General features: G+C 43.7%; 4 protein-coding genes across 11 annotated transcripts; 3 read left to right on the top strand and 1 right to left on the bottom strand.

Annotated features, from left to right (window-relative positions):
- The first annotated feature begins 88083 nt into the window (after window positions 1–88083).
- Window positions 88084–183898, top strand: dab1a (DAB adaptor protein 1a). Of its 6 annotated transcripts, XM_085773408.1 has the most exons (17): window positions 88084–88283; window positions 124526–124810; window positions 144805–144944; window positions 147800–147898; window positions 155986–156117; window positions 159977–160096; window positions 160546–160584; window positions 161094–161156; window positions 163528–163581; window positions 168594–168746; window positions 170393–170455; window positions 170601–170697; window positions 173553–173959; window positions 174404–174599; window positions 175594–175742; window positions 177096–177192; window positions 181656–181693. In XM_085773408.1, the coding sequence occupies exons 2-16, from the start codon at window positions 124741–124743 to the stop codon at window positions 177174–177176; spliced, it is 1863 nt and encodes a 620-aa protein (XP_085629534.1). In that variant the 5' UTR covers window positions 88084–88283; window positions 124526–124740; the 3' UTR covers window positions 177177–177192; window positions 181656–181693. The 6 variants fall into 6 exon arrangements, with proteins under 6 accessions (XP_085629534.1, XP_085629535.1, XP_085629537.1 ...); XM_085773409.1 differs by lacking the exon at window positions 177096–177192 and having other exon boundaries at window positions 181656–183898; XM_085773411.1 differs by lacking the exon at window positions 168594–168746.
- Window positions 183899–185765: 1867 nt separating this feature from the next.
- On the top strand, window positions 185766–196927 carry LOC146988256 (uncharacterized). The gene is made up of 20 exons (XM_085775312.1): window positions 185766–186043; window positions 186496–187622; window positions 187719–187864; window positions 188753–188905; window positions 189004–189286; window positions 189372–189499; window positions 190666–190694; window positions 190801–190835; window positions 191011–191179; window positions 192390–192549; window positions 193144–193267; window positions 193361–193392; window positions 193483–193567; window positions 193669–193703; window positions 194217–194286; window positions 194398–194469; window positions 194608–194627; window positions 194747–194780; window positions 195112–195223; window positions 196035–196927. Exons 1-19 carry the CDS (start codon window positions 186035–186037, stop codon window positions 195206–195208), a joined length of 2808 nt encoding a protein of 935 aa, XP_085631438.1. The 5' UTR covers window positions 185766–186034; the 3' UTR covers window positions 195209–195223; window positions 196035–196927.
- Window positions 196928–197752: 825 nt separating this feature from the next.
- Window positions 197753–214031, bottom strand: prkaa2 (protein kinase, AMP-activated, alpha 2 catalytic subunit). 2 transcript variants are annotated; one of them, XM_085773414.1, is made up of 10 exons: window positions 213713–214031; window positions 212213–212354; window positions 210514–210607; window positions 208762–208906; window positions 207079–207166; window positions 206104–206328; window positions 205149–205311; window positions 203920–204258; window positions 203709–203835; window positions 197753–203007 (listed from the first exon to the last, which is right to left on the bottom strand). In XM_085773414.1, exons 1-10 carry the CDS (start codon window positions 213810–213812, stop codon window positions 202757–202759), a joined length of 1674 nt encoding a protein of 557 aa, XP_085629540.1. In that variant the 5' UTR covers window positions 213813–214031; the 3' UTR covers window positions 197753–202756. The 2 variants fall into 2 exon arrangements, with proteins under 2 accessions (XP_085629540.1, XP_085629541.1); XM_085773415.1 differs by lacking the exon at window positions 213713–214031 and adding an exon at window positions 213268–213619.
- A 2016-nt stretch (window positions 214032–216047) lies between these two features.
- On the top strand, window positions 216048–245921 carry plpp3 (phospholipid phosphatase 3). Of its 2 annotated transcripts, none has more exons than XM_085773416.1 (7): window positions 216048–216516; window positions 230929–231086; window positions 233802–233894; window positions 234633–234820; window positions 235118–235175; window positions 239488–239664; window positions 244746–245921. In XM_085773416.1, exons 1-7 carry the CDS (start codon window positions 216378–216380, stop codon window positions 244872–244874), a joined length of 942 nt encoding a protein of 313 aa, XP_085629542.1. In that variant the 5' UTR covers window positions 216048–216377; the 3' UTR covers window positions 244875–245921. The 2 variants fall into 2 exon arrangements, with proteins under 2 accessions (XP_085629542.1, XP_085629543.1); XM_085773417.1 differs by lacking the exon at window positions 230929–231086 and adding an exon at window positions 230363–230517.
- The last annotated feature ends 15812 nt before the right edge of the window (window positions 245922–261733 follow it).

The raw sequence follows: 261733 nt of genomic DNA, 5'->3' as shown, positions 1-261733 counted from the left end.
GGCACATGATGGAATAGAAACCAAATGGCTGGGCTATATGGAACTGCTTTGTATGTGTGTGTGTGAGGCAAAGAGACACACAATCATATTCTTGTGTGAATCCATGTTGTTTTCCATACGATGTAAGTGTGTTTTGATCTGCCCCTGTTTTCCCTCCACAGACGAGCGTCTCGTCCTCTGTGTTGTCTCCCACATGGGCTAATGATCGCTAATGTGTTAGCTGTGTCGGCGCTGTTTTCACACAAAGTGCCAGACTTTCAGAGGAAAAGTAGCGCCACCTCAATTTGCACCTTGTCTTTAGAAACGCGTGAACAACATCCAGAGAGCGCTCCTGTGTGTGCTGGCTGTGTGTGTGTGTGTGTGTGAGAGAGTGTTAACCAAACCCTGAGGGGACGGTCTTTGGAAAATGACTTGGATAATGCTGTTGTTTAAAAAAAAAACAAAAAAACACAGCGTGAGAGAAGCAAAGGACGAGTGCGTCATTAAGCGATGATATGGTGGATTCTTCGAGGAGCAGATACAGAACGTGTTGGTGTTGAAATTCAGCTCCAACGGTATTTTCACCCCGAAGATGCAGCGCAGATTAAAAATGACAGTGATTCATGTAAGGTTGAGCTGCACGGATGGATGTGTGAAACGAATCGCCGAGACAATTTGGTTCCTAATGTGGGGGATTGGGCCTTTGTGACAGTCTCTATAAAGAGACTTAACGTCCCCCTCGGTGACTCCCCTGTCCCACAGCCTCACTGCCACCTCTTCATACATATACATGGCTGCTAAAGAGGCGCTTCATGAATATCGTGGAGCCAGTCCCTGATAGTTTCGTCTGTGCTTGTACGTGAGTGTGTTAGAGAATATGAGGTGAGTCTTTTTTTCATTTTTTTATCCTCAGGCCGTCTCATCATAAACCCTATAATAGCCTGTGTGTTACTGTTTTCCATGATCATCTCGGCTCCTTGTCATCGGCGCAGCAATGGAGGTAAACACCGAGGCTTTGTGTTCATCGGCCTCAGCACCTCAGCGCAGTTTTCTAACCGCCGCTGGTTGTACAGGTGTCTAACATCTCACCGAGCTTTACCCATCCCTCCCTGGTGGGGATGTGTGCTTAGAAAGGGGCTTTACAGGGTTAACCTGTATTGTCTGAGTGTGTGTGTGCATACGTGTCTGCGGGGTTTTTTTTAATCTTTGCGTGTCCACGTGGGTGAAATCTTTTAATGCAACTATTTATCAGAGGAAAAGCCTGAGGGCAAAACTCTGTTTTCACTGCCTCTCTCTTTGTCATGAACACACACTCTCGCACACTGTAATGAGCTGTTGTGGAGTTTCGCAGTAGGTTTGTGTGTCACAGTTGTGAGTCTTTACTGGTAGTGACTTGGTGCTGTGTACGTTCAGGAGGAACTGCAGCTGCAGCCTCCTCTTTATTACCCTGTGTAACTGAGCTGGAGCTGGAGTCCCAGGCCTTCTCTCTCTCTCCCTCCGTCTCCCTGTCCCTCCATATGTGTGTGTGCCTGTGCGTACCTGTGGCAGCTGTCATGAGCATGCTGTCTAATCATCTCATGTGTCACTCTTCACAGTGGAACAGATTCCATACCCTGGTCACTGTCACTCTAGCAGGGAGCTGTCGCACCTCTCTGTTTAGTCAATCAACATTTTTAATTGCGCTCCAGTGGGAGTGTGCATGTATTTGTGGGGGAGCTCTCTACACACAGCTGTCTGTAACGTGTACACTTTAAAGTGGATACGAAGCATTCAATCAAGTTAACATGATTTACTGAAGGGATTTCCACTGTGATCAACAAGTATATAACAAATATGAGTTCATTAATGAAAAGAGAGGCTGTGTTATATCTGTAGTGATGATCATGTTACTGTCCTGCAGCACTATGTCTCATGGTTGGTTGGCGAAAGACTAAATCCTTAAAGGGATAGTTCACCATTTTGGCAAATTGGCCCATTGCCATAATCCCTATAGTTTTAGGAGTGGGTTCGTTACCTTTAATTGTCAGTGCAAGCTATTTTTAGAACGGTGGAGCAGAGCCGTGAGCTGCTCAGAGCTACGCTACGGAGGCTCATGGTACTTCTTGGTTTCCCTCATCAAACTCATCAAATACACAATCCAACAACTCCAAAACGCTCTGGTGGACAAGTTGTGACCTGCACATTCACCACGCTATGAGATAATTACAAAATGCTACGAGACAGAGTTGTTTTCAAGGCAAATGCAGAGACTGCTTGCCGAAAAACTGTTCCCGACGGGAACGCGCATCAGCAGTTTAGCATGAATTTACCTAGAAAACAACTCTGTCTCATAACGTTCTGTTATTATCTCATAGCGTGGTGAATGTGCAGGTCACAACTTGTCCACCAGAGTGTTTTGGAGTTGTTGGATTGTGTATTTGATGAGTTTGATGAGGGAAACCAAGAAATCCCATGAGCCTCCGTAGCGTAGCTCTGAGCAGCTTGCGGCTCTGCTCTGCTGTTCTAAAAATAGCTTGCACTGACAATTAAAGGTAACGAACCTACTCCTAAAACTAAAGGGATTATGGCAATGGGCCAATTTGCTAAAATGTTGAACCATCCTTTTAAGTTGCTCCATTTGCTCTCAGTTTCACTGCCTATAACATGACGTCCCAACACACTGGGACAGCAGCGGTACAGAGGCATCAGTTCACTGCTGGGAAAGCTGCTTGAATGCTCCAGCCAGGCAGAATTTAACAACACACAAAAATCAGCAGACACTAAGACATCAGCTGTGCCCAACTCCCCAAATCTGTATTCAGACCTGTCAGGACATCACCACTGACTGCAGCTGCTCAGGTGTCTCTCTGAGAGTCTTCCTCATTGAACCCAGCAGCACTAATGAACACCTGTTGGCCTGCTCTGCTCCAGCCCACAGGGAGCAGTTATCTGGTGGCAGATCAGCTGTATAATGTAGCAGTCAAAATGACTAAAGGCTCAGAGCCTCCTCTCCTCTGATTGGCTCATTGACCTCCTGAGCTCCAGATGGAAAACTACACTGAGATGGTTTCTGGTGCTTAAATGGGAACTTTGCGAGTCTGGTCACTTTTTTTTTCTCTACAGAGCTCCCCCTACAGTTTACAGTAGTGCATATTTTCTGTTTTCAACGAAGGTGGTGAGAAGGCAATCCGTGATATCTTCCGACGTGGGTAACGTCAACAAAAGACTAGAGATTACGGGGCGTGTTTGTGTCATGGTGCCGTAAAGCAGTTGGGACACTGGGTCGGAGGCGCTGATCCTGTATGGTTTTCAGCCAAGAGACTCTAGGTGGAAAACAAAGAGCCTCCATTCTCTCTGCAACAAGTCATTTAACTTTAAATTACATACATAACCTACAAAAATACACACAGACATACTGTATATTGACAAGACAGAAGGGACTTAAAGGGATAGTTCACCCAAAATTCAAATTGCACTCATTATCTACTCACCCTCATGTCGTCTAAGGGCTGGGAGAAGTTTCAGAGGTTATCCGTGGCTTCTCTGAGTTACAGGGGGTCTCGGCGTAGCAGTGCATGTCAATATAACGGTTGCAAATGGATACCACTTTTCTTTGTAACAAAAAGACACACCAAAAAACATCCAAATACCTCCATGCTGCTCGTATGTAATGTCCGTCTTGTATTGAAGCCCCGAAATGCGAAATTGTTCCAAAAAAAATTAAATAAGTCTATATTTCAAGCTTGTTTGTAGCGGAAGCTCCTCTTCCTGGTTCGTCCAATTTGGATGGACCATGGTCTTCCCGGTCTGTCCAGCATGGAGGTATTTGGATGTTTTTTGGTGTGTCTTTTTGTTACGAAGAAAAGTGGTATCCATTTTTCAACCGTTATATGAACATGCACTGCTACGCCGAGACCCCCTGTAACTCAGAGAAGCCACGGAGGACTTCTCCCAGTCCTTAGTCGACATGAGGGTGAGTAGATAATGAGTGCAATTTGAATTTTGGGTGAACTATCCCTTTAACATAGAGGCACTAAGGTGAGAGAGTCAGTGGCAAAATCAACACACAGCATGTTTTTCAAAGAGTCAGCAGTGCTATGCCAGGTGTTAAGGGTGCTTTCATTAGCACCATTAATCCAAGGCTGTTGAAAGCTCCATGTATATGATGTCCAAAAGGGAGAGAATCCAAGATTGGATAGTTAAAGAATGAGGTGCAATCATTTTCTTGGCTGCTGTCAGTCCAGCAAAGATGACTCGCTTTTTGAGTTTAGAAATATTGAGGATTGACAGATCATTTAGAATCAACACACATGTAGTTACAGGTAGTTATTCATGTATCAAATCAGATAGTTTGGATGCAACATTGCCCCAGAATTGCCCGACAGGAGGACAGTCCCAGAACATGTGAGTAAATGTGCCCTGAGCTTTCAATGAGCACAGATTACAACACAGCTCATTAATAATTTTCATGTGATGGAGTGTTACTACGAAACTATAATTTCCATAACAACAATTAGACATTGTACGTACTGTATACTGTATATAGTTCATACTCCTGCCTCTTCTCTGTTGTGGCTCTACTGCTGCTGATAGTGAATGTATGTGCTGCCATCCAGCAGGAGATGCAACTCGAGGACTTTACTGAAACATGTAACATTAAACAGTAGCTTGATGTGCAACTGTCCAGATGATTTTTTTTTTCATGACAGGACTCACCTGATACAATTTTGATTAATTGGACGTTTGCCGCAGATAATGACAGTGACTGGATTCCCAGTGAAGCACCGCTCTGTCTGGAGCCAAGAGGAGGTTGGCAGCGTGTGACGAAAGAGGCTGTGCTCTCTGACAGACCTTTCTCAAATGCTGTCTGAAATATATGACTCCAGGTGATACACAGTGCTAATTAAAATTGATTACAGAGCCCTGCTGCTTTTGTGCCCTTCAGTGGTGGCTCTCCTCTCTTGGTGCCATCATTCAGTCTTTTCATTTATAACGGCTTCCCCTGTATTCTCGGCCCCGCTCTTCTCCCTCTGTGACAGGCCAGTTGTCAATGCATCTGATAATGATAGCAAAGACTATTGACACTTATTGCCGTGTGATACAGCCCACATGCACATCCACGCGCAATCGCGGACACACACAGAGGCAGGAGGATTTCTCAGCATGGCTTTAATAAAAGAAGTCATCATCATTGGAGGGAAAAGCTAAGTCCTTGTGGAGAAAATGACACCAGTGCTAATGAGGACATTGCAATGACTTTCCTCAATGAGCATTAGAGACCGAGGCAGAGGAGATGAGAGAGAGAGAGAGAGAGAGACTATCAGGAGAAAAAGAAAAAGGGAGAACACGTTGAATTGATTCGGTGGCATGGTGAGACGAGGAGAGATGGCTGAGGCTGCAGAGCCACTAGATGACCTGCTGTGATCAGTGGGCTGCAAAAACCCAACACACACGTCTATACATCACTTCCTCGTTCCCCCATGACCACCTGTATCTCTGAGCCCATCTCTTAAGATTCTTGTCGTCCTTCTGGGTGAAATTGACCCAATCTGTTCCCTTCCTCCATCCATCCTTCCTTCTTTCCTTCCCTTCTCCCTTCCTTCTTTCCACAATCCTCTTCCCCTTCCTTCTTTCTGTCCTTCCTTCCCTTCATCCTTACTTCTTCCTTCCTCTTTTAATCCTGATCTGTTCCTTCCCACCATCTATCTTTCCTTCCCTTTTCCCTTCCTTCTTTTCTCCCTTCTTTCCCTTCTTCCTTCCTTGAACAATTACTGTATGTTCCCTCCCTCCATCTTTCTTTCCTTCCCTTTTCCCTTCCTTCTTTCCACATTCCTTTCCCCCCTTCCTTTTTCCCTTCCTTCCTTGAACAAATCTGTTCCTCCCTCCATCTTTCTTTCCTTCCTTTTCCCTTCCTTCCTTCCTTCCTTCCTTCCTTCCTTCCTTCCTTCCTTCCTTCCTTCCTTCCTTCCTTCCTTCCTTCCTTCCTTCCTTCCTTCCTTCCTTCCTCCCTCCCTTCCTTTTCCTTTCATCCTTACTTCTTCCTTCCTTTTTGACCGACTTGACCTCTCATTCTATCTTTCCTTCCTTTTTCCCTTCCTTCTTTCCTCCCATATTTCCCTTTGTCCTTTCTTCCTTCCTTCTTTCCCTTCATCCTTCATGCCTTCCTTCCTTCCTTCCTTGCATCTTTCCCTTCCTTCTTTCCTTCCTTCCTTCCTTCCTTCCTTCCTCCCTCCCTTCCTTTTCCTTTCATCCTTACTTTTTCCTTCCTTTTTGACCGACTTGACCTCTCATTCTATCTTTCCTTCCTTTTTCCCTTCCTTCTTTCCTCCCATATTTCCCTTTGTCCTTCCTTCCTTCCTTCTTTCCCTTCATCCTTCATGCCTTCCTTCCTTCCTTCCTTCCTTCCTTGCTTCTTTCCCTTCGTCCTTCCTTCCTGTCTTCCTTCCTTGACCCAGGAGGACAACAGGAGGGTTAACACCCCAACCAACAGATTGACGTGGGATACATTTTCCCTCCAAGCTGTTCCCTCTGTATTTTTTCATAGCTTTATTTTTCTCCTCCTTGTTTTCTGGTAGTTCACTTCACATCCTCTCTACCTTTGCTGGATCTGCGGCGAGTCCACAGGTTTGTGCTCGGATTTTGATTTGTTTTTCTGTATGTGTACGCCAGTAGCTGATAGTGTGTGTGTTTCATGTTTTTGTGTGTACTATGTGCATATATGTGTGTTCCTCTACCTGCCCAGGCTTGGGATTAAATGTCAGAGTCTCGTAGATTGATGTTCCCTCTGATGGAAGGCCACAGCAGGAATGAATCCGCCGCACCTTACAGATGGGAATAGAAGGACAACACTTAAAAAGAAACATATCGAATCTTCAGGATGCATGGGAGTCCACGCCCCACACAGGCGCAGGCACGTTGCCATATTTCCTCAGCATTTTCCTCCCAAGCAAAGCGGTGTGTTGAGTGTTGATGGCCCATATTCAACTTAGGATGAGAAGGCTCCAGCAGAAAAGGCCAGGAGGTTAAATGCTTCCTTTTTCAGCACATCCAGGGGTCACACACTGGTAATGTGCTGTGAGTGGCTGGCTCCGAGCCATGAGGAAAGGGCAACACTTCTACTGTTACAGCTAAGTAGAGAAGCGGGGGACGACTTGTGGGTGTGGGTGTCTTTAAGTATATGAACGTATGATTAGGTGTATGTGTGTGAAGGAGTGTGATAAAGAGTGAGTGACTTCATGGTGGAGGCTGGGGGATGATGTACCTCTGCTGCAGTTCTTTTGGCATGCAGCCATTTTTTGAGGACATTTCTGTGAGAGTCTCCTCTGGGGACGACCTCACTCAGGTGTGTATGAGCTTTTTGTGTGTCGCTTAAACGCACAGTGTGTAACTCCTGCCTCAAGGGGTCTCTCAGTCAAAGCAATAATGAAAAGGCAGCATTGGATAACGTTGTGAAATAGCGTGGGATCATGGGAGTTCAGCGCCATGGCCGCCAGCTTGTCCTGGTTTGGATTTCCTCAGTGTCAGAGGTTCAGGAGGTTTTTACCTGAGCTGAATGATCCACTGAGGTCTCCTTCTGTCCACAACAAACAGCTCATTACAATCGGTGAATAAAGCAGTTTCACATTTAAAAGAGGAATTTCTGTTTTTTACAATCTGGACCTTATTTCTAGCATAAAATACGATCTTTTACTCACCCAGATAACTTTGGTGGGATTATGTCCTTCTGACGAAATTAGCTCCAGCCGAGAGCCACGTATATCCATACAACGCGAGTCTACAGGTCAGCCGGCTGCAGTCTCTAAAGAACACATCATCCACCGCGAAACTCGTTCATTTCACCAATATTTAGTTATGATACGCTAGTGCTATTCCCCTCTGAGTCCGGGGTTAGCTGTTATCAACATCAGGGGTCTGTAGGTTGACCTACTGACCTCTGTCCTGGATGATGTCATCTCTGAGTGCTGCATGGCTCATTCTGATAATAATCATTCCGCTTCAGCATTCGGCTCCATTTTTAGTGCAACTAGCCGGAGCTTTAGTGAGTCCAGGCTGCTGAGAGGAAGCCTGTGGAAGTTGAACTTCATCCAGCTGTTAATTTTGTTCTGACAAGTCGGAAACGAACGAAACGAACTGTAGCATTAGCGGTAGCAACTTTCAGGTAAACAAGCTGCACCGCGCGGCGCTCAGAGATGACATGTCTTTTGGACATGAGACATCAATGAAGGCCTGGGACCTGAGATCACCGTTTACCTTTGTTTGGTTGTTTCTCTGCTAACGTTCTGGAAGATTTATTATAATCCAAATGATCATGGTGTCGTACCCTCCATAAGAAAACCAACCAGTTGATGAATGAAGCTTTTTTTTTTTTTAGAGCTTCAGTCTCCACGTCTCCCGCAGCCGGGAGCTGGGCTGTCCACATTTCCTCAGCTTCTGTCTCTGATAACTCCAGATCCAGGCGTCTGATGACTGAAGTCAATCTTGAGCTTTTGTCAGACAAACAGCACTGACACATGATCATAGAGGATGTGATGTCACCTGCAGTGGCATGTCGAAAAACAACCCAAAATACATTTGGGTATTTTCATGGATTTCAATGTGGAAACATTACAGCTTATAACCAACCACTGTATATGCTGATATGTGAGTGTGTGTGGTATACAGTGCAGTAGTAGGTTGTCAAAGCCTTCTGGATTTGCTGCTTTTCTCCAGATGATTTCACTGTTAACTGAATAATTAGGTTCCAATAGGAGCAGGGTGAAGGAAGGTATCACTTCGCTCCTTTTACATGAATGCCCTAAATGTAGTAACAACAGCTACAAATACACAAGTTGAATGTTTTGTCTCACTGAATATGTTTTCCTCCTCCCTTCACTCCCTGAGTAGAGGTTACTACCTCGTTGTCACTTTCTATCACCACTGTCACTCTTATGAGCTGTGACTGATACCACACAAGCTCTGTTTATGTGCTAGAGGAGAGCCCGGAGAACTATTATACTGCCTCTGCTGACTCTTTTTTTCCATAAATTCTCCTTAAATTCCAGAATGGCTCTCAATCCTTCTTGTGGGATTTTATGGTAGCAGACAATGGTAACAGTGTGTGTTCAGTGCACCCACAAGAGTTCCACAGTAATACAAGATTTCTCATTTCTGGGCTGAAAAAGACCTGCATGCTGCATTTACAGGCAGTAATCAGAGCTAGTCACGCTGGAAAGTGTAATTCATTTCACAAAGTCGCATATTGTCCAGACACTCAAGTTTAGACGTGAGCCTCTCTGGCCTCTGCAAATCCTCAGGAAGTGGGAAACGCTCTTAGTGAGCAGCAGCAGAGGAGCTGTCCTTGGTGCTGAAGTCACAGGAGATTTGAGAGAAGGAATTTACTGCAACTGCTCAAGTTCTCTGCACAGTTTCTGGCTGGACCGCAAGAGCTGGGCCATCCTTATGGATGCAAATGCCCCTGGCTGAATGACTTATGCCGGGGTCAGACCACACAAATTCAGGATGATTTTACACGATTTTGTCGTGGTCAACAAATTTCCAGTATCTGACATCTTCTACGACATGAACCTTGACGTTGACCAATAGGATGACAGAACACTCTGACGCATTGTTTACACATAGTGATGATAGGTTAGCTCACTTCATTTACACAATATAAGTTAAAGAGGAACTATGGAAGTCCGGTCGCTTTTCCGCTGTTTTGCTAACCGTCCTCCCGGCCATGTGCATTTGTTTTCAACAAGGCCGGTGAGAAAGCAATCCATGGAGTGCTGGATAACGTTATTTATCATTATCATTTATTGTTATGATGTGTATATTCATGTAGTCTTATCTGTCATGAACAAGACATTATGGGTTATGGGGCGCGTTTGTATCGTGGTTCCACCGAGACGAGAGCTGGGACACCAGGTCAGCGGCAGCTAAGAGAGTCTAGGAGGAAGGCAGAGAGCCTCTATTCTCCACGTAACAAGTTACAAGTCATTTATTTAACCATCACAATTGCTCCGAAGCTGTTTAATTAAGGTAAAGATGTAGCATAGCTAAAAATCCTGTATAGTTCCTCTTTAATGGTTTTGAGGTACACACATTCGTTAAGGTACCTCATGCTGTCTCTGAAGGACTGACACTCCACACTGTCCTCTTCACCAGACCCAGGAACAGGTCAACCATAGCTAGTTTTTCTTCCTTTTCTTTTTTGTGTCTGAGGAAAAGACCGCTAGCATCTCACACAGCGCTACAGTAGCCATGACTGACAGTTTCCCCTCCCCGATGGCGTAGGAACTCACATAGGCATGTGGCCAATGATTGGTCGAGGTCATACTTAAAGTGTTACCAGTCTCCGGACCAAGACACAGCAAGAATTGATGCCACTGTGATTGTTTAATCTGACATGGTGACCATTATGAAAGACAAAGATATTGTGTAGTCTGATCCTGGTGTTAGTGATGGAGCTGCAGGATCATGTGACACCGTTAGTTACTCAGTTGGTTTGCTAGCTTGAGTGTTTCCTCATTTGTCATTGCTGTATTGAAATTATTGGTTTCTGTTAGGTCGTGTTTACTGGAGTTAGAGGCATCCCTGAAAAGCACCCTGATTTTGTCAATTGATGTTGTGGCTTTAAATCAGGAAATTAGCAGCAGCTTGGAAATCACAAGTTACCATGTTGTCTGAATGGGCCTCGCTTCAGTCTCTATTTCATACTTGTTCTGTTTATGGTGAATTCAGCTTCACTTAATGAATATATATGAGTATAGAGAGGAAAGAGGAGGTGATGTTGCTCCACAGCAGTTTTCAACTATGTCCTTAATTACACTACCATACACAGTGCAGCCATGTACTAGGGTTTGACCTTGTCTCTCACAGCCTGTGTGTGTTTCTTTCTCCTGCACTGTTTCTGATGTCACTGTGAATTTTTTTGCCATTTTTTTGGAAATACAGTAATGGCTGAACATGATTTCAGTGTTTGATTGCCCCTGAGCTTCCACTTGAGAAACGTCTATCAAACACAGAGGCAGTATGAGTTAAACATTAGGTGTTTTTAGGTTTCCTGCCTCTATGATTGGATTCAGATCTACAGATCCAAGCTGGTGTGTATGTAAGGAATTACATAGTTGATCTATATTGAAATATGCAGGTCTGATAAATGTGGCTCAGTCTACAGGACAACAGTGAATGCAGCAGCATTGTATCATGGCACTGCTGTCAGATGAAAACTCATACCCCCAGAGCTGCAGTTTCATTGCTTCTGAGTTGGATTGAATTGCGCTTTTCTGAGTTGCAGTTGTTGTTGTTTTTCTGACCGAATGGCCCACAGGGACCCATTACAGTCCCACTGTGAAGTTTCAAAATGCCCAGGCATCAGTTGGGATATCTGACTGGATGTTACTCGGTTCCTCAAGAAGAAAAAAAAAAAAAAAAAAAAGATACATCTGGACAGAACAAGTGTCTGACAGCAGCAGCAGGTGTGAGAGCTGAGTATGTGTAAACAGATGGTGGAGAGCAGAGATGGCAGAAGGATCATGACTGTCTTCACTTCCAACTCGTCTCCCTCCATGTACGGCAACGTTAGCTCACATCACACAGAGAGGCCTCCAGCTACATCATTACACACACACACACACACACACACACACACACACACACACACACACACACACACACACACACACTGTTCCTCTGTAGTGCTTTCCTCTAGCTTCCTCTGTAAGTGAAGATGTGTACTGTATCTGTATGACTGTTTATTTGTATGTGTGTAGGACACAAATCATCATCATTAGATGTACATTGTAAGTCACATTAATTAACAGCCTTGTTAAGACTCAAGCAGCCTCCTGCTAAGGAACGGGCAGTCTAATACACACACACACACACACACACACACACACACACACACACACACACACACACACACACACACACACACACACAGGCTCATCAGAATGTGCATATACATGAGGAAATGTATCTGAATGTGCAAACACAAGGAAAACAACATGCGTGTGTGCTGTACACATAGTGGAGCTACTGACATTAATGCAGACAACCTAGTACAAACAACCTACCGTCCTAATACACACTTGCAAACAGCCTTTTTTTTTAATCAAGACACCATCATCCATTATGAGAAATGTGCATGTGTTGCTGTTCCACTGGGGCATTAATAAAGGCCAGGCTGCATGTGCTGAGAGGTCAGAGTCTGATTTCCTACAAAACATTCACATGGGAAACGCAGCAGCCTCTGCACCCCATGACTTCCACACCCCCCTTTGTCACAGCTTATGTCTACCCCCCCCCCCCCCCCTCACCCCCCCCCCTGTATACACAGTGTATACCTCAGTGATATGCATATGCAAATGAGCTGCAACATTCTTAATTATCGTTTATCGCAATAACAGCAGAGCAATTAGGAAATGCAGTGGTCATGCAGAGGAGACGCCAAGGTCAACAGACCCTGGCTGAAGCAGGAAGCTCCTCTCATTTAAATTGTATTGTGGAGAAATAATTTGCTTTCAACCCACCACTTAAGTTCTTATCCATAGTGACTACACCCACGCTGCCATTACTCCGGGTTTGTTCCCAAATCTTCACTTCACAGGAGCAAGCTCAAAGTTCAACAAAGTTCAACTCAATGTCTCGTAGATTTCTTTGAAGTCTGTTAAATGTTCTTTTTGTAGAGGCGCCCAGTACCAGTCGTTTGGCTGCATTGCAGATGCTGTATGTTATCAGTATCACACATTCTGTAAATGTTCCACACTGCCAGCATCTTGTCTTGGAGGCCTTTACTGCATTGAATAAATTGGGATTACACTACACTTGGGGTGGGTATCATTCAGATGTATCAACTACTACATATTCAATCTAATACTTAAACAGTAGTCTAATCAGTACTTTTTGTATTAAGAGAAAATAAAAACCCACCTAAGAGAATTAACATTACTACATTTGACATCATGTAATGTTTCATTTGTAATTTGTCAAAGTGCCAAACACTGTCTTTAGAAAAAAGGTTTAAAAGGTGCTTTACAAAGAATTTATTAGTATTACAGCTTTTCCACTTGATGATCATGACTCAGTACTTCTATGGTCAGTACTGAAGCGATTTTTCAAAACTCTTCGTACAGTCCAGTCCACATTACCAACATGCAGCGTGGCCAGACAGTTCATCTGACATCTGAAAATGTGTGAACTTTGAGGTTGTGATAACAAACATGAAATCTATTTCAATATATCCAGTACAGTGATCAGGATCATAATGTCAGAGTTTACAGATACTCAGGTCTTGAAAAGTAGTCCATTTAGATTAGTGGATTTCAGTATTCACCCTGCACTACACAGTACTAAACCAGTGTTAACCACAGGTGATGGGTCTTGAGGTAACTGAAAACACATTGTTTTAATGAAAATCAGCTGATCGGAGTATCCCTAGTCCATATGATCTGGCTTCAGCAGCACCAGAATTGCCAGCACTCGACACCAGACACACGCCAGGTGCCATTAAACACAGTTCTTCTTCAGGTGTTTTTTGGAGGTAGATATACAGATTTTTGGAGCCTCAGTGTCACCTCCTTGTGCATGAGCTCCATAAATTAATAATAATAATAATATTTTTTTTTTATCTATATAGCACTTATCGAGCAAACTCACAAAGTGCTTTACAGATAAAACATTACAAAAAAAAAATCTGCCCAGAGTTAACAACACTCACGTTAAGATTCATTCAGTTCACTGTTCACCAAGAAATGAGTGTGTCCAATTAATGCTGCATTCATGCTGAACTGCTGTACTCTGCATGCTTCCAGGATGTGTTGATGTGTTTGCAATGCTAATTTGAATGACTTGTAGTGGGAAATATATGTGAATACATAACGACAGTGAAGGAGAATATAATGTCTCCTGTAATGTGCGGCTGTATCTTCCTCTGTTTATGTGATAGTATTGAGTATGACAGAACAATACATGTGAAATGCCTGAGAGGGGGGTAAAACTATAGCTTTGTATTCTGCACCTGCAGTTACATACAAACCACCACTTACACACTATTTGTGTGTGCTGCCGCCGTGTGTCTGTGTGTTTAAAGGCCATTTGCTACTCGCTGCATTCTGTCTTCATGACGCCGCTCTCACCAGGCGTCTCACACATCCCATGATTTAGCCCTTTTTCTGCTGGCAGAGGTTGTTTGTAGGAGAATGTGTGGATGCTTTCAAGCAGCCATTTATTGTTCCTGTGGACCGCTGTATTTACCAGCACCTTGATTTCTCCTATTGTTTGAGTCTTATAGAACATTTGGCATTTGCAATCACTCTGCTACTTTGGCTAATTACTGCATTTCACCGAGTAGGTGGTGCACTGAAAAGGGAAATTGCAGGCAGCTTATTATAAAATGTAGGATGCTTAGTCAATCATCCAAGTTACTCACAGTTGAGATGTGAGAGTTTAACTTCAGTAATTATTGATGCAGAAAGCTGTGTGCCGGTGGAGGTGGGGGTTTAGAGGAGGCGGGCTGGCTGGCCTTGAGCAAGCCCGCATATACAGAAGCCAGGAGCTGAGAACTGAGGAGGGATCAATGCTGCAGGTCTTATTTAGATTCCAATTACAGCCATTTCTGATCAATTGGCTCCTCTCCTCACCGACAAACCGGGGCTCTGCCTTTGATCAATGGCCACACACACAGATGGGCTCACACACTCGGAACACACAGCCGTAAATACACTTTCACTCTTTCACTCAGCCTGCTTTTTGCCTTCACACAAACACACACACAAACACACACCGATGCAAAACCATCCAAATGTGTTTGATCAATGCTCAGTTGGCCTGAGAGCAGGATCTGCATTATTTCATGCTCTGTAGTTTTAAATTGATCGCAGGATAAAATGATTAGTGAAGGAATCTTTCATGTCGTCGTTATTTTCCTTTTCCCGCTCAGCCAGCCTCCTGGAATTCATTTGCACAGGGCAGCGTTCGTCCTTGGATGTGTCTCTGTGTTCTTGAGTTTGATCTTGAAACGCGAAGCAGACACATGTTGAAGGAGCTGCAGGTTCTCGCCGCGTACCAGGATCTTGTTGTGCTTTGTACCTCCGATTGTTTTTCACAACGGGGTGTTGTCTTTGAAAAGTCAAGATTTCAACCAGTTGATACATGTTGGTATTCTCCTGGAGTTAGCAGATTGAAACACATCTTAGTATAGTATAATATTAGGGAGGTGTCTTTAAAGGGATACTTCACCCAAAATCGATACCTCACCAATTTTCTACTCAACGTCATGCCAAGGAAAGATTTGGAGACCCAAGTGTCCTGAAGCTGTGACATGAAAAAGTTGTTTGGAAAAAATGTATTTGATCTCTGTTTTTATCCTTGTTGTAGCAGTAGCTCCCAGTGGCTCTGTTGATGTTTGTGCACATGCATGAGATTTGCTGCGAGATGTTCGTTCATTGTTGTTTTATTTGTTTTATTTGTTAGGATCCCCATTAGCTGCACTCTAGAACGCCGCTAGTCTTCCTGGGGTCATTGTTGTAAACCATTGGATGTATGATGTAAACACGGAAGAACATCTCGCAGCAAATCTCACTCATCTCGCCCGGCCACTGGGGGCTACAACTACAACAAGGCTAAAAACAGAGATCACATTAATTTTTTCCAAACAACTTTTTCATGTCACAGCCTCAGGACACTTGGGTCAGTATAGATGAGCAGTATCCAGGTATCTGGATGTTTCATAGTGTGTGTTTTGGACGATTCAAAAGTGAACTCTATCCGCCGCCATTATATGAAAATCCGTTGCCAGCCGGACCCCCCCTGGAACTCCAAAAGCGTTTTGATGACTCTGAAAGTTCTCCAAACCCTTCATTGGCATGACGGTGAGTAGAAAATGGGTGAATTATCGATTTTTGGTGAAGTATCCCTTTAAGGAAGGTGATAATATAGTTGCTGCAGTGGAGACTGTGGACAGCAATACACAACTCAACTGTGAGCTGTGTGTGTGTGTAGGGTTAGGCTACTGTTCAGCATCAGAATTCCCCGAAAGGAAAATCTCAACCTGTAGATGACCTCTAATGACCACAGATGGCTTCACACACGTGTACACACAGATGCACCGCACACACACATGCTCACACACCCAGACTCCTCCTGTGCTCTCTTCTCATGTGCGCCTGTGTCAAACATTTGCTTTGTTTGGATGCGTCAGTTCATTTTATTGACTTATTTTCTGCATCAGAAACAATCACCGTGGAGATTGGGAGGGGGATTAATTTTATGCAAATGAATGCAAATAGCTGTGACACAGAACTCCATCCGCATCGGTTCTATGCAAATGATGTTTGCGAAACAGGCGTGTTGGAAGGGCCCGCGTTTCCCAACCTCCTCATTCCCCCCCCCCACATCCCTCAGCCCGTTCCCCAGTCCAACTGGCTCACCCTCCCCCGCCAGCGACGCCCCATGCTCCCCCCTTTTTTTTTATCATTTCCCCTTTTGCCCCCCCCCTCCAGTCTCCCCTAATCCCCTCTCCACTCTTTCTCTCACTTTGCCAGGCACTCTGGCTGGGCCACTCCGCCCGGTCTCACCCAATGGACACCATCCTCCTCCTCCTCCTCCTCCTCCTCCTCTTTTACTCCTCTCTCCCCCCTCCTCGGTAATCCTCCTCTTCATCCCTCCCCCCTCTCGTCCCTCTGTGTGCTGCATGGCTGTTAGTGGTGTGAGGAGGCACTAATGGGGCTTGAGGAAAACATTGTCATAGTGGATGGAAAGTGCAGAGCCGGGAGCCATGCAGGAGGCAGCCAGGAAAGCCTGACATTAGACTTGCTAATGGAAGGTTAACAGAACACAGAGAAGATGGGAGAAGGAAAACACAATGACGAGAAGAGATAAAGAGGATGATGAGACTCCAGCGACAGCATGAAGGGTGGGCACCGAGAAGGAGGAATACAGGGAGACAGTGTGACACAGAAAAAAAAGGGGTAGAGAGACAGATAGAGGAGCTTCCAGGGGAAATGGCAAACAGTTTCATCCTCTGTTGGCCCATCCTGCCAGCACTTGGGGGGGGGGGGGAGAAGGAGGAAGAGGACGGGTGGGGGCTAGGGTGTGTGTGTGTGTGTGTTTCTTTCCTCCCTCTGTGCTCCAATCCTCTTTTCTGGGTTCCCTTTTCAGGAGGAGATTGTGGCATCACGTGTGATGCTTCCCGTCAAAGACGAGGGAATGTGTGCATTTGTGTTTTTTTATTTATACACCCCCCCACCCCACCACTCCACTGCACCCCACCCCACCCCACCCTGTACCAGACACCCCAGACACCCAGCGCTGTCATCACAGCAGGAAGGAAATTCTTCTAACACTTGCCCATCCGTGGGTTTTTTGTTCTCTTTCTTAATGGCGCCAAGGAAAATACCATTGCTCACGGTGACCTTAGAGAATTTAACCTTTATAGAGTTTGTCTCACTGTGACTGAAGTGCCAAAACAACACAGTGGTGAGTTGTGTGACTGCCATGTGGTGCGCCCAAGCAGTCGGTCACAGTGCGACGGCTGAGAGAGAGAAGCTATTTCCACACAACTAGTGCGGAGCAGCCAGCCAGCCACAGTCTCCAACCTAAATGGCATTTGTGAGTAATATGCTTCTCTCTGCTGCAAGTGCAAGCAATGCAATACAGCTAAGTAATATCTCTCTGCAGAGCAATACTGGCTGTCAGCATTATATGGATGATTTGATGTCTGCGTGTATGTGTGTGTTTGTGTATGTGTGTGTGCGTGTGTGCTTGTCAGATCCATTTAGATTGCAGGTATAGCAGTTAGAATGAACTGTGAAGAGAACAAGGGAGACAGTCTTACGTTAGCCATGCGTCATTAACATTTGTGACCAGTCGCACGTTTGACTGTGTCTCAGCCATTAAGGAAGGAAGAGTGGAAAAAGAGGAAGAGAAAGTAAATGATACAACGAGTACATGGAATTTGTCTTATTCCAAGACATTTTATTAACCTCTTATGCAGTTTTGGACACTAATTCAACTGGTTATTGTGACATTGTCCTCCTCAAAGCGTCTCAAAACAGACTTATGTCTCATTTACTTTATTTGGAGTCTGTAAACTGTGAATATTTACAACCCACAGTTAAAGTGTTTTGCCAACCTTGGATTATCCTTCTGAAACATAATCATCCTCCCGCTGGTGTTTCTTGCTGTAACGCTGTAGTTATGTTCCATATAGTGGCTGGGAGAGCCCACACTTGAGGTTGGGGCAGGGGTTGGCAATCTTTAGCATTTAAAGGGACAGTTCAACATTTTGGCAAATTGGCCCATCGCCATAATCCCTATAGTTTTAGCAGTAGGTTTGTTACCTGTAATTGTCGGTGCAAGCTATTTTTAGAACGGTGGAGCAGAGCCGTGAGCTGCTCAGAGCTACGCTACAGAGGCTACTGGAATTTCTTGGTTTCCCTCATCAAACTCATCAAATTCACAATCCAACAAATCCAAAACGCTCTGGTGGACAAGTTGTGATCTGCACATTCACCACGCTACGAGATAATAATGGAACGTTACAAGACAGAGTTGTTTTCAAGGCAAATTCAGAGACTGCTTGCTACAAAACTGCCTCCGACGGGAACTCGCATCAGCGGTTTTGCATAAATTTACCTCGAAAACAACTCCGTATCGTAACGTTCCGTTATTATCTAATAGCGTGGTGAACGTGCAGGTCACAACTTGTCCTTTGGAGTCGTCCCCCAGACGGCCACCCTTGCCTCAGATAGGCAGAGAAAACCCTGCATTGTAAAATCAGCTGCAGTACAGTATATTCTCTTTCATTCATAAGGGCAACCCAAAAAAATGCCAGGTCATATGTTATTTTGATTAATGTCTATTTTAGTATTCCTTCATTCCTTAATTTCCTCACAATTTCCTGCCGTACAGCAGCCAACCGTTAACCTGAATATGAAACACAAATACATCAGTTCAGTGTCCGATATAGAAATATATATTTTCAAAATAATAGTTCATTAAATCATTTCACCTGTTTAATGTAATTTCTGCCCCTGAACTTCAATCAACAGCGTATCCATATCAGGGTTGTAAGAAGTCACTTTGATTTGCACGCAGGATGCAAGCTCTCATCTGTGAGGCATGAGCGATGTTTAGGCTACTTTTGATGTAGTTCATGGTGGAATAAACCTGATGTGATGCATATTTTGATTAACAAAATATTAAAGCAGAAGTAAGCGGAATATTTGTGTTAATATAAGTCTTAAATAGTTACATCTTCCGACAGCAATCACTTATATAGAGTGTTTGATCCGAAACACGGGTCTGTCAGTCACTCTGCTCTGCTGTAACCCGAGGAGAAAACTTTCCTTGTATCCTACAACCTTTATCCAATGAGGAGAGAGAACGGCATAAAGGGGCGGTCCTCTGCAGCCAAGGGATGCGCGTGAATGTGGTGACGTAGGGACGAGGGCGGGGACTGCTAACTCCATCGGCTGACAGGAAGTTAGCCAAAACGACCGGATCGCTTACTTCTGCTTTAAAATGAGTTTTATTTTAATGTCACAAGAGCACCTCAATCTCCAAAGAAATGGCTATTACAATGAGAAAAAACCCAAAATAAATAAAATGAAGTCACTTTAAATTAAATGTACGTTATTTATTCACATGATTTTTTTCCAAAATGAGCTTGCCTCTCTAAACCACGGCAGCCACAGCAGAGGGATGAAAGAGCCACATGCGGCTCTGCCAACCTCTATGTTAGGGAAACACACTTCAGAAAACATCTTCATCAGTCTGTGGACAGTGACAAGTGATGAGCCTGATGGGGACACACAAATCTTTTAAGAATTATCCATGGACACCTTGGTGATGATTTATTCCTGACATTGTGTTTGTGTTTCATGTGTTTGCAGGTGTTTTCAGAAGCTGCAGAGCGCTGAGCTCTGAGGGCCTCCGTGTTCTCTGAGATCCCCACATTCACCTTGGTGAGTACCGGGTTATCTTTCAGCCACCGCTACCAAAACAACCGCAGCGCTGTAATAAACTAGAATTATCCTTTAACTCTCAGTGACAAAGATGGCAGAGGAGAGGGACAGAGACGAGCTTGTTAAACAGACACATCAAAGGAGGGAGACTGACAGAGAGGGACACACACACACGCACATACACACACAGGGGGACTCAGACAATACAGATTTATGTGGCAATACAATGGCATGGCAGTTGGTGACAGCCATTGCGGTGACATCAAAACTCAGCAGGCCTCCGGCTCTGTTGTTTGCGTCAGTACGTGCACACTCCAGTGTCTCCAGCAGCCCCTCGTCTGTCATGGCTCCTGCGCCGCCACGAGACGCCGCTCTTTGGTTTTGACAAACATTCTGGTCTGTGTGTGCGTTCGTACGTTGCTGTTTATGTGGCTGATGTGTCAGGCCAGCCAAACAAGGGAACAACACGCCTGCAGCTAACAGCCTAAACCAATATGTGTTTACTTCCAACACGCTGCGTCGTGACATACAAGCGCTCGTATCCATTTCAGCTGTTTAGATGTGTTCTGATCCCATGAGGCCCAGTGTGTTGTTCCGTCGCTCCTGATGCCCCACGGCCAAGTTGCGTGAGATCCGGCGGCGGCTCTGCTGCCCCTGTTGCCTAGTCTCTAATCAACGCTCCGTCTCAGTGCCGCGGCCGAGGAGAGGGCAACGAAGTGAGCGGAGATGGATGGCGTGATGGAGAGCGAGAGATGGCGACGTGGGGAGAGAGGGAAGGGATGATGGAGTGAGACGGTGCAGGGAGTTTGATTCCTCCGGTTGTCAGAGGCGCTGCATTATTGATGTGCCGAGGATCCCACATTGTCGCTGAGATTCTCCGTCTGTCACGTCACGTCCTGTGCGGGTGTGTGTGCAGCACGGCGCCGCCCGTTTGTTTGTGGTTGCACCGGTCCCGCAGGAGTGCCACCTGTCACCACCTCCATATCACAGGGAGCTCTGTCAGTGACAATGCTGCCTCTGTGGCACTGACCACAAGGGAAGGGCGGATTCACACACGCACACACACACACACACACACACACACACACACCTTTCCTTACCAGTTTGTGGGAGGAGGTGATTGTGTGTGTGACGGGCTGTGTGTTATAGTGAGTCTCCTCCCAGGTCTCTGATGCTGTGTCTCTACTCACTGCATGACGGTGATTTGCCGTTGTCAGTCTGCATTATGATGTTAGAAATAAGCTGGAATAGCTCACTTGTGTGTGTGTGTGTACTTGTACAGCTATACATGTGAGGACCAGTTTGAGTTTTAAACCATCAGAGTGAGGACCTTTTGGGAACGTGAGGACATTTTGGCCGGTCCTCACTTTCTCAGACCCCTGTTTGAGGTTTAAGACTTATATAATAACAAGGTTATTATAATTAGGTTCAAGTTAGGTTAAAGGTACATTGTGTAGGAATTCCTCCCATCTAGCGTTGCGGTTGTATATCGCAAGCAACTCAATCATATTTTTCATGCTGCATTCACGTGAAATTGGCACGACAGCCGCTGCATGTAACGGCATAAACAAGCCTCTATGTAAACAAGTGGTCGTCAGCACGAGGCAAAACAATACACATGACTACTATATGTTGTCATGGCGATGTCGTATTGTTTACCTGACCCACGTTTTACCGGCTTTCTCTCAACTTCTATCTGGTTTGTTACTGACGGCTGTCTGCCCGACTGCAGGTGAATGCAGCATCAGTGTAACGCTCCATTCCTCCTCACTGCGTTACCGTGGTGACTTTTCACAGACGCCACCTCGACCTGAGCCGACAGCTCCGGTGTCTCCGCTGAGTTTCTTTGGTTTCCTACCGTCACGCTGCCACTGAACGTAAAAACATGGCGACACCACATGGCAGCCAGCACCGAGCTTACCCGCTCCATGTAGATATGAATGATATGAACGGCTAATTCAGAGCTGAAAGAAACACTTCAGTTTGTTGATGGGGGGGATTACTGATTAATGAAAAACATACTTTTGAACCAAATAATCGATTTTCATGAATAGATAACAGGAGAAGTTACCTTTAAGAGTAATGGTTAAGGTTAAGCATTTGTTTTGGAAGGTTATGGTTAGGGTAAGGGGCTAGGGAAAACATTATATCAATGAGCGTCCTCACAAAGATATCCATACAAACGTGTGTGTGTGTGTGTGTGTGTGTGTGTGTGTGTGTGTGTGTGTTAGGATAATGAATCTCTGACATTGAGGGATGGCCCTTCTGCTCTGAGCTGTGTCTCATGAATTCTTCAGACAGTCTCCTCAGCAGACAGAAGACCTCACCATTAGATACAAACACTGCAGCACATGATCAATGGATTCATTCACACTGTACAACCACCGCTGCATTCACATGGCTGCAGCTACCTGCTACTTCTTTCAGCTAATTGGTGAACGGTTTACTCTATAACATGTCTCAATAAAACAAATGTCCAACAACTCAAAGTGACATCTTCAAAGTGTGAGTGACAGTCCAGAGATATCCAGTTAGAAATCATATAAAAGACAGAGGCAGCAAACTGAGACGACGTACTAACAAATGTTTCCTTTTTTTTGTTTGATGGATGTCTTCAGTGATTATCTGACGATCCAAATTATTAGTATTCATCTTCTTTCTTTCGGATGGTTAATTAATTGGTTCTTTTAAATCTCTCCCTGATAACTGTCGGATTGTATGAGGAACTATTTTCAACAAAGACAAACAGCTCAATCTCAATGTCATCTAATCCACACGACCTGCTGCACATGGAGATGGTGAAATCAGTTTTCCGTCTTTGCAGCTCAGCTCTCCTTTGTGCTTTTCTTTTGACACCTATCACCAAAGCTTTATCATGCATTTGATTTCCACAGATGCTAAATCTCCCTTTTTATGAGCAGACTGGAAAATGCAGAGCAAGTATCAGCGCTGCAGATATCACTTAAACAGTGTTGTTTATCACTTACAAGACTGTTTTAATGAACAAAACCCTTTCCTGTGCTGTTAAATAATGAACCTGTTTACTCTATAAAATACTCTAATCAGGATTCAGGATGAAGAGACAAAACTACCTTCATTTTTCTCTCACTCCTCAAATGACAGTTTAATTTCTCATCGATGGTCCAGCAGTGCAACATGTTGGTTTATTGGTAAAGACTGATGGTGTGATTCCAGTCGGCTATATTCTGACACTGCAGCACATTAAACACAGAGAGATACTATGTAGCTGTTGCTCCACATGCTTCGCAATTTCAATTAAACGCCAGTGATTCTTGTAAGTTAGAGCAAGTCGAGTAATAAATGTGTTTGACTGGAATCATATTTCATCAGTGCTTCTCTGCCTTTTATTGCCGTGACCTTAAAGTGTGTAAAATCAGTTGCTGCTTTTGGGATCTGGGCGAGCAACCGCCATCAAGATGACACACGCTCTCACCCTTCAACTCGCAAAAGTCCCTCTCGTATTTCGCTTTTATCACACGCCATGAACTGAGCTCTGGATTCCATTTCGCAGCGGCTGTATCGCAGAAACTTATAACTTTTTTTATGACAATTTGTTCATTGGCGAAGGACTTCGCTTCAAGAATTATCTGCAGTGGAAAGCAATTATGTGCGAAAACATAATAGAAATCAAATGACAGATGAACAGATAAAAAAAAAGAGTTGGAGAAAATAGAGAGAAAGGAATAGATAGATGGAGAGATAGAGAGCGTATTGTGCTGGCCATCATCCCAGAGCGGAGGGATCGATCAGCAAAACGAGGGCGCCTAACTATTTCCTCTGTCGGTAGAACGAGCCAGGCTAATAATGGAAAGCAGTCATCATCTCCCCTTGCTCTCTCTCTTCCTTTACCTTCCCTTCATTTTTTTTTTTTTTTTTTGTTGCAGAAAACAATCATGGTCTTGTCAGACGGCCACCCTCCCTCCACCACCATCTGACATTTGAAAAGAAAACACGTTTAGCCAGAGAAGTGGGCATCGAACTGCTTTCAGACGTCAGCACTACATGAGGTTCTCCAAATCCCTCAGTGTGTCCCAGGCCCAGCTAAGAAACAATACACAAATCAACAAGGCTCCGCGCTCTAATCATGGCTGCCACCTCCCACCTGCTGCTACCTGCTGCTCTCAACCAGCTAAATAGTGTTTTCCACCTTTCTCATTGCTGCCACTCAAACACAGTCAGTCAGTCAGTCAGCTCCAAAACACAATTACTCCCATTCAGAGTGTCGAGAGGCCAAATGTCTACTACTGGGCGTTTATTCTGGCATTTTCTTTTGTGTGTGTGTGTGTGAGAGAGAGAGAGAGCAGTTAGAAAAAATTGTAAAATTGAAAAGAATTTCTCTTTTCTTTTGTTCATATACAGTTCCTTATTTTTAATAGTTCTCTTGTGTTATATCATCACATCAGACTCATGACTGTTGTAAAAACCTTGATACAGCAGAACCACAGATATTTTCTTTTTAATTCACCTCAGTCTTCATCTTTGTCAAAATGTCCAAACTGAGTGCCTGCATTACCCATCGTTCATAGTCCCACAGTTTTTTTTGTTTTTTTTTCCACATTTGCAGTTACTGCTGCTGCTGTCAGATTGATGATGTTGATGCAGAAAGTCAAAAAGTGAAATGACAGTTCAGAGCCACTGTGTGTGGACTAACTCTGGGACCACATCCTTTAGAGGAGGTGAAGGCTCAACCAGAATGAGATGGTCTGACCCGCTGGGGATTCAGCTTTCAGTCACCAGCTGAGCCGCCCTCACTGTTGTATTAAAGCCCAGGAACCTTGAGAACGTGTAGCCTTTTTTTTTTTTTTTTTTTTTTACAACAGTTTTAAGTTTGAAGCCCTCTGGTTTGAAGAGCTGTGCTGCTGCTGAAATGAGCTGAAACCCAATACTTTGATTGAATATCGTAACCTTTGATTCACTGTGTTTTGTTTCCTGCCACATTATTTTCATCAATGGTGCACATTGCACTGTGAATCTTGGCATCGGTTGGACCATGAGGAATCCACCCATTCATTTTTTACTTTCCTGGGAAAAGACTAGGGGTGTAACGGTTCACCAAACCCACAATTCAGTTGTTCGCTTCAAACCTCGGTTTTTTAAAAACATACTGAAAAACCTTTTGGAAAACTTCCAGAAAAAATGTATGGATTTTATTAAAGGATTGTTGCATTGCAATATCAAGAACATGAACATGACTTTAGTTATATTAACTTAACCAAGTATAACACTTCTCTTTAGACCAGTCCACAAAATAAATAAATAAATAAATAAAAAACACTTGTATTAATCTCTTAACTATATAGGGATACAAAAAATAAACATTTGTCTCAAGACCAGTCTACATTGTCAAATAAATAAAATAAAAACTTCATCAGTCCGAGATATAACAAAAATAAATACGTAAATAATAATTTCAAAAGAGTAATACATTTGCATGACAAAACTGACCTCATAATCACTATTTTCTCCCCGTATCGCTGCGCGCTGCAGCGTGTCGACAGCTGTGCACATTTCACCTGTTTCACGCTGTTCAGTGCTCAGATAGTTAACGTAAAAATGTCTGACTACAGATGCCGAACTTATTAAGATGGAGTTAGAACGGTCACACTGTCTCTCACAGCTGTGGGTCCAACTTCAGCGTGTCACTTGTCTGTCCCTCCTCTCCCTCTCTGCCCTAACTAAGTTCGGCATCTGTAGGCTATGTGTGCAGGAGGGGCGGGATGGGGATGAACCGATGGGTTCGGGAAGATAGAATGAGTTTCTGAACCGAAGCCCTTTGAACCGAGGTTTTCGGTTTCGGTTCAGAACCGTTACACCCCTAGAAAAGACCAATTTCTTTAACCCATTCACCATCTAGTCACCATGTCTGTTTGTTAAAATCAAAATCTTGAGAAGTACATGCTTTAGCAAACACTGAAGTTCAGCATCAAACAGCTGTCTCCAGAGGGGAAAAAACAACACCAATGCAAAGCCATGTCTTTTCTTCTACAGACATTAGCATGCTAACCAGCTAGCCCCAGCCTTCCTCTTTGTAGCCTGTGATGTGTGATCCTGTCTTGTAAAGGCAGTGACGACTGAAGCTCTTGTCAGGCGACAATCAGCTCCACCTACTCTGGTTTGGTGCAGAGGAAACTTAGAAACAGGCCCTTTAAACAACACATTTGAACAAATAAATGATCCTGTTGTTGCTGTTGTTGTGACACTGGTAGTCAGCACAGCTTGCCTTGATGGAGCAGTAACCTTGGGGCCCTTGATGTGGAAATCAAAGCACTGGGTCGGGAGTGGGGGGCTCAGAATGAAGAAGGTCCATGTCGCCATTGCTGTGAGCTGTGTTTGCTCAAGGCTGCACAGTACACAACCTCAGGGTAAAATGTGTGTGTGTGTGTGTGTGTGTGTGTGTGTGTGTGTGTGTGTGTGTGTGTGTGTGTGTGTGTGGTGTGTGTGTGTGTGTGTGTGTGTGTGTGTGTGTGTGTGTGTGTGTGTGTGTGTGTGTGTGTGTGTGTGTGTGTGTGTGTGTGTGTGTGTGTGCGTGTGTGTGTGCATCCCGCTGATGTCAGAGAGAACAAGCTGTCATTCAGACAATAAGATCACAACGGGGATGTGGCATCAGAATGTGACACATGTCAGCATGACGGCTTACAGTAGCTGCAGACTGAGTGTCTGCTGTCTGACTGTCTGACTCAGTGGAGGGCACAGACACACCAGCACAGACAAAATGTAGCCGGATACATTGCCAACCCCCCCGCTTTCCATCTTAGCTCTCCTCATCCTGCTCACTCATCGTCTGCAGGTCTTTACAGCGATGTCATCACTCCTCTTTTTATCTCATCATCCCACCACTAAAACACTAATTTGGGTCACGCCCTCTCCAATTCTTTCTTCCTCATCTTCTCTTCTTGTCATTTAATTTTTTTTCTTTCCTTTGCTTCTCTTTCCTCCTGCATTTATCTCCCTCCTCATCTCTCTTTCTTCTTCTCTTTCTATTCACATCTCCCTTCTTCTCTCCTCCTGTATCTGAGTTCACCAGCAGATTGCTATCTGGAGCACAGCGAGGAGTCATTAAAATTCAACAACCTTGCACAATAACTTAAAAGGCTGCTTTTTAATAAACCACTAATGAGGAGTATTTCCTATCTTCTGTTCAATAATCTTTCTGTTTCTTCTTCACTTGTTTCACTGGTATATCTCGGTCGCTCAGAGCACAGGATTTTGTACATGGGGGGGAAAAAAAGTATCTCTGTGGTGGGAAGAGTCCTGCCTTTCTCTCCTCTGGCCTCCTGGTCTGGTCTAGCTGTTATGTTTCAGGGTTCCCACTCGTTCTGGAAAATCTGGAAAATGGTTGACCAGTTCTCCAGTCATGGAAAACACATGGAAAATGGGGGAAAAAAGTCAAATGTCCCGGAAAAGCTTGAGTTGTCCCAGAGCTCTATTTGACTTTTTCAGACCCCACTAAAGATTTGTTTTCCAAAAAAGTGCCTATAGTGAGAAAACTAGAGACTTTGGCTACATTTACACCGAAATGATCTGAACAGAAAACGCAAAGTGGCGTTGCGTTCTCACTTTTTTATTTCATGTTTAGACGAGCGTTTTTGGGGTGGAAATCTGCGTGCATGCAGCGACGCAAACGTCTGTGGAATCCAATGTTGTATGCACGCCAGGCGCCTAGGTGGCAGTGTGCCACACAACACCACCAAGTCTGCACGCTTGTGTACAACCCGGATTTTTTTTTTCTTCTTGTTTTCTGGCAGGCTGTACGCCAGCCATCATAATGCTGCCCTCCGTGCCCTCCTCAGGTCATAACAATCGGAGCAGACTTTTGTGTTTTCACCCTTTACATGGGGACGCAATGGCAGAGCGTTTTTAACATTTCTACTCTGGAGGGTGGTTTCACTTTTTGGCATTTTCAAGCCCCCAAAACACCGTCGCCGTCTAAATGAAAGGCACATCCGATGAATTATTTTGCTGTTTTCATCCGCGAGCTTTGTCATGTAAACAGGGCCTTTGAGTTGTTTCCAGTATTGGGCCGCATGTTTGTGTTGTTCTATGATAAATTTGTCAGAATTTCTAAGCATGTAAGAGATTATTTCATAGACGTTAGAGCCATGCACATCTTTAAGTCAGATTTCTGGGGGTGGGAGAGGAATAAACACAGAAACAAACTGGTTTAATGAACAAAATAAGGTACAACTGTCAAAAAGATTTCTCCAAAGCATGAATGGGATGGGGGATTAGTGTAATAACACGTCTGTCAGACTGTAGCCGCTGAGTCCTGGAAAAATGATTTCAAGAAAAGAACCCTGATGTTTGTCTTTAGATTTGGAGTGCCTTGAGTGTCTTTCCCCGCTCTGCTTGACAAAGCCTGACTTTGTGGCCACTTATTGTCTGAGCGCTGTTAGCGGAGGATCAGGAGGGTCAGTGGTTTCACTGAGGAGCGGCGCACTGACCTCAGATCACTGACTAATTCACTACACACTCTTTATCTATTAGGCAAATAACCTTTTTAATGCTTGAACTGGCCTCATAAAGCCCGATTAATGGTTCCAAATGCTCCTGCTTGTGTATTAATTAGCGCCGGGAAAGTAAAGTGCAGTAACTGCTTATGCACAGAGCTCATACTCTGCTTTGAATCTTTTCACTATTTGCTCACACAGCACACGTGTGTTGCTGCAGCTTCTCCTTTGATGTAAAGAACATGTGAATGTGTCTTCTTTGTCCTTCTCCCAACTGCGTTTTAATTCCCTTGACCACCTTCTCCCGTCTGTGATGAGCACACGGTTCTTCCTCTTCTTCTTCTTCTTCAGCTAGTTGTTCACACAGCTTTGATCACGGAGGCAGAGCTGCTCAGTCAACACAAAATATTATGTTAAAGGATGACATGTACTGCTGACAACGTGGTTTCAGCTTGTGTTGATATGGACTCTTGCTGGCTAGTCTAGACGTCGACTCCTACACCTCACTCCTGGGTGGAGAAAAGAGACTTTGATGTTGATATCTACATTAAAATGGACAAGAAGAAAGCGGGGAGCAAGAGGGAGAAATAAAGCAAGAGTAGCAGAAAGAGTCGACACAGTCAGCACGGGATGGAATCAAAGGATAGATGTCGCCAGGAGCAATGGCGTATGAGAGGGCATGGATGGGCAAACAATAAAATTGCAACTATGTATACATGCAGAGCAAGTCTCTGTGTGTGTGTGTGTGAGTATCCATGTGCATGACAGTGTGTTGCTGCCAGGTTTTTTTGTGTGCAAATAGCAGGTTTGGGAATCACTTAACTTCTGTCACTAGCTGTTATGTCTCTCCCAGCTGGAGGGACAGAGGAGGAGACAGAGAGCGACAGAGTGGGAGACTTGAGACAGAAGGAGAGATGCAGCCGGGGAGCTGAACTGAGAGGAAAGCCTCTTTAAAAAAAAAAAAAAATCTTTTTCATCTTTTTTTCTCTCAGTGCTTGTAATTTTCTCTCTAATTTCCTACTTTTTACACACGGAGACACGCTGTAGTTGTGCTCATCTGTTTCAGCACTTTCTGTTTCCGAGAGCTGAGGGGAGGAGGGGGGGGGGGGGGCAGGTCTGGCATTCTGAGCCCAACACAGGAGCCTGATCTGGGTTAAAGGTATAATATGTAGGAATCTAGTGGTGCGGTTGCATATCTGAACGTATTCTTGATGTTGCATTCACGTGAAATCGGCAGACGTCAGACAGACAACAGACGCTGCATGTAACAGGATAAACAAGCGTCTATGTAAACAAGTGGTCCGCCAGCACGAGGCAAAACAATACAGGCGTGACAATATGTTGTCATGGTGATGTCGTATTGTTTACCTGACACACATTTTACCGTCAAGTAAAATGACATCCGGTTGGTTTGCCGACGGCCGTCTGCCTGACTGCACCTGAATGCAACATCAGTGCCTCCGTCCTTCCTCACACTACACAGTGGTGACAGTTTTAACAGGCGCTACCTGGAAAACTTTCTCCCCGAGCCAACAGCTCCAGTGAGTTTCCGTGGTTACCTACGGTCACGCTGCCACTCAACGTAAAAAATGGCGATGCAACATGGCAGCCTCGGTTCGGTGCGTCGCCCACTTATGTATTTGTAACAACTTGTAACAACTCATTCTAAGGTACGAGAAAGCTTTCATTTGTATGCTGGTGTGATTCGACTTCAGTGAAATATGTATTTATGAAAGACATATTTGATTTTTGCTAATAAAAAGCCAAATAAGTTACATACTGGGGCTTTAAATACTCGTCTCTGCTCCTTCCCCTGCGCTGACGCACCAGATCTGTGTCACATTCTGAAGGAACTGAGGCTTCTTGGCTCACAAACATGGATACAGTGAACCTCGGTACAAAGGGTATGTGTGAGATGTCCGTACAAACACACAAACACATGAACAGACACGGTCCACCCCTCCGTCTTTCTCCTGCATCTGTGTCACCCAGCCGCCCCCCCTACAGCAGTGTGAGTCCCGTCTCTACATCCTCCTCCTCTCATGCTGAAAGGTCAGGGCTCATCACCATGTCAGATGGAGTTTATTCATCCCTGCTCTCCCACCAACGTCATTCTCACCAAGTTGCCCGTCAGAGCGGGTGAATGTCGTGCACTTGTCAAAAAATCCCATCTCCAGGATTTCTTCGCCTCTCCTCCTCCTCCCCTCTGAATGCGAAGATGCGGAGATTCCCTCCCCTCCTGCGTTTCCCTCTGGATGTGTTCTCTCTTTTCATGTTTTCATTCTCTTTAATATTATGCAGAAATGTACGCACGCACGCACGCACGCTGACATGGATTTCTACATTGTTCATCTGCCGGTTTGTGTTTGTGATTCGCTCGCAGGTGAGAAGAAGAAAGCATGTGATGAGATTTTCCATGAATCCAGCCATTATCTTGACTCAGAGCTCAGCCTTTCTGGCTCCTCTGCTGCAGATTATCTGATTGCACACAGAAAAAAATTCCTTGATGCTGCCTGTGCAAATTGGTTTGCCAGGCGCCGTACACATAAAGCAGGAACAGAGAGGGAGAGGAATCGGTGGCAATTAACATCACCTCTTTACACAGACTACTTAAAATCCTTTCACTCTCAGCATAAAAAACACACTCTCCTGTCTCTATCTCCCTCTCCTATGGGCTCCCTCCCCCCCACACTCCTTTTTATATCCTCACCAAAATATGAGGCTTTGAACTCCCCTGTTGGAGCAGAGAAGCGCGGACGAATCAAACAGCCCGTGTCACACACTCCGGCGCTTGTTAGATTGCTGGTGTCAAGATGCATTAAACAGGTCAGATTTCGAGCAGCGTGATGTAGGCTAATTTAAGGCATTCAAGAAAATGAACATAAATGTTTTTGCCAAATAGCCCAAAGCTATTCTCAAGACAGATTAGAGGTGGGGGCTGAGATCTAAAATTGAAACTCACTGTCAGATGTGTTACACTAAAAGCGGAAATGTTGTACGCCAGAAGATGCAGCCTGGCGTACTTGGCCTTTAATTACCCGTCTTGTAAAAAACCTGGTTTGAAATTAACGGTTTGTGGTCGCTGGCAGCCATAATGGCTATCATTAATTTCTGTCTGCTTTGCTGTTGTTGGTCCTTCCTGCTATTGTCCTTAAAGCTGAGGCTGATATGAGAGCAGCGGCGTCGGGGCTTTTCATTCCTGCTCCGCAGCCAATTAGAGCGACAGCAGCTCGTCTGTTTGGTCCAGTGGAGCGTGTCTCCGGTTCTGTCCAAACCTGACCCCGCTGCTGTTCCCTCGCCTCCCCACCAATACAACACGCAGGGGAGGCCACACACGTGAGTTACAGTGTGGAGTGTGAGGAGTCCTCAGGGCCTCGCTGACCTACCATGCAGAAGATTTGTTCCAAGCTTTCCAAGTGATTTGCTTGAAATCGGTGTGTGTGTGTCTGTGTGTGTGTGTGTGTGTGTGTGTGTGTGTGTGTGTGTGTGTGTGTGTGTGTGTGTGTGTTTAGGCTACAAGTTAGGGGACAGCCAAGCCTCAACACAGCTCTTCCATCAGTCAGACAAAGTGTGTGTATCACCCAAAGTCACTAAATCCCCCTCTCCTTTAGACGGGGCGCAGAGTGGGGGAGAATGAAAGCTGGAGAACGGCGGGTTCCTAAAATGCTACAAGCACCATCATCATCCCCGTCAGCAGAGAGAACATGGCAGCAGGAAGGAGAGAAACAGACGGCCGTAAAGGAGTTCTGAAATGCCACCGCGAAGTGAGCAAATGGTAAACTGAAATACATTTAAGTCTGGTTTATTGATGCGGTGGATTTGAGGCGCTGGCAGATGTGAGTTCCCTTTCAACCTGCAGCACCGCCAGATCACAAGCCCAGACTCCCCAGGGAGCTTCACTTTACCAAACACACCACTCAGCTGTGGATCGAAATAGAAAATGAAGGATTTTTTTTTTTATAAATCTCGTAACAAAACAGCTTTTTATAATAAATGTCTCTATCTGTTTCTTGTGCGAGCGGTGGAGGTCAGCCACTTCAGAGACAGTAGTCCATGTCACACACGCTGCCAGATTCACCTCAGATCAAACACCCAGTCGTTACCTATGCATGGAATCCTGAATTATACATTATAGCTTTGTACTAAATGTACATGAGTCTGAGTACTCAATTGCAGGTTTATTTAAAGGACAATTCCGGGCAAATTCAATCGGGGCTGTATTTTCCTAACATTTTAGGTCTAAAAGACGGAATCTGAAGATATTCAGTTTAATTGCTCCTGTTTTGCGGTAGTTGTGTCTGTCCCCGCATCGTCACGGCAGCGATGAATGGAGCGGATTGAAGTTCCGCTGCTTAGGCTGTTTACATCCCTCAGAACCGCAATTTTTTTTCCACAGACAGCGTCAGGTGGCTACTCAAACATGCACCCAGAAGTTTATTTACTTCAAGCAAGTCAAGAGTTGATATAGTCTAGATGGAAACAGGGGTCTACGAGCACGTCTTGATTTTTTTTCCCCACCTGTTTTTTATTAATCTTTAAAGTGTCTATTTTAAGATTCTGACAGGTACCAGGATGAAAAAATGTCCCATGGTGTTTATTTTTAACCCTTTACTGCCCCTATCCCAAATTCGAGGCTGAAAAAACTGAAAATTAAATTGGCATAGCTCTTTAAGTAAACAACTCACAGGGACAAATTAACACATTTTTCTACACAATTTGGGGCCAAGGAATTCAATAGAATAGTTATTTTTAAGTTTTGAACACATCCTGACTTGATTTTGGGGCAAAAATATCAAAAATTAGCTGAAAATTCTAAAATCGTATGTATATTTTCCCCTATACCAAAATCCTTTGCACTGAATGAAAACATTTAGAGATTTTTCTTAATCTTTAAAGTGTCTACTTTAAGACTCTGACAGGTACCAGGGTGAAAAAATGCCCCATGGTGTTTATTTTTAACCCTTTACTACACCTATCCCAAATTCGAGGCTGAAAAAACTGAAAATGAAATTGGCATAGCTCTTTCAGTAAACAACTCACAGGGACAAATTAACACGTTTTTCTACACAATTTGGGGCCAAGGAATTCAATAGAATAGTTATTTTTAAGTTTTTAACACATCCTGACTTGATTTTGGGACAAAAATATCAAAAATTAGCTGAAAATTCTAAAATCGTATGTATATTTTCCCCTATACCAAAATCCTGTGCACTGAATGAAAACATTTTGAGATCTTTCTTAATCTTTAAAGTGTCTTCTTTAAGACTGACAGGTACCAGGATGAAAAGATGTCCCATGGTGTTTATTTTTAACACTTTACTGCCCCTATCCCAAATCAAAACTGAAAACACTGAAAAAGAAATCAGCATATCTCTTGAAGTAAACAACAGAGAGAGACAAATTAACACATTTTTTTTACACAATTTTGAAACTGGGAATTCAACAAATTAGTTATTTTTAAGTTTTTAAACACATCTTGACTTGATTTTGGGACAAAAAGTAGCTGAAAATTCTAAAATCGTATGTATATTTTCCCCTATACCAAAATCCTGTGCACTGAATGAAAACATTTTGAGATTTTTCTTAATCTTTTAAGTGTCTACTTTAAGACTCTGACAGGTACCAGGATGAAGAAATGTCCCATGGGGTTTATTTTTAACACTTTACTGCACCTATCCCAAATCAAACCTGAAAACACTGAAAAAGAAATTACGGTAGCAAAGCTCTTGAGGTTAACCAGGGTTGCCATAGGTTAGCTCCCAATAGTGGGAGGGACCTGGCACTGCTCGTGTACAGGTCCCGCCCACCCCTGGCTACGAAGAATTCAAGGAAGAAAACACCCCCAGAGTAGAGAATGGGAGACCTGATATACAACTATGGTGCTGACCGCTTCGGAACTACAGACAAGAAGAAGAAAACATCAACCACCCTGATGAAGTCCAGGAGACAGGAGGAGATTGAACGGCTTATCAAGGAGAGGAGGCAGCTGAAAAAACAATGAAGGGTCCAGAGGAGGAGAAGGAGGGAATTAACCTGCTACAAGCAGAAATCAATAACCGACTGTCATCGTTGAGGAGAGCTGAGAACTTGAGAAGGAGGTGTAAAACGAAGGAGCAGGGAAGATCAAACTTCTTCAAGGACCCCTTCAAGTTTGAGTCTTTTCACAAAGAACAAAAGTGGCAAACTCAAAACAGCGATGGAAGATCTCGAAGCTTACCTAAATACCACACGGACAGCCAGCGGTCTAGTAAGACAACTCTTCCACTCGATATGCCACCAATACATCCCCCTGAACATCAGCTGGACATCAGCCCTCCCAAGTGGAAGTGGAGAGGATTGTACATTGGGCAAGAGCTGCATCCTCTCCTGGGCCCAATGGAGTCCCGTACCGGCTTTATAAGAACGCACCAGAGGTACTACACTTTCTCTGGAGGTTGATGACGGTGGTTTGGGAGAAACAAGCTATCACAACTGCGTGGTGGAGGGCAGGAGGCATCCTAATCCCCAAGGAAAAGGACTCTTCTGCTGGGCACGGAAGCATTTCACACCAGTTTCATCTTGCGAGGACCGTATGATGTCCTTCCTTCCCCCTCTAACCTAAACCAGTGGTACAGAGAAGACCCCACCTGCCCCCTCTGTCCATCCCCTGCAAACCTTAAGCATATTTTGGTTGGCTGCAAAAAAAGGTGAACGAGACTGGAAGTTGGTCGCAGATCTAAATCAAAGGTTCTGCTTCCCATCTGAGATTGTCACAACAAACCACAGACTAGATCTCGTCCTCTGGTCTTCCTAAGTACACAGAACTGGTAGCCGATGTGGAACGGCTCAGCTGCCCCGTGGAAGTCGGCTGCAGAGGCTTCGTGGGCAAGTCAACCATCAGGCTACTTAAGGACCTTGGGATTCGAGGCCAAGCCCAATGCCAGACCATCAAAGCCCTCTCAGGAGCAGCAGAGCATGGAAGCCGATGGCTGTGGGCAAAGAGGCATGACACCTCCTGGACTCATAAGTAACACCAGTGGCCTAGAAGCGTTGAAAGCAGAGGGGGCCACACCTGGGACATCGTCACCACTCAAACCTCAGGATGACAAGCTTAATCTAGGGATAGTTTCATCTAGTCCTAAAACAGAACTCATCTGTGTGGGTTGTTAACTTCAAGATGTTACCGTGATTTCTTTTTCAGTTTTTTCAGGTTTGATTTGGGATAGGTGTAGTAATGGGTTAAAAATAAACCCCACAGGACGTTTTTTCATCCTTGTACCAAAATCTTAAAGTAGACACTTTAAAGATTGAGAAAAATCTCAATGTTTTCATCCAGTGTAAAGGATTTTGGTATTGTGGAAAATATACATGCGATTTTAGAATTTTCAGCTAATTATTCATTTTTTTTGTCCCAAAATCAAATCAAGATGTGTTTAAAAACTTAAAAATAACTATTTAGTTGAATTCTCTGTTTCAAAATTGTGTAGAAAAATGTGTTAATTTGTCTCTCTCTGTTGTTTACTTCAAGAGATATGCTGATTTCTTTTTCAGTGTTTTCAGGTTTGATTTGAAATAGGTGCAGTAAAGTGTTAAAAATAAACACCATGAGACATATTTTCATCCTGGTACCTGTCAGAGTCTTAAAGTAGACACTTTAAAGATTATGAAAGATCTCAAAATGTTTTCATTCAGTGCACAGGATTTTGGTATAGGGGAAAATATACATACGATTTTAGAATTTTCAGCTAATTTTTGATATTTTTGTCCCAAAATCAAGTCAGGATGTGTTAAAAACGTAAAAATAACGATTCTATTGAATTCCTTGCCCACAAATTGTGTAGAAAATTTGTTAATTTGTCCCTGTGAGTTGTTTACTGAAAGAGCTATGCCAATTTCATTTTCAGTTTTTTCAGCCTCGAATTTGGGATAGGTGTAGTAAAGGGTTAAAAATAAACACCATGGGGCATTTTTTCACCCTGGTACCTGTCAGAGTCTTAAAGTAGACACTTTAAAGATTAAGAAAAATCTCTAAATGTTTTCATTCAGTGCAAAGGATTTTGGTATAGGGGAAAATATACATACGATTTTAGAATTTTCAGCAAATTTTTGATATTTTTGCCCCAAAATCAAGTCAGGATGTGTTCAAAACTTAAAAATAACTATTCTATTGAATTCCTTGGCCCCAAATTGTGTAGAAAAACGTGTTAATTTGTCCCTGTGAGTTGTTTACTGAAAGAGCTATGCCAATTTAATTTTCAGTTTTTTCAGCATCGAATTTGGGATGGGGCAGTAAAGGGTTAAAAATAAACACCATGGGACATTTTTTCATCCTGGTACCTGTCAGAATCTTAAAATAGACACTTTAAAGATTAATAAAAAACAGGTGGGGAAAAAAAATCAAGACGTGCTCATAGACCCCTGTTTCCATCTAGACTAATATTCCTGTGTTTATGACACAAACAGGAGCTTCCTACTGCACGTAAACACACCGAGCGCGTCAACTTGGGTCTCGTGCGAGACTCCACGAGTCAATGGCAAGTTGCTCACTTCTGGTCCCAGCCCCCAGTGGCCGCCGGAGAACTGCAGTTTTTTGAACGCGGAAGTGGTATTCACTTGTAGAATCCACAATCCCCCAAATACAGCCCCGAGTTGAATTTGCCTGGAATTGTCCTTTAAACTGGTACCTGTGCGTGCACGGTATCCTGCGTGTGTGGAGCTAATAGAGAGACACAGGAGTCCAGCCTGCAGCAGCCGATGAGGGTTACGACCATGTGAACGGGCGGCACCGTGCTGCCGCTGTCAGAGAGTATAGGGAATCCATGGGGGCAGCTTACACCCACCCTCAATTACAGGCTGGCACTGACAGCTCAGCCTCTCTGCTCATCAGCCGGCTCCCACTCCCACTCCCACTCCTACTCCCACTCCCACTCCCCACCTCCAGCTCTGAGCTTCCAGTGGCCCCTCCACCCAGTTCCCAGCTAACCTTTGCAAACGGTGTATGTGTGGGTCATCGGCCCCGACTCTGCAGCCATAACTGCTTTAGTTTCATCCCTCTGTTTCTGTGACAGAGAATGACATTTATGAGGTAGAAATATCTTTTTCAGACTTTTTTCATTTTGTGTTATATTGATTCAATCTTCTCCGCTGATGAAAACTTGAGTTGACTCCTGTATGTATTAATGTAGTGAAATATGCACATTTACATGGATTCTTTAGCATTGTGAAACAAGGGAAAAGATGACAATATTTGTTCTATGAAACAAGACCGAATAGCATGTTGCACACCATGAATCTGTAGGAGACTGCTGTCTGGGCTCCCCAGGTCGGCCTGTGGCCCTTCGCTGCATGTCATCCTCTCTCACACACACACCCTGTGAATAGAATTTGCTACTAAAAAGCAAAAAAAGCCGGGATGCCGTGTGGTGGAGTGGGTTGAGCAGGTGCCCCATATGCAGAGGCTATAGCCCCAGTTCGAATCCCGCATCGGGCTGCCCTTTGCTGCATGTCATTTCCCTTCTCTGCCTCCCCATTTCCTGTCTCTCTCAACTATGCTATCAAATAAAGGTAAAAAAAAAAATGTCCAAAAAGTAAAAAAGCCCTACAATTAAATAAAAGTCCAACCAACCACAGAGCAGACAATCTGCTTCCTGTTTACAGCAGCACATGTGCATTCACAGTGCTCATGTGATTTGTATTTCACATATGCAGCGTGTATCAGTGTGGACGTAGCCTCAGGCTCTCTAGAACAACCTACCAGTTTCCAAATCACCCCAACCAACCCAGACTTCCTGACCCCTCAGCTCCTCCAGGATGCATAGATTATCTGCAGTGTGCTGAGCCTGGGGGGGTGTACCAGTAGGCTATAACACAGAGGGGGGGTGGATTGGTATAAAGCATCAATAACACCCAGGTTAATTCACCACGTGCCTCTCATGTTCACCCCCACCTCCAACTCACATTCTGCCACATTTCCGTAGCTCTTCCCCCGGCCCTCTGTCTTACAATCTAATACTTCCCTGCTGCTCCTGTTGCTCTGATCAGAACCATAAAGAGAAGCTATAGATATATGGAGCTCACCCATGCCCATTTCTATGTATATGCTATTTGAAATATCATGACCCCCCCCCCCCTCTGATACTGCCTCTCATTCTCTTTCTTCTCTGTTCCCTCTTTGTCTTTTCATTTTTCTCCCTCTCTGTCACCATGCTCTCTGTCTTCTGGTTCCCTCAAGTCCTAATCAAGGCTCTCAGACGAGGCACACACACACGCACACACACACACACACACACACACATACACACCAATAGGGGGAACAGGGGACCTGTCGGGCCAAGCTGCCAAGAGGGGTCTTATGTTTACACTTATTTTGAAAAAACAAACATGGAATATAAAATTGACTTTTAAGGTGTTTTACCATAATATTACTGAAAATGTGACTTTTAATTATTTTTAGAGAAATTGCCAAGAGGGGACTTGGATCTCTGAGCGACATTTACCTATCAAAGAGTGGACCTCCACATACTGCAGTGGAGCTGTCTGTACCCATTCATTCACCTAACGACCCATTCACCTAATGAGTCTTTGTTTACAACAATGACTTTCTCAGTTTCTTTCAAAAATGGATAATATAACTTTAGAGTTATCATTACTTATTTTAAAGTCTCTGTAGTACAAATTGTATATAAATATATAATCATGGCCACATTTGAGAGTGAATATTTTTTATTGAATTGCATGCAGTTCAGAAGTAACATGACTGCATGCACTAATATCAAGTTCTGCAGTATAAGCAACAACATTTACTTTAAACCGGCTTTAATATAGATTAATTCTTTTTTCTTAACAAAGATAATTTGCTCGTCCGTCTTTACTCATCCATAAATGCGTTGCCTCTGTCATTCTTAGCAGTCCAAGAGGGGATCTACTATCATCTCAATTTAAATAGTCAAAATGCTCTAGACATTTGGTTTCAACCAATTAATAGGAAATAGGAATGCATTTTATTTATTGTTTTGCATTGCAGAAAAAAGGTCCACACTTGGTTCATATGGAATGACAGGGGTCCACTGTTGGCTGGTGCATAATGACACAGGTTCCCACTTAGTTAGCATGGAGTGACATACACACTCCATCATGTATGAATATGAAAGAAATAAGCAAAAGTGATCATTCTTAAGATATTTTTTTTTCATCAAAACTTAACACAAACATTTCTAATAAAGTAGCACCAATAATGTTTTCATTATTTTTAAATGTAGGTTGTACTACTGCAACACACATATCTACAGTCTATTAATTTTTCCCCTACAAGAGTTTTATACTCCTTGACTGCATTTTTGTTATAGGAAAAAAATATTTGATTTTACATACATTTTAATGTACTTGCATCATGAATCTGTATTTATGAGGATGTATTTTATTTACTGTTTTACATTACAGAAAAAGGTCCACACTTGGTTTATATGGAATGACAGAGGTCCACTGTTGGTTGGTACGGAGTGACACACACACTCCAACATGGGTGGATAAGCAGAAATGAGATAAATTGCTAAGTTTTAAGACACATTTTTAATCTAAATTTAATACAAACATTTGTAACTATTAATACACACAACACACACACACAAACACATGCAAACACACATATTTAAACTAAAGTAGCACTGGTGAAGTTGTCATTGTAGTTTTTTTAAAACATGGAATGTACTGTGAAAACTCAATGGCAACCTATCAAGATACTTAAGGGAATATTTCAGTTATTGACATTTATGGCTCAACAATAAAACATGTATGGGAAAATAAAGGAGGCGCTGGGGGGTCATCAGTTTGTCTGAGATACAAGGGATAATTCTTCTAGAGGATGGATTAACCTCACTAAGTAATATGATATACCACTGCAACACACCTTTCTACAGTCTGTCAAGTTTTTGACTTACTGAAGTTTCATACTCCTTGACTGCATTGTTGTCATGGGAAAACTACTTTAAATAACTAAACTCAGGATTCAACATGGTCTGATGGCCCAGAGCCACAAAGTGTTATTCTGTAGTCACCTAATGTCCCATATAGATGAAGCTCTGTGGTGGCCACCTATTGTCACTCTTCTACTTTTTAACAGCACATGGTTTCAATCAATTTTAATGTACTTGCATTCTAAATATATATTAATAGGGATGCATTTTACTTATTGTTTTGCATTGCAGAAAAAAAAGGTCCACACTTGGTTTATATGGAATGACAGGGGTCCACTGTTGGTTGGTGCATAATGACACAGGTTCCCACTTAGTTAGCATGGAGTGACATACACACTCCATCATGTATGAATATGAAAGAAATAAGCAAAAGTGATCATTCTTAAGATATTTTTTTTTTCATCAAAACTTAACACAAACATTTCTAATAAAGTAGCACCAATAATGTTTTCATTATTTTTAAATGTAGGTTGTACTACTGCAACACACATATCTACAGTCTATAAATTTTTCCCCTACAAGAGTTTTATACTCCTTGACTGCATTTTTGTTATAGGAAAAAATATTTGAATTAAAACTAAGGGTTTTAGGTCACATTTAATGTACTTGCATCATGAATCTGTATTTATGAGGATGTATTTTATTTACTGTTTTACATTACAGAAAAAGGTCCACACTTGGTTTATATGGAATGACAGAGGTCCACTGTTGGTTGGTGCGGAGTGACATATACACTCCAGCATGGGTGGATAAGCAGAAATGAGATAAATTGCTAAGTTTTAAGATACATTTTTAATCTAAATTTAATACAAACATTTGTAACTATTAATACACACAACACACACACACAAACACATGCAAACACACATATTTAAACTAAAGTAGCACTGGTGAAGTTGTCATTGTAGTTTTTTTAAAACATGGAATGTACTGTGAAAACTCAATGGCAACCTATCAAGATACTTAAGGGAATATTTCAGTTATTGACATTTATGGCTCAACAATAAAACATGTATGGGAAAATAAAGGAGGCGCTGGGGGTCATCAGTTTGTCTGAGATACAAGGGATAATTCTTCTAGAGGATGGATTAACCTCACTAAGTAATATGATATACCACTGCAACACACCTTTCTACAGTCTGTCAAGTTTTTGACTTACTGAAGTTTCATACTCCTTGACTGCATTGTTGTATGGGAAAACTACTTTAAATAACTAAACTCAGGATTCAACATGGTCTGATGGCCCAGAGCCACAAAGTGTTATTCTGTAGTCACCTAATGTCCCATATAGATGAAGCTCTGTGGTGGCCACCTATTGTCACTCTTCTACTTTTTAACAGCACATGGTTTCAATCAATTTTAATGTACTTGCATTCTAAATATATATTAATAGGGATGCATTTTACTTATTGTTTTGCATTGCAGAAAAAAAAGGTCCACACTTGGTTTATATGGAATGACAGGGGTCCACTGTTGGTTGGTGCATAATGATACAAGTGCCCACTTAGTTAGCATGGAGTGAAATACACACTCCATCATGTATGAATAAGAAAGAAATAAGCAAAAGTGATCATCCGTAAGAGAACTCTTTCATGACAGCTCCACGTTACACTTGTTCCAGGCTCTGCCCGTCGTTTTTCTCTAGAAATAGAAACTTTTTCCAACTTTTTTATCTCCGTAGCGATCGCACTCGTCCTCTCCTTCTTCTTCACTTCTTGCTCTGATCTACAGTCTCATTCGTTCTACACATCCCAGAAGCCCCAAAATTACTCACAGTGTGGGCGACAGCGTCCCCATTTACCAGCCGCAGAAAACTGCGTTTGACATATGTCAATGGCACTCAATGAGTTAAGTGGGAGGTACACAATAAATCTAATTCTAATCAAATTTATTTTGAAAACAAATAGTAGACTGGCAATCTGATTCAGTGATTAATTTGTTACACATTTGGGTTGCTTCCTAATGATTTTTTGATGTTTTAGTACCCAGCCTAACACAAGTGTGTATATTCCTTACTATCTACAGTATGTATGTGCCTTGTAGGCACTTTACTTGCAAGTGTGTGTATGCAGTGTTTTATAAATCTGAATATTTTTTGTCACATCACATCTACCCCGACACTTTAGAGCGCTTCTGTCTCGACGCCGTGTTTGCCTTCGTTCTGACCTGAACACAGCATGTGTTGTTTGGGTTAGAAACATGCACATTTGCAAAGGAAAAAAAGCTAAATCGATTAGCGGAATCATTAAAGCAGAAGTAAGTGGTCCGGTCGTTTTCGCTAATGCTGCGTTCCAGGCAGGCTTTTGAAATCGTAAATTACAGCTTCAAGTCACAACTTACGACTTTGTAATGTTCCAGGCAACCCACTCGTGTTTTTCCGACCTGTTTTACCGGTGAAAGTCACTATAACGGCCACTCGTAACTTCTGACCCGTGAACTCGTACCAGATCGAACTGGTACAACTTCACGGTCGGAAAAATACAAGTTTCCTTGAACGCACCATAACAGTCATCGTCCCTACGTCACCACATTCAGGCACATCCCTTGGCTGCACACACAGCCCTGCATGCCGTTCTCTCTCCTCATTGGATAAAAACTGTAGTATACGATAAATGTTTTCTCCTCGGCTCAGAGCAGAGCAGAGTGACTGACAGACCCGTGTTTCAGACCAAACACTCTATATAAGTGATTGCTGTCGGAAGATATAACTATTTAAGACTTATATTAACACAAATATATCACTTACTTCTGCTTTAAGCATGCACACACACAATCCCAAGGAAATGATCACGTGGGAACCAGTTCTGAAGAGGAACCGGTTCTCAGTTCCCACCCATAGACTTCAGTCTATGATGTGGACACAAAAGCATTCCTCTACATTGAAGTAGTGAAGTCATCAACACTCATGTATTTCACAGATCCTAAATCCTGGTACACACATAGAGATTCTCTAAATTTCAACCAATTTTTTTTATCTGTGAAAGACCCCACACATGAAGATAAAAAATCTGTGATTGAACAGTTTTGATCGTATTGTGTGTGGTGTGCTGTGATATTCCAAACACAGCTCACCACACACATTAAGATTTTTCAGAATCTTGACCCTCCGGTCAGAAAACTCAGAAAGAGATCCGTATTGTTGTAGCTACTCTTTCGGTCTATTTCCGGAATGGACAATGAGAGTGATGTCATTTTTTTTTAATGAAAGCGGGACACTTCAGCCTTTACAACGATACCGTCTGTGTGTGTCTGTGTGTCTGTGGCTTCGGACGCCGAGCAGTCAAGCGGCTGTGAGCGGCGGTCACATGATCGCTTAAACATGGCTGCTCTATTGCCGGCTGTTGCCGGCTATGATCGCTACCGTCTTTGCTATCGGCTATCAGGAAATCTCCCGTGTATGCGTGAATGTCTGTGTGACCCTCATGTAATGCCAGGGCTGCACCGTGGCTCTCTGTGGGATTGCCGGTGTTGTGTCGAGAAGTGGCTTGCCGCGAGCAGCATGCAGAGCTTGGCAAGCAGGCACTTCTCAGCACAACACCAGCTTTCCACACACAAGATGACTTTTGATTTGTAAATATTGAACATGTTTAATATTTACGATTATCGGCGTCAAACGTTTTCCGAGGCGATTGTTGTGAGAATTTTGACTCTTAACACACCACACACTACAAGAGAATCTCATAAAATAATCTTAAGACCTTAGGATAATCGGCCGATTTTTGTCTTTGGTCGGAAGGGGGAAAATCGGGGCAAAATCAGCCCGATTATCTTTATGTGTGTGGTAGGCTTAACTCTACCTCCACTCTCCACTCTAAATGTGGAACTGGCTTCTGAGAAGTGAGTGAAGTGAGTGAGGGCTTTAAATCTGTGCCAGACGACTTGTGTCAGTCCTTGACTGTCGGCAGTGTGGGGGATGGTTTCTTGTAGCTGACGATGGTCGTTAGCAACTCTGAAGGGCAACCTGGAAAAGACTAACATCCTTCAGCCAAGATCTTATATCCAAATCAGACTAGCAGACAATGGAATTCCCCAGTCCTAGGTTGGCCATGTGCTACACACCTATGGACTTCTGTGACAACTGTAAAGAGTGGGTGTCCCAGCAATAATCCACCCTGTCAAGTCTTTGATGAGTTTTGTAAAGGTGTGTGATGCCTTGTGATCAGTATAATATTTTGTCAGCCTTTATATGATCTACCATTGTGTGCCAGTAGAAATGTTGTCTGAAATTAGGATTAATCAGATTTCCAGAGATACAGGGGATAGATCAGCTATAGTGGATGGAATAACTCCAAAATACCCACTGTTGAACTACTGCAACACACATTTTTACTTACCAAACTATTAGCTCTACTGGAGTTCATGTATACCTGTCTGAATATTTTTGGTCCACAACAAAAATGAAAACTAAAGCTAAATTTGTGTTTTTTTCTGTATATTACACACTGTATCACATCGTCATACACATCTATAGATGAAATTGGTGTATAAATTGAAACCTAATTTAAAGTTGTCAAAAGGTACAGGATTGGCACAGGATCAGAGAGTTTACATTAAGTGGGAAGTACACAATAAAAGCTGTATTCAGTTCACACTGGTGCTCAGCAGAAATGGGTCTGGTTGCTTTCAGGATGTGTGGATTGTACATTCAACAATCCCATATTACCTTATTCATAGCATCTGAAGTGGATTATAAACAAATTCAATTAATTGTGTTCAGAAGATGGTAAAACGTTATCTAATTAATGTATATTTTTAAGTAATTCATTTCTTATCTATTTTGGTTGTTTATAATGATTTTCTTTCGTTTCAGTACCCAGCTAAACACAAGTGTGTATATTCCTTATTATCTAGGTATAACCTTGTGCATGTTGTAGTAAGCAATGTGACTTCATTACATTTACACACAGTTTTCTAAGTAGAGTTGAACATTTTTAATGGGGTTTCAGTCTATGATGTGGGCACAAAACATTCCTCTACATTGAAGTAGTTAAGTCGCCAGCACTCATGTATTTCACAGATCCTATCTTTAAGGTAGAGTTGTTGAACTGGGATCTGAGAAGTGAGTGAATGGAGTGAGAGCGGAGTGAGTGCCAGATGACCTGTGTCAGTCCTTGAGTGTGGGCAGTGTGGGGGATGGTTTGTCGTAGCTGACGATGGTCGTTAGGTATTTTCAGGTTGGGCTTCAGAGTTTCTACCTTCTTTCAGCCAATATCTTTATCCAAATCAGACCGACTGAGACACAGGTATTCCCAGGTCTTAGGTTGGCCATGTGCTACCTACGCACCTATGGCCTTTGGTGACTCAACTTCTGTGGCAACTGTAAAGAGTGGGTGTACCAGCAATATTCCATTTTGTCTAAAGAATTGTCAGTTCTTTAATGAGTTTTGTGAAGGTGTGTTATAATATTCTGTGACAGGGCCTTTATATGAGCCACCATTGTCTGCTAGTAGTAATGCTGTCTGAGAACAATTAACATGGAATAAGAAATTAGGATTCATCAGATTGTCATGGATACAGGGAATATGTCAGTGTGTGGACGGAATAACCCCCTAAAACCCCCCTGTTAAACTACTCATTAAAAGGTATTTAGAAAATCAAGGGAAACAAAGGAACGCATAAATATAAAAACACATGCAAAGCCTTACAAAGCCTTGTAAAGGACAATTAGGACACAGCAAGAACTATATTCCTCAGACACGGTCCACACCACTGTCAACTTTTTTTATTTGTGTTGCAGCAGTTCAACATTGAGCTATTTGGGGTTATTCCATCCACACAATGCCTTATCCCTTGTATCTCTGACAATCTGATGAATCCTAATTTCTTGTGCCATGTTAAGTAAGATGTTGTTCCCAGACAACATTTCTGGCAGAGAATGGTAGCTCATAAAAATGCTCTGTGACTCTATATTGCATTTACCCATGTCTCAGTCAGTCTGATTTGAATGTAAGTAAGTGGAGTGAAATGCACACTCCATCATGTATGAATAAGAAAGAAATAAGCAAAAGTGATCATCCTTAAGAGAAATTTTTCATCAAAACTTAACACAAACATTTCTAATAAAGTAGCTCAGATAAATACAGTGGGGCCAGGCCGTTAAGTGCTTTAAAAAGTTATATGTTAAGAACAGGAGTAATGTGCTCACGTCTATTAGTGTTAGTTAAAAGACGGGCAGCAGTGTTTGGGACAAGTTGGAGGCGACTGAGTGAAGACTGGGAGACGCCAACATAAAGTGCATTGCAATAGTCCAATCTAGAACTGATTACTGCAACGCATGGATGGCTTTCTCGAGGTCGTGACAGTTTAAAAACATTTTGACTGTGTGAATGTGTGTGGCAATAGTTTAACATAGGGATCCTCTCAATTAATTATCCCTTGTATCTCTGACAAACTGATGATCCCCCATTCCTTCTGTATTTTCCCATATCAAATTGTCGTATATCAGTAGGCTACCTCTTTGATGGTTTACTTGTACATAATATCATCGTAGGTTGCCATTGAGTTTTCACAGTACCCCCCACATAAAAAAACACAACATTACCGTTGCTACTTCATTATAAATGTTTGTATTAAGTTTTGATGAAAGTTTTGAGCTTTTGAGGTTAATCCATCCTCTAGAAGAATTATCCCTTGTATCTCAGACAAACTGATGACCCTCCAGCTCCTCTTTTATTTTCCCATACATGTTTTATTGTTGATCCATAAATGTCAATAACTGAAATATTCCCTTAAGTATCATGATAGGTTGCCATTGAGTTTTCACAGTAACTAACCCTAAGTAACTAAATATGTGTGTTTGCATGTGTTTGTGTGTGTGTGTGTTATGTGTATTGATAGTTACAAATGTTTGTATTAAATTTAGATTTAAAATGTATCTTAAAACTTAGCAATTTATCTCATTTCTGCTTATCCACCCATGCTGGAGTGTATATGTCACTCCGCACCAACCAACAGTGGACCCATGTCATTCCATAAACCAAGTGTGGACCTTTTTCTGTAATGTAAAACAGTAAATAAAATACATCCTTATAAATACAGATTCATGATGCAAGTACATTAAAATGACTTAAAACCCTGAGTTTTAATTCAAATATTTTTCCTATAACAAAAATGCAGTCAAGGAGTATAAAACTCGTGTAGGGGAAAAATTAATAGACTGTAGATATGTGTGTTGCAGTAGTACAACCTACATTTAAAAATAATGAAAACATTATTGGTGCTACTTTATTAGAAATGTTTGTGTTAAGTTTTGATGAAAAATTTCTCTTACGGATGATCACTTTTGCTTATTTCTTTCTTATTAATACATGATGGAGTGTGTATTTCACTCCATGCTAACTAAGTGGGAACTTGTATCATTATGCACCAACCAACAGTGGACCCCTGTCATTCCATATAAACCAAGTGTGGACCTTTTTCTACAACGTAAATCAACGAATAATTCCTATACAGATTTATGACGTAAATACATTAAAATTAATTGAAATCACATGCATTTAAAAAGTAAAAGTCTGACCATAGGTGGCCCTAACAGGGCTTCATCTATATGAGATGTACGTGGCCAAAAAGTAACTTTTTGTGGCTCTGAGCCATCAGGCCATGTCAAACTGTGAGTAGTTTAAAGGGACAATATGTGACATTTACCCCCATCTAGCGGTGCGGTTGCATGTCGGCACGTATTCTTGCTGTTGCGTTTACGTAAACTCGGGCAGAAGTCAGAAAAACAACACACGCTGCATGTATCAGGATAAACAAGCCTCTATGTAAACAAACGGTCCGCCAGCACGAGGCAAAACAATACAGGCGTGACAATATGTTGTCATGGCGATGTCGTATTGTTTACCTGACCCACGTTTTACCGGCTTTCTCTCGTCGAGTAAAATAACATCCAGTCGGTTTGCCGACGGCGTCACTCACGGCGTCATTCAGGTGTCTGACTGCACCTGAAGGCAACACCAGTGCCTCCGTCCTTCCTCACACTAGCTACACGGTGGTGACAGTTTTAACAGGCGCTGTCTGGAAAACTTTCTCCCCGAGCCGAAGCTCCGGCGGCCCGAGTTTGAGGTTACTGACGGCCACGGTGACACTGAACGTAAAACATGGCGATTCAACATGGCAGAGAAGGTTCGGTGAACCCCCCCCTGTATGCTTGTAACGACTTGTAACATCTCATTCTAAGGTACGAGAAAGCGCTCGTTTGTATGCGGGCGCGATTCCACTTCAGTGAAATACGTATTTATGAAAGCGATATTTGATTTTTGTCAATAAAAAGCCAATAAAGTCCCATACTGTCCCTTTAAGTATTTTCCCGTGACAACAATGCAGTTAAGTAGTATAAAACACCAGTACAGTGAAAAATTAATATACTGTAGAAATGTGTCTGGCAATAGTTTAACATAGGGACTTTGTGAGATTAATCCTCTCAATGAATTATCCCTTGTATCTCTGACAAACTGATGATCTCCCAAACCCTCTGTATTTTCCCCAAAGATAACAAATTGCCATGCCAATACTTTAATATCAGTTACTCTTTAATGGTTTATTTCTACATAATATATCATCATAGGTTGCCATTGAGTTTTCTGTAATATAAAACAGTAAATAAAATACATCCTTATGAATACAGATTTATGATGCAAGTACATTAAGATTACCCTAAATCCTAAAACCCTCTATTAAAAAATGAATAGACTGTAGAAATGTGTGTTGCAGTAGTACACCCTACATTTAAAAAATAATTACAACATTATTGGTGCTACTTTATTAGAAATGTTTGTTTTAAGTTTTGATGAAAGTTTTCTCTTAAAAACTATCACTTTTGCTTATTTCTTTCTTATTCATACATGATGGAGTGTGTATGTCACTCCATGCTAACTAAGTGGGATCGTGTGTCATTATGCACCAACCAACAGTGGACCCCTGTCATTCCATATAAACCAAGTGTGGACCTTTTTCTGCAATGTAAGTCAACTAATAATTCCTATACAGATTGAGAACACATGTATATTGTAAAATTGAAACCCTGTGCTTAAAAAAACTGGACAAGCAACAATAGCAAGGTCAATTATTTTTAATGTTTAATCAGAATTCAACAGAAATTATCTAAATGACCATTTTATCTCAAATTTTGTCATGGGTGATCAATTTTTTCAATATTTTAAAATTTCTATTATACCTAATACAGTGTTGAGTTTAAACTTAAGACATCCATGAAACTGGGACCTTCATATTTTGTTACGAAGAATAACAAATTATGTTTCAAGGCACTGGTTTGTTCACTAAGGAGCCTGTTTGATAGCCTCTCTACAGTCTGAAAGGCTGCCGGGGCTGCAAGTCGTTCACACTATGGAGGAGTGTAAGAAACGACGTGTGTGAATGAGTCGTTAAAACCCCTGCTCCAGCCTGCCGGGGCACTGCTGAATATGGTATTTTACACACACACACACTCAGGTCCCCTCTTGGCTAAAGTTGAAAAAATTAACCAGAAGGTTTTTCACATGATTTTAAGTTGATTTAAAGCATGTCCAACAGGGGACCTAAAAAAAGTCCCCTGTTGGCTGCTTGGTCCCCTGTTGGTGAATGTGTAACGACGCCGATGTCCCCTCTTAGATAGGAACAACAGTGCACACACACACACACACACACACACACACACACACACACACACACACACACACACACAGACCGACAGAAGAGAGTGCAGAGGCTCCCAGTGTGTTCACTAATAGGCCAGAGGTTGGACTCTGTCAGTCGTGGCCGTAAAGACTGTGGTGCTGCTGCTCTGACAACCCCTGGCTTCTTCTCAGTAACCAGGAGACCCCAAGCGCTAATGCAGACGGCGCTGCGCGGTCACAGGCTAACTGCTAGCCGCAACGCTGCTTGGACACGTCGAGGGCCCCAAGATGGAGCCAAGGCTCCGGAACTGAATTATTATTTTTCTAGGAATCACATAAACAGAGAGCCACTCTTGTTTTTTTCTTCCTGTGTCTGCTTTTCCATCCCTCTCTTTCTAGTTTCATCCATCTGTTTCTGTGACAGAGAATGACATTTATGAGGTAGAAATATCTTTTTCTGACTTTTTTTCATTTTGTGTTATATTGATTCAATCTTCTCTGCTGCTGATAAACTTGATTTGACTCCTAATGTAGTGTAATATGCACATTTACATGGATTCTTTAGCATCGTGAAACAAGGGAAAAGATACAGTTGAAGACATTTAAACATTTGCACTCCGTGAATCTGTAGGAGACTGCTGAGTTGTCTCCGCAAGTCATCCCCCCTCTCTCTGCCTCCTCATTTCCTGTCTCTCTCAACTATGTTAACAAATAAAGGCAAAACAAAGTTAAAAGGCCCTAAAATTAAATAAAAGTCTAACCAACCACAGAGCAGACATCAGTAGGTGTGCTTTTCCATCCGTCTCTTTTCCCGCAACTCATCCTTCTATCTATCACTTCGTCCATCTCCTCCCCCACTTACTGAAGCTTAGCTCAGGTAATTTGAATATGTAGATGTGAAGTATGAATGATTAATTAGGGTAATGCAGAGGGATTCAGAGAGCTATACCTCATCCATGCGGACAACGTGACTCTGGCTAATTAGCATAGATCTTAACCTCATCCTGCTACTGTAAACTAAACTAACCCACTCTGAAGGAATGCTCCTGCCTGCTACAGTAGCTGTCCCAAAAAAAGAGTGAAGCAATGAGACAAATCCATCAATAACTTGCTGATTGCTAATATGCTGCTATGTGTTACAGTGACAGCTTTGTCATTGGCGGGCTGCTAAACTGTCCACATCCCAAATGTTTCGAGTCACCGCGGGATTGTCGGGGATTGTTGAGGTCAACAATTGTGTTATCTGATGTATTAGCCCCGGCTTATAGGGCTGACATGTTACATATATGTTACACACATGGGGTCAGGGTGATCGATCATTTTCCAAGCCCTGACCGATTTGATTTTCTCTCCTCTCTAATAGGGCACAGGGGACCCAGTGGTGGGGAGGTGGGGAGGGGGCCTGACATATGATCACACTGCCCTTCTGCCGCAGCAGCAAAACATTCAGCACATTCCTGTAATAAGCAATTAAAAAACATCTACGAGTGCTCACATGTGGCGATGAGTGTTTTCCTGCAGAGGAAGTCGACGTCTGCGATGGTAACAACTGTTATTAAAAGATAATCTTCATCTCAGCTATCGTTCTCCCATCAGCTCTTTCGTCAAACGTCATGAGCAGTCGGAGCGTTTTAATCACAATTAATAATGTTTATGTGTAATTGCATCTTGGTGCTGCTGGACCTTGTGTTAGATGTCTAATTTAAGACCACTGGATGAAACCCACCCCCTCCCTCTTTTCCATCCCTCCTTCTGTTTCAGTGGAGCTGGGGAAAAATGCGCAGGGAGGCTGTAATTGAAATGTAGTCGGAAAAGATTTTTTTTTTTCAGTTAAGTTGAATTTGATAGCCTCCAAACTGTGAGCACATTTGCATATTTTTAATTAAATGTCTGAGCTTTTTTTTTTTTTTGGAGGATCATATAAGCCAACTTGTCACTTCCTATATTGTGGCATTAACTAATGAATGTTTGGCCTGATGTGTCAGTACGTGTTTGTCCGTTTACTCATCATTTAAGGGAAATACATTTTCATCACGTCTTTTTCCGTCTCATGAGAAAACTCCGAGCCGCGCTGCTCGTACGTGTGCGTGTGTGTGTGTTACATGACGCATGTGAATGTGTTCTGCATGTTCCTTTCGTGTGTTGTGAATTTACATACCTCCTCTCAGCAAAACGTCTTTCCCTTGACCAGTCACACCTTGGCAGACTGGTTGCCATGACAGCCTTATAGCCTGTGTGTGTGTGTGTTTGTGTGTGCGCGTGTGCATTTTGAGTTTCTTCCATTAACACTTTGCCAGAAACAGGAAGTAAGCGGTGATAAGAGTTCAGTGCTGCTGCTCTCCTGTGAGTAACACGGCCGAGCTGTAAAGGAAACATTCCTCTGGTGACTGGTGGAGAAGCAGCAAAACCAGCCAGTTAACATCAGTCACAACCGATATCTCCTCAATCAGCTCTAATCAATACAAAGCTTTGTAGAGGACGTATTGCTGAATTAACTTTGTCTGTGTGTGTGTGTTTTTTTTGTTGTTGTTCCTGTGTTTATTTTTGTGCACGTGTCTGGCTTGAGTTTACATGTTTATCCATGTGTGCGTCTGAATAATGTGTAGCTGCAGAGCGCCAGAGGCTCAGGATGTGGTGCGGGAGGGGGAGACGTTTTTTTCATTTAATTCTTTACCAGGCCTCATAAATGTCAAACATAGGGTGAGGAAATGATGCTTGTTTAGATTATTTAGATTCTTCCCACATTCATTCCCAAAGATCTGCGGTTTTCCCTGCTCCAATTTGCTTCACAAATGGACATCCTGGTACAACACACACACACACACACACACACACACACACACACACACACACACACACACACACACACACACAAAGTCGGACACATAATGGATGTCAAAAAGAATTGTTTGGTTTTCTCCCGAAGGCTGGGGGGCAAGGCGGCTGAGAAACGAATACTTAATCACATGGATACAAGCGGTAGAAAACACACCAACATGATGTACCGTACCACTACACACACACACACACACACACACACACATACACACAGACAGACATACACAGTGAGAGAGAAGATTAAGGGTATGAGAAGAATGTACAATGACTTGCAGGTCCAGTGAATGTTGCAGAGGAAAGAAAGAGCAGTGAAGTACGGGGGAGGTGTGGGCGCGGGGGCAGTCTGGGGTCAATTAGTATTCATAAAAGACAAATGAATCCATAGCTGCGGCCTAATACCAATTACTTTTGATCACCTAATCAATTAGAGTTGGTTAGGGTTACTGTAGCTAAATAGAAAATTAACTGCGACATTCACCATTGCCGTTGAGATGACTTTTCATCAGCCACCACATCGGACATGTTAATTTCCTCATCAAGGTGGAGAATGGAAGGATATTCTCCCGCCTGGGCGGAAATGCACACCGCTGCACACACACATGGAACCACACACAGTTATTACAGGCCCTTTATTAAATATTCCTGTGCCCCCTTAATAGACAAATAACATCTGATTCTATCAAGCCGAGTATAGAGGAAGAGAGAGCGAGGGAGGGGAGAAAATGAACAGAGTCCTCGGCGGCAGAGAGAGAATATGCAGCACCGAGAGACAGAGTAAATGAGTAATTCAGAGCTGATTGATTGGACAAGAGAGAGTGAGAAATGGAGAATGAGTGAGAGAGAGTGCAAAAGAGGGAGAGATATAAAGAGGGAAAGACAGATAAAAAGAAGCATAGATTGCAGAAGAGGGGATGGGATTGGAAGTGAGGGGAAGAAAATGGAAGGGAGAGATGTGATAGATGGACAGAGAGAGGAGAGGCTTCAGACCAGAGAGATGGAGCGGTAGCCGCTCCCCAAACCTTTGCTGGATGGTTATGAGGCAAACACTTCTCCATGTGCTGTACGTGTCATGTTAATGCACCTTTTTGCATTCCCGCCTCTAACCTAGTTTTTTAAGTTCAGCCGTCGCCTCGGGCCTGTGGAAGAGGAGGGGGCGTCGATATCAGGTCAAGCCCAGTTAGGGGAAAAGCCCAGTGCTTAGTATTCCCCGAGTGTGGGAAGCAGAGAGGTGGAGGGGAGGGGGGGGGGGGGGGGGGGGTCTGGTGGGGGGCAGGGTGCACATGTCTGCAGGATGAGACATGGAATTATGTAAAGCCAGCGCTGGCCTCCCCCAGGTTGAGCTGTGTGTGCCTTTTAACATCACAGCAACCATTTGTCTACAAAATGTCTTTATGTACTATAACTACAGTATTATACCGCTACTAGCCTGCCTTGTTAAATGGCAACATGACAAATGTAGAACAAGATCTTTTGTCACAGATATTGTGAGGACCAACTCAGGGGTTCATGCTCTGCATCCAGGTGAAGCTGGATGAAGACTTTTATAACTCATAGATGAATGTAAGCTCTGTAATGTCATCCATAGGTTTCTGAGGGGTTTTAAAGCTCAGGGCGAGCTGCTCTACTGTCTTAAGCTGAACAATTACAATGTTCAGCTCTACAGCCGAACAGTTTGTTTGTGACTATACACTCACTTGCTTGTCCCTCAAAGAAGCAATGGATTTAATTATAAGCCTAATAATGTGAATAGGTGAGTTATATGAAATATATAAAAGTCAACAAGGTGGCATGAAGAAGGAAATTAACTATATCAACAAAAACTGGTTTTCTACCAGCTTCTTAACATGTTAGTTTTTGCTGTAAAGTGGGGCATTTTAAAGAGGAACTATGCAGGATTTTTAGCTTAACTGTATGCTACATTTCTTACCTTAATTAAACAGCTTTGTGATTGTTTATTTAATAAATGACATGTTACTTTTAACGTGGGATAATGGAAGCTACCTGCCTTCCATGTAGCGTCTCTTGGCTGAAAAACAACTCTGCAATATCAGAGCCGCCGCCCTGGTGTCCCAGCTCTCGTCTCTGTGCACCGCGTCACAAACCAGACCGTAAGCCGCAATCTCTTGTTTATGACAGATAAGACTACACAAATATACACATTGTAACATTGTTTATGATAACATGATTTCTCGCCGGTGTTGTAAACAAATGCACATGGCTGGGACGAGGGTTACCAAAACAGCCTACTAACCCTAACCCTTTTTTAATAATAGTTAATAGTTCCAGTTTTAACACTAGTGGAGCCAGACTCTAGTGGTGATTAGAGGAACTGCAGCATCTGTCACATCAGTGCATAGGCTTCAATTTTCAGCCTAAGAGGTTGCTGCTGAGGTGGACTCCCTGTTGGGAACAATAGGATATTTCCTATATTTTTAACTTGACCTGCAATATATAATGTAGTAATTGTCCACATGCTTGGCAATAGACCCATTTCAGCTCTGCGGAACACATGGGGGAGGGATCTGAACCTGACATTTAGTGATGAGGGTTGGGATAGAATTTGTAAAAATGTTGAAGTAGTATCCAGCCTCATTCAACGTACATATTAAAAGCTATGTCCAAACCAGTATTATGATTGGTAGACAGATACTTACAGTATCAGGGGTTGGAAGGTGTAAGGGATGCCCTTTCTGCAAGAATGGGCTTCAGAGGTGGCACAAGTTATATGAACAACCGGGTGGACTGGATCTATATGAAGGAAAGTGGGGTAAATACTTAGATTGATTAAATATTAAATACTTAAAGGGACAACGAGGAGTTTTGGAAAAGCGAAGCGTTTTCACACTACATTTATGAGCCTCCGCGCGCACCGTAGAATTCTTCGACCAACGCAAGACGGACTCATGTTTTCATTCATCAAGAATTAAAGTCAGAGGTTTAAAGAGGTTCAGTTACCGTCGTAGTCCCAACCATAAACGGCAATACGGCGGCGTTATTCTCAGGAGCGTCCGCGAAACTGAAAGTAAGGAAACGCTGGTCGGCTCGCCCAGCATTTCCACCATTAATTAAAATAACAAAATAACGATAGAGACAAAACAATATATTTATCGAAAATGGAGCCATTAACAAGTGTGGGTAGCGTAGATTCATCCACATTAACGTGAGACTTTTTTATAACCAAATAGAAACTCCTTGTTGTCCCTTTAAACTACAAAATTCCAGTCTGATCATTTATGTGCAGATGGCCTGGGATGGAGTCGAATTTGCGACCTGAATCATGGCTTCATCCTTCCCTGTAGGGAAATGCAGTGGTTTTGGATAAATAGTGTTTACCTTCCAGCCGTGGAAGCAGGTGTAGGGATTTGATGGAGCATTAAACAACACAGATGCTTCTCTTTTTGCTCCTGAGACAGTTTAAACATCATCCACCTGTAGGAATTTGTGAAGTTCAGATGATATGATTTATGAAAAATGACTGTATAAAAGTCACATATTCCTATACACAAATGATTTACATTTATAATAGCAGTGAGATCAGTATTCTTGCTGGCCAGTGAGGAGAGGTGAGCTGGAATTATGATATTAAATGATATGTTATTTATAAGTGATTAAATTGATCAATTCAATACTTATAATAACTGTAATTGTTGTTTGCGGGGAACAGATGTTCTCAGGTTAAGATGGAGAATTGATCAGTTAGTTAACAATGAGAAACTCTAAACTCTTCAACATAAAAGCAGAGGCACAAAAGGAGAAGGGTGGAATGCATTTTCTGCTGAGATCAAGCACAGACAGTGACCATGTAGTGAGTGCAACCATATCCACAGTGTACAACAGTTGGAACAATAGTAAGAATATTTAGACAGAACACTGCATACACGACTACAGTCGGTTTAAATGTTGTGCATTTACACATTCAGTCGTTCATTCAGATTAAATCTTGCATATACTGAAGTGCAGTCGGTGAAGTCAATGGTCTTTCTCTCATTTGAATGAAATACTGATCTATGTGTAAGAATAGAGGTGATTCTTTCTGACTGAGGATTGTTGTAGTGGTGGTTTGAAGTTTTGGATGTGAAATGAACTCTTTGGCCTGGATACATGTAATAATTAATAATAGGTAATAATAATTTATATAAATACAGGGCTTCAGGTGGCTTCAGTGTTTATTAGTGCTTGTTATCAATTGAGAAAAAACTGTAAACAGAACAGCTGTGGTGCTTAACAAGATGATCATGACTAAACAGCACTGTCATGTGTTGGTATTTCCAGTGTTAGCAACAGGAAATAGACACAGATCACATGCGTACAATATTAAAATCTTCCAAACAGTCCACATTATTGTCAGTTGTCGGCATCATCCTTCATGTTGGAACCTTGTGTACGAACGTGTATGTGTGTGTGTCTGTGTGTGTGTGTTTCTGTCTTTGTATTTCAAGCTGCATTGCCTGGTGACCCACTTCGGTTCAGCGTTTTACTTAAGTTCTAAAGAGAGTTCACAGTGAGATTAAGAGCTGGGGTCTCAGTGGGTGACTGGCTCCTGGAGGTGAGTCATGAAGCTGACTGTGGTTGTGTATCCAGGTTGTGCTCTGAGCCGTCAACAGGAGTCGACCTGGACCTTCAAAGGTGCTGCACAGAGACTTCAACAGTTAAAGGTGACAGGATCTGTACTCTGGTTGAGTGGCTGAACACAAGACACAACATTTTGTTGTTGTTCGCTCTGTTGTGTGGAGATCTGGCTGGTGTGTGTGTGTGTGGGGGGGGGGGGGCTGTGTCTGCTCGACTGTCTACTGTCTAAACTTACATAGGGCTTCTCTGACAGAGGTATTCACAGCAAATTAAATGCATAAACAGTGAATATTTTACAGACATGCTCAGATTTCAAATGTATTAATTTTCTCCTAGTGCTGATGGAGTGTGTAATTTACATTTCTTACAAAACGGCGTGCCAAGGCAAATCAGGTGCACATGAATCATTGTATTTAAGTGACATGGTTGTCTTCTTGCAGTGCTTACAGTACAGTATGTATGCATGTAATCATGTGTGTGAGTGCACCTGAATTCCAATGCAGAATATGTGAGTACAGAGTGTGTGTGAGCAGCTACAGCTGCTGGATGTCCACTACGGCTATACTACTACTCTCTCTCTCCAGGTGGCTGTCAATCTCCATTTGTATTACACATCTCACATGTGTGGATGGCACCCAGACGAGTGTGCGTGTTTCTCTCTGCCCCTCCACGTCTTGCCCTCTCTCTAATTTGTGTCTCTCCTCTTCTTCCTCTCTCCCCCCTCCTCCCTGTGTGTCTTTGAGGCCAATGGCCGAGACAGGCTCACACGCTGCAGTATTGATGTGGACGGATAGTTAGCTTTTCCTGCACATATAGTCTTTCCTGTCTAATTAATGTCGAAGGAGGAGAGCCTGTCGTTGTGTGTGTGTGTGTGTGTGTGTGTGTGTGTGTGTGTGTACACGTGTGTCCCAGCCTCTGCTCTCTTATCTCTGCGCTCTCATTAACCAGGCTTTGTTTTCCTTAGCTTCATTAGCATTCCCATGACAGCGGCTGTTACCTCGGCGCTAGGCTAAATGCTAGGCTAAATGGTCGCCATAAGAAGTCAATCTACGCCTTTTCATTACCATTAGCCTGTTTACATTGTCTAAGTGTTTGTAAGTGCAGTGACACAGCCTCCCTCAGCAGCAGCTCTTTGGCACTCAGTCTACATATCAAGTATTTGCTTTAGCTCCTCTCCTTTAAAATAGTGTGAGACAAATCGTGTCTCCTGCAGAATATATTAGTCATGCTTTCACCTTTTGGGTGAATCTACTTGTCTGTGCCCATGAGGAGTCCTGGCTACTCTATTAACATGAAGGCAGGATCTGCACAGACATGTTTCCTCCAGGTGCTGTCTCTAATATCACTGCCTGGCCAGAATGCAGGGAACAGAGGAAATAGGGACAAACAGGGGGAGCACCTGGGGGGGGTGGGGTTTGCTGATGGAGACACAGGCGTATAGGGGAGATGGAGGCAGAGGAAGTAGAAAAATGTAAAATGGATGAGTATAGCAGGAGGGATGGAAGTGTTTTTTTTATTTTATTTTTTTCCAGGGTCCCAGTATATGTTCCTCATTAAGACGAGGTCTTCCTCGGGGACACTGTGCTGAATTGGGGGGGGGGGGGATATTTAACACCTGTGCTAAGTTGACACGTGAGCGAATGGTGCAACTGTCACCCATTTATAATGATCACCATGGAGACCATATAGCAGCAGATGAGGAAGGGAGTATGTTCAGCAGAATCCCAGAGGAAGGGTTCAAAGGCCACACACATGTGCATTTCCTCCTTCCAACCTCTCCTTCTTCACTAACACACCATCCACCATCCACCCAACAATAACCAGCCCCAGGTCTCTACCATATTACAGCAAAGATATTTTAGACCATAAATGTATCTGTTGAAAACGATCATTTCTCAGACTAATAAGTTCTTTGTGTGTCTTTGAGATGCAGGAAAACTCTCTGAATTTGTTTCTTTACATGAATCTACTTTATTTCACTTACCTAATGCCTTCTGTGAACCCTGTGATGGTAGAAGGGAGGTGAAGACATGCCAATAAGGAGAGCAAAGTCAGGAGGAGAAGTGTTCTCATCTCAAGACGCAGACATTTTAGTGTCCTCTAATCTTTACTGCATCCTTCGTCTGTACATTTAAAAAAAGGCTAAAAGTCACAAAGTCTCCCTGAGCTAAACAGATGGTTGACTGCGTGTCCCATACAGTTCAGCAAATTCCTCCAACTGAAGATTTAGCTGCATAAAACCGTTTCTCAACAGAAACACTGAATTATAGCTGAACACAAATCAATGTAATAACATTTCATTTGACAAAGAATTCTTCATCATATCTCCAAATTATCGAGCCAGAAGATGTCAAACTTCATTCCTTCATTGTTGTTTTTTTATGTTGTTGATGATAGCATTCTTCATGTTGCATGTGAAAGGTTGGGTTGGAGATCTTATTCTGGATCATTTTTTACTAATCTGCTCGAAATCCTGTTAACACCAGATTGCAACTGAGTAAATAAAGGCTTTTTCACAAAAATGAAAAAAAAAAAATCACTTGCGTGGGGAACGAACAAGCCTCAAAAAACACCATCCAATCACGTACAATGTCACGTTGTAGTCAATTGGATCGTGATGTGTCAATCAAGCTACCATCTTTCTCGCTCTTTCTCTTCTCTCAAGTGCACGATCAGAGTCTTCACCGACGTCCGCGGAAAAAAAAGCCACACTCCAGTCTGGTGGGTATCAATATAGCTCTGGTAATGCAGGTTGGGTGTCTTCACCCATGTCCGCGGAAAGGTTAAGGTGTGGCTTCAGACAGAAGTCTGAGAAAAGGGGCTGGGACTTCAAAATGTGGCCTGATAGAACCGATTTTCCAGGATCTCCAACCCTACCTTTAAATATAGCATCATGGCAGCAATCACTTTTACCTGCATGGGCTTAAATGATCAGTGCAGATGTCAGATTGCACTTGGCAGAAAATAAATGTGCAAAAATCAATGGTTCTACTTCTTCCCCATTTTACCTCAGTGCTCATAGAGAGCAATTCACTGTCTTACAACGTTCTCACTGTAATGACTGTGAAGGTTGACACATTGCTGTTGTCGATCCAACTGCAACTTTAAACGCGGGCTAAAGGAGCTTAATAGGAAAAACTTTGAACTGGCAGAAACACTGTTACATGTCAGTTTAAGTGAATGTGTGAGTGCATCAGAATCAAAGAGTGAAGACTTATTTCTTAGACTCTATATTTTGTACCAGGGTTGAAAACATAAGTGAGAGATGTGTTGGAGCAGAGACAGATTCTCAGAGTGGGTCTTCAGTGAGGAAATGTAGCCACGAGACAAGGATTTTGAGGAAGAGCTGCTCCTCTCCCTCAGACTTCTCTGACGGATGAATATTACTGAGGGATCCAGAGCGTCGAGGCAGTTGTGAGTAATTATGAAGAAAGCCGTCATACCTTCAATCCATTCCTCCTCATCCTCCTCTTCCTCAGTCCACCCCCTCTTCCCTCTCTCTTTATCACTCTTCACTAAACCGCCCACTAACTCTGTCTGTCAGCAGCCCGGTGCTTACATTTCCTTGCAGAAGCTGAAGTGGTCATTATTCACAGCTTAGGCCATGGCTGTTTGCTGTGAAATGGCTCACAGTGCGCTAACACGCGTTCAGAAATGCAATTAGCATAGCGATTAGCATAGCTATTTCACATGTTAACCTGTCAAACGCACAGGCACCTCTCTCAGGACCCCCGCAGTCAGACCTGACAATGCACTCATAATGAAAGGACATGCACTTCCATCAGGTAGTCATTCCCCTCTGTGATGGAAATAAAGTGGAGGGAAATGGAAAACGAACGGGAATGAATTTGTCCTTCTCTCCTTTCTTCTCCTCTCTCATGTTCACTCCATCTCAGCGTCATGTCGTCTTTATCTCAGAACCACTTTGGCCTTTTTGTCCACAATACGTCCCCAATGACCCATTCACTAAATGGAAAACCCCTCTCAGTGGTGGGTTTACACACATACACACACACACATGGAGCACAAAGTGGCAATATAATAATATTATTTCAACAGCATGGCCAGTGACCCCTCTAAAGCAGATCCCTACTGTGGCTGTATACACATAACCTTAATAATTCACTCACACACTGCTCTCAAACACACACAGAGACACACAAAGAAAAGGTCTAAATAATTTACCGAGAGAGACGTCTAGCCTCTAGCATGAATAAGTAAGCGGCAACCCACTGGCCAATTGCGCCCCTTCGTCCGCGCACCCAGTTTAATCATCTCATAAATATTGCAAAGCTTGCTTACTTGATAGTCTCACCAATTCTGTATTCAATTTTGTTTTCATTTAACTACCACTTAACGAGTCTGCAAATTGTGGTGTTAAGAGACTTTCTCACACGCATTTGAACTATGGAAATGTGAAGAAATGCAGATGTTTAATTAACTGCAGCTGTAATTAGATACCATTAACCTATACTATGTGGCTCTTATCTTCTGATTTGTTTTATCCTTTTCCACTGAATTCTGCTTCCTCTCCCACCAAGACTGTTAAAGCTGCTTTTAAAACTCTTTAATAACTCTAAGAAGTTCCACTCCAGCTGTTCTCCTTCCTTAATTCAGTTCCACACTGCGCTACACTAGACTGCACACACACACACACACAGATGTACACGCACTCGGGGTGTTTTTGAACTGTTTAAATATCTGATCTTCATCTTTATGTGGAACAGAAGCTTTAGATATGAACTCTCAGTTGCATCTCAGTTTCTTGAAGAAACTCTCATCAAAGAATTTCTTGCCTGTACAGTGGGAAAATAACTATTGCTGCTGCCACTAAGAGTCAAACTGCTGCCATTGTTGTACAGTAATTCTTCCACTTCTTCTTCATGGCCTTCCTTCTTCTAGCTCTTGTCTTGTGGTTACTATTACTGCACAACCTGGACAAACCAGTTCATTTTCTATATATTATGTGTTTCTTATCAAACCACAACAAAGTTAAAAGATATTACACTACTACACAAGAAGTTTATGTCTGTGAAATGTCAGCATCAGAAGGAAATGAAGCTTTGTATATACAACGAGGAACAAGATTGGACAATACATTTTTTCCACATGTTTCATAACCTTTATAACATAGAACATTTGTGAATCATGCTGTGATTTTTTGGCCAGTACTTTCCTGTGTAGTGGATTGTACTGTAACACAAACGTGTTATGACAAATACAGTATAACACATAACACATAACCATTCCTGCACATGTAATAGCTATAACATTTGCAGGAAATGTCATTTGTAGGAGGCAACGGTCATTACAGAGGGTCAAATCATGTCAAAGCAGCACTCTGAGGAAGTTCTAGGTAACTTACAGAACCACTGCACGCAATAAAGGCTTTTAATTATTGTAGCCACCATTATAGATGAGACAGTGAAACTAACGTAACAAATCAAGCATAACAGAGCACAGAGGTTCTTCAGCTTTCTATCCATGTATTGATCTTCTTCAGGCATAAAAGTTGGCTATGTAATGAGACTGTATATTTCCTAAATTGACTTTTACTTCTAAATTACTTGAATACTCAAAGGAGACATTCTGCGCTCACAAAATGACTCATAAAACAACGACTTTAAAGTAGAAAACAGTTAAAGTGGTGTAAAGTGAGAGTTACTCCATCATCCAGGTTTTACAGCAGCTTCTCCTGGACATGTGGGGGAGGTCCTGGGACATGAAGTTTATTACAGGGAACATGGTGTTGTCTATATTATGCATAATGCTGAGTCGTGTAGACTGTTTCCTAGTCCTGTGTGCTGTCAGTGTGTTGCTTATATAATCTGAGATATGCGATTCTTCTTTTGAATCTCTTATGTCATCGTCACATGTTTTACCAGTGGAGGCAGTTTTGACTGAGCACTGCTGGATCCTGGTGTCACAGGGAGGACACAGGCTTCGGAGGTTGAGGGAATCATCGTCTCGTGTTGATGTATTCAGTGTCGACAAAATGCTCCTCTTTGTTGCAGTTGTGTTCCTGTGATGCTCCAGGTAAAGTCTGACTGCATTTTCGAGTAAATCCGGGATGAAAGTGGGGTTGTTTTTTTTTCGCATTGGATAATGCAGGCGCACAAATTATACGTCATCCTGCTCACGATTCATCAGCCGCTGATATTGGATCTGTCATCCGTCAATCAAACGTCTGAGACACACACCCACACACACCGAGCTCAGTCTCACTCCAAGCATTGAATATCCGCTGCTCTATTACGACCAATCAGATTTGTTTTCCTTACTCGGGTAAACTCGTGGAAACTCGGCGCGACGAACAGGACAAGCGGCCATTTCTGTACACCTTTAAGGTATGATCCTTCACAGCCCATCCAGACTTTTTAAGCCTTTCAAATGAAGACTTTTGTAAAGGTTTGTTTGTGTTGTAGTCCAGGGTGACAGTGACGTTGACTCACAGACCGAGTCTCAGTCAGAACTAGCAACATTGATAATGACCTACCGACTGTACTGACCTGGTTCTCTTTGCTAGCAGCTGAAACCGTCTCTGCTGTTCCTCGTTGGTAGCAGGGGCAGATGGGGATCATCTGAAGGTTGGTGGTTTGCTTCGGGTCCACACACACACACTGACACTTGGGCAAAGTGCTACTCTAGTGTAAAGCACTTAGAGTGGTCATTATGACTAGAAAAGTGCTTCATAAGTACTGTCCATTTACCAGGTGCAGTCCATTTAGTATTTAGTGTACGTAACCTACTGAATTGTGGACAATCAACTCGTCTGGACGAAGAATGATTTTGCTTTAAAACAGTAATTTAAATGTAGTTGTTTGGACATAGTTCAGTGCTTGAATGGCAGATCTGCAAGCTCCTACTTTGACTCGTACCAGAAACTGTGCTTTTCAGCACCGTTGCTCCATTTTTTTTTAATTTTGTATAAATGGTCCAATTTAAGCAGATGCTCAGATTCTTCCATGGAGGAAGTAACTCTGAGTTTTGCAAATAGCAGTCAGTTAGAGTTTAGTTTCACAAGGAAAAACAAAAACCCAAAAGACTACTTTAACTAATGTTAAAGTAGTGATCAGATAACAAGCAAACAAAAGGCTTACAAAGAAGAAGCACCAGCTTCTGCTCTCTCTAGTTACATAAACCACATGCTCCACTTAATTCTCTGAGAAAAACCTGTCACGTTACATTCATTTCTCCCTGGTTTAGATGATGCTCCCACTTTCCTCTCCCGTGTCTCTACTATCCATTAAATCAGTGTTGCAGGCGCCGAACCAGCCGGACTCCTCACCTCGTTCTTTCACAGCAGCGGTTTTCACAGCTAGGACGAAATGTTCAGATAATTCTGACTGCAGAAAAAGGTTCTGCAGGCAGATCTCTGAATGTACACATGATATGTAAAGCAAGAGAGCTACCGGGAGACAGATCGCTGCAGAAGGTATGAGGAGAGAGGAGTAGACAGAGGCAGGGGCATAAAGAGATAATGCGACAGAGGAGAATAGAGGGAGAAAGAGGTAAAGGGAGAAAGGAAGCAGAATGGCGTAAAACGCTGAGCGCAGGGTGCTGCATGTCGGCGGGTATCAGGGGGAGTATTTGGTGGCTGGGAGCCAGTATGAGTGAGATGAGGGGAGGCGAGTCTGCAGAGCCAATAAATTACGGACCTTCAAGCCCCACTTTACATTAATGGAATGTGCAGCGCTGCTCTCTCCAGTCGGCCGCTGAGATTAAAGAGTAGGGAAATGGCTGTGGACAGGCTCTCCCTGGCCTGGGCTCGCTGTGCGATATGGGCCTTTAGAAACCCACAGAGTGGCCCGCTGGTGCACAGGCCCGTGCAACGGTGATGACTGTGCACGCAGGTCCACAATGAGCATTTTAGTCGTAATATCCACCCCAACAAAAGCCGCGCGGTGTCTTTTGCTGTGTAATCACCAGCAGTGGGCTCTGATGCTGCAGGTTTTTAGAGCGGCTGCAGTAACGCACTCAATTCCTGCCTGCGTTGTTTATGTGAGATACTGTATTAAAGATCAGCTTGTTAGAAGCTGGATATAGTGTGGCGCTCAGAAGATTTCTTCCAGATTATGTGGGATCAAGAGAGTGAGCATGAGAGAATGGCTGAAGCATATCCACCTAAACCCTGCTCCCCTTCACAGCCCCCAAAACCCATTACCCCACTATTCATCTCTCAATTGAACTGTGCCACCGCTGTGTCTCTGTCTGTCTCCTGGTGCTTTTACACTTGTTTGATGGAATCAGATGCATCTGGGTAGATTCAATTAAAATGCAGTTGCCTTTCTTAACTACTTCTCATCGCTCGCATGTCTCCTGCCAGTCTTTTAAAGTGATTACACACAATTATTTCAATTAGATGTTAGGAAGTAGTGCCATCATCATCAGGCAGTAATCAGGTTGTGGTGGAGCAGTGGGAGACGGAACGCGACAGCTCCTCTCATTCTCTTTCATTAAAGATGGAGGAGAGCGTTTTTCCCTTCTCCTCCTTTTTTTATTTTCCTCCCATTTCTCACCATGTGACACACTTTGAGAAACAGAAAAAAGCACTTTTGTCGCTCCTTCAAGCTGCTCTCATCTCTGCTAATGAATGAAATCCATTTCTGGATCTCTCTCTGAGAGGCGGGTAAAGATGAGGACTTGAGTGAGACACAAAGGAAAAGCAGGCCTCCTGTTGTCTCCTGGACACAGTCAAATAAAACTGGAGGAGAAAGACAGATTAACAAATAAACCATTGTACGGAAACGAAAGCAAATTATTCTGCTGCTTTGTTGACTTCAAAAAAGCCTTTGATTCACTTTGGCTCGAGGGTCAGACCATTGTGGGAAAGTGGCCATTAACTCTGTGTACACAACAATAATAACTACATTGTCAAGATTGGCAAAAAACCTCACACACAAACAAGAAGGCAGCTCAAGTCTGACCCTCTTCATGTACATCAGTCTAGAGTACGGCCTGTGTCCCTTGGTGGTGGAAACCAGGAGCGAAAATGATGCATCGTTTCATTTTTCAGCTCATACAGTCCACATTCATTCATGTTTGTTTTCACTCTCGTCCACATGCGGCACTGGCAGAGTATCATGTTTCCATGACGACTGACAGGAAAAAGACATCATCTTTTGATTGTTAAAATGAAACCCTGAGAAGTAACGCTAAAGTTTTTGTAGCTCTGGTCATTTCATTTCATAGCGTCAGTCTTGGCAAATAATAGATTTTGAAAATGAAGCGGGGCGGTGGGAGCTAACTACAGGAGCCTTTTTAGCTCAAACTTGTGGCATACACCAGGCAGTTGGTGTGGACCGAGGTCTGGTCACACTCACGTAACAAACAGATCGCACCAGAGTTCTACTGAAGCTGCAACGAGACCATCTACTGTAAATGATTTTGGATGGGCGGAAAAAGCAGTTCATTCATATTGATGCTTTTTTCTTCATCCAAAATCATTTATTTCCTCCTAAATCCATGTTTTCCTCGTGTTTTTGTCTTTGTTGATATGGAAACAGTCCCGAGCTTGACGGTCGACTAGTAAGGTCTACCTAGGAAGCTAGAGTAAACAGAGGTACGTGATAAAAACACACAGTTAACACTGCTCTCTCATATTAACAGAGTTATGCACACTCAGTGTTGTGTGGTAAGGAACTGGTGGATGTTGCAAAGCATTTGTAGTGATATTTTGAGCATAATAGAGGCCAAAGTCGCTGCCCCCATTACTTGGCTGTTTAACTGCAGTGTAGCGCAGCTAACAGGAGGAGAGCTAGGTCCGGTCTGCACATATTTTTCTTTGATTTATTCCTATGGTCGCACTCAGGGACCTAGAACTGTAGAGCGTTACTTAGAAAATGACTGGAATTCTCCTTTAAACAGCTGAGTGCTGGGTGTAAATCCAACTAATCAAATACATCATTTACAGCAGTTCAACAACAGCTTTCAAATACATTCTCAATTACACTGACCGTACATAGTGCAGCCATAGTCTAGGTTTCCACCTGGTTTAGTGTCTTCTTTTGTCCTGCTCCCTCAACCTCTGATAAGACAACATCTTTCTTTCTTCTTTCATTGTATTGCAATTAACAGAAATAGAAGAACGAACAGAAACAAATACAAAGCCATGCCCTCTTTATGTTCTCCCATGTTGCTCAGCAGGAGCTCCTGACTGGAGCTGCTTGTGCTGGGTTATGGTGGTCTCTGCGTCTCTGGGGGCTGCAGCATGCCGTCCTTGAGGAGCAGAATAGGAGCACCCATGGGACTTAGGTATGGTAACAGAGGCAGCGCGGGAGCTGCCGGGGCTCTGTGTTGTGATAACAGAGGCTTTGCAGGGGGAGACACACACAGCATAATGAACAACCCACCGCCCACTGCAGCACACGAGACACACCGACACACCAACCGCATGCGTGTGTTTGCGTTCCGACTGCTACGCGAGCGTTCACGTTCTCATATTAATTGCATGTTTTTCCTCTAATCCCGTCTTACTGTTATTGTTTTACTTCCACACGGCATAATTGACAAGACACACACACATGGAAGCGCCCACACTTCTAGCAGGCAGCCCCTCTGCAGCACATGCTTGGCTGCTTAGCTGAGGCCACGCTGACTGCATGTCTTACAGCAGCATCAGTATGCTACAGGCATGGTCCTGTGTCTGCACCACCCACCCCTCCTCCGTCCACCTCTCCTTTATGCCTCCCTCTCACTTCTCTGTCTTACCTCCATCACTTTCTCCATGCTCACTTGGCTCCTGCTCCCACTCTCTTCCTGATCTCTCCCTCTTTTATTGTAAGACAGAAGCAGATTTTGGCTGGTTGCTACCACTGAGCTCTAGTGTGTTCGTCTCCTTCCGTTTTTTTTGTTTGTTTGTTGTTTTTTTTGTTTTTTTTGTTTGCCTTCTTATCTTTGACTTGAATGTGTTTTCCTGTGTGCCCTTTCTATTCCACTTCTCCCTCCACTTCATCACTCCCTGCTCTGCCTCCTTCACCATGTTTTTTCATTTCTGCTGGCTGTGCTTTTGGGTTTCAAGTCAAAGTGGGAGCAGCATTCAGGTCTACTCAGACCATCAGGATCCAGCCATATTGGCTTAATGTTGGGTTTTTTTCCCTGTTGTATTGTAACCAGGGGAGGGGCCCATTAATTGCCCGGCTGATGGCTGTCATCATCCACACTCCTGTATGTCCGACACAGAGGGGTAGAGTGAGTGTGTGTGTGTGTGTATGTGTGTGTTTTTTTGTGTGTGGGGGTCTCAGCGGGTGTCTGATGGGAGGGTGCTCAAGTGTGGAGGACTCATCATGGGTTATTAGGAGCATGCAGGGGGGCCATCAAGCGTGTGAGATAGAGAGATGGAGAGAGAGAGAGAGAGAGAGAGAGAGAGATGGGTAAGAGAGAGTTATTCCTAAAGCAAACTAGTGCTGATCCCAAAGTGTGCCTTTGAAATAGACCTGATGAGTTTCGCCTCATGTGCTCTCATCTCTAAATATGCTTTCTCTATTTTTTGTGCTTTATTTGATAAGTCTTTGTTGCCATAAATAAAATATTTTGACATAATAACACTGAACTCTGTGAAGTTGGGGAAGTTCCCTGAGACAGGTTTTTTTTTTTAATGATTCAACTTTTATTGAGTTTTTAGATTTTTTACAAGACCAAACTAAAAACCAGTAAAAAAAAAAAAAAAGAAAGAAAAGAAAAAAAAAGGCAAAATTATGATACACAATCTTATTGTGACAAAAAAACATAAAAGTAAAAACAATAAATAAAATAAGCACATAAGAAGTCCAAATCAGGTAAATTAGTCCATGCTCAATATATTCACCAGTCCAGTCACCAGGAGACAACCACCACACTATTACATGTCTATTCATAGTCCCATGTGAAATTCACTGCCCACAGGTAGTCTTCCAATAAACAGATCCCTGTATCCATTCCTGAGACAGGTTTTTAACAGAGTGGTCATAACTGAATCAGCAGAGCCTCAGTTATTACAGTAGTCTTGGTGCCAGGAACACAATGTCTGCGGTGTGTGTGTGTGTGTGTGTGTGTGTGTGTGTGTGTGTGTGTGTGTGTGTGTGTGTGTGTGTGTGTGTGTGTGTGTGTGTGGGGCAGATACATTGCTGAGATGCTTTGCTCACACAGGTGTGTGTGGACACTGGCTGTGCTTCTGCTGCGTCGCTGCCATCAGCTCTATCTCTCCACACAGAGTTTGCAGGCGACATGAATTTTGAATTTCTTTCCTTTCATTCTAGATTAATTTGTGATTTGTTTTTGACAGAAGCGGTCACTGTCTCCACATGCAGCCGGTAACACAGTCCAAACCTTGTACATGTCTGGACCGCTTCTGGTCAAATTGCGATTTTATAACTGCTATCACTTCAAAAAAATAAACCAAACACATAGTGAGGACAGAGACTGGACTGTGATTTGGACTAAATGTAAGTTTAGGAGAGTCTGGCTTTGTTTCATTTTTAAAGTTTTTTTTTATTTATTTTTTTACTTTTATTTATTTTATTTTTTACATCAGTCATATAGTGAGCGCTGTCTCCCTCTACACACACTGGGCCACAGGCCAGATCAGAACCTGGGCTCCTGGGGTTCACACAGCCAAAATATCATTAGCTCCACCAGGACATGCTTCCCTTTGATGGACTGTTTTTCTTATTTTGTCTCTCACACAGCTCACAGCCTCCGTCAGGGATCCATGTGATAGTTTATTTTTAGTTCTAGAATATAAGAGACTTTTATTAGATGCAGGTCTTTATGTCTGACTCCCTCTGTTTGTCATGTAGAGTTGCACATAGATATTAGTAAGTATGTTACCAACTCTGTGCTCCGTGTGTCTTTTGTTTAGTTCTTCCTCTTCCTCCTTTTGTAACAATGATACTCCATGTAATGAAAGTGCTTCATTTACTGTTATGAAAGTGAGGATTAGTGTATAGGAAGTACTCCTCCTCTTCCCTGCTGTTCCTGAACAGCTGAAACCAGAGCAGCTAAACAGACTCTGGCTCTGCTCTCTGACCAGTGATTGAAATATCATCAGTCAGTCGGTCATTTGAGATTATAGATTATACCAACTGGTCTTGCCTCTATTTTTTCAGATAGGTATTATATAATGGGTTTCTACAGGCTCAGATCTACCATTCATGAAATGGTGGGGTGCCCCTTTAAATAAATGTATTTCATGTCATATTGACAGACTTCAAATGGAGAGACGCACACATACGTACAATACACATACTGGCCATTGTTAATTTCCTGCGCAGCATCGTCACAGCACACGGAGGCAGATAAGGATAAAGGATAAGAATCTAGACAGTCTTGTACGCCATGATTAATTCATTTCATATTCTGCTTTCCCTAGAATGAATGTGCAGTTAATATTTAATATTCCTACGCGTTTTCAGATGATTGCAACATGATTGTGAGAGCGACACATTGGTGGGTGTGCTTGTTTGCGAGGTGAGAGAGGGGGCAAGAGGGGGAGGCAGTGTGAAGGAGAGAGGGTTAAATCACACATTTAGTAAATTGTATTGTTGCCACTGTGTGTGCTCACCAGTAATGCTAATGTGTCTCTTAAGTAATAGAAACAGAAAACAACATTAGATTGAAAGTTACAACGAAAAAGTGAGAGAGGAGGAGATAAGTGGAGCAGTGGAGGACTGGGGGGGGGGGGGAGGGGGCAACCACAGTATTATCTGTAGTTCAGAGTGGTGGGTGAAATGTGTGTGTTGTTGTGTATCTGAGCAGTGTGAGAATAAAAACAGAGAGCACCTCCAGCTTTATTTTCATGCTGTGTGAAATGAGACTTCCGTTTTTTCCTTTTTCATTTGTGCCACAATAAGTAACTCCACAGTGTTTGTAGTGCATATGATACATTAAACTCTCCCCTCTGGAAACAGACGGCACGGAAAAAGTAAAGAGAAAATGAAAGAGAGAGAGAGAGAGGAGATACAGATTCCATCTCCCATAATGCAACCCTTGAAATTGTTCATAATATGTTCATAATTGGAGCCTTTAATAAGCCTGCTGTGATGTCATGGCGTATTAATGGTGTGTATTACAATAATTTAACAGATTCACAGAGCAATGGAGACTCCGGATAATAATCTTCCATGATATATTACATTAAAAACACACAGCACAGTGTATGGAGCAGAGGGAGAAACATCTCTGGGCCTTTGCTGACTGAAACCTGAGAGGAGAGGCTGCTGAGTTTGTTGGTTAACGCTGTTTGTTGATACAACAAACTATTTCCATCTGGGAGGAGAGTTATGCAGATTACTGACCAACAAATGTGGTTATTTTTCTTTTTTAAATTATTTCAGGAATTGCATGTTATTAGAGGATAAAGTTCTGGGCCACATGTGTACTAAACAGCTGTGTGCTCACCTTAAAGGTACATTGTGTAGGAATTACTCCCATCTAGCGTTGCGGTTGTATATCGCAAGCAACTCAATCGTATTTTTCATGCTGCATTCACGTGAAATTGGGCAGACGGACGACAGCCGCTGCACGTAACGGCATAAACAAGCCTCTATGTAAACAAGTGGTCCGTCAGCATGAGGCAAAACAATACACGTGACAATATGTTGTCATGGCGATGTCGTATTGTTTACCTGACCCACGTTTTACCAGCTTTCTCTCGACTTCTGTGACTAAAATGACATCTGGTTTGTTACCGACGGCCGTCTGCCCGACTGCAGGTGAATGCAGCATCAGTGTAACGCTCCATTCCTCCTCACTGCGTTACCACGGTGACTTTTCACAGACGCAACCTCCACCAGAGCCGACAGCTCCGGCGTCTCCGTTGAGTTTCCGTGGTTTCCTACCGTCACGCTGCCACTGAACGTAAAAACATGGCGACACCACATGGCAGCCAGCACCGAGCTTACCCGCTCCATGTAGATATGAATGATATGAACGGCTAATTCAGAGCTGAAAGGAACACTTCACTTTGTTGATGGGGGGATTATTGATGAATGAAAAACAGACTTTTGAACCAAATAATCGATTTTCGTGAATAGATAACAGGAGAAGTTACACAATGTCCCTTTAAACCAAACCCACTGTAATTATCTTATCTACAGTAGAAATGATAAAACAGGTAAGGCGCAGTGCTTTTCCACTGCTCTCTCTTCTTCTAAATGAGGGTAAAGAAAATCTCTTAATTGCTCCAAGTGTTCAGCAACAATGGATAATAATTATTATTGATGAGCATTATCAAAGGCAGGAAGTATCAGTGCCCCTGCAGCAATGATGCTCACACACATGCAAAGACACAGCAGTTCAAAGAGGTATCTACATGCACAGGAAGGTCTATCAGTCTTTCCTGCTCGTTATTTTATGGCTGGTCAAGTTCATGGCAAGTCCCTCAGTTCACCAGCTTGTCTGCCCCGACTCTAACCTGACCCCAGCAGCCACCGAGTCGCCACAAAGATGGTTTCAAACCAAAATGAGTCCTCATGCACCACTCTAGGAAGACATCTACATTTACATCTACACACTGCACAACGTGTCGTGTTGTTGGCAGCCGTACTATTGTGCAGGTGCCTAATATGAAGTGAGAGCCAAAGGGCTGAGGGAGAAGTTAATTAGAGGCCAGGCCAGCCGTCCCCACCTTGTGACCCATTTCCACCCCTCCCCATTATCCCCCTCTACTTCTCTCCTCATCTGTCATTCACCGTCCCACCACTGCTAATGAGCTTATTCTGTTCCATACATTATGTCTGCAGCTGTACCTCTCTCTCCGTACAGTATTTCCTCCTCCAGGAAGAGAGAGGTGTCCGCTCGTTCCCATCATGTCTCCAATTAGATGTTCCTCTTCTTCATCCCTCTGTCATCCCTCCCTCTTCTCTCCGTCCTCTTGTTCTTCTCGCCGGCTGCTGGTGGAAGCAGGTTGTAAAACAGGCCGCCGTATCCAAATGGAGACGAGCCCCGCGGTCACCATAGTTTTTGTCATATTAGCCTCTTTGTGTGTGTGTGTCTATTGAGGCAGTGTGTGACATTAGCCTCGCAGTCACAGGTAATGATCTCATCTCCCCGCTGGTGACTAGAGGCCTATAGAAGGATGGGGAGCAGGGAATGGTATTGTAATGATACTCTGAAGGGCTACCTCTACCTGACAAGTGCTTTTTCTTAATGCTTGGCCCTCTCTCTCTCTCCCCCTCCCCCGTCTCCCTTCTTCTCTCCTGCAGGTGCATTTTCCTTCTTTGAGGAGCAGTGATATGGACGCCAGGTGTGGTGACACCCAGGTATGTGTTTAATACTAATAGCTCACTATATGTAATGGCGCGCTCATGCTCCGGCGCATCTTGCCCTGTCATCACGTCCTAACCTGTTATTTCTTCTGCTACTTCTGCCGTCTGCTCAGCTGCTCTTGAGCTAAATCACTCTCTATTTCCTATATTCTATATATTTACCCTATTTCTATATTCACCATTTTCCCCTCTGCCATTTTATTTAAACATTTGAATTCTGAGTGTGAAATTCATGCACATACATAGTGCCCTCTTTTATTTGCACATTGGAATAAAATAGTGTCCATCCATGACATGTGCAGTACTTGCTACTTTGAGTGGCATTCTACTTCAATGTGTCAATGTTCAATGTTTTATAGATGTAAAAATGACCTCAGTGTGGTTGAACCGCAGCAGCTGTGATGTAAAATGACAATGACTCATAACTTTCATGAATTTTGAACACAGGTTAAATCAGTTTACATAGCAAATGGTGACAGTGAATAGAGTAGAATATTCAAATCCAATCTGTAATGGAGCCCTGAATACAAATGGAGACAGAGCAAATAGTACAGACTGTAATACAATGGGAGTTTTCATAAGATGTGCAGCTTTCATCTCCACACACATACACACACACACACACCACTAATCACTGAGACTGAGGTGGGACAACAGAAACACAATGACAGAGCGAAGCAGGGGGCACTGAGGCAACACACAGCAACAAGAGACGGGTGCTGCAAACGCTGCTTCAGTGTTGTGATGTGTTCTTTCTGAACCTGTTGAAAGTGAATGAGCTAACAGACAAATGGAGAGACAATAGTGTATATTATGGCCTGTTTGTTAGCATTAATTCTGCATTTAAAAGTATAATGTGTAGGAATTCCCCCCATCTAGCGGTGCGGTTGGATATCTGAACGTATTCTTGATGTTGCATTCACGTGAAATCGGGCAGACGTCAGACAGACAACAGACGCTGCATGTAACAGGATAAACAAGCCTCTATGTAAACAAGTGGTCCGCCAGCACGAGGCAAAACAATACAGGCGTGACAATATGTTGTCATGGTGATGTCGTATTGTTTACCTCACCCACGTTTTACCGGCTTTCTCTCGTGGAGTAAAATGACATCCGGTTGGTTTGCTGACGGCCGTCTGCCTGACTGCACCTGAATGCAACACCAGTGCCTCCGTCCTTCCTCACACTACACAGTGGTGACAGTTTTAACAGGCGCTACCTGGAAAACTTTCTTCCCGAGCCGACAGCTCCGCTGAGTTTCCGTGGTTACCTACGGTCACGCTGCCACTGAACGTAAAAAATGGCAACATGCAACATGGCCGCCTCGGTTCGGTGCGTCGCCCACTTATGTATTTGTAACGACTTGTAACAACTCATTCTAAGGTACAAGAAAGCTTTCATTTGTATGCAGGTGTGATTCGACTTCAGTGAAATACGTATTTATGAAAGCAATATTTGATTTTTGCTAATAAAAAGCCAAATAAGTTACATACTGGGGCTTTAAAAATCAAATGCAGAGTCACAGTTGTGGTGTTGTATTGGGAAGTTATGATACAATAATGGATTGTCTCGTTCAGAGCTCAGTGTGTCTGTGTGATATTATTATTTCAACACAACAGACTAAACTTGTTATAAGAGCGAACATTAGTTTAGCTTTGAATCCTGCAGCCCATCCACCTGCTATCAGATCTAATGTTTTCTTAGCTGTGAGCAGCCTCTTCCACCCCACAGACACACTGTGATGCTTTTATATTCCTGTCTCTCTATTTTTCTATTTATACCCACTGAGATGAGCAATGAGCCCCAGGCAGCCCTCACTCACCAACCCAGACACACATACACTCACCAAGACACAGAAACACACTTTGCTCCCTCAAACACACACACAAGTATGCACGCACACACACACCCATGCTGTGAGTTTAAGGCCGAGGTGGAGGTTACAGGGTTTCATCAACAGTGTGTCTGACCATATGAACTAATGTAATGCAGTTAGGTGTATTGTCAAGCCTCAGAAAGCACACAGAGGGCTGGAGTTCCTGCTGTGTCCTTGCCTTCAGCTGCACGGATCACAGGTAAAAATCCACTGTGAGAAAAAAAACAGTAACCTTTGCTATTACTGTACTGTAATGTTTCTCAGTCTGTGCTTACAAAGAATAAAATACAGACAAAAAAAAGTAAAAGCTATCTTGACAGACTCATCAAGCGGCACACTGGGCTAATTAAAGATTTTATAAGACATGGGCTTTTTAGTTCATAGCTGTTATCAAAAACAATTCAGTTAATGCAAGTTTTATATGAATTCATGGAATCACTTGACTCTTTATCATTATCAAAGATGTAGCAGGAGACAGTGATAGTGCAGATCTGTGGATTTGAAAGCGTATTAATTACCTCTGACAATGAAACAATACAATTAGTAGCGAACAATTAACCTGCGCGCTCTACACTGCGCTACAAAGGCAGCTCATCGTGTTAAAAACATACCTGCACTTGTGCACCTGCATGTCTCCACTCATACAGAGGGTGAAGAGAGGTGGAGTACTACTGTGTAAGTGAGCCAGTTAAAAATGAATGAAGACAACATCCATGAGAAACAGCCTGCGCTGCATTATTTACAATGTTGAGAATACACTGAAACTATGTCAGTTTGACTCATACCACCTCCTCTGCCCTCTTTTGCTCTCTCTCCCCCCTTCCCAATACACCATCACCCGTCTCTCCACACACACACAAACACACACATAAACACATCTCTTCTTAGGGGTTGTGCAAGGACTCCGTCTGATTCTCAGAGTTTACCGGAGGTTGAGCAGGGTCAGCATCATAACTCCTCAGTCTGCTGGAGCAGAGGAGAGACAGGAGTAAAGTCTAGAGCAGATCTTCAGTTCATTTTGGATTAGGTTTTTATACACTCAGAGCTTTTCTACGGAGATAAAGTGTGGATGTCCTGGTTCTGTGTGGTGAGGATTTGTCTTTGGAAGCAAACAAGGCAGCTTGAAGAGCTGCTTTGTCAGGATAGACAGGCATATGTTTTGGTTTTACATAATATTCAATGATGAGGGTTTTTTTCCCCTCACATGTACAGATTTATGAATGGCTGTAGATTCTGCAGTAATAGAGGAAGGACACGTGTAGTTGTGGCTGCAGAGGTCCAGACATTATTATTTCATTGATTCGTGGAGGTTGCATGAGTGGTACTTATGTATAATAAGGTAATATCTGTTTTTTAGCTGTATTACAGGTCTGTCAATAATATATTCTTGTGTTCCTGGATGCGTCCGACATAATACCATACCCCCTTATAAATAAAAGATGGAAGAACAGGGAACAAAGACAGATCTATGTAGATTCTTCTCTCTGGTGTGGACAGTTTCATGTCGTTCCCAGCGTCAACATGGGAACAGCGATTCATCCCCCGACAACAGTATTGTCTTGAGAACAGATGATTCTGACCCATCATCTCCACTCTGAGACGACGTGTTGTGTTTGTGTTTGAGAAGTTTTTTTCCATGAGGGTGAATTTGTGGTTCTTTAAAATACATCACAGTGTGAACTAGATAAACACACCAGTCTTCATTCAGGTGTTTGCAACATGCTTTATAATGAGGACAGGTCTCATCATAACCTCCACAGAGATTAGTTCTCTTATCTAGAGAGGATCATTATTGAGAGATTTTATACTGACATGTTGGAAACCTACATGTGACAGTTAGTGTCTAATTTCAGTTGTATGTTATTTTTTATGTAGCTGGAAAAGAAGAGGGTCTATATAGAGAGACATGGACCACATGGGTCACAGGTGTGTTGATGTGTGGTCCAATTGAACAAAAGGGGAAAGTCTGAAGGTTGTCTGAAGTTGTCTCACTGTGTGTTAGAACAGGGGAAAAGTTTAACAATTTTTAAATGTCGAAATTTTGAAATGTAGAAAATAACATCATACACTATTATTCGACAACCAAAATTAGGCTATGATAAACACACAATCTCACACACACACACACACACACACACACACACACACACACACATATAGTATATATATATATATACGTATATATACAGTTAATAAATAAATATAATGTCGCGACCTACGCCACCCTGGTCAGTAAAGTTTTATAGAACAGGCTCTAACAAGTTAGGCCTCAGGGCTGACACAGGTGCACATATTTCTATTACTGAAACCCTGGAGTCTGGTGGGATTCGCTGCCATATGGTACAATGTTTGACTCACCGGTTGCTTCCGCTCCCCACCTGTAGCTTGGTCGGCGAGCTTTCCGGGCAGGCCGGCGTCCTTCAGTGGCACCGGGCCGGCCACCAGCTCCAGCGTCCTGCGTGTGTTGACCTCCGTCCGTCGTCACGCAGTCGTGGCTTTGTCAGTTCATTTGTGTTTAGACGAGACAATAACTAAAACGATAACTCAATCTTGAAGTGAAGGGGGATTCTCCGTCAACTCCCCACGGCGGCCGCCTCGTTGCTGCACGAGATTGGCTTTTTCCCAGCATCCCTTGCTCCTTCCGCTCACGTCAGACTTAAAGCAGAAGTAAGCGATCTGGTCGTTTTGGGTAATGCTGCGTTCCAGGCAGGCTTTTGAAACCGTAAATTACAGCTTCAAGTCATGACTTACGACTTTGTAGCGTTCCAGGCAACCCACTCGTGTTTTTCCGACCTGTTTTACCTGTGAAAGTCACTATAACGGCCACTTGTAACTTCCGACCCGTGAACTCGTACCAGATCGAACTGGTACCACTTCACAGGTCGGAAAAACACGAGTTGCCTTGAATGCACCATAACGTCTTGTCAGCCGATGGAGTTAGCAGCCCCCGCCCTCGTCATGGATCTATTGGTCCTCGTCCCTACGTCACCACATTCAGGCGCATCCCTTGGCTGCACACACAGCCCTTCATGCTGTTCTCTCTCCTCATTGGATAAAACTTGTAGGATACGAGAAAAGTTTTCTCCTCGGAGCAGAGCAGAGGGACTAACAGACCCGTGTTTCGGTCCAAACACTCTACGTAAGTGATTGCTGTCGCCTGTCGGAAGATATAACTATTTAAGACTTATATTAACACAAAAATATTGCTTACTTCTGCTTTAAGCGGTCAGGTAACCAGGCAACCAATCAAAACATTACACGATATGGCAGCCCACCTTCTCAAACCTACGGAAGTGACCTCAACAATATATATATAGAGAGAGAGAGAGAGAGAGTCAGTGGAAACCCATTTGTAATCAAAAATTTTCATAAGCATCTTTCTTTAATTTCTAAGACTGCTTTCTACCATCTTCGAAACATATCTACTGTAAAGATAGACCCATTTTATCCTTACCTGATTCTGAAAAGTTGGTTCATGCTTTTATTTCAAGTAGGTTAGACTACTGCAACGCACTTTTACCAGGAGTAACAAAACAACACTTTATAAACTGCAGCTTATTCAGTATGCTGCAGCCAGAGTTTTAACAAGATGTGAACACATCACTCCGATTTTAGCATCTCTTCACTGGCTCCCAGTGAAGCAAAGAATTGATTTTAAATTTTTACTTATTGTTTTTAAAGCTCTGAATGGTGCAGCTCCTCTCTACATTTCTGACATGCTCACTTAGTACACACCAGACAGATCCCTGAGATCATCAAGTAAAGGTCTACTCACTATTCCAAGAATATATTCAAAATCAGCCCATGGCACTTTTAGTCATTATGGTCCTACTCTTTGGAATTCCCTACCTCACAAACTCAGGTCTGCCACAACAGTATCTTCTTTTAAAAGCAGACTAAAAACATTTCTTGTCTCACAAGCTTTTAGTTTTTAATTGTTTTTAAATTTGCAACATTTCCCTCTTTTTGTCTTTTATGTATTTTACGTGTATTCCTTATTTAATGTTGTGCTTTGTTTTGTGAAAGCACATTGAGTTTGCGCTTGTCGCATGAAATAAAATTGTTGTTGTTGTTGTATATAGTCCAAAATAGACACAAATCCATAAACAACATCCAACATCACATACTAACATATTTGAAAACATTATTGAAAGTTATAGAATAAACATTAAAATCCTGTTTGAAGGGGACTAAAGAAAATGCTTGATATCAATCATACTCCTGGTTTAGGCCTCTGGAGGTTAGTGTTTGGAGGGTAAAGATATAAAAGCTTTCTCTTTTTAATAGAAGACTGTTGTGGTCTCCACTTCTTCTTGGGGGGTTGTGTTATGTAGCTAACATGTGTGGTGATTTGTGTGGTGGTCCCAGCTCCCTGCAGCACATTTGCTGTATGTGGTTGTGTTGTGTATGCCGTCAACGTCAGTGAAGATGTTGTTGGTGTTTTGTCTGTTTGCATGTGTTTTCTAAAGCCACCGTACATTTGTCAGCGTGGTGCAGCTCTGTGGCCTGAGGGAGCTGCATTAACAGCTGTCATATTTACTTAGTCAAACTCCTATTGTTACTTTTTTCTATTGAGTTATTTCCAGTGCCGTCACTGTTTAAACACAATTTACATTATTCCGCATAACTTTCTTATTGTCACTCCTGTTAAATGGACAGATAAATAAAGAGGAGTTATAATATTGTCACAGGCAGACAGAAATGAGATGAACATTAGCTTCATTAACAACTATTGGAGGGAGAAAAAAACATCAGTTACTAATGTTGCTGCTAATGCTGTCACCACTGTCACCTCCACTAAGACCCTGTTAATCTGCTCCTGCTAATAAACTCCTTTAATTACTTCTCAGGCACAAATTACATTCCTATTATGTTACATGCACACATTCACAAAATACTGTAGCATTAGATTAATGTATTTGTGTGTTTGTTTTCAGCTTACACATAATTGTCCTTCACACGCACACCGGTACCAAACCAGAGGCTGCTGGGAAAACAACTGGTGGCTGTTTTAATGTATGTAAAGCCACTGGACTGGGATCAATACAGCATCACACTATTATTAGATTATCAGCAGTAGTCTGAATCAGAGACGTGTTGCAGACGCCGTACATGTATGTGCCGCCGCACTTGATGTTTGTTTGTCAGAGCAGTTCAGGATGTCAGAGCTGATGGAGTCTGATCAGCTCAGGCTGGGGTTTACATGCAGAAGCCTTTACTTCCCCATTTATTCTAACTGGTTCAAACTAGTGTATGCATGTTCACATGCTCCCGCGTCTGCATAGGCATGAAAAGTGTTAATGAAATATGATGGATCCTCCCAGAGGCAAAAGCCCTCAAAGTTACACATCCTGATGAAAAACATAAACATGTGTGACATTTCAACTCAGCACATCTTTATATCTAAGCCCCTGCGAGTTAACATGCACACACACACTCACTCGTGCACACACACACACACCAGCTCCCCTTTCCCTGTATCAACTTCACACAAGTCAACCTGTCACCTAGATTTAAGCTGTGATCGCCCTCAGCACTCCCTACCTCTCTCCCTCTCTCTCTCTGTCTGTGTTCTACCTCTCTCTCAGTTTAATAACACGAGAATACAATAAGAATAACGTGTCGCATTGTCACAGCTCCATTTGCATGTGTGTGTTTTTAGATTCACTATACTCCCCCCCCCCCAACTCATCTCTTCCCTTCTCCCCACGCTCTTTCACTCTCCTCACATGTCAGGCATTTGATATCCTGACACATCTGAGTTATTGAAGAGTGGCATGCTTTGAAAGATACGGTTCAGCTGTGGTATTTCGTCTGTAGAGGAGTATAGAGGGTGGGGTGGGGGTTGAGGGGGTAGGGGCGTTGGGGGTCTTACGATCTAGCTGTGTTCCATCTGCCTCTGCCTCCCTGCTCCTTCACTCATTCACTCACTCACACAAGGCGCCCCAGTGTTTGCAGCTAAATTAGCAGCAAGGGATACAGTAGGTAAGACAGGTCACCGTGCTCTTGTGTGTGCATTGGGGTCAGAGCTAATCTCATTCCAGTTTAGATGCGTCTCTCAAATTCACCTCCAGACGTATTGACACGTTTTCAGAGGAGACTGTGTCATTTACATGATGTTTGAATACAAGGTCATGTGACTTGAGCAAACCGCACAGTTGACGAACATCAGTGTGAGGAGATGCAGCAGCAGTTGAGATGATCTAGATGCATCTCATAGGACAATGGAGAAATCTAGCAATTGCTGTATTTCCACATCATAATAAATAGTCTGTATGTAATGTGTAAAAATATGATTATTTTGTTGAAGTTGGTTGTTACACATTAAAAGTAAAGATGAAAAGGAAAATTGAGGCTGTAAACTCATACCTCGTTGGGAGAGCCAAATTAGATTTTAAAGGGATAGTCCAACATTTTGGCAAATTTGCCTATTGCCATAATCCCTATACAGTAGTCACAGGGGTAGGTTCATTACCTTTAATTATTGGTGCATGTTGTTTTGAGATCAGCGGGGCAGAGACGCAAGCTGCTCAGTGAACACAATGGTGGTGAATGATTCAAGTTCCTCAGTCCCTCATCAAACTCATCAAATACACAATCCAACAACTCCAAAACACTCTTGTGGACAAATTGTGACCTGCACATTCACCATGCTATGAGGCAAATGCATAGCCGGAACTACATGCCAGACATGACTGCTGGCAGTGATTTCAAAAGTGCAAGTAGTTCAGAGTATTATGCTTCATGTGTCATAATGTTACATAATTATAGATTATTTCATAGCCTGGTGAATGTGCAGGTCACAACTTGTCCACGAGAGCGTTTTGAAGTTGTTGGATTGTGTATTTGATGAGTTTGATGAGAGACAGGGGAGCTGCACCGTTCACCTCCATTGTGTTCGCTGAGCAGCTTGCGTGTCTGCCCCACTGATCTCAAAAAAACATGCACCGATAATCAAAGGTAATGAACCTACTCCTATGACTATAGGGATTATGGCAATAGGTGAATTCGCCAAAATGTTGAACTGTCCCTTTAAGCCCCGCCCACCACTGCTTCCTCCGGGCTGATGGAGAGCAGCAGAGAGCAAAAAGATGTTCAGAGGAGGAAACATCAGAGAGTCTCTGCCACATGTTTGAGCCTCAGTCATAGCAGATGACATAGCAGATTTCCATTCTGATGGGTTTACCAGATTGATACCGTGGGTTTGTGATGTATGAAACCCTGGCTGCCTGAATCTGTGTTTATGTGTTCACTGCAGTTCACAGTGGAAACACACATGATTTGTCTTGATTAATCACCATGGACATGTTGCATATGACATGGTTTAGCACTTGATTGTCATTGGGGGGGTGGGAGGCTATATGATGGTGTGCCACTAACTATTAACCCTTAATGGATGTGCAGTACTGTAAAGCTACTGGACCATATGGACTGAATGAGGAGATGTTTTCTGTGATGTGCGTGTGCATACTGTGTCAATATGCCATTGGCTGAATGCATAAGCAACATCCAGAACCTGTTAATCCTCTGAGCTGCTCTATTAGCTGGATGCAGGGAATTAAAGTGTCTTTCCAGCTGCTACCTCCACTCACACTGAAGACCTGCCGTTTGTTCTGTGGTCAGGTGCTGCACTGAGCTGAGAACCATGTGCTCCAGGTTTCATCTCCACATCCTATCATATTGTTTGGGCTGTAGAGGGACAGATTACAGCCCTGGATTCCCCCTGTCATTCATATTTGACCTTGTTTTAATGCCTCTTACCCAAATCTCATGTATGTGCAGTTTAAGGGATGTTGGTCAACATGTTATGTGCTGCATGGCTTAAGGTTTTAACAAGACTTACTGTATGTCCAATCATGATCTGACTGCCATATAGTACCCTGCTGTACTCTGCTGCCATTACAGTAGCTCAGCAGTGCAGAGCTGTGCTCAGGCAATTAGAGAGCTGCCTTTGTTGCTTTTAACGAGTTTGACCCGTTTTGCTGATAATCTGCATAAATTTCCATTCTTTGTCCTCTTCTCTACTTTTCTCTCTCTGTCTCTTGCTTCCCTGTCTGTCCCAAACTTTTCTTCTTTTTATCCTCCATCTCTCTCTCTCTGTCCCTTTCTATGTGTATGTAAGAATTAAAGGACACAATGTAAAATAGTGTGTGTTTATGTGAATATAACGAGGGAGCTGTCCTTTACAGTCTCACTGGAGATTATATTCAGCTGGACAATTCCCATGGATCACCCAAAAGAGCCATGCGTATGTGTATTGATGTGATTAAATCAATTCAGATGTGTCTCTATGTGACTTGTGTGTGTGTGTGAGGAAAGGGTGAGAGGAAAGGAGGAAGAAAGCTGCTGGCTTGCCCACATGAGCATCCAGGATTTATCTGTGCAGCCATGCTGAGACAGACAGACAGGGACAGTGTGAGAGGAGGAGATAGTGAGGGAGGGAGATAGACAGGAGCACTCTGCACAGATAGAGAGGGTAAACTACAGCTCTACTTAGGCAGGAAAACAGAGCAGGAGAGGAGAAGATGAAGGAGCAGGGAGTGGTGGGGAAGAGAGGAAGGACAGAAAGGCTGAAGCGTGATGAGGTTAATGGAGAAATTTGACACAGATGATGGAAGAATCAGGATTTAATATGTTTAGACAAAACAAATATGTTGCTATCAAGTCCCAGGAAGTTAAAAGTAAAGATTAGAAGAACACATTTATTGAACAGTGCACTTGTTTGCCAGGGCAGGTCTTCCATGGTGGCACAGGGGGGCACCTGCCCCCCCTGCAATCTGATTGGCCACCCTGTGTGCCCCCCCAATGGTCATTGACTTGTGGCAATGTCAATCATTGTGTAAAGCTCTTTCCCACTTCCATGTTCACTGTAAAGAGCTATAAGCACTAACTTCTGACTAAGGCTCGACTCTGTACAGCAAACATCCCAGTGTTCTGTGTACAGTAGGAAATAAAGAAAACTGTGTACGATTGTTATTGTTCTCAATTTGACCATTTGAGTCATGCTTGTTCTGGTTATTCTGCATAACTGACTGACTCTTACACAAAACACTGAGATGTTTATTGTACAGAGCTGAGCTCTAACTACTGGGTACGAGTATAAGATATTGATGTTCACTTTGAGAATTTATTGTGTTGCTTATTCTGCTAAGACTTCTTATTTATAAGAGTTAATTATTGATTGGTTATAATTTTAATATTGACAAGTGGAAAATGGAAAGGTCATATGCATCTTCCTTACAAGGTGAAAGATTCAATGTGGCCAATAAAAGCAAGATGAAGACATGTAAACAGTGTGTAACTGTACAATATAAATATTCAAGAGAGCGATCAGTGGCAGCCTTCATTTTTGTTACTTTTGGTCGCCCCCCCCCAGATTCACTGTTGTTACCCCTTGTGCCCCCCACCAGAAAATACTCTGGACCCGCCCCTGTTACCAACCACCAAAAAAAAAACACATCAAAAGAAGGTTTTTACAGCACAACCTGTGGATTTACAGCAGCCAGCATCCAAACTGAAATCATAGCACATCTTTCAGCTAATGAAGCCAGTGGTGGAGCCGGTACAAGCCTCCACTCTATTTCATGTTTATGAACCGCTGCATAATTTCATGCGGGCTGAATACATTTTCCATCTACAGCACCTCTTTCTTTTATATGTAGAACTGAGTTACATTTGTAAAATTATCTGTTTGGAGTTGTTCTGCTTTATGACATGTTGTTTAAGTGGTAAAACATCTACTCACGTTGTTTTGTTTTGGGTTTTTTTTTTGGGGGGGGGCCTTTAAAAGTCTGGTTCTGACTCCATGGTGGTAAACAGTAATGTGGCGATGACAAGAGACTGGGGAGGGATTATACATAAAGAACAGTTCAGAACAGCTCATTAAAAAAATGTATAAGAAATGAGAGTGAACTAGTTCTTTCTGATCTGTGTGAGCTGAGCTTTGAGCTACGGTACTACACCGCCTATTGCTCTCTGGGTAGCCAGACTAACCAGCAGTGATGCAAGGACTGGCAGGTTCCAGGTGTTGGTGTTGATGTGATCCCACCAGAGAGACAGTGACCCCCAATTTCCACATTCTCCATCTCCACTCCGCTCCGTCTACGTTGCGCACGCTGGAGCAATTCGCTCCCATTGAAGTCAGTCGGAGCATTTCCACAGCGTCCGTCTCCAGTCCGTTACAGCTGCTGCAGTCCAGCAGAAATATGCAGCAGGTCTATTTTTGCCGGATCACGCAGCCATGCATCAATCCACGTCAATTAGGCCTTGTTCAGACTGCAGCACTAATCAGATTTTTTGGCAAATCTGATCAGGATCCGATCTCACTGACTGACAGTCCACATTACATGTTGCAAGTGATCAGGTCTGATCTTCATGTGTCCATGTTGCATGTCTCATCCACACTGGTTTCTACAGTAACAAGCTATGCCCACAAACAAACAATCAAACAGAATGGGTGACATGGAACTGTGTGTGTCCCAAGTCGTTATGTGGATGTAAATAAACTGATAATTGCGCGAAAGCGACAGAAACGGAGGCGACTGCTGAGCTGTGCCGCCTTCCATGCTACAATGGCCGACCAGCGATGCCTTCTCTCTCTCCGGAATTACGTTGTCCATCTTGTGTTGCGCTGCGAGTGACTCACAAGACGCTTCCAAATCCTATTTGAGAAACGACACCGATCGCATTCAATCAGATCTCTACGAACCGAATTGCATTTGACACCACCTCCGTATGCGGTTTGAATGCATTTCGGAAAAAATCTGATCTCATGTGGTTTTTGGCTGTTCAGACTGTCAGGAAATCAAACTAGATACAATCTGGATATGGCAAAAATCCGATTTGGAGTGTGAACACGGCCTTAGATCACCCCACACAGGAAGTCATATTTCAAAATTCAACACAACGGATCAATTTCTGATCGTAAAATCATCACTTTGTCAACATTAGTTTCACCTGCTGGCTCAAGCAACAAGTTGTCAGTCAGAGGGATAGGCCTACAACACACCCGTTCAACAAGAACACAGAAATAAAGTAAAAAAAGAAATCACAGTAATGAGTAATGTTGAACAGAATATCAACCTCATTAAGGCAAAGTGATCTGTTGTTTACATCACAATAGCTTTTAGTTCTCTGGTCTCCAGCTGCTCTGGGCTCCGGAGACGGATCAGAGACACATCGCATCTGATGGGCGAGAGTTTGCTCCGTCGGTCGGAGCTAAACCACAATGACGATGAAATGGAGTGGAGATGGAGTGTGTGGAAATTGGGGGTGATCCACAAAACCTGGTTCCAATAACAGACCCAATAGTCTTTAGGCTCGTCAGATTCCCGAGCACCACACAGACAGTATACACAATAGCTGTGGACTTAAATGTGTGTGATGTTGCATTGAGTTGTGTGGCCACCTTGACAAAAATCCAACTAAATTTAAACTAACATCACATAACATTTATATTGTGATTTTTTATGTGGGAGAGAGAAATATTCCCTAACCTACATCCCTGTTTGAATACAGAAGAGAAGGGGATTTACTGTTGAGAGCCTTCCAGTCTTTGCAGAGATCAGAGGAATTGTGTCCACACTGAGGCTCCTAAACTCCTGACAGCAGCACTCCACATCCGGAGAGGAGGATGATCTGAGGCCAGGAAGTGTGGGAGAAAGGGAGAGGAGGAGGCGCTGGGACAAATAAGTGAAAAGAAGAGGTGTGGATTAAGGGGGAGTGGGTGAGGGGGTAGCTGAGAAGTGTTAACGCTTGACGGAGAAAGCAGGAGAACCATGAAATGGCAAAATACTGTGATTCAGTCTCACGTAACCTTTTTTTCCTTTTGTCTTTTTAATCCACAAACAACAGTAACAAAGCAGAAATCTCTGACTGTCTCTAGGCCTCTAGGAATGCTGTGTTTTTTTGTTTTATGTTCATTCATTGTTAACTTTATGCGTTGAGCGTGCCCCCGCTCCCAGAGCAAGACAGTTACACTCCACGGTGAGTTTGCCAAGTCTATGACTCACACAGATGCGTAGACACGATTTTGGCTGCACGACTTAACAGCAGGTGGCTAACCAATCAATGGTCTACGCTGAATGACTGACGCTTTCGTGTATTCATGACTCAGTGAGTGCGTGTTTTTTCATGTGGCCTATTACTGTGTGTGTGTAGATAAAGTGATGCTGGTGAACTCTGGGCAGCACAGTGATTCACAAGTTTTCATCTCAAACCTCAGTCCATCCACCGGCCCCTCCTCCTCCTCCTCAGTCTGACACTTCCTCTCCTCATCACTTCTTGCTGCTTGTACTCTTGTTAATATACATTTTCTAAATCCTCCACCACCACCCAGTGCTTTCCTTCCTCTACCCCCCCCACCTCAGCCCCACTCCTTGAAAGCTGGAAATCAGGACAGTTCAGCAGTGGAGGGGTTAAGACGAACCCGGCCTTGTGATTGGCTGCCGGCCGGCGGTCTGAACCAGCCTACAGAAAAGAGGTAACCAGGCAACCTCAGAGAGGGAGAGAGGGAGAGAGGAAAGAAGAAGAAGAAGAGGGGGCAGAGGAGCGAAGAGGGGGGGAAGAGAAGAGCGCGCTGAAAGAAGCCTGGCATAGTTTTGTGGGGATTGTGCAAAAGAAGAGGAAGAGGAAAAAAAAAGATGTAAGGAAGCTCGTTGCGCTCTCACAGGGATGGAAAACTGGATTACTACTGTCCCTGCCGCAACACGCTGTGGATGTCTGAGTGAAGCAGGAGCAGATACACGGGAATGAATGGATTCTAAAGCCTTTTCTGCAAAATGGGAACTAACTGCTCGTTTTCGCTGTAGTGCAAAGGTAAGTAAGTGTGTGTGTGTGCGCGCGAGTCCGAGTCCGAGTCCGAGCCGGGGCGCAGCAGCAGCGCAAGTGGCGGCTCGTGGCGCCGCTCCCGCGCTCAGCGTGGACTTTTCACTGTGTGATAGTTAGTGCACTGCGTTTGGACCCGAGTGGAGCCTGTGGATTCACCGCTGCTGCTGCTGCTGCTGCTGCTGTCGCTGCGATGAATTATCTATCGCTGCTGCTGCTGCTGCATCGGGCTTTTAGTGTGCACTGTGCACCGGGCGGTTGTTGGGGAGGGGGGGTCAACCCCCCTTTGAAATTGTGGTCAGAGGTTGAGTGTGTTTGTGTGTCTGTGTGGTGTTAGGCGGGAGGATCGACAGTGGTTTTTTGCTGCATTTGGCATCTGTCTCCTCAGTGTGTGTGTGTGTGTGTGTGTGTGTGTGTGCGTCTCAGGGCGTCCGTCTGTCGGAGCCTCGGCACCGCCAGAGAAAATGGTTCAGTGTAAAGTGATGAGACCGTGGCAAGTTTCTATGCTGCGTCTCTACGTGCACTTCAACGTGCTCTGGTTGCCTGATGACTCTGTGTGTGTATATGTGTGTGTGTGTATAAGTGTGTGTTTGACGGCTCCTCTGCCCCACTCCCCCCAGCAGAAAGCAGAGTGTAATGTAGCCTGTGCTGTGCTGTGTGTGCTCCTCCATGGTGACTTTAGTGTAACCTTATTATACTGCTCATCATACATGATGTATCTGTGTCCCTTCACAGTGATCTGAGTCTTCAGTGGTGCGTTTGGTGACCTTTTCTCTTCTGCCTCATAGTTTGGTCTGTTTTTTTTCTGTTTTTTTCTCTTCCAGAGCAGGAGCACACACACCTTTAAAAAAAAACATCTTTCATGTTTGTGAGTCCGGCCGGGCTCACTAACTGGTCAGTGTACTGTCACTGATGTGTGGGGCTCTGGCCACTTAGCTCACAATGGGAGTCAGGTGAAATGAAGTGCAACACGGCACAGTGGAGGTTCTGCAGATGCTGATGAGGTGTTGGAGAGGGAACGTAGCCAGAGGTGTGGAGGCTCGGGCCAGTTCTCTGTCAATGGGTTTGATGGAGAGAGAGAGGGATAGAGAGAGCGACAGGAGGGAAGGAGCTAGTGTGAATGGGCGACCCGGTCAGTTTGCTTTGGGGGGCCCAGGCTCTGCTGCAGCTAAAAGCCGCATTAATCATGAGGCTGTGGTGCTCTGCAGACCCTCACTCTCTGCTCTCTCTCTCTCTCTCTCTCTCCCTCTGTCTTGCACACAAGCTGCATCAGTCAGAGCAGATGTTGCAGATATGTATGTTTAATATATCTGTGTCAGGCTTTAAATTCTACTCCATAAAAAACGCTACTCGTGACAATTTGTTGGGTTTGATCAGAAATGCCAAATCAGTGTGTTACGCACAAGCGCTCCAGCCACCTGCATGTGTGTGTATAATGGATGAGTATTACTCAGCAACTGTCCCCGGCAGTGATTTGAGCACTTCTAAATCATGGTACTGTATCGTAGGCTACAGCACAGCAGGTGGAAACACAGGCCATGAAGCAGGCTCAGATTTTACAGGGAAAAGATGCGTAAATATTACAAATGCGTCTGCAAAAGGGTAAAATACAACATCGAAAAGTACAGTAGTTTAAAACCACTTCCAACTTTCAGCAGTGCATATAGTAGTCTATCAATAAATCTCTTTTTTGCTTGTTCTTTACAACTGTTTCTCATTTCTCTTTAGCTGTAAAAGCAGGGTTTTATTTCTACCAGTGCTGCTGCTTTAATAGCTGGAGGTTCTGAATACTTCTTCCACTCCTGCCAAGCAGACCTCTTAATTCTGCCTGTATGGACCCAGCAGGCGACTCCAGGTCGTCATAGAAACCCACTGAGAATTGTGGGGAAACTCTCAAAGAAAACACTAATGAAGGCTCTCTTTCTCCCTCCTTCAGTCCTCATGTCCGTCTGCTCTGTCTGCAGCCTTCCCTTTCTCTCTCTCCGTCCACACAGTGCAGCCTGCCTCCTGCAATTTATGCGTTTCCTCTGCTCTATAGCGGGTCTTGTGTCTGTGCAGCAGTAGACAATGCTCCTGAATGAACCAACGTTGGACTAAATCTTTAAACAGAAAAGAAGGGATCTCTTTCAGGCTGCCGTAGTTTGACATCAAGAAATCATTTGGAAGCCGGAGCTTACTGTTCCCGTTCCTAAGGTTTTTCACAGCCTTTTGCTGAAGTGGAGTTGTAACTTTGAATTTGTGCTTCAGCTGGAGACATGGCGTACCTCTGATATCAAGAAAGCCCCCCTTTTTTTTTCACAGAATAGTTTTAGGCAGCACAGAAACTGAATCGTGTAAATGTCTGTAAGGAGCCACCTGCAAAGAATGACAGAGCTCAAGGTTTTATTTGAACTGTGTAAAGTTTGACTAAAGGCAACGGGTACTTCAGGAGTAAGGGAGGCCATTAAGCACATCATGGTGTGGTGGGATCTAGTCTGATGTGTCCCCTACAAACCACAAGATACGAACCCTACTGTGGATCATGTGCCAAGAACAACGCCACCTGAGATTTTAATCATCCAATGAGAATCTGACAGGAACCCAACACCAAGCTTTGTGACAAACTAAAAAGTAAAAACATCATAAATTGGCCAAATCGCTCCCACAACCCGTTCTACTGTAACCTTGTCATTCACATGGCTGCCTATTTTGCCATGGTACCCCAATGACACTTGTTGCTATGGATACAATTCAACACCACAATAAGTTTGACAGCCTATTCAGGGTACCTGCTCGGCTCGGCTGTGTCTCAGTGGCATTTCTTCAAATTAGCTCTGGTGAAAACAATGAGGCGGCAGCTGCAGCCGAATTAAACTTGTGCATGTAGATAAGTGACATTCACCAGGTCCCCCGCCTTCATTACTACTCTCTTCCTGTTTGATTCCTGATGGGGAGCTTTTCTCTGTGCACTACACCATGTCAGTGCAGTGAATATTGTTGTTCTTTTTGGTACAACTGTGCATCAGTCCTCTTCCTCAGACCTTGCCTATGCCGCTTTTTCTCTGTAGCCAGCCATGTAGATTCACTCATTACTTTAAAGGGATAGTTCAACATTTTGGCAAATTGGCCCATTATAGTCTTAGCAGTAGGTTCGTTACCTTTAATTGTCAGTGCAAGCTGTTTTTAGAACGGTGGAGCAGAGCCGCGAGCTGCTCAGAGCTACGCTACGGAGGCTAATGGGATTTCTCGGTTTCCTTCATCAAACTCATCTAATACTAGGGATGCACATTTTGAATTTTTTTTCTCACCGATAACCGACGCTTGTTAACCGATTATTAACCGTTAACTGATAAGATTAAGAATCTTGTGGCGCACGGCAAAAAAAAAAAAAAAATTGTTTCAATTTTTTTTTTTTTCTTTTTTTTTGCCGTTAAATACACACGTGCGCTGGAGGTTAGATCGTCCAATGTAGAACTGTTTTTATAAAGTGCAGCCAAACACCAGGCTGAAGGAACAGCAGAGCTCCTCTGACAGCTCCTCTGTGGAGCTGCAGGAGAGCTGCAGGTGAACCGGCTGGAGAGCAGCCACGTCCTCTTTTTTTTTTTTTTTTTCCAGCGCCGTTGTTACAGGTGATTCACATCTATGTCCGTGTAGCTACATTTATTGTCTGATCTTCCTTCATGGCGGCTGCTGCACATACTGTCAGTCCTCCTGTGGAACTTTTTGCTGCGAAATATGACTGAAGGCAGTGAACTCTGCACGTGTCGACACGCCCCCATGAGTTGACGACATAAGGAGCTAATAAAATAAATAAATAACCGATAGTATTAATCGGTCAAAGTTCTTGTTATCGGTTAACGGTTAAACGGTTAATCATGTGCATCCCTATCTAATACACAATCCAACAACTCCAAAATGCTCTGGTGGAGTTGTGACCTGCACATTCAACACGCTATGAGATAATAACGGAACAGAGTTGTTTTCAAGGCAAATGCAGAGACTGCTTGCCGAAAAACTGCACCTGACGGGAATGCATATCAGCGGTTTTGCATGAAAACAACTCTGTCACTCTGTTGGATTGTGTATTTGATGAGTTTGATGAGGGAAACCAAGAAATCCCATTAGCCTCCGTGGCGTAGCTCTGAGCAGCTCGTGGTTTTGCTCCACCGTTCTAAAAACAGCTTGCACCGACAATTAAAGGTAACACACCTACTCCTAAGACTATAGGGATTATGGCAATGGGCCAATTTGCCAAAATGTTGAACTACCCCTTTAAGCTCCTCTTGTCTTTCCTACCTGTGCATCGTAGTCAGAGGAGAGCAGAGAGGAAGACGTGGCAGTGAAACCTGTTCCTGCTCTGCTGAGGCTCTTTAAACAGATTGTAACATGTTAAATATTGGTATTTTTTTCCAGTGGGGGGTTCCACTGGCCCAGAGAGGGAGCCAGGGAGAATTGACTGGCTCTTGGCCGACCGCCCTCACCATTGATCCACATTCCTTGTGTGTGACATTCTCTCAGATATAATTGGCACTGAAGATATCTTTACAGCTCATTGGGAGTGTGTGTGTTTGTGTGTATGTGTAAGTGTGTGGGTGTACAACATTTCTTGCCCTTATTTGCTGTAAAGGAAATGGGATGTGTGTTTGTGATACCTGGCAAATCAATACACACACACACACCACACACACACACATCTCAAAGATACCAGATGTGCATACAACTGCCATTAGCACTAAATCATGATTACCTCTTGCAGCCTGTAATCTGTGATCTTCTTAAAACACTCACAATCTACCCACACCACAGGGATTAGCATCTGCAGACACAACAACAGCACGCACATGCACACACACACACACACACACACACACACACACACACACACACACACATGCACACACTGTAGTGATATTTGACCACAAAGAGACAGCTGCATGGATTTAGCATGCCACAGAGGTTATGCATATTAGGTATGAATCTTATTAGGTCATGAATCACTTTCCATCACTGAACAGGAACAGTAACAGTCACAGTGTGATCATAAAAGTGTGCAGAACATACAGATGGAGCACGATGCCCTCTGATGGACTGTGCCAACCTCACACATGTACCTTCACACTGAAAGTCAACAAACAACCACAGCAATCGCTTTATTTTTTCGTCATTCACACCCGGTCTCCTCGTGGCCCACTGCTTTTCTGTTCTTAATCACTGTTCCACATCTTTGCCCTCATTGTGTCCTCTCTGTGCCTCTGCCTCTCCATCTCTGCTGTTCCTACACCACTGATACACTCCTCTTTCTCTCTCTCTCCCTCTCTCTCTCTCTTTCTGTCTCTGTCTTTTCCCCTATCCCCCCTTCTTCTTCTCCTTCTTCTCTCTCTTTGCCTACAGAGTAGCTTCAGGGATCCTCTTATTTCAGATGAGATGCTGATCATGGAACAGAGACTCTTAAGTTCTCTCTGTTTTTCTCGGCTCATATTCACATCACCATTGTTATTGCTTTTTTTTTTTCTTTCTTCTACACATCGGCTGGTTCTCCTGCTCTCTATCTCTCTCTCTCTCCCTCTCTCCTTCCTCTAGCGAGCATCACTTTGGGGTGAAATCACAAAGGTGTTCACTTTGTTAATGAGTTTTCACAGCAAACAAAAGCACTTTACAGCACGTGCGCACACACACACATACAGAGGCGTGCGGCTCAGTGGAGACACAGCACATTAACACTTCAATTAATTTAACGCTTTACATTCTCATTCCCCCAGAAGTCAGGATCCCTGACCACCCACCTCCCTTCAACCACACACACACACACACACACAGACACACACACACAGACACGCAGACGCGCGCCTCAGCAGAATTACATGCTCCTGGTGACATTTCAGGAGCCGGAGAGAAAACAGAAAACAAAGCTTCATAAATTACATTTTAATTTGTGTTCTGTGCCTTTTCATGCAGCCGCGTGCAGACGAGAGGAGAAGCCTGCTCCTGTACACTGCTCTTTATTCAAGGAATACAATAGATAATGAATGCATGTACAGCACGGAGGACGGCAGGACGACAGTGAGCTCTGGGTTTTGCTGGGGGGGGGTTTGTTAGCGACACTTCCCTGTGGAGCAGCTCCACTGACTTCCACACTCTCTGAGAGACTACAACAAAGTTAGAGGAAGAAAAGGACGGAGACGGGAACGGGAAGATTTTTCCTCTGAGGATTTTCTCTTTATATACCTCCCCCTTTTTCTTTCTCTCTTTGTGTCTCTTGCTTTCTCTCTATCTCTGCTTTTTCTTCGGCTGCTCGCTAATGAATTTTTAACCATCCCATGATTCTCCCCTTTGTCTCTCTCTTACACTGTGTTTGTAAAGACGAGCCGCCGTCTTCATTCCATGTGACCCACAACGGTGTTTGACACACCACAGTAACTTATTACATGGCAGGAGCAGCGCAGCACTTTTACTCATGTGGACGTGACTTGGCCTTTTTTGACCCCGTCTTGTTTTGAAAGACAAGATGCTGGTAACCTAATGCAGCTCTTTGTAGGTGGCGGTAGGGCTGCCCTGTGTGCCAAACATCTGTTAACACAGATGACACACACTGAGAGAGAGGGAGAGGGAGAGGGAGAGGGAGAGAGAGAGGGAGAGGGAGAGGGAGAGGGGCTGAGTTTGGCATCTGTGTCCAGGACAGAGGATCCGTCCTCAGGCCAGAGCCAGATCACAAGCTGCCTCCCTGGAGCATCTGCTGCAGACCACTTGGCTCACAGAGGCAGAGTGAGGGTGCCCTCGCACACACATTCATCTGTGCTACACACAACTCCTCACTCACTCACAGATTTGTGTGCTCACGGCAACGCTGCACTCGCGTGTCGCACCCGAGCACTTTGGTGATCACAGAGTGGAGTTTTATGTGGCTTCACGGGTCATGAAATCTGCTCCACCTATAAAGCAAGTTAAGTATCAATTAAGGTAGAAACATAAAAATGATCAAAATGAGATCCATGTCTTCATGCGGCATTAAAGCAGCAGTGGATAAAGCTGTTTAAAGAGAGTTTTTATTTTCTTTATGTATATTTTTGCTTACTGTCTACCTGTAACTGATCTGGTACTGTAGCTATACAAGCAGCTCAGGTACTACATGTTTTGTTGCCATAGTAACTAAAAATATAATTTAAAAAAGGATAAAACATCGATTTCTTTGTACATCCTAAGATAGAAAAAAAAAAAACAGTGACAAACAAAATGTTTGTGTGTAAAAAGAAAATGAAGTGAGCTTAAGAGAAAGGAAAGCTGAGAGGAGGTGAAGGCCGAGGTGAGGAATAACTTGAAGCCGTTCAATGTCAGTGGTGCTGCAGAGCTGTGAGTGGCCATTTCCCTGCTCAGCCTCGGCCATTTATCCTCCGCAACACACACACACTCATGCAAAACCTTGGATGCACACTGCGATTCTCTTTGCCCATCGCACTGCCTCCCACTGTGGACACACACACACACACACTAACTCACACTCGCACTCTTTGGGTCATTCCCGCTCATTGTGCATGTAAGGAGCAGACTGAATGCAGCCTGTCATGCCTCCCCTCAGTGTCTCCAGAGGCCATGTTTTGGACCTGCTGTGCTGAGGTCAGTCACTTTGACCACTGCAGCCACCTCCAGCAGAGAAAGAGTGGGGGTGGGGGGGCACATTATGACTCGACAGACCTAATGTATTTAAAACTAGGTTTCTAGGTTGTGTGTATGTGGAGAGCAACAGTGGAGGTCAGGACTGTCATATTATCACCAAAGTTAAAGGTTGCTACAACTTTTTCATTAAACTATTCATTTTTCAAAAATAATACATCCATCTGGAGGGGTGCAGAATATTTAAGTATTATTTGAACAGAATTTTTTTTTATAGTATGGCTACAGAAATGAGATTGTGATAGCTCTGTGGAGAAATGGCATTGTGCTAATGCTAATGCTAACTAATGGTCAGGTGGTACTGTAACGTTTCTGGTGCAGGCGTGATGCTGAGCCTGCAGGTTTGTCGGTTCGTCTGCAGGTGAGTTAGTGTGAAATGATTCAGATGCGTTTCCAGTCCGCTGTCAACACTGGAGCTGCTGCTCGTTACATACGGTTAGCATTAGCTTAGCTTTAGCTAGTACAATTGAAACTAGTGGTGTTTTTTGTGGCCCCTAGGATTGTCATCACCTTTCTCCCCTATGCTACGGCCCCGACTCTAGTGATCTGCCAATAAAATCACCCCTGAACATTTATTTCTTTGGAAAGTAGCTGTCTTATACTGTACCTCCAGGTTACAGACATGTTTTGTTTGTCTACATACGTATGCGGCTTAAAGGATAAAACATCGGATTAAAGTGAAAGTTACAGGTTACTGTGACCTCACATTTTTGGTGATTGGTCAGAAATGTGAGGTGATGACATTTTATGTCCAAATGGTACTTCACTGTGATCTGTAAAATTATCCTTTATCCACACAGCTTATCCTGGAGTAAGTCCCAGCTGACAGTGGGCGAGGGCGGTACAATACACTCTGGACAGGTCACCAGTCTATCACAGGGCCGACATATAGAGACAAACAAGGTTACACACTTAAACTCACACCTAAGGGCACTTTTAGAGTCACCAATTTACCTGCATGGAAGAACATGAAAATGCAACATGCCTGGCTGCTGGATGGCAGGTAGGGCTGTCACCATCAAGACATTTTAGTTGATGATTAATTACCTTAAAAGTAATTGCAATTAACGATTTAACTTTTTCTGCTTGTCAAACTTTTGCAGCATTTCTTTAAATGCTGGATTTTTAACCGTATTGCATTTCTTTGGCTATATATGGCGTTACACTGTCTGTTAACGTGCGCCATCTGGTACTGTCATGTTTATCTTTAGACACTCATCTGAAAGCTTCAGGAATAGCCAATTGCCTAAACAGAACTGCGGCTGTCTTTCCAAGATCGCCGAATGAGGTGGGGTGGTAGATCTTTAAATGTTTTTTTTTTTAATTTGTGGTATTAGCGCCTTTGACCGCCTCCTCTAAGTTATTGGGCTCTCCTTTTTCATTTGGCTTAAAACCAAAATGTGCCCACAGCCGTGCTGTGGTGTTTGGCTTTGCGACTAAATCCACAAGGTTGTCAAATATTGGAAATTAATCACTTCGAGATAAACAGTTTCTGGTGCTAATTCTCCACTCATGTGTCATTAAGCCATAGCAGAAGAAGGGGGCGCATCGAGATGATGTCATTAAAAGAGCAACAGTCACATCTCAGGAGGTGCAAAACGAGGTGGAAATAGTAAAGAAAATGTGACATTTCTGTTAGTTTGATCCAGCTGCTTTTATACAGATGAATGGAAACCATTTTGACCATTATGCAAATGATTATGGTCAGCAACCCAACCCAATATTTCCTGCAACTTAAGTGGTTGGTGAAGGCGTAAGCTACAACTGTGAGGTGGTATGTCTAGTTTTTAAACATGCACTTATCACATTTACAAGCTGTTGCATTATATTCATTATCAGTTTGAGAGTAGCCTCAGTAATGTGCTGTAGCATGGGACTGCAAATTGTTCCATACATCAGTGTATTCACAAAAAGAGAAACCAGACAAAGAAACATAGTTTACTTAATACATTTATATGTAATGTTGTTAATGGCTTCCTACTCACAGCTCCTTCCTAATGACCCACCGTATAACCCTCTAGTGTGAGTAATATTTCCTCAGTTTTAAATGTTGTTTACTGGCAGCCATGTAAGAGGATTTGACCCACAGACACATAAATACACATTAGGAATAAAGATAAAATGAATTAGTCTTCACTTCACTGCTGGGAATTTCCAGCTCACATCAGCCCTGAGCTAGTTAGCATGGCTTTGTGCTTCAGATTGAGCTGTAAAAGTGGAGCTTTAGCACTCGTAAGCATGTATTTATTAGACTGGCATTTGTAAATGAAATACAAGTGAAGCAATCATTTCATGAAAGCCTAAAGTAGCTTAAAGCCGTATTAAAGTATATTTGAAGGCAGGAAGCACTGTCACAATATGGAGCTTTGCTGCTGCTGCTGTGTCACATCAACACAGACGTCGTCCTCCTCCACCTGTTCACGGCCGGTTGTTACTGTTCTGTTCATGGCGGGACCCACCGCCCACTGCTGACAAAGATAAGTGGGTTTCTTTGGCTCACGATGGCTCGGACTCTTCAGCTACATGTTCCTGTCACCACTCCACCATTTCTTACTGATCTCATTGCAGGGAGCTGGACTGTGTGAGTTACTGTGCTGGAAGGAACTGCCTGTGGTTTATGTGAACTGGCATTGTTTTAGTCATGTCAGAGCAGCAAGTCAGATCAATGATGTGAGAGCAGCTGAGGTCTGTGTGGACCTGTTGGTGATTCTCAGTGGGATTAATAGGACTGTGGAGGCCTCAGCCAGCAAAGAGACACATTATTTAATACACTCAGCAGCAGGCACTTTATTTGGTTAATGTCACATCTAGAAGATATAGGCGCTGCCCATAGGAATGGATTGAAAGTGCATTCAAGTGTGTGTGTGTGTGTGTGAGAGAGAGTTTGTGTGTGTGGAGAGGTCAGCAGTCCTCTATAAGGACGAGTGGAGGATTCAATCACCACCTCTCTCAGGTCATTTGTGCTCCTTGATCGAGTTTCCACGGAGCATCTACTGGACTGACACACTCTGCTGGCTTCTGGTGTCACACACGCTTAGACACACACACACACACACACACACACACACACACACACACACACACACACACACACAGTCAAATGATGAAGAGGACAAATAACTGAAGGGTAAATGATTTCTCTCAGTATACCATTGCTTTTGATGGCCTCCTTACCCTTAGCCCATGACCCTTCTCTCCCACTTTCTCACTCCCTCCGACCACCACCTCTCTCCCTATCACTTTCTCTGTGTCACACACACACACACACACACACACACACACACACACACACACACACACACACACACACACACACACACACACCCTCCCAGCCATTCTATATTGGAGCATTAAGATAGGCAGCCTTCAATTAGCTGGATATGCTTCCAGATAATGACTCCTCTATCCATAGCTGTGTGAGGGCTGATGAGTATGATAAGTAATTTTTGGGAACGATGGTGTTAAGACCACCCCATTCCGCTATGGGGCCATGCTCACTTTGTGTGTGTGTGTGTGTGTGTGTGTGTGTGTGTGCACATAAAGCTGGATTAATGGAATAGGCGAGATCTAAGAGCTGCAAGATTAAATGACTGTGAACTGATCTGATGGTTTCAATCACGCACACCCATAATAGCCATCGTTGGAGCTGACAGAAATATTTGATAATATGATGTGGATGACTGGACCACCATATTTGGTGTGTGTGTTTGTGTGTGTATGTGTGTGTGTGTGTGTCTATATGTGTGTGTGTGTGTGTGTGTGTATGACTTTAAAATAGCGGCCACGCTCTTTGCAGTTTTGCGCCTTCACTTTGCTTCAGTCTGCTTCAGACCGACTCATTTATCTTCCACTCTCATATTTTCCCATCTGATGATATAGACGTGAGGAGTGTGTGTGTGCTTTAAAGGGACATTGTGTAACTTCTCCTGTTATCTATTCACGAAAATCAATTATTTGGTTCAAAAGTCTGTTTTTCATTAATCAGTAATCACCCCCATCAACAAACTGAAATGTTCCGGTAAGCTCTGAATTTGCCATTCATATCATTCATATATACATGGAGCGGGTAAGCTCGGTGTTGGCTGCCATGTGGTGTCGCCATGTTTTTACATTCAGCGGCAGTGTGACGGTAGGGGGGTGGGGGGCACAAAAGTGATTTTTTTTTTTTTTGCCCATATGCAATTTAGGCCTGTAATCCTCCGACCCTCCCAGATCCCCAATTCTTCTCACCATCTTGCTTTTCTCCCAGTGTAAGTGGGACTACTTTATGCATGATTAATTGATATGGATGAATATCAAAATATGAAGCCCTAAGATTGAGGGGGTCGTTTTTTAAAGCCTGCTGATGTCATCAGCGTCTGTGTAAGAAACCACCCATTCATTTGCATCGTAGTGGAGGAGACCAGAGATGGAATGTGGAGTCAGAAATATATTTGTCAGACATTATGTTCCACAATTTCAATCATTTCTTTTTAGATGTGAATCTAAACTGTGAAGAATGTGAAGTCTGAAAATACATCTGTTCAGTTTTTAATAATTTTTTTCAAGTATATTTTTTTGGGCTATTGGCCTTTAATGGACAGGAGAGTTGGGAGGGAGACAGGAAATGGGAGGAAGAGAAGGGGGGAATGAGGATAGGGCCACTCGACACGGGATTTGAACCGGGGCCGTCTGCAGTGAGGACTTTAGCCTCAACACATGGGGCGGGTGCTCTACCAACTGAGCTAAACACCGTCCCTTAATTTAGGATATTTTTTATTTAGGGGACAATTCATGTTTTTCAGAAATTGGTGGGGGCATGTCCCCCCTCATCCCCCCGGGATCTGCACCCATGCTTCAGGTGCAATAAAAAGAAATGTGACATAAAAAGTTGGAAGAAGAAGAAAAAGAAAAAGGGACAATCTGAAGTGTGTGATTAAAATAGAGCAACTTCTACATGGCAGAGAGGGTGGGGGGTGGGGGGAGGGCAGGGGAAGGAGTGTGTGACACAGAGAAGGAATACAGGAGGAGCAGCACGAAGTGAGAGACGGCGAGAAGTGAGGTGAGAAATGGTTGTTACTGCCTGGTGTGCCTCAGTGAGCTCTGCTGTTATTAGTCATACTACCTGCTGCTGTGATCTGCCCGCCTCACCTGCACCCTGCCACCTGGCGTGTGCATGTGCCCTCATGCGTTCATGTGGGTGTCTAATGGGTTCCAGAGCAGCCGACGAGTTCACTGTCTCACTTTTCCCCCGCTCTCCTCCTACCCTCTCTCCGGAGACTGCCGGCTCGCCCGGAGAAAACACACTCTTACCGTGGCCTTTGCTGTAAATCGCCCCTCAAACGAGTTCTGTGCTGTGATCCCCCTCGCGCCGCCTTGGACCAGAGCTCTCTTGAGAGAACAACTTAATGATGCCCAGTCTGACAAAACAGGGACTGGAGGAATAAATGGAAATGTGCGCTAAAGGGGGATATTTGAAGCCTGTATTGTCTACGAGGTGGCCTTCTCTGAAAGTGGACCTCTTCGGCAGAGTGGATTGACCTCCGCAATTTATTACCCACACGCTGACATCTGCCACATCCCCCACCCTCAGGGACACGCACACTATAATAATATCAAGCAGCTCCATTCTGCTGCCCATATGACTGCAGCTGAGCTTTATTAAATGACTGACTGGGTTGTGCTGGTGCTGGCTTTATGGTTTTCTGTGCAGCATACTGCGTCCTGCTGTGGCTATAGGCGTCCCAGTCATTATATGTGTAGTCTAGTTGTATGATTTAATGTGTGCAGGTTTAACAAACCAAAAACTACTGTGGATGAGGCGGTTTTAAGCTGTGAAGAGATTCTTCTCATGTCAGATCCCTCTGTAATAATGTGTTTTCATTGATTTTTTTCTCCTTCACTGCACAGGGTGAAAAAGGGAAAAAAAAAGTAATACTTTGAAAGCCAGTAATCCTCAAACAATCTGTCTTAATAAATGTGCTGCTTTGAGTGTGGATAACACACCACTTCACATACATGTCAGCAAATACAAGTCAAATCAGAGCCTCAGCCGGCTGGCTGCTGGTGGAGGAGACGTACTCCCTCCACATACTCTTCTTTATTTGGAGCTGCCCCCGCTTCAGATACGTGAATATCAAATGAAAGTTGCAGCTTTTGCTTCAGTTCTCTTATGGAATGGACTGATGTAACATTTGTCTACAGCAAATTAAGTTGATGTTGAGAGTGAGTGACTGTTGTGGGCTAGTAAGTTTGCAAATGTTCAGGTTCGACTAGGGAGGAAAATAATTACACTGATGGGCAATAAAGGATGACTCAGGAAACAAGGATTTTGCAGAGTTTGTTTGTAAAACGCTCTGGTGGACAAGTTGTGACCTGCACATTCACCACACTATGAGATAATAATGGAACATTATTATTTCATAGTGGTGAAAGTGCAGGTCACAACTTGCCAAAATGTTGAACTATCCCTTTAAATCCTTTGCTCATCAGTTCATCCTTTCATCAATTACTCCGTCAACAAGAACTCAACACCGCCAATATCATTTCCCCAACAGCAAACACATTCACCCACAATATGCAACTCTGTTTTCTTTCCACAGATTTCCAGTCCACTTCTTGTCCATAGATTCCCAGATCCACACTTTTCCCACCACAAGTCCATCCAGTCTATCAGTCAGTCGGTCAGTCAAGAAAATGTGCTAGAAGGTGTGTGTGTGTGTGTGTGTGTGTGTGAGGGCAGAGAAAAAGATGTAAATGGGGTGGAGGTTTAGCTGCAGTGTGGCTTGGCACAGTTTATGTGGCAGTAATGTTTTCCTCTCATTCCACCATGTACACACTGACACACATAGGGCAGTGAGAGCCATGAAAGGCTCTGCTCTGACCTGTCGGAGCTCAGCGTCATGCTATAGGACACCTGAAGTGTTTTTTCAACTCAACCTCAGGCAGTTCCCCCTCAGTGTGGTGTTGTTACTCTAGAGATGATACACAAACCAACACACACATGAATAATGGAGGACGGATACAAGAGAAACGTCTGCACCTCCTCCGTTGGCCACAGTTCCACAGTGGAGGCGTGCATGTGCCCAGAAGCCATTAGTTTAACGGATAGGTTGACCCTGCAATGTTACAGCCTCTGTCTGGAGGGGGGGGGGGGGGGGGGGGGGGGGGGGGGCTGGAGGGAGGTGTGTGTGTGTGTGTGTCGTCAGGTGTGCTGCTGCTCTCCTGTGGAGTGTGTTGTGACTGGGCCAGAGGAGTTCTCAGGGGTGTAGTTGTAAATTAAGACAACTGCCGCAATAGGAGGAACACTTCCAGGTGTTGCAGAGCGTTTAATCACTCACCTGTGAGACTAATGAGAGGAGCCAGCGGACCCCACACACATGCATGCGCGTGTATATGCTCACACACACTCCTACACTCATAGACTGGTGGGACTAATTACCCAAACTCCACCATGGTGAACGCAGCACCACAGAGCGGCTGGTGGAAGCTCATCCAAACGCACAAACAAACACACGACAGCCTGCCGCTGCCTCTCTAACTCATTACACCGCTCGTCTCCAGCTCCTCTTCCTCTTCCTCATCCCGTCGCCATCTGAAGGAGACACAGAGGAGGAGGAGACAGTCGGGCGGCGCTATAGCTAGTAGGTCAGGAGGCAGCAATTCTCCACGCAAGGCTGTGGCTGCAGGCAGCGCTACAGGTAACAAACACATCAGTCACATACACAGCACACCTGTTACTGTACAGATGGCAAGCCCTGGGAGAGAGGCAGGCACAGCAATGAAGAAAGATGAGCGATCAGACGGAGAGAAAAATGCAGAGGAGGAGAGACAAAGGGAAGGGAGGGATGATATTTTTCACGGGCAGCTTGTTAAGGGAGATGGAGGGGAAAAGTGGGACGCTGGTGGTGTGGGATCAGGGGGGCTGTTTGTGTAGCACTGTGGTGGCAGGGGAAACTAGTGTGTAGCCTACCGCTCTGATTTCTGTAGGTATAGCTACAATTACACCCACACTAGGGATCGACAGATGTGGTGTTTTCAGGGCCGATACCGATTATTAGTAATCAAGGAAACTGATAACCGATATTTAGAACAATATTCATTTGCAGTAAAAATGAAGATTTTGGTGTCTGAATTTAGAATGACACACCTGGATTAGACTGAATACAGCAAACTATTTGTTTCTTCTTTGTACACCAGGAAAATCTGTGATACAAAGACCTTTATTTTTTGTAGAATAATAGGCCTACTTAAAGGTTGGGTCTGGAATATAAACATTAGATTTATAGCTACAAATGAAATCTGTCTTAATCATCACCTATGGGCTTCTAGTCCTGTGTGGTGGTGGCTGTGTCTGCAGCACCCCCTCCCCCTGCCTGTATTTTGGTCTTTTGCTCTGTTTTGTTGTGCACGTGGACGTTTCTGGGTGGAGAGCGAGAGAGTCTGTGTTTTTTCTCCAGCCAATGACGGCGCTCAGGTGAAGCTACGTGCAGCAGCATAGGAGGGCTCAGGGCTCAGGGCTGCTAGCTCCACTAGCTGTCCCGGATGCTACTCTCTATCTCTCTCCCTCTCAGCAGCAGCAGTCAGGACCGCAAAGAAAAATAAATACAGTGTAGGTATTAGGGCCGTTGTAGTGAGCTAGCTCGATGCTAACTTCGGCATCCGCTGCTAACACCGTCTTCCCAGCTCACCACAACGGCATAACAACATAACACGGAGGCTCCCGTTGTTGGTGATGGTCGGGTTTTGGCCCACGGCTCCAGCGCTTCACTCGGACTGTAACTTATTTCCTTTCCTTTGTGGTCTTGACAACTGCTGCTGGCAGGGGCAGGAGGCTACTCAGTTCAACTGCAATGAACAAAACTCCAGACTCTACCTTTAAACTCCACCACAGATCTTGGTTCAGTGGACGGGACATTGTTATACAGCCGAGAGTGGTGACTTCAGGCAGAGAAATGGCTACATTAGAGCCAAAGCAGTGCATTTAAGAAATAGGCTATGTTTATTTTCGGTGAAAGAACAGCTGATACCGATCGAAAAAAATGCAAAATATAGCTAATATAATTTTCGTGTTTTTTTTGTTTGTTTGTTTTGCTTTGTTATTTGTGTAATTTCTTTTTATAGGTGAGGTTTATAGATAAGCCCAGAGTGGGTTTCTACCTCACCCGCATTTCATTCATTTTGTTCATTCTACAGTTGTGCAAATAAAATGTAGACTTAAAACTAATCAAAATATCAGCCGATATTATCTGCCATGTCGATAATCGGTCTATCCCTAAGACACACACACACACACACACACAGGTCTCTTCTTACCAACTCTTACTCTTTTTTTTCACTCTTACATAAGAAATAATCCTCCTCATTACCTACATCCTCATCAAAGACACAACGTCCTCTGAAGCGCTCTCTGCTCTCGAGATCTACTGTACCATCATCATTTTGTTTTCTATAATCATAGAAGAAAAGATTTTATTCTGTGTGTGTGTGGCGTACGCCATGTGTGCATATGAACGCGTGTGTGTGCACATGTGTCTGCGCCCCAAGCTACGAATCTTAATCTCCTGCCTATTAGTATATTCAGAAGTCTCCTTTAGCGGGTGGAGGCATCTGATAGGCTAATTTCACAGCCCTGCCGGCCTTCATCTAGCTCCAGGAAGTGAGGAGGGTTATGTGTCTTGGGAATAAGATGAGATGGTGGGGGGGAGAAGTGCTCCAGCCTTTTCTGTCTCAGTCACTCTGAACAGGCTGAATTCTCAATGAGCTGAAGGTAGTCTAGAAAATACACATTTTATTTGGCAAAAGAAAAATGTTATTAAGTGTGGACTGTGCTGTATTAGTTGTTAGTTATGAGCAGTCAGCTGACGTTAATCATGAGTGGTTTTTAATTAGAAAGCAGGTAAACTGGGATTCTGTGTGTGGGCTTTTATAGGCTCATCTAACACCATGTTTGGGGCCATAGAGAAGCTTTTACAGAGAACATTTGTGGTGTTTTGATAAAGAAGAATTTTGCACATTTGCGGTATTAAAATGGCTTTTTAATAACTGCAGTTTTATCTAGTATTGTTTATTCCAACAAACCTAGGCGCCCTGAGCAATCAGAGTCCTCTTTAAACGTCTTGTTCAGTAACTCTGTTGTTGCAGGAATCTAATATGACATTTCATGAGACATTTATGAATGTAGACCAAAAAAAAAAGAAAAGTCCCAGTTTATCACTGGTGGTATGTTGCGTGGTTTAAAATATGAATATGTATTCTTCATGTTTCTATGTCGGACTGAGAAGAAATGTTAGAATTACCTATAGCTAATAGGTCATGTCAAACAGCACCAACATCCACTGGCCTTTAATATTAATCTCCACAGATGCAACGGAGCTCATACAGAGCACACACACACTCAGCCGCAGCTCTTTTGTGTGTTGTCTTTTGTGCACTGGGCAGTGTTTGTGTCTTTGAGTGTGTGTGTGTCTGTGTTTGAGAGAGAGAGAGGAGGAGGACTGGGAGAATCAGATTGCCTATTCCAGTCACACAGATAGTCTTTTCACTCCTCAGCCTGTGACAGCACATTTCCTTCCCTCTTCATGCTTGTTGCCTCTTCTCTACCAGCTCGCTCTCCCCACACCCCCCCCTCCTCCCCCCCTCTCTCTCTCAAATGCAAATGAACATTCAAATTAGCTTTATTGGTGTGACAAAGATTTTTATATAACATAACCTACAGTCATGAAATAACAGCAAAAGTGCTGTTGTTCTGTCTCTTTTAATCCCAGCTGCCTCTTTCATTTTTCACTCCCTCTCTGATTCTCTCTTTCTCCACCTCTCTCTCTCTTCCTTCCTGTCCACCTTTTTTTGTTTTCCCCACACCTCTCTCCAGCTCCCCTGACACTCTGTGCTGATGTATGTATTGGTATCATTATCAGCCGCTGCACTATGATGGATGGTGCTGAGAGGCTAGGTGGGACTGTGCTTTAGCACACTATCATTACCTGTACCACGTACACACACACACACACACACACACACACACACACGCACACACGCACACGTACGTATGGCCTATACACACACGCATACAGTATGTACAGGCCTACACACACAAGCAAGGATTGATACAGTGTGTGTGTGTTTATGTGTGTTTATTAAAGGGATAGTTCAACATTTTGGCAAATTGGCCCATTGTCATAATCGCTATAGTCATAGCAGTAGGTTTGTTACCTTTAATTGTCAGTGCAAGCTATTTTTAGAACGGTGGAGCAGAGCTGTAAGCTGCTTAGAGCTACGCTACGGAGGCTAATGAGATTTCTTGGTTTCTCTCATCAAACTAGGGCTGCCACAAACGATTATTTTGATAGTCGACTAGTCACCGACTATTTTTTTCGATTAGTCGACTAATCGTAATAATCGGATCATACGTAAATTGAATGTAAAACATACAGATTATTGCACCAGCATGCAGCTGCTCTTATATACCATCATTAGCTTTCAGCTTGAAGTGTTTAAGGTATAGTAACTAAAAATAAAGACAATTAAGATGATAGTTCATTAAACTTTTAATGAAATATGCAGCTTTAACTGTAGCATAAAGTGCAAACAAATCAAATCAAATCAAATCAATTTATTTATAAAGCACATTTAAAAACAACCAAAGTTGACCAAAGTGCTGTACAGTTCAGTACAGCTGAGTAAAATAAAGATAAGGCACTGGCCTACACAACACCAAAATAAATACTTAAAGGTTTTTTGTCTTTCCTTCATTTGTCTCTGGCATTAAACATAGCTACATTTAAATAAAATGAGGTGGACACCTGAAACTAAGGAATTGTTCACAATAATAAAGTTTTGGTAGGCCTAAACACCGGTGCCGCTTGATGAGGGACAAGACAGGTAGAGAGAGAAAAGAGAGAGACCACCTGTAAACTCACCTTGAGTGAGTGAGTGCACGTGTGTGTGTGTGGTGCGTGGCTGCAGCGGCGGGCGCGTGTGTGGAAGGTGCCCCAGCAGTTTTGAGAGAAAAACAAAGTTTAAAAAAAAGAAAAGAAACGACGCATCGACTATTAAATTAGTTGTCGACGATTTTAATAGTCGACGTAGTCGTGACTAGTCGACTAATCGTGGCAGCCCTACATCAAACTCATCAAATACACAATCCAACAACTCCAAAATTCTCTGGTGGACAAGTTGTGACCTGCACATTCACCACGCTATGAGATAATAACGGAGCGTTACAAGAGGAGTTGTTGAGGTGAATGCAGAGTATGCTTGCTGAAAAACTGCGCCCGGCGGGAACGCGCATCAACGGTTTTGCATGAATTTACCTCGAAAGCAACTCTCAATTCAATTCAATTCAATTCAAAGAACTTTATTTTTCCGTTAGGAACTTCATTTGTGGACAAGCATCAGTGCAAGTTTAAACACTGTCTGGTAACGTTCTGTTATTATCTCATAGCGTGGTGAATGTGCAGGTCACAACTTGTCCACCAGAGCGTTTTGGAGTTGTTGGATTGTGTATTTGATGAGTTTGATGAAGGAAACCAAGAAATCCCATTAGCCTCCGTAGTGTAGCTCTGAGCAGCTCACGGCTCTGCTCCGCTGTTCTAAAAATAGCTTACACCCACAATTAAAGGTAACAAACCTACTGCTATGACTATAGGGATTATGGCAATGAGCCAATTTTCCAAAATGTTTAACTATCCCTTTGAAAAATAATAGCCATTCAGATGTCTGCATTCAGATGGAAGAATTGAATTTATCCTTTTTTCTCTCGCCCTTTTCTCTCTCTCTCTCTTCCCCCTTCCTCTCTCTTTCTCACACACATACAAACTCGCACTCTTAGAAACACACACAGCCTTTGCTGGGTTTTAAGAGGTTTGTATTGACTTGGAGTCCCACAGGGAACTGAATGCCAATAGCCCCTCTGCTCTCAGTGAGGGTTCAGACAGACCTGCAGTCCAATAGACCATAGGGTGCTAAAAGGCTCTATTTCAAGCACTGGCACAAAGTTTCACCTCCAGGAACTTTCACAGACTCCATATGCTGCATGAGATTTTTTCCACATTTGCAGGATGTTGTTTGTGTGTGTGAGTGTTTTTGTGTGATTTTAGGAGGAAATGTTTGTGCAAAGTTCAAAGAGTTTGGAATTCACAAACATTATTATGCAAATCATTTTCTGAGCCTGACAATCCCGCAGTGATTCACTGTGTGCGTTCTGATGACATCAGATGGTGCAGTCGTCATTGTGTGTGTGTGTCTTTGTGAGGAAAGGACAGCCAATCAGTCCAACAAAAAATAGCGTGGTTTAATATCCAGCTCTCAGAGAGACGCAGTGGTGCTGTAGTCACTCCTCTGTGTGTGTTTGTGTGTGTGTGAAGTGCTGCGGGAGCTGATCATGTTGTCAGAGTCCATAAGAAACAACAGGCCCTTATTAAACACGGACACTCAGTAAAGATTGATTTTGTTTGGCTGTCAGTGTTTTAACTGGAGGGGCAGGCGGCTGTGACAGTGTGCGTGGGCGATTAGACACACGGGCAGGAGGCAGGCAGTGTGACTGACTGATGGCCCCGTGGCAGCAGGCTGCATGAGGGGGGGGGCCTGGAGAAGTTGTACTTGTTTCCCCTTGGGGATTTTTTCCCCCAGAGGTTGAAGAGGGTAGATTGAACTAGGAACTCCCTCTGAGCTCTGACTGGACTCTAAGGAAACAAGTGGAGACTTGCTCCAATGATAAACCTCACCCATTGGCTGCTCCTGGTGTTGGTTGTTCAGTCAGGGTTCGCCAGCGGCTTGTAAGAAGAAGAAGAAGAAGAAGTGTGCGGGAGTTATTACTGAAGGTTTAGCCTCCAGCATCTTCTTCTAGTCAGTGCCTACACCTCTCTGCCATCTGGTCCTGCCTGCTCTCTGCATCCCTGTCAAACCTGTCTTTGTTAATGTGCAGAGACTCAGCAGAACCCTGCTGTGTCGCTCTTATGGTACGTTCACACCATCTACAGATGCTCTAGTCGCCGGCATCGCAGCAGCGTCCAAAGGGGCGGGGCTTTCAAACTGTGCTGGAGATGTATCTGTCCATCTAGGCCAGTGGTTTTGGCTTGTGACCCCATTTTGACATCACAAACTTCTGGTCGCAATCAAGATGCGTCAGCTCAGATATTTTTATATGCTGCATTTTATTCAAACTTGATTTATATTCAAGAAAGTGAAAGTATAGAATACAGTTGTTTAAGATTGTGTGTGGTGTTTTTAATCATCATTTAAAAAAGAATAATAATTAGTTATATAATATATTTTTTATCAGTATTTTTTAAAAATCAATTACTAGACATTTCTGGTGACCCCATTTGAATTCCAGGCTGCCCTATGTGGGGTCCCAACCCCAAGGTTGAAAAACACTGATCTAGGCTGACTCGCCCTGCACTTTACAAGGATGACCATATACTATCAATTATTTGAACTGTGTATTATTCATAATACTCCGTATATGAAAACAGAGACATCATACAGCTTTTTTATGAGTGTTTGCTCCATCTTTGTCTTTCCTTCTTTTTTTCCCTTTCAATTCCTCTCGCCTTAGGAAACCCGGTCTGCAATTGGCTGCTGCCTCGGCGGCGACACTGCTCACTTGCATAAAGTTGAGCTTTTTTCAACTCACCAGTTCCATTGAAAATGTACGGCAATGCACGGCTATGATGTTTTGGACGCTTTTGGTGTCAACATACAATTAGAAGAACTTTTTTTTTTAATATATATATATATATAATCAGGGTTCAAAATTAGCGGTCGCCAGTCGCCAGTGGCGACTAACTTTGATGCTTTGGCGAGTAAAGGAAGCCGGCTGACCGGCCACTCTGGCGAGTGAAAAAAATCCAACTACTTCGTTGTTGTTACTGTTCCTCCCGACCTGGCTGTGACGCTTGGGTTGTGAGCCGTGTCGTGCAGATCTTAAAGCTCACAACATGCCGTATAGCAATGATTTGTGACCGATTACAACGCTCGTGGCGCATGTGTGTATTCCTCTCTCTTCAGTCTGGTGTTTGGCTGCACTTTCAATAAGAAAAGTTCCATATGAGCGCGATCAGCTGAGACAGAGCACAATGGATGTGGCATTGATCAGATATTGCAGCGCACATGTTTATTTAACGGCAAAAAAAAACATCGCTCCAATTTTTTTTTTTTTTTTTTTTTTTTGCCGTTAAATAAACATGTGCGCTGCGATATCTGATCAATGCCACATCCATTGTGCTCTGTCTCTGCTGATCGCGCTCATATGGAACTTTTCTTATTGAAAGTGCAGCCAAACACCAGACTGAAGAGAGAGGAACAGCAGAGCTCCTCTGACAGCTGCAGGAGAGCTGCAACGTCTTTTTTTTCTTTTCTTTTTTTTTTTATTGCAGCGCCGTTATTACAGGTGATGCACATCTATGTCCGTGTAGGCTACATTTATTGTGTGATCTTCCTTCATGGTGCACAGTGTCAGTCCTCCTGTGAAACTTTTAGCTCCTAAATAATATGACTGAAGGCAGTGGAAGTCTGCACATGTCGACACGCCCCCATGAGTTGACGACATAAGGAGCTAATAAATAAATATATATAAATAACTGATAGTATTATTCGGTCAAGTTCTTGTTATAGGTTAATGGTTAAACGGTTAACCATGTGCATCCCTAAAATAAACCTTTTAGGGAAAAAAGGCAAACTTGACTCCTTTATTCCACACAAAAATATGCTAATAGCTATGATATGTGTTAAAAATGCTTATGAGTGTATTATAACAGTTCAACACAATGAAAAATATACAAAACAGCTATACATAATTTTTGGCCAGTAAAAAATCTTTCTGGCCAGTAGATTTTTAAAGCTTACTAGCCAGTTGGCCAGTGAGCAAAAAAGTTAAGTTTGAACCCTGTATATAATATATATATACGTATATATATTTGGCTTTTCATGCCTTTATTAGATAGGACAGTTGAGAGAGACAGGAAATGGGGAGGCAGAGAAATGGGGAGGCAGAGAAATGACATGCAGGAAGGGGCTCCCCTTAAACATTCTCAACAGCTTCTGAACAGATGTTTAAGGTCAGTGGAATCTGCTGTGCTGACAGACCATTATCAGAACATCACTGAAAATCCCGCCTTTGCAAATGACGGAGCTGTACTTCGCTTGTTTTTCCATGACTGTTGTAACTTATTGTTATTTGTAGTATCAAAATTAATATTCGACTTAATTTGCATTGCCACAGTTTCATACATAAAACAGCTTATAACCAGGCTTTCCGCAAGCGAGCACACACACTCTCTGAACAGCTGATTGGAGTGAAGCTGCCTGTTGTGTGTAGAAGCTGCACTGTGATATAAGATCAGCACAGACAAGAACAACACCTCATTGAGTTCAGTTTCTCAGTCAGTTATACAGACAAGTGTGTTTGTCACTTTACTGTTGTTACTTAAGTTATCAGTGAAAGCAGCAGAGGAAGAGAGAGGCATGTAGTAAAGTAAGAGAATGTCATAAACATTTTCTCACTACTTCACCTCAGGGGATCTGCTGAAACTGATCATAGATCAGATGCTGCCAATCCCTGTGTTTATTCAAGGTAACATGACACTAGGGCTGACCCCAAAAATTCGAAGCTTCGTTCGTTGCCATGGTAATCGATCATGAAGTCTGTGATCGATTTTTTTTTTCTTTTTCCTATTTTCCTTTTTGACACCGGTTCTCATCGGCAATTGTCACAATAAAACGAGTAGGCTACTTGGCATCCTGGAAACCTGCCTGATTTTGGAGATATGCAGTGTTTGTTTGCCATTACTTTCATGGCAGACGTTACCGTCGTCTGGCAGCCCGGACACATTTGGTACCTACACCGGCCGTCGAAGCTTCGATTTTGATCGATTTTATGTCTGCGAAGCTTCGATTATCAAAATATGATAATCGGGACAGCTCTACATGACACTAAAAACTGAATCATAAATAAATGTAAACGATGGAGGAAACAGTCGATGGTCTGGATCCTTTGAATCCTTGGGCAGAATGATGAAGCAGTGATTAACAGTGTTTCCGCCTCACAGCTCAAATTTATTTGGTCTGTAACCATCAGGTCTGTGGGACCCTGATGTCGACCTCTGACCCAGGGACAGCAGTTTACAGCAGCTGGAAAGACAAATCAGAGCTTTTCTGGATCTGTAGTCTGTCATCTTCTCTCATAGCTGCATCAGAAACCAAATGACGTGAAGTGATGACAAGCTAAATTAAGATCGACTGATCCCCATTAAAAATTTCAAGTGCACTCCACAACTACAGCTTCCATACTGAATGAAAACGAGGGCAGTCATTACTGTTTTGGCAGAATGGAATGAAATAACCCCCACCCCACCCCCAAACAGAAATGGGCGCAGCTTGAGTGATATGCAACATTTAATCCTAATACAAACCAACCCAGATAGTTACGATGTAATTATATTGTTGTTTTTATGCTTCTGTTATTCACTTATTTTGGTATAATATGAAACTGTTTAAAGGGATAGTTCAACATTTTGGCAAATTGGGCCATTGCCATAATCCCTAGAGTTTTAGGAGCAGGTTTGTTACCTTTATTTGTCGGTGCAAGCTATTTTTAGAACGGCAGAGCAGAGAGGCAAATGCAGAGACTGCTTACCGAAAAACTGCCCTCGACAGGAACGCGTATCAGGTTTTGCATGAATTTACCTCTAAAACAACTCTGTCTGGTAACGTTCTGTTATTATCTTGTAGCATGGTGAATGTGCAGGTCATAACTTGTCCACCAGAGCGTTTTGGAGTTGTTGGATTGTGTATTTGATGAGTTTGATGAGGGAAACCAAGAAATTCCATGAGCCTCCTTAGCGTAGCTCTGAGCAACTCACAGCTCTGCTCCACTGTTCTAAAAATAGCTTGCACTGACAAATAAAGGTAACGAACTATCCTTTTAAAGTTGTTTTCTGTACAGGGTTAACCCTAACCCTGGATAAAGAACAGTAAGCAAAGCAGTGAAGTGAAGGTCTGACTCAGCAGCAGAGCAGAGTGTGTAAAACTGTAAAACTTAACCTTTAAACTTACAAACAGTAATTGATATTATAAGAAATACAGCATATGGTGGTAGACATTGCAACATGCAGTGTTATTGTATACTAGTCCAAGCCTAAAATGGGCTAACATGAGCTAAATAGATGCTTGTAGAATTGCAATTCAGAAAGGTGTAGGTCTCCCTTGGGTGGACAGTGTTAGAGGACATGCAGGTTGGGGGTGGGGTTACAGTAGGTTTGGGGGGGTTGAGCTGAACACTTGTCTGTCTGTGTATCTGTAGATGTTATCTCTGTGACCTGTCTCTTTGACCCAGCCCTTCTGACTCAATGTGAGCAGGTGTATGTGATACATGAAGAGAAAGGTCATGGTGTGTGTGTGTGTGTGTGTGTGTGTGGCTCCTTGATTATGTAATGTCCATTGTGTCATGATGCAGTGACAGAGATGCACAGGTAAGCCAGGGCAGTGGTCCATCTCTGTATCTTTCCTCCCCTCCTCCTCCATCTGTGTGTGTGTGTGTCTGCCTTAAGAAGCAGTAGGAGAAATCTGCGGTGCGTCTGCGTGCACACGTGTGTGTTTGTACAACAGCATCGTGCGACACCATGATTAAGTGTTTTGAATAATTGATGATTGCACCCCTCATTAAGCCTCAGTCTTCTGCTCCGACAGGCTCTGGCTCTATTTTTACGCTGCAGAATCCTCCTCTTCTCCTCCGTTCCCCTCCACAGATGTAGCAGATCCATCACTCACTGCAGGCTCTGCTGATGAGGGTCCAGAGGGGCTGTGGGTGATTTAAATCATGTTGAGTGGACTTTTGTAGCGGGCCAGGAGCACAATGAACTGTAGCTCAGCGATGATGTGTGTCCTGCTGCCGGGGACACGCCGGTTGCAAGTGGCCAGACTGTGTGTTCCTCCACTTCTGCTGTTTTCCTCTTCTGTCCCCCGCCCCCCGTGCACCATTTACTCATTCATTCAACAATTGGTGATGCAAAAAATTAAAGTAAAGATGCCATGAAAATAAATGAAAATGGTATTTACTTGCATCCAGAGGGTCAGGAGGAATGGAGGTCTAGTTTGTGTTTGTGCCATACTCGGTTGATCATGAAAATCCATTACCATATTGCTGACACCAGCCTGCTTCTGTGCACCACGGGCAACCATAAATCACTAAATCACCTCCCGCAGAAGACGGAGCGACAGTCCCACCTCCACATGTTGCCGAGCGGAGAGACCGTCTGAAGTCACGCATCCGTGGAGATGAAATGCGCAAATTGTAAAAAAAAAAAAAAAAAAAAAATTATCAGTCACAGCCCAAATGCTGATTCTGGAGCTGGGCAAAAGACTGGAATGGGTTTTTACATGTGTTGGTAGTGAGGATGAGACTAATGCAGACTGTTGTAGTGGAATAGTTGAGAGGGGCTGAAGGAGATCAGACAGCAGCGGAAATCACAGTGTGACTTTGTTAATAAAGGCGTACCCACGGTCTGTCAGCACAGCCACAGCTTCCTTTCTGCATGAAGAAGACAGCCTCACACACATTGTTGAGCAGGACCAATTTACATTTTTGCACATTAACTGGGCTGCGGAGACACACACACTCGTGCACACAGGGGAGGTACAGGAAGAACAAGATTCGTTTTCATCTATTTCCCCTTAAAACATGAGAAAGGAGGAATTCCCCAAAGAGAGAGCAGAGCTTTGATATCTTCAGCCCCGTGTCTGTAAATAGGTTAGGTTAAGGCAATGTGAGATGTGAGGCATATGTGTTGGGATGTGTGTGTGCGTGCATGTTTTTGTGTTAATTTGCAATCTCCATGTGCATGTGAGCCTATCATCTTGTGGGGTATCCTATTTCTGGCAGGAGGTTGGAGGTGGGTAAGTGTGTGTGTGTGTGTGTTTACCTTCTCCTGGTGAGGCCTCTGCTGAAGGTTGCTCGTAGTCATCCAGGCAGGCAGGGAGCCATGTGGAGTGTGTAGAGCAGCTCAGAGCCGTGTGTGTCCATGTTTGTGTCCTGCAGTGTGCTGCTGCTGCTGTCCTGGCTGACTGCCTGCTGAACCAGCTGCACCACCGTCCGTACAGGCCTCCGGGCTGCTGCAGGAGCGGACACTCTGTCCACCTGAACGCTGCACACTTACAACTTTTAGGTGTTGTTTGTTTGTATGGGATAAAGATACAGTATCACTGTTAGGGCTGGGGGGAAAGAATCGATGCATTTAAGAATCACAATTCTTATCCTCTACCATTCTGAATCAATTCATAAACTTTTTTTTTTATTAAGTATGTAACTTATTTGGCTTTTTATTAGCAAAAATCAAATATTGCTTTCATAAATACAGTCAAATCACACCCACATACAAATGAAAGCTGTCTTGTACCTTAGAATGAGTTGTTACAAGTCGTTACAAATACATAAGTAGGCGACGCACCGAACCAAGGAGAAAGTTTTCCAGGTAGCGCCTGTTAAAACTGTCACCACTGTGTAGTGTGAGGAAGGACGGAGGCACTGATGTTGCATTCAGGTGCAGTCAGGCAGACGGCTGTCAGCAAACCAACCGGATGTCATTTTACTGGACGAGAAAAAGACATTAAAACGCGGGTCAGGTAAACAATACGACATCACCATGACAACATATTGTCACGCCTGTATTGTTTTGCCTCGTGCTGGCGGACCACTTGTTTACATAGACGCTTGTTTATCCTGTTACATGCAGCGTCTGTTGTCTGTCTGACGTCTGCCCGATTTCACGTGAATGCAACATCAAGAATGCGTTCAGATATGCAATCGCACTGCTAGATGGGGGGAATTCCTACACATTATACCTTTAACGTTTCCTCCCACCCTCACAGGCTTCCGTACACAGCATTTGCAGGAAGCTAGGATAACCGATGCTCGTTAACTGATTATTAACCGTTAGGGCTGCCCCCAAGTAGTCGACCAAGCATTTGTCAAGCAAAATTGAATTGATCGATTGGTCGCAGGAAAAAAAAACTAAATATTTGGAGCTGTGTTTTCAAAGAGGGGAGGCGGGGGGAGGGAGTTTGAGTGCTCGTGGTGGAAACAAAGGAGTAAGCTCCAGGTGTTGCCGGGTGCTCTTGAAGTTGAAACATTTTTGAGAGACGAAAAAAGCACAAGGCTTGCTTCAGGCACTCACACACAAGGAAACAAGGTGATGTGTAAAAGGCCTGTAATTAATCAGGGGATGGATACAGGATAAAAAAGACGCCGATTTGGAGCTGTGTCTTGTCAAAATCAATATGACTGAACTGTATATGAAAGGCTACCTGGCTTTTAATTTGAAGGGCCAGATACAGCAAGTCATGACACTCACACTGTCAGTTTTTTTTTTGTTGTTTGTTTTTTTACACAGAATGGGAGGTCCCTATTTTTTTTGTCAAAAGCGACTTTTTCCCATGTTGTTACAGATGTTTCTGGTTTGGAGACGCCGGCGTGAAAGCACGTATCACTGCTGTTTTCAACCATTAGCGGGTGCTGCCGTGAGCCCCGTCCCCGTCCCAAAGCACTCACCGGCGGTCAGTCTCACGGAACAGTCCCATAGATCCATTATAGTCCCCGCTGCAGTCGGAGACCCGCACCGCTCCATGCCACTGACCCTCCACCCCACCCGTCTTACACAGACTTAGCTCAGTCACTTACCCACCTCATCTACTGTGTTTATTGGTGATAATCGGGCATACTGCCTGTAATAACTGTAAAATCCGACCGGCTTGTTGAAGCGGAGAGCAGCGCTGTCCTTTTTTTTTTTGGGCAGCGCCGTTGTTACAGGTGATGCACATGAACCTTGACCCATCTACTGTATGTTTATGTGCATTTGAGAATTGATTTTGAAGTGAATTGAGACACCCAAAGCTTCACATCCCTACAGCAGCCTTTTGAAAAGAGAGCATTAGTTCAGCTAAATGTAGCAGTTTACTTTAAAATGGTTCAGATATATTGCTGCTGAATAAATCTTAAAAACTGACACACATGTGATGTGCATTTTTGGGGGAAATGTGGCTCCTGATAGAGTCTGTAGACATCATCATCATCATTCAACTTTTTCACACGGTCTGGTGTTAAAAAAGCAAACAATCGCAAAAATCAGAAATATCAAAGAATCGCAATTTAACAAAGAGGAACAAGAAAAAGTATCGAATCAGGAGGAAAGCATCGTCCCAGCCCTAATCACTGTCCTGTGTTTATTTCTAAAACGTCAACCTGAAGAGAAGTTTTGGTGAAATCCAGTGGTACTGATGTTGTATGAGGGTTGTGATGGGGTGTGCATCACGCTGTAGTTATGCTGTGAAGTGATTATATGTAATTCGACAGTTGCCTCTCAGCAGGTGATAACTGAATTGACCCATGATGTTGTTTGCCCTGCCTGGCAGCCAAACAGTAACGGTCTCCACCCTCAGCCAAACACCAACTGTGCTCAGATGGTCGGCTGGAGAGATTTCATTTTACACATTTATGTTCAGCATTTAGTGAAGATAGAACTAAAGTGTCAGTGAAGTCTGAAGACTCTATCTAGTATAAGTTTCTGGTCTTTGCTCCACTCGTTTGCGCCAACTTGGGGCAGATCTGTTTTACCAGTCACATCGCCCAGCAGCTCACTGTTTCTCCTCTGTGAGTGCACGTGATGACATCACTCCCTGCTGCTTTGAGAGAGGTGAAGACTACAAGAGGAAACTGGGTCGGTCAGTTCTTTTTATCAAGTTCACCTGCATTTAAAAACCTGTGTCTATGTGCTCATTTTGACGGTGTTTTGTTTTAAATCAAAGCTGACTGTCCTCAAGAAAAAAAATGTGAGCTGATCAGGATTATGTTTAATCGTTAGAGCAGGAGTGTCAAACATGCGGCCCGTGAGCCAAAACTGGCCCACCAGAGCGTCCAATCTGGCCCGCGGGATGAATTTACCAGATGTAAAAATTAATAACAGAAGAGGCATTATGTTGTAGAAATTGCAGCTATTTTTCTCAAGAAATTTCAGGTTGGTCCTAATATGTTTTGTAAAAGGATAGTTCATTAATGTCTTAATCTTAATAATGCACTTCTTTGCACTAAAACAAAGAGAAAAGTTTAGAGTTTTTATTACCTATAAGATATTATGTTATTATTTTCCAGTCCGGCCCACTTGAGATCAAACTGCACTTAATGTGGCCCCTGCGTTAGAGTTTTATGAGGCTGTTTACTGATGGGTGACAGGTGGAGCAGGAGGAGGAGCTGGAGCAGAAACAGGAGCGGTAGAACTGGTTGGTTTTGAACAACCAAATGATTTTACTGGCTGTTGTCAGTTTTATAAGTCCAATACACACACCTGATTCACTTGAACATGTCTTGTGAAAGTAGCTCATGTGAGAGGTTTAAACTGGTAACAGTTATCAGGTGATCTAGGTGCAGCATTCATAAAAAGACCAATTCAATGAGCCTTTAATGATTAATCCATTATCGATCATTAACGAGGCCACTGATTGATTGGTGGAATCAGTTTTCTCCAGAAACCATCAGCCACACACACACACACACACACACACACACACACACACACACACACACACACACACACACACACACACACACACAGGCCTGGATGGGCGGCTGTGCAGCTGCCACATGTTTAATCATGTATCTGTCAGTCATCTTTTAACACTAATGTCTCACTCGGAGACAGTGATGAATGACGCTGCTCTCCGTTCATCGTTGACTGAGTGCTGGGCAAAGTGCAGCGACACACAGCAGTTACAAAGGTGTGATACTGAACTTTGAACCGGAGCTCATGTTCTCAGATCTCTATCTCGTCCCTCTTCCTCTCTCTCTCATACAAAGTCTAACTCGTTCACCCATCGGCGCGTCTTGTCCTCTAACCTCTGTAAGTTGATCTCTCACCCTTTCCTCACTTCATTTTCGGCTGCTCTCTGTTTTCATTCTTCTGAGTTGGTTGGACCTGCAGAGCCGAGTGGACACACACTGGTAGGTCTCGGTGTTTTGGTATCTCCAGTTTTCTCTCTTGAGATATAAACCGCTGCTTGTTGCAGACAGCGCTGATGTTGACTGACTCATGTGCTGCATCGGTTGACATTTCAAGGATCATTTCACCACCTGGGTCCCTGGGACGTCATGAGATTATGTTTGATTGTTAATGTAGTTACTGTACTGTAAAGAAGAGATTTTCATTTACCCTTCTCCATACGAACCATGACGGAGCGTAACACCGGGTAACCTTTAGCACACGCAGGCGTGGTTATTCATCAACGAGTACAGCTCTGAGGAGAAATGTGTTGCTGATAAGGAGTCTCTCTGAAATGGTGTCAGGATACAAAGGTGGCATTGAAGCAAAGGGGGGGGGGGAGGAGGAGGAGGGGGGGGGGGTGCTTTAGATGGACAGAGCACAGATACTGAGAAAGGTAATGTAGAGGAGGAGGAGGCTTGTGATTATTCATTATTGAGATGGCAGGAGAGTTGAATGAGTGCAGCCACTAATCTAACTGAGCCTGATGGACAGAACACAATTACCCTGAGAGAGTAGGAGGTGGGCGAGAAAGAGCGAGAGATGGGGGGGAGGAGGGAGAGCCGGCACCCACCCACCCTCCCTCCCTCTCTCCTTCCCTCCCCCCATTCTCTCTCTTCATTTCGTTTTCTTTTTTCTCTCCATTCGCCTGGCAGACTTTACTGTAGCTGCAGATGATTTCTGGGCATTAAGCTCCTGTTGGCAGCATCCTGTTTATCCAGTCACACACATGTACAGTGGAGGCACACAGACACACACACACACACCGAGCCTCACATCACACACTCGCGCCTGTTGGCAGCGCCCCATATACGGACGTCCAATTCACTGCCCGTGCCCTTCTCCTTCCTTCCTTCCTTCCTTCCTTCCAGTCTGTGTCTCTTTCCTGGTTGGGTTTCGCACTGATGTCTAAATCCAGACGCGCTAAGCCATGTTCACATCCTACTCTGCTGCTACTTTTAGCTGGCAGTGCTGATTCCAGGTCAGACCATCAGTGTTTGCGCTATATGGCTTTTCCACGGTTACCGCTCCTCCCGTCACGTTAGTCTGTGTGTGTGTGTGTGTGTGTGTGTGTGTGTGTGTGTGTGTGTACACGAGGCAGGGAATTTGTACAGCGAGACACGAGGCCGCCTTGAGAAATTAGCTTGTTCTCCCCTCCAGGGACTGTAGCTTAGATGTAGAACTCTTCCCCCCGAGTCTCTGGAGGAAGGACCATATGTCTGGAGCCGAGGAGACGTCTGGAGTGTGGTGTTGCAGCAGATTTTTCATTTTCAGCCTCAGAGTCTTGTGTCTTGCTCATTTTCACTGGCGGACCGGGGGCTGTTCTGTTCACAGCGGTCGGATGGTGTGAATTTCTTGATATAAGCGAGTGGCGCTCTCACAGGGGCAGGTCAGCTGACAGCCTGTTGTGTGTTTTGATTCAGAACATTCTGAAGTTGTGCAGCTTGTAGGGATAGACCGATGTTTTTTCAGGGCCAATTCTGATTATTAGTAATTACGGCTGATCAATTAATCGTACTTTCATCGTCATCGCAATATATACATCGCAAAATGTTGCCAAGAATGCAAAAGGAGTAAGGAGAGGAGGCAGGAGAGGGTTGAATAAAAGTTCAGTTAAATTTATTTATTGGTTTGTGGAATTTGTTCAATAAAAGTATGTTTTATATTTTTATATTCTGTGTTTAAGTGTAACTATTAGCAGGGTACCTATTAAAACAGAAAGACCCAGGAACAGCATAGTAAATATGCAAACTTAAAGCAGAAATAAGCGATATTTGTGTGTTAATATAAGTCTTAAATAGTTATATCTTCCGACAGCAATCACTTATATAGAGTGTTTGGACCGAAACACAGGTCTCCCAGTCCCTCTGCTCTGCTCTGAGCCGAGGAGAAAACTTTTCTTGTATCCTACAATTTTTATCCAATGAGGAGAGAGAACGGCATGACGGGCTGTGTGTGCAGCCAAGGGATGCGCGTGAATGTGGTGACGTAGGGACGAGGACCAATAGATCCATGACGAGGGCGGGGGCTGCTAACTCCGTCGGCTGACAAAAAGTTAGCCAAAACGACCGGATCGCTTACAAGAAGTTATGGTGCGTTCAGGGGAGCCCGTAACTCGTGTTTTTCCGACCTGTGAAGTCGTACCAGTTCACTCTGGTGCGAGTTCACGGGTCGGAAGTTACGAGTGGCCGTTATAGTGACTTTCACAGGCAACAGGTCGGAGAAACGCGAGTTGCGGGTTGCCTGGAACGCTACGAAGTCGTAAGTCGTGACTTGAAGCTGTAACTTACGGTTTCAAAAGCCTGCCTGGAACGCACCATTAGCCAAAACGACCGGATCGCTTACTTCTGCTTTAAATATTTGCTTATTTGTCGCAAGTCAGATTGTCATCGGAATACTGAACAGTGTCATTGCACATTTTGCTCTTATCGTGCAGGCCTGGAAACCGATATTTAGTACAGATATTCATTTGCAGTAAAAATGTTGATGTCAGAATTTTGAATAACACACCCTGGGATTAGACCAGTGGTTCCCAACCCATTTTGACATCACAAATTTCTGTGTGCCAGCTGAGATATGTTTATATGCTGCATTTTCAGGCGACCCCATTTGAATTCCAGGCGACCCAAGGTTGAAAAACACTGGATTAGACTGAACACAGTACAATGTTTGTTTGTTTGAAAACCCTCAATTTTTGTAGAATAACACAAACTCCAATACTCTTGGTTCAGTGGGGGCTGTGGATGGAACAGTGTTAGACAGCCAATAATCGGTAGATCTGTAGTAGCTTGGAGTTTGTGCTGGTTTGTACTGTATGGACTCTATTCTCAGACCATTTTTCACAAGCTGCTTGTGAGTCCTGTGTTGGAGACCCCTGCTGTGGATGTAAGAGAACAGATATGTTTGGTACAAGCCCCAACAAAAATCACATCCTTCATCATTTTTCTATTTTTATGAGTGAAGATGAAAGAAGCCATGACTCATTCACAACCACAGTAGCATTCAGCACCAAGATAAATTTGATTATACACTCTGCAGAAGTGAAGTGAATCTGTGTTTTTTTTTTTTTTTTTAGTAGTAGAAGTAAAGCTGTTATTTTCTGGTTTAAGGCAGCGAGGGGGTTTTTCTAGACTCTGCCTCTTTTCTGGTCCAAGTGGAGGATTAACAGCTCCAGATGCTGCCTGAAAGACTTTGCAGCTCGGAGAAGAACAGAACAAAAAGGAGGCAGGGGCAGAGGGGGACATGTTCAGGGTTACAGCTGAAGCCGCTCCTGCTCCATCCTCTCTGTGCTGATTTCACTTCCTTGGGCTTTTTCCCCGCCTCTCTCCCCTTTTACCCCCCTCTCATTATCGTACTCACCCCCTCCATGTTCCCTCACCCCTCACTTTCTTTCCACTCATTTCAATTCTCTTCTCTCTCACCCCTCTCTCTTCACACTCACTCTCTCCATCCATTTGGTGGAACAGTGCTGCTGATAATGCCTGTAATTGGAGTGACTCACACTTTTCCAGTGTGTTTGGACCAGATAAAGAATATTGTCAGCATTTTGCCGACATGGCCTCTGCTGGCAGAATTAAATGGACTCTGTTCTGTTCTGTCTGCAGCAAATTAAAAGCCTCTCAATTCATCTGTTCTCGCCCGAGGCTTACAGGGGCCTCCTATTCACACAGAAACACCGTGGAGAGGGGGAGGAAGAGAATAAGAGAGATTTCCCTCTTCCCCAAGAAGCACCAGTCTTCTTGGTTTTGTCTGAGCCTGCATTCAGCCACTGTTAGATGGAGATGGAGAAGGAAGGAGAGGTCAAGACTGATAGTGTAAAGGAGAGGTGAAGAGCAGCTCAGAAGGTAGTTGGATTCATTATGCAGGATGTCAACCCGCAGCTGTCCCCGGCTGCCGCTTTACCTCGGGATCCCCGAGTGAGAAAAGAGCTTGTCTGCACTCGTGCGTGCACATTAATGTGTGTGTGCGTGTGTGTGTGTGTGTGTGTTCATGCGACAGGGTTATTAGAGTGTGGATCGGAGTGGCTTTGGCTTGCTAGGTTGTGCTCGTCACTGCCAGGCAACACTTCAGAATAAAGTAGCAGCAGATGGGCAAAGAAGGGACAGACTGGTGGGGCCAGAGGGGCCTATCAGGCACCGGGCAGGGGGTGGCAGCACTGCTGAGGAGGCATCACAGTTTACTGCAACCTGGGTCTGATAAGTTTTGGTCATTTTTTCCTACAACTTGTAATACACAAGTGATAGTAGTTGTTATTCTATCATATTTCTGCATTATATGACTGACTTTGAGGTGGAGATGCTGTTGGAAACAGACCAAGAAGTGGATGTCTGGCAGGTTTTAACCCTCAAATCTATTTGTAAAAGTAAAGAAGGAAATGAAAATAAAGGAGCAGGTCTCTTCAGTCGGTTACCATAGGCAACACCTACTCAAGACCCCCAATCAGAAACAAGCTCATTGTCATGCCTGTTGAGAACTCTTGCTGGGTTTCGCCTGCCAGGAGTAAACACAACCTAACTGACACAAACCTCTTTCTTCCCCTCTCTCTCTCTTTTTCTCTCTCTCTCTCTCTTTCTTTCTCTCCAGCTCTCTGTGGGTGTGTGTGGGATGTTGTGTCAGGGCTAAAGCCCATCCCTCTCCCATGAGCCTGTGTGCCCACACACACACCTGGCGCCTCCACGCACACACCCGGCGCCCACGCACGCACAGCCGGCACTGACGCTGTGAACTGGACCCCCGGAGCCCAGCGGATCCCAGCGGAGCCAAGCGGAGCGGTTGTCTAGCCCAGTTGGAGTCTGAGGATGTCAACAGAGACAGAGCTACAGCCAGCGGTCAGGCCCAGCAGCGTCAGACGGGACTCCAAGAGGAAAGGTAAGCACGCGGTCACACAGGTCTGGTAGTGTTTAAACGTTCAAAAGACTATACATAGGAACAGTTCAAAGACTGAAACAACAAGCAAACTCTTACAAATGGTGAAAATAAGCTGCTCGCTATTCCCATTTCAAACCAGCTACAACAGTAAAACGCAGGTTTTCATTAATCACTGTGGCTGCTAGCTGGTTAGTTTACCGCCTCTCACTGAGGCTCTGGTGGAGAAAAAACTCTTGATGTCTGTTTTTTGGTGACCTGATATCTACAAGCTACAAAAACTTGTTGCCATGGAATATTTGAAGTTGTGTGTGATGCGGCTGAGGCATCAGAGGACAGTCTGAGAGTCATCTGACAAAGTTTTCACCCAGGCTTGAAGTGCGGACTGACACTGATAACTGATGTTGACATCACACTGACCCACTTCCTCTGCGTCTGGCAGTATGTGAGAGAGACAGGCCCCCGTCCTCTCACTAGAGATGAGTATCGTTTAGGTTTTATACGATACGGGTGCCAAACCGGTACTTTTGAAACGTGTCGGTGCTTAAACGGTGCCCGAACCGGTGCTTAAAGAATGGAAAACCAGTTAATGGGAAGAAATGGCCCTACCAGACTGTGGCGGGCCACCACAGTCTTGTTGGGGCCCGCCACAGTCTCTCACAAAAAAAAAAATTAAACAATGTTTCACCATCTCTCACGCGTGTGGTCGCAACACACGTACGCACACATATACACACACGTACGTACACACACAGACACGGGCGCATGGACAGGTCGCGCTTGGCCACTAATAAACGGTAAATGCGCTATATCACGCTAATTGTACAGTGTTCAAAGTACAGAGGACGACTGATTCCCTCCAAACAAACCTATTAAGGCAACAACGGCTCGCCAGCCTGTCAAACACGCTGCAATGAAACAGCAGCAAAAGGAGGAAATGTCTCTGATATGAACGTCTGAAAACACCTGCGGGATAACCACCCGGCTTTGTACTCCAAAGTAAAGGTAAATACACGGTAACTTAATGTCAATTTACCTAACGTAACACTTAAAGGGACATTGTGTAACTTCTATTCACGAAAATCAATTATTTGGTTTAAAAGTATATTTTTCATTCATCAGTAATCGCCCCCATCAACAAACTGAAGTGTTCCTTTCAGCTCTGAATTTGCCGTTCATATCATTCATATCTACATGGAGCGGGTAAGCTCGGTGCTGGCTGCCATGTGGTGTCGCCATGTTTTTACATTCAGTGACAGCGTGACGGTAGGAAACCACGGAAACTCAGCGGAGACACCGGAGCTGTCGGCTCAGGTCGAGGTGGCGTCTGTGAAAAGTCACCACGGTAACGCAGTGAGGAGGAATGGAGCGTTAGACTGATGCTGCATTCACCTGCAGTCGGGCAGACGGCCGTCGCTAACAAACCAGATGTCATTTTAGTCACAGAAGTGGAGAGAAAGCCGGTAAAACGTGGGTCAGGTAAACAATACGACATCACCATGACAACATTGTCACGTGTATTGTTTTGCCTCATGCTGACGGACCACTTGTTTACATAGAGGCTTGTTTATGCCGTTACGTGCAGCGGCTGTCGTCCGTCTGCCCAATTTCACGTGAATGCAGCATGAAAAATACGATTGAGTTGCTTGTGATATACAACCGCAACGCTAGATGGGAGTAATTCCTACACAATGTACCTTTAATTGGTAGGAATTCAATTGGTAGGAATTTAATTGTTAGCGTGGCATTTCTAAGAAAACAAAAATACTGTCCTGATCTTCACCTGTTGATGTACACATATTGTAGTGTAGAGGCTCACAGTGGTATTTATATGTCAAAAATATGATGATAACATCATATGATGCAGTCAGTCTGTATCAGCTGAGGTTTGATAACTTGCCCTTGTGAGATTGTGACATAGGTTTGTATTCACTGCAGTGCAGCATCCGTCTGTCTGCACATCCATCACGTCAGTAATGTAATGACCATTAACTAAATGTAGTGTTGCACTGGGAAGAGTATTGAGATTACACTTATTCAATAACGATGCTCTGAGGGCTCATATACACAAACACACCATCATCAGCTCCTCTTCCCCTCTTTGCTAATTGTGTCTTGATTTGCTGCTGTTGTGTCTGGTTTCGCCGGCGATCATGATGGATTCTGATTGGCTCTATGACAGGATGCAGGGCTGCTGTTGTTTGTGGCTAATTAACAGGTGCCGGTGGGGGGAGAGAGGGGGTTGGCGCCGCTGTACAGTAGGGCTGCCCTCCCAAACAGGTGCAGGAATGTTGTGGTGGTGGTTGGTGAGAAGCAAACAGATCCAGGTGTGCAGGGCTCCAGAGGCAGGTGCTGGGTGGTCTGAGAGCAGAGGTGATGCCAGGGGCCAGACTGGGGGGGTAGGGGGGCAGACTGGCAGCCATCACCCAGCTGCCGGGCGCCAGCTGCCCAGCGACAGGGAGTGACGCCCGGGCCTTCTCTGAATAAGCATCTGATTGATGGAGCAAAAACTCCGGACACCGTTGGGAACAGCACTTAATGGTTTTACGCACACATTCACACTCACACACTCACACACACACACACACACACACACACACACACACACACACACACACACACACTCACTATCACCTGCAGCAGATGCCTCATTGCACACTGTGAGCTGCAGCCCCTGCAACAAGCGTTGGACAGCGTGTGGGGAAGGCTGAATGCCTCTCATGTCCTATTTAGAAACAGTATTGTTCTGCTGCAATGGAGATCATGTTCATCATTCAGACTGCTCTCCATATTTGGGGATGCGCGTGCGAACACACATACACACAAACACACAAAAACACAACACACAGGGAACTGGGATTGAAGCCCAGAAGAGCATATGAGAGGAAAGATGAATGGTTCGCCTTCAGCATTCAGACTCCAGTCTTTCTCTTCCTCTCTCACTCTCTCTCTCTCTCTCTCTCTCTCTCTCCCACACACACACACACACACACACACACACACACACACACACACACACACACACACACACACACCGTTTCACACCTTATGGCTGCGTTTCTTCTTTTAAAAAATTGCATAGAATTTGTTAAACTACAGATTCCTCTGATCTGGGTCATTCATCCCAATAGGCACATACACGCGCACACACACGCACACTCAAAGACATAGATACACACGCAAACACATACTCTCTCTGCAGGGTGATGAAAGTCAAATGCAATCATATATCAAACACAAGTAACAAGCGTGCTGTGGGAATAGGACACTTTGATAATGTTCCTGTTGTTGTGCTTCATGTGTGTGACCTGGAAGCCTGGTGTACATACACTACACACACATGTCCCCGTCTCTGTCCAGCCTCCTACGTCCTGTCTCTGAGTGGAAATAGATCCAGAGAGTTGCTAACCATCACTGGCAGCTCTGCTGTTGTGTGAGAGTCCCTGCTGAATAGTCCCTCATTCTGCTAATATCCTTCCTCATCCTCTTCCTCCTCCCACTGGTCTGACTCCTAAATGACCTTGCCCCGGATGAGCGAGACACAGAGGAAAGACTGATCACGAATAGAGAGAGAGAGAGAGAGAGACTAATGAGTCAATGTGACGGAGAGCTGTTTAATCTCAGGCCTTTGTTTCACAGTTCTGTGGAGAAGAATGGAGAAAGAAAAGACTACGGCACTGCAGCGTGTCACACATTAATCACAGATCGTGTGTGCGTCCGGGTCTATGCATCACTGTGTATCTGTGGTATCTGTGAGCACACGTGTGTGTGTGATGTGTGTTTTTTTTTTCTTCTTTTTTTTTACACACAATTATGTTTGATGGTGAGCCCAGAGGTCATTCCTCTGAGACACTCTTTTCTCTGCTGGAAGGTTTTATTGAATTACCATGACAAGGTAGAGATAACCTCTGACCTTTAGTATTCACATGACCCGAGCTGAGTGACTGCAGCTTTTTGCTTCCTCTGACAGTAAATGAGTCTTTCTTTTCGGTCAGGCTCTTCAGTCTAACAATCTTTATTAATGCTTAATTAATCCAGAGAGATGCCTGCTTTCTACCCCTCAACCCTCCTCCCTCCTCCTCTTCACCCTCTTCTTGTTACCTGCAGTTCATCATGATGCAGATAGTAAATGAATCTGATTGGCCTGTGGCTCTTTACAGCCTCACAATAGCTCCCCACTGCTCCTTGTGACAGGTTGCAGTTCAACCACAGTTGAATGTTTAACTGAACAGTTTTAGAGACCTGAAGAAACTAAACCCTGTTGCGGCAGGTTTCATTGAGCTGTTTATTTCATATTGCTCTGTCATAAATCCATGATCATCTGAGCTCATATAGTCATTAAAAAGGATTAAACCTATGACAAATAAGATTTTGAAAGTGTAACGTGGATGAAAGTCCAGTGTCGTACCAGTGGGTTAGAAGAACCACAATGGATATTATTATAAGTATATTACATAAGTGTCATTATTCTGGACAGAGGTTCACAAGGCAAATGTCACTGATTGGTTGATATTAGAGACGCCCTGATTGGTCAGCTGCTGATCATGATCAGCTGATGTCATAGATCACCTGTGGTTAATTCTGTGTGTCTGCAGCTGACAGTGTGCTCCCACCTCTCACCTTGTTCACCACACTGGTGTATGATGACAAACCAGCAAAACCTGTTGGCAATGGAGCCAGAAATGATCAATATGGATCTGTTGTTGTTACAGTAGATGATTGGTGGAAGGAATCTGTGGCAAAATAGTATGATCACAGTGTCCCCAGACTCCCCAGTTAATATTTGTGTAAAAGGTTGTTAGTTTGACTTAACATGGACACTGTGATTTTTACCTGATCAGATTCCTGTGGCCTGTTTATTGATCAGCATCAGCTTAACATGTTTGTGCACTGTATGAGAAGTGAACATCATTTGTTGGAGTAACATATTATGTAGTATTTTACACATTTTTTCACAGCTATATTTTTATTGGGTCTCTCAGAATACATTCAGCCAATCAGAGACATCGGAAGAACTCAGTAGTAGTAGTAGAGTTTTTTTTTTATACCACAGATATTTGTTACAGATCTTTTCTCATGGATTGACTTCAAATAAAATAATGTGTAAAATGTGGACATTTAAATCATAGTGAAGTTTTTCAGGACTTGCACTTTCTTTAGTGTTGGTGTTGTGTTGTGTTGTGTTGTGTTGTGTTGTGTTGTGTTGTGTTGTGTTGTGTTGTGTTGTGTTGTGTTGTGTTGTGTTGTGTTGTGTTGTGTTGTGTTGTGTTGTGCTGTGCTGTATATGAATAAACGAGTACAGTCAGATCCTTAGAGTGGATGTTTGCTTAATAGTATAACAGCCTGATATTCTTCATTATCAATAAAACATGAAGTTGACAGTCTGCCAGTACAAACACTTTTCTGTGAATGTCAAATTAGAACAGTGAGCCTGTTTGACATTCGTGAGGAGCCCAACAGCCTCCACTTAAAGCTTCTTCATCTCAATGCCTACCTGCTGCTGAGGCGCCTCACTCTGGGGAATCTTTCAATCACTGTGCAACTAAATCATTCTGACATAACAATGTAGGATTTCAAATTCTCACTTGCCTTGTATTAAAGGTAATAATGAATATGTGTTATGTCGTTCAATCTCCGGAGGATCGATAGTTTTCTACTATAAACAGGGGACAAATATTGTCATGTGCAAACCAAACGGCAGAGACACGGCAGAGTTATTTCACTGTGTTCTAATTCAGCTCGGTTGCGTAATAGAAAAACAGATTGTTTGCCGTTTTCATTCACAGCTGATGCAGTGTGAAGTTCAGCTTGTACAGCAACTGCATCCTGACAAAAGCACGACTTGAGTTCATGACAGTGAGATTTTCACTCGCTGAATAACAATCTGTTGCTCTGGCTCTGTGCCTGTATGTATGGACAATCAACCAGTGTTCCAGTCTGGCCAACTCTTTGATAGTTGCCACTGTGATTGGCAGCGTGTCTGTCCGAGTGGCTGCTCTGGCAGGTGACCAGCAGTCACATGTTCATCCGGCTGCTCTTTGTTTCTAAACGCTGACTCATGAATACACTAACAGTGACTTTGGAGTTTTAGGATTTTGAGGTATCATATTGATTAGGTCAGAGGTCTTCAACAGTGGGTCCATGACCCCTAGGGGTACTGCAAAGGTACTGCAGGGGCGGTCGCAAAATGTTTGGTTGTTTAGAATTTTTTTTTTTTTCCTTTCAAATTTATGTCACAAATAAAAACCTCAATTTGAATAGTTTGTCTGCATGATTGTCACGCAATTGACAGACATTGTTGATATTGGCATTGGTATCAGTTAACAAGGTCTATTTATAAATGACAGTGGCACAGCACCATACTCACTGTACATGTTTAATATATGAACACATGTATTATTTGAATAGCTTAGTGGTGAATGAATGAATAACAAGGTATGTTTATACATGGCACCAGGCCCAATTTCAGGGTGTAAAATTAACATCCGCCAAGCGCCAATGGTGGGTAAAAAAATTAGTTTGGCGTGTAAAACAAAAACGCAAACCTGCCAGTGGCCGATGGAACATTTTTAATTGCAATTCCTTTGCCACAGAGTTTATTTCTATAGCTAGCCCCTATAGGGAACCGTCAGGGTTCTGTTCTGTCCATCTTGTCGGGGTTTATTGCTCATCATCCCGCTAATTATAAATTGCCTCTGAAAAAAACTGCTGGCAGCGGTTGAACAAGCCTTAATCTACATACATATAACAACAGCTGATCACTGGCGATGAAAACTTTTATGCACTTAATGCGCACTCACAACCCAACACAACGCCGTGTATTCGTGTCTGTCGGCCCAGCTCCACAGACCTGCTCCCTCAGGTTGTGTCTCTCCTACTGTTTCCCACGGAGCTCTGCCCCGTCTGAAAGGTGAAGGAAGCCCGTATGTGGAAAGACGTCACCTCCGAGATATAGAATGTGTATTACAGAAGAGAAACACACATTTCAGGACAGAACAGACATGTCATGTGATTTTCAGCCTCCTTTTAGTATATTTAACAGAGGAGAGACAGTAATGTTCTCAGCTGCCACGATGTGCAGCTTTTTAAATGTTGGATTTTCATGCTAAAAACGTAAGGCAATTACTTTTAGTCAAACAAGGCATGATTTTTGTCTGGTTTGGCCGGTACATTTTTGGAGGTCACTAGCCAATGATGACGATGAGGTAAAAAGTTAATTTTACACCCAGCCCAGTTTAACACAATTTTATCCAATATATATCAAAGCTGCTCCATCTCTCCATCAGTTTAGGGCTCCCTGGCCTGAAAAATGTTGAAGACCCCTGGATTAGGTCATGAAATGTTAAAATCACACACTCACTTCCTGTCTGTGGTAACAAAACACAAGTCAATCAACATCAGCTCCTGTTGGTTGTCGAGGCTTCAGCTGGATTATCGTCAATCGTCAACAGTCAGGTCCAGTTGCCTTTGACTCAGCCTCTGCTGGACTCTGCAGCCTTGGACACATGCAGACAACTGTCCTCGCAACTCAGAAAAATCACGACTCTCCCACAGTGGGATTTGTCCGAGGATGTGTGGGAGGGTGTTTCTACAATGTAGCTGCTGGCAGCCGGCACCATGAAAAGAGTGGTTAAGGGTTATAGCTGTGCAGCTGTTAGCCTTTGTGTGTGTGTGTGTGTGTGTGTGTGTGTTGATACGTGTGGATACGTGTGGGTGTGTGTTTGCTCGTCTCTGGTGTGCGATTAGCAAACACATTATCTTCTTGGTGTGGATATTATGCACACATCCAGTCTATCTGGCACAATCACTGCAGCCATTTACTCTGATATCTGTCCCTGGGGAATCTTGGGAGCACAAACAACAGTATTTTGAGTGTGTGTGCTCGTGTGTGCGTGCATGTGTGTGTGTGTCTGCTATGAGAGGAAATCAGATCTGTTGCCTCCAATCAGACAGTGATTGAATTGAATTGGATGTGTGCTGCCTCGGTTGTCGGTGGAGGCCAAATAGTGGATACGGGTGGAATAGACGACAAGAGCGACACTCAGTAGCAGATAGTGACACGCACTTTCAGAGCATGGCTTTTCAGCCTCCAAACTATATTTAGAGATAACTGGCTCCTCTCTGTCCTCCCCTGCTATCGGCTGCCCTTCTTTCCCATCAGTTTATTTCTGGTAATTTAAGTGATCCATCCATCCGTCTTCTTTTCCCATCAGTCTGTGCCCTCATCTTTTTTTTTATCCAGCCACCTTTTTTCAGCCCTCTAAGGGTAAGGGTGGCGGGATGAAACCCACATCTTCTCATTCTCCAATGACACACTCCTCTGCGTCTATTCCAAAGTGCTCACAAAACTTCATCCCAGCTTTCAGATGTGACCACAGCGAATTAGCATTCAGCGCTGTAGTCAGAGAGAAATATGTATCGGTGAAAGCTTTTTATTTGCCTTCCTGAGTCTTGAACTGTGTATGTCCGTGTGTGTGTGTGTGTGTGTGTGTGTGTGGCTGCGGTAGATTGTATACTCTGTGATCCTCTCAGTATGTTCAGCTTAGTCCTCTCCTCCACACTAGTTGCCGTGGCTTTGCCCACCGCATCACTAACTACAGTCTCCATAGCAACAGTTTGCTCCCTGCTCATAATTTGCACAAAAGGGGAAAAAAACAAAAAAAACGTCCCAATGTCACCCACAGGCTCTATTAGAGGCCGATCCTGTCGCCCGCTGCACTGGTTGAAGGATCATGTGTTGAAGGGTCATTTCTTATTAGTCAGAGGTGGACAGGATGTTGTTTTCTAACCACAAACACAGCTGTCAGTGCTGAGGTGCAGCTCAATCTGTTATAATAATGATGGTAAAAAAAAATAACAGCAAAATAAATTCAATGATGTTTTGTTATGATTAGTTATTTTCTAGTTTTAACAAGTCCAGATAATGTTTTATCTTGGGCATATCACGTATCACTGTAGCAGACATGAACAACGCAGGTGTCAAAAATCAGCCTGGCAGACTTTTTCACAGAGAAGAAAATCACACATCAAGGGTACACACGGTGTATTCTTATAATATAATACATGAATAACTCTGTGTGTTTTCAAAAGTACAGCTGATGTTTTAGGAGGGGGGGGGATCTTTAGCCTTCAAGCCTCCCAGTGGACACGTCCATACACAGGTTTGATTGACAGCTGACGGACAGACAGCATTTTGTTTGCGGTGGTACTGAGAATATCTACTGTCTTTGCGCTGATGTTTTTCTCGGAGGAGAATGGAGGATGTGGTATTTACAAGGAAGATCTGTTTGCTGCTAACAGAACAAAAAAAAAACAAGTGATTTGATTTCAGTCGGACTGCGGATGAGGAAGTGATGATGGTATTTACACAGGGAAGAGATAAGAGAGAGTCAGAGACACAGAGAATCTGGCAGATGGTAGACTTTTTTCATTTCCATGCTGAATGATGTTCTTCAGCACTCCTCTGCTCCATCCCTCTCTTCCAGGACCCTGGCTGAGTGAATGAAGGGAGAGGGTTCATTACGCAAGATGAGACACAGAAAAGACAGAGAGGAGGAGGGGGACGGACAACAGCTTCAAGTGGTTCCATATTTTGGCAGAGATGACAGACATGAGAGAGGGCTTTGTTCTGGCACACTCGCCTTGGCATGAAAGAACCACTGCTGTGTTTTGAGGAGTTACCTGTGTTTCCTAATGCTTTGAACGAAAGGCCCCTAGTGTTTTTACACACACACCGATACACATCAACATATGCGCAGACACACGCCTCCAGTTAACGCAGATTGTGGGATTTAGGAGACAAATACTTTTGACACTTTCCATTCAGATATGTCTTTTAAAGCGATAGTTCAACATTTTGGTAAATTGGCCCATTGCCATAATCGCTATAGTCATAGCAGTAGGTTCCTTACCTTTATTTGTTGGTGCAAGCTATTTTTAGAACGGCGGAGCAGAGCCGTGAGCTGCTCAGAGCTACGCTACAGAGGCTAATGGGATTTCTTGGTTTCTCATCAAACTCATCAAATACACAATCCAACAACTCCAAAACGCTCTAGTGGACAAGTTGTGACCTGCACATTCACCACGCTTGTGTATTTGATGAGTTTGATGAGAGAAACCAAGAAATCCCAGCTTGCGGCTCTGCTCTGTCTTTCTAAAAATAGCTTGCACCGACAATTAAAGGTAACGAACCTACTGCTAAAACTATAGGGATTATGGCAATTGGCCAATTTGCCAAAATGTTGAACTATCCCTTCAAACACGTGCGTGTGTATGTGTGTGTATTCAGATGACTGATGGGACTGAGAAAAGAATGACAAGGACAAAGTGTGTGCTGCTTTCTCTGCCTCCTTTGATGGTGGGAAGTATTTAGAAGAAACCTCACAATGCTGCGCTCAGTAGAGAGCTACTTGTTGTTTTCCACGGTTCTATATGAACATTTTTGCAGAGGTGGAATTGTGTGTGTGTGTGTGTGACAGTAAAGTCCATGGGGGAAACTGCTTCAGCGTTGCATGACAGGATGCTAGCGGCTTGTTTACACAGCCCACTCTCTGATGCCCTGTCAGAGCCCAGAAACCACAGCGCCGCACACACCAGCAAAACGGATACATGCATACACAGAACACAGAACATGCATTATGCACATAGACACAGCTTCATGGACGCTTGCGTGTTCCCCTTCGTTAGTGAGACCAATTACCTTGTAATTAAAGCCAGGGCGGGAAACAAGCTTTGCCACCAAGACTCCTAGATAGAGAGAGGGAACGTGAGCAGAGGAGAAGAGGAGTGAGAGAGGGAGTGAAAGTGAGAGAGTCAACAGGACTGAAAAGAGCTGCATGCTGGCTGCTATTGTGGGCTTCTTATTAAATGGGGACAACATAGAAAGGAGGAGATGAAATGAAAGGGTAGAGGAGATGATTAAATAATCTCATTCCCCTATAGAACATGCTATGTGTGTGTGTCTGTGTGTGTGTGTGTGTGTGTGTGTGTGTGTGTGTGTGTGTGTGTGTGTGTGTGTGTGTGTGTGTGTGTGTGTGTGTGTGTGTGTGTGTGTGTGTGTGTGTGTTGGATGAGAGTCATTGCCTTTTAGCCTGAAAATCGTTGAAAGAAAACAAAATCGTCTAAGGACCCCCAAACTGATGGAGAGATGGAGAAGGGAACACCTTCTATATATATATTGCATAAAATTGCGTTTTATGTTTAATGTACCTTGTTAATGTGTATTTAATACTCTGAAGGCCCTCACACCATGTAACAAATAAACGACAAGAAATTGTGAAATATTCGGCGGCGAATATTTCACATCAAAACCATTCACACCAGCGGCAACATGAATATGGGACAGATGTGACAATCATATTCCAAAATTTTGCTTTGCGACGGGTGGTTCTTCGCCTCCACGTTGTGTCTTAAATCCGTTTAACACAACTACTCGTTAATTATCCCTCATGTATTCGCTATGCTACTGTCGTCTTGTTACCAGCTTTACTATATCAACACAGCAGCTCACGGTCTGATCACTGATCAATATCTGATCACTGTCCTTCATTTTTCAAGTTTATGTCCCTTGTCAAGCAAGACCAGGTGGTGAACATAGACTGTATATAAAAAGAGATGAGAAGGTAGTGAGAGCAAACACAGGTTGTTTACGTTGTTGTCATGGTGTTGTGACGTACCTCCTTTTCACGCTACATGATTGCTTGGTTGATGCGTTAATTCGCCGGGCGAAAGCTCAGAAAAATCGACCTCACTCCGAAAAAAGATTGTGTTGCATTTTCGCCGCGTAACATTTGCGGTCAGTGTGAAAGGATCCGTAATGAAAACCGGGGTTCGAAAAATAATATTGATGCGAAAAATACGTCTCTGGTGTGAAAGGGCCTTAATACACAGGTTCTTATGTTCATGGTTTTATTTTAAACATGTACAGGTACAGTGTGTAGGGGGCCGTACCACTGCCATTTATAAACATGTCATGTTAACTGATATCAATGCCAATATCAACAATGTCTGTCAGTTGCATGAGACAAGCTATTCAAATTGACATTTTTATATATAGACGTAAACGTGGAAACGAAAAAATATATATTTTTTAATTGTCTGCAGTATCTGTTGAAGACCTCTGCCTTAGATGATATCTGCTGCTATCCGCATCAGCTAATAATTCCAGTTTCACTTATTTGCTCTTAATCAACAGGCTGTTGTAAATACAGCACACTGTGTTTCACCACCTCCAGCTGAGTGTCTGTAGTTCTGATGAAAATAATAAACAAAACCCAGAACACACGCACTCTGAAAACACAGTTGCCTCTGACAGACGCGGAGCAGGGAGAGCAGCTGTTGCTCTTTGTTCTTCATTAAAAGCTTCAAGCATTTCTTAAAATTCCTCTTCTTCACTGCGCATACCAGTAAGGAAGCAGGAGAAGTAACTCTCGCCGAAATATGTTGTGCACATTCACAAAATCCTCGGCGGGTTTGTGGCTGAATACAAAGATTTCTGCACCAGAAAAAAAGTAACAACAATAACAAAGCGCGGTCCAGGCCCACGGCAAGTGTGTGCAGCTAACGCAACGGATCCTTTACAACACGCTGCAGCAAAGAGATGTGAGATGGAGTTTGAAAGCAACAACTCAATACTGTCACGATTTATAAGCAGCAAAAGGAGCTGCGAATGTTTGCAGTCAAATAAAGAGAATGTGACTAAATATCTGCAGGATAGCAGTGGAGCGGTGATGGACAGTGGTGCGCTGGCGGATTCTTCAGCTCTAATTTGCTCTGTGGTTTCTAGCACAGAGGGTAGATGGATGCCTCCGGACACAAATGCATACACACACACACACACACACACACACACACACACACACACACACACACACACACACACACACACACACTCTTATGCACAGACAGCTCAGGTGTGTGGCTGTGCCAGTCAGTCAGGTCAGAGCAATCAGTGACAGGGAGGTGGAGCAGGGGGGAAATGGAGACAGAGGGAGAAGGAAAGTTGTGGGTGTTGGCCACAGGTCCAGCTCCAACGCTTTGTTTTCATGGTGTTAAATTGATGTAAAACGCACCTGTCTGCTCGCTGAGATGACAAATTTATCATGATGATGAGACAGAAAAATGGTTTCAAAGCCTACAGGCAGAAACTCTTCAGTGTGTAACCTTTTGTAGCGCCTTCATTTGTTAAACACAAGCAGTCGTGTTGCAAATAAGACAGAAAAATGCACATCAGCAAAGGCTCAGCGCTCATTTGTTTGATGAGTGGCAACAGCACTTTATCATCTCATTTTACACCCGACGTTTCACTTCAGCAACTGTGGTTGTGTTTTTTGTTTTTTTTTGTAACGTGTTCATATGCGCACGCTGAATCAAGTGTGAGTCTATGTGTGCCAAATCAATCTGCCAGAATTAAGCATGGAGCTGTGGGGAGAACTTGTTGTTTTCTTGGCACCTGCTGTTTGTGGGTTTAAAAGAGACTGTGTGAGAGTGGGTAAAAGTGAGTGCTTCATCTGAACAAGTCTCTGATAGGTAAAAAAAAAACACACACATGCATACGCACACACAAAGAGAAAACCCCACACACACATTCAGCAGCAGGGTTTAGAAGCAGGATTAATTGGAGAGTAACTGCCGGGTTCCCTCATGTGCTGTTGAGTGTTTGTTGGGAACCGTCCCAGCTGCAGTTAAGAGCCTCTGGGTGCTGCTTCATCTGGAGCGCCACGAAACCAGCTCCACACGTTACCGGAGCAGCCACAGCAAACAAAACAGGCCTGCAGAAAGTAAATGGAGTGAGCTGCCGTCGAGAGTCACATCAGCGATTGTACTGCTGACGCTGTCCGTCGTGATGCCAGAAATCCAATCAAAGCCACGACTCCGCTTTTCTGTTCCGCAGACAGCTGCTCCATCCCTCGTTCAATCTCACCCAGTGGCCTCAGACTGCAGTGGTTCCCAACCTGTGGGCCGTGAAGATATTGCAAGTGGGCCAACAAATTATTTAAAAAAAACAAGTCCATGTTTGGTGAAAATATGAAATAATACAAAATATATGTGAGATTTTGAGTTTCAGGTTGTTTTCTGATTCCTGCAGCTGACCTCAGGCTCCAGTAGAATACGGTGGGTGCACTTGTGGGTAGGAATACAGTAGCTCAGTGGTTGAAAAAAATGTAGTGCCAAAGGAAAGTTCAGTTTTCACAGGAGGGTCAACCACTGAACATAATATTCAACATGAAGCCAAAATCGGATTATGAAGCATTCAATTACTCAATGGCTCGTACTACTATTACAGTCAGGTGTTGTCCCCGCACTATTAAATATGATAGGAGGCTGAAAATCACAGGATGTCTGTTCTGCCCTGAAATGTGTGTTTCTCTTCTATAATACACATTCTACGTAACATCGCTATGAGATAATAACGAATGTTACGAATTGTTTTCAAGGTAAATTCATGCAAAACCGCTGTTGCGCGTTCCTGTTGGGGGCAGTTTTTCAGCAAGCAGTCTCTGTATTTGCCTCTATCATAACGTTCTCTTATTATCTCATAGACACAACTCATAGTCACAACTTGTCCACCAGAGCGTTTTGGAGTCGTTGGATTGTGTATTTGATGAGTTTGATGAAGGAAGCCAAGAAATCCCATTAGCCTCCGTAGCGTAGCTCTGAGCAGCTCACGGCTCTGCTCCGCCGTTCTAAAAATAGCTTGCACCGACAATTAAAGGTAATGAATCTACTGTACCCCTAAAACTATGATGGGCCAATTTGCCAAAATGTTGAACTATCCCTTTAAACCGCAACACACAGCTCAGCTAATCTGCAGAGTTCCTGCTGGGCTCTCCTGACTGACGTGTGATTGTTTTTTTCTCACTCTCCTAATTTTCAGCCTGAATGTGCAGTTCTGGCTCATCACTTCACTGCTGTGACAACACTACAAAAATAAGTTGCAACGAACTGGAATTTTTTATTTTTATTTTTTTTTTTTAGTCTCACAAGTTTGCAAGAGGAGAATAAATCTGATATAAATCTGTTTGTAATGTAAATGTAAGGTGACTGAAGAGCAAAGATCATGAGGAGACAAAGAGGGGCTGGAGGAGGGTGAAGAGGGAACCAGCTCAGAGAGTGATGGAGGGCACACAGACAGCAGGAGGTTATGGTTGCCAGAGGCGATGCTTGGGGCTTCCCTCAAGGGTTACACATACTGTACCAGCAGTCACCTGCCATCTATCACCTGTGGAAGAGTGTGTGCACAAGTGTGTCTGTGTGTGTGTGTGTGTGATGTCGGGGGTTCTGCCTGTCATAACGCTCTAATCCTGAGTGACATTTATCCAACGGAGACTTCGCTCATTCATCCATCCATCACATCCTATTCCTCCTTTCCATCCTCTGCTTTGCGCTTAATGTCGTCCCCTCCCTCTCTGCTTGTTGCTTCAGACAGACAGACAAACCCTGCATACCAAGTACTATGACACACACACACACACACACACACACACACACACAGAGAAATATAAGGTAGTAACTGCTTTACTGTTAATAGAAAGCTGAATTCTACATGTCACGTGTTTGTTGTGATGAGGTTGTACAGATGTGACACAGATGTGAGTAAGGTTTGTGTTTGTGAATCAGAGAATGAGAAGAGAGAGAGTGTGTGTTCACCTGTGAAACAACCATGACTGATGCAGCAGAAGGTTATTTCATTAGTGTTGTGTGGGAGGTGTATGGTAGATGTACATGCTTTTGTGTGCGTGTGCGCCTGCGTGCATGTGTGTGCGTGTGAAGCATGCCATGACAGATGAAACGGAAGATTCTTTCATTAGTTGTGTTTGAAGCTCAGTGGGGGTCATAGCAATGGCAGACATTTAATTACAGCAGACTGAATGCTTCCCCTGCTGACACACACACATACGCACACACACCAACACACACACACTAATGCACTCACAAGAAGGTCTTTCATGGAACATGCTCCCAAAAGGAAATAATATAAACCACTCAGCAGGAGGATAACCTCAGACCTTCTCTACCTTTTCTGTCTTTCTTCCCCTCTTGGCCTTTGTGGACTCGTCCCTCTCTCGCTGCTCCTGCTCCTCTCTGTGCTAAGTATAGCTGCAGTAATGGTGATGGATGCAGATGGAGGGAGCAGGCCTTAAATGTCAAACTCAAATGAATCCACTGTGTCGCTGAGAGGAAAGCAGCAGGATACATTCAGTGTTATTTAACACATTTACATGCACTATATACACACACAGCAGACTGTGCAACAGTGAACAACACGGATCCTCAGATTAGTGAATGTTTGAATGAAATATACGTGTCAATATGGATCAGTGCAGGTTGTCCCCCTCAAACATTCAAATAAAGTTTGTATTTTTCAATTAAAGAAACAGCTCTCCAGTAGTGCTACTAAATCCTTTTCATTTAATTCAGTTTTAAAGGGTCCATATAGTCTAAAGGTAGTTGTGTCGGTTGATTATAGATCAGGTCAAGGTTTAATGTAGGATTACTACTGTATCAAAGCCTCAGTCCACAGAGACATGCACATTGCACACACAGCCAGCCTGTATTCAGAAACTGAGCCTTAAAACCAACTGTCAGGACGCTTGTAACTTTGTGATGTCACAACAAGACAGTCATTGCTCCTTGCCATGTCACCTGGACTAGGGCTGCATGATATTGGAAAAAAAACTAACATTGCGATATATTTTTCTTCTGCAATATATATTGCAATATTAATATTAAGAAATACAACACGTATACTTTTACATATTTACATGACTCCCGATTGTAAAAATGAAATTCTGAGAACTGAAACTTGAACGATGCCTGTGTGACCTACAATATCTTCCTGTTTCTCTCTCTTGCCTTTCGCTCGTTTTGAGACTGTGTGAACTCTAAGCAGAGCATGGAGCTGCTTCAGAGATGCTTTTCTGAAAAACAAATGTTGACATGTAAACAAAAAAAGGAAAACATTGCATGTCCTGCAATGTGACTATCGCACATGCGCACATCGCGATGGCGATGCTCAAACAATATATCGATCAGCCGTAACCTGGACCCACCATTCAGCCTTAAAGGATTCAAAAACCATCATTCAGATGGTTTTTGGTTCCTAAACTAGAAATGGAACGTATGGCTTGTTTTTTGTTTAGTTTAGTTTTTTGTCCACATGTATATGCTGAACATTAAGATACCCCGTGGAGAAAACTAGTAGGATATACACACACATTGGCATGGAAGTAATACGAATTGCATCATGTCAGTGGTTTCATCAGATCATCGAGGGTGTAAACAATGCATGATTTAAAATATTGAAACAAGTCGCACTCACTTTGCTGATGGTTTATGAATAAGGACGGAGGACTTCTTGTCTGTCACTCTGAATGCAAACCAAACTTTTGTTTACAAGAAACCTTTAGTGCAGTATGTGCTGTTACTGGCTGTACATCACTGTTGATCATTAAAGTCTTGTGGTGTGTTTTCCACATGCAGATTCAAAGCTGTGTATTCCCTCAGCTGTTACTTGCATGTGAATGAAATATGAGTATGAGCAGCAGCAGTGACACATTTTATATGATTGATGCATTCGGAAAAGATGTGGTGTTGAGATGAGGGGAGGGGGGGTCATCGTAGCTGTTGACTGCTGCACAGTGTGCACTTCTCTACACACGCACGCTTCAGTTTCACAGGACTGTTTTAAGTTTAATGAAGGGAACATTTAAATATCTTCAATTGTGTGTGTGATGAACAGAACAATCCTCCCGTGGTTTAATCACTTACTCTCATCTCAGCCCGACTGAGACGTGACACAATAGAGAGCGCCGCGCTGCTGCTCCCTCTCACCCGCTCGAAATAAGGACAGATGTTCCTCAGCTCTTTGGTCTCTGAAGACTTTGACGCAGACAGTAATGATTTACTCCAAGTAGGACTCTGGCTGAGTGTGTGTCTGCTCAGTTACTCAGAGGAACAAGCTCATCCACAGTACATTTGTGTGTGTTTGTGCATATGTATGTGTGCAGGTGTTATTTTTTATCAATGGGAAACAGATTGAGTTTTCTTCCTTCACTAGGGACGAGGGTTTCCCGATTAATGAGGATCCACACGCGTGATCTCCAGCAGAGTTACGATTATTTAAGGCTGTCACTGTGTGGTGCTGTGAATTCAACACAGCTTGAAGATCCTGTTTTTACTCTGTCTCTTTTTAACCTTAAAGGGATAGTTCAACATTTTGGCAAATTGGCCCATTGCCATAATCCCTATAGTTTTAGGAGTAGGTTCGTTACCTTTAATTGTCGGTGCAAGCAATTTTTAGAACGGCGGAGAAGAGCTGTGAGCAGCTCAGAGCTACGCTACGGAGGCTCATGGAATTTTTTGGTTTCCCTCATCAAACTCATCAAATACACAATCCAGCAACTACAAAAATGAGATAATAACGGAACATTACAAGACGGAGTTGTTTTCGAGGTAAATTCATGCAAAACAGCTGATGTGCGTCCCTGTCAGGGGCAGTTTTTCGGCAAGCAGTCTCTATACTTTCCTCGAAAACAACTCTGTCTCGTAACGTTCCATTATTATCTCATAGCGTGGTGAATGTGCAGGTCACAACTTGTCCACCAGAGCGTTTTGGAGTTGTTGGATTGTGTATGTGATGTGTTTGATGAGGGAAACCAACAAATCCCATTAGCCTCTGTAGCGTAGTTTTGAGCAGCTCGCAGCTCTGCTCCGCCATTCTAAAAACAGCATGCACCGACAATTAAAAGTAATGAACCTACTGCTATGACTATAGGGATTATGGCAATGGACCAATTTGCCAAATGTTGAACTATCCCTTTAAACATCCTTAAAAACCATCCAACCTCTAGAATCCAGTGGAAAAATATTTTAACGCAGGTGATGCAAATGCAAAGTTAACATGTGCGCGCTCACGTGGGCCGGCAGAGAGCAGAGGGAGGTGAGAGATTACTGTCGGACGGAGATGATTCAATAGCGTCACGTAGCACAAAAGCTCTCGTCTGTGGTTAAAGGGCTTCTGCTGCAGTGCTGTAGGGATTCAGTGTGAATGGAGGGAGTGTGAAAGAAAGAGGAGAGGAGGAGTGGGACCTCTCCATCACTCAGACTACGACCTTCCAAGAGTCATGCTGTTATAGAGTACAGAACTAATGCCTCAATATATTATCTGAATATGCTGCATTATCATTATGCTTCTCCTCTCCCAGTATTGTTCTTGCAGTCTTTCACTCGCACATGCACACAGTACAAAGACACACACACACACACAGATGCAGGTTTTTTTTCCTCTGTTACAGTATTTGATGATGAAACGCTGGTGCACTGCAGGTCACAGACAGAGAAAGAGAATGAGGGAAAGATGGAGAGAGCACAGTGGCAAAAGAGGAAGCGAGTTCAGCCACTCTGTCCCTCTGCTGTGTATTGAGTGTGAAGAGGAGCGCCAGAGTCACTTCACAAGATAACACGCAGAGACTCGCCGGACGAGTGCAAGGTCAACACACGCACGCCATCGCCGGCGCTCGTTAATACATGCGCGCAATGCCAACAATCTCCCACACAATAAGGGGTGAGGAGAAGTGGGGGCTGCTGCGGGAGACGGGGGGGAGATAAGAGAGAAATGTCACACCATTGTTTTGCAGGAGGATCGGAGGGAAGGCCAGCAGCCACAGTTTCAGCTCTAATCCTGCTCAACTTTCATTGATTTATGTGTCTGAATATATCGACCAGTGTCGTTCATATGACGCCACCGCTCCAATCTGACTTAGTTGCATAATAAGATGTCGCTAACAGCGGCAGCTCTGACCTGTGCCAGGCCTGTATTTTTTGTAAGATTACTGTTCAGGTCTACCGTGGTCCCTGTGATTGATGTTCCTGAGGTAATAGCCCTGGTCTGAGGTAGATGGAGGACCTTGACTGGAAGATGTACTGTTGACTGCAGGGTGTGTGTGTGTGTGTGTGTGTGTGTGTGTGTGTGTGTGTGTGTGTGTGTGTGTCTGCAGGGCAGGATCGCAGCGAGGCAACTCTCATCAGGCGTTTTAAGGGCGATGGCGTCCGCTACAAGGCCAAGCTCATCGGCCTGGACGAGGTCACTGCCGCCCGGGGAGACAAACTCTGCCAGGACTCGATGATGAAGCTCAAGGTAAGGAAATCTCTCTCTCTCTCCCTCTTTTTCTCTGCTGATGGCTCCACAATTAAGAATTTACTTGCTCCTGTTATTCACTGCTGAAGGCTCACTGCTAACATGCATCTTTGCATGTTAGAAGTGACTCAATCTGTTCGACTCCGACAGCTAGAAATAATGTAACATAATTGCCTACGGCTGCATTAAGTTCTATGAACAGCAGTGGGAAACACAGTCGTTGGTTCTTAAGTCCAAGTTTAAAAAATACATGTTTCGTACATCACTGCATCACTGTGTGTGCAGTACGTATGCATGCAAATATAGTTGGCAGCTGACAGGGGGGAGGAGCGGAAGCAAACAGATACAAAAAAAAAGAGAGCCTGATCATTTACAGGGGCAACGGTGATCAGTGCAGGAGGAAGTGAGGGGCTTAGCCATATGGATGAGAAGGAGATGGGGGGTAAATGTCTCATTTGCAAGGACAGGAACAATTAGAGAGAGAGGTAGACAGATGGGGCAGTTAGCAGAGGAGAGAGGGGATATAAGGCAGGGAATCATTTGGACGATAGGTGAGAGAGATGAGGAAGGATAAAGATGAGGAGAAATAGGGCATGGTTTTTATTAATTCATATTAATGAACGTGTTTTGTGAAGGTCTTGACTGTAGCATTATGGAAAACACATGTATAAATAATGTCTCTGCAGAAAACGTCCCTAAACAGTCAAAACACAAAGACCAGATCTTCTTTTTTCTGTAAATGTGTGCAACAAGAGTTTGAGAACACACACTGTATGAAGAGCGTCTTATTCATTATTAATTGTCATGTAACACATGAGGTCCAGACAACTGCAGCAGGATGTATTCAAATTGAGGGAATTACATTTATGGTTTGTTTATGTGTAGTGAAAACTCCATCCAGCCCAGGCCCAGAGGGGTGAGCAGAGGACAGACAGCTCATTGATCAAACAGTCTCCCTCCTCCTCATTTATTCAGACAGGAAATCCATCAACTCTTTTTCTCTGATCTCTCCACCTCTTCTCTCACACTGCTCCTCCCTCTCCTGCCCTGGCTCCTTCACATCTCTGATCTCACCCCCTGTCTTTTCTTCTTCTTCTTCTTCTCCTTCTTCTTTTGTGGCTCACCTATGTGAGTGGAGGTGGGGTGTGCGCTCAGGAGAAATCCCACCTTTACATTCCCTCAGTATTACAGTATATGTTCAGTGAATTCAAGCTGTTATATCATGAAATGCTGCAAATGAACTTTTTTGCTGTATACACCTTTTTTGTTACTGATTACCTGTAATTCACATATTGCTTTTCAACAGTCAAAGCTTTGACATTAAAGGGATAGTTCAACATTTTTGGGAAATTGGCCCATTGCCATAATCCACACATTCACCATGCACATTCACCACGCTATGAGATAATAACAGAACGTTACGAGGCAGAGTTGTTTTCGAGGCAAATGCAGGGACTGCTTGCCGAAAAACTGCTCCCAACAGGAACGCACATCAGCGGTTTTGCATGAATTTACCTAGAAAACAACTCCATCTCGTAACATTCCGTTATTATCTCATAGCGTGGTGAATGTGCAGGTCACAACTTGTCCACCAGAGCATTTTGGAGTTGTTGGATTGTGTATTTGATGAGTTTGATGAGGGAAACCAAGAAATCCCATTAGCCTCCGTATAGCGTAGCTCTGAGCAGCTCGCGGCTCTGCTCCGCCGTTCTAAAAACAGCTTGCACCGACAATTAAAGGTAACGAACCTACTCCTAAAACTATAGGGATTATGGCAATGGGCCAATTTGCCAAAATGTTGAACTATCCCTTTAAAGTGATAGTTTGAAGTTACTCGACATGGGTTTATCTGAGGTGCTGATCTGTAGTCAGTATGTTACCTGCAGTAGATCCAGAGTGATGAGCTGCAGTGGACTGGGATGTCCCCATGAATGGGTTTTAACCACTTTTAAAAGCCTACAGAAAAAAGCAACATCAGTGAAGTGTAAGCTTTATTTTGAATAATTTCACTGCTTTACCTCCCGTCCAACAGACTTTTATTTTGGAAAATAAACTCTGTCTGACTAAAACAGCTGATCTGCGTAGTAATACAGTGGATCCCTAACTGTACATCTAAAGGATAGTGCTGTTTTAGTACAAAATAAAGCTGTGACAATTTTCAAAATAAAATGTTCACTGAAACTTATGTGGGAATGTCTTGAAATGGCTCTAACAGGTTTTTGTGCTGACACCGTCCACCTCGCTCAGCCTCTGTGCCACAGCTCCTGCTGCTTCTCTGCACTGAGAGCTCACTGATCTGAATCTACTGCAGCTGATTCACTGACTAATGATCAGTCTCACACACAACCCAGCAGTTCTTGCTTCATACTGGATGTGGAGTTATTTGTTTTTCACTACTCAATATCCTTTGATGGTTCTAGCAATCAAAAACACAAAGAGGCTATTTTTCCAAATAATGTTGAACATTTCTTACTAGTGGTCTGATAATGAAGGTGTCTGTGAAGACTCTCGGTCATCCAGGTCATGGCTAGACAAAATAAGCTGAATCTACTGTACCATTGAAGCATGTCTCAGAAGACTGGAGGCTACTTTAGCTTTTATAATCCTTCTGATTATAAAGTGGTAGTAAATGTGATGCTTATAACTCAGTGGAGAGATTCGCATCGACAGTCACTGACGAGTTCAAAGACATAATCCAATGAGAGAAGAGTTTGCTAGATGAGGTGAATAGGTGGCCCCATGAGAGCCTCCATATGGAGATACCTTGGCATTACACCATGCATATGCTCCTGTCCTGCTTCTAATGTGTTAATCTATATCTGTGTGTACGTGTGTGTGTGTCTTCTTGTCTTCAGGGTATAGCTGCAGCAGCACGGTCTAAAGGAGAACACAAACAGAAGGTGTTTCTGACGGTCTCCTTTGGAGGGATCAAGATCTTTGATGAGAAGTCAGGGGTAAGCTCAGAAGCAAGTGTGTGTGTGTATGTATGTACGTGCCTCAATGGAAAATTTCTGCCTTTAGTGAGTGTTTGCGTGTGTGCACGTGTGTGTGAGTGTGTTTCCTCTGTTAATGAGGCATCTCTATGAGAGGGAGGGGCCCCTGGGGAAATCAGGAGGCCCTAATTGAAACCCTGAGAACAAGGCCTCAGTAGATGAGAGAACATGGCCGTCCCATTGTTTGCCTCGCTGCAAACAACCACAACACTGGTTCCATATTATGCTCCTGGATTATGCACTTTCCATCTTCCATGTCTGCTTTTTGCTTGACCAACTGAATCTCTTCAGGCCCTGCTATCACCACCCCTGGTTGAGTTTTTTTTTTCTCTCTCTCTCTCTCTCTCTGTTTCTTAAAAGGAGCAATAGTTGTGCAGAGGTTTGTCTCAGTTTGCCTGATGGTGAGACATATTGACAACAGCGAGATTTACAGCCACAGGACCAGTCACACGCAGGCACCTTAGTGGACAGACCAACCGTGAATTCAGTTGTTAAATGCTGTTGCAGAGTGATACTTAACAGCCCAGGGGGAAAGGAACCAGTCGAGCGTAGTGATTTTTATTTATTTTTTTAATTTCTTACTCAAGGATCCTCTGACAGGTATTATCGAGGTTCAGTCTCCCAACTGCCCATACCTGTCACTTCATCCTTGAGCAAGAAATATAATGCCTGCATTCCCCCCGTGGTACTCTGGGCTCCGGGTGGAGGGAGGATGACCTCACTAAACAGGCCATTTTACCTCCTTTTGGTGGGAATAATGGAGAATCAGAGCCCCATTAAATCCTAGAAACTTTTAAAGAAATCTTGCTTTAATGTGCTTAGCTCTGAGTGTCCACAAAACTTTTTTTTATTTATTGCAGCAGCTGGAGAAAAATAGCCGTACTCGTAAAATGTAATACAGCATTAACATCTGCTGTTTGTGTGTCTGTGTCTGTTTGTTTGGCTCTGTTACGCCTGGCTGTCAATAGACTGATTGTGAACGCAGCCCGGTTTAGACGCCATGCCGGCCTCTCGGCAACCTGGCTTTAAGGGGCCGACGTGGTAAGCCCCAGATTTACACCTCGATAGGAGCGAGATGTCAGTGACACTGTGCGCATGTGTGTGTGTGTGTGTGTGTGTGTGTGTGTGTGTGTGTGTGTGTGTGTGTGTGTGTGTGCACCCAGCAGTAACTCAACAGTGAGGGGTATTAGACAGGCAGGACATAGTAACCGGTCGCCTCCCACATGGCAGCCATATTGCACGCAGCCAAACTCATCCCTCATGAGTCCGGTCCTTCATCCCTCTTTTTATAACCCTCATTCCTCTCCGTCTCATTCTCCTTGTTAATGCTTCAAACTGTGCACAGAGGGGAAAAGAGACAGAACCAGAGGTGGAGAGGAGAGAGAAGGTAAGAGGAAACAAGGGAGTGAAAAGGAGATAGAGGGAGGATGAAAGGAAGGGACAGGGAGAGACTAAAAAATAGTTGGAGGGATATGTGGAGAATCAGTGAGCACATGTCAGAGTAAAACTCTCTGCAGGGAGACCTTGTCCTCTGTCTCTGCACATTAATATTAACTATAGAGATGTGCTGTCCTTACATCAGTCCTTCAACCGCTCCTAATGGCAAGGGAGGGAGTGAGAGAGAGAGAGAGTGTGTCTCTGCTGAGGTTCAGGGATCTTGACAGTCTCATTCCCCTCCTGTGCATCCGTCAGCCAGATGGGCGGATGGATGTATGGGTGAACAAATGGATGGATGGCCTCTCTTGGAGGAGGGAAGGTCGTGCAGGGTGGAGGGAGGTGGTGCCTGAGATGGAGGAGAAGAAGATGGGAAACATTAATCTAGCAGAGGGCAGGCCCACATGTCTCTCTCTCTCCGTCAGCCCCCGTCTGAAGACACACATGTACGTACACACACACACGAGACGCACGTGCGCGACACCTCGTCCGGCCCCCTTTTTTGTCAGTCCCGTCACCACATCACGTCACACAAGAGTGAAGGACCAAACTCACCGAGCAACCGCTCCCTCGGGGACTGAAATCAGAGCGATTCAATTAGTCCAGCTCAGCCAACAATATTAAAAAAGAACACATGGTGGAAAGCTCTTTAAAAAAAGACCCTCAAGTAAAGTATTCATGCAGCTGTAGCGAGGCAAACAGGAGAGAGAGGCGATGGAGCACACACTGGGTTCACTCTGAGGCCAAGGTCCAAAAGTCAAAATAGTCTTCTTTCTTAAAGAGGAACTAAGCAGGATTATTACCGTGGCTATGCTACATTTTTACCTTCATTAAAAAGCTCTGGAGTAATTGTGATAGTTAACTACAGTACATGACTTGTGACTTGTGACTTGTTACCAGTGAGAATGGAGCCTCTCTGTCTTCCACCTGGCATCTCGTGACTGAAAACCAACCTGGCAACATCAGTGTAGTACCTGGCCTCCGCCCTCGTGTCCCAGCTCTCGTCTCAGCTCACCGCGATACAAACGTGCTCCGTACCCGCCAATCTTTTCTACACAAATATACACGTCGTAACATCGTATATGACATTATCCATTGCTCCACCGGATTGATTTTTCGTTGTAAACAAATGCACATGGCCAGGTGGAGGGTTAGCAAAACAGAGGAGAAGTGACCAGACTTTCATAGTTTCCCTTTAAACACTTCCTTCCTTCCCTTCTTTCTCAATGGAAAAACATCATGAGGTCAAGGAAAAAGGAGTAATGAATTAATGAGAAAAAGAACCACTGACTTTAGGACTTTTTTATAACTGTATAACATAACAACATTACTCCTTTGCTAACCAAAGGGACAAAAGAAACATGACTCATATAAGATCACATTATTCACAACATTGGTCATTGTTAAACTACTGTGGTCCAGGAAGGTCCAGTGTTTCCTATGTTGAAGGAGACCAAATAGGAAGCAGTGAAGCTCTTTGCCTCAGCACTAGAGAACTGGACCAGCTCGTGTCCTGGCTCCTGCCTCTCATTAGATACCTATGATACCTACCAGTTGGGAACCTTCTTTTCAATCACAGCCTCAGTCTGATTCAGTCTGTCGAAACTCTCTTTTGAGCATCAACATGTCATTTTTCTCCTGTAGTTTCTGTTATAAGAAGAAGGTGAGAAACCAATACATTTTGTAGATTTTGTAATAAACACAAGACATGAACCTGTTAAGACAGTAAATTAGATGAGAACGAGTCACACAGCAGAGTGTCATTTTGTTGGACAGCTCTCTGAAGTGATCATTATTGTTATTTATTCATAATAGAGACTGTGTGAATGTGAATAATCAGATTTGATTGAACAGCTAACAGATTGCCTAAAGTTAACCTAATCGTGATTGGTGCAGAACTATGCATTATCACCTTTTTCTAGCTAAGGCCCGCCCCCTTCCAAACCAGCAATATGAGCAGAGGCCAAATGTAAAATAACCACAGCTGTTCTAAAGTAAATCTCTGAGCCTTTAACAACTTTTCTGTGCACGTTGTGTGTGTGTGTGTGTGTGTGTGTGTGTGTGTGTGTGTGTGTGTGTGTGTGTGTGTGTGTGTGTGTGTGTGTGTGTGTGTGTGTGTGTGTGTGTGTGTGTGTGTGTGTGTGTGTGTGTGTGTGTGTGTTTATAACTGGCACACAGCTCTATGAGTAGCTGCAGCAGTGCTACTTCTTGCAAGGAAGTGATTAAGGCTCAAAGCTAACTGCTAATCTCAGTGCTGTCCCACCGGCTGGAGACCGGACAGTCTCTGCAGGTCCTCTGAAGACGCCCCCCCCCCCCCCCCCCCCCAGGTACTGTAGGAGATGTGAAGAGCAGGAAGGAGAGAGAGAGAGAGACACTGGTTCCTGTTTGCCTCCCCTCCTCCCTCTCCACTCCCGGCGTTATGGGGAATATCTCGGTTCAGTGGCCAGCAGCTGCTGAAGGGCATGCTGCCCACAGTCCCCCAGAGACACTGTGACACTGTGTGTGTGTGTGTGTGAGATTGTGCGAGAGGGAGCAGCAGAGCATATCAACAGTGCTGGAGGAGAGAGAGTATACAGTCAGAGTTTTTTTTTTGATACACCCACCTGTTTTTGCAAACACTTCTCCAGAGAACACATCGATTTCAGTAACTTTGAGCTGCGTCTGAGAGTAGACGCTTCCAGACATGATGGCTGCCGTGACAACTTCCCTCCTGAGAGTAAACCACACATTCTGTCCAAACTCTGCCAGGAGTGATTCACAACAATCACTCCATCACCTGAGTTGATATGCATCTTTAATGATCCAGTCACAAATGGGCAGCTCCAAATAAGTCTAAACACACACCTGCTTTAAAGGTCCAGTGTGTAATAATTGGCAAAATCTAAATATACTACTCATGAATATATTTGTGTAAGTATAAAATCGCTATAAATAAAAGATTTTTGGTTTTCGTAGCCTTATAATTCTTCTTTTATATATACATATAGGCTACACTTGCTTAGAGAGTGTCGCCATCTTGCGCCACCATGTTTGTACGGCAGCCCGAATGGAAAATCCAGCCAGCCAGAGAGTGCTTCTCGCAAGTTTTTTTGTCCTCAGAGGCCACCATCAGTTTGCAGATGGGAGGGGTGCAAACTAGAATCTGAACGCTAGATATCACAGTTTTACCCCCATTTTACACACTGGACCTTTAAAACCACAATTGATTGGTCTCACCTCCCTACTTCATCTCCAAATAAACAGGTGTGTGCATTGTGTTTTATCCAATCGACACACAGGTCAGTTGTCGATGTGCTTGTGTGTATCTGTGTGAGTCATTGTGTTGCACACAGCACTACAGTGAAATCAGGCTTCAGGTTCATCTGAATTAGTAAAGTATTGGGTTCTTGATGGCCCTGAATGCATCTTGTGTGTGTCCACTGGTGAGACACATGTTCCTTCCATCCAAGTCTGACTATGATGTTAAAAAAAAAAAATCTAAATCTCCAAAGTTTAGTTTGGAAAAAGCCCCAGTTGGAATTTCTGAAGTTTTTGGCTTTAATCAGCAGATTTCTGGCCAACATAGAATTAAAGTGCAAAGTCCATTTCACTTTGATTTCCATCATTAATATTGCAGGGTCACCCTTTGGGGACATACTGAAATAGTTTTCTGTGGAAATCTTTACTGTAATTACAGTTTGGCAGTTATGAAGCTTTGTTGATCATAAAATAGATTTGTACAGCCACAAACAGCCAGTAGCACCAATAATGTGGCTTTTAACAAATATCACCACAGGATTGTTCCAGACACACACATCACTGTTCCCCACAACACACTCAGCATCTCTGGAACCAGGATGTTTTCAGTGTGTGACTGTATCTCCAGCAGGTTAGACCAACATTCCTGTGGAGTGTCTGTGAAATGTGTACACACAGAGAGACGTCCACTTTACACCACCACACCTGACAGACCAGCTGCTGACTGTGTGTGTGTGTGTGTGTATGCAGTGTTGTGCCTTAACGCGTTCAATGAACGATCATTCATGAACTCGTTCATATTTTGGGTGAACGTGAACTGAACGTACTGTATTTCCGCTTGATGAACGTTAATGTGAACGGCGCTCTCTCAACATATGACTTCGTTCAGGAGTTTGCCAGGTTTCCATAGAGTCTTCGGGGCAAAAACCAGCTAAAACACACTGTAAACAGGCGTTAATATGTAGCGGGAAAAACCAGCCAATCTGGCAACAGCTATCATCTGTTTGGATCAGCGGCACATGGAAGAGGTGGAGTGATACAGCGCCTGTCTGTATGGGGGAATACTGACCCAGTTGGTTAGTACCAGATAAACGAGGGTTCGAGAGGGAAGTCCAAGTCATTTGGCATATTTGAGAATTTTATAAAATAGTAACGCAATAGACACTTTTCCTGGTAATTACTTTCATCACGTTGTAACTTAGTTACTTTTGGGGAAAGTAAAGTAGTAACTATAACTAATACTACTGGTTAAAACTGCTAAAATAATAGCTGTCTGTGGTTCGATATGGGCTGAGGCAATAATTTTGAAAAATAATATCTTATAGCAACATATTGGAGAAAAAAAGAAAAGAAAAAAGATCTATGAAATAGTTCAGTTTTGGAACCTTGAACTAACTTAGTTCAAAATTTTGAATTATGAACTGAACTAGTTCACTTTTAAATTTGTAGAAATGTAGAAAGTGAACTTTCCCAACACTGTATGTGTATGTGTGTGAGAACTGTTTACAGCCACCAAGACGAGACAGAACAACTGAATTTCATCAGATTCTCTGCTCTCTTTGAATCAGAGCCGCTCTCTGTGGCCTCACCATCCGCCCCGAGATAATTCAATAACCTCTGCAAATGAGCTGTGTGTGCGTGCGGGGGTGTTTGTGTGTGTACGTGTGCGTGTGTGTGTGTATGCGTGTGCTTGCGCTGCCTTAGCTGTCATTTTCAGGTCAATCAGAGGTGATAATAATGATCATTACTCTAATTATTAAATTTGGAAGACATGACTCACCCAATGATTATCTGTTTCCACTGGGGCTCTCGCTGTGTATGTGTGTGTGTGTGTGTGTGTTCGCCACTGCCCCCGTGCTAAATTGGTCACCACACTCTGCCATGTCTCCCTCCTGGAGCAGCTTCAAAGCAAGCAGATGTGTGTGTTTAGCCTCTGATGTATAGCACTCCAGCCCCCTAGCATGCATTCAAAAGCTACTGGGTCACTCTGTTGACTGCGTGTCTCTGTACCCAGCATGCATCTGGCATGGGCATTAACAGCAAAGCAGACATTTAGCGTAGTGACTTAACAGAGTGCCCGTTAGTGCATATTGAGTTGTGAATAGTGTTTGTGTGTGTGTGTGTGTGTGTGTGTGTGTAGCGAGCGAGGGCACAGATGAAGTGATCAAGTCGACAGCTTGCCGAGCTGTGATTGTCACTGATCTCCCCCTCTGTCCTCAGGACAAACAGTGCCATCTGCCACGGGCAACGCCAGCTTGGCACACCCCACCCAGGCTAAACAAGAGAGGGCAGGGGAGCGAGGAACAGTTTAATACAAGATACAAGGTCTCAGTGTGAGAGGGGTCGCTGTCCCTCTGCACTTGAGGGAGGGTTTTTTTTAATGGTCCAACAGGTTTCATGAACAATGTGCAGGAATCTGCCCATTTTCAGATCTTTGTGTGTGAGTGTGTGTGTGTTCATGTAGATAACCTTTGGTACAGGCTTGTTTTCACTCATCTGAAACTTCATTTAAAGGGACATTGTGTAACTTCTCCTGTTATCTATTCACGAAAATCGATTATTTGGTTCATAAGTCTGTTTTTCATTAATCAGTAATCCCCCCATCAACAAACTGAAGTGTTCCTTCCAGCTCTGAATTAGCCGTTCATATCATTCATATCTACATGGAGCGGGTAAGCTCGGTGCTGCTGCCATGTGGTGTCGCCATGTTTTTACGTTCAGTGGCAGCATGACGGTAGGAAACCACGGAAACTCATCGGAGACACCGGAGCTGTCGGCTCAGGTCGAGGTGGTGTCACCGTGGTAACGCAGTGAGGAGGAATGGAGCGTTACACTGATGCTGCATTCATGTGCAGTCGGGCAGTCGGGCAGACGGCCGTCGGTAACAAACCAGATGTCATTTTAGTCACAGAAGTCGAGAGAAAGCCGGTAAAACGTGGGTCAGGTAAACAATACGACATTGCCATGACAACATATTGTCACATGTATTGTTTTGCCTCGTGCTGACGGACCACTTGTTGACATAGAGGCTTGTTTATGCCGTTACATGCAGCGGCTGTCGTCCATCTGCCGTCTGCCCAATTTCACGTGAATGCAGCATGAAAAATATGATTGAGTTGCTTGTGATAAACAACCGCAGCGCGAGATGGGAGTAATTCCTACACAATGTACCTTTAATCTCATCGATGCTTGAAGTGCTAAATACATAATTAAATGTGTTTATTTTTCTACCAGTTTTAATTTCATGAGAATTGGATCACTGGAGAAAAAATGAGAGATTTTATGCATAAAATCAACATTTCCAAAAAAACCTGCTCAGTCATAGTTTCTTTGATCCGTCTGATTCATGATTCATGAAAATGTTCTGTGTCCTTCAGGTCCTCCAGCACCACCATGCGGTCCACGAGATCTCCTACATTGCCAAGGACATCACGGACCACCGCGCCTTCGGCTACGTCTGCGGGAAGGAGGGGAACCACCGCTTTGTGGCGATCAAGACGGCACAGTCGGTGGGTGTCTGTAAAGACGTGTGTGTGTGTGTGTGTGTGTGTGTGTGTGTGTGTACCTTTGAGTGCTGTACATGTGTTTTTTCTCCCACGCACCCTTTGTGTGTAGGTTAATGTACCATCAGGGTCCCTCCTCAGTAGCACAGACCTCTTGACATTTAGATAAGGACCCTTCAACAGCAGCTTTGTGCTCTTCATCAAACAAGCTGTTTACACTGTAGGACTCAAGCTGTGTGTGTGTGTGTGTGTGTGTGTGTGTGTGTGTGTGTGTGTGTGTGTGTGTGTGTGTGTGTGTGTGTGTGTGTGTGTGTGTGTGTGTGTGTGTGTGTGTGTGTGTGTGTGTGTGTGTGTGTGTGTGTGTGTGTGTGTGTGTGTTCAAGATTCATGTTCAGTCCTGCAGCAACATACTCTATATGATATTGACCCCCCTCTCCTGCACCTGTTCTGGTTGTTGCTGCTGCTGTTGTGTCCATGGGCCCGGCTTGTTTAGTCTGGATCCAGCTGGCTCTCTCTGTAGCCGTATTGATTTCCCATAGTGAGTCGATGAGGGTTTGAGTGTGTGTCACCAGCTTTAATGGCATATCCATCCTCCTAGGGCCATGAACCATGGCTCTTTGACTTAGACAGATACACACAGACGCATCCCCTCACACACACACCCATCAGGGTTTAACTCACCATACACACCACCTCCAAAACAAAAAAACACAGATACCCCCTGCCTTACAGCTTAGCACAGGGCCAAGTTCTCACCTGTCCACTAAGATGTCATTTAACTGACAAGTGCCTATGGAAAGGTCGCAATTATAGTTTAGTCCCATTTTCAGTGTTTGAAACAGCCATCAGTGACACGCAGACTATTAGATGTGGAGCAGACAATGAGAGGGGTGGAGGCAGAGAGCTTATGGGCAGAGGCTGATGCTGTAATTGGAAAGTAACCACTTTGATGTGAATTAACAAAGCGTCTCTGTCGTCATGAAGACTCAGACTTAAGGTTGTTCCGAAAAGGCCAATTTAGGGGGAACATTCAAAAGTAATTGGCTTACTTCTAAAACTCAAAGTCTGAGCACAAGAAAGACATGTTTTATTTGGCAAGTTTTAGAGCAGAGAGAAGTCCGCTAATTGCATAGGAACGGATTTTAGAGTCGGTCTTTGTTGAGACTTTTTTTTTTTTTTTAAGAAAAGTTGTAATTAATAAGAGAAGGTCGATTCTTTACAAGAATATCCTTGTACTAATTTGTAGAGAAGAGTTCAGAGAAACCATGTAGGGTTGTCCCAGAGGAAACATAAAGGTATTTTTAATGAAATAATCGCATCGGGCATTATGATGTTTTTCATTTTGGTCTCTCTGAAAAAATCTATGAGAAAATCATTACAACAAGACAACAATAACATCAAGAGAAAAAATAGGTAAAGTGATGGTGTGGATATGTGGGGTGAAGTAGTGAGCACTGATGATGCTGATAGAAAGTTCAGCCTAATAGATTCAAGCACTTATAAAAAAAAATCTAGTTTGCAGCAATTTAGGAAGCATATTTGTGGGCAGGGCCAGGCCTATAAATAATGTGATAATATATAGGTTTTGTCACAATACACAACATACTGTGTATCTCAATATTTTAAAACGTACAATTTAACCCTTTGCCGGCTAAACGGTACCAGACAAGCTCATGTGTCTGATTTGAAACTTTCTGGCAGGATTGTTGTGTGATCATTGCTGTAATCATTATATCATAGTGACATTGGTAAAGAAGATTCAATATGTATAGAAGTAAATTCAGGAACATCATTGAGATGCTCCCCCACCCCCACCAACAACCAAGCTATGATTGAATCAGAGTAGAGAAACCCTGATCAGTGCAGATTTAAATAGCACAGTGTCTACACTAAAAGTCCTCAGCCCTTCTTTTTGTTGAAATCATTTGTCATCGTTGCCTGAGGCTCTGAATTAGTCATCTAATTCTAGAGTGATGTACTCAGGTTATCTCATCTCGGTGGCCACTCCTCTTACATCATCCTCGAAGTTTTTCTGCATTTACATTCTTTTTGGATCCGTCGCCTGTCTCAGTCCTCTACGTCTTCTCCTACCGCGTGGTTCCAACAGAGGAGAATGTCAGAGAGACAGAAAGAAAAGATGGAGATTAGAGCTCGTGTTGTCAAATAGACAGAGAGGATCTGAGTCTGACAGAGTGACAGTATGTTTCACTGTTGGCTCAGCAGGAGCCACCGTTTACGCCAGTGTGTGTGTTCATAGCCCGATGCAGCCGAGGACGTCTTGCAGAAGAGACTAAAATAGATCCACTTCATGCACAGAGTCTGTGAACTCTGGCTGCACTTCGCGCAGCTCCGGTCAATAATTGATTAGGTCTGAAACACCATTGTACTTTGAGACTCTTTGCTGTTGTGCTGTGACAGTAGTTATAAGTTGCGAGACATCTAACCGGTTTGTTGTCGGTGCTTTTGACAAGAGGGTGTAACAAGGTACGGAGCAGGGCCAGAATCTGCTCTCGTCACTGTCTGAACCAGACGAGACAAGGAAGAGTCAGGAGTCAGATGTGAGTGTGGAGAGAGAGAGAGAGGAGGAGAGAGTAGTTTTAGTTGCAGCACTCATGCCACAACTTAAAGGAGACATATTCTGCCCCTTTTCCACAAATTAAAATAGTTCCCAGGTGTCTTAAAGACATGTCTGTGACATGCTTTGGTCAAAATCCCCCAAGGATCAAACATCACAGATCTTTTCATCCTCTCCAAACAGCCCTGTTCAGAACGGCTGGTTTCAGTGCCTGTCCCTTTAAATGCAATGAACCACTGCTTGCCCCGCCCCTTCTACCGGTCCCAGGTAGGGGTGGGGTTATGCAAATTTGAATCCTAGTTACATCACTGGAAGACAACTGAGGGAACAGCTCATAAAACCACATGGATTTTAACCTAGGGAGTCTGAAATTACTGGTTTTTTTTGTCAATTCTCATATTTTGGCGGCCGGAAGGCAAAACAAACACCCAAATATATGTTAAAGAGCCTTCAAAAAGTCATATTTCCATGATATGTCCCCTTTAAAGGTTTTGCACAGCAAGTCCTTTTTTTTTTTTTCAAATGTGTTTTTCTAATCTTCACCTGACAGAAAACGTTACACGCAGACTCCTTACACACTGAGTCTGATGCATTTTATGACTGTGCGTTTTTATTTTATTTTCTGTGCCAAACTTTGAAAAGGGAGACAAAAGTGGTCAAGCAGTTAGGATGATTTTGTGGTCCTCTCACTTATGGAAAAATAAAAAGAGAAAGTTTGATGGTTTATTATCTCTCTGGAGCCACGCATTAAAAAGAAGACGATCAATTTCCATGATCCTAAACAGCGGCTGGCAGTATGTCCAGGACACACACACACACACACACACAGGCAGCTCAGCAGGGATCTAACAGCCTCCAAACACTGATGTGAGTGGTCAGAATCAGAAAGGCTTTTTACAGATGCGAAAAACACAGAAAATCGAACCTGTTCTGAAAAGTTTAATGACAGATGAAAGTTTCAAAGTCAGATTATAAAGATCGACACAACATGAGGTCAGATCTATTTTATAAACGTGCAGCAAAAAAGACAGACTCGGTGTGCAAAGGCTTTAAAGTCGCAATGTTTTTCCTTTTTTTTTTTTTTAAAGTGTTTATTTTTTAGACAAATCACACAAGACATGTGTGGTAATAACAGGAGTTAAAGACAAACAAAACAAAACAAAATCATACAAAACAATACAAGTCACAATGTTAATCGGCACGTGGAATAAGCATGGACATAACTTGTGATCAACTCTGAGTGTGTGTGTGGTGTTAGGACGATGGCTGACGTGTCCTTGTCCGTCCTAGGCCGAGCCCGTGATCCTGGACCTGCGGGACCTGTTCCAGCTCATCTATGAGATAAAGCAGAGGGAGGAGATGGAGAAGAAGGCTCAGAAAGACAAGCAGTGTGAGCAGGCTGTCTACCAGGTACACCTACCAGCTCACTGTCACTCTCTCTTTAATCATCCGCCATAAGTGCGATGAGCTTCATCTGGGAGAGCCTTTGACGCTCGAGTCAAGTAAGACTTGAAAACACATCAAAGTGAGTGAGTGACGGATGGAGCGCCCACTCTCAGGTTTCATCAATGGCACCATCTGTCCATTGTGCTTGATTCACCTTATTCTGCCCTGTCGTCTCTGCTGGTTAATTTCTCTCTCTCTCTCTGTCTGATGATTGCCAAATGATTATCTGAACGCGAGGAAGCCGCTGTGTCTTGCTGTGCTTTCCGCCTACTCTTTTTCTACTCCTCCAGCTTAACTCCCCGCCTCTTCCCTCTCTCCTGTCGTCTCCCCCTCTGTTCCTCTCTCCCCTCCCCCGTTTGATCTCTCCCACTCTTTTTTCCTGCCGCCGCCGCCGCCGCCGCTCATCCCCGCAGACAATACTGGAGGAGGATCTGGAGGACCCGGTCTACCAGGTAACTTCCTGACCAATCACATTGCTGCTTCCACCTGCTTTCGTTTCGAGCCAGTCAGCTTGCTCCTCTCTGTGTGCACTGTGGGGAGACAGCCCCCCCTGTTTGGTTTACTGTGACGGTCCAGTCCAGTTTTGGAGGGTCAGATGTACGCAGATGTGTATGTGTGTGTGTGTGTGTGTGTGTGTGTGTGAGGTGTCGTCTACAGTGGTAGACGATGGGATCTGTGTGTGCGACCGTGCGTCCGTGTGCATGTCTGCCAGTTTGGTGCGTGATTAGCCGAAAAGACGTATTAGTTTTCTCAGCTGCTGCGGGAATTTTTGCTGCTTAAATTCTCCTCCGTGTGTCACGGCGGTCTGTTCTTCAGCTGCTTTTTAATGAGAGCCTATTGACAATGCTGTTTGACTAATCACCTCTGCAATTTCACCACTTTTCTCTCTCTATTTCTTCATCTGCCAATTTCTCTCCCGCCTCCTGTTTTTTCTCTTACCCCTCTGCTGCTGACGTTGTAGTACATTGTGTTTGAGGCGGGACACGAGCCCATCCGCGACCAATCAGAAGAGAGCATTTATCAGGTACCCACAAGCTTGTCCTGTCTTGAGTTATGTCATCATCTTGAGATTTTAATCTTTCACTTGGCGGCCAGTAGGCAGCAGCAGCTACAGTACATCCTTTTCCTTAACAGGAGAAATGTATTGTGGCCTGCTCATAGATGTAATGGCTTCTGGTTTTTACACATAAAATATAGATACAGGGAATAATAATGATAAGACAGTGAGAATCAGAGGCAAACAAGCAGCCAACACTCTCTGGAGGGCCTCGACAGCCAAAGCTAGCTCCCCCAGGGAGAGCAGCCTTCCTCAGGGCGCTCTCCTCTGAGGTGCGGGTAGACCTCCGAGGGATGGAGAAGGGGGAGGGTGCTGTGCTTCGAGGCGGGGATATGGAGGTTATTCCTGGCCTGTGTGCAAGGCGGACCCCTCCTCTTTTCTCTCGCCTCCCCTCCCTCTCTTTTTCCCGAGGAGATGAAAGAAAGTGGGGGAAAGAAAGATTAATCACCAGCCTCTCGTTTGATCTTTAAATAAAATGGATTGAAAATAGAAAAGAGCGCTGGCGCGTGCACAAACATTCGCGAGCAGAGGAATGCACACACAGATACACATACAAACAACCCCCCCCTTCGCCTGCCGCCCTCCTCCACAAACACACACACACACACATCAGGCATAAGAAACGTGAGCCTCAGCCAGCCTCCAGCCACAGAGGAACTAATGTATGAATAAAGATGGCAGCTTCTGGAAATAAACATGTGAAAGAAGTAAACAAGACGTGGAGAGGGGGAGAAAGAATGGGACAGACTGCACTAGACAGAGATCCACATTCTTCATCAGCGCTGTTTTTCATTTCAGTCTGATTAGGGCACGTCACAAGAAGAAACTTTATCTCACACCTCGTGTCACTTTAGGAAAAAAAACCAAAAACCCATCCCAGAATTTCTTACATATCAGCATCTTGATCTCAGTGCTCATTGTTTCTTCTCATTGCACACACTGTCAGGTCCATCAGCCTGTGTCACATAGATATTACATGTCTCCATGTGTGTGACAACCTGAGTTATTACATGTCTGCGGCTCTGATAAGCAGCAGCCTCATCCATTCTTTATTAGGGAGAAAGCGGGAAAGTGGGACCATCACCGCGCCGACGCTCCACTGATCACTACTCCACATGCTCCAGATTTTAATTCTGATTAACCTTCACTCCACTTCACTTCACTTTCAACTCACGACCACATATGTGGTATGGAGCACAAACATCAATATCAATAATCAAACATAGCAAGAGGCGGGGTGTCGTTTAGCTCAGTTGGTAGAGCAGGCGCCCCATGTACAGAGGCTGCAGTCCGTATCGAATCCTGATTCGGGCGGCCCTTTGCTGCAGGTCATTCCCCCTCTCTCTGCCTCCCATTTCCTGTCTGTCTCAACTGTACTGTTTATTAAAGGCAAAAAGCCCCAAAAATATATATATTTAAAAAAAACGTACGAATACGAAAACTTTATTATCCACAGAGTGGAAATTCCTCTTTCATAGCAAGAGGGAAGGCTCTGAGATATATTATATACATGCCTGTCCAAGAAAAGTGTCACCACCTTGATTTAACTAAGCCAATAGGTAAGAACCTCCCATTGGATAATTACTGTATGGATCACTATGTTTCAGCTGGCAACAAGTTATTTAACCCTAACTGATGCAGTCTCATTTCTCAAACAACCATGTCAGAAGACACATCCTGTGGTCGTGGAAAAGATGTTAATCTGTTTCAGAAGGGTCAAATTATTAGCATCAAGCAAATAAAACATGGAAGGAGATTGCAGAAACTACTAAAATTGGGTTAAGAACTGTCCAATGCAATATTAAAAACCCTATTGAGAATCTTTGGGATGTGCTGGAGAAGACTTTGCACAGAGGTCCGACTCTTGGCGAAAAAAGAATGCAACTCTGGACGGCTTGGAAATAAATGTTGTGACATTGAAGAAGCTTATTTGAAACGATGCCACAGGGAATGCGTGCTGTAATCAAAGCTAAAGGAGGTCCAATGAAATATTAGAGTGTGTGACTTTTTGTTTTGGACGGGCAGTGTATATGTATATATCACTTAAACACAGGAAGGACGCTCTTCGAAAAGGCAGCTAACTTATAAATAACTTTTAGTTCATCAGCTTGTAGTAATAAAATTAGTTTAAACATAGATACGTAGGCGATACACATAATACTTTGGCAGATATTTTTCTCTGAAATTCATTATACTCTTATTCTTATACTCAAACAACACACACAGATAGCAGGTCAGGCTCCAGAGTTGTGTTGGCTCCCAGTTTGTTGTAACAGTGATGTGTGCAGACTGTCTGATGGTGACCAGAGGTAACAGGCTCTCCTGGCCGCTTGTGTAGGTTCCCACCAGTCAGCAGAAGGAGGGGGTCTATGACGTCCCAAAGCGACACCCAGTGAGTGACCGCGTGTTTGCCTGTGTCCGACGCCCCTCCACCCCTCCTCCTCCTCCCCCACCTCGGCCTGCCTCCCCCTCTCAGACAAACCTCTCAGCTGTCACACCTGAGCCCTCCACCCTCTCTCTCTCCGTTCTGAGCCTTGTGTCGCTCCAATTCTGCATTGATTCCACTTCCTGTTAATCTCCCACACAGTGACCCAGTGTGTGTGTGTCTGTGTGATCCCCCCCACCCACACACACCCCCCTGAGAGGTTTGCTGGGACCCAGTGCTCTTGTGCAGTGTGCTGTGCTCCTCTTCTGCTTGTGCTGTAGTGGCTGGTGCCCTTCTCCTCATGCTCCGTGGTGCCTGCTCCTCTTGGTTAAATGGGATGCTATATATATATGTGTGTGTGTGTGTTGTATGTGTGTGTCATGTCAGTTTGCTCGATGAAGCATGCCAGGCTGTGGTTTGCAAAGTGTTGTGTTGGATCCAGTAAAAAAAAGAAACCTGCATGACCTTATCACAGATTGCGTGGAGACACATTTTTTTCACTGTCACATGGATATAAATTATATGAGTGACTATAAATGTGCATGGCCTCATGTTTTTAAATCTACACCTCAGGATGTCAGAGAGTTTTTTTTCACACTGTTCATGCATATAAGTGAGTGTTTGCAGGGGGAATCTATATCACTGTTTATGTGTGGGTGTGTATGAGCGAGCGTGTGTGTGTGTGTGCGTGTATTTGTAAGCGCTTGTTATTGGCTCACACTGCCAGTGGTTATAATGAAAGATGACCTTGACCACTGTCAGGCTGCACTATAACTCAGCTGCTCTTTATCTGCCTATAAAGATGCTTGTTATATTGCCGCCTGGTTCAATCTGCTAAAATCCTCACACTTACAATAAGCAGGTCCTGTTGTGTGTGTGTGTGTGTGTATGTGTGTGTCAACACTTCATCTCATGTTGGTGCTGTGTGGATCTGTATTCCCTCATTCCAACCAGAGCCCACCATCTCTGCATACTCCCCCCTGCAGTGGGGGCTTTTATCATTTAAACGCTAAAACTGGACTCCCCCATCATGCCACTGCTGGCAGTCAGAATCCCACTCTATTTTGGTAGGCCGGGAATCAGTCTCACGGTTTTCTGGCTGCATTTTTATCCCCGGCTTTGGTAAGAAGCTTACAGGCACCGTAGTATTTCTGTTCCTTCCTCACCCAACCCACAACACATGCTGCTATTTGGATTGCTTCTGTGTTGGCCGGTGTCTCGACGTGAACAAATCCAATATTTCTCTCTTGTTGTGCAACCAATTGGACCAGTCGTCCATTCAGGTTTGAATACAGCGAATTCAAGTCTTTCTGGCTTCCCAGTCAATCAGAGGGAGTAAATATAACCCGGGATCACACAAATGTAAATGGATCATAGAAATTTGAGAAATTCTTTTGTGGCAGACGCTTGTTATGCAGTTTGGGAGGTAATTTAATTTAGCTTTAAGATGAATCCAGACACACACAGAGACGACGGACGCCGCTGCTGCTGCTCTCTGTCGGTCGAACCTTTTAATGATGTCACAGCAGGTCTTTTCCTTTAAATGTCAAGATGCCGGCGTCTGTTAACTGTAATTTTCCTGCATGTAGAGGAGGGACCTGCACTACAGTGTTACTTCTGCAACACGTCTGTTGCTGGCACTGGAATGTAAATAAAATCCAGTTCTTACACCAATATATTCAATACAACCCACTGATTGTGGCTGAGATATACAGCCTGCGTGTTGAATTAAAGGTGTGGTTTAACTTACTAATGACCTGCTGGAAAGAACACAACAGTTAACATTTTACATTAGAATCAGAATCAGAAAAACAGCATTGGAAATTCATCTTTGATGTGACTCTCAGAAATTGAGAAAACATGGGTAAAAACAACATATTGGATGGAGTGACTATAGAAATATAAATAATAGTAAATAATGCATTAACCTTTATAGTAGAAATAGTCAATGGTAACACAGTTGCTGTCATTAGCCTGGCACCACCAACAACATATGAGACGATAAACAGACATTTAGAACTAAGAGAGAAACAAACAGATGTCTCTTGTGGTTCCTGGTTCGTTTCTTGTCTGTTGTAGGTAACCTTAGCAACATGGCTACAGCTGGCAGCCTGGCTACGGTCCAGAAGAGAAGAAAGAAACAACTGGAAGAGACCCAAGTTGTGCTAGAAACACAGATCTCAGTGCAATGATACAAACACATTGATGAGTAGGTTTTGTTTCCTACTGATGTGGGAGACATTCTGCTGAACGTCAGTGTTGAACCCTCTGAAGTCCTGGAGCTCTCTTCATCTAGGGTTCACTTGTTTCCTCTCTTTTCTTTATCACTCACTTTCTTTGCCTCCTCTGACATCGATGCTCTTTTTCTCAGAGTCACTGCTGTTGTTAGTCTGTCTGGCCAAAGCTACTGATAGTCAGTGAAAGCGAGGCTTATAGGGGACCAGTCTAGATGCTGATGACACCATTTTTCCATGGCCATTACACTGTGCAATCAACATTCACTTTTATAACTATGAATTAAAGCATGATACTATAGTTGTTCATAGCCAGTTTAATATTTATATATTTTCTAATATTTTCTGCCAGCACGGTGTGAACGCTGCAGCTGTACCTGCTGTGAATACTGATCGGACAACGACCACGGGCAGCACTGTTGTTAGTTATGGGGGAATCGGCCTTTATTCCAAAGGAAAGAGCATCATAGTCTTCTCAGCAGACAGACCGTCAGTGCTCAGCAGCATTAGATGAGACCAGTACTGCGTGTGTGTGCACACACACATATTTGTATGGCTATCTTTGTGAGGACACTCATTGACAAGGCAGTGTTTTCCCTAGCCCCTTACCCTAACCTTAACCATCCACAACAAATGCCTAACCTTAACCATTACTCTTAACCTAACTTAAACCTAATTATAATGACCTAGTTATTATAAAGTCTTAACCCTCAAACAGCCCCGGGAAGGGGTCTGTGAAAGTGAGGACCGGCCAAAATGTCCTCACTTTCTCAAAAGGTCCTCACTCTGATGGTTTAAAACTCAAACTGGTCCTCACATGTATAGCTGTACAAGTGTGTACACACACACACACACACACACACACACACACACACACACCTCAGATGAACTGATACCACTGGCAGAGATGTGACCTCCTGTCCACAGCAATCTCTTCTGTTGTTTACTCTGTCGCCTTCTTAAACAATGACAAATCAATAAAATACACACACACACACACACACACACACACACACACACACACACACACACACACACACACAATTGCACCATTTGAATGTACTGAGCTCTTGACCCTGTAAGAACTGAGAGTGTGTTGAATCAACAGACGCCTGTAGGTTGACATATTACCACCAACCAGCCAAACAGATCAACGCCACTCATACATAAATGATGTGGTACGACATGATGATGAGTGAGGCATCACTGTGAGTTAGAAACTACATTTGCCCAGCTCCAAATCTAAATAAAGGTTATTAAAATAACCTGAGTGTGTGTGTATGAGAGAGAGAGAGAGAGACTGAGCAAATGAGTTACAGAGATGAAGAATGTTTATACTCTGGTTGTGTTTTGTTCACAGTTGTGAGTCCGTGCGTGTGTGTGTTTGTGTGGCAGGAGATCAGCAAGTTGCTGTTAATTAAAGGGGCTGCGTTAATTGTATGCAGAACACATGTGCACAGGTAATTACTGTTTCCCTGGAGATGGCTAATTGATAGGTGGCGGCTGCACTGATAAAGATAAAGGACTGGGCGAAGAGATGGCAAGAGCGTTTAATGGGCACAGAGGGATAATTGGCAGGGCAAGTAAGAGAGGGGTGGACAGAGAGAGAGAGTGGAGCTCTCAGCCAATAGGACAGTGGCTAACTGTGTGTCACTCCTGTACAACTGTGGTGTCAGTTTAAATGTAGAAACACATATCAACTTAGCTTTGTTACATTAGCTGGATGGAGACCAATAGAATCATGTCGAACAATAGACAGCATTTCGAGAGCTGATTGGTACAGGGAACATTTTTATTGATCTTTACTTATCAATGAATGATGGCCATACTTCATAAAAGAATATACTCTGCAATATTGTACTGCACCAACCAACCACTCCTGCTTTGTCAGAACAGAGTGCACATTGGTCTGATCATCATTCTGCCGTCAGAGCAGGGGTCTTCAACAGAGGGTCCGTGACCCCTAGGGGGTCCGCGGAAGTACTGCAGGGGGGTCATACATTTTTGGTTGATTAGACAATTTTTTATATTTTTTCGTTTCCACATTTATGGGAAAGGGTCCCTGCCCCACCTGTCCATCAATTTGGGGGTCCTCGGCCTGAAAATACGCTGAAGATCGCTGTGTTAGAGGATTTCTCTTTCACCCAGATGTGTCAGGGATTAAAAAACAACAACTTCTAGACATTTTTATAGTTTCTCAATGGCATGTGTGGCTAAGATATGATACACAGCTTGTTAGCTGGGTAAATTCACTGATAGCTTTGTTTTTTTAAATCATGCATTTACCTGCTGTTACCTGGGTGGAGGTGTGTGTGTGTGTGTGTGTGTGTGTGTGTGTGTGTGTGTGTGTGTGTGTGTGTGTCTGTCTGCCTCTCCATTTGTCTCACACTGTGGTTCCTGACACAGGGGAGCAGGCTTTACAGAAACACAAAGGGGGTTTAAACCCCAGCTCAGGGCTGTAGTTTACTCTTAAGGTAGGGATGATCTTTAAACCTCTGTAAATCTTCACTTGGTCTTTAAGTCTGGGAGGAAGAACCCTTCCCTCTCTTTGTATGTGTGCTTGTGTGTGTGTGTTGGGACTAGAACACCTGCAGACCATCACTTTCCCCTCTTGAATTAGCCTCAATTCATCTCAGTGTCTTCTGTCTCTGTCTGAGTGTATCAACAGAACTAATATGTTTGTGTGTGTGTGTGCGAGCACATTTCCATCCCACCTGCCATCTAACACTGGGGTTGCGATTGCAGAACGGACATCAAAACACCCCCCATCGCCATCATCAGCATCATCATTATCATGGTCAACAAGAACAGCAGCGGGAGAAGCAGCAGCAGCAGCAGCAGCAGCAGCAGCAGGCTGTGGCAGATCTCATAGACTTAGACCTGGGAATGGTGACTCAGGTAAGGAGCTATACAAACATACAGCAAAGCACAGTTCTCTTATTGTCCTCAGGGCTTTTCAACAGGGAATAAAGTGTCCTAAAGGTTACCCATCAGCCCTTTAGGCATCCTGAGATCCCCGCCACGCCACCTCTGTTCTTCCGTAGTCTCGATTTCACCCCCGACTCTTGACCCTTGTCATTTATGAATAAAACATGCAACCTCGCTGTTGCCATAGCAACCAGAGGTAGAGTTGAGCGCCAAGTGTACGGACGCATCCCGCACGTGCACGTGTGCAAAAGAGGGAAGACGTCGGCGACCTCTGCTCAGAGAGGACGCAGAGAAGTCAGGGCTCCGGTCATCTCGCGTGCAAAAACCCGTCTCCCCGAGTTTGGCACATTAATAAAGCATTCATAACACTCCCCGCCACAGCACCACCGCACACTTAAAGAATATTGAGTCAGGTCAAGAGAAAGTGGACAGAAAGTCTATAATTGTCCATCTTCCTGTGCTGTTTGATCACTCGCTCCAGTGGCACTTTTCCTGCGGTTTGCTGGTGGTTTCTGTTTGCTGGACGGAGCCTCCGTAGATAGACTCCAGAGAGCCACTACATTCAGCAGCCACTACGGGAATGTAATGCATTTTTTGGGTCAAGAAATATGTTTGTTAAACTGTGTTTTGAGAATTTAATCCCATGTGTATCCTGTTATCAGTCCCTGTAGATGAACCGTTTTGTGTATCTCGGGTATCAAGCTTATCGTCTTGTTGAGTTGATGTTTATCTGCTATGCTAGACTCTGCAGCAACAATAGTCCACATTACAGCCTCCTATCCTCCTCCTCTCTTTGTTAGAAAGCCTCGCAAAGCCGTCCAGATCTGTAACTGTACAGCGCCATGCTCACAGATCCATTTTCTGATATATGTAAAAAGAACTTTATGGACTACGTGTGACCTACAAGAGTGAATGAGGAGGAAGATATTCTAAGAACATTCATTATCTCTAAAGAAATTATCCACATCCATGATTTATGCAAATCTCTGACCATGTATTCAAGGCTTAAATTCCTTTATCGACTAAAAATAGTTTCCTTCACTTGCCACCGGCCTAAAGATATTATTAATGTGCAAAAAAAGGGGGAAGATACTAAAGCGAAGGATCATGAGGAGACTGTGAAAGGACATAGAATGATACAGAACAAATTCAGATCAGGCTGGTGTCTTTGATAGTTATTCCCTCTGAGGCACTCCACACATCTAATACAAGAGGGAAACATTAATGACTTGTCCATAGGAAAGCTTTGGTACAGTAATGATGCAGGGGGGAGGGGGTGGAAGTCTGTATTTAGAGCAGCTGCTGGAAAGCTTCTTTTATCTGGAGCAGATGACAAAGATTGTGATAACTCTTGGTAGGTATGTCATCATAGTCAATCATTTCATCTCATTATCCCATCTCTCCTCGCCCCTCTGTCACCTCTCTTGCTCGAGTTGCTGCCACAGTGCCGAGGTAAGTGCCACAAAACGTACTGAGCCAGTGTCGTGTTGCATGCAGTGGGTTGATGCATGTTGCACTGGAATGGAAACGGTCTCAGATAACGTAAAAGAAAAAAAGACCGGGACGGTGCTGCGACTGTGTCTGACTGCCGGCATGTGCTCTTTTCTGATTCTCAGAATATCAACCAGTTAGAGATTTTCGGAGACATGTCCACCCCTCCTGACATCACCTCTCCATCCGTGAGTAGCCGCCACACACACACACACACACACACACATTGTTCACGTCGTATTCCAACATTACCAGCTGAGCCGTGTCTCCCCGTTGTTCTTCCTCACACCCTGACCTCCAATCAAAAAAAACAAAAACAAAAAACCCGAGCAGACCCCCGCCTCTCCAGCCAACATCCTCGACCCCTCGCAGGGCCTGCAGCCTCCCACTGAATTGTTTGCTCCCTTCAATCCAGCGTCTGTGCCCTCAGGTAGGACCCCGTTCGTTTTTCAGGTGAAATACACAACTGCTACAAAAGAGGAGGAACGAGCACAGAGAGGGAGAGAGGGGGGGAGTTGAAAGAGGAGACGAAGGGGAGCCTGAGAGTCAGAAGATTTAGAAGCAAAGAAGAGTTTGGGGTGGGGGGTAAATACAGAAAGATGCAATAGAATAGAAATATAGATGAGGGGAGGTTGAGTATGCTGCTAACTTACCTGTGGCTTTTGAGGCAAGTGTGGTCAGAGGGAGAGAAACCAAACGTACTGAGATGATTGTCTCTGCCTCTCCTCCTTTACTCCCCAGTGGTGTAGTCTAATTTTTTGTAGTGGGTTTACTGCTTTTTAGGTGGGTAAACTGTACATACTTGTATCACATTGACTGGTGGTTCTCAAACTTTTGTATGTCAAGGACCCTAAAATTGACACAAATTAGACCACGGACCCCCATTGGACAAAATTTTGAACACCAGAAATACACAATCAATGTACGTGTTTAAATTAGGCGTACATTTTTGAAAGATTATAGAGAAATTTCTGGAAAAAAAATGGTACAATTTCTCCAAAAAAGTTGAAAAGAAATTCTAGGAAAAGTGGTAAAATTTCCACAAAAAAAAAAAGTCAAACAATAATTTCAAAAGAAGTGGTAAAAGTAAAAATAGTAGTAAATGGTAAAAAGAAAAAAAAATTTAATTGAGAAGAAACTGGTAAAATTACTCAAGAATTCTAGAAAAAGTGGTAACATTTTTCAAAATCAAAAAAATTAAAATAATAATTAAAAAAGTGGTAAAATTTCAATAAAAAGTTGAGGACCCCCTTGAACCCTGTCAGCCCTCCCACTTTGAGAACCATTGACATATACTTTAGTTAGATGGTTTTGTTGTACTGGGTATACTGAAATATTGTATCACATACTGTAGACTACACCACTGTTACTCCCCCCTCCTCACCTCTGTGTGTCCGTGTCTCCCCCCCTCTCCTGCTCTCCCTGCAAAATGTCAGTGTTGCGGGGCGGCCGAGGTCGAATGTCAACCTTCTCCGCTGTAGGTAACAACTGGAGGCCGGGAACAGGAGAGGAGCAAGTGTATAATAGAATAAGCTCCTACTGATGAGTTTGAGTGATTTTAATGAGTGTGTTAAGCTCTGCCTTTTCATAATGGCTCTGCCTCACTCTGGAGGTAATTATGAGAGTTCACCATGACCATTAAGAGACACCACATTAGCTGCAGGCAGAAGTGGGGCAGCGCTCTCTGGTGATGCATTGGTGATTATCTTTGTGTGTGTTTGTGTGCAGAGGACTATGGGTAGTTCAATCACTCCTTCTCCTGGTTTCTCTTCTCACTCTCTTACATTATCAACTCAACGGTACAAAATCATTAGGGCTGCCCCCGACCACAGAGTTTCCTAGTCAACTAGTAATCATTACTGCGAGCCATTAGTTGCCTGTTAGTTGCATGTTAATGGTGTTCATTTAATTATTTTAACATGTTTTGGGAAGCATCAGAGCTGAGAATGTTAGAATCACGTTGGTAATGCTGTCATACTTTACAGAGAAACACCACTGTAAAAGCCCATAAAAGGGAAGAGAGGTCAAGTCCAGCAACATCTGTCATAAACAGTACAAATACATAACACTGACACATTTCAGTTTGTTGCCTTCATCCGGCTCAGCACAAAACTTTACAAGCAACACAGGGCTTTTACAAAGACGAATTGGTCATATAAAGCTACTTAACAGCTGACCAACCAATCATTCTGCAAGCTCCATTGACTGATGTGAATGTGTTTTCTGTTGATTGAAATTGAAGTTTATTTATGGATAGACCCTTGGGATGAACAACCATCTCATTTTCGTACATGCAACCACCAGTCACAACAACAAACCTAACATATGTAGAGGCTCTGCTCCCAAAACCAAAACCCCTCCATCCACCACACTGGTTTTTGATAAAAATTATGTTTGCATGTCACCTTCACTGGGGTCGGCCTTAAAGGGATAGTTCAACATTATGCTACGGAGGCTAATGGGATTTCTTGGTATAGCTCATCAAACTCATCAAATACACAATCCAACAACTCCAAAACGCTCTCATGGACAAGTTGTGACCTGCACATTCACCACGCTATGAGATAATAACGGAAAGTTACGAGACAGAGTTATTTTCTAGGTAAATTCATGCAAAACTGCTAATGCACGTTCCCATTGGGGGCAGTTTTTTGACAAGCAGTCTCTGTATTTCCCTCTAAAACAACTCTGTCTGGTACCGTTCTGTTATTATCTCATAGCGTGGTGAATGTGCAGGTCACAGCTTGTCCACCAGAGCATTTTGGAGTTGTTGGATTGTGTATTTGATGAGTTTGATGAGGGAAACCAAGAAATCCCATTAGCCTCTGTAGCGTAGCTCTGAGCAGCTCGTGGCTGTTCTCTGCCGTTCTAAAACAACTTGTACCGTCAATTAAAGGTAATGAACCTACTTCTAAAACTATAGGGATTATGGCAATGGGCCAATTTGCCAAAATGTTGAACTATCCCTTTAACCCTCTTGAAATGATCCCAGGCTTTGACTCTCCTATGACTCATGAGTAAATATTGTTTACAGAGTGCTGTGAGGCAGAGCTTGTTGCTGCTGTATTTTACCACTAATTGAGCCGTGTTAGATGAACCCAAGATGTTTGGTGACATTATTAATCAGTAAGCACAGGGACCAACCAGTAAATGATGTCTATCCATGTCTGACTGACTGCTATCACTTCCTGTGCAGTTTGATTTTTTTTCCCCTGACACCAACCAGTGAACATGTTACTCTGACCGTCGGGGGGTTGGCTCTAATCTCTAACTATTTGCCACCAGGTTATGTGACAATGGGGGCGGTCCCCCCCGGCCACTGGTCCCAGCAGGCCTTCGCTGCCCAGACACCGTTGGCCTTCGGGGTCCAGTCTCCTTTAGGCCCGGTAGCTCAGGTGCTGCCTGGCGGCCAGCCTCTCATCTGGGGCCAGGCCAACATCTTCCCTGCCACCCAGCAGCAGTGGGCAGCCATGGCAGCCGGAGCCTTCCCCCCCACAGCCTACCTCCCTGCCCAGCCCGTGGGCACCCTGCCCGCTGCCATGTTCCAGACTCTCACCCCCGTCACCACGGTGACCCCGGCCGGTGAGAGCCATTCAGGTGCCGGGGCCGGCGCTTCAGCTCCCTCCCCCTCTGCGTCATCGAGTCCGCAACACGGGGACAGGGGGAAGAAGATGGCCAAGGAGATGTTCAAGGTGGGGGGAGCTGATGAGAACAGGATGGTGTTTTCTTTTCTTTTACAACTTTATTTATCATTTTTCAATATCAAAAACATTGACATCATTGGTTGAACAATTCTTACAAACAGAATTGACTTTTCTACTGAGAAATTTCCACTTGTGTCTTCTCTAAAATGTGTATTAATGACACTAATAAGAAAAAAGCTAATTATTCAACATCAAGCAGAGACACTAGGAGCTGAGAGAGGATGTACAAAACTACACTCAGACAGTTTTTGGTTCTAAAATCACCCTTATGGATCAGTATGTCCAGTAAAAAACTGAAAGTTTAAAATACATGGCCTTTTGCTTTGTTACCTGTGGGGTGTCCCATTAAAACTCATAAAGGACCAGTTCCATCTTGACACCCACACAGTGAGTCACAGTGAAGACCAGACTAACCTCTGCCTCCCCCTGCAGGATTTTCAGCTGGCGAAGCCTCCGGCCATGCCCTCGAAGAAGGCTGATCAGCCCAGCTTAGCAGGAACCTCAGAGGCATTCAGCTCTTACTTCAGCCGTGTGGGCACCGCCCAGGACACGGACGACTGTGACGACTTTGACATTTCTCAAATGAACCTGACACCGGTCACCTCCACCACACCGTCCACCAACTCACGTAAGCGCGCACTCACCAAGCACACCTGTCTATTCTGAGCAGTGTTGGGCACGTTACTTTAAAAAAGGATTAGTTATATTACCCAAAAGGTAACTAAGTTATTACATTATAAAATGAACTATTGCGTAACTTTTTTATAAAATGCTCAAATATGTCAAATTACTTGGACCCCAACCCTAATCACTGTTTATCTGGAACTAACTAACTCACTCAGTATTCCTCCGCACAGGCAGGCTCCGCAATACTGAGTGAGTTGGTTAGTTCCAGATAAACGTCTTTTTTCCGACCAGTTGATGGACTGCAACTAGGGTTGAAAAATTCCGGGAATTTTCAAAGTTGGAAATTTTCCACGGGAATATATGGGAATTAACAGGCATTTTATTGGGGAGGGGGGTGGTGGTGGTGATAAAGTTCTACTCAGAAAGTAATCCGTTGAAATGTCATGTTTTTTAATTGTATTATTCTGCATGGATGTCTGCTTATGACAAAACAAAATTTTTACATTTATATTTGGATATGACACAGTTTGTTTAAATTACCTCCAATTTCTAGTTAATTCCCATAAATTCCCAATAATTCCCATGGAAAGTTTCCAATTTGGAATATTTCCAAAATTCCCCATCTTAACTTCCCATGGAAACTTTCTGGAAATTTTCCGGAAATTTACTGGAAATTTTCCGCCCCTAACTGTAACAAATGTGTAGTCTATATAACGTAGATTTAAAGGAGTGCATTATTTTGTGACAGGATTTCTTGAGTCAATTACTGTAACAGCGCATCTTATTGTCAGTAATGGTAGCAGCGTTATAACGGGGGAAACAGTAACTTTTTTGATTACTCGTTACTGGATAAAGTATCACCGTTAGTAACGCAATTTATTTATAACGTCGTTATTCCCATCACTGATTCTCAGGCTGTTTTTTTGTTTGTTTTTTCTTTCACGAATCACCACATGGTGTCACTCCATCTGACTCAGCTTTGTCCTCCCACACAGCCCCCACCCCGGCTCCCAGGCAGAGCTCTCCCTCCAAGTCCTCAGCCTCCCATGTCAGTGACCCCCCCACCGACGCCACAGATCCCCCCACAGACGACTCATTTGGGGAAGCGGAGGGCAGCCCCAGTCGCAGTGGAGAGGAGGACGCTGTAAGTTTGTGTGTCTGTCTGTGTGTGTGAGAAGATGACGCGAGCAGTTTGTGGAGTTAGTCGGGTGTGTGTGCCTTTAATAACTCACTCCTTATGCTGCTCTAACCTGCGCAGCCTGCTGAGATCTCCTGATAAATAGCCTTTGCAAAGTATTGGCGGGCCAGGTAATCACTCTGGCTGATTAGGGGCCCATGCTGCTGTGTCCCCTTAGAGTGCGTTTGTGTTGGTATCAATGCGTGTGTGTTACCGTGTGAACGCGAGCCACACCGTGCCTGCATAAGTATGTGGTTCCGTGTGTGTGTGTGTGGTCAACACGGCATTAAATTAGCTGGAGGAATTGTCAGAGACATCATTAAGCTGTTATTAATACCAGCCAGGTAGCATCCATACATCACTACTTCTATACAGACAGACTCATCTCTGCTGAGATGGAGGAGCTGCGATGCCCCAATTCTTCTTCCAGGGGCAATTAATATTTATTTTGCCGGCAGCACCTCAATCTGTGAGAGGAAGAAAGAGAAATTAAGGAGAGACAAGAAGATAAAGAGAGATTCTCTTTGCCTTTGACCAAGTCCTTGTAGAATCACGACTTTGCTACTATTTTCCCTGGTATTTCTCTCTTTATTGTCTCTCTCTCTTTTTTTCTCTTTCTTTCACGGTTTCCACTTTCTTCTCTTCCAGCCGTGAAATATTAGTTTTATGCCTCCAATTCGGCTGTTATTGGAAAAAATAAAGGACTTTCACACTGCTAAAAATGTCACCGGGCCTGACTAACGCACAGAGGATTTATACAACCCAGAGGAGTGAGTGAGTGAGTGAGTGAGCGAGTGAGCGAGTGAGTGAGTGAGTGAGTGAGACAGAAAGAAAGAAAGAAAGAAAGAAAGAGCACAGAACAGAGCAAAGGCAAAAAACAACACTTTGACTCTCTGCAGGATGTTGTGTGAAAAGCGAAGTGTTTGAGGAAAAAAGCAGCAGATCAATAGAACAAACTCCACTGATGCTTTCAGACCAGACCACTGTAAGTGTGTGTGTGTGTGTGTGTGTGTGTGTGTGTGTGTGTGTGTCGCAGTGTGCGTATGTGCTAATGTGTTTCCGAGAAGAGACCAGCGGCGTGGGAGGGAGTGACACACTCCAAATGTCCTTATTTCTCCTTCAGAGTATTGACACCTTTTTCTCTCTGCTTCCTGTTTACATCCACTCTTTTAGTCTGCTCCGTTCCTGCTCTCCTTCTCTCTGATTTATTCTTCTCTTTCTACTTTCCTCTCGTTTCCTTCTCTTCTCCCTCCTTCCGCCAACCTGTCTCTCCACCCTTCTCCTTCCTTCCTCCGCCCTCCTTCTTCTTGCCCTCTTTAGGCGTGTGGTTCTGGGTCGCCCTGTCCCAGTGAGACAGCAGAGCCCAGACCAGACCAGGCCAGTCCAGAGACTGGGAGCTAGATAGCAGAAGGGCAGGGTAGGTATCAGTCCCTCCTCCCTACTAACCCCCCTCCACCCCCTCCACCCCCTCCCTGCTCTGTTCTGTTGTTCTGGTTCACTCCCCACTTATCAAAATGTTGCTGCATCTTATTTCATCTTTCCCTGCTCTCTCATCTCATTTTCACAGTTTGGCATCATCTGTTCTTCTCCTGCTGTCACGCATGCTCAAAGGAATCCAAGTGTTTGACTGGGCTTGAATGGTTTTCAGTGTTTTACTGTGCATGTGTGAGTATTTTGTTGTTTTTATTGTAGCACCACCTGGAGTTGTGTAAGTACCTGTTTATTATGAAGTGGTATTGCATGGGTGACTGGAGTTCATCACGCATGATCAGTTTGTGTGCCCTCATTGTGTCCTGTCTCTGTGACATGCACCTACAGAACGCCCAGCTCCCTGAATAGCAACACATCTGACCGGGAAAAGCCAACAGTGTGTGACGGCCAATCAGAAAGTGTGTGCTTCAGTGGACAGGGCGTCTTCTGGGAGTCACCAACATGCTGATCTTAGATGTTTTAGCTTTAATACAACGGTGACGAGCGCTGTCATTTTATGCATTATGTATGTTTTGTGATGCAATGTGAGTTTTAAATGTGCGTCTCATTGTGAGAGGAGTGAGCTGATGAGGACGAGCAGCTTCTATCACGACAAAGAAAAGTGACGAGGCAGGAAAACTTTCACCCAAGTCCAGCTGGAGAAATATCAACATGCAGTTTTATTAGTCAAGGACACACACACACACACACACACACACACACACAGGGACACACCAAACCAAAGAGGAGAGCCATTTTGATCCCAGCCTCTCAACCCGGTGTCCTCGCCCACTCAATTCCTGACTGTGGCTCCTTAATGATAGCTGCTGGCATTCACACAGGGAAAAATGTAATGGTTTTGTTTTCATCAACTAATACTGAGGTGCCAAGATTAATGACTGCCCCGATATAATTGGCTTTAATTAAAACCCAAGAAGCCTTCTAGTCCCCCCCCCCCTCCACTCCAGGAGAAGAGGGGCTGGCTGAGCCGCCTCTCTCCCCTGTTGGCCGCCGTCCTCATATGCAGCCTGTCTGGAAGCTGCAGGGCAGCAGGTGGATGTGGGCCTTAAGTGGGAGGACGGATAGTGGAGAAGTGAGCGGTGGATCTGGCTGCAGACCCACTGTGTTATGGCCAGAAGCACAAGAGTTATTTCTCTGTAGTATGTGGACTGCTTTGGTCCTGGTCCAATGACGCTGCTCCCATATGGTGTTTACTTGCTCAATCACATCGACTTTAGACATCTTCCCAAACACACACACACACACACACACACACACACACACACACCTGCGCAATAGGCCCAGCTATTCCCCAGACCAGCACACCTGTGATCGATAGTGTCACCACCTGTGCTCATATTGGAGCCAAATTGTGTGTGTGTGTGTGTGTCTGCCGCCGGGCCCACGACCGCCTGTCCTCTCCTCTCCAACCCCCCCTCCCACTGTGTGGCTTCGACAGACATGTGTTCAGGCCGGTGGGGGTGTAAGTGTTTTTTTCTGGGGTGATCTCATCATGTCCAGCGAACGCTCCCGAGTCTCAGCCGTGAAATGGCCTGCTTCCACAGTTCACTGAGCAATCTCACACTGCTGCCCCTGCCCAGGGCCCAGCACTCACACACACACACACACACACATGATGCTTGTGTAGCGCCAGCACATCACTCATACCTCTGCCTACTAGTCCCCCCCGCCCTCCTTCCCATCCGTCGGTCCGTCCTGGGCTGTGGTGGATGGAGGTGCAGTGGGCCTGGTTGGCTGATGCGGGGTGACACCGCCGGGCCGAGCAGCGTGTGCTTGCTGTCGCAGCTCGTCTCAGCCTCTTCGTCACCTCTCTCAGAGCTGCTGGCAGCTACTTTCTGCTGACTGTCTTGGCCTTGGCCGGCCCCACAGTTGAAGCTCTGTATCCCATAACCCACAGCCTCAGCTGGCCCTCCACCGACCCCAAGCCTCTGCTCAGATGTGGAGTGTGGAACAACTTGTTTGCACTGTTTTCATCCAAGACTTGACACTCTGCATATGAGCTGCATTTGGATACAATGCTGCTAATTGTTTTCAATTGATCAATTTATTGGTTTGCCCTGAAAATGTTAGAAAACAGAAAAACAACAATATCCTAGAGTCCAAGTTGACATATTGTTGATTTTTGTGTGACTCACACTTCATTTATTCTCATATAACTACATTTGAGAAGCTGGAACAAGGGAGCGTTTAGTTATTTATGGCAGTGATCAACTATTATCCAATTTCTGCTGATCAATAAGTCTGTTATTGACAACTCAGGATGTTGATCATCTGCACACCATCACCTTTTCCTCTTGACTCCACATTAATGGAGTGGAGTCACTGTATGAGGCTGATCATTAAAGTATATTTCAACATTTTGGCAAATTCACCTTTTGCCATAATCCTAAGGAGTAGGTTCATTACCTTTAATTGTCGGTGCAAGCTGTTTTAAGATCAGCGGGGCAGAGACGTGAGCTGCACGGTAGTTCCACGTTTACCTCATCAAACTACATCAAAATCACGTATCTTAATGAATGAAAACATAAATGATATGGAAATATAGTATATATAGTTCCATACTTTAAAGGGATATTTCAACATTTTGGTAAATTGGCCCATTGCCATAATCCTTATAGTTTTAGAAGTAGGTTCGTTACCTTTAATTGTCGGTGCAAGCTATTTTTCAATCAGCGGGGCAGAGATACGAGCTGCTCAGCTAACGCTACTGACGCATATGGTATTTCCAGCTTTCCCTCATCAAATACACAATCCAACAACTCCAAAACGCTCATGCCGACAAGTTGTTACCTGCACATTCACCACGCTATGAAATAATAATGGAACATTACGAGATGGAGTTGTTTTCGATGCAAATATGTAACCGGAACTACATTTCAGACATGGCTGCTGGGCGGAGTGATTTCAAAAGCAAGTAGTTCTGAGTATTTGCTTCATGTGTTGTAATGTTATAGCCTAGAAATCTAGACGCACCCTAGCAGCAGCAAATATATTTGCTCCGTAGGTGGGTCTAGAAACGAGCCATAGGAACTTTTTGAGTCTCAAACACCGTTTGTGTGAATCACAGCGCTCTATCTGTTTAGAGAGTCGTTGGGCGGGCTTAACGCAATGACGACGTACATTTTAATTGGCTTGGCAGGCTAACGTCATCCTGCTCTTTGCTCTGATTGGTCGTAGCGCTACCCTATTGCGTGCAGAGGCAGTTTGAAAGACAGCCTTCATCCCGCCCCATGGATTGAGCTCTAGGTCAAGGTCTACCGGTCGTTGCCAGACTATACATTTTAGTGATGTAGTCTGGCTTGTCAGGCTAGTAATGTTACATAATTATAGGTTATTATTTCATAGTGTAGCGAATGTGCAGGTCACAACTTGTCCATGAGAGCGTTTTGGAGTTGTTGCATTGTGTATGAAATGTGGAAATACCGTGCAGTTCGTGTCTATGCGGCGCCGATCTAAAAACGTTTGCACCGACAATTAAAGGTAACAAACCTTCTCCTAAAACTGTAGGGATTATGGATTATGAATTTGCCAAAATGTTGAAATATCCCTTTAACTAACACCATCATTAGATGTGTCAGTGCCTCTGACTTTCACCACATGTCATACAGTGTGAGTGAATGGCTGCAGTCACTGGTAGCAGCACTTACTGTTTCAAGTTAGGAGTTGCCCGGGAGACCCCAAACTCTGAACTCCCGTCTCCGCGCCATGTGAGAGAAGCCCCTCAGACTGTAATGGGCCAGTCAGAAGTCTCCAATCAAGTTGTCTGCGTGGCAGATTGAGTGGCTGGCTGTAATTATGTGTACAATAATAAGGGGCCCATTGTGAGTGAGTGCAGCGGGCTCAGTGCTCTGACTGCAGGGTGTTCCATCATCCACTGTTTCCGGCTCAGTTGGAGAGAAATACAGACATGATGACTCATAACTGGTCTTTCGAGGCGCTAGTTTATACCTCTGATTCATACTGGTCCTGGAGGGAACCTAAAGTGGGAGGGAATATGCATGTGCGCACACAATGACACACACAGCAACAATAACTCACAGACACACACACATAAAAAAAAAAGGTTTTGAGAGTGAGGGGTGAATTTTTCAGAGAGGATGAAGTGATTGGACATTCCCTGCAGTGCAGTGTGCTACTGCCACCTGGTGGTTGTGTTCAGTACAGGGAGCTGACAAACCTGCAGGTCTGGATCTCTGCTTGTCTGGTCTTGCAGTGCCGTAGTCGGTTGAGAGGATGAATCAGAAGCTCGGCTCCTCCCTTTTTAATTAGGTTACATCAAGATGAGCTGTAGAGCTGCCGTTAAATTAAGAACCAGACCGGCTTCAGCAGAGAAAATAAAACACGTACGCAACGTCTGATGAGTTTCTCTCTCTCTCTCTCCGTACACAGATGGGGAAGGACCCTCTCTACGCCCAGATCAACAAAGGGAAGAAATAAAGAGACACACAGGAAGACAGACCTGACTGGCACTGAGAGAACAGGAGGAGAACCCTCACCTACACCTGTGTGTGTGTGTGTGTGTGTGTTTGTGTGCGTGCGTGCGCGAGTGTGTGTGTGTGTGTGTGTGTGTAATGTCTGGCACATTTCCCTGCCCAGCCAAGCCCTTCTTCTTCTCCTCCAGCTAACAACCTCCCAGGAGGAAGCTCCACACTCCCTCTATCCGCCTCCTCCTCCTCCTGTGCTTCTCCTCCTCCTCCTCCTCTTCCTCCTCCTCCTCCTCCTCCTCCTCCTCTCTGCAGTCTTCTCTCCTCCTGAGAGGAGAGAGGCCTCTCGGTCATTCACTCCAGGCAGGAGGGATATCAATCACCGAGATGGATCCGGTTCTCCCTCCACTGCGCTGTCTCCTCCTCTCTCTCTCCTCCCTGTGGCGACTCACACCCAGCCTTACAGACATCACCTGATCCTCCCTTCTCTCCCTCCTTCCTTCCTTCTGTCCTTCCTTCCGTCCTTCCCTCCGCCACCCCCACTCCCCCTGCCCACCCCTTTCTCTATCTTCGCTCTCGCACTCCTCCCTCTGCCTCCTGTGTCTGGCCAGAGTCTGTGCTGCCAAGGAGGGACTGAATCAAGCAGTGCCTCTCTATCTCCGACACACACCAACACACACCAACACACACACACACACACCCACACACACTCACACACCCATCGGGATCAGGAGTGATCATCTTAACAAGGACAGAATCTGCATCCGTAGCAGGGAGATCCCGCAAGGAGGAGCTAGACTCTAAAGGAGCCAATGAGGGACAGCCCGTTTCTGGGATCGCTGCTTCTGATTGGTTGGTGATTTGGGGTGTTTTCTCCCCATTTTTTGTGAGTGTCTGCTGGATCACTATGCAGAAACAGACTCTCTGGGAGCTACTCACACACCATTCACACACACCCTACGACAACTCACACACACACACACACACACCCATGCAGTCATTCCTCACTCTCTCTAACATGCACACACACACACACACACACACAGTGATTTGCCAAACGTCTCTCCTCGCAGACAGACTGGTTGAGAGGCCAGAGGACCAGACCCACTGAGGAACGGACCCTGAGAGGGAAGTGTTGCAAGTCGAACAGATTCTGTGATCGAACTCTTCATTCTCTATAGCTTTTGTACAATACCGATTTAAAAAAAAACAAAACAAATTGAAAAATTGAATTTTTATTTTATAAGTCAATCAAGCCGCTGGGGTCAGCTCTATAGGAGTTATAGAGTCAACATGGCTTTAAGGCATCTGATCGTTGGTTTGCCAAACTCATTTTGTAAATAATGATAACAACAACCATTTTGTCCACTGGACTTCTGTGCCATAAAATAGGAAGGCTTTAGTTATGCAAACTCTTGACATTAACCCAAGCAATACCAACATATGTTTTTCTTTTTCCTGTTTCCCCACTGATTTTAGCTCCTCCCTCTAATGTTTCCTTCTTGTGCATGGATGTCGTAGGTCTTTGTCTCAGCCTCACATACTACTCCAGCTCCTAATTTTGCAGCATTGCCTCTGTTTGTCCCACCTTCACTCGTCACTGTTATGTACCAGGCAGATCAGCCTCTGTATGGTTTATGTTCCTGCACCACAAGCCTTTATTCCTATGTTGCAGGGAGCAGATGTGGCCTCACTCACTGTTGCTCAGACTGCTCCTGCCCCCCTCCCTCCCTCCCTCCCTCCATCCCACTCCCTCAGACTAGTCCTTACGACAGCGCGATGCTCTGCCCGACTGGCTGTCTGTCTGTTGGTCAGGTGCCACAACACTTGCTGTCTGTCTGTGTGTGGACAGCAGACTCCTCTGCTACAACTACATCAACTGTGATGCCAGTGACTCCCTATTTTATGGCCAGAGTCCCTATGTCACTCTTTTGGACTGTGATGTTGATTAACTTCAAAATCTGATGACTAGAAGACAAGAAAGACGTTGAATAAAAAGGGAAACATTGCTGTTTGAGTACATAACATTTCTAGACCTATTTTAACTTTACCTCAGCTAACAGTTTCTTAATGTAAATTGACGCATTATTTTTATCTTGATGAATATGACATTCTACAGTGGGTTTTTAGATGATTTTTTGGTTCTCTCTTGATTTACGTATTCCACCATGTATTACTGTTACAAATAAACACATCCCAAATGACTAATGTGTCTTTTTATGTGTCTTTATATCTCTACCCCTGTGTGTGTATGTGTGTATGAGAGAGAGAGAGTGAGCCTAATGGTGTGTGTCTGGCAGAGGTGACCCCAAGTGTGTCTTTAGTTGGTGTAGAGCAAGTGCCACAGTATTTTGTTGTAATTTAACACGGCTCTAATGGCCTGTCACATTCTGCTGCACCAGCATCCTCTAATGCAAGCTGTCATGAGCTTTATTAGAAACCAAACTTCAGCCTCCTTATGCCTGATTTGCTTCCCTCCTCCTGCCCGTGGAATAAGACGAGGCATGAAAACAACTTTTTTAAATTCCGTGTTTTGCAGGACAAACTGAAACTCTGCTGACTTTAAGTGTAAGTTCACCTAAATGACAAGAAAACACATTTTCTCCATTACCAGGAATAGTATCTGGTACCTGTCAGTTTCAGTTTTAGAGATATTCATCTGAAGGGTTTCTGCTACCAGCCATGCACACTGCTGAAGCGAATAGATTTCTGCTCAAGGTTTTTAAAGCACTGAAAGACTACATTCGACAGTGGTGTGTCTCTCGGAGAACTCTGTCCCAGGTAATCCACAAACCTCACTGTCAGCAGTTTTCTCTGGGACTATTTCCTTTGTGAGAACTGTCAGAGGCCTGTCAGCAGTGAGGTGTGTGGATTGTCGGGGAAGCTGGCACATTATTTCTGGGAAGACGAGCTGCAGTTGAATTTTTTTATTTTTTTTATTTTTTTAACCTGTGAGCACCACAAATAAAATCCCATTCACTTCCGAGTGTAAACCAATGTCCCCAAACCTCTGCAGGTAAAAATAAGTGATTTACATGGAGAGATGTAACCTATGTGGACAAGTTGCTTTGGTAAGTTGACTTTAAAATCTGCAAGTCATGTCCACTGCTAAGGTCCAATATAGTCTAAAGGTTGTGTTCTCTGTTTTTGAAGCAGGTCCATAATAGGTTCTATATCAATACTGAACGTATCACAGCCTCAGTCCACAGAGAAATACACAGCCTTGAAACCATGCAGCTTTCAAGACTTCTGTAACTTTGTGATGTCACAACAAAGCAGTTACCACTTTCAGCCATGTCCCAAACCCCACCCACCTGGATCCATTATCCAATCCTGCAGGATTTTGGTCTCTCTGGGTATTTTACTTGAAATATGCTATATATTTTTATTGGATCACTTACAAAACAGTCCTGCAGGGAGAAGCCTGAAAACACAGGAATAGAGTCAAATATAGAAGCTTATAGACCTAATCTTATGAGTCTGACAGTACAGCTACACAGAGACATTGTTTGTAATCAATCGACAGTCCTCTCAGCTGTAGTACTGTGTGTCAGGCTGACTTTAGGCCTGTAGCTACTGAGCTGTTGTGTTGGTCCCTGACACACCCATCATGACAGGTTATTCTGGCAGAGAGACGGGATATGAATATGAATATCCTTCAAACTGTCCTCTGGAAGCTGTGTCTGTAACATGTTGTTTTTATGTCATATTGTAAATGCCTTTTTAAACACTTAATTGTTCTGTCTGTGTAACCAACTTGGAATGCTGCCCGACCTCTTTGTTTCCTCTCCTCCATGTTTGCCTTGAAGATTCACTGTAAGCCAACAGAGGACAAATCACATATGAAGCCTATAATGATAGATCACCACAAACAGCAAAATCAACATATATAATGTTCAGTGTAGAAAAGAGTCGCAGGTTAAACAGAGGCAAACTCAACTAGCTCCAGGTGTCATGACAGTGACTCACTCACTGAGCCTGGCGACATTCCTGAGCATTAAAAAAAAAAAAAAATCAGAGCACTGTGAGACTGTGAGGCGTTCAATTCTCCGCCAGAGCAGGACCCGTTTGACGAGACGGACTAGAGATGAATGAGTGTATTCACACTCATCCTCATTCCTCCACTGAAACCGTGTCCTGTGCGCACGGGGCGCACACCTGTTTCGACCAGAGCAGAAGCAACGCGCAATGATCTGAGACGGATCGACAACAGCGCTGGCAGAAGTTTTTGTTGGTGGTGAATCTTCATCACACACAGGATGAGAGCGTGAAGGACAAACTGACTGGACTTCATCTGATTGACCAAACAGGCCTCCGTTGTTTCGGTGGATATTTTAGCGCACGATGGAACCGGTAGGTCATCCTGTAATATCTTCATATCTTTGCACTCCAGTGGTCTGATTATAACTTAGTTATATCACTGCTGTAATCGCCATTTGTGTTGTGGGTGTCTGACCTTTTGTCATAATGTATTTTCAACTGTCACTTCACATGAATCATAAGTGACCTGAGGCTGATTTAAGAACATTCATCATACAAATGTAATGTGAGTGTTGTAATTATCTTGTTGAGACTGATCATCACTGATCAGGTCGGTCTATTTTCTGAGAGAAACACTCATTAACCTGCGAACAGTATAAAGACATCGCCTTGTTTTAGCTGTGTAGCCTGTACTCATTTATCCATGAAAGTGAGACTTACAGTAGGCCCTCTTTGTTAAAATATTGTCAAACACACAAGGTAATCAGTGTAAGTCCTGATAATTGCAGACTGTCCAACCTGATATTGTGTAACCCTTTCACTAGGAAAACACACTGGATTTTAAGGCTCTGAGGGCCAAGTTCCAGGATGAGGAACTGCTCCTGAAGCCTCCCAGGATCAAACCTGCTCTCCCAGAGAAACCAAAAGTAGTCCCTCCCCCTCAGAGCCCTACTCATCATCTCCCTGCAGGAGCACGCCCCTCCCTGCTCACCTCCATCAGCCAGAGCTTGGAAGGAAGAACAGCGGGAGCCCCAAGAGTGGTCTTCAAGGACGACAAGAAGGAGGCCAAGAAGCCTCTGATCCAGATAAACACTAAGGGAAAAGAGAAGAGCGATGTGAAGCTGAAGCTCGGTAAAGACAAGACCAAGGGAAATAAAGTGAAGGACGATGACGATTCTTCGGTTCAGAAGAAGAAGAAAGAGAACGGTAAAGACACGGCAGAGCTGGTGCCAGCCACGCCTCCACCTAAGACCTCATCAACCAAGAAGAAGGGTTTCCTTGGTTTCAAGAGGTCATTAAAGAGAGATTCAATGCAGGTGGCAGAAGACCCCATCCTGGACATGCCCAGTTCAGATGTTCCAGGACTCGCTCCGCTTGTCCCCGTCCCCTCTGGCTTCGGGGACACACCCCCAGAGCCTGAAATCTCTGCACCAAAGGCCCTTATGCCAAACATCCCGACTATACCTGACTACAGTGCCATAGTGAAACCCACCCCACCCTCTATTATCCCAGCCTCTACGGACCTTGCCCCTCCTCCTGCCTTTATTCCTGATCACCCAGCTCCTGAGGCCACAACCCCAGACAGCGAGACCCCACCTGAGATAGAAACTCCTGCACAGTCTCTCTCCAGACCCAACAGCCAAAACACAATCACTGCCCCTACCCCCCCACCCAGCGCTGTTATCTCTGCTCCTCCGCCAGTAGCCTCCACTCCTGAGGCCGAGGCTGCATCAGGGCCTGATATAGAGGCTATAATCAACGCTGCAGTGGAGAAGCCCCCTCCTCAAGTGGCAGACCTGCTATCCAACGCATCATCCCCTAAACTCGAGCGTCCCATCTCTGCGCTCTCGGCCCTGGAGAGGGCAGAGGACAAGAACCCGGGGAAACGGACTTCCCCAGCTGACCAGAGAATCTTAAACGCTCTGGAGAAGGCTCGTAAGAAGGCGACCAGGTAAACACCACGCGGAGCAGCTGGTCCACGTTGTGACTTGTTTATTGTAGTCTACTGTTGAATGCTAATAGCTTCCATGATCTCCTCTGCTCTTAGCCCCATCTCATCTTACTCCATCACCCCTCCACCTGAAGAGCTCTCCCCTCCTCAGAGCCCCTCTCACTCTTTCCCAGATCTTCCACCCATTGATTATCAAGCAGGGAACTCGCGCTCAGCGAAACCAGTTAACGGCATCGACCAGCGTAAGCCCACACTCTGACCTCTGACCTCTTCTCTTCTCTTCTCCTGCTTGCTTTTTTGCTTTCAGCTGATTTTCGGTGACTTTCCTTCTTTTCCTGTTTACTTCTTTTTCTCACTTGATGCGAGAACATGCCTCTTCTTCACGACATCCGGTATGCGCTGCACAGGTGCAGAACATGATTTGTTAATGCAGGCTGTCAAGTATACCGAACATCTGGAATGTGTACCATGGTTTATGACACAGAGTTACACAGGGTTGGTTCGGAACACATACACACACACACACATACTCATACACACAATGAAAACAAGCATGGCATTCCTTTTTAAGTGCAGTAGGCAGGGCAGAGCTGCACAAGTATGTCAGCAATGACAGGAGCACGTCCATCATGGAGACAGTGAAAAACTCATGAATGTCTGTCAGTGCATCTGCTCATTGTAACAGTAATTGTGCACATATCAGTTATAAACAACTGTTTGTCTTTTATCCTATTGCTCTGTCATTATATCTATATAGCACTTGTTGTGCATGTATGTCCAAGGAAACGAACATTTAAGTGGAACATATAATCATGTTAAGTGGATCATTTGGATGGTTTCTTGTCAGTGCAGTTTCAGGAAGATTGAAGAGATATACTTTGTGCTGTAATTAGTTCAAATCACTTAGTACCTTTTAAGTCCTCTTCCAGCTGTTCTGGTTTCACGTTTATAATTACATTATTTCCACTCTGCAAAGTTGAATCACAACAACCTTCACTGTGTGTTCAACTGGTTTGGTTTCCAGATTCTTTCACTCTGTCTGCCAGAGATTTTGAGTGGGTCCTGGCTGTCAATCCTACCAACGTGTTCAGAGTCCTCTATTAAGTCTAATGTAATGTAACTGTTTGCAGGACAAGCCTCTCCAGTGCCAGGGGGCGTCACCGATGATGGGTCTGATGTTGTGCCGGAGCTGTTGGTGGTTCCCCCTCCTCCACAGAAGCCTGCCAGACCTCTCTCTGTCAACTTGAATGAATTTACCCCTCCTCGTCCTGCGGGGGATAATGGTGCAGACATCTCACCATTAGACTTTAGAATTTGTGAAACCCAAGTTTCAGCCACCCACTAACAGCCTTTCTCATATTGTTTCTCCCCCCACATGCAGAGATCCTTGCTTCTGCCGACTTCTCAGAGACAGACATCCCTGAGTTTGATGAGGAGACTTCAGATGCTCATTCTCCAGAGCTGCAGGACTCAGAGTGGGGGAACAGGGAGTACACTGGTCCAGATACTGTGGACAGCCAGGACCTTTCAGAGATTTACAGCAATGGCATATCTGCTCCAGGAGCTGAGCTCCATGCAGGGTCAGGGCTGGATGAGGAATACCAAGATTTTCCGCTCCCAAAGTCCTCTTTCCCTGTCCCTCAAGAGTCTCCATCAGTGACGGGGTAAGACACATGAATTAAAGTCACATCTCTTTGCTTTGACATAGTTGGTCATCCCTGACAACCCTCACTCCTATGCCCCAATCAGGCCTAAAGCTGCAGTTGGCAACAACGTGTACAAGAGCACAGAAAACATCTATGAGGACATTGCCACCTCTGCCACTAAGAAGAAAGGAAAGACTGATAACGGCAAGAAACGCAAAGGCCCTCCAAAGAGTAAGGACTTTTCTTGGAAAACATGCCATATCCAAGCATTTATATCAATAAGCTCAATAACAATCAGAATCAACCAGTTGTGTTAATGTTCACTTCGACTCAGTGGTAGTGTGTGAAGTTAAACTACAGCCTGAGCTCCACAAAGCCTTTCTAGAAAAATGTGAGTTATTAATAAGATCCTACCATGACTTCAGTTTATTCTGTTTGAGGTCTCTCAGTTTACTTTTTTCTCTTGTTCTTTGAAGTGCTTGTGTTTTGAAGTGTTGATCCAAAAGGGGATATATTTGTGGTTTTACTGTAAGAAGCAAAAAGTCCATCTGAGTGTAGTTTTACATCTTCTCTCTTTTGCTCTTGAGCTCTTGTAACAACAGTTTGGTGAGCCAATCAGAAGAGAGAAGGATGTGAGTCTCTTTTCTAATTGGCTGACTGTTTTTTGAGTGATCCAACAGAATAGAGCAGATTTCAGGTTAAAAAAAAAATTAAAGAAACGAAATCCTGTGAAGTTGGATGGTGGATCCAGGTTTTAGTTTACGTTATTAAGATCCCCATTGGCTGCAGCAAAACCACAGCTATTCTTCCTGGAGTCCAACAGAATTATATGTACAGTAAGAAAACATAAAAACAGAAACATTATAAAAGCAAACAAAACAAAAAGCAAAGGGAGCTTTACACTTCCTCACATCTTGATATATGCATTCTGAGACACTATATCATATAACCTTGTGCATTATACATATAGACATAATATACCACATGCTAGCCTATATACCAATCAATATTACACCCATACATACTGTATACATATACATATCATATACATTTTAAGGCTCAGTCTATGTGCATTTCTGTGTGGACTGAGGCTTTAATACTTTCCCAGTTTTAATAGAGAACCTACCTGACTTATGATCAAAGAACATATGGGCAGTTGCCTTATTATCATGTGGGACCTTTGAGATGATGATAAATGGTAGGGTTACTCTCATCACACATAGATCTCATAAGTGTATCTGCCGACTGTAAGTGTATCTGTCGACTGTTGTTTTAATCTTATGAATCTGTTATCTGAATTGTAACAGAACTGAACCTGATCATAATGATCTGAGCTTCTCTTTTGTTCTCAATTTGTTCAAACACTTTTTAAAAAACATCTTGTGTGTTCACCACAGATCCTTATGATGAGGCACCACAGCCGACAGTAAGTAGCTGTTTTACATTACAAACCAAGTGTTGCTTATCTGTTTGAGATTCTAATGACTTTGTGTAAAAGGGTTCAAACCTTATCTGTTTGTCGGTGTTTACAGAATGAAGAAAAGAGCAAGACGGGCAGGTTTGGCAAGTAAGGCCTTATTTTCTGACCCACTTCTCAGTTACCCCACAGATACTGATAGTGAAGACACAATCTGGCCTGCTTTTGTTTTCCTCAACAATCTCCTTTGCCATTTAAACTCACTGCCAGGATTAACCTGAATGAACACAATGGTGTCCCTCGCTCTGTTTTTCTTCTTCTGCAGGATTGACAAGAAAGCTGCAGCAGAGGGGCCAGACGAGAAAGAGCTGAAGAAGAAAGAGAAGCAGCGACTGGAAAAGGAGAAGAAAGAACTGAAGGAGAAACAGGAGCGTGAAAAAAAAGAGCAAAAAGAGAGGGAGAAGAAAGAGAACGAGCTGAAGAAGAAATTCAAAGTGAGTGAAGTTGTTTGTCTGAGATCGGAGGTATGGAAATTGAGAGTGGCGGGGGTGGGCGGGGTGCATGTCTTGGCATAAAAACCTGTCCGGATTCATTCCTCCCAGTGGAAGAGTTGAGCAGAGGAACACGTGTCTGTGTTGTTGATTTTATGAGCTTGACCTCTGCAACACACAATTAACTAACTAGTTGTGACAATCACCATAAATGTCAAGGGAAACCACCAGGGTCTTCGAAAGAACATCACACACTAATATACAGTGCCTTGCAAAGTATTCACACCCCTTGAACTTTCCACATTTTGTCACGTTGCAACCACAAACCTAAATGTATTTTTTGGGGATTTTATGTGATAGACCAACACAAAGTATAATAATAATAAATAATTGTGAAGTGGAAGGAAAATGATACATGGTGTTCAAGATCTTTTACAAATCAAAGACCAAAACTGAACTACATGCAAAACACTGCTATGTGTGGCAGAAACCTACTGTAACACTGCACATGAACCTGAACACACCATCCACTGTGAAACACGGTGGTGGCAGCGTCAGGCTGTGGGGAGGCTTTTCTTCAGGGTTGATGGAAGATGGATGGAGCTAAATACAGGACAATCCTGGAGGAAAAGCTGTTGGGGGCAGAAAAAGACTTGAGACTGGGACGGAGGTTCACCTTCCAGCAGGACAAGCACCCTAAACACACAGCCAGAGCTACAGTGGACTGGTTTACATCAGAGCATGTCCATGTGTTAGAACGTCCCAGTCAGAGTCCAGACCTCAATCCTGTTGAGAATCTGTGGCAAGACTTGAAAACTGCTGTTCACAGACGCTCTCCATCCAATCTGACTCAACTAGAACTGTTCCGTAAAGAAGAATGGGAAAAGTTTCAGCGTGTAGATGCGAGACAAACCCCAAAAGACTTGTAGGTGTAATTGCAGCCAAAGTATTGACTCAGGGGGCTGAATACATATGGACGATACACTTTTCAGATTTTTACATAATTTTCCTTCCACTTTACAATTATGCACTACTTTGTGTTGGTCTATCACATAAAATCCCAATAAAATACATTTGTACATACATATACAAGTTTGTGGTTGTAATATCAAGGGGTATAAATATTTTTGCAAGGCATTGTACAATGATGAAGCCAAATAAAGACACATTATCCTTGTGAACCTGAGCCTTCAAGCTGTTACTGTGTGTCTAGATCACAGGACAGGAGGATGCCATGTACCAGGCAAAGGTAACCGTGACAACAAAAGGACGCAAGAACGATCTCCCCGTCAAGACCGACGACATCATCAGCATCATCCGAACAACCAACTGCCCCAAAGGGAAGTGGCTGGCCCGGGACAGCAGCAACAACTGTGAGTTTTTCTTTTCCTCCACTCATTGTATATTATTTATTTCTTTATCATATTATTTAGCATGATATGGTATCAGATTGCACTATAACTACATGGTGTTACATTATATGTATATGTAGTAGGTACACACACTCTTTGTGTTCTGCTTTAATTATTTAAAGGGATAGTTCAACATTTTGGCAAATTGGCCCATTGCCATAATCCCTATAGTCTTAAGAGTGGGTTTGTTACCTAATTGTTAACTAATAAGCTATTTTTAGAACGGCGGAGCAGAGCCGTGAGCTGCTTAGAGCTACTCTATGGAGGTTAATGGGATTTCTTGGTTTCCCTCATCAAACTCATCAAATACACAATCCAACAAGTTGTGACCTGCACATTCACCACGCTATGAGATAATAACAGAAGGTTACCATGTCTTTATGTTTGCCATTTATATTGCGCAATAAAAAAAAAACAAAAAAAACACTGAGTTACACTGTGACAAGTAAAGTTAACACTCCAGTAGCTGAGTGAACTGTGAGTTCAGTTTAGTGTGTCCTGTAGTCCATAACTGTGTGTGGATCCCAGCAGTGAGTGTGCAAGTGTGTTTTCCAGATGGCTACGTTGCAGTGGATCATGTGGAGCTGGACATCAAGGAGATGTTGGAGCTTGGGAAGAAGGCCGCAGAAAACCGCAAGACCATCGTGATGGAGGAGGAGGTTCCTAGGACAGGCAGCAGGTACGTGAGCTCGTTCTCACTCATCTCTCATCACACTGTGGAGCTAAAAAAAAACAACAATGATTTAGAGCTGTTTGTGTCTCTTTTCCTCAGGGGGTCAAACCACTACCCACACTCAGAAAGCTGTAAGTATCCTATCTTCTCACTCGTGCTCTCAGCGTGTATGTGATGATGTGCTCGGCAGCGGTTTGATGTCGATGTCTATGTGTGTGTAGTCACAGATGACAGTGAGGACTGGACCGGTGAGGATGATGAAACCATTTCTCCCGCCCATGAAACTACGAACCCACTGGCTCCAGCGTAAGTCGCCTTTGTCTGAGTGAATTCTTCGGTTTCAGAGATTTCTATCTACACTACAGTCATCTTTTATGTTTCTTCTTACTCTTTGTCTTCCACTGCAGGGGCCACACCAGGACACTGTCCATGCCAGATATGGGTAAGAATGTCCATCACAGATAAACATCCATAAGTCTACTTCTTTATAACTGAAAGGGATAATTCAACACTTTGGCAAATTGGCCCATTGCCATAATCCCTATAGTTTTCGGAGTAGGTTCGTTACCTTTAATTGTAGGTGCAAGCTATTTTTAGAACGGCAGAGCAGAGCCGCGAGCTGCTCAGAGCTACGCTACGGAGGCTCATGGGATTTCTTGGTTTCCTTCATCAAACTCATCAAATACACAATCCAACAACTCAAAAATGCTCTGGTGACAAGTTGTGACCTGCACATTCACCACACTATGAGATAATAACAGAACGTGAGTTGTTTTCAAGGCAAATGCAGAGACCGCTTGCCGAAAAACTGCCCCCGACGGGAAGGCGCATCAGCGATTTTGCATGAATTTACCTCAAAAACAACTCTGTCTCGTAACATTCCATTATTATCTCATAGTGTGTGATAAGTAAGTGGATTATATATTCATCTATCTTCCACTTGATTTCTTCTCAGGAAACAAAGATCTGAGCGTAAACCACCAGCACAGTCACAGTGACCTCAGCGCTGACAGCTCCCACATGCAGTGAGTTCACCTGTCGCTCTCTTATGCTCTTACACACACACACACACACACACAGTACACACATAAGCAGAGTGTGGAAATGCAGGATATTTGTGTTTGTCTTTTAATCAGAGCGAGACATGAAGCACTTCAGAAGCTGGCGACGTTTTTCCACTCACCCGTACCTGTGGCACCGGCTCCCAGGTGGGCTTTATACACAAACATGCACACGCACACAGACACACATTCATGAATGCACACACACACACACACACACACACACACACACACAAACATGTACAGGTGAGGTTTTAATTTATTATTTTCCTTTCTTTATTACAGTATCACTGAACTGGAGTCAAGTAAGTGATATTTTTATTGTACTATATTGAGTGTAATGTAAATGTCCTGTAACAGCATTAATAACATTATATCAATTATGGAATAATCACTTTATCCATCATCTCTGGTTCTATTTCAGGTCCTGAGCCGGTGAAAGCAGAGGCCGTTCACCTGTAAGTAAACACAGACAGAAAAATGCTGAGCATGTTGTGCAATGTGCGGACGGGCAAGTTTCTTTTCTCTGTGGCCTGCACTTGGTTGCTGAGCATGAAAAGAGAGAATGTTTCATTCTTTTTGTTGCTGAGAGACAGACACACAGGGAAGTAGCCGCTGGAGAATGACTCAGCTCTATGTTGGTGTCATGTTCATGGTCACATGGAGGTGACCCTCCTCTGTCACTGCTGGTGCAGTAGACAACACGGAGGAACCTGCAAACTGTACACAGACAGAACAATGACAGGTGTAAGAGGAAATGATGAGTTATCTCTCGTCTGTTTTGCACAGGCCCGAGCCAAGTGAGACGCAGGATGTGGACTTTGATGGTCCTGACCTGCTCATCTTACCCCCCCCTGACCTGTACGCCGACCTCACCACAGAGTAGCTGCTACGAATCAAGGTGAGGATGAGTAACCTGGACTCCTGGTTTATTCACACATTATGAGAATAATAAAGAGTTTAAACATTGTGCAGGAGGCAAAAAACAGAAAAAGCCAAACAAGGCTTATAAAGATACCTCCCCAGTCCCCTATATAAACAACAATGGTCTTATATGTGTCAGGACTAAGTGATAATACAGAAATTGAGCATATTACATAGGAAAATTAAAGACACAGATTTGCGGATCCAAAAAAGTGCTACAAATCTTTTTTGAACAATGATCGTGTAGATGTTAAGTGTAGTGATGTGGGCAGATTGTTCCAAAGAGATGGTCCTCTGTATTTTGAAGTGTATTGATTGAGGGAAGTCCGACAATATGGAAGATGAACGTTGGTACAGTAGTTGATAAGTTGAATTTTACTGGAAAGAGGAGCAGAAGAGTCGCTTTCTTTTAGCAAAAATAATCATTCTCAAAAATTTCTTTTGAAAGAGCAAAATCTTGTTGAGAAAAGTGGGACATGTTGCCGCCCACACAGTGTTCCAATACATAATATGAGGATGAATTTAGCTGTTAAAAAAAGTTAAAACACAAGGGTATGCATTCGTCTTTTTACAGACAAATTCAATGTGGTATTTCCATGTTAACTTTTCATCTACTGTGACTGCTAGGAATTTAATGTGAGGAATATGAGCTATGTCAATATTGTCTATAAATATATTTTTCTTTTGTATACCTATTTTTATTTTCATTACAACATATCATGAATTTAGATTTGTTCATCTGAAACCATTTAGAGCTTCATCATGTTTATTTTTTCTCTCTGTCACAGCACAACGAAAAGAATCTGGGCAGAAGAAACAGGATTTGTGTATGGTGTTATTATTCACACTGTGGCTCATGTCAGTCACCTACTATTGTGACAGTATACACCCCCCCCCATTCCCCTCAATATGACCTGATGTATCTATTGACCTTGTTCATGGATCGTGTATGATGACTTACAAGAAGAACAGGAAGTGGGGATTTTTTTTCAACCATTGACCTCTATCGGAAATCTTCCTGCACCGTTTCTGTTCATTGAGACGTTCAGTGTGAAACCAGTCTGGCTGGTGGCTCCAAGGGACCAGGATGAGCTGCTGATCCTACAGCCCCCTCACAGGTTTTCTGAGTTCTGTGATACTGTCAGGAAAATGTGTCACTTTCATGTGTGAATACCAAAGAAAAATCAATACAACATGCTAGGAGTAAAAGGAGGACAAAGGCAAAAAAAAAAAAAAAAAATCTCACACCAGCATATTTTTCTTGCCAAACTCCTGCAGTGAAAAACAGGTAGAAACTGTTTTCTTATCCTTTTCACCCACATTTCTAGTAACTATCAGTCCTCCATCCACCAGGCCATTTCTCAGGCTCAGTATCAAAACACAGTAAGTTACCAGTGTCTGAGACTTTACCTAACACCTTACAGTAGCAAACAATAAAACAGTAACATTTTTCCCCCTTTTGGCCAGTGACAATCATAAAACCCCACAAATGATGTTTTCATTCACGCCCCTGTTATATCTGTGTTTAAGTGTTTTTTTCTACTTTGTAATTACACTCATTATTTTGTGAACACATAGTATGAACGTGCCTATGCCCTATGTATGTAAAGGCTTACTTTGTAAGATATCAGGTTAATGTAATGATCTGTAAGCTTTAGAATCCACAGGTGCCAGCTGTTGTGTCTTAATAGGGATAGTTCAACATTTTGGCATCGCCCATTGCCATAATCCTTATAGTCATAGCAGTAGGTCCATTACCTTTAATTGTCGGTGTAAGCTATTTTTAGAACGTCAGAGCAGAGCCGCAAGCTGCTCAGAGCTACGCTACGGAGGCTAATGGGATTTCTTGGTTTCCCTCATCAAACTCATCAAATACACAATCTAACAACTCCAGCGGTTTTGCATGAATTTACCTCGAAAACAACTCTGTCTTGTCACGTTATCTCAAAGCGTGGTGAATGTGCAGGTCACAACTTGTCCACCAGAGCGTTTTGGAGTTGTTGGATTGTGTATTTGATGAGTCTGATGAGGGAAACCAAGAAATCCCATTAGCCTCCGTAGCGTAGCTCTGAGCAGCTCACAGCTCTGCTCCGCCGTTCTAAAAATAGCTTGCATCGACAAATAAAGGTAACGAACCTACTGCTAATGGGCCAATTGGGCCAAAAATGTTGAACTATCCCTTTAACAGTCTTAGGTCAAACTGTTTTTGTTTCCATGGAGCTGATATCTGGCAGGTATCACTTTTATGTGCATCTTATTTTCTAGGACTTTCCCTCAAGCTAATGAAAACTAAGTATTACAGAGAGAGGAGGAAGTAAATCACCTGGGGTCGTGTTGATGTAAAATATAACTGACATCGTAATGTGCCTTTTTGTCTGGGACAACGCAACATTAATCTGATGTGATGTTTGTGTGTGTGTGTGTTTGTTTGTTTTTTGTGTATATGTGTTTGTGTGCGTGAATGTGCAAAAATCCGTATATCGAAAAGACCTGAGGACAAAAACAATTTCCTTTTTATATGTTTGTTTATTGTTTTTCAATAAATACTCATTAAAGTGCAAATCATAACAGCAACATCATGCAGTGCATAACGAGAGAAAACCAAACCCCAATCACACAGAGAGACGGAGACTGTGTCACTGTGACATTCACACACACACACACACACACACACACACACAAAAAACACAATCTTATACAACTTCTTTCACAATAAGCGGTGTGCACCACGCATGTCTCGCACACATTTGGGGTATTTAAGGTTACAATGATCACAAGAACCCCACCACAGATAAACACTCACTTTGGTACAACACAGACAAGTGTGTATTTGATTAGGCCCTGTGGTGTGTGTTTCCTGCTCCTAACACACAGTCGAGTTTACATGACTAACATGCCACTGGTGGTTGCATACAGTTGTCATGGTACAGTACGATATCTGACAGTAAATAATAACAGTTACATCAGGGGCTCTTGGCTCTGACCCATGACCTCTCCATGATACTCTGCTTCATTGATCAGTATTTTATAAAGTCAAAAGCAGCAGAATCAGGAATCAATGCATAATGGGTCAAAGTGCAGTTCACTATACACACACATCAACAGAGTATGATAGAGACGACTGACAGAGGAACATGGATTAGTGTTTAAAGAGCTGTGTGTGTGTATATATGCAGTTGCATGTGTCTTGCAGCAGGGAGCAGAGTTTCTCCCTATGCTATCAAAGTAGTGTGTGTGTGTGTAGATAACGACACACAGGATGCAAAAAACACACGTTGTGTAATAAAGGGCTGCAGCAGCAGAGTAAAGAATAATGTGGCTTGCAGAAAGTCTTCACACCACCGTCTTATAAGGCAAAAATGAAAAACCATTGCAACGGGACAGAGTAACACACACGTACTCTCTTATAGGTCCAACGCTGTCCTCAGTGAACAACATGCTGTTGGATGAATAGTCATAGTCTAGACTGTTGTGTGGCTAATAACTTCACTTGGCCTCAATTAAATTATAAATAAAGACTATAAATGACATGAATTATTACATCAGTTATTATTTCAAAGTAACTTTGTAAAAAGATTTTTACAACTTTTAAAGGGACATTGTGTAACTTCTCCTATTATCTATTCACGAAAATCGATTATTTGGTTCAAAAGTCTGTTTTTCATTAATCAGTAATCCCCCCCATCAACAAACTGAAGTGTTCCTTTCAGCTCTGAATTAGCCGTTCATATCATTCATATCTACATGGAGCGGGTAAGCTCGGTGCTGGCTGCCATGTGGTGTCGCCATGTTTTTACGTTCAGTGGCAGCGTGACGGTAGGAAACCACGGAAACTCAGCGGAGACACCGGAGCTGTCGGCTCAGGTCGAGGTGGCGTCTATGAAAAGTCACCGTGGTAACACAGTGAGGAGGAATGGAGCGTTACACTGATGCTGCATTCACGTGTAGTCGGGCAGACGGCCGTCGGTAACAAACCAGATAGAAGTCGAGAGAAAGCCGGTAAAACGTAGGTCAGGTAAACAACACGACATCGCCATGACAACATATTGTCACGTGTATTGTTTTGCCTCGTGTTGACGGACCACTTGTTTACATAGAGGCTTGTTTATGCCGTTACGTGCAGCGGCTATCGTCCGTCTGCCGTCTGCCCAATTTCACGTGAATGCAGCATGAAAGATACGATTGAGTTGCTTGTGATATACAACCGCAACGCTATATGGGAGTAATTCCTACACAATGTACCTTTAAAATGATAGTGTTGTCAACCAATCACATGCCCCCACAATGAGCTCAGGTTAAAGAAGTTAATTATTTTAAAGTGTACTTCTTCATTCATGTACAGTGTCTTACTGTACATATTCATATTACTATCTGTTTCTTCATGTCTTGCATTGCAGTATATATTACATATTGTTTGAGTGTTGTTTCATAGACACTAATCTGAAGTAGATTACGTACTACTCCTCCATTCTGTGTGTTAGACTGAGAACAGCAGAAAGTCAGCAGTCCAGTGCTCTCCACCAAACACACACATATACACACAGGAGGACTCATCTCTGCAGCACTGGCTTCTGCTTTACATTCAGTCAGAAATTCTCCTGCTACAACAGCAACACACAACACTGCTGTGGTGTGAGGGACATAATGATGAGGAAGTAGGGCTGCCCCCGACCAAATAGTCGTCATTTATGGCGATTAGTCGACTAATCGTCTCATCGACTCATGGATCTATGGGACTGTTCGTGACACTACTGTGAGACTGACCACCGGTGAGTGCTTTGGGACGGGGCGGGGGCTCACGTTGAAAAACAGCAGTGATACATGCTTTCACATCAGAGTCTCCATCAGAAAACGTCTGTAACAACATTGGAAAAAGTCGCTTTTGACAAAAAAAAACAAAAAAAACTGAGTGTCACTACATCCGGTATTTGGCCCTTCAAATTAAAAGCCCTATAGCCATACAGTTCAGTCATACTGATTTTGACATAATTTTGACAAGACACGGCTCCAAATGTTTGTTTGTTTTTTTCCTGCGACCAATTGACCAAAGACATTTTGGTCGAATAAAGACTTTTTGGTCAACCAGTGCTTGGTCAACTATTTGGAGGCAGCCCTACGAGGAACACTCATAAAGTGAAGTAACAATGTGGCATCATCAACATGTAGAACCACAAACAACGGCTACAGTAAAGTGTGGTGTGTACAGATGTGCGAGAGAAATCTACAAACTGCATGAGTTTTTAAAGTGCAGACTGAACATACAACAGTGAAACACAAAGACACATACACACACACACACCAAAGCATCATGTTCAGTTTCTCATCACTTTGATCTCTGCTTTGAACTTTTCTACCAGCTCTGAACACACAAGTAGCACACAGGGCTACGCCATTTATCTGATCTCTGCTACACGCACACACACACACACACACACACACAGGCTCATGCACACACTCTCTGTATATAGGTACATTTGCACAAAATCACTGTGTGGCATTCTTTAAGGCAACTGGAGAAAGGTTTCTGTGTCTCATTGTGTCTAACAGCAGATACACACCATCTCACAGGGACCTGTCATCTTCATCTTCTCCTCCTGCTCCTCCTCATCATCACCTCATCACTTAGTCACTGCCTGACTAATCTCAACTGATACTGATACAACAAGTCGCAACTGTGAAAATAAAATATATACAAATTAGCTTTTTGCTCTGTAATTGATAAATATGCAGATTTTAAGCTCTGATTTTTCATGAGCATTTACAATTTCTTCACATTTGACAGGAGCTTAAAGGAGACATATTCTGCCCCTTTTGCACAAATTAAAATAGCTCCCAGATGTCTTAAAGACATGTCTGTGACATGCTTTGGTCAAAATACCCCAAGGATCAAACATCACAGCTCTTTTCATCCTCTCAAAACAGCCCTGTTCAGAACGGCTGGTTTCAGTGCCTGTCCCTTTAAATGCAAATGAACCACTGCTTGCCTCGCCCCTTCTACCTATACCAGGTAGGCGTGGTATTATGCAAATTTGGACAACTGAGGGAACAGCTCGTAAAACCACATGGATTTTAACTATAGGGAGTCTGCAAATTACTGATTTTTTTTTGTCAATTCTCACATTTTGGGGGCCAGAAGGCAAAACAAACACCCAAATATACATTAAGTGCCTTCAAAAAGTGATATTTCCATAATATGTCCCCTTTAATGGAGAAAGATGGAGGGTGGCTGCCTGCTCTGTTTCAAACATGACACAGCTTCTTCAGCTTACTGCGTATGTGTGACTGAGCTCCTGTCATGTCTCTCCTCCTCATGTCACTGGCCTTGTTTTTATAATGACATTCTGAACCTGCATGGTTGAGCAGCAGTTTAACGCTTAACGCTCAACTTGTCATCTCTCAGGGACTCAGGTGTAAAGGTGACGATGCATGTTGCATATTTGTTGCATATATTGAATGTATGACGTGGAAAAAATAGTCACGATATGTATGTCTAGCTCATCAAGTCATGATCGTGAAGTGGTTGTGAACAGTCATGTGACATGGTGTGTGTCTGTCCTAAACACCACATGAAGCACACAGTCAGTACCAGGAGGAGTGTTCGCGCTCCACCCTCCTGCTGTCCCTCTAGGCTCATTAATCATCTACAATCTACTCAAACTCAGGGAAAAACTTCACGTTGATGCATCTTAAAAAGACAGAACTACAGTGCTTAAAAACAAACCTCTAAAAATAAATATGGATTTGATATCTGAATAGTAATCATCTTCTTTTGTGATGTATAAAGTCTAATATTTGGTATAGCTCTGTCAAGCTTTTCAGCTGTGTAATATGACTGCAATATAAATATAATTTACATGAATAACAAAAGCTGTTTCTTTACAAACTATATCATAGAAAACCTGAAATTAAACTTTACATGTGGTTGTGTTCCCGCAGACACAGATATCATGTCAGTCTTAATCAGTCTCTAATCAAATGTTAAACAAGAAGCAAAACTGACCTCAGATCAGTGTCTGGGGGCGACTCGGCAAGACATCCTGCCAGTAAGTGTCGTGCTGAGTGATGGCTTTTCAGCAGTCGATAATAACTGAAGGTATTTGTGGGAGGAGAGACAGTGAACTTGACCTTAGCTGTGAACTGTGACTTTTCGCCTCTGACTCTGCTGGCATCCACTTCCCAGTTTTCCATTCAAGTCCCAGGATCAGCCGCGGCCTGATGTTAAAGCACCGAGACTCTGACCACCAGGACTGTGTCACAACGAGAAAAAAAATGCAATTAATCTGCCTTTCTACAAAAAGCCCCCTCTTTCTCTCTCCTCCATCTGAGGGGGAAAACACTACGCAGACATCACTTTCCACCCTGACGGTCCAACACGACTGGAACAGAGATGGAGAGGAGACAGAAAGAGGAAGTCGCTCCAAATGCGTGGTCTCCCTACATCCCAGATCTGTGGCTTGGGTAAACCCCGGCCAGATGCCTGGGCTGCAGTGAGGTCAGGAGTCGTCGGGCGTCAACGTGCGAGCGTGGTGATCAGACTGGCACACATTTCAAAGAAGTCCATGGTGTGTGATCCCTGGCGTGGGGTGAGGAGAGGGTTGCTACCCGACAGGGATCCTGGGAGAGAGGAGCTGAGCTGAGGCAGGTCGATGGCTGGGCTCGATGAGTCGATGCTCAGTCTGGGTCTGTGGAGGCCAGCGGTGGAGCCCGACCTCTGAGGAGTGGACGAACCTGATTTAAAACCCGCCGCCTCGATGATGTCATCTGGAGGTTAGTGGATGAAAATAGCAGCAGTGTTTAACAAAGGAAAGGTTTCAAACATTACACTTTTTGAAAAGTAAATACAGGTTTCATGGTCTATGAATCATAGAATCAATTCTTTGTTTTTCATTTTACTTTGTGAACAAGTTTCAGATTTTGTGTTAGTGATAATTTCTTGAGATTTCCCATCAGACTCGTGTTTCACCTCATAACCTATAGTCTTTAATTGTTGGCGCAAGCTATGTTTAGAACGGTGGAGCAGAGCCGCGAGCTGCTCAGAGCTACGCTACGGAGGCTAATGGGATTTCTTGGTTTCCCTCATCAAACACATCAAATACACAATCCAACAACTCCAAAACGCTCTGGTGGACAAGTTGTGACCTGCATTTACCACGCTATGAGATAATAACAGAGTTGATTCGAGGCAAATGCAGAGACTGCTTGCCAAAAAACTGCCCCTGATGGGAATGCGCATAAGCGGTTTTGCATGAATTTATCTCGAAAACAACATCACGTTCACTCGTCACAACTTGTCCATAAGAGCGTTTTGGAGTTGTTGGATTGTGTGTTTGAATGTTTGATGAGGGAAACCAAGAAATCCCATTACCCATTAGGTACAGGCAGTGCTGTGTGTATAGAGTCTATATTCAGATTACATTAGAAGACAGATGATGTGCATCCTGATAACTTTGTTCAGAACTAACCATCAATGCTCTTGAAGTCCAGCAGGTAGGACCTGTTGTCCACCTGGTACAGCTGCAGACTCATTTTCACCAGGTTGCCGGTCACTGGATTCTTCCTGCGCACTCGCAGATGGTACGGGTTCACCACCTACAACACAAAGCAGCAGGGGATCTAGTTTGTTTTGTATGGAGACCTATGAGTGTACTGTATGTAAAAGGAATATCCTATCACCTTCCAGTCAAAGTTGAGCTGTTTCATAGCCCTGTAGACTTCAGCCATGATATCGTAGGGTCTGCTCTGACTCCTGATGCCCAGGTGCCACTTGGCCTTCTTCACTGCCAGGGGTTTGGGCCGAGTGGTGTTAAGAGCGTCAAGAGGACATCGAGCCTTGGGGCTGTCGGCCAGGAGTGGAGGCATCCTCTCTGGGTGAGGTTTGACCCCGGGGGGCAGCGGCATGCCCTCTTCTATGAAGGAGCCCTGGGGGGGACTGGAGGCCAAGTAGAACTCGCTGGCCTGGGTCATGATGCGCCGGTTGTCTATGATGAGGTGATAGGCCACTGCCAGCTGATCCTGGGTGGACAGAAGGAGGACAGACAGCAGGACCGACCATCAGATTAATGAAACATTGGATGCGTTAAGTACTTGTTTGTTTTTTTCAGTCTGGACTTAAAAAAGGAAGCTTTATTACATTTCTGATTCAATCCGTCAGTTCTCAGGGGTTTGTTTGAACAAACACAAGAACAGGGCAAGTATGGCAGAATGACCAATGACAACCACAACACTGAGTAATTAAAGATGGCAGAGCAGTAATTTCAGTAAAATCCATGTCATCAACAAACTGATAAAATTGAATTCTAAAGGAGACTTTTCAAATCTGTCTTCGAACAATATTGATGAGACCTTATAAGACAGTAGGTAATCAATGTAACTGTCCCTTTTCAAATGAATGTGACTATTCTGAAAATATCTTTAAAGGGGACATATTATGGAAATATCACTTTTTGAAGGCTCTTTAACAGATATTTAGGTGTTTGTCTTGCCTTCTTGCCCCCAAAATGTGAGAACTGACAAAAAAAAATCTCTAATGTGCAGGCTAACTAGGTTTCTAATTTGCATAATACCACCCCAACCTGGTACCGGTAGAAGGGGTGGGGCAAGTAGTGGTTCATTTGCATTTAAAGGGACAGGCACTGAAACCAGCTGTTCTGAACAGGGCTGTTTTGAGAGGATGAAAAGAGCTGTGATGTTTGATCCTTGGGGGATTTTGACCAAAGCATGTCACAGACATGTCTTTAAGACACCTGGGAACTATTTTAATTTGTGGAAAGGGGACATAATATGTCTCCTTTAAAGATTGTTTGACTGTGACCCCAAATGTGTCCATAAAAACCTACAAACTGTACATACATACATGATCTTGTAGGGTAAATTTTAACAATGAATTAGATTTATGAGTGTACCTGTGGATCTCCACTGTAGAGGCTGGACATGACCTCAGACTCTGTGCATTCAAACTTCTCACACACTTCTCTGACGGCCTCCTCATCAAGGACTGTGGAGTCATATGAAGGGTCTTCAGGGAACAGGTAGCCTGGCAGGTCCTGCTTGAACCACTCGTGTTCCCTGACGGAAGCAAAATACTGTCAGCTTGTCATGCTTCACTTTGAACCACAGTGCAATAATGGTTTTGTTCTTTAGTGAATACTATAGTATGTGACATTTCAACTTGTCAGCATGCATGTCTGTTTTGGTATCAACACCCAGGAAACAGGATTGTTTAGGTTACAGGGCTACTAGTGAATGGAAAAGAGAAACTGCAGAACATGTTTCACATCTAACAAGCCACACCTCAGTTTGATTTAATTTTGAAAAGATTCAAGAGATGTAAGGAGAATAAAATAATGGACAGTTCTAGACACAGACAGCAGAAAATATACTGTATGTATATGTATTTCAGCCACCTAAAATCCCAACATCAATTGCACTGTAAGCCAATTTCTGAACATTTTCACAGCTTTATCTTGCTGTCAAACAGCCCTTTCATTTGGAACGACATTTTCGGAACCACTGAACTTCCATATTCCTGTGCACAACTCACCCCATGTACTGATTTACACCACAGATCAGCTGAGTCATACGGGATTGTGTGACAGCAAGGTACAACAGTGAAAACTCTTCTACTTGCTGTGGACATGTTTTCTGTTGGCTATAGTGCATTTTTTCTTCTGTCCTTGTCCACAGCAGTACATCACTCAGCCTCTGTGCCTTCCTTCTGTTCTGCCTGCTCCTCCAAACTAGTATGGCACTGACCTGACTCTACTGCAGGTGATACACTGACTCAGGATAAGTAACCCACAACAAATAAACCAAACTACCACTTAAAGGTCACTTGAACCAGCAGAGTGGGGCAGGCACCTGATGTCTTTGATGGTGGCTCTCTTCAGAGGATCGACCTGCAGCATGAGCATCAGCAGCGAGGCCACGGAGCGGGTCAAGTACTCGGGGATGTAGAAGACGCCTCCTCTGATCTTCTTGAACAGTGTGGGGACGTGCTCGTCGTCAAAGGGCAGAGTGCCACAGAGCAGGGCGTACAGGATCACGCCGCAGCTCCAGATGTCCACTTCTGGACCTGCATAGAGCCTGACAGAGCGATGAGAGGATGTGACACGCAACAAACAAACACATCAATCACAATGTGTGACAGAGCAGAAAAACATTTTCTTTTAAGAATGCATAGTTGTTATTTTAATTGTGTTTTGGGAGACATATGTGACAAGCATGTCTTGAGTGATTTTAAACACATTAAATAACATTAGCTGTTTATATATTTATTTAAAAAAAGGTAAAAATGGAATGCTAAAATTAAGTGTTACTCAAAAACCCACACATTGGTGCAGGACACATATTTTGATTAGCTTATTTGAATAGACATGTGAACATCTAAGGCAAGTTTTTATTTCTGGTCTTGACTGCCGGACCTCTGGTACTATTGATGTAAAGAGCACACAATTCTGAACAATTATAAATGATTTTTGCAAAGGTTGTGTACATGATTGAAGTAGATAGTGATAGTACATTGTTCAATTACTTGATTGAAAGAAGAACCATTTACTATTTTTATTTTTATTTTTTTAATAATATGACAATTACGTAACTGTATACTGTATGTGAATGTAAATGCAAAAATGGAGGGGAAAAAAGCTACATTTTTAAATTAAATTCACTAAAATTAGGACTTTATGAAGTTGTGATGGATACGCTCTCAGTTTTAAATTGAAACAAACAAACAAAAACAACAATCCTCATATCACTGTGTAATGAAAATAATGGTTAGTTCCAGCTCAATGTAATGATCATGCAGGCCTGGTTCATGCATATGATTACACACACCTTCCTGAGATGACTTCTGGAGCAGCATAGTTTGGGGAGCCACAGCTTGTACGTAGAAACTCCCCATCTGACATCATGTTTGACAGACCTGTCAGCCAATCACATGACACACACACACACACGTTAACACCTTTCTTTCTGTCTTTACTTTGACAGTCCCACACACAACACAAACAACCCTCTAATACCGTGCTATCGCTGTGTTGATACACATAGGTTAAAGCCAGTGCAGGCCACCACAGGGAGGGTGAGAATTACACACTAAGGACACCGCTGATATCTTCATCCTCCTTCACCCGCCAAGATGCTAAGCTCTGAACACAAAGCTCGTTTAATTGGATGAGCCTCTCTCCCCGCCTGCCAGGGCCACGGATGAACGGTAAACACCAGACGCTCTGTGATGTGCTGACCTTCTCTTTATCTTCCCTCCCTGTTCCCATAACATTCCCTCTCTCTCTGCTCACCAGTGTCTGCTGCTCTCAGCCAAAACACTTCTCCTGCTGTACACCCCTGCCGCACCCCAACGATTCCTTCCCTATCAGATGACACTGGGCCTCAAGGCTTCCTGCCAGACTTGATATGAGACCTGGCCGTTGCTAGGGGAACTTTCTCCACCCAACGCACCCTGCTGGCCACAGGGATCTTTGTATGTTTCTCAAAATCTTTCTTTTATGCTTGCATCGGTGCAGTCTCTTGACCAATTAATAAGACAAATCTACCACAATGAGTAAGAATCTACAGTGAATAAGAAAGACAGAAATTAAAGGAGAATTCCGGTCATTTTCTAAGTAACGCTCTACAGCTCTAGGTCCCCGAGTGCAACCATAGGAAAAAATCCAAGAAAAATATGTGCAGACTGGACCTAGTTCTCCTGCTGGCTGTGCTACACTGCAGTTAAACAGCCAAGTAATGGGGGCAGCGACTTTGGCCTCTATTATGCTCAAAATATCACTTTTTTATGGGAAAAAAGCAGTTATATTCATGTTTTTTTCCCATTCCAAATCATTTTTTTCCTCCTAAATCTATGTTTTCCTATCGTTTTTGTCTCTGTTGATATGGAAACAGTCCCGAGCTCGCCAGTCGAGTAGTAAGGTCTACCCAGGAAGCTAGAGTAAACAGAGGTACGTGATGAAAACACACAGTTAACACTGCTCTCTCATATTAACAGAGTTATGCACACTCAGTGTTGTGTGGTAAGGAACTGGTGGATGTTGCAAAGCATTTCTATTGATATTTTGAGCGTAATAGAGGCCAAAGTCGCAGTTAGAAGAACTGCCCCCATTACTTGGCTGTTTAACTGCAGTGTAGCGCAGCTAGCAGGAGGAGAGCTAGGTCCGGTCTGCACATATTTTTCTCCGATTTTTTTCTATGGTCGCACTCGGGGACCTAGAGCTGTAGAGCGTTACTTAGAAAATGACCAGAATTCTCCTTTAATTCTTATCTCAACAGGTGCATGATGTTGATTTCACTCAGTAGGTGTGTTATTATTCCATTTCGTAAAATTGCAAGTAGCTGTCACTTTCCATTCAGCTCTGGCACAAACTCTGCCTCTCTCGGTGTCTTACCCACCCTTTAACATTCACTTATGCTCTGTTGAGCTTTCTCTCTCTTATTAAATTCCCTCACAATGCCAATCCTTTTGCTCCTCCCTTGAGCGAGAACTGTTTTCGTTGCGAATCCTACCAAAGTCGGCGATCTTGGCGTTCCTGCTGGCATCCAACAGGACATTCTCTGGTTTGAGGTCTCTGTGGACCACCATGTGCCTGTGGCAGTAGTCCACAGCTGAGATTATCTGCTGGAAAAGACGGCGAGCTTCTGTGTCCTCCACCTAAAAGATGTAACATTAAGAGACACAGCCAATAGCTGGTGTGAGCGAGAGTATTACAAAAGATGCTAATACAAGCCCAGGGCACATGTGTGGAAAGAACAGTGGATAAGCTATACACTGTTGCTGCCCTTTTAAATTTATCATGTTTGGGTTTGGTCATGGGGTGTCTGTGATTCGGGTCCCTGATTAACTAAGATTATTCTAATAATAATGATAATACCAAGAGGTCATCTGTGGTTGTGAGGACAAAACGTGGTTTGAAATCATCATAGTGAGGACATTTTGGCCAGTGCCCACAACTCTAAAGTGTTAAGACCTAGATACGGTTGGTGAATGCATTATGTCCACTAGTGACCTTGCAGCAAATGGAAAAATTTAAATAAACATATAAATGTGATTAAAGTTGGGGCATTTATAGCTCTCATAATGGTGGCTGATGCAAACAACTGAAAGTATGAAATTATATTACTTAGAAGTTTACATCAGTAGTTTAATCTGAAAATATGTTTCGGTGACAGGGACAAGACAGGGATGTTGCCTTGGGTCAAATTCTGGTTTTATAACATCAATAAATAAATACAATCACCAAACTCATCAATGAAAGACAAAGATTGAGAGGATTTCATCTGGAAATGTAAAATGATCCCTCAGAGAGAAAGTCAGCCAGAGAGGCTATCATTCTATTAAAGCTCAGTGTGTTGAAAGTGCCCATCGGCTTCCCTGTCAGTCAGTCAGGACAACTGGCCCTGCTATTGTTGTTCAGCCAAAAAATACAAGAGCTCGAATCTTACTGAGTCACTGCAGAGTAATCACTTAATAAAATAATCTTGTAATAAGTGCCTAAAATATCCAAAGACTTGAGAATGCCAATCAGCAGTGTTCAAGATCTCATAAAAGTGGAAATTGAGGGGTTCTGTTGATATCAAACTACGGTTTGGTACCATCAAAAATTTGTTGGTCAGACTCTCTGATGATCAATTTATTTTTAATTTTTTAAATGACTGTGTTATTTTGGGATGTCTCAACAGTTTAATTTGATAAGAGAAATGTGTTTTGCCTGATCACTCATGTTTTCCTTACAGAATGGTACACAGTTACAAAATCTTCCAGGGTATGTAAACTTATGAGCAAAACTGTGTATATATATAATTTTATTTTTTTTAAGTATATTTTTTGTGGGATTCGAACCGGGGTCGCTGTAGCCGCTACATATGGGGCGCTTGCTCAACCTACTGCGCCACTCAACGCCCCGCCTAATATACACTGCTCAAAAAAATAAAGGGAACACTTAAACAATACTCCAAGTATATCACACCCGTGTGAAATCAACCTGGGATGATAATTTTGATTTACATTGATCATTTTTATGTTATTTTGTTCTCAACACACTCTACTATATATTGAATAACGATTTTCAACTGCAATATTTCATTAATTGAGATCTAAGATGTGTTGTTTAAGTGTTCCCTTTATTTTTTTGAGCAGTGTATATTAGTGCCAAAATTGATCCGTGGTTAGTAGTGATGGGCTATAATTTCTAATCACTCAATGATAAGTGCACTATTATATGGGAACTCAAATGAATCAATAATACTGAGAGGTCTTACCCGTCCGTTTTTGCAGATGTAGTCGAACAGCTCCCCTCCAGACACATACTCCATGACCATGAAGAAATCTGTGGGTGTACTGATGACCTGGTACCTGACATACAGACATGCGTTTGTGCTGATTGGACTCCCTGTTTCTTTCACATCATAACCACATCAAACCATAACCATAACATTGGGCATTTATCTCATCTCCACGTCTCTAAACCAATTACTTTTTATTACTTTAAATAATGCACAGCCTTAATACACAGAAACAGCTACACAGAAAGGAATTAATAAGCTGTGATATATGGCTGCTGAGTGTGGGCATTATTTTCATAAAAGGTCAGGTGTATTAAAATACAGGCCTGATCTCATGAATGGCTGCTCATGGGAGATTCTACGCTTTATCACAATCTAATTCATTCCTGTCAAGCCAGATGCAGCACCACACAGGCGGCACCGGGGGAAATATAAACACAAAACAATTCACTATTTCTTCTATCTTACCAAGACAGTGTGTGCTTCTAGAAAATCTAAATAGTGACAACGCTTGAGAGAAACGTTTATGACATCTGGTCATATTCATTTCATGCTGCTCTTACAAACAGGGCCAATACATCAAACAGAATGTGATTTTTCTCAGTTCTTCGTCTGTGCTTGCAGATCTCTGAAGCAGTACAAGCAGACTGTGTGTGTGTGTGTGTGTCTTTTTTCATGAATGTATATGTCCGTGACACAGTGTTCAACAGCACTCCAGCTCCTAACCTAAGAGCTCACATATCTGCCATAGCTTACAGTGTGACGGTAGACTAACACTCACCCTGGCCTAAAAATAACACAGAGGTTGTAGAAAGGGACAGAGACGTGGTCTGACAAGGAAAAAGGAGCCAAGGAGACAGAGTAAAGTAAAGACAAACTAAAAGAGAACAGGAGAAGTCTTAACACGGAGATGAACACAGGGATTTAAAGGGATAGTTCAACATTTTGGCAAATTGGCCGATTGCCATAATCCATATAGTTTTAGGAGTAGGTTTGTTACCTTTATTTGTTGGTGCAAGCTATTTTTAGAACGGCGGAGCAGAGCTGTGAGCTGCTCAGAGCTACGGTACGGAGGCTAATGGGATTTCTTGGTTTCCCTCATCAAACTCATCACTACAATACACAATCCAACAACTCCAAAACACTCTGGTGGACAAGTTGTGACCTGCATATTCACCAGGCTATGAGATAATAATAACAGAACGTTGTAGCTTGCACCGACAATTAAAGGTAAAGAACCTACTACTATGACTATAGCGATTATCGCAATAGGCCAATTTGCCAAAATGTTGAACTATCCCTTTAACAGGAGCAAGAATATCAGCAACTTCTATTATCTCTCATGCGGAGATTTGTACTGAACACAACATACTTCTTTATCTAGCTCCAAGCCTCTCCATGTGTGCATATTTGTGTGTGTGTGTGTGTGTGTGTTGGCATGTTTGTGTGCTCTACCTCCTGGGAGCCCATGGGCATGCTCAGTGCAGCGCAGCTGTAGTAAACAAACAGGAACAAGAAAAGCATGCCACAACACACAGAGAGAACTCGACAGAGCAGAAGGCCCACATTACAGCAGCCACTTCTTCAACAGATCTGTGTTATCTCTCTGTGCAGTCTGTCAGTACTGAGAATCCTAAATCTGATAGAAGGATGTGTGTGTCTCTCTCATACTTACAGCTTGATGATGTGTGGGTGTCTGAACAGTTTGAGATTCTGGATCTCTCGCTTGATCTTCCCCACGACATCTAGACTACGGATCTTCTGCCTGTTTAAGATCTTCACAGCCACTTTATGGCCCGTCAGCTGATGCTCTCCAACTGGAAACAACAGAAACCAGACATGAAGCAGATACACAACACTCATGATGACAGACTCACACACAAGCTTACACAGGTGGTTAGAAACAAGGTAAACAAAACAGAAAGGGTAGCTTAATAGGACAGGGTTAAAGCTTGATTTCTAAACTGATTGCACTATAGGTTTAAGTATAGTACAAGTGAATGAATAGTGTTTTAAATCCCGCTTTTGACTCTGCTACAGCCTTTATTTACTGGTCATGTCTGTTTGGGGTTAGGCTATGTGGAGCTCTCTGTTTACTACTCACAGACCCACAACAAGCACTATAGCATCAAAACAAACTATTGTCACTGGCAAATTACATACTAATATAGTACTAGATATTTATTTTTTTTAGTGATAGGACTATAAACTTGTATTGAATTCACACATGGTTTCCCGTGGACGGACTTTAAGCTCTTTAAAATTGAGTTATTATTTTCGTACATCAATCGCTCTGTCTGGAAGTAACCAATTCACTCTGTAGCCTATTCCTCCGCGGAGTGCGGACAAGGACAAGTAATTTATTTTATTGAAGTGACGCAATAGTTACTACTTTTCCTGGTAATTAGTTACTTTTATTATGTAGTAATTCAGTTACTAACTCAGTTACTTTTGGGGGGAAGTAACTAAGTTACACCGGAAAAAGCCCCCCCCCCTCAGCTAAGCTAATACACAGGCGGGGTTACTGTGGAGTGAAAGCTCACAAGGTCAAGCTGTATCCGAAAACCAGCCAAGAAAAACTGAGATATAACTGCTCAGCTCAAACTCAGCCCGTATAATGTGGTTCAGCGACGGAGACGGTTCTCCACAGCCCGTCGCCTGGGTAGCAGCGGGCTAAGCAGCGGCACCGTTTACAAACATTAGGTCAGTCAACAACATTAGGCTGCTCACATGGTGGGGTCTCGGTCAAGCTGCGAGCTTCTCAGATGTCCTTTACCCTAAGACAGGGCAAATACACCGACCACAATATGAAGCCTTCACGGTTTGACGTTAAATGAAAATAACCGGGGGTGGACTAGACTTCTGCTTCAAGCCGTTACCCCCCCCAGGTGAAGACAGACACCTGCCGTGGCTGATAACCGTCTCTACGGACAGACGGGGGCTCCGGTGGAAGAATTCGACTTTCAAGCGGCCGGATTCTCGGAGCGTAGTTACGCTGTAAAACCCTCCCGTCGCCGCCGTAGCAGCGGAGAGCTGCGCCAACTGCCCACTGACCACCGGCAAGTTCAGCGCTGTCCGCGGAAGGGGGGCGGCACGGAGACTACTTCACATTACTCCGACCCGAACGCACAAACGTACACATGAAGCACGGCGTGGCACAAAAACACGACTTAACTCTTCACTTTGCCGAACGTCCCCACTCCGAGCGTGTCGCCGAGGATGTAGTGGCCGATTTTTACCCTCCCTTCGTGTTTCTGTTGTTGCCGCTCTGCCATCTTCTCCGTTACCGACGGCTGGCTGAGCTCGCTCGGTGCGGTGAGTGTGCTGCTGCCTGCCTGCCTGTCTGCCTGCTGCTTGCGGGGCGCACACAGAGGGGCGGGGCACCGCACTTCTCCTCAGGAAGGACCGGAGCCACCGACGGCTTTGCCCGGTAAACCGCGCTCTGCCAGGTTTACTGTTAGTACCGCAGAGGTGAAGGGCAGATGATTAATGTAGTTAAAAAGAGCACGGGGGGAAAAAAAAACAGGGGAAACCAACAGCTGTGCCTGTGGCGTCAGTGGAACCTGCACGGTGTGAATTGGCATCTCCCACCGAGGTGTTGTTGTTTTGAGTTATGCCCCCCGGTCGATAACCTGCCCTCACATAACTAGTCAGGACAGATCTCTGTATTGTAGGTTACACAGTCTATTTAAAGAGCCAGCTGTAAAAACCTTGGTGGTGATGATGGAGACCAGCTGCTCTTATATGAGGTCGCCTAGTCCTTTTTTTTTTTTTTTTTACTTAGCCGATGCTTCAGCACCAAAAAGATTGACCCCAAGTGACCATAGTTCCAACAAAATAAAATAAATAATACCGTAAATAGGCTAAACAAATAAGAGTTTTTATTTGTTTATTTTTTATATATATACTGTATATTATTATTATTAGCATTTTCTCATAAAAAGGTTAGGCCTACTTAATGTCTCAGAACAAGACTGCTCTGAAACTCCTTTTGAAGAAAATGTGAAAAGGAGACAGTATTGAATGTCCACAGAATAGCTTGGACCAGCAGGACAGTGACAGGTGCTGACCACAGCTTGGGCCCTCAGACTGGACTGTCATTGATTTCTTCTGTCCATGCATCTTACGTAGGCTGTGTCCCTCCTGCCAAGCTAGCACACCCATACGGGGCCTAGATGGGCTCCATCAGGCCTGATATAATTTTATCCGCAGTTTCCATGGAGGCCCCACATGTGTTAGCGCTGATGGGCTGATGAAGGGCCCTTGTTGGGCTTCATGGGCAAAACCTAGGCTATATTCTTCCGGGAAACCCATGTGGGGACCAACACCAACCCATTTTAAAAGCCCACTCTGAGCCCATGCCCAGTTGAAGCCCATGTAACCCAAGTAAATCCCATGTGGGCCTCACTTGGATGTGTTGGCTGGGTGACTGCACCCATTCAGTTCCAAATGAAATAAACATATAGCCTAAATTGATAAATAAAGAAATAGTTGACCATATTCTATTATATTTAGGGTATAGAAAAAAACGATCGAATAATAAGGACGGAAAAGTGATCAATAGACTAGATCAATAGACTATTGAGTTGCAAACCCATTCTGCAGCCTGACCCCTTGAGGATTGAGGTGAGTTGTTCCTACTTAAGCACTAGATGGCGGTGTGAGTTTAATTTATCAACGACCAGTGGGACTGCATGACTTTAAGGCAGGGGGTCTTCTTTGAAATGAGAAAACATTTGGAGGAGCTGGTGCGTGGACTTTTATAAGTTATCAAAGAGGCCTAAAACTTATTGCCTTGCATTCTTCTTATAGTCTACCTATACATAACACACTCACTGATTATAGTACTTTCACTAGAATATCAATTTCTATTTGTGAAATTCAGGCATGGATTAAACATATATTGATATTTTACTTTTTTCCTGTTCAGCAAATGTAAACACACGTTTTCACAGAAAAAAAGAATCCAATTGAACATGATCAGCTATTGGCCTATTATTTGTAGCTATATTAGCACCGAGAGAAAGGCCTGCACTGCAGCGCCTAAAATGACATTTATTTGGTTGAGAGCCACTTTGACTTTTAAATGGGTAGATAGGTTATCAAGAGTTTTTCCTCGCGGATATCAACAGGAATATTTCAACAGAAACTGACAAAACATATTGTTACAACATTTCCTGGAAAATAAGGGCTTGTGGTTTTAATTACGCTCAGGATTCAAAGAGAGGAAGCACTCCGTCTCCGACAGCTCAGGAAAAGCTCCGGAGCTCTTGTCACCCCGGTGCGCCTGTTGTGACGTGCGCAACCGCCGGGGGCGCTGTGTGCCCGCGCGCCGCTATGTTATTACCCAGTCTGAGAAAGTTTCCATGCAGGGAATGGAGGCGATTACCCACCACCGCTAGCAGAGGGGAAGAGGGCTGAGCCTTTCAAGCTGCTGGGGGAACTTGAAGAGAGCAGGGGGAGGAGGAGGAGAAGGATTGATATAACGAGAGGCTGTCGATGCGCAGCGCAATTCGTACTCGTAGCCTTTGAACCGAGCTGGGAGCGGGCTCCATTCATTTCGAGCGCAGGCAACTTTACTTTTCTTGGGGTCCGTGGCGCGCGGGTCCGTTCACCAGATAATACTAGCATATAGACATTTATATTTTTAGATTACTTTTAAAAAACTGAAACACGAGACAACGAGCACATCTGCAACTTTACGCGACCTCCTTGTTGGGAAGTTTGTTCCCCCCGTGCAGTCGCATGACATTTCTTTAAAGGACTTGAGAGAGCCTGTCAGAGTTTCTTCACCTACCGCGTGGTGTGGGATTTCGAGCTGAAAACGGGGGAGTTCTCAAATGCAAAAGTACATGTATGAGAAAGCGATGGCACAAGAGACAAGGAACGGAGGAACCTCTACGTTAAATAACAACAATGGTGTTGACAACAGCAAGAAGAAACTGTTGATAGCGCTCGACATCTTCTGTCTTCTACTTGGTAAGTTTATACATTACTTCAATAACTCCTCTTCTCTATTTTAATCTGAATTCTTTATTTATTTATTTATTTTATTCTTGTTATCTCACATAATAAGAATAAATGTTGAGACATGATGCAAACTGAATTCCCCTTAATCTTGATTGATAAATAGCCCAATTTACACGGGACCCGCGCTTTCTAATGGCAGGCAATAAAGACCTCATCGTTTTAAAAGTATTGTCTGTTATCTGTGACCACAAGACAACTTAATCTGTAACATCCCCTTATCATCCAGTTCCAACACACCACCCCATGCTGCTGGACGCGCGGAAAGAGTCAAGACACACTGACCACAGAACAACACACAAACACAAACACATGTTATTTCACGCTTGTTTAAAAAGTAGAGTTTATAACGCGATGCCTGACCTATAGACTTGACACGTGTAAAGGCACATAATGGATAAATGTAGGTTTTTTTTAGTTTTTTTTTTTTAGCCTGCATCAATATAAGAGAATAGCTATTTGACATGTAGTTATTGACTAACAAAGCTATGTTTTTCTCTCTGTCACCACATGATGTATTGATCATTTCAAAGTCCCCACAGCATCACTGGACCTATTGGTTGATGTGTCCGCCTCCTGCCAACATGCCTGGGGCACAAACGTTTTTGAAGTGCTGTAACCTGCCCTTTTACTGCCCTTTAAATAGCCTGTGCCCCTATAACCTTGCTCATCTGACCCTAAAACCTCCAGAGGTGCCATTCCAGCCTCTATACATAGAGATGTTACATGACTGCAGTAAAAAATCAAAGAGTAATTAAAGTATTGATTCATAACTGGGGAAACTGTCACTGAGACCCAAGCAGTGTGTGTGTATGGGTGATGGGGGGGTCCCAATGGTGACTTGTTTGTGATGTTGAATTTTTTTTTTTTTTTTTGTGCGTTAGTCCTAACTTGTTATTCTGCGAGCGTCCCGTCCAGATGCATTGTGCTGTGTTTATGTGTGCGAGTGTGTGTTGCTTTGATAGCTGGTTTGTTTTTGGCCGCTGTCACTGTAGCCCAGTCCTTTTAGTTTCCAGCTCCAGTGGCCCCCCTTTCTCTTCTCTCTCTCTTTTCAATCCCTCTGTCTCTCCTTTCTCTCTTTTAGAAAAGGATTATGGGAGTTGCGCTTAACTTCTACACATTCTCTCCCAGAACCCTGCAAATCCCTGGCCAGCTGCCCCTGATCACTCCACTTCAAATTACTTTCTCTCTGGCTCTCTCTCTCTCTCCCTTTCCCTCTGCCTCTCCTCAGACCTCTCTGTCCAGGGGAATGCGTGCAATAATTGCTTAAGCATGTGTTGTGGCAGGGGAATGCCTCTCCGATCTATCAGGCAGAGATGGGGAAGCGGTACCCGTGGCTGACCGGGCATTAGAGGAGCAGGTGGGGGCCACATCGATAACTCCATACGGAGAAACAGAGGCATCAACAGTTGCAGTGGAATATACCACAGTTGACACACAGGAGCAGGAGTTTATTACCCAGGATGTTACAAATGGTGCAGATTAACTCCTCGTTCTGTGTCGTCGAGGCGGTTCTGCCTGACACACTGAGTTTTCCAGTGGCTTTATATTGGTTATTAAAGAACCTCAGGCAGAGATTCACTGTTTCATCAGCACTCATAAAAATGTAGATGAGCTTTTCATGGCATGTGGAGCGAATTTCCTGCATAAAACAACTTCCCTCTGCGGTTAAAAAGAAAAAAAAGCTCCAGTGCTGGCTATTCCTTTAAGGACGCACACATGCACATATGCATGTAAACACACACAATGCATGTAAAGCACACAGATACACACAAGACACAAATGGTCACACAGATTCCCCTTTGTCATGCTAAACACAATCTGCCTGCTCTGTGATGATTGGTTGGCCCACTTTAGTGGTTTGGGGAGGGGTTACACATGGGGTGTTTGGTGTATGGAGGGACAAAGGGGGGTTAAAAGAGAGGAGAAAGACCAGGAAAAGGGGGGGTTATCAGGAGGGTCCTGAATCAGGAGCAAGGAATGTGGGTGTGTAGAGAAGAATGAGACCTTGAGACCTTGAATGGGTTTTGTTCACGTGCGTGTGCATCACAAAGAAGTGTTACACACCACACGGCCAGTTAATACATAAATATCTCGTTACCTTTAATTAGTTCCTATCTGCCAGCTGGTGCTGCCAACACACACACACAGACACACACAGTCTGTTCTGGTCTGTGACACCTTCCTATAAGTTGTCGGTCTGTGCCACAGTGGCGGCCTCAGGCACAGCTAATGATACTGTTTGCATATAGGACACCTGAGGCCATCTATGCACTGAAGAAGAGCTCCTTCTTTATGTCGCTCTCATAAATTAGATTAATGATGCATAAACACAACAGGAACAGAGTGATGATGAATAAACACACACACACACACACACACACACACACGCTCCTCTCACCCAGAACTTCGCTGCTGAGTTACAGTTACAGTGCTCGGTCTTGGCAGCTGAGCACCAGCAGCATCATCATCTGCTGCTTTCCCCTTTGGCTCGGGTTCCACTCTCACTGAGCGGCCGCATTGATTTTGCAACACGCACCAGCACCATACACTCACTATAAATACACAAACTCCAACCGCAGACTGTGGAATCTCATTCTTCCGTGTTTCTCCGTCTTCTCTCTCTGGCGAACATGGCTACACACTGTCTGACGGTCAGCTGTCATGCGGATTGAAGTGGATGTTTATTGTGAAAACACTCTGTGTGAAGAGTCGCTCACTGCAGCTCTCAGGAAACCATACCTTCTAAAAGTAGCCTCACCTAAACCCTCATTATGTTTTGCACAATGCCAAAGGAGATTATGCATTGTGTGTGTTTGCTGTGTGTCCTTACACATGCTGTCTGGGTGCAGGTTTGAACTGCAGAGGCCTTTTTTTTTTTTAACATAAACAGGGATTGGCTCCATTCCTTTTCTGCTAAGCTCTGTCTGCGTGTTGCTATAGTGACCACCCACTCATATATATTATTACATGTCTGCGATGTGAGCTAAACTGACCCAAAGTCCTTTTCCATTAGCATCTCTCAGCTCTGGGCGTCCCGTCTGATCCGTGCTACAGTCAGGTGTTCAGTGACGTGGTTCTGAGGGAGATCTTTATTAGCGGCAGAGAGAGGAGTCCGACCCTTTGCCCCCCCTGGGGTTGACGGCGGATCAGCGTCATAACCAAGCCCTGGAGCTTTAACCCTATATCTCTGTCCCCAGCTCCTGCCTCCCCATTAGCTGCTATAGCATTACAGCGCTCAGGCACACAGTCCCTCATTAAAGCAGGAGAGGTTTAACCTCTACCTTCCCAGGCCTCAGCCACTTCAATCCTGAGCCGCTCTACAAATATTTTCCAGAATTTCTCAAATTCTTCATCTGGCTGCAGGGCTGTGGTCAAAGACTCTTGATGTGACATCTGGTCCAATTTTGGAGTGAGTGAACCAGGGGGCATGGAGTGTATGTGTGTGTGTATGTATAGAGTGGTGCTCAGGAAAGGGTGGGAAACGGAAAGGTAGTGTCGGTCGGAGGTAGGTGTGGTTGTGAAATGAAATCCTGTCTATTTTTTTTTTTTTTTTGCCTCATAGTCCATTTCCAACTCCCCCACCTCCACCCCCCTTCCTTCCCTCTCTGCTCCCCCTCCAATTGAGCCTGTATATCCTCCAACTTTACACTAATGGAGAAACATGACATGAAATATAGGAAAAGACTTGAACATGATATTATTGAGTTAGTTTAGTGCATGTCTCGCACACTGTAAAATGTAGTATAATACACAAAGGAACCACATTTAAATGAAAGCAGCTCCATGGGTGCAATATAGTAACACTTTATAATAAGTACACACTACTAAGCATTAGTTAAGCATTAAATATTAAATTCATAATTTATAACGCATGAATACTCATTTGTATGTAGTTTATAAACACAGTTAAAAATGTTTTACTCATCATTGATAAGCACTAACTGTGTTTATAAACTACATACTAATGACTATTCATGCGTTATAAATGAAGAATTCTGTATTTATTAATGCTTAATAGTGTATACTTCTTATAAAGTGTTACCCGTAATCTTTCTAACAACAGCAAATAAGTGTTTTTTGCCAAGTGTCATGTAGAAAACCTTGATAGCAAGAAGGACACACACAAACCCAAACACAGGCCTCCATCCAAAGCTGCTGACCTTAATCTAAAGGCAAATATTCTCAGGAGTCTGAGCATGAGTCTGCCTGTGCAGAGGCAGCAGCTGAGCAGAGAAGTGACCCAGACTTTCTTGGCTGGATATAGAGATGGAGCTAATAGGAAAAAAACAAAAAAGCTCCCAGGAGTACCGTGTGTATCTACTGAAGAGACCAATCGAAGCTAGTTGAATTTTCCTCTGTGTTCAGGCTCCCACTGTTGATGCTCCTTGTCAGTCTATTCTTCTGTTTGGCAGATCAGGTCAAAGGTCAAGCAGAAAATAGACTCATATGGGACAAGTGCCTGCAGTGCTCTCTGTTTGACATTTCCTGCACTCACACGCAGCCGAGGGCTCCACATTCAATAGACATGCATCATGCAATAAGGGATATGTAACATAACATGGCATCCATGAGATCCGATTCTGACAACAGCTGATACGTGTATGGTATTTACAGTGTGGTTACATCACCCGGTGCGTGTCTTTGTGTGCAACCTGTGGCTGGAGGCTGGTGGTGGCCCGTGGTGGGACGGGATGTGTGTTTTGGTATCGGCTGCAGGACGAGGCGAGGTCAGAGATCTTTAGAAGGTGAGGAGCGTCCTCTGGCAGCGCAGCATCATTGTACTGTATTATGTAATAAGATAAAGATCAGCAGATGTTGATGACAACAGCTGGGACCACAGGGCAGCTAGCTCTCTAAGAATGGATGGAAGTGTAAGTGTGCGCTTTTGTGTTGATGTATATTTTCTATGAGTTGTGATGGGGAGCTTGTAGCCAGACTTTTTTTTTTGTGTATGTGTGTGTGTATGGCATTTCCAGCCCGTCATTGTGACATGTGGCTGCTTTCTGCTGGTGCAGGAGTTAAATGACAAACCCCTGGGGTTTGTGTGTGTGCACAGTGCTGTGATTAAAGGTGTGTGGGTGTGAGCGAGTGCGTGTGTGTCCCATGGGGTTTATGAGGGAAAGGGAGCGCCCAGAGCTGTCATTAGACCAACTCTGTGGCCTGGAGGGTGAAACAATCTGTGTATGTGTACGCTTATGTGTGCAATGTGTGTGTTTGTGTGAGTAGCATGTGTGAGGCATCTGTGGCTCGATTTGTATGTGTGTGTGTGTGTGTGTGTGTGCCGCATGTGGCTCCCATGGGCAAACCGAGGGCATGGAGTTGACTGATGCGACCGTCTCTTTATGCCGGTGCAGAAACCAGACACACTCATCTCTTTTAACCCCGTCTGTCCCTGTCCTCCTCCTCTCAGCAAACAAATGAATTGCACAGTAAAAAACAAAGACAAACCAAAAACAACAGCTTGTAAAAGCCTCTGTCTCTGCTGCTCCAAGAATCCCATCCATGATGATTACAACCTTTCAGGTAAACACCCTCATCCTGCCCGTTTAGATCAGTTTAGATTACTGGGCAGAGCCCTGCTGTAAACTTTTGTTAGCAGTAATTGCCGCATGTGTTTCAGCCTGTTTAGATGCCGTTGTAAATGAATAAATCCTGCGTGTGAAGCAGTGAAGCAGTGAAATTCTTACACCTGATTGTCTTGAGATAAAAAAAATTCCAAGGTTTACTAAATTTTGCACAGTTTTTTTGATTTTCCTGAGATGATCTTACAGGGCCGAGCTTCATCGTAGCTGACAGACTGAGAGCAGCAGGCCTCATTATTATCTCCTCCCTGCTGTTACACAGGCCCCTCTGTCTGTCACTTTCTCTTACTACATTTGCCCACCACAATCCTCTGTATTTGTGTGTGCGCATCCAGAGATGGGGAGGGTGGGGGTGTAGGGGGGGAGATTTCACTGTTTCACTGAGAACAATACCCCTTTTGATGCATCTCAGCGCTCTTTGTCTCGCTAACGAGGACCAATGGGCCGGTGGCAGACAGAAGGAGGATGAAATGGAGGGAGGGAGGGGAGGGTGAGAAAAAAAATGAATGAGGCTGAGATGTGAGAGCCTCTTCACAGGGCACTCGAGGCCTTGCTCGATTATCTGTCAGTGGTTTATGGCGGCGGCTGCTCGGGGGGCTGTGTTTTGTTGACCGGGGTTGTGGGCCGTGTAGCTGCTTATCTGCTCAGCTGTGGCCGGCACTGTGTAGTAATCAGCTCAGCATCTTTATTGGCGCGGGTCTTATCTGTGCTGCAGCCACTGAGCCCTATCCTGTTTACATACAGAGAAGAAGCTTTCCTAGACAACGTAATGCCACGAATGTTCAATTTAACACCTATTGTCTTGAGATAATTGCAGAGATGAGCCGAGAATTAAAAGAGAAGCTTTTGCGAAAAGCAGTTAGGGGAGGCTTTATCCTGGACAGAGGCGTCAGGTTTCAAAGACTCCACGGTCCTCTTCTTCTTCGCAGCCAGGATTTTTTTTCCCAGGGGGCAATACTGCCATTATGGCAACAACAGAGAAAACGCCCAGCCAGCCAGCCACCCAACCAACCAGCCAAATAGCCTGATCTGGCCCCTGGGCACTGCTCAGGTTTCCCTTCAGTGGAGCAGCAGCTGTGCACCCGTCCTCTCTCTCAAGTGACAGTGCAGCCAAGCATTAGGAATGTCTTGATGAGATGTAACTGATCTTTTTAAAACACATTATAAATATCCTCATGCCTCCTCTACTCGCTAATGTGGACCATAACAGTGTTGAATCCAACCTCCATCTCTCCAAATGGGCCCTAGAAGCCAACAGCAACACACGGGGAGACGTGGGGATGTGGGGATGGGGGGGGGCGCCCCAGCAGCATCGTCCAGAGGGCTGCCCTCGCAGGTGCCTGCTAGTAGAAGACAGTCCCCCAGAGACTGTCCCAGCAGATGCCTGCGTGTAAAAAGGGCATTTATTCCTGTGAATAAAAATCTCTCTGAGTAAGCACATGCTTCAGCCCCGCGGCCCCCCAGTCGCTGCAGCATTCACACAGTGGGGAGGGAAAAAGGGACAGGGATTCACTCTGTACACCCACTCTGCTGACCTCAGCCACTCTTGTGTGTGTGTGTGTGTGTGTGCGGCTGTGTGTGTATTTGCCAGCTTTGTACATGTGTGAGACACATCAGCAGCTTGTAGAAACAAAAGAAGCGATATCTGGAGCCGCACATCTGTATCGGTGGACATGTGTGCATGTCGGTGCATGTGATTATGTGTTATGGACAAAGCCCCGGGGTGTTTTTTTTTTATGGAGCCGAGTTTGTTTATTTGGATTGCGAGAGCATTTTTAAAGCCCTTTGTGGTCGACAACTTAAAAATGTTTGAGAAAGGCTTTACTGAAGTTGCCAGTGGAACCACAGTAATCCACTTTAACACCCACATAGCCACACACACACACACACACACACACACACACACACACACACACACACACACACACACACACACACACACATACAGTGTCACACTCAGATATATAATTGGCAGTGTTACAGTGACAGTTGTGCCCCTGCTGAATAATCCTGCAGCTATGTCACATCCCTGACCTCTGACCCCCGGCCCCCGTGGCTACTTCCAGGGTCTGTCATGAACCTCAGCTAACCTACGCACTCTCTTCTCAAATGTCTGGAAGGCCACGCATACTCGTGCGCTTGGCTTTAGTGACCTGTAGATAAAGTTAACTGTGAGCTGGATGCGTGACAAATCTCATCACATCCAACAAGTCATCTGCCCGGTAGGCCGTATTTAGAGCCAAAGAGGTCGCGGTGCAGGTTTAGCTGAATGCCGGTGCGTGTGTGCGTGTTCTTCTATAAATGTAATGTCACTGTATATATAATAATACTGAAGCTGGGGATGTAGTCATCGGCTTATTTGGAGGATGTTGATGTAATTCATCAAGATTTGGCTTTTTTAACATACACCGTACGTAATGTCACCATGGAAACCTTCCCAACGTCACGATGACCACACGCTGTTGCCAGCGAGCCTGCTTCCTGCTAAAAATGTCCACCCAACAAGTGGAGCTGGAACTGAGCCACTCATTCACTCTGATCCCTTCTTCTTATCAGATTCACACACACACATGCTCTCACTGCTTGCACACAAACACACACACACACATACACACACACACACACACACACACACACACACACACACACACACACACACACACACACACACACACACACACACACACACACACACACACACACACACACACACACACACACACACACAAGGCTAATCTTTTTTGCACAAAATACACATGCATCCTCTGCAATCGCACTGCAACTCGCAGCCATCCAAATGAATGGGCCAGAGAGCTGTGATAATACAGGTGATTGGACAAAAACATCCTCTGGGTCTCCCTACACACACACACACAGTCACACACATATCACATAACCACAACATATTATCCGTCCATACGTCTTATTAGTGATGTAGGCCACTTCAGAGCGTCCTTTAGTCACACGTATTATGTTGCAGGGTGTGTGCAGGTGTCAAGATCTGTATGATAGAAGTACTATGTCAAGCCACTGGGATCGGCCTGATATAGACAAGTGACTGTAATAGATATGTGTAGTCTCTCTGTCATGAGAGCAGAACTGACACACATGTAAGATCAGGTTGAATTTGTGTCAAGTGTCTGCTGATCCTTGAAATGAAATGTTATATAAAAGCACTTTAATGCTTAAATACATATCACAATTACTGCTGCAACCAATGATTACTATAATCGCCAATTAGAAACACACTCTTCTGCAAAATCCTTTTTCCAATTAATTGAATAAGTCAGTTTAGAAGCAGTCAAAAGAAAAAGGAAGCAAAATGAATGAATCTAAACAGGCATTTTACTCCAGTTTCCAGGGCAACCCTACTCAAATCAGAGAAGAGAGAGTCTGGATGATTGACTCCAGACCCCCTCAGCCTCCACCCTGTCTAACCTTCCTCTGAATTGTCCTCTGTCTCGGTCTCAGGACGGGTCACATGGTGCATTTGAGAGACAGGAGGAGGAAATCCTCCATTAGACCAGACCACAATGACTCTTCCTCTGCCCCGCTCCGCCTCCCATTCACCACTCGCGCTCGCTGCTGACTCCTCCAGCTCCATCACCATAATCACGATATCATTTTAATTCTGCTCTGAAGGCCATGAAAGCCCATTAAAATGTCAATAGAGCTGCGAGAGAGTCCCGAGAGCGGGAGACAGAGAGAGAGAGGGAAGCTGGCCGCTATAGGCTCAGCCGACACGCAGGTGTTGCTCTACGGCAAAATTAGTGCCGTGTCAAGGGGAATTAACCTTCTGAACGCTGCAGGGCTTTAGCTGACGTAAGAATAGCTATTGTTTCCTGTTCTGGCCGGTACAGTCTGTTTAAAGATCAGAGAAAATAATAGAAGCTGATCTTCGCCCTGCAGGACTGAGGAATGCCACTGACCACTGTTGTGTGCAATTACACCAAAAAAATGCAAACCCCTAACAGGTTCCAGTAGTGCAGTGCACTGATAAAAGAAACATTTTCCTGTAGTTCTGTGGAAAACGTCAAATCAGACTCGGTAGTTTCTAAGTCGTGCTAATCTAACAGCTCACTCGCAACACCAAATTTAACTCCAAAGCCAATCAAACACGCGGGCGGCTGGGTAATCTCTGTCCCACAAACAAATGCACGCATGCACACACACACACACACACTCACACACATGCATAGCAAACTGCATACCTAAACTTAAAGCATGCACAAACACACACATACCACGTATAAACACACATGGACATACTTTTGGATGGTGATTTCCAGCAAGCAGTGGAGCATGAACATGTGAGTGGATTTACGGATGGAAAATAAGCACACGCATACACACATACACACACATTCACACACACTCACACTCAAAAGCCTTGCCATGACCTCTGCATATAAACAGTGATTCAAGCAGCCGAAGAAATGCCTCTCTCTGACCTGTGGTAAGCAGTCTCTCTCCACTGATCTGCAGTTGTTCTGCTTGTGGCCTGAAACGGAGAAGTGCATGACAGGATCTGATAAGACAAATAGAAGTGTTCCCAAACTCGCCAAGCCACCCACTTAGGTTATGTTCTTTTTTTTTTCTTTCTCCTCCAGCTGTATTTGCCATATTTCTCCATTTCTCCTTTACTCTGTGTCCACTGAGAGCGTTTCAGGCTCCAGTTATTCTCTGACGCCGGACTGTGCTGTTTATTAAAAGGCTTCAGGCCCACTGGCTCTAAAAGCAGGGCAGGGAAGAAAAAAAAAAAGCATTCAGGCTGGACTGTGTGTGAGCAGTAAAGGTACTTTTCCTCATCCTTAGTCAGGATCTGAGCATTACTGAACGTTAGTGACCTCATGACAGAGCTTGTAAAATAGTTGTTTTTTAATTCACTGATGGACCATTGGTGTTTCCCAACGGCCCGGCCCACCTCTTTCTCTCGCTCGCCTTTTTTTGTTTTTATCTCACCCTCCTCCGACACTCCCCCATCTATCTCGCTCTCTGGGTCAGAAAGGCCCGTGAAGGTCGCCCTCTCTTTATCCCGTCGCCATAAAAGAGCTCATATTTCTTCACACGTCGGTTTACGGACGTACGGCCGTGGGGTCGGCGCTGGAGTGGTGTTTTGTGCTGAGGGGTTCGCTGTGGGCCGTCTGTGGTATGAGGAGAATGCCCACATACCAGGCTGTTTTCTGGGAGATGGCATGGGGAGGAGGAGGAGGGAGGAGGAGGGAGGATGGGGGAGGGGGGTGCAGCACCAAAACAGCCTGGCATCTCAAGGCTGGGCAGCGTGTGCACAGAGAGGCTTTTATGAACTCTCAATAGAAAGTGTTGAGGTGGTCGGGCGCTTTTCAGTCACTCAGCTGCGTGATTCAACTTTTGCGTTTCCCATGGTGCTTTCTGATCGGTTTAACCACTCGGCACTGGTTTCGCATGTGTGTGTTTGTCTGTGTGTGTATGTTTCCCATGTCTGTTAAGCCCATGACCTCTTTTCACTTATCTTCATTAGCATATGAATCCCACTCCTCACACACACACACACACACACAAGTAGGCCAGAGTGGAAGGATGGAGAAAATGGAAAAAGAGAAGCGAGACAGAAGTGAGGGAAGCTGAGTGTTTACTCAACACCAGTCAGTATGTGCACAAACTTTTAACTGTGGTCAAGTTCAGTGGGGCATTAAGCTCCAAGACAAGAACAGAAAACACACATCTGCAGCCACCTGAAGTCTTGCAGACCGACCGTCGTGCCCAGGCTCACCCAGAGCTAACCCCGCTGTTGTGTGTGGACAGCGTGGTTCTCAGGCTCTACCAGAAACCCAGTCCAGCCCAGTGAGGGTCTGTTTGTGCAGGTGTCTGCCTCGGTGACCGTCCCATCTGCCGCCTTTCGCTAACTACTGGAGGAGCGAGGCATGGAGCGACAGAAAAATGCTTAAAGGGATAGTTCAACATTTTGGCAAACTGGCCCATTGCCATAATCCCTATAGTCATAGCAGTAGGTTTGTTATCTTTAATTGTCGGTGCAAGCTATTTTTAGAACAGCGGAGCAGAGCCGCGAGCTGCTCAGAGCTACGCTACAGAGACTAATGGGATTTCTTGGTTTCCCTCATCAAACTCATCAAATACACAATCCAACAACTCCAAAACACTCTCATGGACAAGTTGTGACCTGCACATTCACCACGCTATGAGTTAATAATGGAACGTTACGAGATAGAGTTGTTTTAGAGGTAAATTCACGCAACCTACTGCTATGACTATAGGGCCAATCTTCCAAAATGTTGAACTATCCTTTTAAATCTCTTCATGTTGTTTTAGCAGCTTAATGCTCCTGAAGTTGTGTCTGTTATCTTCAGATGAGAAGAGCAAGGATTCTGTTGTGACCTTTTGACACAACAGTTGATAAAACAGGCTTGCTTCAAAGTCCATTTATTAGGTGTTCTGGAGCTTTGGATCATATCATATGATCTTCATCCACAGACTTGAAGGATTCCTTTTTCTTGTAAGTTTAAAAGTTCCTTCTTGACCTCAACTTTTTTTTTCTTTAAAGCTTTACATTTTGCAGACAAATTTCATCACGATCATTTTCTGTGGTTAGAAACCACAACCACCACAGAGATGAATGAAAGAAGACGGATAAAGCTGAGAAAAACAATGAAATCTTTTTCCAGGGAAGCCGTATTAGCCTGGTTTAAGTGTCTACTCATTGATCTGGCAGACACCTGAGACAACACTGTCTCCTTTCAAGTGAGAGTCGATGTTAAGCAGCCTGAGGAGGCGTGAGCGTGCGCCTGAGAAACATGCATAGGAGGGTGTTTTGAGGTTTTTAAGAATGTACAAGTTCATGCGACTGGGGAGCGCTGTGTTTTTCAGGACAGACGCGTAACACAATCCCCCTCTCCCGTCACTGGTGAGACGACAGCCGTGGTTCTCCGCCGCATTCACAAGTCGATCTCTGACTTTGACCCAAATGTCAAAAACCTCTGTGATGTGAGCTAACCACACGCGCCGCATGTGGGAATATTTCAGTGCAGTCTGACATTTAATGTATACGTTGGTGTGACTGTGTGCGGGTCTTCAGGACGCCTTCGTGTCTTCAGCTCCCTCTATTTATGAGCTACTATGGTTGCGCGTACAGTATACATGCCAAACATGCTCTCATGCAAAAAAATGTTCCAGAGTTGGGTGGGCTTACTTTTGTTTTTCTTGGTATTCACACATTTTAAAATCCCTCAAGGAAAACTGTGAAAGTCCCAGCCAGAGTTTGCAATTTGTATTCTTTTGATTTGGAGATTTGTTTTTAGTTTCCCCTTTTCAGAACAGAACGTGGGTGTGTATGTGATTGAAAAAGCAACACATGAATTCATTAAACCAACTCTTTGTCAGTTTGTTTTTGAAGTGTTTGAATGAAGATCTAGATCCTCATCATCCCATTGTTAGAGACGGGACATTTTGTCAAATTTGCTTATTTACTTTCTCACCAAGGGTTACGTAGGAAGATCTTATGTCTGTTTGGTAAATACACAGAACACTTAGCATAGCTTAGTTTAGCTAAGCTTTTAAAGTGAAAATGTGGAAATGAATGAAGAAGTGACCCATAAGAATATCTTGTTATGTATTTATGGTTCTAATGTCCTGATAACCTCCCAGAGAAACAAATCCTGCGGGGTTGGATGGTGCGTTCAAGTGGGTGGGATTTGGGGCGATGTTGACGGTTGTGACATCACAAAGTTGCAAAAGTCCTGACAGCTGTTTTTCTTTCTTATGCTCATCAAAAAAAAATCAAACCCAAGCAAGTCCCAACCCCCTTAGCTGGAATGGCACTCTCTTCTCCTCCAATCAGTACCACTAAACTCCTCACAATGTATTGACACAGTCCCCATGTTGGTGTTTTTCTTTTGTCTTCAGTAGCCCTAAATGCCAGTGTGTATTTACTCTGTCAGTATTATGGGGTGATGCTAAAGAATATACCTCCCTTCTCAATAGTGTCACACTGTCAACAGGCACAGCAGGAGGGAGTTTGCTGAGTAAACAGTCTGTTTAATGTTGACATGATCTCACACACCTGTTGTTTTCTATCTGTTGATGTGTTTTAATGTGATGTTTCTCCCTCAGCCAGCAGGTAAGTGCAGAGTTAGTGACATGGCTTAAGTTTATATGTGTGTGTGTGTGGGTTCATCCATCCATCCATGATGTATGTATGTATGTGTGTGTGTGTGTAGCTATGCTGCCCAGCCTGGTCCTGCACCGCACTTCTATTCGTCCGTACCAGAGGGGTCTGTACTGCAGTGACTCCAGCGTGAAATACCCCTACAAGAACAGCACCGTCCCCTCCTCAGTGCTTATATCTGTTGGGTTGACACTGCCCGCGGTGTCCGTAAGTCGCCCCCCCGACCCCCCTTCCATCCCGGTGTGCACACACACACACAAAGAGCGACGGCCCGGGGGAACAGTGAGGGCAGAAACAGGGAGGGCTGTAGGTTCATGGCGGCGGCTGTAAAGAAGTGACAGCGCTTAAGAAGAATTCCCATAATATTATTCTCATGTCTTGAAAAATGTGTCACTACTTTGCTCTACGCTGCCCATACATGACATCCTTAAGCCCCACCCACTTCTGCTGTATCCCATGGTTCCCCCCGGTGCCAGCAGGCTCCTTGTGCTTCGCCCCTGCGTTCTCTCCTGTTTATGTCTGTGTCACTGACCCGGTGCTTTTATGCTTTCTTTCTTCTCTCCCTCCTCCTTTCTTTCTCTCTGCTCTCCCCTCTCTCTCTCTCTGTGTCTTTTGTAGCTAGCCTGCCTTTCCTGATCATTGAGACTAGCACCATAAAGCCGTACCAGCGCGGGTTTTACTGTTCGGACGAGTCCATCCGCTTCCCCCGAAAAGAGGGAGACACCATTAGTGATGCTGTGCTTTGTGGTGTTGGCATTCTTATTGCCATCTTCTCTGTAAGTCAACCCTCCCTTTGTTTTCCTTCTCATACTCCAATTTAAAGTCACTTATTTGTAACTCCTAGACACACAGCTAACATAGCCCCTTGAGCAAAACGTTTGAATGGTTTCTCATCATGCAGTATCCTCTAAAATACTCCAGTCTTTTGGTGTAGATATGCTCTAAATGTCTTCCCCCTCCATTCTATAATGTCGTCTCCATCAGTCTTTATTCCTCTGCATCTACTTTGCCATTCCATCTACACAACGGCCAATTTTTTTTAAATTACTTTCTTAGTCATGTCAGTGGCACCAGGCCTCCCAGCTAGGCAGCATTAAGAAGTGTAGAAGTGTGTACGTGTGCTGACGCATACATGCCAGAGACCAAAGAGATTTTTACAAGCTTCCGGTCCATTCTCATGCCCCCCTGCGCCCTGACTCCGTGCCCTCTGTGCCCTGTGCATTACTTTGGGTGAATGTGTCAGCGCTCTCTCTCCCACCATGCCACGCAGTGATTTGCCCGAGGCGCTCTCCAGTTAGCGGTAGCATGAAGTTCCCATGACTTGACTCCGGCTCAAATGTTGTGCCAGCAGGTTAGAAGCAGGGAAGGGGGGGGGGTCAGGGTTAGGGAAAACATGTGATAATGTCATTTGCTGAGGGTACATGTATGTCAATTATTACCACGTGGTCGGGCTGGATGATATTTACAGCCCCCAGACTCTCAATGGCACCCCCCCCCTCCCCCTCACCTCGTAAGTTCCCAGACTGAGACGTCGATTCACCACCGTCGCAGTGTGGTGGTGGGCACACACTCATATAAACACACACACACACACACACACACATACACATATACACACACTGTACCAGCTCAGCTCGTCTGCTTCATTGGAACCAGGAGACCGTGCTTGTGTTAGTTTCCTCACATGTTCACGTGTGGGCAGAGCTGGCGTGTCTCACACATCTGTGTTCCATTAGTGGCATCTATTGCCATGCCGACACCATTCCTTTAAAGCACACGCATGCTAATGCAGGCACACACACACACACACACACACACACACACACACACACACACATAGACATGCACTGGTAGCAGATTCTTGTTTATCTCCAGTGTGAGGGAAATCCCAGCAGCCCCTGCTCCTCAGACATCTCTACGTCTGACAGGCCGTTGTTTCCACTGTGAGAAACATGGTTAGATAGAGTTCCATAAGCCTACACTACACACTGATGATCCCAATAATCCCATCAGGCACCTACTGAGCCCTGCTGCTGAGTCAGAGATGCCTGTTGTATCTGTCTCCTCCCAAGACGGGCAGATAAAGAGGGGGGAAGAGAGGTCTCAGTGCAAATAGTGACAACTCAAATAAACTTCTCCTGGCCTGGATCGGCCTCCTGGGGCTCTAATCTCCTGCTCAGATCAGAACAATTCATTGACAATAGCACACACACACAATCTAATATACTAGCATGTTTGTTTCTCCTGGCTGGGAGCCTGCCTGCTGACCACCCAATAGACAGGATAGGTGTGTTTATCAGGCCTAACAGTACACACACACACCCACACTGAGAATATATGTGTGTATCCAGGAGCAGTAAGCTTCTGGGTAACACTTTATATGAAGTACACACTATAAAGCATTAGTTAAGCATTAATAAATACTGAATTCTTCACATGAATACTCATTAGTATGTAGTTTATAGTTTAAAATGTTTTTACTCATCATTGATAAGCACTAACTGTATTTATAAACTAAGTATTCATGCGTTATAAATGAGGAATTCAGTATTTATTAATGCTTAACTAATGCTTAATAGTGTGTAGCCTACTTATTATAAAGTGTTACCAGCGTCTGCATTAATAGCTTGACTGGGAAACACTAAACCGTCATGTGTATATACATTCAGAGTCAGTACTGGGTGTCCACTGGCCCAGAAATATTTTCCTATGAGATCGGGTGAGAACAGGCTGAAGAGTGAAGCTTTTGTGCGGACAGAGGAAGGAAAGTGAGATGTGGTTAGTGGTGGCGAGCGGCAGGCCTGTCAGTCACATACCCCAGGTGGTAGAGATATGATTGACACCCCAATGCCCCCAGGGATGGCTTGGTATAAGCTCCCTCAGCATAGATGAGGGCTTTTCATGGGGCCCAGCTCTACTCGAAACCACCTGTATGGAATACCGGAGGAGCTGGGGTTAACCCTCTCAATTTAGGCCTCATAGCAGGCCAGTACTGTCACTGTAAATCCTCCTCTTATTAAAGTCCGCTCAGTCATGATTTAGATATTAAACAAGATTATTTTTCATTGGTTTTCATATTTTTTTCCCCTCTTTTTCCATCGCCTTCACTGTCATTATCCTTCATATCCCACATAAGAACCCCTATCATATCATTTAAGCGGAGCGTCACTATCGCTCAATAATCTCACATCACACCCAAACTGCCTGATGGAAAGGCAGGCCATGCTCACTCTGTGTGTGTGTGTCTGTCAGTCTCACTCACCCTGACTCTCCCGTCTGTCCGTTAACACACCATCTCTACTCCATCTGTGACTTCAGCCTGGAACTGAGTTACATTTCCTGCACGATACACACTCAGATGTTGTTATTGCACTGCATGGTTATCTGCATCTAACCTCACTGCATGACTGTAGGATGAAACAGCATTTCATAGCTAGATTTTGTCTTATAGATGTGATTTATGTTTATTTAAAAACTATCTTTTCTTCTAGATTGTGATTGGGGAATGCTTCAGGATTCACCAGCTACATGAAGGAACCAAGTCGTTCGTTGGGAATCCCTATGTCGCAGCCCTCTACAAACAGGTACCCATCAATGCCCTAACCCCTATAGTTTTAGGAGTAGGTTCGTTACCTTTAATTGTCGGTGCAAGCTATTTTTAGAATGGCAGAGCAGAGTCGCAAGCTGCTCAGAGCTACGCTACGGAGGCTAATGGGATTTCTTAGTTTCCCTCATCAAACTCATCAAATACACAATCCAACAACTCCAAAACGCTCTAGTGGACAAGTTGTGACCTGCACATTCACCACGCTATGAGATAATAATGTAACGTTACGAGACAGAGTTGTTTTTGAGGTAAATTCATGCAAAATCGTGATGCGCGTTTCCGTTGGGGGCAGTTTTACGGCAAGCAGTCTCTGCATTTGCCTTGAAAACAACTCCAAATCCTACTGACCTCTTGTTGTCCGTGTTGAACTATCCCTTTAAGAGTATTAGATACGTAATTGACCATTTGCTAAATCCCTTTAGACCCCTCCCCAGAACAACGATTGTCCAATCAAAGCTTACAGCTGGGATTATGCACCCAAATCCCATTTTTCTATTTTAACCAATTAGGAGTTTAAACATTAGCCCTGGGTTAGATATTGTGCTGCTCTGCTGTCATGTAAGCCCCAAATATTCACAGGCCACAGATATTTCATGCCAGATTTTTGGGGCGTAGTGAGATGGGATGGGCATCCCTGGTCTGCTCTGATAGATTTGGGGATCACAGACACTTATAATGGCATCATGTGTAATCGTGATCGTGTGTTGTCTTGCAGATGGGTGTGTTTCTTTTTGGTTGTGCCGTCAGCCAGTCGTTCACAGACATCGCCAAAGTGTCTGTGGGTCGTATGAGGCCACACTTCTTAGATGTGTGTAGGCCCGATTTCTCCACCATCAACTGTTCACTGGGATACATCACCAACTACACCTGCACTGGTACAGAAAGTGATGTTCAGGAGGCCAGGTTTGTGTAAACCCAAAGACATAATCTATATACTGATATACTATACTGAATTCATCATTTATAACATAAATACTCATTAGTATGTAGTTTATAAACACAGTTAAAATGTTTTACTCATCATTGATAAGCACTAACTGTATTTATAAACTACATACTAATGAGTTATCATGCGTTATAAATGAAGAATTCAGTATTTATTAATGCTTAACTAATGCTTAATAGTGTGTACTTATTATAAAGTGTTACCCTACTGTGTATCTACATAAAACTGACTCAAGACAATCTTTCTTTCCACAGGAAATCCTTTTTCTCGGGACATGCCTCTTTTTCAATGTTCACCATGCTCTACCTGGCTGTAAGTAATCATTAAATCCTATTGCACACACACATTACAGCACACCCACATTCATGCAGGCACACAATGCTGAGAGCCACAGAAACAATGGTTTACAGATTGACGAGAGACTCATGGAAATAAGGCTGGGCTATAATTTGGGGATTCAGTGCATGATGGAAAAAAAAACAAGACCTTGTTCTCATGCACTTGTTCTCTCCTCTTCTCGCCCTCTTCTCTACCTACTCATTTAGCTCATGAAGAGTTTTATTCTCCTTCTCACTCCTCAGAGAGAGAGAGGGGTGGATGAATTCCACCTGTTCTCCTCAGAGCAGCTGCACATGCGCTTCCTGTCCTCTCCCATCCCTCCATTTCTCCCTCCCACTCCACCTGTTGTGGGTGTCTGTTTGGGCTTAGCACCCCAGAGGCATTTCATGCATCAGAATGTCTAATCACACACGCATACACACGCCCAGATTTGGTTCCAAGGTGGTCTTGGTTCTCACACTGACAGTTCTGGTGTATTGCAGTGTATTGTCATGCAGTAAGAGCTTGCAGTGGGTATTTCCCAGCCTCTGGTTGAACCTACAGCTGCACTCTGGTCAGACCGAGGGGAAGAGAAGTTGAGGAAAAAGCAGCGAGAGAGAGAGAGAGAGAGAGGATATTTGCTGCATCCAGACCATAGAGTGACACAGAGACCAGTGTTCCAGCTGCGGCGAGCTCCGGACCGTAGCCAGAGGAGGCTGGTGCAAACATAAAGAGAGAGGAGAACGGAGAGTGAGCGGAGGAGAGGAGGAGCAGTTTGTAGTTTTTGTTTTGGAATATAACAACCAGCCTGAAACAAGGCCCAGAGTGGCAGCAGTCCTAGTGGAGAAAGGAATCCACAGCGTGATTTGTTTTTAGCAGCTGAAAGCCATGTCATGTGACAAAATGTTTTTACTCACAGAACCTCCCTCCGCACTCCGAAGAAAGAGCCACAACCTAAATTAAAGTGACATGAAGTTGGATAAGTTAGTTCTGGTTGCATCATGAATGACAGAGCCAATGAAAATGAATGCAAAGATCAAGATTCAAGATCAAGATTGCTTTTATTGTCATTGTATTGCAGAATTATACAACAAAATTTATGAGTGCCTCTTGTGTAAGGTGCTTATAAAAGAAAGAAAAACAGACAAATAAAACATTCAATTCTGCAGCAGCCATTCACACACATATGCACCCATTAGGCACATATTAATAAATAGTTTTAAAAGAAAAAATTATAAAACAACAGCTGTTTTTCTTGTTTTCTAAGTTTCAAAGTTCAGCTCCAGCACTTCTTCCAAGTATTTTACCTACAGATAAGCGGTGCGGCCTTTTCTACAAAAGAAAAAATTCTAAAAGAGTGAAAAGTGCTATTCTTTTTAGTTAGCTTGCATCTATGACAGCAGATAATCAATATTTCTTTAGCAATTAAAAATAAGAGCTTCTGTCTCAAGTAATGTCAAACTGTTCCGTAAAAATATTTATCTGCTTTTAATTGAATAACAGAACAGTCAGTGATATAATTCACCTCTGCATTAGAAGTCACTGCCCTCTATTAAACTCAGGTTCTCCTCCAGAGACACATGGATCCTTTTTCTCCTGGGCCCCTCCCCTCGGCCCTGTGGCTCCCGTGTTGTCACCAGTGCCTAAGTGTCGTTTCCATAGTGTGGCTGTCACCTCGTGTGTCCCCCCCTCTTTCCCAAGTCATCTGCTAATTGGCACACTCTGATTTTGAAGCACTTCATTTCCTGCAGAGCGTGTGTCCTCAGCGCTGCGTCTGTGACTGATGTGGTCGGAGCTGAGATGCAGCAGAGATGGCACACAGATAACTGGCACAGACCTGACGGCGTGGCGTGCTGTACAGCTACACCGCAGCTGCAGCAGAACAAGTGTGTGTGTGTGTGTGTGTGTGCTCAGACATCTCATGTTTTGTCTAATGCGCACACATCTTGTCAATACACAGACAATCCAGAGGAGAGGAGCCGTAAGAGCAGAGCGTGTTGTCACTGAGGCAGATAACATAACTTGGTTAAATAAAAGCTAACATGTTTGTGCTATAAATGGTAACCGCAGCTATGCCTTTGTGTCACAGCGTGGTGTGAACCAGAGTGGTGGAAGGAAAGAGGTGGTGGTGGTGGTGTGTGTGTGTGTGTGGGGGGGGCTGGCGTGTTAAAATGCACCCTGGCTCTCTTTGTTGTTCTGGTGTTTTCTTGTGTTTAACGCCGACTTTGAGTCAGAGCGAGAGAGAGAGAGAGAGATGGAAGGAGAAGAGAAGATCTCTCTCTCTCTCTGGAATGAGCCGGATTCCTCCAGAAACCACCAGACTGTGCGTCGCTCTCGTCTCTCGCGCTCTGTCATGGGAATCTGCTGTGACTCCTTTTGTTGTCGGGGTTTTATTGTTGTTTTTCTCAGATCTAACTGTTAAAGGCCCAGAGCAAGTTTCTGGGAAGATGGCTCAGGGCAGAAAGCAAAGTGCCTGTGTGTGTCTGTGTGTGTGTGTGTGTGTAAGACTTAAAGAGGAAATGTTGCTCTTTCAGAAGGTCATTAACCCTCTCAGTTCGCTTATCATGACTCTGCCTCTGCTGAATCAAGGGTTATTTGGGTTTACTCACTGGCCTACAGTTAGATGAGGTCAAGTTGATTGGCGGGTCACTTCAACTCCTTATTTTGACTAAGTTCAAGTGCTTGTTTTCACTAGCGCATCCTCCATCGAAGCTCTTTCAAAAGGTTTTGCGGATAAAGCCCTCATGGCTGCAGGACATCAGAGAAAAAGTACTTATCAGGAGGTTCTTGCCACCTGAGAACCACGGCAGAGGAAGCCTGAAGTCTAAACATCCCTGCCAGGGAGGAGAGAGCAAGACTGGAGGGGATGGGAGGGATCGCTTCCTTCGCTTCCGAAAGGAGGAGAACAATGATAGAGTGTCGTAGAGGAAGTGAGGAAGCTTTACGTCCACACCTACCCGGGGGCCTGCACTGAGCTAGGGATAGCTGGGAGGCGCTGCCTGCGGCCGCTTGTGGGTATTGTTAACCCCAGCCTGATTATAAGACAGCAGTCTGGAGGTTTGGGCTGGGTAGACCTTGGCAGAGCCCGGCCCTCCCAGTTCCCTCTGTCTCTGGGTGTGAGAGACAGGAAGCTGAGGGGTATGAGTGGTGCAGAAACACAGGATGTCTGAGGAACCCGGGCTGACCTCACCGCTACGCATGGATGGGAAAAAAATAGTGGGTTTTTTTGTGTTTGCATTTGTAGCTGGTGACTTAACATAGCCTTTGTCCCGTTAAAGAGTCTCAGTCGACATCATGACCCAGAAGATGGTTGGCTGCAGGCGGATCAGGAGGCGCATCCGCTATGTCCTCTATTTACTCTAAGAGAGGGGAGAGAGTTCATCCCAAGTGTTGAAACATTCAGATTACGTGTATATATGTGTGAGTGTGAGTGTGTTGCAGTGGTTCTCTGTGGTCGTGCTGTTTTTACAGCTGGGATGTTGAATCAGTCATGTCCGGGTCTCAGGCAGTGTGTGTGTGTGTTTGTGTTTGTGGAAGACATGTGTTTCACTGCGGCTCTGGCAGGCCGGACCGCTCTGATACAGTCTAGACTTCTAAGACAGGAATAATACATACACACGCACACACACTGCAGGTGCAGGTGCAGGGTTAAAAAGGCAATACAACATTTTCATTTCCAGCCAGGTGCGTGTGCACACATGCGCGTGTGTGTGTTCAGGTTACAGAATGGAGTGTTTTTAGATCATTTGCATGTTTCAGATGGCAGATGTTCAAAGAACTATCCAGTCCACTTTATTTATAAAGCACGTTTCCAAAACATCAAAGTTTGCCAAAGTGCTGCAAAGTGATTTGGTAACACTTTACAATAAGGATCCCTTACCTTAGTTAGCACATTAATAAGCATTAATATACAAACTAATGTGTTAATGCTGTGTAATGCATACATAATGATAACTTATTACATAATTCAACTTTTATTATTACTTAATAATTTATTAACTAACTTTGAGTAGTAAACATTAATTAACTGCTTACTAATAATTAATGTGTTTCCTAATCCTAAGTAATACATAATAATGATTGGTAATATATCTGTAAACAGTTAATTAATGCTTAATAATGTACTAACTAACGTTAATTAAGGGACCCTTATTGTAAAGTGTTACCAGTGATTTACATACAAGACAGAGCACAAAATGGTTAAGAAAAATGTAGTGAGAATTAAAAATGAAGATAAAAAAAGAATAAAAAGGAATAAATAAACTAACCTGAGCTGCGTGTTGTCCTCTTCTCTCCCTCTCCTCAGTTCTACCTCCAGTCCAGGTTCACATGGCGCGGCGCTCGTCTCCTCCGCCCGTTGCTCCAGTTCACCCTGTTGATGATGGCGTTTTACACCGGCCTATCACGTGTCTCGGACCACAAGCACCACCCGACCGATGTCCTTGCAGGCTTTGTGCAGGGAGCCCTGGTGGCCTACTGCATAGTGAGTAAAAACACAACACAAAAACCCACAAAAAAAAAAGACACAACCAACCAGGATCCTACTGACCTCAGATAGAGTTTGCCTCCGCACTCCCATTTTTCCACTTTTTCCTCCTCTCTGCTCTTGGTGAAGTGGAGCAGGCAGGGGAGTGAGGAGAATCTGATTCCCTTTAATGAAGAACACATTGCTTGGAGTCAGTCCCTATTTCAGGAGAGCGCGTGTGTGTGTGTGTATGTTTTTGTGTGTCCGTGCGTTAGTGTGAATCCATGCTCCACAGCTTTCTTCACTACTTTTGTGACATATCGTCACAGCAGTTGCCAGATGATTTTCATAGCCCTGATCATTACACTAAGCTACACGGAGCCAAGGAAAATTGAATTCGGGGGTTGAGAGGAAAATAAAGGGAGTGTAAAAAGAGAGAGAGGGAGCAGGGGGAGAGAGAGGATTAGCCTTTGAAACAGGAATGAGGCTGTTAATTATTTTGGGTTTTTTATTTGGCGGCTCTGGTTCTATCAGCACAGCAGGCCGCAGCTAAACTCTGCTGCCTCTGGGAAAAGTATGGAAAGACACACTCATACACTAACACACACAAAAGAACACACAAGAAACCTTTACCTTTCTACAGGCTCATGGACGTGGAAAAGATTAGATTCATAAAATTCTGCAAAGCCCTTAGTAGTGGCGCCTAGGCAGATTTTGGCACAGCTGAAACACACATACAGTCACTCTCAACAAAGCAGGGCCCTTGAATGTCTTCAGGATTACTGAAGGATCCAAAATGAACCGTGAGCAGAAATCAGTGAGCAACAATAGACAGTAACGCTCCGGCTAAGTCAGCGCCGCTCCAGCTGGGCGTAGCTCCTGGACGACATCGACTTTGACAAGTGAAAAAAAATAAAATATTTTCAGAAATATGCTCAGAGTATGAGTTTGACCTCTACATGGGCAGATCTGGCAGGAGGAGTGAAGGGAGGGAGGTGACAGCAGAGAGGAGCCTTGTCTCCATCTTGGCTCATGATGAGTGTGGGTTTAATCCAAGTCAACTATTCCACAACCCTCACACACACAGACAGCTACACACACACACACACACACATCCACATGCATACATAGTCAAACCCCTGCCGATCATGGCAGTGAGGTTAGTTTTACAATCCGTGACGCCCCCTTCTGATTTGCCCAGTCTCAGTTAGAAACACACATCTGTGAGTACTTTAGCTGGGCTTGTTTCAGCCTCTCAGCGAGCAGCGGAGCAGAAAGGACCTGACAGGCAGATGAGTGGAAGCATGATAGAGGAGGTTGAAAACCTCCGTGCCTCCGAGCTGCCAACGGTAAGCACTAAATCAAAGTGTGAACATCTCTAAATCCTGAGTTAACAAGTGCAAGAGGTTCAGCCGTTATTCTTTTAAATGTAAAGTTTGAAATGGAAGAAGAGAAGCACAAATTCACACTTTGAAATCTTGTCAGAGTGAATATTGTTCACCACTCGGGGATATTTTCCACTAAAACAGTGGTTTTTAAAGACCCTGCCTGTGTTTGTTTTAAAAGCATGACAAAGCTTTTACTGGACACTGGACATAATCTTTATTCCGTTGAGTGTTATTGGACAGCTGTAGCTATTGTCTGATAGGAACAATGTTCGGATGTTATTCTTCAGATATTGCACTTTCACGCATAACACACAGCAGGAGCTCACACTCTCCTCCTGGAAATACTCCCATTTGTATTAGACTAGTGGTGGTGTCGGGTGGGGGAGGCAGGACGATACAGGACTCAGGGCTGTCTGGTTAAAGAGACCCTGAGGAGTTTATATTTGGTTCTAAAAGAGTCTCATATTAATGTGGATGAATCTACATTACCCACACTTGTTAATGGGTCCATTTTCGATAAATATATTGTTTTATCTTTATAGTTTTGATATCATTATTAGTGGTCGGATCGCCCAGCATTTCCTAGTTTCGGTTTCCGGGACGCTGCCCGGCAGGTCATGGGAATAACGCCGCCGGATCGCCGTTTATGATCGGAGCTACGACGGTATCTGATCGTCTTCCAACCTCCGACTTTCATTCTTGATCAATGAAAACATTCTTGGCAAATGTTTTCACTTTCGTCCGCCTTGCGATGGTCCAAGAATTTCACCGTGTGCGCGGAGGCTCATGGGAAATGTAGTGTGAAAACACTTCACTTTCCAAAACTCCTCGTAGTCTCTTTAAAGTGATTTGGATGTTGGTAACATCTGGATCAGTTCAGTATTGTGGCCCTGAGAATTCAACACACTAACTTAATTAGACATATGCAAATGAACAAAACACAACCAGATTCACATTGTTGGCTCACGTCGTCGTTCAGTGCTTTGTGACCAAAAAGTCAAATTGATGAGGATGTTTTCTGAATTGGTTTGTGTTTGCATGTTCAGTGTTGCAGAGCTCTCAGCCTGAGTACACACAAGAGAGCAGCAGCCTCCGCTCTCGCTCGCTGACACTTGTCATAGAAACAAAACGTCTGATTTCAATGGCAGTAAAACACAGCGGAGCTATTTAGTGGATTTGCACGTCACTCCCTCGTGAGCGACTGTGAACCATCACTCCGAGGATGACACCATGAGTTATACGGCCTTGTGGAAAAAGTGTCTTCCGTTCCAAACACATTTCAGTAATGGTCTGTGTTGTTCCATGACTGTATTGTGTCTGCTCCAGGTTTCCCCAGGCCTCACTTACCTCTGTAATCCCAGTGGAGCGCCACAGTGCCAGTAAATGAACAATGCAAAACCAGGGACAAGTATGGACGCATTCATACGAAGTGATGCGCTAGACTGCAGATCGGTGCGGTTGATTGTGAGGGGATTGCCCCGGTTTAACCGCATCGATTTGATGATGGAGTCTGAGTCACGTGATAAATGAGGAATATGTAGATGAGTGTCTGTTTTTGAGTCAAACTACGTCTGCAGGGCTGTGATCCAGAAAATCGTTGAGGAACCACAACAGGAAATGGTCTGTCTGTCCTACCTGGCACTTGCTATCAGACGCAGCGACCTAGTTTTAGATTTTAGATGCATGTTGTAACGAAGGTCAAGAGGAGCAGAAGCCTGCAGGAAGCAGCTGTCAGAGAGAAAGCTGGTGCGGCGCTCGTTTGTGTGTCTGTGGGTCATTGTCATTGTGGAGAGGAGAGGGGTCAGAGGAGGAGGAGGGAAGAGGACTCTGTCTCTCCCTCGCTGGAGCGTAAACACATGTGGACGCTGTGGAGGTCTCGGACACTGAAGCAGTGTCTCTTTGGTCAGTGAACTTGTGTGCAAGCAGGAAGTCGTCGTTATCTCTGAACACACACGACTCCAGTCTCCAAATTTGGAAATTCATATCGCACACCACACTGTTTTATTAGACTAAAGCGCACACACAGTTATATACGCACACACCGTGGAACATGTTAGAGTGTTTCTCCAGAATCTACTGTATATAGAAAGAGCGACATATTTTGACCTTCATGTGCGTACACACACATTCAGTTTAATTCTTTGATGTATAAAAAGGGGTCTTTTTACACGTCAGCTTCTGCAAATCGATGCCTCCTCTTCCTGTGTGACTCCACTTCTTTATGTGTCACACTTCTTAATAATAGTCGAGGACAAGCAATTAAACACACAAAGTCTCACACCCACACACAGACATTGACATAATGCTTTTCCTGGGCATTTACACCAACCAGAATCTAACTGAACCCATTTCTTTCTGTTGAGTCTGGATAAGTCAGCACAATACGCCTGCCTTGTGTGTGTGTGTGTGTGTGTGTGTGTGGGTTTGTATACTGCACGCACAGGCAGGAAGTGGTGTTTCGTGATAAGCTTTCCACCATGGCAGGTTCGGGGGCAGATGGGTTGGAGGTTAGGTGACGTGGATGAGAAACAAGCCCTGAATATGACTCATATCTCTTTGCACTCTTATAATGATATTAATATACAGCAGCGTATTGGTCGCACTGAACGCTCTATATAAACTCATTACCGCATAGACAAAGAGCCTATTCATCATGAGCCTGAAAGCAGCTGCGTGCAGTGGAGGTATCTGTACATGTGTGATGTCACCACGCGGACAGAGATCACCAGTAAAAAGGTCATTTCACCACCAGTAAATGTCAAGATGTGAGAGAGGTGATTGTGTCCACCGCTCAGAAGCAGCCGGTCTTTGTTACATAAATAGATCGCCGACTATATGTCAGTCCGACACTTTCTCAGAAAACCAAAGACGCTGAGCTGCTCACTGGACTTGTGTTTTCCCCCTGAGGACTTTCCTCGGGGCGGCTTCCTCCTCGCTCCTCATCGCCCCTGGCACCGGCCTCTCTGTTGACTGGCAGCACGGAAGGAAAAGCTGCCATGTCTGCCAATTATATGTGTGTATGTGTGTGTGTGTGTGTGTGTGTGTGTGTTTGTTTGTTTGTGTACAGCCGAAGCCACTGCTGTTCATAAGCCCCCCCTGTGGAGTGGAAGTGGTTATCCACCGCCACAGTTGGACAAGTAGTTTCCACGGTCCAACTTCCTGTCCACCCCTGGACATTTTTCCTGTTTGACATATGATGTCATGGGGATCTCAGGAAGAGATTTCTTTTACTGCCTTCTTTTCTTCTCTCTCTGACTCTTTTACCCTTGTGCCCAAGCAGTGCCAGGCAGTCTGACCTCATCATTCATGTAAACAGGGGGAATTCATCGTTAAACGGAGGATTAGACTGAGTTAACTAAATATGATGGTCATGTCAGGGTGAGCTATACTAAGATCACTTCCTTCAGCCTGATTACTCAGTGTTCCCACTTTGAGGTTGGACAGAGTGTGGCAGAGGGAGGTGATAGAGAGTATTATGAGCTTTCCCTGCCAGCTCACAGCTCCCCTGCAGACACAAGAACATGCAGGCGCCTATTCCTCCAAACCCTGTTCAGACCCGCCGCTCTGTTTTGGCATAAGCAAATTAAATGAGATAGGTTTAACGAGCCTTATTCAAATTACATAGGCTTTCCCCCTGCTGTGGTTCACACGCACGTCCAAATAAGCAGCCCTGTTTCCTGACCCTTTGCTCTCCCTCTGTGCGTCCATCAGGTGTTCTACGTGTCGGACCTGTTCAAGCCCAGGGTGAAGCCGGCCACGCCCCCGCCCTCCCCGATCAAGAAGGAGCTGCTCCCTTCGTCCGACATCATCGAGAGGAACAACCACCACAACATGGTGTGAGAGAGAGAGAGATGGAGGCCACATCTCTTTCCCCCCGCGACCGAGGAGCCAATCACAGCGCTGCTCACCTCCCATCGGACAGTAGAATGTAGCGACGAGAGACTGTAGCTGCTTCTCGGACGGCATCCTCCTCCTCCTTCTTTTTTTTTTTTTTTTGGCGGCGCCCAGCCGGGTTTGCCTCGTGGACTAGGGTGTCAGATTTGAGATTTGCACAGCAGAGTCCACTCTCACTATCCAGACTCGTTATTTACTATCACATTAACTACTAATCAACATTTGAGCCCATCGTTCTGAGCACAAGAATTGGAAGCTAGAAGACAAAAAATGGTTTAAGAAACTTGATGACTTGACAGGCAGAGCTGAGGGTGTGGAGGTTTGATAGAAGTCTAACCATATGAAGGGAAAATACTTGTGAAGAAAATGAAGACGAGAGAGAAAATGTAAAAAAAAAAAAAAAAAAAAAAAAAAAAAGACAAACCCCTGCCTATAGAGAGAGAGGTGACGCTTCCTCTCTGAACTCTCTGTGGCCTTGGAACGCTGTAGGACAAGTACTTCCTTAGCTACGGGAAGGATATTACTGCAATAACAAAGCAGCATAGAAATATTTACAGTATAGAAAAATTATAACTTATAGCACTGTTTTTTAAGTCCATTGTCCATTATCACCACTCGCTGCCTGAGACGTCTGACTGAAAGAAAGTTTGATGATGCTGATGTCCACGAGACAGAAACACTGACTCTAAGACGCCGACTGAGCCAGGTGTGGTCGTCTCGACACACATACCAGATAAAACTAGCATAGCATAGCATGACTGAAGTAACGACGGGCCCGTGGGGGATCGAACGCCGATCTTTTTTTAGGGCCTGTTGGACAGATTTCAGAGCAGTCCTCTGCGTGTATTTCTAAACCTTTAGTATTGGAAAGTGAAGCCCTCCAACCTCATATACCTCTGTCTCCAGACTGAGCACGTCAGGCTTTTTTGTAGTGGACTGTCAGTGCAGCCCAAACCCGGGATGTTGCATTTCTTGAGGTTTAGATGTAGTAAAGGGGCGGGAGGGGTATTTTTTTTTTTTTTTCTTTTCTGGAAGGAGGGAGACAGATCTCACAGCCCCCCCTCCCCAAACCCAGCACCTGTACAGGGGGCGTGGCTGTGCCATGCCGCTGTCCGGTGTTGGGGGCCATGTGTTGGGCTTCCTGAACAGGAAGTAGGATGGGTGGGCAGAGTGAAGGGGTGTGGTCTGTCACCGTAGAAACAAGAGGGTGATGATTTACAGCGAAGCTGGCACATTATTTTGGGATGAACCGGGCTCTTTCCGCTGGCAGGGAGGGGCCTCTCACCCACCCAATCACTCATTGGCAATGGATGTTTATCTCTAAATGTGTGTGTGTCTGTGTGTACTGTACACCCTTGTGCTTGTGTGGGTGCGCTTGTGCTTGTACATGTACATCCTGTGTGTGTGATTGTGTTTGTACATATGTGTGAGCGCTGTGCCCTGTGAAAAGGAACCCCCCCCCCCCCGTGATAAACTACGTGTGTCAAATGAAGCACACACACTGTGTCAGCTGTGCCATGTGTGTGTGTGTATGTGTGTGTGCGTGCGTGTGTGTGTGTGTGCGTGCCACTGTGTCAGAGAGCAAGAGAGCAGGTGGACGTTCTAAAAAACTGTGGATCTAATATTTTTATTCTCTGCTAAGAAGCATCTTTAACCTTGTATGTTTATAGCCTGTCCTGTATAATCACTAACAGTTGTACAGAACCAGACACAGAAGCCCTTTTTATTTACAGCCGACTCAGACATCCTCCTCCAACAACACACTCCGCCATGTTGCACATCTTTTCTCATCGTATAGTCCGTCCTATCATTTCACAAAGCCGTTTTCACTCTCTTTTTTTATAAATATATAAATAATGTATAGATCACTAAAATTAACATGTTTAGATATATCCACTATGATTACAGACCTGTGTTCTTTACAAAATGCTGCTTAAAAAGCATCGATTGACAGATTTTGTATCTAGACAACTAAACTATTGTAGATTGTAATAGTTACGTTTATAATGTACATTCAAAAAAAATACATCCACAACTGTATTAAAATTCAATATTAGTATTTTTGTATTGTCTTTTTTTGTACAAAAGAAATAGTAGCAAAGCTGTTTTTTCTGCTAAATGTACTTAGCTCTAATACATGTGCTTTTAAATAAAAAGCTCATTATGAACACAACTTGGTTTGTCTCGACTCTTTGAACTGTTTTCACTGTCTTTTTGTGTAAGTACAGCAGAATCTTACAATATGCAGACATGGGGTTAGTTTTCATGTAGTGTATTTCAGAACTGATTTGTTTTTTCCAAGAATAAGAAAATAAATTAATGAAATCTCAGATGAAAGATGACTATGAACTTTTTTCCTAAGGGGTTCCTTTTCTTTGTTTGCTCAATGGGCCTTAACTCTTTCAGATTATTGATGATCTATCTCTTGATAGATTCAAATTTGTGGGTACAATTTTGTTTTTTTTTGTTTTTTTATTTAGCAAGATTCATTAGTTGTGGTTTTAAATCATTAACCCTTTACTCTCAGCATGTCCAATGAAAATGCTGCAAATGTTGTAAATAGAAGACGAAGATCAGTGGTGGTAGACAAATGGAGGACTTTAATGTAGCACTTCAACTTGTAAGGTACCATTTTATATTTGTACTGTAAGAAAGGTTTCTGAGGACAACTTCACACATACAAATATAGATATACTGTATATACACACACACACACGCACACATATAAGCTGCTGCTGTGGCCTTGTGAAAACCACGGCCTTGGTTCCTTTTGTCTACATTCATATAAAGTATGAGTGTTATGACTCACACTTCAGAAGGGCTCAGAAGTGTGTGAGTGATTTCACACTCTGGCAGACAGTGGACTAGAAGAGCTGGCGTCATTGTGTGTGTGTGTGTGTGTGTGTTTGTATGTGTGTGCACACTAGAGTGTGAGTTGCCAAAAGACCATCATGGTTTGTGATTCTGAGCTGAACATGAAGTGTCAGTTTCTCCACCGCAGGACACTTACAGTATGTGTTCCTCAGCTTCCTTAAAACTGCAGCTGATTAAATTCAAAAGCTACATGATGATCACACCTCAGCACGACTACATATACCACTGATGTGTTAAAAACAAGTATGTAAATCGACAGTTCTGAGCTGATCTGAGACATGGAGAGAAAGAAAGAAGCTTCTCTCAGCAGTGAATGGCCTGTACTCACTATGTGAGCTAAATGGGTAAAGAGCAAATCACTTCACTGATGTTATCATTATGGCAGCATGCATGTTTCCCTTCAGTGTCCTGTAAACTACAGTCTTTTATTGACAGTGACACTACAGCTGGTCTGAGGTCAGTTGTAAAAAAAACAAAAAAAAACAAAACAGCACCAAACTGAGATTTACGGTGCCTGTGAACAGCTGGCAGGCCTGGGGTCAGCCATGCGTGGCTGCTGAGGCACACAGCAGCAGAGAGAGAGGCCCATGTTGTGGTCTTGTTTGGCAGCAGAGCGACAGCAGCGGAGCAGGGCTGGCACTGGGCCGGCACAGGGAGGCCAAGGCATTCTGTACTATACTGTGGCGCTGTGAGGGTGTGTGGTGGTGTGTGTCCCTCATCATCACACACTGGACCCAACATCTCTGTTCACTCATTTATGACTTCACACGCTGTTTGATCTCAGTGTCCAAACTTGAGTAAAAGTTCAAATGTTTGCTGTTGGCATGTGAAAACCTTGTTGCTGATGCTGACACTTAAACACCAGTTTGCTGGACTAGGTTCTCCTTTGTGGGCTGAGAAACTCCTCCATCCTTGCTCTTATAAAACCCATTCATAATCTCCTTGGATAAACTACATGGTGGTGTCAAAAACAAGGCTGTTTTTCTTGCTATTTGAATAATTGTTTATATTTTTTTAATGGTACATGGAATTATACTAATATGATAAGAGAAAATGAAACATAATCAAGTAGTAAAGATAATTATACTCAATTTCGATTCACTTGAACGTGGAAAATAAAGTTATTTGAAGGCTGGAGAGTGTCAGCAGCAAGTTAACCCTGTTCTGCTCTACTGGACTTTGTTAGAGATTCCAGTATAATTGCTGTGGAAAACCTTTCCTCTCTGAGAGGAGAGCCTGACAGATTGATAACATATGTCCACATGCTATATTCTGGATGGCTGGAAGGACGACATGGGTGAATATCACACTCTGTAACCAGCACGTTTGCAGCAGTAATGCCACATGCAAGAATATGCAAAAAGCAAGAATGACAGAATGTGAAAGTGTGGACTGTCTTTATATTTAACTCGACACAGCAGCTCTGAAGCAGCATGTGTAATAGTGGTTAGAGTGGCTCTCAGCTGGCCATCCAAAACACGGCTGACTAACAGACTCCTTCTTCTGCCATGTGGTGGTTGTAGTCGAATGGCCCACTGGCATACATGATATAAAAAGCATCACTGCATAACAAGAGTGCTACTGTAGGTGGCTCTGGTTTGGCTTGCGAGTGTGTGTGTGTGTGTGTGTGTGTGTGTGTGTGTGTGTGTGTGATAGAGCTGGCCTGTGGTGTGGCTGGCACCTCCAGGAGAGCTGTCTGGAGGCCTGGAGCTCTGTGGGCCTTTTCTCTGCAGTACAGTCCACACAGAGGAGAGGAGAGGAAGCAAACAGAGCTGGATGCAGCCGAGGGCCGGAGGAGAGCAGCCTGGGCCGGGCCGCGCACTTCCTTTAGGGAAACGGGAGCAGAGACTCCCAGCAGTCAACTGTTTGCAGTGTGTCTGTTTTGCAGGTTTTTTGAGCACACATGAGCTATGTAGACATAATATGACCCACCCACAGGAGGTAAGAGCGGACAGAAAGGGAAACCTGTGTGTCAAAGTCCACCTCATCATTTCTGAAATGTTTTCCAGCTTGACAAAAAAAAGGAGAGAATGTGGATGGGATGAGAAATAAAGAATAGCTGCAGCTTCTGCTCTCGGATGCTACTAAAACATTTCAATAAATGAAAATAAGACAGATTTTGTATTAACCCAGCTTCTCATACATCTACATGATTACAGTGGCATCAGTGATTGAAACAAGGGGGTGCTGGATGAACTGACACGTGTGTAGGCGGCGGTGGCAGCGGGGGATTAATATCATGGATTAATGTCATGTTTTAGTGGTGTTGATCCAGCATGAGAACACCACGTCTTTGTTTCAGACAGGAAGATACTTTTGCTTTTTGAGTAAAACCTCAATCCACAGAGCATAAAAACATGAATCACATGTTAATTGTGACACACAGGAAGAATGGATTAACCCATTTCACATGCTCCAGTTTGAAAGGTGATTCTGTGATGAGTACTCATTGGGTGTAATGGAAGAGAGACTGTGTCATATTGGAGATTTCAATGACAAAACATTTGACTTGAAAACTTAACACAATGTAATATTTATTGTCATTTTAACAGATGTGGTCACACATATTTTATATTTTACAAGATACAGTGACTTATGTAGAGTAAATTGTGCTTTTTTTCAGTAGTGAAGACCTATCTATTATATTCCTGATTTATAGAATTCTTAACAATCTTAACCCTCAGCCCCAAAGTAGATGGACAGAATATTAGGATGATCCCAAAACTGGCTCGCCAGAGTGTCAAGTCCAGCTAAGTAAATTTGCCAGGTGTGAAGATTACACAGAAGACAGAAGAGGTGTAAAATTGTTGAAAAGTATTTTCTTAAGAAGTTTCAGGTTGCTCATAACATAATTTGTAAAAGGATAGTTCATTAATGTAAACATCTTAATAATGTACTGTACTTATTTGCACTAAAACAAAGGGAAACATTTAGAGTTCTCATTATCTATAGGTTATAATGCGATTATTTTATTGGTCCGGCCCACTTGAGATCAGATTGCACTGTAGTACAGTATGTTGCCCCTGAACTAAAAGGTGTTTGAAACCCCTGTGTTATGCTAACATTAGCTATAATACAGGCTGCAGTTGGAATGATACAACTAACAAGCAATGTGAATGAATTAGGATCTTTAGCTGCTCACATGTTGGCAGCACCTGCAGGTTGGACCCAAATTAACACCAAGCCTGTAGTGGTATGTGCTGTACCAGGTTAGATACTTAATCTGCCCATACTGTAGAAGGCAACTGTATATGGTTGTTCATAAATATACAGTACATTATGTATGATGATTTTGAGTATTAAAGGCCCCATGGCATGAAAAATTTTATTTTGGTTATTTTTTCGTGCTTGGGGAGGTCTCTGGGTCACGTGTATATTGCCTCATGCATCAAACTGGTCATAAACGGAGAAACATACACCGCCCATTTGTAGGAACATTCCTCTTTAAGACGAGCAGATAGCACTTCCTCCTTTCTGTGATGTCACACACAAGGTAACTCCGCCCACCGTTTTTTTCAATTTTTATGAATGCAGCTTAGGTTTCAGTTACTTGCCTGTGATTGGCCTGACCACATGCCACTCAAAAACAGTGAGCCAATCAGAGGAGAGGTTCTCATTCTCTCTTCTGATTGGCCAAATGACCTGTGCCTGCTAGAGCTCCAGAAAGAGGCAACAGAAAGGGGCAGTATAAACGATATTAAGCAGATCACAGGTACTCAAAACCAATGATCTTGTTAGGGATATCAGCAGGTAAATAAACCCAGAGAAAAGTGCACAGCATGGGGCCTCTAAAGTTATGGTTGGTAATCATGTTGGGTGAAATGGTCCTTCTATTCTGAGAGTAGTCAATACATTATGTATTCAGAAAAAGGAACAAAAATAATCAGGCCTCTGTGGTAGCTGCAGCATGACAAAACTCTGACCAATCCATGCTTTTTGCTCCGAAAAGTAAAAACCAATTCTACTTTTAAGTGTTAAAGCAGAAGTAAGCGGAATATTTGTGTTAATATAAGTCTTAAATAGTTATATCTTCCGACAGCAATCACTTCTATAGAGCGTTTGGTCTGAAACACAGGTCTGTCAGTCACTCTGCTCTGCTGTAAGTCGAGGAGAAAACTTTCCTTGTATCCTACAACCTTTATCCAATGAGGAGAGAGAACGGCATAAAGGGGCAGTCCTCTCTGTGTGTGCAGCCAAGGGATGCGCGTGAATGTGGTGACGTAGGGACGAGGGCGGGGACTGCTAACTCCATCGGCTGACAAGAAGTTAGCCAAAACGACCGGATCGCTTACTTCTGCTTTAAGTACAGCAACATACAAGATACAAGAGATGCAAGATTACTTCATTTGTCACATACAGAAGTCACAGAGTAACATGCAGTGAAATGGCTCCTGGTTGCTCCTAAACTGGCCTTATAAATAGAATAAGCAAGATAAATGTGAATAAAATAAAATGTAGTTGTATTGTACATGTAGTACAATAATAATAATATAAAAAAAACCTGATGGTGCATTTAAAACAGTTCACTAACCTTAGCAACGCAGCAGAAGGGGAAGTCAAATACCAAACCACAGTAAATTCAAATGTGAAAACAGGTAGTGTTTTTTCGATGTGATGTGAAACGGTAATAGCGCAGTGACGCAAATAGGAAAGTATAAGATGTTTATTTTGGGTTCATGTGTGAAAAACGGTGACTTGCTGCATGATCAAAAGAATGGAGGAGGATAGATGGAGACAATCAATGTGTTGTCTTCTTGCAGGATGGTTTACATGCACAGTCAACACACAGCAGTCAGACTGGTCCAATACTAGTTCTGTGTCTATTGATGGTACAAATCACTGTTGCCTGATCACCCAGGCATAATGTGTAGAATTTGAAGTTTTCATAAATGTGTTTCTGAGACCATTGGATTGAATAAGCAGCTGTAAACTTCACCTGAAGCTCGCTGTAACAGCTACTGAGCAGAGCGATCTGAACCAGACCTAAGCTCAAGAGTCGCCTTCTCTGAAATGTAACTTCTTCATGAATATAAAAATTAATTGCCCTCTTCACACGTAACAACACAATCCCTGTGTGACATAGTGTCTGTGCATGGGTGGTGGGCAGGATGGAAAACGAGGCAGAACAGAGTGAAGGATAGAAGGTTAATAAACTTCACGGTAACCCTTTCTTTTACAGTCCCCTAATTACTGTGTATTTACTGTGTAATTACAAGGTAAAAGAAAGAAATTACAAGGTAACTACACTGGTAAAATGATGGTAACTACAGAGTAAATACTAACTAATTGCCTTGAAATATCTCAACTATTACTAAAGAACAACACTGCATTAATGGGTAATTACTACCGTCATTATGAAGGTAACTACAGTAAAATAAAAACGCAATTACAATGTAAAAGGAGAGAAATTACATCCCATTTACCTGGTAGTATAATCCAATATCTCACCTGTCCATCGTGTTACTAAGTTATTGAGCTGTTTTGGCTGGTAATAACTTTGCTCATTCATTTATCATGCATGATTTTATTTAGTACTTACCTGGCAAATATGCCATCAGAGTCGTCTTGTTAATTAAACCTTCTGTAGTGTTACCAGGTAAAACCTGTATATTTACCAAGCAAATAAGATGAAAGTGTGCTGTAAAAGAAAGCGTGGCTTCTTTCCACAGTATTACCAGTTTATTACTATGTAATTACAGGGATGCAAACGGGTCAGGACCAAAAAAGAGAGGAATTGTCTGGCGTGGGGGGCAGCTCACCATTAACAAATGATTACATTACAATATCATGGAAAAGTCGATTTCCAGTAGTTCAACCCCAACCAAGTATTGAGTGCATATAGATGGACATAGTTTTCAGATATTAAAAATGCTTAAAAAAAAAAAAAATCCTTTGCAATATTTCAATTTAGGAGATACTGAATTTTAGGTCTTCACTGAATGTTAGTCATAATTATTACTATTAAAATAAACTGAATAAATAAAGACATGGGATGTTTCATTCAGTGTGTAATGGACATAGAGGCCTATATAATGTGTTAGTTTCACTTTAATTGAACACATTCTACATTGCGGAGGCGACGTCTCTCCTTCACCTCTGAAACGGGGCAGAGCTCCGTGGGAGACACCTGCCTGACACAGCAACGTAGGGAACCGTGCATGTCCGCGGTGCAGAGCTCCACGGACATGCACGGGGGGAAAAACGGCGTCGCCGTCGCACCGACTGCACGCGGATACGCGCCGCTTTGGGTAACGAGCGCGCACGTCGCGCGTCAACATTGGAGGTAGGCTGTTATCAGTGTAATCAGAGGCGACCATGAATGAGTTCGCATTAGATTGTCACTGTCAGCCTGTTAGAAAAACATTTTACTGACCCCAGCTGAGACGCTGAGACCCCCCCCTCCCCTCAAAAACAAAAACTCTTCGGATCTGAACGATTCACACAAGTCACCTAATTGGTCATGAAAAAAGCGAGTTTCGCTTTTCGGCGCGCTGTTTGCATCCCTGTAATTAAGCCAAGACTGTTCAGTTTTACACATTTTCGTTTCTCAACATTACCATGTATTTTCTGTAGCATTACTAGGTAAAACACATCTATTTACCAAGTAAATAAGATGAAACTGTGCTGTAAAAGAAAGCGTGGCTTCTTACCAGTTTATTACTATGTAATTAAACCAAGACTGTTCAGTTTTACATATTTTTGTTTCTCAACTTTACCATGTATTTTCTATAGTGTTACCAGGTAAAACACATCTATTTACCAAGCAAATAAGATGAAAGTGTGCTGTAAAAGAAAGTGTGGCTTCTTACCAGTTTATTACTATGTAATTAAACCAAGACTGTTCAGTTTTACACATTTTCGTTTCACAACATTACCATGTATTTTCTATAGTGTTACCAGGTAAAACACATCTATTTACCAAGCAAATAAGATGAAACTGTGCTGTAAAAGAAAGCGTGGCTTCTTTCCACAGTATTACCAGTTTATTACTATGTAATTAAACCAAGACTGTTCAGTTTTACATATTTTCGTTTCTCAACATTACCATGTATTTTCTGTAGCATTACTAGGTAAAACACATCTATTTACCAAGTAAATAAGATGAAAGTGTGCTGTAAAAGAAAGCGTGGCTTCTTACCAGTTTATTACTATGTAATTAAACCAAGACTGTTCAGTTTTACATATTTTTGTTTCTCAACTTTACCATGTATTTTCTGTAGCATTACTAGGTAAAACACATCTATTTACCAAGTAAATAAGATGAAAGTGTGCTGTAAAAGAAAGCGTGGCTTCTTTCCACAGTATTACCAGTTTATACTATGTAGCAAATTACACCAAGACTGTTCAGTTTTACACATTCCAAATACCCTAACACATCATATACAAGTAAATAAGAATGAAAGTGTGCTGTAAAAGAAAGCGTTTCTTTCCACAGTATACCAGTTTATTACTATTTAATTAAACCAAGACTGTTCAGTTTTACATATTTTGCGTTCTCAACATTACCATGTCAGTTCGGATCATTTTCGGTACAGTAAGAGAACCAAATGCAAAACATAAATTTGATTGTTTATTAGGAATTTTTCTAAACCAAATGTACATGTTTTAGTCAAATGTAATTATTTTACTCACCTACTAATGTTATGTTGTACATTGTCCCTGATACAAATAAACGTAAAACAAAACTAAACCATTATACAAAATATTAAAGAAGAGAGAAAAGAATAGGCCTAGGCCTACTGTTCTAAAGTGCTGCCTAATAAGTTAAATAAATTATTCTCAAATTAACAAAATACGGTATATAAAATAAGCCTTACAATGAATTAAATATTCACAAATAAACAAAATATATAAAACATGATTTAAAAAAAAAAACTTCTCACACAACTTTTGACGGACCGACCATAGGGCAATGTGGGCAAATGCCACAACGGCTGCCTGACGATGCTCTTGGCACATTTGCAGCAGATCCACAGGTGCTGGAGCCCGTGCGCAACACGGCCAGAGAGAGAGAGAGAGAAAGAGAGAGAGAGACGGACAGACAGACAGGGACAGGCAGACCGACAACAAACACAGAGAGAGGAGCCACCGCCCCCCCCACCCCTCCTACAAGCAGGAAGGCATGCTGGTGTAGACTACTCTGAGGAGAAAATAAAGGACAACATTGCTTTAGATAAAATAAAACAGATTTATTATTGACTGAGAACGGTTCCTATCATTGTAATGGCAAGAACACATGCTTGAGCTTTACACATGTCCTAAGATTTTCAGCCAATTAAATATATATAAATATAATAATTATTAGACTACCTTTTTCAGCAGGTAACGCACACGCACATGGACGCACATGCACACGCGCGCGCGCACACACACACACACACACACACACACACACACACACACACACACACACACACACACACACACACACACACACACACACACACACACACACCTGTTGCTGTGCTGTCTCTGTTCCTCTGTTTTTGTACTCTGCTGCCTGGTTGTTCTTTTGGGCTCAAGCGAACATGGACGGCCCAATCCGACCAGACGCGCTGGTTGTGCCGAGAAAAAAAAAACCGCCTGATGTCGTCGCTACAATTCAAATAGTTACCTTGGTTACCTGGCTGTTAGCCAATAAAACACGGAGGAGGAGTCTCCGCTTCCACAACACTTCTCTCTGATTGGTCGTGGCGTCGTGCCTGTGTTGCATTCACTGTGACTGGGAAATTACAAAACTACCATCTCACTTCTGTTTAACTCCGTCTGAGAAAACATCCGGGGCTGAATAAGAAATGTTCGGGGCTAGAGCCAGGAATGCCCAGGCCAGGCGACGCCACTACATGTATTTGTATTGAACCGTTTCGGTACGGGGCGTTCGGTTCGGTACAACGCTGAGCACGGGTGAGAAGTTGTGTGTGTTACAGTCCGACTGCAGCTACATGTGCAGCCCGTTTGCGTCGTGGCTAATGCTACCGCTAGCAAGAAAACAGAGGCTTGAGGACCCCCCCTGCTTGTAGGCACAGTCTGCCTGTCCCTTTGTCTGTCTGTCCGTCTCTCTCTCTCTCTCTCTCTCTGGCTGTGTTGCAAAAGTTGTGTGAGAATTTTTTTTTTAATCATGTTTTATATATTTTGTTTATTTGTGTGAATATTTTATTCATTGTAAGGCTTATTTATACCGTATTTTGTTAATTTGAGAATAATTTATTTGACTTATTAGGCAGCACTTTTAGGCCTATTCTTTTCTCTTTTTTTATATTTTGTATAATGGTTTTAATAAGTTTATTTGTATCAGGGACAATGTACAACATAACATTAGTCGGTGAGTAAAAAAAATTTTCATTTGACCAAAACCTGTACATTTGGTTGAGAAAAATTCCTAATAAACAACAATCAAATTTGCATTTGGTTATCTTACTGTACCGAAAATTAACCGAACCGAGACCTCAAAACCGAGGTACGTATCGAACTGTGATTTTTGTGTATTGTTACTGAAAAGTCTTGGTTAATTACACAGTAAGAAACTGGTAATACTATGGAAAGAAGCCACACTTTCTTTTACAGCACAGTTTCATCTTATTTACTTGGAAAATAGTCATGTTTTACCTGGTAACACTATAGAAAATACATGGTAATGTTGAGGATGGAAAATGTGTAAAACTGAAGAGTCTTGGTTCAATTACACAGTAAGAAACTGGTAATACTATGGAAAGAAGCCACACTTTCTTTTACAGCACAGTTTCATCTTATTTACTTGGAAAATAGTCATGTTTTACCTGGTAACACTATAGAAAATACATGGTAATGTTGAGGATGGAAAATGTGTAAAACTGAAGAGTCTTGGTTCAATTACACAGTAAGAAACTGGTAATACTGTGGAAAGAGGCCACACTTTCTTTTACAGCACACTTTTCATCTTACTTACTTGGTAAATAGACATGTTTTACCTGGTAACACTACAGAAAATAAATGGTAATGTTGAGAAACGAAAATATGTAAAACTGAACAGTCTTGGTTTAATTACATAGTAATAAACTGGTAATACTGTGGAAAGAAGCCACGCTTTCTTTTACAGCACAGTTTCATCTTATTTACTTGGAAAATAGTCATGTTTTACCTGGTAACACTACAGAAAATACATGGTAATGTTGAGAATGGAAAATATGGTAAAACTGAACAGTACTGGTTTAATTACATAGTAAGAAACTGGTAAATACTGTGGAAAGAGGCCACGCTTTCTTTTACAGCACAGTTTCATCTTATTTACTTGTAAATAGATGTGTTTTACCTTAGTTAATGCTACAGAAAATACATGGTAAAGTTTGAGAAACAAAAATATGTAAAACTGAACAGTCTTGGTTTAATTACATAGTAATAAACTGGTAAGAAGCCACGCTTTCTTTTACAGCACACTTTCATCTTATTTACTTGGTAAATAGATGTGTTTTACCTAGTAATGCTACAGAAAATACATGGTAATGTTGAGAAACGAAAATATGTAAAACTGAACAGTCTTGGTTTAATTTACATAGTAATAAACTGGTAATTAACTGTGGAAAGAAGCCACGCTTTCTTTTACAGCACAGTTTCATCTTATTTGATTGGTAAATAGATGTGTTTTAACCTGGTAACACTATAGAAAATACATGGTAATGTTTGTGAAACGAAAATTTGTAAACTGAACAGTCTTGGTTTAATTACATAGTTAATAAACTGGTAAGAAGCCACGCTTTCTTTTACAGCACACTTTCAACTTTATTTACTTGGTAAATAGATGTGTTTTACCTAGTAATGCTACAGAAAACATAACATGGTAATGTTGAGAAACGAAAATGTGTAAAACTGAACAGTCTTGTGCTTAATTACATAGTAATAAAACTGGTAATACTGTGGAAAGAAGCCACGCTTTCTTTTACAGCACAGTTTCATCTTATTTGCTTGGTAAATATACAGGTTTTACCTGGTTACACTACAGAAGGTTTAATTAACAAGACGACTTGATGGCATATTTGCCAGGTAAGTACTAAAATAAAATCAGGCATGATAAATGAATGAGCAAAAGTTATTACCAGCCCAAAACAGCTCAATAACTTAGTAACACGATGGACAGGTGATTATGTCATTCACAGATGTTGGCTGTACACGGGGGCAACAGTAAATGGCCCCTCTGTCCACCTACTGTTTTTCATGTCCAACAAATTAAGACCCATTTAACTTCTTCTCTTCTCTTCTCTTCTCTTCTCTTCTCTTCTCTTCTCTTCTCTTCTCTTCTCTTCTCTTCTCTTCTCTTCTCTTCTCTTCTCTGTTCTTGAGGCTTAAGTTCAGTTTGAATCACTAACCTATAATCCTCCTTCGCTCTGAGTGATATAAAAGCTTCCTACATCACATCTCACCTTATTCTGTGACTCCCTGTATGGAAAAGACATCTCCTCCCTCCCACTGTTCCCCTCTCACCCCATGTGGAGGAACAGACAGGTCAGAAAAAGAGCACGGAGGAGCACGGATTTTTACAGATGCAAAAAAAAGTCATATTTGAGAGAGAGAGATCACAGCAGCAAACGTATCATGCTTACTGTACAGTAATAAAGAAACTTCAAGAGGGAAGAGCGCGTGACCCAGATCAGAGGGCAGTGAGACGTGTGGAGGAAATGGGCTCAGATGACTGAGGCACAGGACTCTGTGATCCCCTGCATGTATGAAATGCAGTTAGGCAAGCATCTCTCTGATTCATCTGCCTCTCACTTTGCCAGAAGAAATTCTGTCATACACCCCAAAGGTTCTTTAACCCTCGTGGTCCACCTGCTTACACAACACTCACTCAGCCACAGGGTAATTATTAGGAATCAGAGCTCAGCTCAGACTGTCTGGCAGTGTTCCACAGCTTGCTGCCTGATTTACTGGTCAACCATGTGAGTGTGCGTCTGTGCATTGTTTTTGAGAGTCTGTTGTGTCATCCTTCGAGGAAACAGCTCTGACCGTAGCACTCAGGGACCATGCATCTGCCTCGCTGACAACGCAAGAGAAAGACCTGCTCCAGACGTCTGGCCCGTCCAGCTCGCTCGTAAAACTGTGATGTTCATTCTGAGGAATTTACTGGAATCCGTGTTGTTTTCAGGTCAGATGCTGTAATTTGACCGTACCCAGTAAAGCAGGAGTTATTGATTACGAAGCATATGATTCAGCTGTGGTAACAGTTTGTCTTCCTCTGTGGGAGGCTGAGGGCGATGGAGGGAGATGCAGCTTAAAGGTTTCAGAGGTTCAGACAGGGCACCGGGTCGAAACACACATTAGGTAATGCGATTTAAAGAGACCGTTTCCTCTCCAATGGCTTGTGTTGGTAATGGAGGGAAATGTTGGGTTTCTCGAGGGGTGGAGAGAGAGCATGGGAAAAATCTACTAAGTACAAGTAAACTAAAAAAAAAAAGTTCTCAGATACAAGCCCAATGTAGGTCAGTTCAAATATTCTCTTAAAAGCCCAAGAGGATAAAACTTTAATATTAAAGAACATCTTCAGTCTACAAGTGGATTTGTATCAGTATTTCATTAAGCAAACAATAAATTCCAGCCAAGCTCTTTTGCAGCCAATGAAGCACACACACACACACACACACACATACAATAATTTAAAGCCGATACCACAGTCTGTTAAGTGTTATTGATTGCACCTGTATAGTGCAGCTCAGTCATGCTGCAGGTGCTGACATGACTCCTTTCAATTTTCTGCGGTCTCAGAGTAAATCATAATTTTATCAAAACATCTTTCATACGCCTAACCCTAACACATCCCTCTGAAGTAATTTATATGCACACTGTGAACCCTGGCCCAGAAGCTTTAAGCCATTTTACATGATACACTTTTGACCCTGTACATGCGTTCATAACTCTCTTTTTTACATGCACTTTTATCTACATGTTTATTGTGTCTTTATACCAAGTACGGAGGTGTGGGGGTGGGGGGTATCTATGTAATTTAGGTATTTTTGTCTTTCATGTTTTTTGTCTCTGTGCAATGTATGTCTATGGATTAATAAATATCTAATAAAAGTAAATAAATAATATAAATAAAATATAATATAATTTTAAAAATCATGTTGCTTTTTTTTTAATACTCCAAATTGAACAAATGCACACAAAACAACTTTGTTACAGTTACCAGAGTAACTGTAATGCATGACTTCCACGCATTGGTTTCTGTTAATTGTAAGATCTGGGCCTTATTCTGTAAAGTGCCTTGTGTCAGGGTTTGGAGGGACTGGACCCAAAATGCAGAATCTGAAAACAAAAAGATTTTTTATGAAACTCACAGAGGTACCACAGAAACACACAGGAAACACAGGACATCGACACAGACAAACCAACGAAAGACAAGAGGAAAACACTGACGTTAATTAAATACACAAGGAAACAGGACACAGGTGTGGCAATCAAACACAGGTGAGACACATGATGTCATCACAGGAGGGAAAGTACAGGAAGATGAGACAAGAACTTCAAAATAAAACAGGGAGTGGAGACAAACCATGACAACTTGAGATTACATGATTTGGTGCCATGAATTTAATTCTGCGTTTACAATTCCCCTCCATCGTCTACTAAAACCTGGTCCAGGATTACAGAATGTACAGTGTATGTCATCATGTTATGTGCTTTGGCCAATCATCCTGTGTCTATCAAAAAATCTGAACACAACTCACACATTTTTAGTTAAAGGACCTGACACCCAGCACAAACCTTTAATCTGAGTCCTCACAGGAACACTTAAACTCCCCCCTCCCCCTTGATGTCCTGACGTGTGCAGATGCTCCACATTGAGACAGGAAGTGAGACAAAAGTGAGAGGTTGACCCCCCGCATGCAGGAGACTTTCACTGCAGGACGAGCCGAGGTGTGGCACAGTGCTGTTAACTGCCCTCAGCCAGATGCTTGTTTGTT

Source organism: Trachurus japonicus, chromosome 4 (assembly GCF_045865225.1).
Source record: "Trachurus japonicus isolate A0001 chromosome 4, Traja_1.0".
Taxonomy (NCBI): Eukaryota; Metazoa; Chordata; class Actinopteri; order Carangiformes; family Carangidae; genus Trachurus; species Trachurus japonicus.
This window is presented reverse-complemented; position numbering and strand designations above follow the sequence as displayed.

Bases quoted from the DNA above. Each gene is read 5' to 3' on its own strand.
- dab1a (XM_085773408.1), top strand. From the start codon at position 124,741: ATGTCAACAGAGACAGAGCTACAGCCAGCGGTCAGGCCCAGCAGCGTC. The intron at 124,811-144,804 runs GTAAGCACGCGG...GTGTGTCTGCAG, and splicing joins ACGGGACTCCAAGAGGAAAG to GGCAGGATCGCAGCGAGGCA. The intron at 170,698-173,552 runs GTAGGACCCCGT...ATTTGCCACCAG, and splicing joins TCCAGCGTCTGTGCCCTCAG to GTTATGTGACAATGGGGGCG.
- LOC146988256 (XM_085775312.1), top strand. The intron at 189,500-190,665 runs GTAAGGACTTTT...TGTTCACCACAG, and splicing joins ACGCAAAGGCCCTCCAAAGA to ATCCTTATGATGAGGCACCA. The intron at 191,180-192,389 runs GTGAGTGAAGTT...CTGTGTGTCTAG, and splicing joins AGCTGAAGAAGAAATTCAAA to ATCACAGGACAGGAGGATGC.
- prkaa2 (XM_085773414.1), bottom strand. From the start codon at position 213,812: ATGGCAGAGCGGCAACAACAGAAACACGAAGGGAGGGTAAAAATCGGC. The intron at 212,355-213,712 runs GTTAAGTCGTGT...TGTTGTTTCCAG, and splicing joins GACGTTCGGCAAAGTGAAGA to TTGGAGAGCATCAGCTGACG. The intron at 210,608-212,212 runs GTAAGTATGAGA...TCTGTATGTCAG, and splicing joins CACCCACACATCATCAAGCT to GTACCAGGTCATCAGTACAC.
- plpp3 (XM_085773416.1), top strand. From the start codon at position 216,378: ATGCAAAAGTACATGTATGAGAAAGCGATGGCACAAGAGACAAGGAAC. The intron at 233,895-234,632 runs GTACCCATCAAT...GTTGTCTTGCAG, and splicing joins TCGCAGCCCTCTACAAACAG to ATGGGTGTGTTTCTTTTTGG. The intron at 234,821-235,117 runs GTTTGTGTAAAC...TTCTTTCCACAG, and splicing joins AGTGATGTTCAGGAGGCCAG to GAAATCCTTTTTCTCGGGAC.